A 288,358-nucleotide genomic window follows, 5' to 3' on the forward strand; every position below is an offset into this window, starting at 1 on the left:
TCTGAGGATTTGAGAATTAGAATTGTTGCTCTCCACAAAGTTGGCCTAGGCTATAAGAAGATCGGTAACAACCTGAAACTGAGTTACACTACAGTGGCCAGGGTCATAGAGAGAGGTTTTCCAAGACGGGTTCCACTCGGAACAGGCCTCGCAAGGGTCGGTCAAAGAAGTTGAGTCCTTGTGCTGTGTGTCAGATGCAGAAGCTGGCTTCAAAACACATCCTTGAGTATTGCCAGCATTTCTTTAGAGGTTGCAGAAGCGGAAGATCAGCTTGTCAGTACTCAGACCATACGCCGCACACTGCAACAAGTTGGTTTGCATGGCTGTTGTCCCAGAAAGAAGCCTATTCTAAAGCTGGCTCACAAGAAAGCCCACAAACGGTTTGCTGAAGACAACCTGTCCAAGAGCATGAATTACTGGAACCATGTCTTGTGGTCTGATGAGACTAAGATAAACTTGTTTGACTCAAATGGTGTCCAGTATGTGTGGCGACGCCCTGGTGAGGAGTACCAAGATTGTGTCTTGCCTACAGTCAAGCATGGTGGTGGTAGCCTCATAGTCTGAGGCTGAATGAGTGCTGCTGGGACTGGGGAACTGCACTTCATTGAGGAAACATGGATTCCAACATGTACTGTGATATTCTGAAGCAGAACATGATGCCATCCCTTCAGAAACTGGGCTGAACAGCATAATGACCCCAAACACACCGCCAAGATGACAACTAGCAGCTCCATGATGATTATGGAGGAGTGGAAGGGTATCTCAGCAACAACCTGTGCAGCTCTGGTGAATTCCACGCCCAGTAGGATTAAGGCAGTGCTAGATAACAGTGGTGTTCACACAAAATATTGACACTTTGATCACAGTTTTGACATGTCCACTTAGGGTGTACTCACTTTTGTTGCCAGTTATTTAGACAATAATGCCTGTATGTTGAGTTATTACAGTAACAGTAAATCTATACTGTTATAAAAGCTGCACATTGACTACTCTAAAGTATATACAATTTTCATTTCTATGGTATTGTCGCTTGAGAAAATGGTAGCTGAATTGTGAGGTGTACTGAGATACTGTGTGTATAATATAAGTTACAGTACAGTTACAGTGTAAAAGTGTTGCTCACTGCGTTTGAATACACATAGACTACAACCGAATACAACACAAACCATGGGTCACAGGAGGGGTGGGATGTTTATCAGTAGGCTACTGGCTGCTTGGGATGAGCGTCATCACGCGTCTCAACCAATGAAAGCATTTGTTGTGTGCCTAAGAGAGCTACAGCGTGAAAAAGAAAATATCTGGTGTGGACAGAAAAATGGAAAAAGGTACCCACTGCTTATCACTCAATAAAAGAATCACATTGCTAAGTGTTTTTGAACGTTTTGATTTCGTTTGGTTTAATAATTAACATTACATTTGCGAGTCTGACTCTCACTGCGCTCGTGAATTAGCAGAACTTGACGGGGACATTGAAATGCTTAACAAAACGCTTCATGTGACCAACAATTCTGTACATGTTTATTAAAGCATACTGTGTGGAGATACGCAAATGAGCCCAAAATATGAATGCTTAAACGGTTTCCTCTCATGTCATCTCAAGAAAACGCTTAATGCACTTAGACTGATATTAAAGATACCAAATTCTATTTACAAATAAAGCACATGCAGAAAAACGGATGACACCAAAATATAAACTTTCAGTATCACTTAAAATGTAACCATTTTATACATTTTCTTCATAACGGTTTTATAAAGGTAGCTTAGTGTGGTTGTCATTTGTTAAAATAAATATAAAAATACAGTGTGTTCGTGTCCGTCTGTCCGCTGAATTTGACCCATAATCTCTGATTCTCCTAATCTGTGATCATGGAAAAGGGGAATTACAATGTGCTCAATTACTCAATATGCTCGTTTAAGCATCATTTAATCGTTTCCAACAAATAAATGAATCGACTTTTCTCAGTGTTACACACAGATTTATTTGGATATTCATACGATGATATTCATACGATGGCTGAAGCAGCAGTGAGCGTCCAGCGTGCGACACGGTAAACAGATCAACACTGTAAACGAAATTCTACAAAACTTCAGTGAAAAAAAAAAAATAATAAAAAAAATAAAATGATCATGCGATGCGATAAAATAGCTTCTATTCCCTGCAAACGATACCATTAAAAATGTTAACGTTCCACTAAATGGCAGAAACAAAACAAAAGGTAAGCAAGAATCCGTATTAATTTCAGTACGAGTAATAGAGGGCGACCCTGTCAAAATGGCGGCGCCATTTTTAATCGTTAAAATATTTAATCGTTGCCCAGCATCAATATATAATACACACATACATATTTTATTTATATATATATTAATTATATATATATATATATATATATATATATATATATATATATATATATATATATATATATATATATATATATATATATATATATATATATATATATATATATATATATATATATATATATATATATATATATATATATATATATATATATATATATATATATATATATATATATATATATATATATATATATATATATATATATATATATATATATATATATATATATATATATATATATATATATATATATATATATATATATATAATATATATATATATATATAATATATATATATATATATATATATATATATATATATATATATATAATATATATATATATATATATATATATATATATATATATATATATATATATATATATATATATATATATATATATATATATATATATATATATATATATATAATATATAATATATAATATATAATATATAATATATAATATATTATATATATATAATATATAATATATATATATATATTACATATATATATATATTACATATATATATATATTACATATATATATATATTACATATATATATATATTACATATATATATATATTACATATATATATATATTACACACACATATGTGTGTGTGTATATGTATTAGGGCTGTCAATTGATTAAAAATTGTAATCTAAATAATTACATACTCTGTGATTAATCTAAATTAATCACATACATAATTTTTGCTGTGAAAGTATTAAATATTATAATTCAAATGAATCAGTGCAGTCCTGGGTCAAAAATGGTCTTCGGTGGTGACAGACATGGTCATCCACACAAACAGTAAAAAGTGCCCTACCCATGTGATTTGCAAGCCCGATACTGACAATAAAGTACCCATCACTCTCACTGTAATTCTTTCTTGCCCTCTTTGCAAAAAAAAGTGATTTTATAGCTTTGTAAGAGAAGATCCTTTTTTTGCTTTTTTGCTGAAAAGTATTAAAAAGTAGAATTTAGAAGTTATATTAACTAATATAATTTCCTACCATATACAATTGAATGCACCTAGCTAACAACAACTTGCTTTGTTCTGGTTTCACCTCACTCCAGTCTAAACTAACTGATTTTATAGGTAGGCCTAATTTACTACATATTGTCATTTAAATAACCTGAAAATATTGTGGATTATTAAGGCTAATTTTACTAACCACTCTTGCTAAATGGGGTAAGCACACTTATGTTCTCATTTCAGGGTTGTTTGAGTAAATGATTCATTATAGACCGTGTGGACAGATCAGTTGTTGTCATGATTCATTAAAATGAATCTGTTCTAATGAGTCATTAGGTCACGAATTGGACATTAGCGGACGTTGACGCGTTGCGTGCGAATCGCGACTTATTAGGATATCGCAAAAGATTTGTCAACACAGAAAACACCACCACTGGATAGGATTTTCTTTTTGTTTACTGAAAGTGTGGTTTATGTCAGCTGCATGTGCGGGCGCCTGTCATTCTCCAAATGCGCCTCGTGAAACATGGATTTGGTCTTAAGAACTTTTAGCATTGTGTCAGTTGATTTAGATATGTGTGAGGTAGAGAGAGTGCAAAGACGGTGCTTACTTTCTCGTGCGCACGAGGGAAGAGCTCTGCTCGTTCTGTCCGTCAGCGCAGCAGTAGTCTCCCTCCCTCATTTTACAGTCGAATGGTAGCTAGAACGGCTCCATGTTCAAAGGTCAATACGGAATAGATTAATCTGCGATATTTTTTCTCAGATTAATTAATCGAAATTAATCGAAATAATCGAAACTATTACTACTAAAACCAGATATTGTTTTTAGTAGTAATAGTACTAGTAGTAATTTTAATAGAAATTATAAATGTATAATATACCAAAGAAATAAAACAAAATTACAGCTTCTTTCTGCATTTTCTGGCAAAATGATCCCCCCATTCACTGCATGGTTTCGTCCCATCCTACAGCAGCGTTTCCCAACCCAACCACTGTGCACCGTGCACTAATATGCCGTGACAGCTAGTCAGCTGTTCCGTGGAAAATTATAAAATTCCTAAAAAATAAATGCTACAAATAAAAATCATTGCGCTGTCCGGACAAAACCTTGTATCTCTATATTTCTTCATTGTTTTATAAAATTAATGCTATTGGTCATCCTTTATGTATGTGGGTTTTACAAATATTTAACCAATAAAACGCATTTAAAAGAGGTTGTGACTAAACCTCGTTACTCCATTGGCTCCTCAAACTGTCAGTCAAATCTCATAACTCCGCCACGCCCGCACAGTTTGGAGTTGGAGATCTCTGCTTCTTTGCAGTGCGAGGGTAAATAAAGAACTGATGTTTACGTAAGTACAGTGTTTTCTTTACTCAAGACACACTGTCCATTAAGGTTAACTTTTTTTTGTATTTTGTATGTTTTTGTCCTCTAGTTGAAGCATACTGTTTTAAATGTCCTGATAGCGCTTCATCATATCATGAGATTTTAATCATTTCAATCAGTCTGAGCGCCACAATAAACTTTATATACTGTACGATGATGAAAACATAATGCATAATGCATGCTGAGGTAGTAAAAAGCATTTACTACCTCAGATGCGATTGTTTCAGTGAGAAAAAATATCTTGTCAAAAACCTTAACTCAATTTCATAAAATGTTAATATTATGACGTGCAAGTCTGCAGTATAGCTATATAAAGCCTCAATACCAACTTCGATGACAGTGTTTAATTAAATACGAGGTGTAAAATTAAAGCAACGATATGTACATTTTTCGTTTTATCACTAACATCATACCTTATTTTGTTATTTTTATTTGACTCAAGCTCAAGTTTAGCATTAAATGTGAGTACTACTTTAAATATAATAGTTTTATATGCCGTTTGAAGCTATGCATGTTTGTGCAGTTTTGTTGTATTTTTATAGTGGTGTTGGGAAACACTGGAATAGAGTCACTGTGTGAGATCAGATGGTAAACTGTCAAATTAGAGATGTCTTCAAGTTCAACGAAGGTCGTCAAAAATGAAAAGAGAGGTTACGAGGGCAGAGAAATGGAGAGAGGGAGAGAGCTTCCTTTGCTGTAATGTTAGGCCTCTAGTTGTCTCTAGTGTCGAATTTATTATTAAAAGTCACTGTTGCAATGTATTGCATACTGCACTTTGTTCATGTTTAATATAGCTAATGTATGTTTAACCATTGTTTAAGAATGTTGCATTTTCTATTTGCATATTTCTATATCTGATTACTGTACTGTATTTGTCTAAATACATTTACATTTTAATAATAATTCATCTGCTAGTTACAGCCATGGTAGGTCTCTGACTAAATACTGATACCTAGTGGTCAAAAACAATAGCAAAAGTAATAGGACAGTATTAGTAAATGTAGACAAAGATTTTGGTTGGCTTTATGTTTGGTGTGGAGTGGGTGCGGTAGGGGGCCCAACTTCACTTTCTTTCATAGGGCCCAAAATTGCTAGCGGCGCACTATATGGTCACTATGAATAGTCATTTTGTAGAAAAAAGATGTGACATCTTCATTTGCAAAGATGTTTAGAATATAATATAATTTTTGGATAAATTATTTGTTAAAATAAATATATTGTACTGTTATAACATGAGTTTGTGCTTTTTGGAGTGCAATGAGAGAAACGCATCACTAACCAAAGACATTTCTTCAGTGTCCAGATTTACAGGACCATCCTGCTGCCTACTCCGATAGTTTTAATGTCATCGTGCCCTTGAACTCCAAGCTTAACTTCTATTTCTTCAAGGTACAACTGTAGTATGACTGGCGTTGTGTTCGGACTTCTCTGGCGGTGTGTGGCTGTGCGTGTTCAGATTGAATTCCTCAGATTATGCGAATCAAATCTCATTGACTGTGAATAAATAGGTGACAATACATCGTTTAAGGTTTAAATACACCCATTTGATTAGATGATTCATCCATGTAAAATTACTGTAATGATGGGGCAGGGTCAGAGGGAATTTTCTGGAATTATAATTGTTTAATTCCTGCATCAGGTCAATCTGAGATTTGCTCAAAAAGCAGAGGGCTCTGGATTAAAGCGTCTGTTACCAACACTTTTAAAGTATTATTCTTAAACCAGTGCTTGTGGCCTCATTAGTAGATCAGGTAAGGTGTCGAAGCTTGCCCTTTGCTTTGAATAACACTTCACTCCTGGGAGGCATGAACTTATTGCTCTGTGAAGTGTTTCACTCACAATAATTAAGAAAAGATCACTCAGTTTATATTGGATACATAATGAGCAACGTTCACTGTTAGAAATATTGTTTTGTCTGATTAATTGTGAGCACACTGTTAATTAAATGAAGCAGAGAAATGTACTCTGCATAGGATTTCAAATTTTCTGGGTTGCAGCCACATATGAGTCAACATGACCTAAAAATTTAAAATGTTATTGATATATAAGAATGAACTTGTTCATGTATGTGCATTTTACATGTTCACACATTGTAATAAGGCATCTGGACACAGATGTGAACAAATGGGTCTAAGGTAATGGAAAAAAATCTCTGTGTACAGAAAGCAGTGCATTTATTTGGCTCTCTTTTTTTTTTTTTACTTGAGTAAATGAACATTTCTTGTTTCAAGGCTTGTGCTAGTCGGCTATGTGTGTACTTCCTTGCTTTTGCTCTTGTTACTCTGCTGTTACTAAGCAACCATCTGCAAGCTACTGTCACTAGACGTGAATCTTATTAGTGTTTATTATAGAACTTTTTTAAGATCAAGGTCATAAATAAGCATTTACATTTCTGCATTTTTAAAGTGTGAACAAAAGTTCTTAGTAGGAGGGCCAGAACTAAAAGAGGAAGTGTGTAAAAAAAGAACTGTAAGAGGCATAAATACTCAGCTCAGTAATGTAGTCAGCCGCAATGTTAGGCAAACCATGTGCTATTACAAGGTTCACATTTTATAGTGCATTTAAAATAAGATTAGCTGTTTTTTAATATGGTTACTTTACAAAAAGGTCCATAACTTTTTTTGGGTTAAAAATGATCCAAAATAAATTTGAGCAAGTACATAACCAGCCAGTGTTCAAAACTGTCTCCTTACCTCCTTAGCTCGATTCACAACGGTAACTGTTAGTAATGTTTTCGAGTGGTATTGGTAGGTTTCAGCGGGAAATTGGAGCATGTTGTCGTTCGTCTTTGCGTCATTACGTCACGTCTGTTTAGATAATAAACAAGTCCCAGCTAGTAGGCTATATGGTGATGGATCATTTACAGCCTTTTCTCACAGCAGCTGGAATAATTAAACTTATCGTTTTGGTGGCGGATTGTATGGTATGACAAATTGACAATTAGAGATTATACTACATAAATTGAAATCTACAGGTAACACTAATAAACACTAAATGCACGTAGTGACGCAATGCTGATGTTGTTAACATTAATAATTTAAGAAACAAAGTATAACAATAATAATAATTTGCAAGGTTTGATGTGATATGAGCTAAGCGATCGTTAGATTTAATCACCATTGTTAGTTATTAACACACACTTTTGATTTGAATGTATCAGTGAATGTTAAAGGTGCCCTAGAACTTTTTTTAAAGGATGTAATATAAGTCTAAGGTGTCCCCTGAATGTGTCTGTGAAGTTTCAGATCAAAATACCCCATAGATTTTTTTAAATTTTTTTAACTGCCTATTTTGGGGCATAATTAGAAATGAACCGATTCAGGGTGTGTGGCCCTTTAAATCCCGTGCTCCACACCCCAAAAGCTCGTGCTTGCCTTAAACTACATAAAAAAAGTTCAAACAGCTAATATAACCCTCAAAATGGATCTTTACAAAGTGTTCGTCATGCAGCATGTCTAATCGCGTAAGTACAGTATTTATTTTGATGTTTACATTGATTCTGAATGAGTTTGAGGCTATGCTCCGTGGCTAAAGCTAACATTACACACTGTTGGAGAGATTTATAAAGAATGAAGTTGTTTATGAATTATACAGACTGCAAGTGTTTAATAATGAAAATAGCGACGGCTCTCTTGTCTCCGTGAATACGGTAAGAAACGATGGTAACTTAAACCACATTTAACAGTACATTAGCAACATGCTAACGAAACATTTAGAAAGACAATTTACAAATATCACAAAAAATATCATGTTATCATGAATCATGTCAGTTGTTATTGCTCCATCTGCCATTTTTTGCTATTGTCCTTGCTTACCTAGTCTGATGATTCTGCTGTGCACATCCAGACGTTCTGCCCTTGTCTAATGCCTTTCATAATGTTGGGAACATGAGCTGGCATATGCAAATATTGGGGGCGTACACCCCGACTGTTACGTAACAGTCGGTGTTATGTTGAGATTCGCCTGTTCTTCGGAGGTCTTTTAAACAAATTATTTATATAAGGAGGAAACTATAGAGTTTGAGACTCACTGTATGTCATTTCCATGTACTGAACTCTTGTTATTTAACTATGCCGAGGTAAATTCAATTTTTTAATCTAGGGCACCTTTAAAATTAACATTAAAGGGTTCATCCAAAAATGAAAATTGTCATTACTCACCCTCATGTTGTGTCAAACCCATAATACTTTTGTACATCTTCAGAGCACAAATTAATATATTTTTAATGAAATCTGAGTGATTTCAGTCCCTCTGACAGTTTACGCAACTACCAATCAATTTTCCCTCTAATTTTTTTTCTCACTGAGCAAAACTTTTGTCCGTTGAGCGCACATTTTGGCCACCTGAGCAAAAACATACTTTATATCAGACCTGTACAATGAACGTAAACGCACAAAAAAAAAAAAAAGGTTCCCTTTCAGTCGGTCACGTTCGACGTACGTCAGTAGTGACCGACGAATTGGGATATCGCTAGAGAGCCCCTATCAGCTTCGAGAGAACTAAAACAAGCCAATGGAATTGGCGTGCGATATTTGCATAATGCGCACCTCCCCTAACAGGTGGATATAAAAAGGGGGGCAGATGCAATCGCACTCGGTCTTTCGCTTCGGAGCCTACCTGGTGTCCTGCGGCTGTTTGAACTTCAAGCCTCTGAAGAAGTTTCGGCGCTTGTGTTGGTGTGACGACGCCTGCAGCGAGGTCGCGAGTTGGAGTGAGCCGGGTGGAAACATCTACTGTTTTCCCAGCGTTCCGCTGTAATTCCACTGGTTGGTCTGCGATTTGGTCTGGTTCCTCCTGTGTTTTTCTAAACACGTCGTGACGCTCCCTGTGTGTCTCGACACAAAAGAGCTGAAGTTTCCCCTTCTAAAAGAGCTTCACAGACAGACACTGCGTCTTTTTCAAGATGTCATTCTGTCTGTGCGTTTCTGGAGGCGGTCGTTTCCTATCCTCTCTGACGGCCACGATCACTTTCTCTCATGTCTGCTTAGCGTGCTGAGACTGTGTTTGTGGGTGGTCATATTTTCTTATGGAAATAGGTCCACGTCGGCGCGTTGTTTGCTCGCCTTTCTCGTAAGGGCTTGAACGCTCAGCGCGCCGTGTGCCGTCGAATTGCCGGCTGACAGCGCGCATTGCCACGGCAACCCTGCCTGGCGCTCTAGATGCACGGTCGAGACTCGGCTGCCTTTAATGAGGTGGAGTCCCCTCACTTATTCCCCGATCTAGTTATTTTTCTGAATCAGAAAAGTGCTACTTTGGTTAATAAGCCTGGGTGACCAGAGGATCACAGTGGGGCAATACCCGCCGAGTCATTCTCCATGGGCCCCCCACTCCTCTAGTGCATCGCAAACATGTTGTGACTATGTTCGTGGGTGGATCATGTTTAGATACATGGCCACGTCGGTGCCCAGGGTGCCGTGTGTCGTCCAGTTGGGCGGCCACGTTCACTGTCCAACATGGCTGGTAGCTTCTGCATGTGTTGCTGGTCCTCCTTAAAATAAATATGGAGGACCTAACATCTTAGTCAGGGCTCCAGCAGAGGATCAGATGTCGACTGCTACATTGGAGAGAGTATTGTTGGGCTCTGAACATGTAGATGAGGCTGAGCGTCCCACGGTTGTGGCGTGCTCATGCCGAATCGGATTCAGACTTGGCAACCATGCTTTCCCGGGTCCCTGGGGGTGTCGTGCGACGCGTACTCGCCTTGCCCCGCCCCCTGGCTTAGCCCGGATGTGCATGAAAAAACTTGGCAGTTTGTGGCCTTTTTTGGCGTTAATATGGAACGCCAAGAGGGTCATAATCTGCACTACAAGTTTTTTCTCTCTCTCTACCCCCTAGGGTGGGGTGGCAGTGCTACGGGCACACCACCTCTGCCCTGCATGAGTCTTGGCCCCTGGCAAGTCTGCAGTAGGTCAAAGCACTCATTGCATGTGGGTAGTTCTGAGTCGGGGTTGAGCTACGCAGGATGCAAATCAAAGCACAGGCCCCTGGCCAGACAATGTCCACCATGGTGGTCCAGAAACACCCCTGGCGAGTCTTGCTGGGATGTGCCGTCGTCAAAGTGTGCTTTCTCGATGCGCTCATCTCACAAACTGGCCTTGAACCCAGCCCGCTCAACCCGCAGTCACCTGACTAGCGGGAGACGGTCCTGGAGATATGGCGACCTGGAGCTGACGTAAACGGTTCTTTCTCCCCGGAGGAGGGCCGGGTGGAGTATTGGTCTGTTCCGCCGCTGGCTCTCCGGAGTCCAGCGGTACCCACTAAGAACTGTTTTCCGATCCTCTACGTCCCAAGAGTGTGGCTGGCGATGTGCAGCGCCCCGCGTTGCTACTCCCAGCCCCCTCTCACCTCGCCAGCAGGTGTCAGTGTGTTGGTGCAGGCCGCGCCCCGTGTGCCGTCTCCCATACGCACTGCTACCTCGCAGAGTCTGATCACACTCTGGGCCGCTACCACGCCGCCCGAGTCGGGTCCCCGTACTCTGGTTCGCTGCCCCACCCCCGGTACGTCTGTGGTGCGTTTGGTTCTGCTGGCTCGGTGTCTGGAGGCCTGGTTAGTGCCCCCAGCCCGTTCCGCTGGCTCATGCGTACTATCAGACTCGGCTATGCGATTCATTTCGCCCGGTGTCCTCCGGCGTCCAGGGGTGTCCACTTCACTTAGGTGTCGTTGGACATTGCACCTGTTCTCCGAGTGGAGATTGCTGTCCTCCTGGCGAGGGATACAATCGAGCTGGTCCCTCCAGCCGATTTGAAGTCAGGTTCAGCCCTACTTCATTGTACCCTAAAGGGCGGTGGGCTATGGCCAATCCTGGATCTGCGCGTCTTGAACCGGTACCTTCAGGCTGCCGTTTAAGGTGCTCATGCAGAAGCGCATTTTCAAGTGCGTCCGTCCCGGGGGTTTGGTTTGCAGCATTCGACCTGAAGGATGCATACTTTCATGTCTCGATTCTGCGCTCGGGTCGAGCATGTCAGTACAAACTCCTACCCTTCGGGCTGGCCCTGTCGCTCCACGCCTTACACGGTTGCGGAGGTGGCCATTGTTCCCCTCAAGGAACAGGGCGTTCGCATTCTCGACTGCCTCGACGACTGGTTGTTCCTGGCCAGCTCGCGAAGCAGTTGTGCGTACACAGGGAGATGGTTTAGCTCACCTCAGCCTGTTGGGTCTTTGGGTCAGCTGGGACAAGAGCAAACTCGCCCCCGGGCAGAGGATCTCTTTTCTCAGTCTCGAGCTAGACTCGGTCGCCTGGATTGTGCGCCTCTCTGAGGAGCGCGTCCAGTCGGTGTTGAACTGCCTGAGTTCGCTCAAGCGCAGGATGGCGGCCCCACTGAAAGACTTCAGAGGCTCCTGGGGCATGTGGCATCTGCAGCCGCGTTTCGCCGCTCAGGTTGCTCCATATGAGGCCGCTTCAACACTGGCTCCGCGACTGGGTCCCGAGATGGCCATGGCAGCGCAGCACGCTCAGTGTCCTCGTGACACGGAGCTGCCGCCCTACCCTCATCCGGTGGTCGGACCCTTTGTTCCTGCGGGCGGGAGTACCCCTTGGACGCTGTGGTCCACACAGATGCCTCTACCACCGGATGGGGGGCCATGTACAACGGGCATGCGGTTCGGGTCTTGGACGGGGCCTCGACTGCATTGGCATATCAATTGCCTCGAGTTGCTAGCAGTATGTCTTGCACTGGGCCGCTTCAAGGAGCTGCTGTCAGACAAGCACGTACTGGTCCGCTCGGACAAGCACGGCGGCCGTTGCGTACATCAACCATCAGGCTGGTCTACGCTCCCGTCGCATATCGCAACTCGCCTGCCATCTCTTGCTATGGAGTCAGAAGCATCTGAGGTCGCTTCAGGCCACTCATGTCCCAGGTGTGCTTAACCGTGCAGCCTACGAGCTCTTACGGCAGCCTCCACTTGCGGGCAAGTGGCGGCTCCATCCCCAGGCGGTCCAGCTGATCTGGCACTACTTCGGCGAGGCCCAGGTAGTCCTGTTGCCTCCCCAGGAACTGCCCTCGGCCAGTGGTTTTCCCTGACCGGCGAGTCGCTCAGCACGGATACCCTGGCACTCAGCTGGCCCCGGGGCCTACGCAATATGCGTTTTCCCCCAGTGAGCCTTCTCGCACAGCTCCTGTGCTAGGTCAGGGAGGATGAGGAGCAGGTCTTGTTAGTGGCTCCATATTGGTCACTCGGACCCGGGTTTCGGACCTAATGCTCCTCACGACAGCCCCTCCTTGGCCGATTCCTCTGAGGAAGGACCTCCTGACTCAGAGATGGGGCTTCCTATGGCACCCGCGTCCCGACCTGTGGAACCTCCACGTGTGGTCCCTGGACGGGATGCGGAGGTTCTGGGTGATCTCCCGCAGGCGGTCGTAGACACCATCACTTCCGCTAGAGCTCCTTCACGAGGAGCCTCTATGCGTTGAAGTCGAACCTATTCGTTGAATGGTGCTCCTCTCGCAAGACGAGAGGACCCCCGATCATGCTCGGTCAGATCTGTGCTTTCCTTCCTGCAAGAGGGCTTGGAGCGAAGGCTGTCTCCCTCCACCCTCAAGGTGTATGTTGCCGCTTCGCTGCACATCTCCATGCAGTTGATGGCAAGCCCTGGGGAAACACGGTCTGATCATCAGGTTCCTGAGGGGGGCGAGGGGACTGATTCCTCCTTGCCCACCCTCCTTACCCTCTAGGGATCTCACCTTAGTTCTTAGCTAACTTCGGCGTCATCCCTTGAGCCTTTGCAATTAATCGAGTTAAAAGTACTGTCTCTTAGACCGTCCTCCTGGTTGCATTGGCCTCATGTTAAGAGGGTAGGGGACCTGCACGCATTTTCGGTCGACGAATCGTGCCTGGAATTTGGGCCTGGGGATTCTCACGTCTTCCTGAGACCCCGGCCTGGATATGTGCCCAAGGTTCCTACCACTCCCTTCTGAGATCAGGTAGTGAACCTGCAAGCGCTGCTTTCGGAGGAGGCAGACCCAGCCCTAGCTTCGCTCTTTCCAGTTCGCGCCCTGCGTGTTTACGTGGATAGAACTTGAAGCTTAGGACCTCAGATCAGCTCTTTGTCTGTTACGGAGACCAGCAGAAGGGAAAGGCTGTCTCCAAGCAGAGGATGGCCCACTGGTTAGTGGATGCCATCGCCCTGGCTTATGTTCCCAGGGCGTGCCTTGCCCGTTCGGGTTGAGAGCCCACTCCACCTGAGTGGCCTCTTCCTGGGCGCTGGCTCATGGCGCCTCGCTGACAGATTGTAGAGCTGTGGGCTGGGCGACACCCAACACGTTTGCTAGGGTTTTTAGCTTACGTGTAAGCTGGTTCTTCCCGTGTACTCGCTTCCACCAGCCGGTAGACGCGTTGAACCTGTGCTCGTGTCGGCTTGCAATGCCACTCCCGCCCCCTGGGCAGGATATGTGCATCTGTTGACTCCAGTCGTGTTCCCCGTTCGGTGAACCCTGTCGAGTTCCTCCACCTCCACCTTCGGCTCGGGCATTGCGGAGTGTCTGATGCCAGACCAACATCCATCTTCGATGTTGTCTGTTGGTTGGGTTCCATATGTTGCAATCCCTCTACGTGAGTGATTCCATATGTGTATTGTCCACGGTTACTCCCTACGGTGAGCCCGTGTCTTTCCCTTAGCAGAGCTTCTGCTTTCTCCTGTCAGATGAGTCTCCCCCTACTCCGGTGGAGCCATCCCAGGGACTCATATGCGTTCTGCCCTGCGGGCCAGTCCATATGTTTTCCATGTAAATTCCTTCCCCTCTGGGTAGGTAGTGGTTCCGCAGCGTTCCTTACGGGTTCTCTTCCCCAGTGTAGTCTAGTTTACTTAGTGGGTATATCGGAACAGCAGTAGACTTCCCGGCGTAAGCTCGCCCCCTTCTTCGTCCCCTTGGTGCGACGGGCGGCTAGAGCCTGCGCTGGGCACTGGAAGGGGTTTCGTAACTGTGGCGTTTTAGTTGGGATCCCAATTCGTCGGTCACTACTGACGTACGTCGAACGTGACCGACTGAAAGGGAACGTCTCGGTTACGTATGTAACCCTCGTTCCCTGAAGGAGGGAACGGAGACGTACGTCCCATCGCCACAGTTTCTGTACCCTCGCTGCAGTGCGGACACCGGTTGTCTCCTCAGCGAAAAACAGAGTGCGATTGCATCTGCCCCCCTTTTTATATCCACCTGTTAGGGGAGGTGCGCATTATGCAAATATCGCACGCCAATTCCATTGGCTTGTTTTAGTTCTCTCGAAGCTGATAGGGGCTCTCTAGCGATATCCCAATTCGTCGGTCACTACTGACGTACGTCTCCGTTCCCTCCTTCAGGGAACGAGGGTTACATACGTAACCGAGACGTTTTATCATGCAACCGTAACATTTAACTTTAATGTGCTGTTTCTATTTTATTCGACCCTTGATGTAACTTAGTGACTTATTAAATATGTTTGAAAACAAGCAGTTCAGTCACTAAATTAAGCACATTTTAGGTTACTTGAGATTTTTTTCACATTGCTGCATTAACTGTACCAGTCTTTACCAAGAAATTCTATAAAAAAAATAATTTCTGTCCTCCTGCAACACATTTCAATTCTTTATAATAATATAATTATTGAGCAATTACAATGATGAATTGGGACATCCATAATGTGTTTTTGTACAGTCAATTATTAGCAACAGAGAGTGTTAAACCATCAAAATTACATGTTTATTGCTTATGAATCTCCCAGATTTTAGGGAGGTTAAGATTTTTCGTGGCAAGGAGCCCTAAACAATCCCCTTGTGAGATAAATTTTTTTATTAGGCTTACATTATAATATAATAAAATATAATATTTAAGTAATTAAACTGATATACAGTATTATATCAATTTAAATGCCTCCATTTGTTTTAATATATTATATAGTGAAAACAAACTGAAGCATTTAAACAGACCTGATAGCTAAATATTTTTAAGAAAAGTGAACGTTAACTCTTTTATAGTTATCTGTACATCCCTGAAACCCACACCACCACACACAAAAATCTATTTAAACGGAGGTATATCACTGAGGTATATGTATTTTGAGTTTGCAAGCTACACTTGTGGTGGGTGTGTGATTGTAAATGTCTCAGAGTTTTGTTAGCATTCTGTGCCCATCATCCGTTATTTCCACCACTTTTCATTAAAACATGACATTTTATTTCACATTTCTTTTCGTTTCGTGTTGCCTCTCGTATTGATGTATTTAGTCCACAAACATGACAGTATTCTTACCGCGAATGATTTGGCTCAGGGTCAGCCAGCTCACATATAAACAGCTCACATATAAACATAGGTGTGTTCACGCCATGTCATAATTACTGTAACGATTCTGAACTAAAAGCCTTCATGTGCTTGTAGAACTAATTTTCTGAGAGCTACGACTTGTACCACGTGGCCACTGTACCACGTAACCACTGCAGATTTAAGGTGTGTGCGGCGCTGTTCAGACCGTTCGGTGTATGACGTCAAAGTAGCGCGTGAGCGATATGAAAGCATATGCAGCATTATTTACGGTAATTATGACATGGTGTAAACGCCGCACACATCAGTTATGGTAGACGGAAGCTCAATCCTGCTTGCTTGACGTACGAGAACCAATGAGGTTTATTCTCGTGTTATGCAACATTTCAGCTTCCGCAAGAACCATTGAGGTTTGTTCTTGTGCGTCAAGCAGGTTCGGTTCAGCTTCTGTTCATGTTCGCTGATCAATGTTTATATGCGAATAAAAGTCTAATTTCAATCTGTTTGTTATACAAAGCGTTAAAGTCTCTTCAGAAAATTGATTAAACCGCTCAATACATATGGATTAGTTTTACAACTTTTTGAAGTGTCAAAGTAGTAGTTGCGTAGACTGTCAATAGAGGGACAGAAATCTCTCAGATTTCATTAAAAATATCTTAATTTGTATTTAGAAGATGAAAGTATTGCGGGTTTGGAACAATGTGAGTGAGAGTAAATGACAATTTTCATTTTTGGGTGAACTTTGACCACTGTGACCAGGGGGTCATGGTTTAGCTAGTCTGAGTGTCAGAGGTCATGACCACGGGACACCCACACACTGAACATAAGAGATGTTTTCACGTGTTTACCTACGAGATTTCTGAGTGAAGAATTCATTATATGTTCTCTCAAATCTATACTGTAAGATTGTAGATGCAGGTGAAGTACCTCGCCGAAAAGGAAATATCTGCAGCATATGCTGGAAAATACAAAAGCCACACTAACATTGCAGCTGGCCAATTGAGTATTATATTCTGATAGCCTGAAATTGCCTGTAGGCACTAAAAAGTGAATAGACATGCTCCAAACAGATGTGCACTGGGAGTGTCTGATTGGAATGGCTGTTGACATCTGATCTCATGCCGGTCTGTTGTTGTAGTGACATTTTCCCATCCCTAAACGTGACGTTGAACAAAACGAACTGTTATTGGTCAATTGCTTTTGGCCAAATGAAGCGGCTATCTGCTTAAGTCGAGTCGTGGCGTAATAAATACTGGTCTGTTTGTCTCTTCTGAGAATGCCATCTCACCATCCATTTGTGAGCACATTTTTATGTACATCACATTTCTGTCAGGATCACTATCGTCAAAGATGATTGACATTTAGCATACAGTTTGGATTTGTGGTATGGTTCTGTTATGGGCAAGAACTCCCTGCCCATCCATGCAGCCTAGCATGTGATGGAGCAGGGAGAGCAGTGATAACCCCCCTAGGGTAAACGGAACAAAGTCAACATAATTGTATTGAAGATATCATTTAATGTTCAATAATTTAATGTGCAACATAATTCGAGAAATTAGAAAGATTCAAAGGGGAATCAGAAGGCCAAATCCTGACTGAACAAGAGGAGGAGCTGGGGATGGGGGAGGGTAATTAGCTCCTGAGCAACACATTAGCTGCTAATAATACTGACTGACCTTTTTATATAGGTAGACATGGATCAGCTGAGAGTCAGCTGATGCAAGCTTGACTGATGTGACCTGCCAGAACTAACGCTACGCTTGATATTTAAGCAAAGCTTTTAAAAACTTGTGGTGTACACTACAGTCTCTAGGCTTACAGAGTCCTGGACTGTGAATGTATTTAGCACCGTTTGTTGTTTAGTTTTGGCATCTGCAGTTGGAGCCGGAAATGGCTCAACATTGAGTAAATGAACTTGTATACCAACAGTGTCATGCTCACAAATGTGCTGTTAATATTCAGGTACAGTAGCATTCTTACTCATGTCATGTTGCTTTATGGTTTGTACATTTTAATCTGAGGATTTATGTCCTGGACACACACAGCCACACACACAATATAGTGCTCCTTCAAATGGAGGTTAATCCTCATGTTCATGGACACAATGACATTTCAAGCTGCAGTGTGAATCACAGAATAGACTTGGGCAGACCTGAACAATTAGAAAATAGCTTTTGATTAGTTCATTAGAAAAAAAAAATGTCTTTTTGTATTTGTATGAAATATATTGATTGCTCAGAGACTCTTCACTTTTTTGCCAGATTTGTTAAGTCACATGTGCATGTCATGCAGCTAAGACTAGAGATATCAATGTGGTGACCACCTAAATTGTAAATAGTATCCCAATAGCGTGAAATCCAGGTGAGGGATCAGAGTTTTGACCCTGCAGCCTACTATGAACTTCCCAGAGAGACTGGAAGTGGGGCAGTTGGCAGGAGTGAAAACCCAATTAGTCAAAAGTGACATGTTTCCACCACCCTCCCTCTGCATTAGAACTTTTTCATTTGGCTGTCTGGGCAAAGGTTGCCCGTTTCCTGGGGGCAGATTCATCTTAAGAGTGATGCTAGTGGATTCTGAAGACACTCTCTTTTGAGTGCTGTGGAATTCACTTTATAACAGTCATGCTGCCAGTCCATCTGTGGCCTGTGACATTCCTGTGGTTTCTGTGATGTACTACTGCAAACAGACATTTTATATTTCTTACAATACGTGTCATTTACAGATTTTCACCCTAGATATGATTGACCGCTCCAGCAATTATAAAGGGAGGGTTCATTGATTGCTTTCTTTAGGGTATATAATTTAATCACAATTTAAATAACAGATTATTTCATGCTACTAAGATAAAAAAAAAAAAAGCTTGTGTTGACGCGACCGTTATAGTGATACAGCCAATCGCATTACTTTCTGGTGTTGCACAAACGCAATTGGCTAGCCACTGCTCTAGGGTATTTGCATAGGGCAATCTGATTGGATGATGCCTGCGTTGGCACTTGAAAAGTTGAGAAATCTTTAACTTCTGCCACTTGCAACGCGAGTGAAGCCACGCGACAGAACCCAAAATTCAGTTTGGCAACACATGACGTCACCCTTTCAAAGTAAATGAGAAGCGTTAACGCCGGCGCCCCGTGTGAATGCAGCGTTACAGTAAAAGTCTGTTTGCAAAGCCTGTGCCAAAATTGTCCTGAATCCACAGTAAAATGTACCAAACAAATGATGCTCTACTAAGGCATTCACATACTTGAAAATAAATAACCACTTTCATAGCATTAGGATCCTTTGGAAGGTTATGTTATTTTTAGTCACGTGATTCTGTGTATCCTCCTCTATCACTAACGTGACATTGGGCGGGACCAAAGACGTGATGATGTAGAAATAGGCGTTGATTTGATTCTGCAGAGGTGGTCTTTTCGCACTTATGTCAATGTGACAAATCTGAATCGAGTCGATTTATTTATTTTTTTATTTTTTTGAGTTTCGTTTTAATAAAAGCTGTTTTTGGACTAACCAGGAAGTTTTGAGTTCTGGAACTTACAGGATGTTAAATGTCAAAAGATCAAGAAAAATTTTATTTCTCAATTCATACCCCTTTAATCAGAAAACTTTTGTGTTCCTCCAAATCTTGGCATTCTCTTGCAAAAAAGTTGTCTGACTGAGCAACTTTAGCCCTGTAAAACCCAAATATATATATATATATATATATATATATATATATATATATATATATATATATATATATATATATATATATATATATATATATATATATATATATATAAAAAAAAGCAACTTTTTGCTCTGATGTAGAAATGAAAGATTTTTCAAATTTTTTACTTTTTAGTAACTTTTTAGGGAAATGTTATAATATTGCAACGTTGGGCCTAGTAAGGAGCAGAATTTCTGTATTTGTACTCACTTTGTCTGAACAGATATACAGAGCATTTAAGCATTCATTTGCAGGGTTGATTGCTTACTTTGCCCCATAACGGTATATATCATGAGTAATAACCACACAACAATCTTTTTTTTTTTTTTTTTATGAATAAGCATTTATTAATACAAATATTGAGAAAAAATTATTTATAAAACTTTTTCTTCTATCATTTTCAATGTGGTTTGAATGAAGTCTGTTTTACAGTGATAGTCCCTAAGACTGTCCCTAAGTTCTTTTCATCTGAGAAGCACAGGCGAACATTGCACTTGCTACACAATGTATTTGTGTATCCATTATTGCAGTGTCTACAGCGTCCTCTCTTCATCTTTACTGAAAAAAAAAAAGTGCAATTATGTCTTTGCGTACATCCCACGGGGGGGTATTCCGATGACATCTTGGCATTCTGAAATGGAAAAAGTAAAAAAAAATTAAGTGAATGATACAAATGGGTCTTATATTGTAGTAGATAAACTGAAAGAATAGACAGGGTGGTAGACCATGTGTCGAGGGTAGAGATCTAAGTATTATCCATCAAAGTATTATAATTTCAATGCAAATGCTAATCAAAATTCCACAACTACATCCAAACATACTGTCTGGCTGGCCTATTATGCTCTCTACTTATCATACTGAAAGAACACATGCATCCCCCCAGAACATTAACATGTTCATGTTCAAGACCATTCACACCTGTCCCTGAAGAATGCAAAAGGTATCCCCCCAAAAACATTCAGAGCTTCTAATGCTATAAACTGCTACTTGGCCAACACTCAAAAAAAAAAAAAAAAAAAAATCTCAGGATCATTTAGAAGTTAAAAAAACAAATAAACTACAAAGATACAGGGAGTTTCACTGCTCTGGATGATGGAGTTTCAAATCCCACATACAGTTTATTCCTGTGTTTAATTATGGTCTAAACTAAGTACAAATTTAACAGAAAAGCACATTTAGAACAGTTTAAATTTCAATTTGTGACCATGTGAGAAGTGCAGTGTCCTTATGTAATGTGTAGGAGCACAGGCTATTTTGACTACAACTCTAGCCCAACATTGTAGAATTACAACATGGACTTAAGAATCCCCAAAATAACTAAATATATCTGTGTTCTAGACATTGTAATAAACACAAAAAAAAGTAATTTACTTGAATCTTGACAAATCCAGTCATGTAAAAAAAAAAAAGAGATGAGCTTAACGCGAAGTTTGCAGGTAGAGTAACTTCATGGCCAGATGACCGGACCTATAAACACTTATTCTATCAAATAGCATTGTGAGGACAAACAATAGAACCCATTAACTATGTAAATGTGGTCTTGAGAGAAAAAAGAAAAAAAAACAAAAACATTTGCAAGCCTTTTTTTTAAATTGTTGAATGTGTTGTAATTCTGCAACAGTGGGCTTTACAGGGTTAGCCAAATTTTGCTCTTTACCATCCTGTTCACTTTCTTGCCATTGTGTAAATTAGTATGCACATTATCCCGTCATCTGGCGCACTTTAGCTGACAAATAAACCAGGAACTCTAGGTGCAAGTAACATGGGGAAAAGTACACATTCTTTATTTACTTGTACCGGTAATATCAACTTTGTTAAAATACAAAGCTGATTGAAAATCTATGAACTTATCATTTAAAGGTGCAATGTGTAAATTTTAGCGGCATCTTAGTGTTGTCACGGTACCAAAATTCCAGTAGTCGGTACCGATACCATGAAAATTTTACGGTTTTCGGTACCAATTTCGGTACCACAGTAAAATCTATTGGAACTATTTTACTATTTTATATAGCCTATTTTAAAAACATTAAATATGATTTGGAGTGTGTGTGTTGTGTTTGTGTGTGTATATATAGGCTACCTCAATTAAATACATTTTGAAATAAATAAAAAAATAAAAAATAAAATAATTAAATGCTCAAACATCCATTGTGTACTGTTGAAAAAACCAGCATATGCTGGTAAGGTAGGTTTTGAAGCTGTATGCTGGTCAAATGCTGGTCCTAAGCTGGTCCTGCTGGTCCATGCTAGTCCTAAGCTGGTCCTGGACCAGCATAAACCAGCTCAAACCAGCATACCCGCTTCAAAACCTACCTTACCAGCATATGCTCGTTTTTTCAACAGGGGTAACGTGCGTGTTTATTTTAGCTATTCCGTCAGAGAAACAACTCACTACAGCCTGTAAAACTATGAAATAAATATCGGTAAATAATGGTAACCTAAATAATAAGAAAGTTAAATATTATTTCAAGAAGCATTCGTTTTTTATTTCCACACAAAGCCGCGTCGTATAGCCAAAGTCCCGTTATTACTTTGATATAGCCGCTTTGCGCTTTGAGAGGGATGTGGGACACGAGCAGGAAAGAGACCATTTCTCTTTAATAATATCTTCATCTCCTGATGTTACAAACAACTGATACTTGTTGTAAAATGTCTGAAGAGCGTGTTTTATCCTCCGCAGGGGCAAGACATTCAGGCTATGTTTGATTTAGCGCTGCCAGAGAAAACGAAAGTAAAAATCACTGGTGTGTGAAACGCGCTATATTCAAATGAACTTGACTCGCCTTATAAAGTCTAATAACGAGCACAAACTGTGTTAAATAGAAACTGACGTGCAAGCAAAAAGGTTTCTGTCCTACGGTGTTTTTTTTACTTTACCACAGTAAAGAATGCGAATAGCCTATAATAGGCCTAAATGTGAACGAAAGAAAGAAATGTTTATAATCCCCTGCGTGAGTGAAGATTTGGGAAAAGAAACCGGTTCCATGTTCAGTGGAATAACTAATGGAATATTGTTAAATTCTCTGATAATCAGGTGACCAGATCGCGATTCGGAAAACAGAAAACGAAGCTCAAATGTACCTCTCTTATTCTGCATGAACCAAAATGTTTCCATGGCTGCGATGTCACATTTAATTTCTAACCTATTATTTCTTCTGTAAACAAAGCTTTGTGCTTCACTTGTGTCATTCACGCAAATACTGGCACAGCCCTATCAGTGGGTACCAAATATACCCGGATTCTCTGTACTACCGATACTACAGAAATGCTGGTATCGTCACATTTTCAAAATTTCAGTACCGACTTGGTACCGAAGTACTGGTACTTTTGACAACACTACGGCATCTAGTGGTGAGGTTGCAAATTGCTCAGTCCACCTCTCACCCCTCCCTTTCAAAGAACATAGAGAAGCTATGGTGGCCAACACAGGACAAAGATGTTGTCTTCTGAGACAGCAGAGAGTAGCCAGTCAAGCAATGAGGTTTCTTCTTTCTTTTAACAAAGAATAGTTACTACTATGTGCATATTCAGTGTAGTGACAATACAGGCTGCCTCTTAAAAAAACACCATGAAGAAGAACAATAACATAGTGACGAAAAGCACTCTGTAGAGCAGTTTGTCCATTTAGGGCTACTGTAGAAACATGCCGGTGCAAAATGGCGAATTAAAATGTAAGGGACCCACTGTCTATGTAGATAGAAATGGCTCATTCTAAGGTAATAAAAACTAAAGTAATACATGACTGTTCATTATGTAAGGTCTTTATACACCACTGAAAACATAGTTGTGTATATTTATATTGCAGTTCTGTCAGTAGATCCTCCTAAACACTGCACCTTTAAATTACTGTACAATGTAGGCATTGTAAATTACTGTACAATGTAGGCATTGTAAATTACTGTACAATGTAGGCATATTCATTTTGTAACCGTTGCAGAGTTCAAAAGGTGCTGCATGACAGGAATGACCCAACTACTGACCAGCATTGAAGATTTAAAGTAGCAATTTTAACTAGAGGTGAAAGAGACTGCACCACCTCTCTTGATTCAGATCACACTCTGTTTTCAAACAGCGTAGTATGGTTCTGATGTGCGCTCCATGTTGCCAGTAAGCATTACGGATCCAGCATTTCCTGGGCAGTAGATGTTGATGTCTGCGTGTGGTGAGCTGGCGTGTTGGGACTGCGTTTCTTTAGAGAGGCACCAGATGAAAATGACCAGGATCAGCACATCTGGCAGGGCTGTGCCTTTCCCTCTGTTTAATATGCGTAGGAACCCACATGGATTGGGTGTAAAAACTGGAATGAATAATTGATGCGGCGTGGTGCCACAAAGCACTTTCTTTCAGCTAATTGGATTTAAAGAGAGAGGGATAAAATATTATCATTCAGCCTGTGTGCGCTGAAATGGTCGGAGAGGTAGAGAATAATAGCATCTGCACCTCGCTCATTAATCCAGGTTGCCAACTTGTTAGAGGCTGAGTATTTGATGTTTTAAGGGGCACTGGCACGGTACATTCTGGCATAGATGCGAAACTCTGATGATTCTCTCGCTGCTGACCTCCTTTACATTTAGCTGCATCTAATTTTCTCAAACTCATGACTAATGCTGCATCTTTTCCAGCGATTCATGTCACTCTCGGAGAGACATTGCAGCTTCAGCTGAGATTCCGATGAGCAATGATCTTCAGAACATGAGGGACAAAGCACTCAGATGTAATGCCTGGGAATTAAGTTTGTTACTAATATAAGCCTGAAGATGAGTACATCTCCAAATAACCACATTTTCTACGGACAGGTTTGGCTAGAATGGTGCAGTCTGGGTAAAATAACGAGAAGCACAAAACAGAAGGATGTAAGTGGGTGGAGATGGAGAGAGAGGGAGTCAGGAGAGTGTCAGAGAAAGCCAAAATAAGAGGAGAAACTCTGAAATGCAGCCCGACGGGCATCTTGTTTCTCTATACGTTGAGGAGATAAACAGGAGAGCATACATTGTGAGCTCTGCTGGGCTGTGAAAATAAAATCCCAGCGGACAGGAGAGAACAATTTGCAGCCATGCTCTTGTGAAAGGTTTCTTCAACATACTGGCAGGCAGGAGCATTCCATCTGTTGGCTAATAAAAAAAGAATGGAGAATAAGAATAGGACAACACAGACACCACACTAATAACACGGTATAGCATCACCATGTATATCTTAGTTCAGCAACTGTAAAACCCCTGTAGATTGATTTTGAAGCAGTGGTGTTTTGTCAGAGGAAGGGGGCTGAGACTCCTCAGAGATTCATTAAAGTTCACTAAAGTGATCAAATGAACTGTTTTCATCACTTACTAATGTGTGTAACTCGGATGCGTAAAATGCATAAAGGTCTTCTTTTTTTTTTTTTCATGCATAGTAGCCTAGGAATTTTTAATCACTGCATGAAGGCTCCTCTGATCAGTAAATCAACCAATCAGAATGGATTTGAATGATGCAATTAGGGCTGGGAGGACGCGTCAACAAAATCGATTGTCGATTACGCACTGTTTATGTTCATCCCGAATTCCCGGTCATGTTTCACACAAAACAGAACTCTACAGCAATTGATAATGACTAGCATGGCAGTGCCGCTTAATACCAGCCTATACATTTTCAGGAGACACAACCGCATTCAGCGACGGTGTCAAAAATGGTGATGTCCAAAACATCGGGAAGTTTCATCACAACTGACAGCGTGTTTAAGTAAATAAGTCCAATTGAAGTGTGTGTTCATCCATTAGATATTTTAAATAACCAACAAGGACTTTAAATGCTTAGTATCCGAGTGCAGACAGTACGTTTGAGTTGTGCAGCTCGCTTTCACTACAGCCACAGTGGATCTGCGGATGAATGCAAATCATTTCTCTATAATCATAATGCGCAAGTTTACTCACAGAGACAGAGTTCACTGTGGCACCCACATTATATATGATGTGGTAGACTACTAGTTGTCCAGTGCTGTTCCATTCATTTAGTGTTGGTTTGTCGAGAATGCGGTTTTGAGTCCTGAAAATGTTTCAACACTTCAGCATTTAAAAAAAAAAAAAAAAAAGACATTTCAGAATCTTGGATTACAATGCATCATGATTGTCCCAATGCCTTGTTAATGTGCATAAAGACTTCATCCTATTCTTTAGGGGGGCTTTCACACTGGGCTTGTTTGTTCCGAGTCCGGGCGTGATTGTTCCCGGTGCCCCCTGCAGCGTTGGTCTGGTTTCACACTCAAATTGATTCTATCGAACCCTGGTGTGTTTGTGTTCATCTTATGTCATCACAGACGTGCACGGTGCATGATAGAAAACAGAACGCGGTTAGTAAATTGTGTTTTTTTGTGTTAAATTGCTTAGTGATTTGACATCGTTACCCTCCACAGTTGATTTTACCTGCATTTTACAGGTGTTCATTTCAAACCCTGTCATTACGAAATTGCACAGAACATTTTGTGTGTGTAAAAGCAAACTATTTAATTATGTTATGACAATATAGGGCTCAACTAAAGTTGTATTCGTTGGCAAAATGGTAGCCAATGTTAGTAGTGTTATACAAGTTGTTTTTAGAATAAAAAGCTGTTGATTTGGAGGAAATAACGCTAACAACGTTAAAATCAAAACAAGTCAGCCATGTCAGGCTTATTAACAGTCCCAAGCTTTTTATATCGATGAAGGTTATCATAACACTACTTTGCGACATTTTATGTTAAGGCGATGACTAGTCTCTTCAGTCATATTCACTCTTCCCAGAAGTGTTACACACGGTGTGAAGCCAGGAGGTCAGAGTTTTTTTTGACAACTGAGAAAGCGTTATTCTCATGATTTCATTCACCATGACCCTGTCCAAAGACTGTCCTCTTAGACACCCCAAACACACACCCCTCCCACTCTCTCATCGGATCTACGGGAAACTCGTAGGTGACCTATTTTGATCTCAAAAAGGTGAATTCTCACCTAAAAGGTGAGGAGTTTGCATCTATGAATACATATATTTAGCTGTTGTCACAGGCCAGTTGATTGGCTTGCGGTGGGATAATGTGCCATAGGTTGCTGACCCTTGCTGTAGACCAGCGTTTCTCAAAGTGTGGGGTGCACCCCACTGGTGGGGAATAGAGACGCAACAAGTGGGCACAAAAATGACCAAATTTCCTCTCGTGTGTCACGCCCCATCTCTATTAAACTTAGAGACAGACACGTTCAGCAGCGCTTGTCATTTATCATAACTATTCAGTGTTTTCAACAACATTATGATTATTTTAGGTTTCAGACATTTAAATATACATAAGTACTAGTAAAACAATACATTTAGAATTTGTAAAGTACACACTGATGTTTATGGAAGCAGCAATAACAATCAATTTGCCGACGTGCTTTATTCATATCAGATACATATTTTGTAACTAACTATAAAGTGTACTATTTTCACCCAGATCATCCGCCACTTACTTGAATTTCGGGAGAAATTGATGAATTCATGTGCTGTAACTGATAGGACTTTCTGAACAGCTGCACAAACAAACATGGTGGCACCCATCTCGTGTTATAGATCAAGATAATTTATTAACGTTTTTAAACGACAAAGCACACTCACTAACACATACTTGATAATCGGAATATCAGATAGTTGATGACATGGTAAGCAAGTTTGTGAATATTTTGAATAAAAAAGGAGAAACGAATTAAAAGCGTTAGGCTATGTCTGTAAAGTATGACGTGTCGCCATGGAAACAGGAAACGTTCTAAAATAATGATCACGTAAAAAAAAAACTCAGCTAGAATAATATTTAATTTATATATAATAAATTAAAATGCAAAGTGATATAATTGCACTTTTATTTTCTCTATTTGAATGTTTTAATGCTGTTATTTGATATGTTTTTTAAAATGTGATCTTAATAAAATAAATGTTAACATTTTTGCAGTTAAACTTAAAGCCTAGTTTATTATCATTTTGTTGGGGCGATTGGAGACAGGTGGGGCTCGGAATCCTTCCCTACCTCCAAAAGTGGGGAATGGCAGAAAAAGTTTGAGAAACACTGCTGTAGACAAATTCGTAATATTGTAGGTTGCTGAAAGGTTAGACCAAAACATTAATTATCAAAACTTTTTTAAAGGAGTGTTTTTTTTTTTTTTTTTCCCTAGGCTTGATTGTGTATTTGGAGTGCAGTTTAACATGTCTTAATGTTTGTTTGTTTTTTTTTTTAAACCCGTATTTTACCTTTATTCTACACATCTGTTTCCATTGTCATTCGAAAGGCTCGTTTGACTTCCTGCTTCTGTAATACCACTCCCTCCGAAATACGCAATGTGCTCAGATTGGTTAGCGGGCCCAGTGTATCCAGAGCCATCGTGATTCGCTGAAGCATCCGGAAACGCATGCCCCTTACCATTTAGTGTTACCAGAGCCGTTACAATAAGCTTCAGTGGAAATGTAAATAATGGCGTCTATATTGCTGTATCAAATTGAGCCGAATCACATCCAGATGAAGAGCAGAACCTCTGCAATCATGGCTTTTAAAGGATGTTTATGAATGGTATTTCATTTTGTATTTGTGTCAAAGTGTTCAGATATGCCGTCACTGCTGTTTGTTAGCTTTCAATATATGGTATTATCCTCATTAAAGCATTACTGCAGCCGAATATATGACTGAGTAGTAGCATTTTTGTAAAGGTAGCATTTAATTTATAGCATGAACAACTGTTTGTCTATGAACATAGAAGGTTGTTGCCGTTTGTTGAAGTATGCAGTAGAATTTAGCTAACTGGCTAGCGAAGCAAAAACGCGTTGGTCTTTGTTTACGTCCTTGATGCAACCAAAAAAACAAAAACAGAACTATACATTTAAAAGACATGTACAAACAATAAAACGTACTTACAGTTTGAAGCCAATAAACAGCAGCTTCTGCTTTTAAACTGGAAACGGCTTCATCTTTCAGTAAAAGCGTTTGTGCAAATCCAGCATTAAACCCGTGTAGATTCTGGAAGCTGTCTTCAGTGGCACATCTATTGTAGAAAATATCACTCATTATTATAATGGGTTTAATAATCTTTTGACACGTTACGCCACTAGCGTCTGGTGTACACATCTCTTTCGCATGTCGCGTGACATGGCCTTGCCCGCTTTGTTGCATGTTCCCAGGGGCAGTGTTTAGCAGGGTTTATGATGTCACCAACCCGGGAAGAAGCTCGTTGTAGTCCAAAAGACAATGTCTCTGTTTGCATTGAACTTTCAGCGCTGTAACTTTGCAGATACTGTTTATGCAGTTTATGCTCAAGTAGCAACATTGCACACTAACTAAAGTTTAAAAAAGTGAAATCGCATAGAACCACCCCTTTAATCAGCCTTCCTGGAAAGTTCCCTGACAGATCGTCACTGTTGGATAAAAAGAGATTTAACTGAATAAAGGTTAGGGGCCATGAAAACAACATATACAATCTGTTTGAACTTTCTGAAGCATTAGCAAGAGAGGCAAAGAAAATTGCCCATGAAGCTCTTTAGGGCCAAACTTTTCAAGTCACCCTAATGCTATAGTACTAAAATGAAATTGTCAGGCAACACTTTTCCATATTTATAAGTGGGAATGGCTGTGACTTTCTTGACCCTAATGCTTGTTTTCATTGGATTACAAAGCAGGGATGACTAGCAACGTTTGTCTTCAGGTGAAGCTGAATGGCAACCATGAGAAAGCACATTTCAGATTTCAAAGAGTTTACCAGTCACCTGCAGGCTGTGGGAATCACAATGAGAATCTGGATGTCTTTTAGGATGAGATAGAAAAAGAAAAAGAAAGAAAGGAAAGGGAGCACAAAACAGAAGGAGTCACATAAAGGAAGAGAATCATGACTGAATTACAGCAGAGAAACCTACTGGGGGTGAAAATCTCATGAAAACACGTCAAACAAAATAATAAAATACCAAGATAAAAAATAAATTACATTTGCATGAAGACAATTAAGCCTGTTTTGAAATGTGTAAATTTACCCACACATTCTCATTACTGCATTGTTTTATTTATTCATTGGTGATACTTATTCAATTCAAATTGGATTCTCATTAGTGTAATATAATTTTACTGTATTGCAATATAAATAATGGAATGATTTTCATATTATGTTAATATTATAAAATATTGTAAAATGTGCTTTGTGCATAATATAAATTAAAGACTGTACAAAATACTTATGTATTATATTAATTGTAATTATTTAAAGTGTGTGTGTGTATATATATATATATATATAATTTTTATTACTGTAATGTGAAAAAATAAATATGTGTATATATAATATAATATATAATATAATATAATATAATATAATATAATATAATATAATATAATATAATATAATATAATATAATATAATATAATATAATATAATATAATATAATATAATATAATATAATATAATATAGAAAAGTGAGAGAAAAAAAAAAAAGCTGCTTCAAACATTTTGCATAAATCTTGATGGAACAAGGGAATGGACCATTTCAGGTTTTGTAATTTGTATTCATAAATTTAAAATGAACCTTTAAAAAAAATGAATACAAATTACATAAACTTGACCATTCCCTTGTTCCATTAAGCTTTATACAAAATGTTTGATTAGCTCTAGTTTTTTTTTTTTTTTTTTTTTTAGTCACTCATTTAAAATTCTTAATCCATAATATGAATACAGTGGTGGTCAGAATTATTGGCACCTTTGGTAAATGACCAAAGATGACTGTAAAAATACATCTGTATTGTTTATCCTTTTGATCTTTAATTCATATGATTAGCAAAAATCTAACCTTTCATTGATGAAAAAGTTGAAAGTGGGGGGAAAAATCACATGAAAAATGTGTTTCTGCAAAACACATTGGCCACAATTATTGGCACCCCTAGAAGTTTTGAGTAAAATATCTCTGAGGTATATTCCCATTCATATTTACTTTTTTTTTTTTTTTAGCACACCAGAGTGATCATGAACATTAAATTGTCCAGCCATGGCTTCCTGCTCCACGGGTATAAATATGAGGAAACACAAAGGCCAAATTCCCTTAATCATTCATCACAATGAGAAAAACCAAAGAATATAGTTCTGATGTGCAGAAAAATATTGTTGAGCTTCACAAAATACAAAATGGCTGTAAGAAAATAGCTAAAGTTCCCCAAATCCCCATTTCCACTATCAGGGCAATAATTAAGTTCCAATCAACTAAAGATGTTACAAATCTGCCTGGAAGAGGACGTGTCTAAATTGTCCTAATGCGTGGTGAGGAGGAAAGTTTGAGTAGCCAAACAGCACCTACATCACCACAAGTTGTTCAGGAGGGTTTCAAAAAAACATCCTCTGCTGTCATCCAGAAACGATCTCCGGTATATTCAGTTGTCAGACAAGACTGGAACTTCAAAAGGGACCGGCTTCTATGGTCAGATGAAACAAAAAAAAAAAAAAAGAGCTTTTTGGCAGCAAACCCACCAGATGGGTTTAGTGCACACATGGATTAAAAAGTACCTCATGTCCACAGTTAAATATACAGCTGGATCCTTAATGTTGTGGGCCTATTTTTTGGCTGGAGGTCCTGAACATCTTGTTCAGATACATGATATCATGGATTCTATCAAATACCAACAGATAAAAAACCAAAACCTGACCGCTTCTGCTAGAAATCCAATAATGGGCAATGGTTGGATCTTCCATCAAGACAATGATCCAAAACAAACATCAAAACCAACTCAAAAAATGGGCTGAGCACAAAATGAAGCTTCTGCCATGGCCATCCCAGTTCCCTGACCTGAACCCTATAGAAAAAAAGTGGAGTGAACTGAAGCACCACCAACATGGAGCTGGAATCTGTAGGTTCTGGAGAGATTCTGCATGAAGGAATGGTCTCTGATATCTTGTCAGGTGTTCTCCAAACTCATCAGGCATTATAGGTTAAGACTCAGAGCTGTTATCTCGGCAAAAATATTTAGGTTGCAAAAAGTATTGAATAAAAGGGTGCCAATAATTGTGGCCAACGGGTTTCTGAAACATTTATTTCATAATGTTTTTTTTTTTTTTTTTTTCCCACTTTCAATTCTTTTCCCTGGAAGGTTAGATTTTGGCTAATTTTATGAATTAAAGATCAAAAGGATAAACAATGCAGATTTATTTTTACAGTCATCTTTGATCATATTTACCAAGGGTGCCAATAATTCTGACCACCACTGTATGTGAGCAGGGACAGACTGGGACTAAAAAACGGCCCTGGACTTTGACTAGGCCTGACCCAAAGCAATCGGCGTGCGGAAACTCGACAACAATAACGCCTGGCATGAGTGTCACAAGACTTTAATTGACGTGGCTCATGATACTATACCATCCAAATTATAGCAATAGCACTGATGTTGACTAGATGTTGTGTTAAAAGCATATTACTCTAGATTAACTTGAATACTCGTATAGCAGGGGTCTCAAAATCAAATTGTCGGGGGGCCGTTTCTGTGATTGACACCACATAGGAGGGCCATATTAACATTCAAGCGCAAGAAAGCGCAACATTTCAGAAAATTTACTTTCCTTTGCATCATTTCTCATTTACTTCAAATTTCATTTGGCCTACTAAAACATTTTTATACGTATACTATAAATATCTTATTTACCATACTAAATGTAAACAGCAGTGTCTTTCTCATTGTTACAGAGTGTCATATAATTATATAATACCATTACTAATATAATACTACTAATAAAATACTATTAATTGCAATAGTCTGGTGCGACTTCTCACATCCAACAAGGTGCATGGAATAAAAAAAAAAAATATCTCTCATTGTTAGATACATTATTACTTTTTAACATCTAGTCGAAGTATTTTCCCTTTCTTTATGTTAGCTTAAATAACATTAAAATCTTGCACTGAACAACACTGTACTGAACAAATACAATCCCTGAATGCATTTGCACACTCTTCTGTTTCTTGACAGACACCTGCAGCGCTTGTGCTCACACAGCTGAGATACACTTGACTAAGATGCCTTTTGAGCATCGGTAACGTTTAATGGTTGCATCGGACGCGTTTCGGTGGTTTAAATCAACGCTCGTGACTTAAAGTCGAGTGTTTTTACTGTAATTTAGGCAAGCGCGCTCATAATAGAAGCGATTGAGAGCGCGGCTCATGGTTGCATAGCAACGACAGACGCCACTGGAGCGAAAGCGCACTGGAATGCGGCACAGCCGCTTATGTGACGCGATATGTAAATGTCCCTTTGAACGGCGAATTTTTCTTTGCATATCAGACAGGTAGCAACTACTCTTCCACTTCTTCTTCTCCTTACTTGGATGCTAGCTGCACTGGCCGTGGCCGCCAACTTAAAGGTGCATTGCTGTCACCTACAGTACTGGAGTGTGAAACAGATTAGTGGGGGGGAAAAACAGGTGATGACTGCGTGCGTGGCGGGTGGTGGGCTGGCCCGCTGGCCGTCCTGGAGTACCGGCCGTTCTGTGATTCTCCAGATCACACAGATGGCCAGTCCGCCCCTGTATGTGAGGATTATTCAACTCAATTTAATTGTATAGTAAAATTCCATCAAAAATTGTGTAAATCTTAAAGGCTTATTTTTTGTGCACAACTGCTAAAACGGGACAAAAAATGACAGATCTTGTAGGCTGAGATATAACCTAAGAAAGGTCTGACGTCTCTTAAGAAGACCGTTATTGACATTCAAAATGGTTCGGTATAGATGTTTGTTGAGGAAATGCCGTCTGACCATAGAACTGAGCACGTTCACTGTTTTTTACGCCTTCAAGCATCTGGACATCTGTGTCTCTGTGGACTTTTAATAAAAGTCTTACATCATTTCATGCAGCAGCTGCTGCACTTAAATTCCCTGAGAGGCAGAGACCTTTTCATTGCTTTATTAATGTAATATCATTAATATACTCTGAACATCTGAGTGCCTCCTTTCCAGTTTTGGGATATTTATAGTCCTTGGCAGGAGCAGGTATCACAGAGCGAAAAAGTGAGTGTGCTCCACTGAGATATACTGTATAGGAGGCGTTTGAGGCCAGGGGGGATTATTTGTCAGGAGTAAAACACAGGGAGTATTTATCTATCAAAAGGCTCAATTCTGTTTTTTCCTCTGCAGGCCTGATAGAAAAATGGCCACAATAACCATGAGCGCTTGCTGTTGGAACTTTCTGCCTCTCGTTATCTTTTTATTAGCCATCTGTGAGGTACCAAGATAAAATACTAGAATCACGGGCTGTGTTTTTCTTCACACCAGGGTTAAAACAAGAGGTATGCTTCATTGATTGTGATATAATTAAACCAAAAGGTGGTGTGGGGGGAATCGATGAAGTTTTCGCTCTCTGACGGCAACGAAGTCCACAGCAAATCACTGCAGTGTTTCTCGAACCAGGTTCAGCCTCAAACACTCATTAGAAATCATCTCACCAACAAAAATGTGATGGGTTTTAAATCAGCTGATTCCAGTCAAAAATAAATCACTTCTAAATGGCTCCACACCAAAGTTTTTTGGAGAAAAATGCTTAAGTAAAAGAAATTAATTTTATATGGGCAGCCACAGTGAAGAAATAGAAAAATATTTACAAAAAAATAACTTTCCAAACACATTTATTGGGCCAATAACATTAATCAAACACAGTGTATGACCATTGTAAACAATGAAACAGAAAAAAGGCATCAGCTCTGCTCCAGAAAGTGCGCCAAGCGTAAAATATTCAATTTTTTTTAAATTTATTTTCCCTCTGATATTTTTTTTAACTGTTTATTTGTATCTTTACATATTCATTTTCAGCATGAATAATTATATTTACAAGGCCAAGACACTTTTTTTTTTTTTTTTCACAGACAACATCACCCCATAGTCTTCTTTATGATGGTTTTTGTCTTGACAATAAACCTGCAAGGCTGCCTCTCCCTCCTCTCCACAGCGTGAGCGAGAATAAAGATTGAGAATGCAGTTATGTTTCAAGGATGTCTCTGCATTGGTAGGGTGGTTCAATGTCCTGTCCCTTTTTCCCAGATTGGTAGCAAGTTGTCCATATATACAAAGGCTAAAAACATTCAGTTCCATTTGTGAAGAGCCTATGAAATAAATGTTATATTTTTTTAGTATTTTTTTCCCCCCCAAAAAAGGTATCAAAACATTTGTGTAGTTATAACTGTATGTCACTAGTTTTGATTGGATGTATGAAATTGGATCTCTTTGCCAACAGTGCAAAGTCTCTTCTTGCTGGGGTTTTTGTTTTTTTTTTTCTTTACAATGCCCTGACTTTATTTGGCAGGACATATGTCAGTCTTCATTCTGCACTTATCCATGAGCACTTCTCTTCGTTCTCTTCCATGTAGTTAGTGTTCTTGGGCTGGTCCGCATGCTGGCTCTATTTCAGCAGCCATTCATTCACTGTATGGGGAAAAATAATAATTATTATAACGTTCTTCACTCCTTATGATGACTTAGAATGAAGTGTGATCAAATCAACAATTTTCAAATAGCCCTTAAGTGCCCTGTATTAGGTGAAATGAAGAGACTTGATTGCTTTATGTGATAAGTATATTTAATTTAAGCATTTATTCACGTATAAACATTCATTGTATACATCAGTTACGGTAAACAGAAGCTCAGTCATGCTTGCTTGACGTACAGTATGAGAACCAATGAGGTCATTCTCGCGTTACGCAGCGCATTTGGGTTTCTGCAAGGACCAATGAGGTTAGTTCTTACTAGGAGTGGGAATCGCAGGGTACCTCACGATACGATCACAATATAGCAATTCTGCGATAATCAATATATTGCTAGAAAATCCTATAATGATACATCACGATATCTAACTAATCGTTTGTTAAGCCTCTGCAACTTTCACTTTCACATGCGGCAGTTTGCGCGTCAGCTTGTTGAAGAGATACTCTGTTGTTCATCTGCAGCGATGCATGATGCAATAGCGCTGTCATATCTGACTCTCACACGCTTCAGTTTTAGTGTTTTTGGGAGAAGTAAACTTTACACTTGAGGTTTCAACAACCAAATGCATTTAGACTGATGCGTAGACAGTTTTGACTGGAATGCGTCCCAGACCACCTCCTGAAGTGGTCTGAGCGATCGGATTTAAATCCGTCTCAAATGTGTTTTGGAGGGCATTTAGACCTGGTCTTTTCACGATCGGATAGCTATCCGATCAAAGAAAATGCATGAAGTGACCAGGTGCAAACAGACCCTTTGTCGTTCTTCACTGAGAGCTTACACAGATATACACAGGCGTTCAAAAGCAGGTGTCTATCAGCAGATCCCTAATATATGCTTTCAAACACTCCCTTGTATATCTAATCGCTCAGTGAAGAACGTCAAAGATGTCTACGTTTGTCACATCAATGGTATAAAAGTGCATCAAGACTTTGAACTTAAACGTGGCTGAGGCATCTATTTTACTCACACTGCTGTATGCCATCCTGTTAAAAACCTCTTTTCCTTAAGTTAACTAGCCTATGTTCATGTTCCCCCTCATTCATGTGTTGAGCAACGCTTTGAGCAGAGAAATCTAGTTATAGCTCTTTATTAATTAAAATATCGATATTTGGTGCAGCTATACAATTCTCATATCACACCAAGGAGGACAACTATATTTTTTCCCACCCCTAGTTCTTATACATCAAGCCGGTATGGTTCAGTTTGTTCGCTGATCAGTGTTTATATGTAAATATTATAAAAGCATAAATTCAATATGTTGATCATGTAAAGCGATCGAGTCTCTTCAGAAAATTTGGATTAAACTGCTCAATACATATAAGTTTTACAATCTTTTTATGAACTTTTTGAAGTGCCAAAGTGGTAGTTGCGTATAGTCAATGGAAGGACAAATCTCTGATTTAATTAAAATATCTTCATTTGTCTTTTGAAGATTAAGTCTTACAGGTTTGGAAGGACTTTAAGGTGAGTAAATGACAGTTTTTTTTTAAGTGAAGTAGCCCTTTATAAGGGCTATGAAAACGCACACAGTGAATATTTATTTAGACTATAATATAGAATGTACATGTAGAATTTTAAACCTATTTACACTACTGTTGGACTATATTTAATGACCAACAATAAATATTTGAGCAAAATGTATATTTTAGGCAATTATTTCACGCTCATTCACTGAAGTCTGTTAAGTTTAACGGAGACTCGCTTGCTGTTAGCACAAGCCTTAATGCAGAACGTAAATTCAGACTTTTACACGCAAGATATTGGTACTTAGTTTGAAATGCTTAATACAAAGCATGTCTCATGTTTAGGACAACTTGGATTGTGCATTTTTCCTACATCACGTTTGAAAATATTTCGATATATCTTATGAAGTCAATATGTCACCCAGGCACAACTGAAATAGTCACGAATGCTCAAGGAGCCAACACACACGGTATTAATAACCAAAGATGTGTGAACTTTTGAACAGAATTATTAGTTTAAATTCATTATTTTGTGTAGTGGAATATAGGTAAATCTGTTGAGCAGTGCTAAACAACATACAAAATAATGTCTTGCTATTTTTTCTAGTTCTAGCTCCTGTTCTGTAAGACTCTATAACACTGTGTTCATGTTCATTGTGTAGTTTCCCAGAATGACAATTTTCTCTTGCACTCTTGAATATCGCCACCTCAAGCTAAAATTTAACATTCAATTAGCCTGCAGACACCTCACTGTGCTTGCAACAAAAGAATATGTCTCCCTGGTTAAGATACATGACCTCAGATGCCTAACCAACACTAATTAAATGCCTCTATCCATTCTTTCTCCTCCAAGATATTTACATCTTTTTAACAACTCAAATGTAATAAATGGAAGGAACCCTTTTTGTATCGCTCATTTACCGGCCAGGGTGGTAAATTCAACCTCTCAAACAAATGCTGCACGACTCCGATTTATCAGTTCACTGCCGTATCAAGAGTACAAGAGAATTCTCCATAATAAAATGTTGTGATAAAACACTTTTCTTTTCCTTGTTCATGATGCTTTGTGCTTCTACCAGAATGCCTGAGATATTGTTGAGAATCGTTTCAGCACTAAAGACATCTTAAGATGCTTTACTGAGACTTCTAAACCTCTTAAACAAGCTTAGTCAATAAATGATGCATGGTCAAGAGGAGATTACCAATGATTATCTGAACAGGAGGACAGGAGTTACCGGCAAGTTTATTTTCTATATTACACTGATTTTCTGTATACATGACATATTTAAGGAAATGGGTAATTATATGGTTGTTTTGAGGGTAAATATTGCTTGTAAGCTACTGAATTATTCATTTCATTTATCTAATAAGTTCAGAGTTCTTGTTTAAGTGCTCATGTTCTTGAGTGTTGTATAACAGTAATACATAGCTCAATACGTTTAATAATAAGCTATCTGGTTGCCTACTAACAGTTTTAAGGTGTTGCAATTATTTCTTTTGAATAAACAAACATAGCTACTGCCTTTACCAAACACTAAATGTCACAAATGTGTAAAAGTGAGATGAAAAGTGAAGAGAATAAAAAGTCTTTGAGTCTTAAAGTTTTGATGCACCTTTTCAGTGGTGACCTGGAAACTAAACTAACTTTTACCGAATAACTTCAGTGAACTTGTTCATTATGACCAAAAATGTTATACTGCTTTGGAGTCAGTTTTGTTCTGGAGAAGTAAATGATGAAAGCTGTAGAAATGCTTTTAGTTTTGTCTCTAATTCAAAGCGGGCTGAGAGATCACAGGGAGAAGTACAGAGACACTGACCTCGGTACTGCAGCTTTTGTGCCCTGTTGTTGGGGCAGTCCTTGCCCTGCATGCTGAAGTTGATGTTGGTGCGGATACAGCGGTTGTTCAGAGGCTGTACTGGGCGCACGTTGTCACTCATGCTGAGGAATATCTGCGAGGGCTGGTTCTGACTTAGCAGTCGCATGGAGTGCATCTGTAAGGATGACACCGATGGAGCAAACGTTTTATTTTGACTCACTGATGGCAGGTCACACAATTATCGCACAATCAATCTAATCCCAACAGACCCGCATCAAAAAGCAACAAGGGAGCTATGTGAGAGTGCTATTCATCAACACATTATATTGAATATCATCAAAATAGTATATCTGCAGTGTCAAAAGTGACGCATTCTGCCATTTCATTAGCTGAATCTATAAATAATTCTAGATCAAGTACATAACACAGATTTATTTGATTCTATTTTTTATTTACTTGCTATTTTGAAGTTAAGGATTTTCTAAAACATCTTGTTGCAGCTTTTCTATTATAATAATCTGCTTTTTTAAAGTCAAGCAGACCATCAAGCAGTCCCATGGATGACATGGATTAATGCAATTTTTTTAAGTTTAAAAAAAGCTTTACAGTGAAAAATGGTTTTGTTGTTAGGTCTCATTCGCCCTATTCCCAGTATGCATATGTACATGAATATTTAATATGGTTGCATTGTGTGAATGTTTGCCAGGTTCATTTATATTGTTGTTGTCTTGTGATGTCTAGATGAGTTTGTTTCTTTACTTAAAATTATCAGGTAGTTGTTACTTTTGTTGAGGTTTGTGTGGCACTTAAGCTAAGTTTAAGAAAACAAGGATTTCTAATGGAAAACATTAGATAGATTCGATATTGAACAACCATGTAAATATAGGGAACTATATGCATAGATCTTAAAGTAAAAAATACTTCATACAACGTCTTAGAATTATTTAAGGGGTTCAACCAAAAAATTCTGTCATTGTCATTCTAAAAGTGTTAGCTGCATAGACTGTCAATGGAGGGACAAATGTTTCAGATTTATTCCAAAATATCTTCATTTATGTTCTGAAGATGAACTAAAGTCTTATGGGTTTGGAATGACATGAGGGTGAGTAATTAATTTTTGGGTGAACTCACTCTTTGATTTAATAGGAAATTATTACAGTGATGGCAGCATAATTTTGTGAATGAATTTTTTATTTTACAGTGTGTTAAATTAACCTGCATCTTTGTGACATATATTGGCTTGTTCATCAGAATCCACGTTGCGGTCTCGTAGCACGGTGGGATTGTCATGGACCCTTCATAAGTGATAAAACTTGCTGTCTCTGGATAGACCTCCTCGATGTTTAGCCCCGAGAGAAGGTATGCGTCATCTACACAAACACAAAAAAGAAACACATGATAAAGTGATGTTTCTTAGCCATTAAAACTCATCTAGAGAGCCAATTCACAAACATGAATTTGTCATTTAAATAAGCCAAGTCTTCATCCAAACCCAAAATTCTATATATTAAATAACAAAAGAATGTAGAAAGCAACAATGGTCTTTATCTTTGCTTGTCAACAACTGTTTTCAGTATTTATGCTTTTCCTTTGATTTGTTGGATGAATGGTGACAGCGCATGTTATTTTGACTTCACAATAGTGGCCCGACATGAGATAATGCGGCACTGAATTTATGAGGAACAGCAATATTGAACCCACCTTCCACTGACAACAGACAAGTAATAGGTTCCGACTCACATCAGCCAGAGGAAATAGTTTGTTATTCTCCCTCCATCCCATTGATTACCACTCTATCTCTATCTCCCCACATGTTTGCAATTCCGCCAGCGTCATTGCGCAGAACTTTGATAGCTTTGGTGGCATAAATAATTCCTTTTAGCTATGGAGGAGGGGGGGATACGTTTGAAAAATACATGTACTAGCTCCACTGCCGGTGCAGCGAGGGCTGGTAGTAGTGAGTTTCCGAAGATTCAACCGGGAACGGAGCGGGAGGCCAGAGAGGCAGAGTTGGGGGGCTCTGACAGCTGTCAAAGCCCACGCTCCCCTGCCCTCCCCCTGGCAGTGCTGTCGAGTCCTCCCTGAGCTCAGCTAGCCTGTGTTCATGCACCGCTGCGGCCTGGGAGACACTCACCAGCCACTGGGGCTCAGAACATTTTATCTATTCATCCACTCTTTCCCCACCCCTATTAATTCAATTATGAAGGCCTTTTTTCAAAAGTCCCTCTGGTGAGTTAAAGGATAATGCCACGGAACATTTCCACTACACTGCATGTCAGTGTCGGCCATGAAATATTCCCAAACTAGAAAGTGGTCTGAGTTCTCAAGGATGAATACATTTGTCTTGTGCCTTAAAACTGCTGCTGTCAGTCAATAATTAGCATGATGTTTTAGCATGAATTACAATTTCTAGAACAGTAGGCAAAGAATCTCAACACACAATTTCCAGCTACAAGCTATTTGTTTGTCCACAACAAATGCAGAAATAGGGTGTAACACTACACAGAAGTTTCTCTCTGTTTGCAATTTCTTTCTGAATGCCCTGCAGCTGAACAGCATAAAACGCTACAAGCGGACTAGTGAATAGATGAGTTTTCCTGTTCAGCATGATGCTTAATGTTCCCAAGTCCCATTTTGACATCTGTTAGGAACCACCTTTTGCAATAATTGTAATATTTTAAAATAAATCACTTGTGTTTACCACAGACCTGATTTCAGGAATTAAATGAAAAACCCATTCATAAAACCCATTGACTTCGGGACAATTGATCTGGAAGATTAAAAATGCTAACTCATGTCCGGGTTTTGGGACTCATTCTTGCAGCGTTCTATCCTTTTCCATGCTTGATGTTTAATATGCACGAGGAGCGATACTTTGTCCAATTTTATTGTTGAGGGCGGGTACCCGGCACAACAAAAGGCAGTGAATCTTGTTGCAATGTTCAGTTAGGACAAAAATAATTGCTTGTTCCTTTGTCTGGATAGGACACAAAGCAAGAGTATAAAATTGTATGTGTTCAGACAGGCAGCAAAAGGTACATTTTTGGTGTGTCTGAGTCAAACGAGTTTATTTTTTGCATTCTGAATTGCCAGACGAGAGATGTTTACAAATACTTTTTTTTTTAAATTACTACCTTTAATTCAGCAAGGAAGTAACCGTAAAGACTTTTATACTGTTATTAAAGATTTCTCTCTTTTTTTTTTTTTTTTTTCCTTTTCAAAGAACCCTGACAAAAATGTATCAAGGTTTCCACAAAGACATTAAGGGATAGTTCACCCAAAAATGAAAATTATCCCATGATTTACTCATCCTCAAGCCATCCTAGTTTTGTATGACTATCTTCTTTCAGACGAATACAATCAGGAATATATTTTAAAATCCTTAGTCCTCCAAGGTTTATAATGGTTGTGAATAGGGGGCTGCGTTTTGAAGCCAAAAATAATCCATTTATCCATTAAAAAAAAAAAAAAAAATCCATACAACTCCAGGGGGTTAATAAAGGTCTTCTAAAGTGAAGTGATGCATTTTTGTTAGAAAAATATCCATATTTTAAATTCAAATAACTAGCTTCCGGCGGATCACTGTGCAGCCGAAGAGTATCCTTTGACCTGACGCACAACATAATGATGAACGTGGAGGCGCAGAGGATAGAGCAACACAAATCACCGGTCTCAGATAAGTCTAAAATGATTTTTTTTTTTAAAGAGAAATGTTTTTGAGGAGGATCAGAGGATTTTGATATAAGAGAAGAGGAGCTTAAATTTGTTGCACAGCCCTATTTGATTGAACCAAGAGAGGCGTCTAAGCTTACAATAATCCTACATCCTGTGTCATGCATCGTGTCAGAGTATTACTCATTTGGCGCATGTCAACTTGCGCATTCTGCGTATGGTTGTCCGCCAGAAGCTACAGTGCTTGGAGTAAATGAGTACACCCATTTTAAATAATCTCAATGAACACTCAATTTCCGAAATGTTGACAAGACTAAGTTTTATATAACATCTGTTTAACTTATAACATGAAAGTAAGGTTAATAATATAGCTTAGTAAAACTGAACGCTGGAGCAAAGCTAAATTTTAGACTACAAATGTCTAAATTTAACAAGAATTCAACCACAGGTGTCCAGCAGACACCTATAAAACGGTGTTAAAACCCCTTCCCATTTCATACTGTCAGCAATGGCACCACATGGAAGAGAAATGTCACAAGACCTGAGAAAGAAAATTTCTTTACACCAGGAAGGTGAAGGCTACAAGAAGATCAGCAAAGCTTTACTTATCAGTCAGAATACTGTAGCAAAAGTGGTACAAAAAAGATGGAACTGCAACCATCTCACAGAGACGTCCAGGTCGTCCACGGAAGTTAACACCTCGACAGGAGCGTCTTCTGATGAGAAGGGCTGAAGAAAATCGCCATGCAAGTTCACTGCAGTTATCTAAAGAAGTAGAAAGCCAAACTGGGTGACTATTTCCTGTGACAATACGGCGTACACTGTAGAGGAATGGCATGCATGGGTGCCGTCCACGAAAAGCCTTTCCTAAATCCCAGGCACAAAAAAGCCTGCCTACAGTTTGCCAGGGCCCATGCTGACAAAGATAGGTCTCTATACTCTGGAGTGATGAGACCAAGATAAATGTTTTTGGAACTAATTGCTTCAAAACTGTATGGCATCGCAAAGGTGAGGAATACAAAGAAAAATGCATGGTGCCTACAGTGAAACATGGTGTTGGCAGTGTCTTTATGTGGGGCTTCATGAGTGCTGCTGGTGTCGGGGAGCTGCATTTCATTGATGGCATCATGAATTCACAGATGTACTGCTCTATACTGAAAGAGAAGATGCTACCATCACTCCATGCTCTTGGTCGTCGTGCACTTTTTTTCAACATGACAATGATCCTAAACACACACATCTAAGGCCACTGTTGGATTTCTGAAGAAGAACAAGGTGAAAGTGATTTAGTGGCTCCTGATCTGAATCCAATCGAACAACTATGGGGAGTTCTGAAGAGACAAGTTGAGCATCTCTCTCCATCCAGCATTCAGTCTCTAAAAGAGGTCATTCTTAAAGAATGGAAAAAGATGTTGAAAAAATATTGCCAACTTGTTCATCATGCCTAGAAGACTTTGTATGGCCTCCTTGATTTTTAGTGACAGCACCAAGTACTAGATGTAGTAGTTTTTGTTGTGGGGTGTACTCACTTTTGCATCAACCTAATTTGAGTAAAACTGAAAAATGTTTTATCATTAAGTTTACTTTCATGTTAAACAGATGTTATATTAAACTTAGTCTTGTCAACATTTTGGAAATTGTTTTTGTGTTCATTGAGATATTGTTTAAAATATTTTTCAAAGGGGGTGTACTCTTTTACGCTGAGCACTGTAGTTATTTGAATTTATCAAGTTTTAAATATGGATATTTTCTTACAAAAACGCATTGCTTTGCTTCAGAAGGCATTTATTAACTGGAGTTAACCCTGGAGTCGTATGGATTACTTTTGTTTTTTTATGGATGGATGCATTATTTTTGGCTTCAAAACACAGCCCCCCCATTCACAACTATTATACTGTAAACCTTAGAGGACTAATGATATTTTTAAATATATCTCCGATTGTGTTCGTCTGAAAGAAGATAGTCATATGCACCTAGCATGGCTTGAGGGTGAGTAAATCATGGGATAATTCTCATTTTTGGAAAATGATCCCTTTAAAAAGCTGTTTTCATAACAATAAGAAATGTTTCTTGATCACCAAATCAGCATATTAGAATGATTTCTGAAGGATCACGTGACACTTAAGACTAGAGTAATAGATGCTGGAAATTTAGCTTTGCTATCACAGGAATAAATAAAAAAACAAACAAAAAACATAGAAAGTTGTTTTAAATGGCACTGATATTGCACTAATATATGCTTTTTTGATCAAATAAATGCAGTCTGGTGAGCACAAGAGGCTTCTTTCAAAAACAAAAATCATACCGACCCCTAACTAGTAGTGAATGTGGTTTAAAATATTAATAGGTATTACACTGAGTGGTCAGATCTGATTTCAAGTATGAATGTGACGTATGTACTCCGCACATAATTGTCTAAATACACTTAAATGAAGTGTTTATGTAATATTGACTATGTAGTGAATAGCTAATGAGTAAACGAGTCAGCAGTGTTGGACACAGTATATGCATGAATGCAAAGCATGCCTCTGTTGTTTATTTTCTCATGCGTCTCATGAGTCAGAACTGCCACAAGATGTGAAACAGAAGCAGAGGCAAAAGTTTTCCCCGCCAACATCTACTCTCAGATCTCACGGTGAAGCTTATATCATAACGCCAGCAACCGTTGAAGGTTGATACTGAATACACTGCCTGAACAATCAGATTTCATCACTTGCAAAATTTCAATACTATCGATCACATCTAAAAAAACAAACAAATCTTTTAGTGTCAAATGGTCAACAATATATTTCCCCACTTACTCTTATATGTTATTCTTGTGATGGTGTCTCTGTTCAACATCCGATTCAGAAATGAATTTGAAGTCTCGGATATCTGAAATGGAACAGATGTCAAGATGGGAAGGGTAGAACAGATGAGAAGGACAGAGTGATAGACAGCAGAGAAAAAAAAAGAGAAAAGAGGAGAAGGCAGGGGAAAAGAGGGTAAAGAGAAACAGATTATTAGTGACAACTTTATTTATAAATTGCAAACATCATGGCAATTATTTCTAAACAAAGCAACAAATATCTCAGGGGAAGTAAATCTCCCAGTCATTCAGTTTAGAATGTAAAGACCATAGACTGTAAAAAAAGATGGATGACGCAACACCGCTTCCTTCCATTGTAATGAACTGAATGTAAAACGTACGATGATGGGTGTTGACATGTTACGCAAAAACGTCAGTTTGGAGCCTGGGCATGCGCAGAAGGAAGCGGTATCAAACTTCCGCCCAGACTGCGTTATCATTGATGTATTTTAAATAGGCTATATAAATTATACACAATTTAAAATTCTACCTACAAAATAATAAGCTATTCTGTTTCTAGAGCAATAATATTTTTGAAACCGCAAATTCAGTAGATAAACTCAATAATATGCCACTAGAAACAACTCTAAAGTTAAACTAACTTTACAGGAGATCGATTGCTGTAGACAGTGCTTTATAATTAATTAGAGTAGGCTATCATTAGTTTATACCCATAAAAATAATTAGTAACTGCCAGATAACAATCACCTGCTTTTTCCCGACATGGTAAACGTTAGCCGTGTTATCTTAATATTTATTAATTAGCTTATAAAGCCCACATTTAATGTTACTGAAAAAAGTTGAGTGATCCATCAGATCCTGTTGGTCAGATTGTAGCGCTGAACAACTCATTTTGTCAGTGTGAAATAACACAGAAATCAAACATTAATCGTTAGTTATATTTCTTCAATCTCCCCTCGAAGCGTAGACAGTCCTCAGAGAATCATAACTACATGCCCCGTTTCTATAGCATTAAATTGCTAATTTATCTGAAGTAATTACTAATAGTAGTAACAAATTTTTTTTTGACTTATTCCCATTTGTTTGCATTGAGAGGGCGAGGTTTATGACCTGTACTGCATCCAGCCACCAGGGGGCGATCAAAGAGACACACCCGGTAAAGACTGAGGTGTTAGCAACACGTCTCTTGAAATTTACTCAAGGTGCCGAAAGTGTTTACTGCATTCAAATGCATCAGGATGAACCCAACGGTGTTCTGTAATTAAATGACACCTGATAGAATCACTTATGACACACTGATGTGTTTTCAATAAACTACAGATGAGCTCTTCAAAAACTGCTTTTAGAAAGTATTAAGAGCAAAAACTGAGCCAACGAGAAACATGGTTACCACTCCACTTTAGTTGCTAATTGAAACACTTTCAATCTGAATGATTACAAGAAATGTGCCTCGTCACTACAACACAAATTGCTTCACTTTTGACCTCCTCATTGAGTGAACAGTGAAGTCTGAGGCTTAAATGTCTTAGTCACATCATTTTGAGACTTTCTGTGATATAACCCTGGGCTGCAGCTAGCCATTATCTCTTCCAAGAAATAATTAGGGTTGCCTACACAGCGTCTGAAAAAAAAAGAAAAAAAAAAAGAAAGAATAGCTTTTACTATCCCTCACGATTAATGTTTTTACCTTGCTAAGAATACTGCATTTGCTAACAAATTTGCACTCCATACAAATAGCTGTTTATACCACAAACAAAATGGCTGTCTTTTCCTCAGCCTCCTCCATTTTGTGTCTGTCCCACTCATCATGGTGCATTTTCTTGGGATTCTTTGTATCAAACTCTTAGACTCATATGGGAGTCCCTCCTGGAGGTGTGACAACATAACAGGGAACACAGCACAGGGTACCTCAGAAAATGGCTTTGGGAATGACTCATGCCACAGAGACAACAAGTGCAAGAAAATAGGAGTGAATTATCAATGTTCTCAGTCAGATCACTGAAACAGGAGGACAGTGACTGCAGTATAGTCTATATGAACTGCATAAAACTAAAGTTTTTCCTAGCTTCATATTGATAATATCCCATATAAATTTGTCAACTTTGATACTTTAGTATAAATTCTTAAAACAAGCACATCATTTCATTTTTAAAAATTTATACAAATAAAGCTAAATAAGGATAAACAGAAAATACATTTAAGTCTTTAAAAGTAAAAAAAAAGTTATAAAAAAATACTTCTCTAATAAAGGTTCACCGCTGTATCTCTACTTTTCGTCAACACCATTAGAAATCATCATCATCCAAATTGTGAAAAATGTATTTGAGGATTCCAAATAATTTCCCTCATTTAACATAGGTTTTATTAGTAGCTAATAACACCAGCAAAACAAACAAGTTTGATATGCAAAAATATGGTTACTTTGACATCACTGTTAGCTTGTCAACCTGTTAGCTTTTCTTCAGTAGATAGAACTGATAGTGTGAATGTGTTCTTGACTCATTGTTAATAAGTTAGGGCTGCACGATATATTGAAATATTGTAAATGTACATGGCGCGAAATGCATATCGTGATGGCTAAATGATTTGAATAGGCTAATTCAAGTTTTAGATCGATGCATAGAATAGACTGGGCATGCAACTTATGTAAGTGGGACTTGCTTGATGTTAAAAAGAGTTAAGCGCAATAAGCTACATAAAAAAAAAAAAAACTATTGTCCTTGCTTACCTAGTCTGATGATTCGGCTGTGCACAGATCCAGACGTGTAATCCCTTTCATAATGTTGGGAACATGGGCTGGCATATACAAATATTGGGGACGTACACCCCAACTGTTACGTAACAGTCGGTGTTATGTTGAGATTTGCCTGTTCTTCGGAAGTCTTTTATATAAGGAGGAAACAATGGAGTTTGAGACTCACTGTATGTCTTTTGTACTGAACTCTTGTTATTTAACTATGCCAAGGTAAATTCAATTTTTGTATCTAGGGCACCTTTAAACAGATCTAATGTAGCCCTAAAAAACTTAAAGCACTGCTTGTTTTATTGTATTTGTCATTGTTTATAATTAGTCTCTTTGTTCACCTGGATATTCTTGATGTAAAATTTTCAGGTTGATATAACTGTATATTACCAAGTTGAGCAAAGAGTTGATATTATTTTTTTTTAAATTGATTTTAAAATGACATTGTCAGATGTATAATATTACTTTCAGAAGTTTTAATGATGCTTTCTTTTCCCAGAAAGAATGTGAAGCATATATATTGATTTATATCATTTTCAGTTTTAATTATAATTTAAATTGATTTTCACACTTTAAGCATTATCGTATCACATTTTTCTTCAATAATTTTCCTCAGTAATCCAAGTCATATTTCTCATATCTATATTTGACATGACAGTACATGTTTTTTTTTTTTTTGTTTTTTTTTTAATGTACAGTTTTGGCACATATATATAGTGAGTGATCCCAACACTCAAACACCAGTGCATAATTGTACCCATAAAATATCATTAATGCTCAGATATCTTACTGTCTCTCTACAGTATATGGAGAATGCCCATATTTGGTTCTAATTCACAGAATGCGTATTACTCCTATAGATTGAGTCAGTGAGCATGAATTAGGCACCTTCCATATGGACGGACAGCAGAGGTGACTGGACCAGGATCACGTCCAGGGCAGAGAGGACTAAGCCTGAGAGTGACACTGGATGGGTTAATTATCTTAGCTTGAACTCTTGTCCTAAGGGAAAACATTAGGTAATGGTCTCCCCACTCTAATAAAGCAGTGGAAATTTATTTCATACCCTTGTCCTTCCAGAATGACTGGGAGATGCACACTTAGTTTGCCTGTTGTCTTCTAATTGCATGGCTAATTGACTCTCTTCCCAAATCCATTCCTCCAACCACCAATCCATCCATCAATTAAATGAATGTGCTGACTCAATTTGAGTAATAAATGCTGTTGAACTATCTATACATCAAAGAATCATTTAAAAATGCACCAGAGTTGCCATAAAAATATTAAGCAGCACAAATGTTCTGACAAATTTATTAGAAATGTTTCTTAAATCAGAATTGTATTCTGATTTATATTTTTATATCCAAGTTTAAAATACTTGATTTCTGTGCATTCACTGTTAAGTGTATGATCATTACTCACCTTCATAAATATAGACACTATCACCAAGCCATTTGGACTCTTAGCAGCTTCTGTGTAGTTTGTGTACAGTTCATGGTTGTAATGTATAAGCTGCACCTGTATAATTGAAAAAGACAAAATTGGCAGTTATATGGTTTTGACGTTTTTTTTTTCAGTGAAAGTAATGCCTCCCATCTCTACTTGCTCACTTTGAAGGACAAAAGAGCTTCAGCATCAATACAACAAAAAAATAAATAAATAAAACAATTACATCCATGTCAACTGAGTGTCAGCTATGCAGGTGTTTTGTTCAACTTTTTCTTGGATTGTATGAAAGCATAATTACTGATTGATAATACTTTGGATGGTAATTACAGAAAATCCAGTGCAGATTTAATCTTACAACCTATTTTCACCTCATTAATATGGCAAATAAATATGTGACCGTTTGAATGAGCTGAGAGTCTGTTTGGATAACAGCCGAAGTTTTTGTCATTACAGATGGCTCTGAATCACAATCACAGGTAAACAGCTGCTTCTGTCTTTGTTTGAACATGTCTGTCAAATTTAAATTCGAATTCATTGTGAAGCACGGCTAATCTTCCTCCGGTGAATCGCTTGAGCGCACACTGTCCCTGTGAAAGGGCTTTAAAACTTAGGCAGTTTAGATTGGTGAAGGGGACAATTTCTTCTCTGTGAATTCCACAAAAGGTAGAACAGCCAAGAAATGTACAGATTACCTTGAGCAGAGAACAATTATTGTAAAATAACTTTTTCTAACGGAAAAAAAGCGTCTCCAAGGTATTCAACTACAGAACACTGTAAACAATTTGAGGAGCGTGTAGAGTTGCTGTGAGCAGCATCGTACAATCTTTTTTAGTCAGAATGAAGAGATCAATTCTTTACCAAGCCCTGTTTAGCCTGCTGTGTGTTTTTTAAAGAAGTAAATTAAAAACTGTGGCTGGTAGTAATTATGAAATATGCAAAAGGGGGAGCCAGGGAGTGACAGATAGTCTATAAACTTAATCAAGTGTGGAGGAACGCGATTACAGAGTGAATGTTAATTTGATTAGATTTATTTATTTATTTGGAAGCCAGTTTTTTTTCTATAAACTCTTTAACCAGACAGAGTTTGACAGCTAGTCTAAAGCGAACTTTTATACTCAACTGACGTCATACATAGCCTTTCTAAGAAGTCGCATTATATGTGTGAAAAGCAGAGATGCTCATCTCACTGGATCCATTGGCTCTGTGAAATCTGCAGATGGTGGAGGTGTGTCGAACAGTAGCAGGAAATGTTCAGCGAGTCTTTGCACACAGACAGATCTGTCAGACCGTCAGAGGAGAGGTGTCTATGCTTCGATGGGAGACAGCTTATGCCTCTGGTGGGCCCCCTGACAAGCTCTTTATTGTGTGATAGCTGGCTTAGGCCTACCATGGACGAAATATGAAGACAGCAAGTCGATAGCAAAAAGAGGGGTGGACAGCGCTAACAGGGCAAATGAAAAGCAGTCGTCTGGAACCCCCATCCAATAGCGGATACGCTCAAAGCAAATAAACGGAAAGCCCGGGTGTACGGAGAACAATCCCATTTGATTACATTAAAATGTCCTGTGAAGGAGCATGTAGCCGGTGAAGCTAACTCAATGAACTTGATTGGTTTCTTCTTACAGCATGGTATCCAAATGTAGCAGTGCAGTGTTTTAGCATGGTTTTCAGTAGGATGGGATATGACAGAGAGGGCTGTTGGGCAATTATGACATAATATAATAAAGAGAAATTAGTTATGGTGGAAGTTTGACGATTTCCAATTTAATACTGCACTTTTTAGATGGCACTTTGCTATATTTAGGACACATGAAAATGGGATTTTAATGAGCAAATATACTGTGGCACTGAACAGCAATGTTAATGTGTTATTTTGCTACCATTGATAATTGGAAATTAATGAAAGGGTGAGAGGGGGATCTAAAACAGAAATGTGGGTTGTTAGACAATTCTGAAAATCACTGGATATGGTGTTTGTTTATTAGTTCAAAGAAAAACTATCTATTCAATGTTTATGCATTTGACTTATATTTGCATACTTTAAAAATGTCTGAGACGGTTCTTTAATTTAGAAAGAACAGTATTTGCATACCTTTACATTTCTTAAATGTAGATTATGCCTTGATTCAGGCTATGATGCTAGTAATAAAATGCATCATTGCATATTTATATTTATATATATATATATATATAATATTTATATTTATATATATATATATATATATATAATTTGTGCATTTGTCTTCCACAGAAAATGAAATGGGTTGGTAAATGACAACAAATGTTAATTTTTGGGTGAAGTATCGCTTTAATATACCTAGAAATGATGGCTAAAATGCTAAACACGTGTATTTCCCAGAATGATTACAGGGTTTATTGAAAGTCACTGAAGCATATGAAATGGAAACATAACACAGACAAATATTAAATATTTGTGAAATGCTTTCCAGTTATTTTGCATACATTTTTATTTATTTTTTTTTTTTCAAGGGGAAATAAAGAATGGAGGGAAATAACCTAGGCCAAATTTTAAAGTGAAGTTTCTGAGAAACACCTTGAATATTTTAGCACTCATTTCATCTCTGGTGTTTCATTTTCAGCTTCTGAGTAAGACTGCCCATATCGGATCTGTAAGAATGAGGCTGCATTAACTCAAAGGTGTTGCAATGCATCTGCAGAGAGGCAGCTTCCCTCTGGGTGCCGTGAGCATCAGTCAAACATAATCTTTTATTACTATAGAGCAAATGAAAGAAGAGGAAGGCAGACATGTTGAATGTTACAGAGACAGACATCCAAAAAAAGCTTAAAAGCTTGGCTGCATTTGAATGCAAAACAGTCACTGGTTGGAAATGTGTTTGTCATTTTAAGTTGTAAGATTCTTCCTCTCCATTCTCTTTTCAAGAACAGGCACCGGCTCATTTGGTTTAATTACATTCTCTGTTTTTTTTTTATTTATTTATATATTTATTTAAACAGAGCCTTCAGGAGCATTCTTCTTCATGCTCAGGAACAGCTCTTTCATAAACATGACGTCATTTTCTTGTGAATTTTTAGTTACATGGCATTGACAAAAAGACAACAAAAATACCTAGCTGCACATTGAAAATGCTTGTTAATTTTCAGTTCAATTTCTGAATTTGAATTGTGGTAACAAACAGGATGCAGAACAGCAAGGCAAATATAAATGTAAGTAGAATAAAAATCAACTGAAATTCAAAGAAATTCATTGAACATTGCTACCTATAGGCCTCAGGTATGGAGGCAGGGCCCTATACGCCCTATAAAATCCCTATACGCTAGTCCACCAATCAAGACGGGCAGCAAAATACTAGGTTTTTTAATCTGTGTATCATTTGTTTTGTTTTTTTTTATATTGAAAGTACAAAAACAATGGTGAACAAGATTTAAACCATTCAGCAGAAAGGCGCATTTTACTCCTGCCAACGTCAAGATCAAATACTCAAGCTGCTTATTAATTTTCCATTCCTGAACATGAAAAATCAAGCCAAATTCTTTATTTATTTTAAATGAAAAACCAACTTTTCAGCAGCTAACTGACTTTAGTTTAAGTCACTGAATGCCGAAATGAGTGCATCCTTCAGGGACTGCGAATCAAAAGGCTAAACAGGCACACAAAGAAGTGCAGCTCGTAATGTAGATGTGTGAGTTGTAGGGCTTGCATAGACTAGTCGAGAGAGACTACTTCAACCACTAGTCGGCGCTGTCAGAAACAATCGAATACTCGAGCGTGCATTAACCATAATTTTTTTTTTTTTTTAAAAGAGAGATATGTCACAATATTGTAAATATTGTTTTAAACCAAAAAGGGGAGCCAATGGATATCACACAAGAAGCCACGTGCAAACTTTGCGTAAGAGTTCTGTGAAAGCTTAACCTCGGTCAATAAGCTATTCAAAGTGAAAGTAAAAAGTGAGCTGCCTGACGCTGCATTAACGGACCATATTCTCTCAGAGACGAATTTCAACATAATATGCTGATAACGGCATATAACTGTCTTAATTTATTCCATTATTTTTCTTGTGGCCCGTATATAGTGAAACAAATGAGAATAATATTATTTTGTGTTAAACAGGTTGTATTTAAGTCTGTGCTTGAAGTAGCTCTTAATTTTCATTGATGACTGCATGACTGTGTTAGGAAATATTATAAACTTAATAATTATAGGCCTATAATTCATTGTATAATAGACCAAAAAAAATGTTTAAAACATGTTCAAAGATGAGCTAATAGCCTATTCTTTTATTATCCTGACAGCACGTCAGTTATGTGGTGATGTGCTATGAAATTATTGCGGGCCAAATTTATTAATATTAATTTAATAATAAAAGTAGCCTAATCTAATAGTAATAATAATAGACTAGAAGAATGTAACAGGCCTACATTAATTGGAAATGCCAAATCCTCTTAATATTGTCAAAAAGCATCAAATATTGGCAATATCTCTGGCTATCATCGATACATGATCCATCGTCTGTTGACGCAACTCGGGTTATCGCGGGTTTATTTGGCTTTACTCTGTTACATGAAAATTAAAATTTGTAAATGTCATAATTATAATGTTTTGAGAGTTTACTTATAATTGTTGCATTAGGCTATGAATAAACATTTATTGATAAGAACTATTTCATGTCTTGCAACCCCTAGTGAGTTGTCATCATCTATTTTGGAGTGATTGTAATGTCTTCTAAAAATAAACTTCTTTCGCTTAATGTCATTTCAGGATAGATCGTTTGGCGGTTTATTATGAGTTTAAAAGAGCATGTGCGCCGATGATGCATCCAGACTGTTAGACGCTTTGAATTCAAAGTGTCTAAAACACATTTTGTCGGGAGCTGAGTAGCAAAATAGGCTGCTAAAGTAAAACAGCAAACACACTACAGCATTTTAATGTTTCATAAAAAGTACCTCAGCTGTCTATATAAATTCTGAAGATGATCACATTAATGCTCTAACATAAAACTTCATTTCATAAATACGGTTGTTATATTTATTTAAAAATAAGCATACAATTTTATGAAGAAATTTTTTTTTTTCTGCTTAGTAGTTTGTCTCTTCCACTTCCACTAGCAGTAGACTTGTCTATAGTGCATACTGCAGACCTGCCAACATGTACGCATTTTGCGTACCAAGTACGCATTTTGACCTCAAAGTACGCTGGTACGATTTGTCACTCTATACTACGCAAAAACCCGGTGAGTCCTCTGTGCGCGCGTAGTACTCAAATCCAGCAAAAGAAAGAGTTTGACAAATCATATCGCTGGGTTCATTTCCCCAAATAGCAAGCGGGGATGATTGACAAATGCATACGGCCTATCAATAAAAAAAGACCGCAAATCGACAGCAACACAAAATCCCGCGCGATCCTCCCTCCACTCTTGCAGTCTCAGTGACTGAATTCTCAGGCGAGGACAGTACAGCAGTCACGGTACTTCTGACTCCTTGAGGTAAACGGGTATAAAATGCTCAAGTAATGTTGAACAACAAATCTAAATAAAATTGAAATCGCTATATGGCTTAGTGATTATGAAAGTGCTGTGATGTGTACATAGGCGTAATTTGCGGGTGGGACGGGTGGGACATGTCCCCACCACTTTTTGAAACATCTCGCGGATATCTAATACAAAATAAACACCTCTAGTTGATTATCAGTTTGTGTTAATAATAGGCGATGTGGCGCTGGGATGTGTTGTTTTTAAAATCACGTTGAGTGCTCGTTGTTGCTGTTATCCGAGGCGCAACAGTGTTCTCTCGTTCTCTTGGCGCTCGTTCACATTGCGCAGTCTTCACACAGACGAGCGCTTCAATCTATGAATAGAGAGTTGCAGAGACTATTCGTTACGTCGAAATCACAAAACAAAATACACATAAACGTGTCCTTGCTCTTGATATACAATCACTGATGAACATCTTTGGTTTTAATGAGAAAAAAAAAAAAATCATTCATGGTTGGATTAGAACCCAGAACCTCTTGCACGCTAAACGAAAATACTGCCATTCGTCCATCAGGACATTCGATTACCGAGAGCGGATCCTCGTATTTATTAACTATCGAGACTAACGATATATTGTACTATAGCAGATGTAAGGAAGAAACTATCATATTAATTTTAATATCTCATTATTATTATTATTGTAATAATACAATCCCCCCCCCATACACATTCCTGTCCCACCCACATTTTAAAGCAAAGTTACGCCACTGGATGTGTATACTGACTGACAAGAGCGAGTCTGGAGAAACAGGCGTTTATTTATTTATTGTCAGTGTTGAGAAACGTATAGCCTACATGTGTTGCGTTATTGTGTTAATACTAACTAAAGTACCTAATTATGTTACATAGCCTACTTATTTTGTATGAAAACTAGCACATTAGTTACTTATGCATTTAAAAGCACTGTTGTCTCAGTGCTGCGCGAGCTCTCTCTCATACACACAAACGCACGCGAGCACTGAGAGGGAAGATCATTGTAAAATGAAAATTGCCGTGGTTTAAAATTTGTTATTTTTTTTGTCAGAAAACATTTTTAATTATCCACCCGTGTTTTTAAGATTCGGTAAATGGGGGACTCTTTAGTTAACTTCTTTATATTCTTGAATACTCGATTCGTATGGGTCCTGTCTATTCACTGTTTACTGTTTTCTATATGTTTGTATTGGCTAACCTTTAATCAGCGAATGTTTGTCTCGTTAAAAAAAAAGGTATTTATTTGTAACATGCTGTATTTGCTGTGGGATTTATATCCAATATTATTCCAATATCCAAATATTTTAGCATATTTGGATATTGGAATAATAAATTAAGTATTTTAAATGAATCACATGTTAACTCAATGTTTACTCTTTTCTAAGGATTTCTTAATTTTAGACTAGTTTTCATTACAAAACCTGTGTAAAGGACTCAACTGTCAGGTTAGTTGTATGTAAATAGAGCCTACTTGAAATTGCAAACACAAATTTTTAGTCCATATTAAATATGTGAATGTGATTCACTTGTGGTTGTCAGTTTGTATAAGCACACATTATGCAATGCAATATTAATCATGGATAAAAAAAATGCTTTTGAGCAGGTGTAGTGAAATTTTTAATTGTGCCAAATTATAAAACTTTAACAGTCAAAATTAGATAAACGAAGATGGGTGTGGTTTTTTTTGTCATGATCCGAGTGTTTAGAAACTAAATTTATGAGCCGGTTAGATTTTATTGGTGATTTCAAATATGAAATTTAATCGTAAGGTTGGCGAACAGTTTGAGAATTTGATGTTTCCCCATTCAAAGAGATTGCGTGATGCCCAGAATGCCCGAGAGGCGTTTCAAAGATGGCCGCCGAGTGAAATGACTTGTCTTAAAAGGGACTTTGCCGTTACGCTCACGTCTTTTGCAGTGCCTCGCACATGAGTGCTGCGTTTTTAAGATGCTGTGCCAAGTTAAAAGACTTTCATCTTTTACACGCAGAGCCGCTCAATGTCAGTTCCAAAACAGTGGACCAATCAGAAGAATTCAAGAGGCAGGACAAGCGTTGCGAGCTTCTGTTTACAGTAGCAAGTTGGCATGACAACTGTTTTATTTGACAGCAACATGGCAGAGGAGGCACTCATTATCTTATTTTCTTTTTCTCCACGTCAAAATTTGTATCTATCAATTCTGCTGTTTGCCTATTTCTATTATTTCCGTTATTGTCCTTATTGCATCACGTCTCGAGACCCTCGCATTCTATGCTGCGCTTTTTTAAAAACCCTTCCTGAGCGCTGCATCTCACGTATTTAGACGCAAAGATGCGTTTGTGTGAATGGCCCCTAAGGCTGCATTTATTTAATTAAATATGTGAAATACTTTATTTTAAAGGTACAGTAAGCGATTTTTGAAAAACGCTGTTGAAAGTGGATCGGACAGAGCACCACAACAAACTTGTAGCCAATCAGCAGTAGGGGGCGTGTCCGCTCATGATGGGAGAGGAGAGAGAGTGAGCTGTGCATGAGGGAGATTTGAAGAATGACTTTAGAAAGAAAGATGGCTGAGATATTACAAAAGAGAAAAGCTCAGAGGAATATCACTGGAAAAAGAATGGCTATGATCAGGCAAGAACTTAAGTACCCAAACTAATATTAGAAATGCTTTCCAGTGCTTGAGAGACCTAAGCGGGAAGGCCTGAAAATGGATGCTTAGGTTGTATTGTTTCTGCTCCGTATGCGAGTAACATTGGTATTGAGTGTCTGGAGCTGCCGTGCTGCTGGGGACTAACAATGAACTCTTGCTTGTATACACTTGTGTACTGTGTGTCCATTTTTTTGTGCTTCCTTGTTGTTCATTCGTCATCTTCGCTTTATTTTTGCGAACCTTTATTTTCCTTCTCTTCTGCTGATAAGAGACACTCTCGCGTTGTATTCATGCATTTTGGGGGTGGAACAATGAAGGGAGGGGTGTGTTTGTTTGGGTTGATTTCAAATATCAAGTGTTCAACAACGATTTTGAGAAATCGCATACTGCACCTTTAAATGCAACTTATTCCTGTGAGGCCAAAGCTTTTCAGCAGCCAGTTCTTAGTGTCACATGATTCTTCAGAAATCATTCTAATATGCTGATTTGTTCAAAAAACACTTTTTATTAATCTTAAAAAATAAGAATATTGATTGCACTGCTTTTGTGGCAACTGTGATATATTTTTTCATGATTATTTGATGAATTTAAAGTTTAAAAAAAGTTTAAAAATATATACTGTTACAAAAAAATATCCAAGTATTGTTGAATTAAAAATCTTAAAGGTAGTGTACTTCTGCACTAACCAAGCAAGTAATGATGAAAGCTTTCTCAATATACAGTCAACATAAATTAATTAGCTGGATTACTAAGAATTACAGCAGAAATGAACTTGAAATGTAGATTTGGCTACTGTTGTCTATCAAGAAAAGTAATGGTTTAAACACAAGAGTGAAAGACAGAGCTGGCCTTGGTGCTCGGGTCACGCTTCACTTTGCCCTGATAGACTGTTGACACTTTGTTTTATTATTGTTGGATTATCAGGTGGCTGCCATGGAGGTGGGAAATAAATTATAATCATTAATTACTGAGGATTTGCCTGTCAAGCTCACACTTATTTTGTTGCCACACAAATTGTCGGTCTTATTATCCTCAAAGGGAAATGTCAGGACTTCACTGACTGGTGACTTTATCAAATGATGGAGGCCGCAGTGCAGTGCATGCTAAATGTACACTGCAAGTGTAATTGAGATGCTTTTTTTTTCCATTGTTATGGCTCTGTTAGTGGGAGAATGAGAACAGTAAGTTATCAGCAATACAGTTAGGACTATTTCAGCCAAAAATAAGGCTGTGTTTTTCAATATAAGTTATATTGTTCAGCAGGGTGCAAACATTACTGTATCATAATCTAAAGCATTCATGTTAAACATTTCATGAAATGCATGCTTTAAGGCACACTAAGTATTTGTCGATGCATAAAAACCTACGCCATAGAGCTTTGCTTTTGTTGACCTATAAGACCTGCTGTCTTTACACATTGCTCTTATGTTGTGACCTTAAAAGATCAATAGACTGCTGAATACTAGCAGCTAGGTCTGATCTGTATCCCACTCATGACGTAAGACACACAGGATTTAGAAGCTTACCTCCCCAGAAAAAGCCTGGCCGTTGAGGAGATGCTCAGAGCCTTGTCCGTCCTCACTGCCAAAGTGTAACCTGATCTCCTCAAGACGATGGCTGTACGTCATTGGTCCACCCGAGATGTTCACCAGGTGCTCTTTGTCCAATCGGAGTGATACATGACGACCAGTGTTGTACATGGTCCCTCCCACCTTTAAAAAACAAACAAAAAACCCCCCAGATATAACAGGTTAAAAAAAGTCAACAAAGAATTAAACTGAGAACTACTAATCAAATAAATGGAAATAAAAGACCAATGGCACGTCCAGGCTTTTTTATTGAGGCTACATGTGGGGCTCAGATTCATTCAAGTGTGGTCTCTCTGATTTATAATGTGCTTGACTTAGAAAAGGTCATGTGCTAAATGAGCTAGAAAGGGTGCTAAGTTAAAAGCCAGATGGCAACCAGCTGCACAATAACTGCTACTTGTTGGCTTTAGCAAAAAAAAACAAAACAAAAAAAACAACATGCTTTCCATCCCATTTTAAACCAAAAAGCCTGTATCTGGTTTCACTGGTTCAGTCTCTGATTTGGGTAATGGGATAATTTTGGGGAGAACCCGAGTTTGCTAATCAAATTTTAGGGGTGGCTAGAGCCATCCCAGAACATCCATCTGGATATGTCCTTGTAAACGAACATATTGGGTTTTCTGATTTTTCTTGATTTATATTAAAACTGTTTTGATATAAATCTAAAATAAAACTAAATGTAACTATGGGGCCATTTACACGACACAGTTTTCAACTAAAAACGGAAAACGTATGCGTTTTGGCCGTTCATTTACACGACAACAGCGTTTTGGTGGCCTGAAAATGCAAACTTTTGAAAACAGTCTCCATGTAAACAACAGACTTTCAATCTTTCAAACAAACAAAAAAAAAAGAAAAATCATACAGATATACATTTTTAAAAATATCATGATAATTAAAAAAAAAAAAAAAAAAAAAAAAAGCATGAGTGAAATACATTTTCAATATTTATTATGTTGAAAATGATTTAAAAGGAGTCTTCCATCATATTCTAAAATGATATTTCAAATGTTCTTTCCATCACTTGATTTCCACCCCAGAATGCTAATGAAAGTATGAAAAGAGTGCTTTTTAAGAGAATATATTTTCTAAAAGTCTGCAGGGGCAACAGTGCCTATAGCTAAAGAAACATGTCTACATCGAATCGTTTTACTGAAAAACAGATAGTGGTCTGTAATTAAATTATATTCTCATTCTCAATGATGCTGTAACATGTAAAAACTCAAGTGGAAGGAAAGAAGCTGGTGTGACAGATGGAAGAATGAAAACAAAAGAAGTGTGTCCTCTGAGCTGAAGAGAGTGAGAATCTGCTTGGAATCAATTAGATCTGAGGCTTTAAGAAGACAGCATGGAGATACAACAACCGCGGATAGCAATCTTTATCAGTGTATCTGCTTATTTATTTATATTCAGGAGTTGTTCCAAAGTGAGCCATTGAAATTCCAAACACAGTGCTAGAAAGGCTTGCATGGCTCTTATCTTACCTTTTCTTTCCTTTTTTTGCATCTTTCTTTCTCATTCTCTTTCCTTCATCTGTCTCTCTCTTTTTCCGTTTACGACTTTGCCTTCAAAATGATTTTCCCTCGCCAAATTCCCAAAGAAAGAGGCCTGCCCACACATTGTAAATATTTTATAGAACCTCTGAAAAAAATCAATGATTTGTAGGGTAGAGAGATGAGGTAGGTAAGAGAGAGGGATATTGAGGAAAAGTAAGAGTGGGAATGGGAGAAGCAAAGACCATCCTTGAGAGAGAAAGGTGAGTAAAATTGGTATAGCCACACTTGAAAGGATAGTTCGCTCATATATATATTATATATATTATATGTGTGTATTATAAATCTTTCTTCTGCTGAATACAAAAGATAATATTTTGAAGAATATGGTTAGCCAAACAACTGATGGACCCATTGCCAAAATTTTATGGAAGTGAATGGGTTCCATCAATTGTTTGGTTTCCGACATTCTTCAAAATATCTTCTTTTGTGTTCAGCAGAAGAAATACATTTTATACAGGTTTGGAACAACCTGAAGGTGAGTAAATGATGACGGAATTTTATTTTTGGGTGAAGTATCCTTTAATGGATCTGCACAGTTACCTCTGGGTACTTGATTCATCCGAGAAAAGGGCAAGGCATTTGAAAAACCCTGAAGAGGTCATTTCTCAGTGAATATTCATGAACTAGAGATGGCAAAGGGAGAATAACTAAAAAAAAAAACACTGCAGCTTCACTGAAGAAAATCCCTGTTCGTCGTATATGACGAACTAAGATGTTTCTGCCACTATCCGACAACAGCTAAAGAGTGGACCTCAAAGTTTTTTTTCTTCCTAAATGTGAGGATTTGTCCATTATTGATGGCCAGTCCATGCTGACCATCTTTGTAGCACTGTATATAGACATTTTATTTGAGATATATGTATGTGAGGGTTTATTTACTTCTTGTAATGTTCCAAAATGTACTACACACCTCCCACTGCAAGTCCAGTACAGATGTTACCCCGAGGGTATAAAGATCATCAAATTGAGAACGTACTCGACTTTCTTGACTTCATGCACTGTGATTCTCATAAACATTAGCCTGTGTAGTGTTTCATCTCTGCATTTTAATTTTCCCAAATGCATTGAGCTGTTTCACCCCATAATTTGAATTAATGAATTCAAAATCATGCTAGTAAATGCTCTGCTGCACTTTAATTTGTTGATCTGACAATGCTATGAATGACACATTGCATTGCTCTGACAACAACTGCAAAACACCACAGCACTTTGAATTAAACTTCACTTGATGTGCCATTATACCTGACATCTACAGAAGTACCAACACAGAAATAAATTACATTTCAAAATATATCAAAATAGAAAATAGCATTTCTGTGTAATATTTTCATATTACTTTTATTAGTGTTTTTGATCAAATAAATGCAGTATTGCTGAGTATTGAGAGACTTCTTTTAAAGACAAAAAAAAAAAAAAAACCCCTCACTAGTCTATGCGCACATGTGTGTAAATATCAAACGATTACATAACAGCTCTGAAGCTTTCCTTCTGGACTGCTCTAGCAATAACCATTCCAGGACTCTTATGTAAAGATCACATAAGCATGGGCTGAATCTATAAAACATCGTTTCCAATAGCTTAAAGCCAAAAGGCCAGTTTTAGATGCTGGTAATGCTCTCTGGTCAGGTAATCATGACTGGATGCTTTGAAATTAATATAATGAATGCTATTATAATGCGCCAGTGAGAAGGCAATGAAATAAAAAAAATTAGAGAAGCACATGCTCCGTCAAGAGGATTGGCATTATGAGATTCTGTAAGGATTGGAAAGGCTGATATTAGGATGAAAAGGATGTAAAACCAATTTATTTCACAGTCTCCAGTGTACTGTACTGTTCGGTCAGTATAAGTAATCCTCATTGAACATAATACATCACTCAGGAGAAAACTGGCTTTCAGCAACACTGTAGAAATTACAGCATTAAAGGGATGATGTTTCAGCTATATTTGAATGACTTTATAAGTTTCTGGTAAAATTCTGTTTATTAAAAAAATAAAAAAAATTTAATAAGAGGTATAATATAAAATGTTAAATTAGCTATTTATTTATTTTCTGATTTTCTGATGGCAGTGTCATGTATTTCCTAAAAGTAGACCATAAAACCCCAATAAAACAAATGAGACTAAATAGATCCTTTGTCAGTTATTTATTAAGATATATGAACAATATATAATATTACATATTTGTGAGTGGCAAAATAATGTGAACTCTTGCTTTCAGTATCTGGTGTGACCCCCTTGTGCAGCAATAATGGTAAACTAAACGTTTCCGGTAAAAGCTGATCAGTCCTGCACAACTACTTGAAGGAATTTTAGTCCATTTCTCAGTACAGCTTCAGCTCTGGGATGTTGGTGGGTTTCCTCACATGAACTGCTTGCTTCAAGTCCTTCCACAACATTTCAATTGGATTAAGTTCTGGACTTTGACTTGGCCATTCCAAAACATTAACTTTGTTCTTCTTTAACCATTCATTGGTAGAACAACTTGTGTGCTTGGGCGTGTTGTCTTGCTGCGTGAACCACTTTGTCTTGGGCTTCAGTTCACTTCAGTTCAGATGTCCTGACATTTTCATTTAGAATTCGCTGGTATAATTCAGAATTTATTTTTCCATCAATGATGGCAATTCGTCCTGGCCCAGATGCAGCAAAACAGGCCCAAACCATGATACTACCACCACCATGTTTCACAAAGAGGACAAAGGTTCTTGTACTGGAATGCAGCGTTTCTCCAAACATGCTTCTCATTAAACCAAACATTTCTATTTTTTGTCTCATCCATCCACAAAACTAGCCATCTGGCTTGTCCACATGATCTTTAGCAAAATGCAGACAGGCAGCAATGTTCTTCTTTGAAAGCAGTGGCTTTCTCCTTGCAACACCACTTGCCATGCGCACCATGGTTGTTCAGTGTTCTCCTGTTGGTGGACTAATGGATATTAACATCAGCCAACGTGAGAGAAGTTAACCTGGGATCCTTTGTCTCGTTGCAGACTTTTTGGATTAATATTTGTTGGTCGACCACTCCTGAGGAGGTTAGCAATTGTTCTGAATTTCCTCCATTTCTACACAATCTGTCTCTCTGTGGATTTGTGGAGCTCAAACTCTTTAGAAATGGTTTTATAACTTTTTCCAGTCTGATGAGCAACAACAACTCTTTTTCTGAGGTCCTCAGACATCATCTTTTTCTGTGTTATGATACACTTCCACAAACACATGTTGTGATGTTTAGACTTTGCTAGATTCCTGTTCTTTAAATAAAATGGCACAAACTGACACCTGATTGTCAACCCATTGATTTAAAAACATTTAGGAACAGGTGGAGCCTAAGTTCACCTTCAAATTAACTGCTAATCCTAGAGCTTCACATACTTTTGCCACTCACCGATATGTAACACTGGATACGTTTTTTCAAATAATGTATATTTTTTTTGTCCAATTTGTTTGATTGGGTTCTCTTTGTCTACTTTTAGGACTTTTGGGTCATATTTTTGCAGAAATATAGAAAATTCTAAAGGGTTCACAAACTTTCAAGCACCCCTCAAAGCAACAACTTTTTTGAATAATGAAATTGAACACATTTATGACAGACCTACGTTTTAATTGAGCCAAAACAAAATTCACTAAAATGAATCAGATTTCTCAAAGCTAGAAGAGTAAATAGAGTAGCATTCCAGGGTTTCTTTTCTCTCTTTTTATGTTGGCTCTTTTTTTTTTTTTTTTTGAACTTCTTGTTTTCAGCCCAGGGCTGTGTCCAAAACTTAAGCCACCTACATTTCTGCCTAGTCAGTCAATGACTAATCAGACAATGCTGTAGTATGGTGGTATGGCCTAGAGAAACGGCTTCTAGACAGGATTTTCAAGGCACAATAACATCATGTCTAATGATCTAGAACAAATTCAAGTGGGTGTTTATAACCAAGTGGATATTTAGTGGCTACAATGCTTATTTGTCAGAAGTGGAGTCATAAGTGGATTATTATTTTTTTTATTGACATTTCTAAATACATTTTCTCTTTTTTTCAGACACCATTTTAATTCATTCCACCATTCAAGCATGCCCAGGATTGTGGGATGTCACAGGCAGCACACATTACATTCAAAACAGACCCGATGACAAGCACTGAATTCAGAAGTCTTTTTGCCTTCCTACCTCTATATACTCAGCTGTGTGATACGCCAATGCCATGTGTATGTTCACTGATCACTGACTGTGCAAAGTTTAATCATTCACTCTTGTGTATTTTTACCCTCTCAGGTTTCTCCCATCTAGTATTGCTTCACGATGTGTTTTGTGAGTTTTGGTTCCATTACTCTTGCTTTGAACTCTTATCTGATTGTGTATCTTAGTATCATCTTGTGTTGGATCTAAATTTAGTACTGCACTTGGGTCCTTCCTCACAAGGTCACTCCCTGCACGGGATTGTTGTAAACTCCCAGCAGGTTTTGTGGTTTCAGCAGTAATGAGCACATTTTAATGCCGTTTCTGGCACCCTGTGAAGAAAATCAGACTAAGATCATAATGCATTTGATTAAATGAATTTCTTTCCCTTCATTAAAGGTGAAAGACAGATATAAAAAAGGGAAAAATCTCTCATATTTTTGGCTCTTGGTGTGCCAGAGTAAAAATGAAAAATAAGTGCATTGTCTAGTTTGTCAAATTAATTTCAACAGAACATTTTAGGCAAAGCAGTGACAAGATGCTGTTTAGTGACACCACACTTTTGAAGCATTTTTAAACAAGTTTATAACGTCAAAATGAAAAATTGCCAAAGGAGAAAAGCATTGAGCAAAGCAATAAAAGTCACACTAAGCCAGCCTAAAAACTACAATCATGAAAATAAGGGGCCTGTCTCAGTCTACTCTCTATTATAATAGTGAACTTTTTTTAATAGTAAAATTTTTAGGACTCTCCCATTGTCAAAATCATTCCAGTGCACTAAAATGTTCACTCCATGCAATTTTCCCAGAATGTCATAAAATTAAAAAATAATAATAAAAATAATAATTATAAATAACTCACCAGAAATTCTATCATGTGTACTGAAGACTTTAAAATAATCAGAAGATGCGTGCAAGTGTAAATGTATGGGCGGCCTTTTTTTTCCATCTTTGATTTTTTTTTTTTTCCCACTAGTGTGCATGAAAAAAACTCATTTTTATTTTATTCGTTCATTTATGCATGTCCTGCAGTTTATTAAAAAAATATACATATAAAAGCTATGCATGTACATTTTTCTACATAAAAATGTATTCCAAGTAGGGCTGGACGATTAATGAACGATTATTTTGTTTTTGTTTTTTTGTTGTTTCTTTGCCCTCATAGTTCACTTACAAGTTTACTTTATGCTATAAATATGCATGATTATTAGAAGGTGGAATATTTTTTCCTATTGAAAGTGTGATCTGACATACTGTAACAGCTCACTTTCAGCAGTGATTTTATCTATGGTTCCTAACATTTCTTATAGATTTCTGCTCGTTGTAAATCAGATAAAGATAAATTATTAGTCATACCATCTCTCTATTATTTGTGTAGCTGTGGGTTGTAAATACATGCTATAATAAGTTTTGAGTTTCTAAGCTACTTTAGTGATGAATCACAGGACAGTGCTGACAACTAGTTTCTGCATTCCTCTCTGTGCGCGCGATCTTCACGTTTTGTGCAGCTACTGTATGTATGAGTGTCTGTGTTACAATTCATTTGCGTGAGCACGGTAGCTCGATATAATAATACACATCCGATCTTCTAATTGCTTGAATGTCCAAACTGCCACACTGTAAACACATACAACTGACAAAATTTGTGAAGACACAAAGCTCACCCACCGCCCGCGTGCCGTCTCTGTGTGTTGACTCAGCGTTCACCTCCGTGTTGCTTCCATGCCATTCACTGGATGTAGTTAACATTGCATAACAGTGCTGTACTTTTTTAACATCTAAAATGAAAATGTAAATACCAGCTTTTTTAAATGTGTAACTGCGCAATTGCAGTCATCATTGCAGTCTCAGTGTTTAGTGGTTCAAGGCTGTGGATAGTCTCTAAATTTATGTTCACTGTATACTGATTGACATCATGTAGGGAACTAGAGAGCGGAATGAGACAGTCAAAGATACCTGCATTGCTGTCTGCTGAATGTGCCCTCTGTAAAACACACTTCCACACGCATCCAGATAGATATGCCTGGTCTTTCTGACGTCCTGCCTCAATTATTTCCACCTCAGAGATGGCTGCCTTCAAATCTGAGAGAGCTAAAAGGAGTTTGCCTTTTTTGCCCATGCATCTCTACACATTAATGCAAATTGACCCTCGAAACTCAGTTCAATTTAGAATTGATCCAGTTTCTCAAAAGGGTCAGTAATGCCAATGCTCCTAGTTTAATTGCTAACATGTGGCTAAACGATGGATTACATAGAAGTCCCTGCATGTTGCAAAAATTGTTCAGAAATAATCCAGCTAGCACAATTAAATATGCCTTAAAACGGTCTGCTAGCTGCACTGATTCACCAGACACGTGTCCCCCTTTTAAACAGTTTCCTTAATTGTCCCTAGCATTTCAAGTCAGGCGTATCTGCTCGCCCATTACTCACTTGATTGTTCTCTTTTATGCTGTTTGTATTAATTCACCATCAGTTTGCTTGTAAGCTGACTGCCAGATATAGTTACTCTTTTCTGCTTACAACTTTTACCAGTTTTGGTCCCACTAGAAATCAATTTCAGGAATAAAATTTCAAGTCCAGAGGTGGCAAGTGTCTATTACTGGTGTACAGAAGAATTCAAACAAATAAATGTGTAATAGAACATACACTTCTTCGCATGCTGCATGCAAAACAAACAACTTGTACAGTGCAGTCTGTTTCACAAATGATTGACTCGTATGAACTCTTTTTAGTGAATTAAAAACATTCAGTGCAACCAATGGCTGTGTTATTGCAGTGCATTGTGGGATTGAATCAGTGCACTCGATAACATCCCCTATGGTTTCGGACACCACTACAAATAGCTGTGTTCTCAAATAAAACCCCCTATTTAAGGTTATTGGGGGTGATTTAGAACACAGCCAATGTAGCTCAATTTCTGAAATTAATGACTGAATGAATGGATCAAAAAGACAAGTTTGAATTAATCTCAAATAGTGATGCAGCGAAATTAATTTTTATTGAAACACTGAAAGCAAAATGAAAGTTTTCTAAAGGTCTAAACTAAAGTTTCAGTAATTCAATTTGGGTAATTGGGCAGTCAACCCTTGATATGCTGTTCAGGGTAGGGTGACCATCCGTCCCACATTTTGCAGGACAGTCCCGAAATTGGGAGCTTTGTCCCTCATCCCGCAAGAAGCAAGTAGTGTCCCGCATTTCTGTATTATTTTTTTTCACAGCTACACCAGTAAAGATTTCATCTCACATACTGTATAAGAACTTCAAGAGCTGCTCAAAGCTGCCCAAATTGATGGCAAATATTTTCAACGAACAAAATGTGCGGCGATCCCATGGGTGCTCGAGTGGCACTCACGAAAATGGTCGAGAACTTACGGAAAAACACAAGACATTCTTCATTTGTTTTAACTAATAAAAAATTGATTGCAAATTTTAGACATGACTTTCTTCTCACATTAATAGTTCGTTTAAGGTGGTTTCTATGGCGTTATTGTAATGACAAAAATCGAGAGTGCATTATTGTTAAGCGAGAGCGCATCGAATGTGCGAGCAGGAAGCTCTCCGCTTATGAGTGGATTTCCTTCTCTCACAAAACTAGACACGCACTGGACACACGTGTGTGCTCAAACTTTGTCCTCCTGCATGTGCACTCGTCAATCTAGAATTGTCTTCTCTCCAGGATTTAATGTTGCCAGAAGCGCAACATTATAGTGTGGGCACCCACCGGCATAAATATTAATCGACGCATATGTGTCAAGTTTGCCATCGAATGTAAACCAATATTTACATTGCATAATAGTAGTAAATTTATCTGTCTCACACGTGTCCCGCAATAGCCAGGTGGTCACCCTAGTTCCGGGTGTTGTGTTCACAGGTGATAAACCAATCAAGGTAAAGTTCTTTGGCAACAAGCCACATTCAGCCAACAAATTTCACATATTGCAGTCAAAAGAAGCACTAACTGTATTGGCCCTGATTTATTTATTTTTTTTCCCTGTCTACATATTTTCGTTTGCTGAAATGTTAATGCATCACTACTCTCAAACAGCATGTATAATTACAGCATTTGCAGACAGAGAATTTCAAATGAAGAGTTTGTGAATTAGAATTGCAATGAATCGAATACCTACATTTACCAAGATAGTACAAACAAAAACTCAAAAATGTATGTAAATCATTAAAATTCAAATAAAACAACTGAGGAGCACAACTGAAACCTATAATAAAAACACATATATTTAGTAAGCTTTTGGTGAAACTTTTGACAGTGCAGCTTGCCAGGCTACAAAATTAGTAGTTAAATGGCAGTCATGCTGTCATTTTGAACATATTTATGCAAGTGCATACTGGCAGTAGGATTGTCTTCTAGTTATCTGCTTTGTTCACTATTTCTCAGTGATAGGAAGTCCAGTTTTTCGCGAACAGGTTCTTTCTGACAGTTCGTTTCAATGAACTGGTTAAAAAAAAAATGGATTACTGGTTCTTTTACGTCCTCACGTACTGACTTCATTTCTATCTTCCAGGTGCATGAAAATGCATTCAAACACATCCAAATAAAGTAATTTGTAATCATAACTTCTGTTAAATAATAATAAGTCATTGTTATCATCTTGGATAAGTTTCATATGTTTTGCAAAAGCACACAATACAGGCACATGGTATGCAAACATGATGTTTTACACGTCTTAAAAGATATAAAGTAAATAAACTAGTCTTCATCAACTTTTTACAGAAACCATCCAGCTCATAAAGCTTAAAGTTGCCCTAGAATTGAAAATTTAATTTACCTTGGCATAGTTAAATATGAAGAGTGGAAATGACATACAGTGAGTCTCAAACTCCATTGTTTCCTCCTTATGTAAATCTCATTTGTTTAAAAGACCTCTGAAGAACAGGCGAATCTCAACATAAAACCGACTGTTACGTAACAGTCGGGATCATTAATATGTACGCCCACAAAATTTGCATATACCAGCTCATGTTCAAGGCATTACACAAGGGCAGGACGTCTGGATGTGCAGAGCTGAATCAACAGACTAGGTAAGCAAGCAAGGACAATAGTGAAAAATGGCAGATGGAGCAATAACTGACATGATTCATGATATTATGATATTTTTAGTGATATTTGTAAATTGTCTTTCTAAATGTTTCGTTAGCATGTTGCACTGTTAAATGTGGTTGTGATAAAGACGAGCCCACCAGCTCGCCTTCGGGGAGGAAGTGTAAGTCCGTGAGGGGATGTAAAAATGATGGCTCACTCGCAAAGCACTTTTCGTGCAAAGTGTAATTTAGGAGTGTGTATGTGTGTGTGTGTGTGTGTGTGTGTGTGTGTGTGTGTGTGTGTGTGTGTGCCAGTGCTGCTTCCCCAGCGGTGGCAGCTAATGTGACTTTATCACATCACTTTCCCCCTCTCCAAGCCGCGTACTGGCCGGAAACCTGGACAGGTAGTCGGCTACCACATTGAGTCTGCCAGGTCGGTGCCGTATCTTAAAGTGGTATGGCTGCAAAGCGAGGTACCACCGTGTGACTCTGGCATTGTGGTCCTTCATGGACTGGATCCAGGTTAGGGCCCGGTGGTCAGTTTCTAGGTCGAACTCTCGCCCAAGGAGGTAGTAGCGCAAGCTGTCTAGGGACCACTTGATGGCAAGACCTTCCTTCTCGACCGCTGAATATCTAGTTTCCCTGGGCAGTAACAACTGGCCTCTCTTCTCCGGCGGTTCCCTGGGCAAGAACTGCACCAATCCCCGTTGCAGAAGCGTCTACTTGCACCAGGAATCTCTGGGAAAAGTCTGGACTCTGCAGGACCGGACTGGAGCACATCTTTTCTTTTAGAGTAACGAAAGCTGTTTCACACTCAACGGTCCATGGGATAGGGTTAATCACCGTTTTGGACAACAGGTTGGTCAGGGGAGCCGCGATGGAAGCAAAGTTTGGCACAAATCGCCTGTACCAGCCCACCAGCCCTAGGAATGACCTCACTTCTTTCTTAGTCTTTGGTTGTGGGCTCCTTCGTATTGCCTCCACCTTGTCAATCTGTGGTCTCAGTTGTCCGTTGCCCAGGTGATACCCCAGGTAGTTTGCCTCTTGCCTTGCCCACTCACATTTTGAAACGTTTAATGTCAATCCTGCCTTTTCTATCTTATTTAGGGTTTGTTGGAGGTGTTGGAGATGCTCTGTCCAAGAGTTGCTATGGATTACCACATCATCCAGGTATGCTGCAGACCAGTCTTCACAACCTTGAAGGAAACGATCCATCAGTCTCTGGAATGTGGCCGGTGCCCCGTGCAGGCCAAAAGGAAGGACCGTGAATTGGTATAGTCCTAGTGGAGTTCAGAATGCGGTATAGGGTCTGGACTCAGGGTTGAGGGGTACTTGCCAGTATCCCTTGCACAGGTCTAATGTGGTTATGTACTGTGCTCTTTTTCTCCAGCAGATCATCTATTCTTGGCATGGGGTATGCATCAAACTTAGACTGGGCGTTGAGCTTGCGGAAGTCGATGCAGACACGCAGGGATCCATCTTTCTTTGGGACGATCACCATTGGGCTGCTCCACTCGCTTGATGAAGGCTCAATCACTCCTAACTCCTTCATCACCCTGATCTCTTCCTTTAAGGGTTCCACCAGCCTCTCAGGCACCCGGTAAGGACATTGGCGTGATGGTGTCGGGTCGGAAAGGTGGATGGTATGTTGGGTCAGCTCAGTCCGTCCAGGCCTCTGACGGAACAAAGCAGGGAACTGGTTCAGGAGGTGCTGCAGCTCTTCCTTCTTGGAGTATTCTAGGTGCTCCAGGCTCACCACAGACGGCTGTCTCTTTGCATCCTCTGATTCCTCTTCCTCTTCCACCTCCACCTTCCTCACCAGAAGAGATATTTCCGGTCCCTTACCGGGTGGCTCCTTCCATTCCTTTAACAGGTTCACATGGTAGGTCTTGCCCTTGTCTGGATGATGCACTTCATATGTGACTGGTCCCATCTTGCGGACCACAGTGTATGGCCATTGCCACTTAGCCAGTAGCTTGCTCGTTGAGGTTGGCAACAGGAGTAAAACCTTCTGCCCAGGTTGAAATTGTCGTAGTCTGGCGTGCTGATCATACCATCTTTTCTGCGCTCGTTTTTCCTGTAGATTCTCTTTGGCCTGTTCTCTGTACTGCTCCAGGCGATCTCGCATCTCTAGCACGTACTGCACGATGCTGCTTTTCTCCTCCATCTTGCTTGCAGGTTCCTCCTCCCAGCCTTTCTTCAACAGGTCCAGGGGTCCTTGTACCTGCCACCCATAGAGGAGCTCGAACGGTGAGAATCCCGTTGACGCTTGGGGTACCTCTCGGTATGCGAAGAGAACAAACGGTAGCCACTTGTCCCAGTCTCGTCCTGTGTCTGCAACGAACTTCCGCAGCATGTTCTTGAGAGTTTGGTTAAATCTCTCCACCAAACCATCCGTCTGTGGGTGGTAGGGGGTTGTTCGGATGGCTTTGATGCCCAACTGCTTGTTCAGCTGCCCCATCAGTCGTGACGTGAAGTGACAGATAGTTCTACACGACCCCTATCAGACCCAGTGTTATGGGAAACCCCATGTACAGTACCTCTGGGTGGTTGAGTACGAAGACCCCCGCGATGAGCATTCAGGTACTGCTGAGCCAACTTTGCTGCCGCCAGTCCTGACTTCGGCTCGTGCTCTCTGACCCAGGTACGTGCGTCGTAGGGAAGCACCCGAAGAAGCTGCTCCAGGATGATGAATTCACCGATCTCCTCTTTAGAGTGCTCCTCTGGTCGCACCCACCGCCTGTACAGATTCTTTAGCCGGTGGTAAGTCTCTGTTGGTGACTCTCCAGCTGGAACTGTAGACGATCGGAAGCGTTGACGGTAGGTCTCTGAAGATATGTTAAACTTCTCCAGCAATGCTTCCTTCAGGTCAGTGTAGACCTCAGCCTGCTCCTCGTCCATTGCCAGGTAAGCCTCCAATGTTTGCCCTGTCAGCAACGGAACCAGACGATAGCTCCACTCCTCCTCCGGCCACCTCCAGGTCCTGGCCAGACGCTCGAACCGCCGAAGATAATTCTCGATGTCTTCCCCCTGCTGGAAGCTCGGCATCTTCGGGTCAGCCCACAGCATCGGCACTCTTGGTGCGGCGACAGTCGGAGAGTCTTGGACGTAGGCCGGTCTGTGTCTTGTGGATACCTTCGGTGCTGGTGTTGGTAGCTCCATTCGTACGCTGTCCACGTCAAGCGAAGTCTCAGCAGGATGGATTGACTGCACGATGGACTCACGAAGTCCTCTGAGCTCCCGCAGATATCTCTCCTCTCTATCCTCGAGCGTCAAGAAATCTGCGCATCAGGGAAATCATACCCTCACCAGCTGTAGCGTCAGGAGTGATTGACTTGGCTGGTGGTGGACTGGGCTTTGGTGAGACTCTGGGAAGACTCGTGGCTCCTTCCTCATCCTCCGTAGTCTCAACAGAATTCCAGGTCTCCTCCTCTGACGCTGCCTTCACTTGGGACCGTAAACCCGCCCTGGGTTTTTTACCCTTCGGCGCTGTCTTGCGAGTCGCCATCCCACCGCTGCCACCAAATGTGATAAAGACGAAGCCCACCAGCTCGCCTTCGGGGAGGAAGTGTAAGTCCGTGAGGGGATGTAAAAATGATGGCTCACTCGCAAAGCACTTTTCGTGCAAAGTGTAATTTATTTACAGTGCCAAAAGTTGGTCCACAGTGAAAAATATATACAAGTGTCCACAAAAGAGAAAAAATAAATAAAGAAACAACAAAGGAAAAATAAACCAGAAAATAATCCAACAATGAAATATATACAGGTATCCACAATATACAAAAGAAAGGGGTTTTAGATTTGCTCGAGGCACCACGGTAGCACTCTTGCGTTGACTTGGTAAACAAGTACTGTCTTTAGTTTTGGCCTGGCTTTTATAGGCCAAACCCCGCCCCTTTTTGGGCCACCCCATCTTTGGGTACATATAACATAATGCACATCAAAATACCTCAACTATTTCATATTAAATATGATAACAATAATAGTTAATCCCTATGTATAATATATAATACACACATAATCCAATCACACATAATACATTTAACACATAATCTGGACAATTAAATACACACTCAAACACCTATTCACAATGGACAATGGTTTCGTCAGCTTCCGGTTGCGCTGCGCTGGCGCGACCAGGCCGTGACGTCATAAGCGGCCGCCACTCGATTGTTCGGTTTGTCCAGCGCAGTGTTTCCCACCAGAAGACTGACTACGCCCACAACGACAAACAGCACAGAGACGAAACAAGACAACAAGTGCAGTGTAGGTGTATGAAATGACCGGGAAATGTAAACGGAATGGATGGCGGGAGGAAAATGGAGTAATGGGAGAATGTCCATGTGCTATCGTGACTGCGTGTGCACCCGCAACTACGATAGCGGCAACGGCTGGGAGGAACGATACAGAGAATGAATGAGGTAAGTATGTGCGAGGTAAGGAGTGTGTGTGTGTGTGTGTGTGTGTGTGTGTGCCAGTGCTGCTTCCCCAGCGGTGGCAGCTAATGTGACTTTATCACAGTGGTTAAAGTTACCATCGTTTCTTACTGTATTCATGGAGACGAGCCGTCGTTATTTTCATTTTTTAAACACTTGCAGTCTGTATAATTCATAAACAACTTCATTCTTTATAAATCTACCAACAGTGTGTAATGTTAGCTTTAGCCACAGAGCACTAATCAAACTCATTCAGAATCAAATGTAAATACAATACTTGTACGATTAGACATGCCGCATGATGAACACTATGTAAAGACCTATTTTGAGGGTTATATTAGCTGTGTAAGGGGAGCACGAGAATTTAAAGGGGCCGCAGCCTAAATCAGCGCATATTTAACGATGCCCCAAAATAGGCGGTAAAAAAAAAAGAATAAAAAAAAAAATCTATGGGGTATTTTGAGCTGAAACTTCAGACACATTCAGGGGACACCTTAGACTTATATTACATCTTTTGAAAACACTTTCTACGACACCTTTAAAATATAATGTGCATACACAATAGTAAATAGTAAAATTAATTTACATGTTTTGACAGAACGGTTGCATGTTCATGTTAATAAACTTACATTTCGCCAAATTCACCCCCTCATTGAAGTTCTGGTTCACCCGTGCTCAGAGTATCAGCACAGCATCAGTTGTCCGAATGAAACAGTTCGGCTCAGAGGCGGTGCTACCACGCATGCTCAGTATCTCCAGCTCATCGGTTCTCAGTATCGAACGTGTCCGAAAGAAACAGTTCTGGGTTCTGTATTGGTGATTCGAGAACCGTATGTTTAGTAGTACACACATGCTCGGTATCATCTGCTCCTTGTCATACGTTATCTCAGCACAGCATGTCTGTTCATGCTGTGTGTTTGAGTTACTAGAGTATATATACTCCAGGATATATTCAGGCATGTCTGAAAGTGAGTAACTTTAAAAAAAAAAATTGTGGATCAGTGCTGACTTGAGATGCGAACTGTTTGGAATGATTCAGTCCGATTTGGTGAACTGGTTTGACCAGTTCACTAAAAAGAACCAGTTCAAAAGAACGATTCGTTTACAAAATGGACATCACTATTTCTCATTTATCAAAGTGGGTAAAAGCACATGCAAAAATTTCCCTTCTGATTTTGCCTCTGCAGTGATGCTTCTTTTGTTCCAGAGCTGGTTCAAAGAGTTTAATAATGAGACCCTTCAGAGGAGGAAGAGGAGAGAGAGAGACAAATAAGGGTCTTGAAGGTCTAGTGGCTGATCAGAAGATGCTGATTCAATAAATTACTCAAAGCCAGGTGTCCCAGATTCAAGGTTCAGTTTGCTGACAGTTATCATGCCAACACGAGTTGCCATAGGAATACACAGGGAAGAAAAATCAAGGCACATGCACACAAATATGTGCACTGTGTATACATATGAACCCGGAGTACATTTATCATACATTATTGTGTTAACTTCTGTTCATGGGGAGGATGTGTGGTGCAGAGGCGGGCGTAGCAATTAGGCATCCATATATTGCAGCATATCACAAGGAATATCCCTGAGGATGAAATCTTAAGCTCTTAGGTGTCAAATTGGTTTTGATTATAATAGCAACCTAGATCTAGACATCCATACTAAGCTCAAATAAAGAAATAAAAGCCTTCAAAGTTGGTGTTACAACCCCAAAAGGGCAGTAACAGTGAAAACAATCAAGTGTACCAAGTAACTAAAAACTATGTGGGAAAATCACTGCAGGCTTGTAGATTGTATCAAGGGAGGTAGATGGAGGCGTTGTGTGAACTGTCTCAGGGTCTGATAATTTTTTGTGGTGATATGGAACCCTATATGACAAAGAGAATCTTCTCTTACTTCAAACAGTATTTTCTGGAATTTTGACAATCTGAGCCTCAGAGGCAGAACAGACTTGAGATGAAAGGGAATATGGTGGTCTAATAAAGCAAAGCCCCAAAAGGCCTACATTACAGTTGTTTTATTCCAGTAATTGGTGTTCCTAAATCCCACTTAAAGGGATAGTTCACCCCAAAACGAAAATTGTCATTTTTACTCGCCCTCAAGTTGTTCCAAACCTGTATATATTTCTTTGTTCTGCTGAACACAAAGGAGGATATTTGGAAGAATTTTTGTAACCAAGCAGGTCTCGCACCCCATTGACTACCACAGTAGAAAAAAAAAAAAAAAATGCTATGGTAGTAAATGGGGGGCGAGATCTGCTTTGTTACAAACATTCTTCCAAATATATTAAAATTCTGCTTGCATGCTCAGTATCTAACGTGTCTTCCAAATATATTCCTTTGTGTTACAGCAAAACAAAAATATATACAGGTTTGGAACAACAATGACAGAATTTAAATTTTTGGATGAACTATCAGTTTATTATAAATTTTATAAAAAGACAGCAATGCAATTAATTGAATTTAATTTTTCGTTATTAATATTAATAATAATTGGAATAACAAACATTTATTTTGTAAAGTTCAATATGCCTGTTTTCCCCAAACACATTTTCAAATACAACCTATTTCTGAATATATCTGAATATTTGATTGTGTATAGATTATTTTTTTTTGTGTGTGTGTGTTTGAAAATGAAGCCTTAAACCTTAGACCAGGGAAGTAGTTATTAAGTAGTATTGATAAGCAGTAATTAGGAGTTTATGAAGGCAAAAGGTTGTAGTTAATGGTTAATAATGAGAATTGGACCCTAATCTAAAGTGCCACCATTGCAATAAATATTTAGTCATTTCCAAAATAAGGAAATGAGGTAAACTTACTAAAAAAATATCCATGCAAAAAGCTACTGTAAATGTGTACCCAAGATCCAAATTAGGCAAATGCAACTTCAATAGTTGTCCTCAGACAGCGACAATGGCAGCATTTATGCACACGATTAAGAAGCCACATCTGAACTCCATCTGTTCCTGCTGTGTGACTGTTGCACCAATGCCAACACAGCCAACCGGACGCCACCCCACTGCCGCTGACAAATTAACACTTAAACACACCCTTGGCTCGCTCGCAGCTGAAGAGAGCCAGGGGGGAAGAGAGGGGGTGGAAGATTCAATTAAAGAGCAGAGGAGCACTTAGAAGGACTCGGACGAGTCGACACGAGAATCTTGGCCTGGCTGTTGACAGGGAAGCCAACTCATTAAGATGCAGGAGCAGAGGTGAGCTGTAAAACCGATGTCTTGCCACATATCATGGTGAGCAGGGAAGGCAGGAACACATTTTCCCTGGGACGTTTACAGTTATAAGTTATTGTGTGCGGCTGCGAGGGGAGCGCGGGATGGGATAAGGATGTAGCCTAAAGCTTTTGCTGTTCTGGTAAACCAGCACACAGCCTTCCCCTGTGAATTCGCTGTCATCGCATGAATAAACAACGTACAGGTAACACTTCAGGGGACTTCGACTGGTAAATAACCAATGCTAAGTGGCACAGTTGCTGACTCTGCTTTCGTATAGAGATTGAACAGATGCCATTTCCCAAATATACACAAAGTTTGAGGGGTGGACAGGTGTGGTTAGATTTAAAGTGTGTTTTTCACAGCCATGTTTCTCTCTCAGACAAGTCTCTGTCAAAACTCTTACTGTGCTCTGAATCCCAAAGAACAGATGTTTGGAAGAGATTCAATATATAAAAATAATAATAAAAAAAATCCCAACAGCTGTCAAGTTACAAAAAGAGTCAGAAAATCACATTTGGCACTGTAACACGCTATGAAATTAGAAACAGCGAAGACTGTTTCTGCAGTGCCTGTAGACTTTGTCTGCATTTTTTAACATTTGATTTATTTATTTGCCTTGCTGTTCAGATGAGTTCATTCTTCAAGCAACTGCCATTCTTGGCCCGAGGGTCTTTTTTTTTCTTTAAGGCAGCAATATGTATCGGGGGCTGTTTTGAGTGGGAGAGAGTAGAAGATCTGGAGGGAATTCAGCAGAGGAACATAACAAAACCCATTGCTCTTTGAGCCACTAACATTTTCCATATTTTCCAAGCTAGCAAAAATAATCAAAATACATCTTTAATCTGCCAGATGATAAATCTAATGGCTTGACTGACAGTGAGAGTAATTAAAATGCATTTTCAAGGAAAGGCAGGTAGCTCAACAAAAACGATCCAGTAAAGTGAATGAACATCTTAAAACATCCAATTGTTGCCTTAAACAGCATGAAAATATTTGCCAAGCACAGGTTTCTTTCTTGTGTTGACATTTCCTATTGAAACAGGAAGTTACAGATATGTCCCAAGGGGTTGTCAATTTTTTTAAGCCAATTTAGTTTTGTTATTGGTTGGTAGTGAGAAGTAAGTTGTATTAGGGGGAGATACTTTCTCATTCTAGAGTATTTTACTAGACAATCATTTTGTGAGCACAAGATGAATCATCCATTTTCCTGGAAGAAATTTCCATTTAAAATATTATATATATATATATCTTGATAAAATATTTGAATGGACCAAACCAACAAAACTTTTTTTTTTTTTTTTTTTTCAAATCTTAGACTTTGTCATGTCATATTTTATAGATTTCTAAATGAAACTATCAATTTTAATAATTAATATTAAATTAACACAAACATACCCTTGGCTCGCTCGTAGCTGAAGAGAGCCAGGGGGGAGGAGAGGGGGTGGAAGATTCAATTAAAAAGCAGAGAAGCACTTTGAAGGACTCGGACGATTCGACACAAGAATCTTCCACTTAGGTTTATTGCTTTTAAAGAGCTCAAAAAAGTTCATGAGTTCAGGCCTCAGTAGATCATGAATAATGAAGCAAACAACACATGCCAAACTACTTGTGAGTCATTATCTGATTCTTAGTTGGACTATAGAGACGGTGTTTTTACCCACAGTGCAGTGCTGCCGGCTGGGTGAGGAGCACCTGCGAGATAAGAGAATGAACTCAGGGTCTCTCTCTTTGTTGCGAGTGTGTGACTCACAAGCCTCTACATTATCTTTCTGAGATAAAGCGTCTTTTAATGGGTAGAATGTGCAGCACTTGTAATTTTCCAAACCCAGGCGATGTGAATAATATAAAGCAGAAGCTGGAATGAATAAATGTAATATAATGGGAGGACACAGATTCACTGTCCTGAGAGAGCAAGAACAGTCAATATGCTTCACATCAATGCACAGTCTGCTGCTTTCATTATTGAAATTAATCACTAAATGTCTAATTGAAAGGGGCTAATGGCAGCATTACCTGAGATCGATGGATGATCAATAATGGGGAATTATGGGTGTAATCATGTTGGTGTGGAGCTCAGGGGTAATCTGGGTCAATATATGTTCATGTGACATATGAATTTGATTTTGGGCTCTGGACTGATGAATGTTACATAGCTTACTCTGACAATGAATCTTGTCTTCATCAATGATCCTGCAATGTGCTGGCACAGCCATAAAGCAACAGCAAATAAAAATGGATAAAAGTGATTTTATGTGCTTACAGGTTTCATTTTAGCCAACTGCTAGATCATTTTACCAGAATGTTTTTTTTTTTTCTGCATAAATGATAGTTCATAGTGACCATGGGTTGTAAAAAAAAAAAGTTATGTGTTATATTTCAAGTTCTCTGAAGCCAAACATTAAGTTTGCTTGATGAACAGACCGAAATGATGTATGTTGCTGGTTGGACATTAATAACAAACATCATTGGTTCTGAAGTGTCTCATATACATTATTTACATCAAAGGTGTCATTTAATTTGAGAGCAACAGTGAAGATGACTTAAGGTTTAGTCTCATTTCAGTATACTAATAGAAAGACGTAATGAAAATAAGTGTGCTTAATTGAATTGCACTAAGTAGTCTTAAAAGTATAATTTTATTAATCATAGTTTACCATAAATGCTTGTCAGTACATTTGGCTATACATTTAACCATATTTGAAAGACAAGCAATTATTAAATTACATAAAGTTCCTGGAATCACAAAAAAGGCACTCTGAAGTTCAGGTGATTGGTATTGGTAAAGTATAAAGCTTACAAAAAATACAAGCATAATAGCACAGCTTTTGGTGGATTATTTTGTGACACCGCTAGACTGTAATTCATGCAAGTGCATTATTTTGTGACTGTCCATCATTATAAAAAATATATATATCGATATCCGAGTAAGACATAACACCCAAGACTGAAATGATCTACAAAACAAAGCTCAAATGGAGCTAAATTAATTGCAGAAGATGAATACTTCAAAGCAAATCTCAAATCATAATGTTTGAGGAATATCAATACATCACTGTCTTGCAAGCACTGTAATAAAAGAGGAATATCAATACAAAACTCTCCTTACAAGCACTATAATAATGTTCTAAATTAGGAAAAAAAAAAACTTGTCATACCTTTCCACTGCCTACAGAATGCACTTTGAGCTCTAGTTTCATTCTTTGTGAAATAAAACCTCAATGCAGTCCTTTGGGTGGGAGTGCACACAGGGTTAAGGGTGTTTGAACTGATAAAACAGTCTTGTGAATTAGTCAAGAATCAATCCACCCACAACCCCCCATCCGCAAACCAATCCCCTGCAATATCCATCGACCATAACGGCACTAAACAAGTCAAGATGCGTTCACCCACAGCTGAAAATTGTAAAAGAAATCATTAAACTGCACACTGAAGCAGGGTGTTGAGACCAGGAACCTGAGAATTGCTTGCATACCTCACACTTTACTCTATTGTTACTCAGAAAAAAATGGGTCATGGGGTGTCATCCTAGCAGCCTTCTGGAAAATCTTCTCTTCCATTCCATTGACATGATGTTTCTTGGCAATGTTTCTTCCATCCTCAGAAGAAAGCACACTTATAGACGACATATGGCGCATAGGGGGACGAAACACGCTATCATGTAGGTACATCAGGGTATGGGCTTCCATTCTTTTCCAGAGAAGGTGAAAGATTAACTATCTGCTTCTCTTCTACCTCTCTGTGCCGTGCTCCTGAAAGATAGTGACCTGCTGTTTTAGATGGATAAGCTATAGTTTATTCAATCTCAAATGCCAAGGGTAGACTGAGCCTTTGAAATGCCCGACTGAACTCGCTCCCCGGCATAGCAATAGGGAGTCAGGCTCTGTGGGAGAGCGGGGTATTTAGAAGAGGTTGGGAATGTCAAGGAATAGCGTTCAACAAAGTGGAAAAGGAGTCAATGTACGAAGGCTTGCACTATAGTAATACATCCTAGCTGCTCATAGGCCTCATGTGATGGCAGACGGCAATCAATAGCATGTATGTGATCAGCCTACAACATCAGACTGTACATATGTCTGAGCACACTGTCCCGAAGAGCTGAGTGGCGGTGGTACTCTGGCAGCTTGGAAAGCTGGCAAAGGGCCATATTAAATGTATAGGCAGCTTTGGCTCCCAGTTGTAGAGGTTTTATGAGCACAAGCCAGCTGTTCCTGTCGGCCCCCAATCTTTCCCAGATGCACACAGCTGTAGTGCCTTTCACATGGCCTTCTCCAGAGACTCAGAGCTGTCACGTACTGCATATACTGGGCCTCTGTGTCTGACATTGGTTAAACCCTCATTATAGAGACCAAATGCTCCAGAGATCTTTTGTCGGAGGAGTATTCGTCTGCATTATGGTCCAAAGGAAAAAGATGTAGGCTGACAGTCACAAGAAGAAAATCAGCACTTCCTCTCTGAAGATTCATTTGATATTCACTTTTTCTCTTACTTAAACAATTAGCAGTTGCTATATATCAGAAATACAGACAAAGAGTCAACATTTTGTGGTCTGTAAAGAACAGCACCCAATAATTTTTAAAGATGAGATTTATTTAATATATTTTGAGTGAGTAGACTAACACTTTGTCTAGAGCAAGTGCAAGCATCTCGCTTATAATAAACCCATCGAACGTATCTGCACCAGACAAATCTTTTGACATGATTTGCAAATATTTGAGGCCGTTTACACTGGACACAAAGTAAACATTATAAACTTGTCTTTCTGAACAGGTGAATGATGATGTTGTATTTAAGAATCCATCGTAGCACCCTGCATTGCAATGCCACATTAGCTTTGACATACATGACCTGTTTATTCTAAATGCTGCTCTAAATGGAGTGACATTTGGCGTGCACTCCTGTACCCATAGAGGCTGAAAGTCCTATAGAGGCATACAGTCTTTTCCCATGTAACGTGTCAGCCATCATCTCATACCAGCTAAACTCTCTGGCTCCACCTGTTGTACAGTAGCCACGCCTCAAACTTACGCTATTGGTTGAGCTAAAAAGAGATTGACGGATTTGAGCAGACCTTTTTCTAAATATTTTGATGGTGCCTGAGGGGCTCGATGTTTACATTTTTTGTATGAGATAAACCCATGAATGGCATACTAATAGTAGTCAATGAACAAACTACACTGTAAACTGTTGGTTTAACTTGCCTTAATTTCAGTTCATTTCATTTGTAAGTTCTTTGAAATTACAATGATACAATGAAGGCGACTGAACCACATTAATTAAGTTGATTTGACAAAAGGAAAAAAAAGTGAAACAAAAAAACCTGAACTTTTTTACAGTGTATATGTTAAAAGAATATATTTTAACATAACTTACATACTTCACCTTTAACAATTAGACATTTTTTTTTTTAAATAAGTTTGACCATTCAAACAACTTTGCATAAACTACTAATAGTACTAACACTAAATAACTAATAGAACTAGTAATACTACTAATACTCATTATCAATATTATTAATAATACATTATTCATATTTTTATTGTTGTAGTCCAAGGATCATTTAGACACTTGAATAAATTTCAGTCTTTTATGTTCCAATGTTCTAAGAGTTCTAATAATGTAAATGAAAATTAATTAAACGCAAAATTGAGTGCAAATAGCTCACCTTGTTGGCAGTGGATATTTACTAGGGCTGGGTCAAAAATATCGATTCTCATTTTTACGAACCAATATCGATTCTTAAATAGCAAGAATCCTTTAGTCTAGTCTGTTTTCAGTTGATAAATGAGCAGAATATGTAGTGCCTCCCATCCAAAAAAAATCACAATAATCTTTGTGCTTTGTTTCTTTTGATATGAAGCAAAGTCTCAGATTTCAAATGACATCCATCTTATTATGAGATTCAAAAAATAAATACCGTTTTGGCGCTGTTTAATGTGACATGACAGACCGCTTTAGCGCCTCAGTTAAAGTCCCCCTGAAATTAAAATTGAAGTTTTTAGCTTTTAGTGTGAATATGTTAGCCTTAAGGTTATAAATAAGCTGGTGTGTTCCAAAACAATGACAAAATTCGCATTTAGAAGATAATAAGCATTCAAAACTTACAGTCTCTCACTTCCACTAAAATTAATCACGGATTTTAATGACATCACATCACACTTCAGTTTCTCGTCAAATCTTCTGTCCAATCAAATGTTCTCTAGAATCTGAAGACCCACCTCCTCCTACACTCGAAATCGGTCACTTGCTCATACATTTACTAGTTTCTACATGGTGAACGGCACAAAGTGCACTATATAGAGAATAGGGAATGATTCAGACAGTGTTTTTCTTTGACGCGATTGAAGTCCGTTTTCGCGTTAGTGTCACATAGGATGATCTGCCGTAACGTGTGCAGTCTGCTCTGGTCCAGAGACACGAGAGCACAGAGCGGATCATATGCGAGTCGGCACAGACCACAAAAGGTATCGGACCCATTTGAATTCTGCACAGAATGGTGTATATTAAAGCGATATAAAGGACATTAGGAGGAGAAACGGTTAGAGATTAGAAGGAAACTGAGGTTTTACAGAGTCTAACGGCTCTGGCCGAGCTGTAAGAAACAAAACGCTATTGGCTATTTTAAAAGAGGGGCGGGGCTGTTCGATATATCACCCTGTCTTTCTGTTTCAGTTGAAATTACGTCAACACATCGAATAATGCTGTGCGTGCCAAGACACTTCAGCGGGCCTTTAAAGAAAATGGCAGCACGGAGCGCATGTGAACATCCTCTCCTCCGCTTTAATACCAGTTACAGCGCAAAATAAACAAATAAACATCTGAAGGTATATTAAAAGATACAGTACATCTTACCGAAATCTGACCGAAGTGCTTCAACCTCGGAAAGACGTCAATAAAACAGCTTGTAAACAATGTCACGTAACGTCACATTGACCTCAGAAAAACATATTCAGTGACCACAAACGCAAAAGCAACATTCTTATAAATAGCTATGCACCGTTACATATTCATTATAATTTTTTAATTTTCTTCAATATGTTTGAATAAATCAGTTATGACAGCTGCAATTTAAATGTTTATATTTAAAAAAAAAAAAAAAAAAAAAAAAACAAATTGGAGAAGAAATATGATTATGTAATAGAGAATGAGAATTACGTCACTCCGCGTTGCATTTCGGGAAGGCGCCGCCATATTAGCAGGATACGCTATCCATTGCCATGGTTACTTTGACAGCAAGATCGAGAGAAAGAGCGACAGAGAGATAGAGAAAATGTATTTAATTAATCAATTTTTCGATACAGCGCAGTTTTATAGGAAGAAATGGAGAAGGAGAAAGTGAAAGGAGAGGGGTTATATCGAGAGAAACTAAATAACACCGCTAAGCAGCGTTATTTAGAGAAACTGTTTGACATTAACACCATCGACCCATACGACCTGCCAGTTACAGAATGGACGAAAAACGCAGAAGCACTACCACCTCTCACATACCCTGACATCGTCAATAACCTGGTTTATGGTATCAGTGCCTACACAATGCAACCGTTCAGAAGCTTTAAGTCATTGGAAGCTTATCAACAATTTTGCTGCGGCTGGGTGCAAGATTTACAAACCCACAAACCTGTAAACTGCGAGAGCTCAGTCATACTTGCCAAGGTTACACTCCACTTTTATTAATGGTTTTGACAGTTCTAGTGCTTATAATTGTAAAAATGTAAATTGTTTAAAATGATAATATAACTATAATAAAAAAATATGTTGCCCCCCCATTTTTCTGGCGCGCCGCACACAGCGCACATCCTTTTACAGACTTCAGATGCAAAAGCCTCTAGGTGCCGTCTGAAATTTTCTTCTAAATTGTGCATTTTTATCAAGCTTGTATGTTTAGGTTCAGTAATTTCACTTTAATGGCAATTATTAGGTCCTTTTCATTGCCATTAAAGTGAATTAACTGAACGTAAACATGCAAGCTTGATAAAAATGCACAATTTAGAAGAAAATTTCATACGGCACTTAGAGGCTTTTGCATCTGAACTCTTCAGTTTTACAGCAGTGACTATTATTCTTAAGATCCACATTTTCACACTGATAATGTAAAGAACATACTCTCATCGAATGAGAAATCTTTTCAAAAGTTAAGTCCTTTCTTCTCACAGCTGCTACCCAAGCCATCCGGCGTCTTGTCACATCAGCAACATGCTCTCCTTCATGCCTTTTCCAGGTCGGAAACTTGAAAAACCGAATACAACTGTGTATTTTAATCCCACGAAAGTTGTGTGACCTGCTATGACAGTTTTCCACACAACAGCAATTTCCAGGCATTGCGAAAAGAAAATTAATTGAACTCTACAGCAACGCAAATCCAACGGAATCCTGCTAAGATGGCGGCTGCGTCTACGTCCTATGTGCCGTGATGTCACATTCTCATCCTCTATTCTAAGATTTATTTATAATAAAAATATTGACTGTAATTTAAGTATTTGTATATAATTAAGTTAATTTAACCTTCAATATTAGTACCAACTGACTTACATGTGTAGTTTACAGCATTAGTTGAGAGATTTTTCTCCTCTAGAAAATTTGCCATGTACTGTAACTGAAATACTACATTCAAAATAATCAATATCGAATCGAATGCATGTGAATAGTAATCGAATTGTGTCAATACCCATCCCTACTATTTACACTACTACCCTACTATCGCTGTACTAAGTCCACACACCATTGTCTGATTTATCAAGACAACATTACAAAAGAAATCCTGCTGACACCAGGATCAGTGGCATTGTTATTAATAATTATGAATAATTCATGTTTTTATTTCACAGACATTGTTTCATCTATATTTCAATCTTGTACTTTTTGATTTATCATTTATTTATTTTACAATACATTTTAGTATCTTTTAGTATACAAGTTTAATGATGTGTAAATGATATAATTCAGTGAAGATACGTCACAAAAACTGTCAAAGCAAAGCACCATCAGTATCATCATGAAGCTTTTCTTCATGTTCCTATTGTACTATTGAGTTTTCAGCACTAATACGACATCGAGATGACAACAGTAATTTTGGTGAATAGACGAGCATTTATGCTAGCAGTCTACCCGCCCCCAGAAGTGCACTAAGACCTAACCACTGGAACTGAAGTATTAACAGTTATTCTGTTCAGTAGTAGAAAATGAGACCGGAGGGCATCATCAGAGACTTCACAGTTGGAACTGTCGTAAAAACTGCAATGAGAGTTGCTGCCAATAATTAGCCCGACTCCACACTCTGAGTGTATGTGATTTTAAAGCTTGATAACTTACTCCCACATTGTGCTCTGAGCTGTGGATATTTTTAGCGATCATCGCAGTTTCATAAGATCAAGTCTGAAATGCTTGTTAACTAGGAGCCTAGCCGTGATTTCTTTGAGTAATGCTTGAAAAGAGACTACTATACTACAATTTCCTACCATAGCAACATGAATACACATTAATAACTAACAGAAGTATTTGTATGTCTAAAGGTGCTTTGTACTACATGAGCACCAGCAATATGAGGAACAAAAAGACTTAAAGGAAAAATTCAGACAGAAAATTATTTTCTCAAGGAGAAAATAATACCTAATTTCAAATGGCCAGAAACATGGGCAAATTTCGAGTAAATTAAAGATTAAGCATTACAAATGCATTTTTATATTGCACTGAACAGTAAAGCATTGAGGAAATTTCCACAAAATAAACTACAATATGCTAATTCAGTGTGATGGCATGCCAGCCAAATTAATTTTAAGGTGCCAATGTCAATCTTTCATTACTATTTTTACGGGGAAAAGTTTGAGGGCGAGAAACATTCTGTTTCCAGCATTCTAATTCATTTTCCAATTTCCAGATGTGAGTAACCGGCCCTGTGAGTCAGGTTGGAAGGCACACGATAGCTCATGAATTAACAGTATAAAAAAAAAAAAAAAAGGTTGTGAGGGTTTTAGCAATGTGAAGTGAATAAAATAAAAAAAAAACAAACAAAAAAAAACAAAACACCAATGCTATGCAATGTTACCTGAATATTTATTCAGATTGAACCCTTTTTTCTTCACCTTACATCTTTATGTGCTTCTACATTATTCTACTTGCATAAAGTAAGGCATAACATAGGCAGATATAAGAATTTTATGAACATAAAAACTCTCTGAGGAGGAAAGTGTTATTTTCAGCCGTGCTGGGCTTCCATAACATCCTTGTATTGCCGTAATGTCTGCGTGTTATGTGGGCTAAAGTTTACGAGGGGTGTTCAACCTTCATCTGTATGCTTGGCCCCGCATGCCCTTGTGATTGATTTTCGATAAAGTCGAGATGCCACTGAGACTTTCCTTCCCAGCTGGACAGGAGGAGTGATCATCATTGTGTTGAATCCAAAAACACATTACATTACAGCACATCTTCGATTAATGTCAGGTTCACCCTGGAGTTTTACCACATGGACGTTTGGAGCAATGAAACAGGAAATGAAAACATCATCTATATAAAAAAAAAAAAACTTAATTCAGAATTGAGGCCCTGGAGGTCTATCATTTCAGCAAACAGGGTTGTCTTAACAAACGGTGAGAGCAGAATGAGCAAGAAAGAATGAGATGGAAAAATAAATAGTGGAGAGGAATTGGAAGACATCGTGGCCCGAGAATAATCTGTGCATCAGAAAATAAATAATGCCACATATAATGATGATTATACATAAAGTGTTTATTGAATGAACTATTTACTGGAGGTGAAGATAATTACGGACTTCAATTTCAGCCTGTTCCTTAAAGCTATCATGGTGGCTTCAGAAGAATTGAGAAATAGCAAATATATTGCTTTAATGTGATTTTTATATCTTAACATCCAATGAACACTATACCGTTCAAAAGTTTGAGGTAGGACTTTTGAATGTTTTTGAAAGATGTCTCTTACACCATCAAGGCTGCATTTATTCGGTCAAAAATAATAAAACTAATACTGTGAAATTATTACAATTTAAAATAATAGTTTTCTATTTTAAAATATTTCAAAATGTAATTTATTTCTTTGATGGCTAAGCCATTACTCCAGTCTTCAGTGTCAAATGATCCTTCAGAAATCATTCTAAAATGCTGATTTGGTGCTCAAGAAGCTTTCATTATCATCAATGTGGAATATCAACAGTTGTGATGCTTTAGCAATAATGAAAAAAAGCATTTACTGCCACCTTGGTAACACTTTATTTTAGGGTATTTTAACTAGTTGCTTATTAGCATGCATATAACTAAAATATTGGCTGTTTATTAGTAATTATTAAGCACATATTAATGCCTTATTCTACATTCTTAATCCTACCCAATACCTAAGCTTAACAACTAACTTACTAACTATTAATAAGCAGTAAAAAAAAAAAAAAAAGAAAAGTCATACCCTATACTAAAGTGTTACCATCACCTTTGATCAATTTAATGTATTGTTGTGGAATAAAAGTATTTTGTATTTTTAAATATATTTAAAAACAAAATCTTGAACTTTTAAATGGTAGTGTAAAAAAAGAAAAAGAAAAAAGGAATACATATTTAGAAGTGGAGAAAAAAAAAAAAAAAAAAAAATCACCCAAGGTGCAACACATTTACCAAGGAGGAAACATACATAATCGGTAATTAGATTTGTTTCTATACAACAGAGGAGATAAGCCAGAATGTCATGGCCTCACAAACAGATTGCAGTGTGACGCATAACATCTCATTCACTGTAAATCCACAGAAAAGCCATATTGAATCCCTCTGCTAATAAAACACACAGGAAGATTTGCCACCTCTCCGAGCTCAGAGCCAAGAGTGTGTTTTGACATTTCGTCAGCACGGGTCAAAGTAGTCAGAGTGGATGACATTGACAGGCTGTGAAAGTTAAATGTAAAGTGGGGTATGGTAACTCGGAGGGGTGGCCTCTGAACAAATTAGCATATTCATGAGATGGGACAGAGCAGTCCACGAAGGCACACCACAATCCTCTGCAGTGGTGTGTGTAGGAGATGTGTGACTTGGCATAGAGCAACTCTTCTTAAAGCCGCAGCCGTCTAATTAACTATCTGGTGATTTTAGGGCCTCTATTCCTCTACTTATCCATGTTTTATTCTGTTATATTAGAAAGCCTTCAATAAACCCCGAAATATGGATATCTGAGGATATGTCATTAAGGACCAAGCAGACTGTCAATTAATAGACAAAAATGAAATATTTAATCTGCCCTAGTTTTACGATTGATGTAATTATTATGCCTCTTTTCTTCATTTAATATGAAATGAATGACTAGCCTTCATATCAGTCCACATTGCTGTGTTACTATAACAACAAATTGACTTCAGAATGTAATGAATTTGCTTAATTGTCTCAATTAAGCATTCCGATATCACAGGCACAATTTTCTGATAGTGGCTTACAAATTGGTTAATTGTATGTTCTGTGTTCGCTTTGCATTAACTCAGTGGAAGGGAGCAGGCGAGTGCAGTGGTTGTTTTTGATTCCTTCTTCAGTCTCGGTAATGATGCTGCCTGGCTCGCTGCATTGCTGATTGAACTGAAGGGCGCTCTGGAAAAGGATGAGGAATCAGAGCCAACAGAAGCTATTGCAAAAATCACACAAGAAACTTAATGACACGCTGTGACACTGGCAATGATGTGCGCAATGTCAAAAGGGAGTGGATACACTTCATTCAGATCTGTGTGACCATATTCAGAGATGTTGGCAGGCACATACAGAGCCGAAATGCACCAGCAGGCCTTCTGAGGATGGGCTGAACTGATTAAAAGAGAATCTTCAAATCAAATGGGGCTCGGGGCTCAACAATAAAGACCTTATTTATGCTGGCCCGGTCAGAACAATAGCAGTAGATTTTTACCGCCGCTGCTATATATATATATATATATATATATAACATTTTTAATATTTATTTTGTTTATATATAATTTAAGTGTTTAAAAAACATTTCCAAAAATAGATTGTACAGAAAAGTTTATTCCATGACAGTTATAAATCATTTCCTTAAGGGAGAAAAACACTATAAAACATTCACTTTTGTGAGTTCACTTGACACTGAACTGTAGTTTGTGACATGCATTTGGCATACACTCAATATTTGCAAGGTCAAAAAATAAGAGCGTGTGTGATTCTGGGGGAAGAGTCAGTGACCTACTTCTCATATCGCTTTAAGTATGTAACTGATGCAGTTTATGTGTTGCAAATTTAGGCATAGTCAATTTTAACACTCCAAAAACTTGAGAAAGTGTTAAAGTATTTACATATTTACTTCCCTGCCATGAAAAAAAAAAAATGCAGTACCAAACTTTCCAAAGAAAACCGCTTGCGGGAGAGGCTGCTATGGAGGCTGAAAAATTTAAAATGCAATATAAACCCAAACCAATATATACAGTACATCGGATCGTATTCACACAGCATTATATTTTTTCTTTCTTTCTCCAATTGGTTGCATCTATATTTAAAAGCATCATCTCGCAACTAAGCTGTTTATGAAACATTCTGACACAGCGATTATACGGCCTCTTTGTCTCTCCCTCCACAGCAGGGTCATTCCCAAAGCACCATCACACAAACAACAAACACAACGACTCCTAACAACACAAAAACAACTCTTAGTCGAGAAATCATGCAGCAATTAACAAGTAACAGTGTCAACTGGGAATAAAGCCACTGTTCTTTTTGATGGCTGTGAAATGAAAATTCTCTCCATTTTAAAAGGGCTCACAAAGAACTGGAGATCACTAAATAAGCCATTGACAAAATAATTGTCTGGGATTTCCAACACCTGTTTGGACTCATTTTACATCTTTGCATCCCTTAAAGTCCAGTTATGAATGTGCGGCTGGGAAAAAAAATGAATCAATCAACAGCGATCATTCCAAGTGCAGGCCGCTCTGAATAAAACATTGGCTTTCATCTCATTTTTGCTATTTTGCTGAACTTTTGCTGACATTTGCTGGCAGATTTTTGACATTAATCTGTCATTTTGATGTCTATGCAAATAGTAAAGTATCTGTGGTCCTTAAAATGCATTTATTATGAGCTCCATTCAAGAATGTTATGTGAACAAAGATGGGAACCCCATGGGGGGAGCGGGGAAGGATGTGGCTGTGGGCTGCATGCTTTTACAACAACATATTGGGGCAAAGGGCACCTTCTGTTCCACATGTATCCTCTGGATATTTCTAAGCTGCAACATCATTCTGAAACAACAAAACTACTGTAACATCTGACAGCTGCCTTCGTAGCATCTGATAAATAACCATGTTAAAATTATGTTTAAATACTGAGCAAAGGAAAGGGATTATGGGAGATTTTTCCCCTTCGTACCCCCTCCTCCTGCTTTAGATTTTAATTCTGCTTGTAATTCCCTGGTGGTAACTTCTTTTGCTGTGGTTGCACAGAGAAAAAAGGAGTTCTTGCTGTCGCCTGAACTGAGAAAAGGAGAAAAATAGCCTGAAGTGGATCTTGTGAAGGTTCTCAAGGGCAGCATTTGCTGTAGTGTATGAAGACGCACGATAAGGACATTGAGGGACTAATGAAGGCCTGAGTAACTTTGAAACGAGTTGTTCAGAGAAAAAGCCATGTGTACCAAATAAAAATGGTCACATCAAAGTACGGATACATTTTTAGACCAGATGTTGTGTGCAGAATTTAGGACGAATCCTGCCCAAGAGGCAAAAAATAGGACAATACTGGAGAGGGCCAAAGAAAAGAGTCAACTTAATTAATACATAAGAACATCATTAAAAATGATCTGAAGCTTGGTTATGTACTAAATGTGCACATAAAACATAAAATGGCACTCCTGATTGGAATACTAGAGACCTTGTATTAAAATGTGTGGCTATCAATGTTAATCTAATCCGTACAAGGGCTTTACATTTCAGTGAAACATAAGAGATTTCATTACACTGGCACAGATGTGCCGCTTTTGTACTGACATGTCAGACACACCATGGATTTGCACACCATGAAATGTGATGACACTACTTGCTGTCATCATATCTGTGAAAATGTGTAGCAGATAGGGTCTTGCAGATTGATTTGTCCGTCCATTCTTCCTCACCGTCCCCCTGCAGCTGTATATGAATAACAGATGAGATAAATTAGCTGGGAAATTGACAGCCAGTCAGATTTCCGATAACACGAACTAGCCCAGTATATTACAGTGCTGTCAGATCACCTGGACAAAAAACAAAAACAAAAACAATGTATCGCTCCACTGAAAATGAATGCTGAAACATCAGCGCCTACTGCCAGCCGATGGCCGGCCCCATTAGCCATATTTGGCTAAATTATAGTGATTACATCTGAAAGGTCTATGCATATAGCCTGCAACAAATCTTTACCTGAGCAATGGGGTATGAGAAGAATATCCTTGAATTTGGCAATCGCTTACTTCTGTAACTCACCTCTAACAGGAATGTAGCAGCTGCCAAGTGTCACATAATGTGTTGTACATGATGATTTTGCTCACTTGTGGATGTGTTGCCAGAGAAGGGCTGTTTCATCAGGCACAGAGACATTTGAAGCTTGTAAAAGCATCAAAGAGGGATTTATGGCAGATGTCTGCAGAGGCTGGGTTTAGGACCCAATACTAGGGATGTGTAAAACCATATATTTTTAAGTCCATTAGGTGACTTAATTGGTCTTAAAGAGGCCCTGTATAATTAGGTACATTTTATGGTTCCCTAACCAGACAAGTTTCTTACAGGGCCTTTAAATAAGACACATTGTCGTGTAAAAAACAAAAACAACAACAACAAAACAGATCAAGCTTAAAAGAAAACAGGACGCAGTGGTCTTGAGACATATGAAACCATTTAACTTCATACATTGGAAGTCGCAACATAGCCTAGGATATCTATCTGCATGTTTATGACTGTAACAGTGGTGTTTTTTATTTTTATTATCTGGTCTCATTTTATAAGTACATGAAATAGAATACAAAAAAAATCAAGAAAGAGAAGGGGAATTGAATGGGTACAAGATCTGGGACAGACTTGCACTGATGCCAACTTCTCTGAGAGGGTTTTACTGTGCAAACAAAAATAAATCATAATACACATAATACAGGCAAATATAAATAAATACAACAAAATTCTAAAAAAATAATAAAGAATCCTGGAAAAAAAAAAAAAAGTATGGTTTCCACAAAAATATTAAGCAGAACTGTTTTCAGCATTGATAATAAGGCTGCAGCTACTCATTCTTTTTGTAATCGATTAATCTAGCACTTAAATCGATCGATTAATCGATTAATTTTATTTATTTATTTTTTTTAACCAAAACAAATAATGCATAGCGAAAATGATGTGGCTGTAAAATGATCAAGCATTTGGCTTTTACTTCTAAAAAAAAAAAACAGAGGTATTGGTTATTGGTATTTGGCTCCAAAACTAAGCCTATTTATTGCAATTTTTACCCATTAGTGTTTATAAGTGCCAGTGCCAACAATTATATAACAATAAAGTTAAGTCAACTTACTGTAAAACATGTATAACATGTAAAACTATGAATACAAACTTAAATAGTAAAGGCCATTTGGCCTTAGTTTTGTCTTCTTAATACAACATTACAAAAAAAGGATTGCACCTTCTGAAAATTACCCACCTGAGAACAAAAACACATACCGTGTGTGAGGAAGAGTGACGCCCAAGTCAGACCAGTTGCTTCATTGCAGTTTGGTACGGCAGAAATAGCCTACATACAACAATTTTCAATAGAACGCTGCATTTGGCTTGAAAAATCGAAAAATCGCGTCACAAAATCACATCCCTACGTTTACTAAAAAACATCAAAGCTAAACATCATATCTATCTTTACTTTCCGCCATCGCGCCAATTAAATTCAAAATGTCACGCGCTATGGTGTGCTTCCTGAACATGAACAACGGTCCGTGTGAATCAGATACCTGCGCGTATAGTGCGCGTCATAAGAATTTAACAAGGCTTCGAGTTTTTGCCTCGAGGAATTTTTGTAATCGAGTTAATCGAGTAACTCGATGAATCATTTCAGCCCTAATTGATAAGAAAAGTTTTCTGAGCACAAAATCATGTAATCCATCTGTCTGTGTATCTATCGTTGTTGGATAACAAATGCTAGTGTTGTAGTCAAGACCACCTAATCCGAGACCAAGACGAATGTGTGTTGAGACCAAGATCAAGACTTCGAGGGGTTGAGACCAAGGCAGGGCGAGACCGAGTCAAGACCAAGACCAGACCAGCACTCCTTAAATTGATAAAGATCCACATTACTGACTGAGAAATTACACTATATTGCCAAAAAGTTTTGGGACGCCTGCCTTTACGTGCCCATGAACTTTAATGACATCCCATTCTTAATTTGTAGGGTTTAATATCTAGTCGGCCCTCCCTTTGCAGCTATAACAGCCACAACTCTTCTGGGAAGGCTTTCCACAAGGTTTAGGAGTGTGTTTATGGGAATTTGACCATTATTCTAGATGCGCATTTGTGAGGTCAGGCAGTGATGTTGGACAAGAAGGTCTGGCTAGCAGTCTCCGCTCTAATTTATCCCAAAGATGTTCTATTGGGTTGAGGTCAGGACTCTGTGCACGCCAGTCAAGTTCCTCCACACCAAACTCGCTCATCCATGTCTTTATGGACCTTGCTTTGTGCACTGGTGCGCAGTCATGTTGGAACAGGAAGGGGCCATCCCCAAACTGTTCCCACAAAGTTGAGAGCATGAAATTGTCCAAAATGTCTTGGTATGCTGAAGCATTAAGAGTTCCTTTCACTGGAACTAAGGGGCCAAGCCCAACCCCTGAAAAACAACCCCACCCCATAATCCCCCCTCCACCAAACTTTACACTTGGCACAATGCAGTCAGGCAAGTACCGTTCTCCTGGCAACCACCAAATCCAGACTCGTCCATCAGATTGCCAGACAGAGAAGTGTGATTCATCACTCCAGAGAACACATCTCCACTGCTCTAGAGTCCAATGGCGGCGTGCTTTACACCACTGCATCCGACGCTTTGCATTGCACTTGGTGATGCAAGGCTTGGATGCAGCTGCTCAGCCATGGAAACCCATTCCATGAAGCTCTCGACACACTGTTCTTGAGCTAATCTGAAGGCCACACGAAGTTTAGAGGTCTGTAGCTATTGACTCTGCAGAAAGTCAGCGACTTCTGCACACACCCCCTCTGTGATTTTACGTGGCCAACCACTTTGTGGCTGAGTTGCTGTTCCCAATTGCTTCCACTTTATGATACCACTAACAGTTGACCGTGGAATATTTAGAAGTGAGGAAATTTCACAAATGGACCTATCACAGTACCACGTTTGAATTCACTGATTTCCTGAGAGCAACCCATTCTTTCACAAATGTTTGCAATCATGTTAAAATTTGTGAAAACAGCTCTCTTGCTCTTGCGATATTGCTTAATTATATCACGTTATAATATAAAAATCCAGATCTCATACGAGTACTTTTTTGCAACAATATCTTGAATTTTGCGATAATTTGTATTTATGCATTTATTTGTATTTGCATTATGTTTTGGTGACATTTTTGACACAATCCCTCATTAATTTCTGAACCAGCACAATAAATAAATCAAATTAGAAATAAGTTATTGATTGCATCGGAAGCTGTAAGTTTTACATCCAATCACATTAATTACGCTAATAAATAAACCAGACAATGCACCGGCAATTTAGTCATATCACAGCATTTGTGGTCTTGAAACAAAATCTCGAGTCCTCTTAGTCTGAGACCAAGACAAGTCCAAATACAAATGTGGTCGAGACCAAGAAAAGACCAAGACCTTCAAAAAATGGTCTTAAGACCAGTCTCAAGATCAAGACCTGTCGAGTACTACAACACTAACAAATGCTCTAACAATATGCATGGAAAATGTTCACAAAACAACAGAATGAGATTAGCAAGGTTGGCTAGTCTATGTAAGAATCCTGACCTGACGAGAGGGTGAGCGAGTCTCCTAATCCAGCACATTGTTCTTCCATGGCCTACTGAGAAGGTTGGAAAGCTACGCACGTTCCTCCAGCGTAATCCCTGGCCATGAGTTGACCCCAGAAAGTACCATTCCTGAATAACAACACACCTTGTGTTTAGACTGTCTGGGCATCTCATTGCCCCTAGAGGGCCAGAGGCAAAATCCCAAACAAAAGCCTTCCTGCTCACTTACTCAGTCTCCTTCAGAAGAAAGACAGTCTACAGCTTGTTCTTTCCCCAAGTGTATGACAGTTACTACTGTAAAGAGACTTTCTGACAAGGACCCTTTGTCAAGGACAAGTTCAAGAACATTCCAGAGCATGCTGGGCAAAACTAAAAGGAAAAGTCTAAGTTTTTTTTACTATTTTGTTCTTTTTGATGATGTATCACATAATCTAATGCTACACTGAGTCAGTGGTCAGGGTGGAGACATATGGGGCAATTGAGCATGGTGGTCTAATAGCACTGGGAGGTTTCTTCAATCACTCTTAGCCTAGAGAGCTGAGAGGCAAAGGACTTCTGCCAAGGAACTGTGAGAGGAGCAGACAAACTACCCCTGAGAGGTGAGCGCTGGATACACGGAGGAGCAGTTCGTCTAAGCATGTCAGTTAGTACAGCACACCGACTATATTGGCTTTCCAGCCAAATCTGATGACCGCTGTCCGTGGTGCTGAAAAGCACTGCCCTAAATTTAAGCTGGGATGATGCCGCTCTCCAAGGTGCTGAACTGGGTAGACGACTGCATTAGCTTGATCATTACTCTATCTTTAATTACCTGCACCACAGAACTGCAGAATTTTTTAATTAATCTGAAAGAGTTTCACTTGACTAAAATGCTACTTTGCTATTCAATGGTCCATTCTTTTTTTTGCGACAGACCAGGTTTGGGGTTGTTAGTATCACTCAAGTGCAAAACGCTGGCATATTAGCAGTTCTTAAATGCTATTAAACTGGGGCTGACTGGCAAATTACAAAGTGGATGTGGAGGCCACAAAGGGATGAAACAAACTAATTCTTGCAGCCCCAAGGAAGCAGCTGTTTTGCCTCATTTAAGCACTCTCCTTTCACAAGACCCCTTGTTTTGTCTGAGGGCTCATCAAGGCACTATCAGCATTTATATACCTGCTGTTTAGTCCATCTGTCTGCTTTTTAAGGCAGCTCGGTGTGAGGGATGCCATGGTAGAGTGGGGAGAAAGAATTATAGCAAAAGAAACGTTGTGAAAACAACTTGACGATAGTGTGAAGGACTTTCAACTTATCATCCTCCTCAGTTTTTGCAAATACCACAAGGGGAGGAAGTGCAGCTGCCTGTGAGCTCACACCTGGGAACTTCAAAAAGACACCCAGATGCTCATGTCTTCTCAGAGCAGGCCTGCGATGACAGACTATCAGAGGCAGCGAGAGACAGCCAGAGCTAATGCAGCATAAATAAAATGCTAACTTACCTTTCAATAAAATAAATTAGGTTTCCTTCACAGAATGCAACTGGAAAGGAAAACAACGCACTCAAAATTAATTATTGGATTTACTTAAAAAAGAAGCATCACGTGTAACAATTTAACAATAACAATTTAGTTGTATGAACAAAAAATTCAAGTGAAGTTGACAATTTCTTTGAGTAAATACAAATCATTTGTATTTGTCACATAATATTTTATGTTACATAATATTTATATATGGGTCATTGACTAATAAGGTTTTTAAAAGTGTAAAAAAAACAAAACAAAACAAAACAATGGAGATATAATTAATTTTGAAGTTGTATTATGTGTTAACAATGAGATTGTGATTTTTTATAATCAATTAACACTGCTTTTGTCATTTTTTACAATATGTACAAAATTTTGGTTTTACCGAATGACACTTTTGGTTATACTGTATGACAATATTTTCAAACAGTGATAACAGGCTGATATCTAGATAGGTACCTAGCAAAAGGACAATCAAACATTTTATATTTAGTAAAAAGGTTTAAAATATTACAACTTTTTCCATGTTTTATAGTGGTTGTACCGAATGACCTGATGTTTTAGGACATGCGTATGAGCAAGTGAAAACATGAATTTTTCATATAGTTAAAAGAGTTAGTTACTTTGCTTCACGACCATGTGGTCCTTTGTACGTGTCTGAATGATCCTGTCACATGATACTGATCGCACTTGACCGACTTGATCCATATAATTAAAACCTTTTGGATTCAATAAAAGAGATCTAGTTGTACTACCTTACATACTTTGGATGTCATATCTTTATTATTATTAAGACCTTTGGACAAAAAAAAAAAAAAAAAAAGACCCATCACGTCATTGACCCATATGCAGTTTACTTAATGATGTTGTTTATTAAGTTTATTACACTTTTGACTTCATTTACCTTATTAAATGAAGTATTTGCTATACAAAATGCACTCAATAATAATAATAATAATAATAAAAATAGCTCATTGAACAAAAATGCCTCAATTGAATTGAGAGCAGGAATTCCATCCTAAACCTGCGTACAGTATACAAGGCTCACAGCCTAAACACAGGCGCCACTCTTCTGCATAATGTTAACCACAAACTTCAAAAACATTACAGAAACTCCTCTAAATGTCCAACATAACTGAACATAAAATAACACTTTAATCCCTAAATTTACTCTCCTAATGCAGTCCTTTGCAAAGCATGCTGGGAACTACACTGCCCTACAAAGGCAAAGTGCAGTAACTACGCAAACACTGAAACTGAGAAAAACACCTTTAAAGTTTTTACACCAGCCAGTCAAACACATTGTAGGTACATTAGTGGTAATGCATTCATGTAATGCCTTCTTAGGAATAATTTTTTTATAGATAAAACCATGACCACTGATGTGACCTTTGACCCCCAAAATGTAGATACTGCACTCTGCCTTTGGATGACCTTAAACAACTAAAATACTATTGCAAAAGCAAAGTGCAGTATCTACAAACTAACTGTGTTCATCTAACTTTATTGTTGTGTTTCTTACTACACGTTGATTGTTTTTAATATATATTTTTTGATGTTTGCATGTTATGTTGTGAATGTTAAAATTGCTCTGAGGACTGGAGTAATGATGCTGGAAATTCAGCTTTGATCAGAGGAATAAATTAAATTTTTCAATAAATCCATATAGAAAACAGCTATTTGACTATTTTTGATCAAATAAATTCTGCCTTCCTCTTTCAAAAACATTGAAGTATTATTTCAAATTTGATCACCAGTGTGTAAAATAATGCATGTGAACTAATTAGAAAATTATATATTTTAGACACTTTCCTAACACGGGATATAGTCTACTTAAATATGAAAGTTTAGACCATGTTTAGTATAAGTTTAAGAATGATATTTCGAGTTTTATGAATAATTTTCAAATGATTGTGAAATTACTGAAGAAATCCTAATAACAGATACACAAACATTCACTCTTATCTGACATGCTGAAACAACGTTAATGTTTCTGTGTCCCTTGTGTGACAGATAACGTCATTAAAATATGAAAAATCTGAAAAGGTCAGAAGTGCATGTCTGGAAATGAATGTCCGTCATTTATTTATTATCAAACACTAAAAGTGCCACGCTGCTTGGTTTCTGTGGACAGTAAATTATACATTTTGACGAGCGCTAGACAGACTGAGCACACTAAGCTTTTTTAGCTGAAGTGGGTTGGCCGCGCCCGCGTGAACAATTCGTCTAGGTTGACGGAGGATACAGACTATGTAAATGTACTTTAATTCATTCTTTACATATATTTACATTGCAATGGGCCGGCCCACATTGTCCAGCGGCCAATCGGTAAAACTCTCGGTACTCCCGATGGCCAGTCCGCCCCTGATTACGTTGAGTGTATATAGCCATCAATGGAGCAGCGCAGGTAGGCTAAATATCAGTCTAATTTGCTAGCAGCTAGCAAGTTAATGTTAATTGATTATAAAGCTCTCATTTGCTTGGCTAGGAGTTAATATTTTGCTGTTTTCCTTTCTCGTCTTTGGATGTTTGCGTTTTAACACGGGTTTAACCATCATGCCGCAGGGTGTCAAAGCCGGAAAAACAAAGCTAGAATGCAGTAACATCACTTACTGCGGTTTGCCTTGGTATTAGCTTCGATTATGTAGTTACTGCAATTTTGACACCCTCGTTTCTCAGAAACGGGACAATTTTGAACTAGGATACTTTGTCAGAAGACAGAACATTTTTGATCAAATGTGTGCTTACTGCGCTTTGCCTTTGGACGGCAGTACAGATCCACTGCCTAGTTAGTTATGGCAACATTAATTTGTGCGTTTCACTCAGCAATGTTAAGTTGACTGAACAAACACTTAAGTAAAGCTGACAATACTCATTTTTAGTAGAAACAACTCAGTTAAATCAAGTTCATGTAGTAACATGAGTTTAAGTAATGTGAACAAGGGTGGTTTGAGTGAAACTAACAACAGCGAAAGTTCATTTTTAATGCCATGAGCGATCCCCTACATAAAGTCTCTGAGAGTCAGTAAATCTAACTGATACTAACAGTCAGCACAGAGAGCTCTTGACCTCTCATTTTAATGACTCTATTAGAATCTGACTGAGAATCCACCATAAACCCATTGAAAATGCTGATCCACCAATCATTAGTGCCTCATTTCAGGTCTCTCCTCACCAGTCAGGCACAGCTTGTTTGCCCCCAGGCCCCTCACACATACATTTGCTGACTGAGCCCCCATCTTTCTTGCTTTATTTCCCCCTGAGCAGCCAGCAGAGGGAGCGTGCAGACTAATAACTAAAAGGACAACGACCTTGATCAAGCTGGCAGGAATAACAAAAAGCAGGAAAAACATTCCACTGAAAGGCACAGAGACTGAACAGGCAGGTCCTATTTAAATGCTCTGATCTGTGAAATAATAGCAGCCTACTCCAGAATTGTCATTTCATTCAGTGTCAACTGATCAAATCCGGATCTTTTCTCGCCCTGTGAGCAAATACAAGATGTTTCTCTTTTTTTCCTGTTCTTCCCTTCCCTCACTGCCATCTGGCAAAGCTGGCTGTTCGCACAAGGTCTTGGCACCTTCACGAAGCTCATGTGTTTCTGTGGAGTGAGAAGGAAGAACAACAAGGGGAAGGTGTGGCAAAGTGTTTCTGGCAACTGCCTCTCTTGAGGCAGTCACCTATTGTGATGAGGGCGGACAGGAAGGCTGCAAAAAGTAAAGGGAAGGTTGAATAGGGTCGTTGAGGGGAGGGCTTTTACTGAGGGGGTGGCTGGTTGGAGTCCTGTTGAATTTTACATGAAGCTGTCGATACGAAACAGCGTCACTGCTTTTTCACCAGCACTTCCTGGGAAGCCAGTAGCATCTAGTATGGTAATTTCTCCAAGGATGGGTGTCAATTTTTTCTTTAGATTCCTCTTAATGATTATCAAAAAAAATAAAAACCTACAAAACATAATTTATCATCTTTAGCTAAAAAGAACAACCACCAATCAATAACTACTTACATTTGCCTTACAATAGTTGCAGAACAGTTGATGCTATATGTATATGATTCACTAAAAAGAACCACCTCAGAGTCATTCGTTTGATAATAGGACTACACTGGTTTCATGGTGTGTGTTTGATTAACTAAAAAGAACAAAATCAGAATTAGAGTGGGAATCAGACAACACTGATCATGCTGTGTGTGTTTGATTCATTAAAACTAATCATAAGAACCATTCATATGGGAATTGGAGTACACCAGTTGCACTGTATGTGTTTTAAAAAAGGGTGCGTGGTAATGCAACACTGTTTGCTAACTGCCACAACAGGAAAAAGTGCAGAAGAAGACAAAGACCTCTAGATGCACACACTCATCAAATGCATCTTTCTGTGCTCTGGGACTAAAATTATAGTTTGAAAGGCTTGTGCTCTCAACTGTGCACAAAATGGAGTGGAACGTGGAAAGTTAAAGGTCCCATTCTTCGTGATCCCATGTTTCAAACTTTAGTTATTGTGTAATGTTGTTGTTAGAGTATAAATAAAATCTGTACAATTTTAAAGCTCAAAGTTAAATGCCAAGCGAGATATTTTATTTAGCAGAAGTCGCCTACATCGAACGGACAGTTTGGACTACATCCCTCTACTTTCTTCTTTTTAGATGTCACTAAAACAGTTTTTTGCTCCGCACACAGGAATACACAAGAGTTGCGTTTGTAGAGTGTGTTTGTCGCCATGTCGTCGAAACGCTGTTATTTTCATCCCGCAGTTCAATCACCGGGTCTGATTCATGCTCAAATTGATAGGGTAAAATTAAAGACATGTTTACAATAACACTGAGCGCCTGCATCTCCACGTTATTGTAAGAGGCGTGACCTTTCCGGGCACGGTGCGTTCAGAGCTGTTGAATCACAACACAGAAACTGCTGGCACAATCAGAACTCGTTATGCATTTCTGAAGGAGGGACTTCATAGAACAAGGAAGTCATCAGCCCGTTTTTATGACAGTGGAAACAGCGGTATACAGATAAGTATATTATGTGAAAAATACTTTTTTTTTTTTACACGCGAAACATGAACATGTTATATTGCACACTATAAACACAAAGCTTCAAAAAAACACGAAAAACGGGACCTTTAAGTATAGGAGGGTTGGGCTTAAGCTTAGAACGTTTAAATATAGTTTAAGTGGAGCAAATTGCAACACTACTAATGTTCAAGTATTATTTTTCATTCTGTTTATTTTGTACTTTTATAACATGAGATGCTTTTCAGTTTTGTAGCTGATTGTGGCCAAATACCTTTCGTTTTTTTTATCAGCTCGGCAAAAAAATATGACACATGCAAGAGTACATTCTGTTCACTGTTTAGTGCTTAATATTCTAATTAGGATGTACTATACCAAGTAGGGGGCTAAATGCCACTAGGTGGAACAAACGGTGATTTGCACTACTGTCTAATCAAAATAAAATAAACCTAGCATTGTGGATTTGTTGCTTTTTCCGGTAACACTTTAGTTTAGGGTCCAATTCTTACTCTTAACTATAGTTGCTTATTAGCATTCTTATTACTGAGATATTAGCTGTTTATTAGTATTAATAAAGCACATATTAATCCCTTATTCTGCATGACCTTATTCTATATCCCTTAAGGCCGGGACACACCAACCCGACGTCAAAGAACTAGCGGCAACGAAAGCCAACAGTGTTGTCTTTCACGACAGCTGCGTCAGGGAACAAATATGTGCTTGAACACACTCGAAGAATTTCAGCCGACTGTCAACTAGCATGAGCATTTTGCACCTGTGTATAAAGATGATAACTGTCTGTTTAAGCAGATATATGTGTCTATTTGTCATTCAACAAGGGAAAGAGAAACTAATTAGAACAACCTTCTGTCTGTGCCGTCATGACCGGACCAACTTCAGCCAGACAGTGTGGAACACACTGAGAAATCTTATTTGGCTGACGCACAAAAACTGCCCTGGTGTGTTCCGAGCTTTAATCCAACCCAATACCTAAACTTAATCTTACTAACTAATAAGCAGTAATTCACCCTTCACCGGGAGTTTGATTGACAGGCGATCTGACCAATCACAATGCCGAATCCACTATTTTGTCCGACAAACAAACCAGACAGGAGAGTTAGAGTAACATCAGTGGACTTGAATGTCTTTCCGAGATTTAAAACAACATACCCTCTGATGTTCATTTACGTCTTTTTCATGCAAAAACTAGGACGAGATGATCGGTGTACATGTCACTTGAACTAAGCTGCTACAGCAATCTGTCACAACACCATAAAGAGGCACAAACGGTATTTATTGTTTGAATTTCTTAAAAAAAAAAAAAAGAAAAAAAAAGATCAAATTTGAAAGCTAAGACTTACATTGTCGGTATGTTCCCCTTTGCTCCGCAATGTATTTTTCACTGCATAAGAGCATGAAGTGTGGTGTGAGAGAGCCATGGCTTGTCGGACATAGCAACAGTAACTAAGGGTCATTGCGAAGGGTCAATTAGGGGTTCATTAAGGCAGATGTTAAAGGGGGACTCAGTAGTATTTAAAAAAAACACTGTTTGGAAGTTAGTCGAGCTGATACCTATAACAAACGTCTAACCAATCAGCATTAGGGGACGTATGAAAATAGGAAGAAAAAAAAACTGCAGAATGAGTGATGGGACACAATACAAAAGCTCAAAAGAATATCACTGGAATGAAGGTTTATGCCTGGGCAAGCGCTTTAGGACCCGCATTTATATTAGAAAAGCTTTCCAGCGCTGGAGAGAGCTACGTGGGAAGGCCAGAAAACAGAAGCAGAGGCTGTTTTGATCCTGCTTCACATGTGAGTAACACTGGGTTTTAAATGCCTGGAGCTGCTGTGCTGTTTGCGACTAACAACGAACGCTTTGTATTTACTCTTGTGCACTGTATGTTCATTTTTTGTGCTTCCTTGTCGTTCGTTCATCAACTGCGTTTTTTTCATGATGCATTTTGTTGTGCATCAGCTGTGATAAACACATCCATTCGCAATGCGTGTGTAACAGTGGGCAGATAGTGAGAGTTTTGCTGTTAAACTACTGCATACTGACGACTGCTAGAGAATGAGGTGGTAAGCGTCATTGGTAGTGCATTGGCCTCGCATGCCAATGGCGATCGGGCCATGGTTCGTGGCAGACTCGGAGCAGGGTGGTTAGGATTGGAGTGTGAGTTTTGGAGGCAGGGCAATGAAGAGAGGGGTGGGTTTGTTTGGTCCAACAGCATTGTTCAAATAAAACTTACAGCACCTTTAATAGTTAGTTAATAGTGAGAATTGGTCCACAAAACTAAAGTGTGACTATTTTTCCTATTGTACCGAAATCGTACCGAACCGTGACCCCAAAACTGAGGTACATACCAAACCATGACTTCTGTGTACCGTTACAATCCTAGTGTAGAGTATTTAATCTGTATCGGCAGAAGAATGCACATGCAAGAACGTTAAGGAAACTAAATGTACAAATTATAACTTGTGCTCTAGAAGCCATCATGCTATCTTAGGACAGTTCAGCCACCGCCGGTAGCTTTTCCAAGCTTTGTTCAATAAATCTCTCTAATTTGGGTAGAGCGAAATTAAAAAGGCCAGAGCTGAGAATATAGAGCACTGACAAACACGAGGCACATGGATGTGGCTCGGGTGTTTATGGCCTCTCTTTAACAGGCAGTACTTTGCGGATTTAATCCCACCGCCAGGCTCCAGTACTTCTTTCCATCGACAGATTTGTGGTGTCTCCCTTCTATTGATTTCTCTCCTCTCTTTATCACTCAGTGTTTACTGTAAGTGAGTTGTGTAGCTCTTTGTGTCTCAAGCTTTGTTCCTCTGCACTGGACATCTTAAACAGAGAGGCCAATCCGGCTTGTGTTATGGAATGTTAGGAAAAAGGTATTTAACGGAAGGAAGGGAACACTAAACATGTCTGTCTTCAGGTTTACATTATGAGCACATTTTTAACTTTTAATGGCTTCTGCACTTCGCCTAGAATGGAATGCTGTTGACGGCATTGAGATACGTCTGTTTCAAGGGATTACTGCTATCAGCACTCAGAGGCAATTTGTCTGGGAAACGCATCTTTCGGGGGATAGAAATACACATTGGACAGGTCCGCTTTCCATAACTTTGACAAATTACCTCATTACTTCACCTAGCTATGGATGAAAGTACAGAAAAGATTATGTTCATTAAAGTCCCCCACCTACTATAGAGGCCGTTTAGCAGTACAGCAACACTGTCTGACCACACATTGTACCACAGATGATATCTCAATGTTCGCAAACTCTGTATCCTCTATAATCATAGATATAAATTAAATAGCCCCTATAGGGGTTCACATTTCTCATGGTTTAGTTTGCATCACAGTTTTGCGTTCATGGTTTTGGTTCGGAAAATACTCGGCTGTGTCATTTTTTGGGTTAAATTTCCCGTGTGTTGCTCTTGCCAGTTTTTATACATCTCTCAAAATAATCATGATCATAATCATCATTATTAAAAAAAAAAAAAAAAAAAAAAAAAAAAAAATAATTGTAGTAGAAAATTAACTTTACAGTTAGATTTAGAAGTTAATGCAAAACCTGCCTTATGTTAAAAACAACAACAACAACAACAAAACAGTTTGTTTAGCTTTTTCCCTCCTGCTGTACCGAACTGTGACTTCAATACAGAGGTATGTACTGAACCATCATGTTTGTGTACCGTTACACCCCTAATATACACTGCCCGGCCAAAAAAAAAAAAAAAAAGTAAATGTTTGGATTTTAATAGGCAAATACTTAATCTATGAATGGATCATTATTACAGTGATTATTATGTTTCTAGCATGTTCTATGTTTGGCAACAGTTCTTTTAACCCTTAAAGATGGAGTGGAGCTTTTCATTTCTTAAAGGGATAGTTCACCCAAAAATGAAAATTTGCTGTTTATCTGCTTACCCCCAGCACATCCAAGATGTAGGTGACTTTGTTTCTTCAGTAGAACACAAATGATGATTTTTAACTCCAACCGTTGCCGTCTGTCAGTCAAATAATGCTAGTAGATGGGAACTTCTACTATAAGAGTAAATAAAACTTGCACAGACAAGTCCAAATGAAACCCTGCGGCTCGTGACGACACGATGTCCTAAGACACGAAACGATCGGTTTGTGTACATCACTGCCGCTGTCAGAGCGCGATCAGACCTCACTAAGCGAATGCTGAACGCGGTTGGACATAGTGGTGTATTAGAGTTAAAAAATGATATAAATACTGTTCGGTTTATCGCACAAACCGATCGTTTCGTGTCTTAGGACATCAATGTGTCGTCACAAGCCGCAGGGTTTAATTTGGACTTGTCTATGCTAGTTTTATTTACTCTTATAGTAGAAGTTCCCATCCACTCGCATTATTTGACTGACAGACGGCAACGGTTGGAGTTAAAAATCATCATGTGTGTTATACTGAAGAAACAAAGTCACCTACATCTTGGATGAGCTGGGGTAAGCAGATAAACATCAAATTTTCATTTTTGGGTGAACTATCCCTTTAAAGATCTATGTAGGAAGATCAGACAATTATTTATGATTTGTTTACCATCTCTAGGGTTTGTTTACTTACATCACTAATAAATAAGCATTTGAAAGGTGGTAGCTCACTTATGACTCTTTTTGCTGTTATTGTAACACAGTACATAAGCAATTTATTTGTTGAATACATTACTTGTAAATGGGTCTGACTAGTGCTATAATTGTCTTTATCAAAGCACATGCAGTTCAGCTGCATCAATTACACTCGCAATTATATTTGCATCTTTGCACATACATTTGCAGCTTGACCTGTACAGCCAAGAGGTAATGACTCTCGAAAATGGACAGCTTACAATTCCAATACATTTAAAATGTATATTTTCAGAGGTGTCGTTGGACACTGAGATGGCACAGAACTGTGGGTGGTGAACAGTGCAGTTCCAATTTTTTATGGCAACTGTTTCAGCCCTAATAGCCAGACATTCTGAAACATTTACAAAGCCCATTCACAAGCCTCTTTACACAATTCTTTATGTGGCCTTGCAGGCTGAGGTTTGTTTTGTGGGCGGACAGACTAACGGGATTCGAAGAGGGAACAGACTGTTCACCAGACTTCAGTACACACGGAGCACATCTGTAAAAATCATTATTGTTTTAAAATTCTCCCCTCCACCAGAGGTACAAAACAGAGCAAACCCTTTCTAATAATTACAGGTCATTTCGACCACTCACTCTAACCCCACAGCCTCAGAAGAACTGGATGGCTAGCTTCTATAAATCAAACAAGTAAAGCTGATAATATAGCATAACCCACCGTGCACGTCAATTCTTCCTCACTCTTCGGCTCTCCCGGGCCGGTCTGAGTGTCTGTTTACACTGGCCGCTTGGCATCTCCATCAATACTAAAACAGTATTTGAGCTGGCTTCACTCAGCTGTCATTCAAACTGTGAGTGCCACTAATAACATGCCATAAACAATGCAAGGGGAAGCAATGAGAACAGTGAGAGGACAGACATGCACTTCTCCAAAGTAAACACAATGGAATGAGATGGCTTCATGTCTCCTCTGACACAAAGGTTTCATCATCCGACCCCTGTGCGCTTCCCTTTGATGTGAACGGTTATATATACTGAAGAGTAGAACAAACTGAGCTGCAATATTCTTTCTGTCAATATAGTCAAGCATCAAAGTCAGGACAACCTCATATCCTTCAGCTTGTTGTTTGAGGTCAAGAGTCAATGCACAAAAAAAAAAAAAAAAAAGTCATTGCATATGCCCATATACAAGGGCCCAATTGGAATCGAGCATTTACAACATCTCTCAAATGGCAATGAACATTATGATGCTCAGCTTTACAATCAAAAGCAGTTTCTTGTTTTTGTATGCTTTCATTCTCACTGCATTCGCTGGGTTAATAGTCAGTACTTGGTGCTCACAGCCTTGGACTCAGGGCTAAAAACAAAGCCATGTGTGGGTTCCTCCAAGTACATCCAGGCTAGAGAGATCTGCTTTATTCTCTAGGAGGTTTAAGAGAGCACTTGCAAAATTAATTACTGCCAATTCAGAATGAACTGTTCGCCTCTTCAACAAAGAATATAGGAAATATAATGGAAACATTTCCTGCTATTATATGCATATTTTCTTTCAGAAGTGTATAGACACTTTCGTAACTAAAATATATATTTTTTTATATATTGAAATGCAGTTGTGCTATATATATATATATATATATATATATATATATATATATATATATATATATATATATATATATATATATATATATATATATGTATGTGTGTGTGTGTCAAGCGAAGGAAACGACAATAACGGTCTTGAATTTAGTTGAGGAAATATCACCTGTTTTATGTAGTCTTTCCTTTAGTAGCCGTGTTGTGGGAATTCAGAACAAATAATCTTTGCCCCATAAACAAGGCTGCTTTAATAGCATTGCTATTTCTTCTGTTTGGGACAGTCGAGTTCACATTCCAACCTTTAGCAGGATTTAATGATGGAAAAGGGTCACCACACACACAGTGCTATTTCTGGGACACTCCTGGTATGATTGCAACCTATCAGCGGTGTCAACAGATCAGTCTGCCAATGAAGGCTCAAAGGTCAAAGCTTTTAGCCGAACAAAAGGCCAATTTACCTCCAATTCAATCTTTCTCAATGCCTGTCTTTCATTCATCTATCTTCAATCTATCATCCTCAACCCATCTATCCACAATGTTCATATAAATCTGATTGAGGTGACTGCCTTAGGAAATTTATTGCAGATATAGAGAATTAGAGTAATGTTTATGGAATGAGGTAAAAAAAAACAATATCTTAAAATTGAGATGATTACTGGACACATTCTTTGTGTTAACTTTTATTATTCAATTACATTATATCTATTATGCAAAATTCACTTTTGCATGGTGTTTGGACATAAATGTGTGTTGGCAGTGTGTGTACACAACCACCCTATTGTAGCATCTGGAACAATCAGGCACACAATTATTCATTATATTTAATGAATTACCCATAACTCACTCTATCAAAGTTTTGTGAACCTATCCCCCTAAAACTGCAACTAGCATCCCAAACGTAGCTAACACAGTCAGAACCAGGTGTCCTGTTACAGATACATGGTACTTTACGATCGGAAAGAATTTTGTAGAGACTAGTGATTCTGACTTCATTCTTTCTGGGAAGGACAAATAAACTCTCTTAATCATATGTATTCTCTACATAACCACTTGGGAAATGTATAAACATGTATCAAATTTTTCCATCTCATGACTTTCCTTTTATAGGCTTTATTCTATGTATTAATTCTCTCTTTTGAACTATTTTGATATTAATGTTCCAGAGTTGAAAATGTATAGTTAACTAAAATCACATGGGTAGCATGTTTGGTATCTACAGACTAGATGCTAGAAGCTTCTAAGGAACCCCAAGCTTGTGCCAGACTTCGGCCTAGACCTTCCATTTACCAAAGATCCTCTGAATCCAACTGGTTCTCTTTCATCAAGACAATATCAGCAAAGACTCAACGGAAGCCTCCACAAATTACATCAGGACAGTTTTAATTCGACTTGGAGCGACATGCAAGTATCAAACTTAGTCTTATTATCTGATACATTGAGTATCCTTACCCCATTTAAAGAAGGGCCTGTTAAAACTAAACTGATGGTTTGCTCAAGGCTGTTGATCAGCTTCCTGTACTCTGCTTTAGCTCTCTCTTTCCCTTGGTAAACTGTATGCATGTAAAGACAATAAGATTTACACTGTACAATAAGATTATTAATTCCCATAACCTGGAAATGAACATTTCTTAGAATTAATAAACAATTAACACTGTGTTCATTGGACAACAGGTTTAACTGATCCAAATATTCATAATTAATAAGGGTGTAACGATTTATCGCAGTACGATATATCACGATTCAAAAATATTACAATATGCATCGTAGAATGATGGCGATGCTTTTACAATATGACGGCAGTCTAATCTTATTGGTTGAGCTGCCAACATGACCTACTCTGCAAGGTGGGAGTGAGAGAAGCCGGTTGTCACTGCATATAAATGGTCTGTCTCAATCAGCTCTCTAGTTCAGTAAGTGTTTTGGGCACACATTGAATCTTGCAAGCAGGTTTAAATGTTTCTCGCGTCAGTCTCTTGCTTGGTTGCGTGAGAAGAGTCGTGGCTTTCCTTTACCACAGTGCCACAGCAACAGCTGTGCTCACAGAAAAGCAAAAGATGCTTGCGCATCGAGATGAACAATTCTCAACTTTTCAGAATGCCGCAAGCGCACCACAGGTCATGTGACGAGAATCAACCAATCAGCTATGGCCTTTCCGTAACAAAACAACAAAAGCTCAGCCGAACAGCTGATCATAGCTGTACAGGGTGGTTTTTATATATCTCCATAAATATATCTAGTAGTAAAGCTAATGCAAAGGCTAGAAATCATTTATCCTTTGCAGAAACTTCCTGATCCTCTTCGAGAGCGCAGTTCATGGTTGCACAGCAAGACCGACACCACTGGAGCACAAGTGCTTTGGAAAGAAGGAAAAGCGATGCGGCCGCGCCTTCAACATTTTTAGACGCGATATGTGAACGGCCCCTATTCATAATTCTAAGTTCATGTTAAATTTAACATTTTTTTTCAGTGACAGACAGCCCTATTCAGCTGTTGATCTGAATACAGAAGGTTTTTATTAAACCTTGAAATGTGATCTTGTATGTACAAGGAAAATTATTGAAATTTGTTAATGTTTTTTGAATAAATCTTGTTTGAATTGCAGTTTCATTTTGTTCAAAATATCGAGATACGTACCGTATCGTGAGCTGAGCGTATCGTTACACCCCTAATAATTAATTATAACTAGTTCTGATTAATTATTCATATTTATTTTGAGCTCATTTGCTACACTATAATGATAAAAATCCAACCACTCACTTTTTTTTAATCCCAATAAATCATAATTAGTGTCTCAGAACAAGCTGTTTGCCGGTTCCTGGCAATGTGACATCACATTTGCCACGGGCTTCGCCCACGAATGGTGACCGACACTGCCGTTTTAACATGGAACCACCCTGAGCGAGTTCACAGTGAGTTGTAATAAGTCCGCCATTGCTGCACTGACGAGAATGTCTCCCAAAGCATTTAAGGTGTTCTGTAGCATAGCTCTCTCCATTTACTCCCAAATCTGAGCCGCTGAAGACGAGGTGGATTAATTTTGTTTTCGAAGAAAATGCTCCCTCAACTCGACTGAAATTCGTCTGTCAGCGTGAATCATTTCACACCAGACTGCTTTGTAAACCAATGTCAATACAAAGGGACAATACAAAACAGAGGCTGTGCTAAAAATTTGTTACTCAAGGATAGATCAGTACAACTGTTCATGATCCAGTTTACAGTCTCCAGAGTGATACTGAATACGGCAGTAATGAATGTGAGAGCACTTTATTACAGTTCATCAGAGATTTACGGATATAAAGTTTACCAGTTTATTAAGCACCACACGGAAAGGCATAAAGTCTTTATATATTTGTTTACTGTTAGTTGTAACGAGTGTTTCTGTGTACTTCGCTATGTATGTTGATGATAATGCAAGGGAGATATATAGTCATACACAAGTCAGAAATTATATAATAATGAAAAAAAACAAAACAATCCTTTTCCTAATAAATCCTAATCAATCCTAAACAACTTTTCCTAATCAATCCTAATATTTAATTAATATTTCTAAGAAGAATTATTTTTAAACAAAACAAAACAAAAAAAAAAAGTGTAAAATGTTTAATATTATTACTTAACAGCACAATATGCAATTTTTCGCCGCTAGAGGTCGCCTATAAAAAAACAAAGTTGTAACTTGACGCCGAGATTCAGGGTGGAATGATGGGAGATGTCGTCTTCCTCTCAAAGCCGGTGGAAAAGAATCCGACTGGACTCAGGCAGAAATCATGTTCATGGGTGAGATTATTAATGTTACTGTAGTATGAAGCAGAGCACAGCTGAGTGCTATGGGAGCAGGACGAAGCCGCTGAAGTGATTGCTAATTAGAGATGAGCGCGACATGGCAAGTGTTTAAACTACAATATTCTTTATTTTTACCCAAAAAATGTGACCAATCTGTTGAGTAGTGATGTCCAGTTCTGGTTGAACCAGTTCACCAAATCGGACTGAACCATCTGAAACCATTCATGGCCCGAGTCAGCACAGATCTACAAGTTACTCAGTCTAAAAGTATATGAAGTATATGATCCTATAATGCCGGTTTTTGCCAACTCACACAGCACTCTAGTTAGTCCAACAGTACACGCTGAACTGAGAACAGAGACATATTTTCAACATGCAATCTGTCTGCCCTTTGTTTCATAAATTGGGGGGTGAAATGAGCGTTTCTGATGTCATTATATTATATATATATATATATATATATATATATATATATATATATATATATATATATATATATATATATATTATATATATATATATATATATATATATTATGAAAATATTACAATGATCCAATGGCAGTAGTACTTGAGTCAATAACAGTACACTGACAGCAGTTCTCTCGAGTCAAGAGTTGGTTAATGGTTTTCAACAGTTCTCGAGTCACCAGTACACTGAAGAAACAGTTCGGACTCAGACATGTCCATGAAGAACCAATGAGCTGCCGACACAAGAATGCGTAAACAAGCAGTTGACTCGAATGAGGGGGCGAAATTAAAGTTTTTTTATGGTTTCTCATGGTTTATGTAAAAAGTTGAGTTGATTAAGATCTGTAAGGTCATTTTTTAGTGTGTGGAAAAAAGCGCCAATTATTAAAAACTACACTAGACAATCAGATTTCTCTTTACCAATCCCACACCCTTAACAGTACTTTATTCAATTTATATGCTATAGATATGTAAAACATGCAATGGTTCATTGAAAGAAACTGTCAGAAAGAACCAGTTCGCAGAAACGAAACTGACTTCCCATCTCTAGCTCTGATATAATAATTATACATAATTATTATACACAGAACACACACATATATATTACGTAAACATAGACTTTTATTTTGCAAACGATTAATCGCGATTAATCGTTGCAGCCCTACTCTGAGCACATACAAAATTCAAAAGGTTAATCTCAGTCCTTACTTTTTCATCAGTGTTAACATTTTTTCCCCTCTTTTTTTTTCTTCTTCTCTAATTCTACCAGACGTCCCTGCTCTCAATTCACAATTTCCATGTCTGGCTTGATCATTGAGGATGCACTTAGCCCAAACTTAGATAAAAGCTACCAGGAATGCACTTTAAGGCTCGTATTGCTGCAATTCGTCAAGCCACAACATTTATGGCGAGTGGCCTGAAATGGTTTACATTACAGTTTTGTGGAGGAGAGCCACTTAACAAGCAAAGATACTGTATACCAAACAACACTACTGTATTCAAAAGCCCCCAATATCGGCCATCATATCACATGCTCTCCTGTTTCTAATATTATCTGATGGAATGTGAGTGAGACACGTAGCATACTTAGCAGATAACAGGAGAAGAAACAAAAATCTATTATTCATATTTCAACCATAATCGTCTGGTAAAGAATAGGAGGAGGGCCTATTTCTCTTTTCAACATCAAGGTCATGCGTATTAGAGATCACAGAAGACATTAAAAGTATGTGTGCAATAATACACTCTCTCTGCTCACAAACACACTCTCTAAAGTGCTTCAGTAGCATGTATTACCAGACTCCATCAGGAGAAGGTGTAAGAGGTATATGTTTCCAGGTAATGGGAGCTGGCAATTCCATTTAGATTCTGGAGTGTTTATGTCTAAACTTAACCCTGTTTTCTTCAGCATGCCAACAAAGGCAAATCTGAGCGAGAGAGACATCCAAGTTCAATAAGCACAGGAATACAAAGTGGTGGAAACAAAACAAAACAAAACAAAAATAACAGAATTTTACACATTTAAACAACTAAAAGCATTTTTCCACTAACTGAAGCACATATATCGCAATCTGTTGCTTTCTAGAAACTTTCAGGAGAGCCTAATGTGCATAGGGACTATAGTTATCATCAGATGAGACACTTGGGCTGAATTCACTAAACAGCAGCACTTTAGCACGAAGTATTTCAGCTCAAAAACCTGTCATATGCAGCCTCAAGTGCACTTCAAGTTGGGAAGCCGTTATTACGAATTGTCATGCATTCAAGATGGAAACAAATTACCCAGGTAGCCAAACCAAAACAAATATACAAGAATGACTACAAAAGCTGTTGAAACAGCAGATGAATATAACAGCATATATCTGCATGATTTTACATGTAGTTCTAAACGTAGGTTCGGGAGGAGCCTAAACATTCAGTCCTGTCAATCATTACGAGCGTATATAAGCAGCAGTCACTGCTTCATCCCAGCATCCCTCCTCCATTTCTCTTATACTCCCTCTGCACAGTACTGCTATAGGGGGATTAGCTTGCAGCTCAAGCCGAGCCTCGGGTTCGAGCCTCTTTCGAAGACAGCAAGCCAAGTTTGTTTGCCATTAACTATTAAGACTGAATAAGCAGGTGAACTCATGAATCAAACCATATGATTTATTGATACATGGTATCTAAGAAATTATTGATTTTAAAAAAAATTTAAATAAAAAGTTAATATATTAACTACATATATTTAAAAAAAAAAATCTATAATGTTACTACTACTACTATTTTATTTTACACAACCATTTTATTCATTATGCTTTCTAAAGACTGGTGAAAATTATGATTAATCGTTTTAATCAATTAATTTTATTTTATTTTAAAGATTTATAACTCTTTTATTAATATGAGTAGATAAAATATACATTGTCAACAAACAAAGTAAATCTCCATATAATATCTGAATACTTTTGACTTTAGTACTGCGATGGTATAAAAGCGATTATTTAATTTTAGAAACGTCGTCTTTACAATGCCATGCTTAATGTTTTTCATACATGAAAAAAACAAACAAAACATTTTATATTTTAGAAAGGAGATTCCTCACATTTTGAAAGTTTGAAAATCTTTAATATTACTGAAAAAACAGCACTGCACTGTAAAAAAAATAATTGTTGGTTTAACAAAATAAGTTACCTGGTTGCTTTAATTTTGAGTTCATTGAAATTAAAAATTTGAGTTAAAACAATAAAGGCGGTTGGTTCAATCAACAGAAACTCAAAATATTATGTTATCTGAACCACATTAATTATCTAAGTTGATTTGACAAAAGAAAAATGTTGTGATAAATCATGAAAATAATTTTTTACAGTGTGGACCAAAAAATAACTATTCGCAAACCATGTTTCTTGTAGAACTGCCACTTTATCTCAACTACTTGAATATCACCGAGAAGTTTCATACTTGTTCAAATATATTTTGCTTGGTCATTGTGCATATAAATCTTAACTATGATATTTATGACTCCACTTGAAGGGAGTGTTATTCAAAAACCACTTATTGTTTAGCTTGACCAGCCGCTATATCTGCTGCCTTCAAAAGAGATGTTACTGTACATTCTCTTTAGATCATGACAGCAGTAATTCATATAAAAAATTAAAAAGCTTAAAAAAAAGCTTTATAACCACACATAAATCCAGATGCTGTGGTGTAGTTGTGCACACATTCTGCATTTTAAATTCGCTCGATTTTCCACAACTCAACTGGTCTGCAAGATGGGAAACAGAGTTGTGAAAATTGCATTCAGCACAGGTTTTTTGGCAGCACTTGTGTTGTTACCTGATTAGCATAACTCCTGTAGTGAATGTGGTGCTAACACAGCACACACTATACATTCCTAGTGAATTACATCCTTATGTTCTTTCTGTGCTTAATGTTAGGGTAAACTTGGATTGAATTTGTTTAAGATTACACTGATTTAGTCGGTTGCCGTTTCTATACAGTGCACTGCTTTAGAGTCAATACTAAAAAATAATAATAATAATAAAAGTATGTATTTTCACCAAACATCATTATTATTGTCACTAAGGACAAAGTTTGGAGTGGTAGAAGATCAAAGCATACACTAACAGTGGCCCCTGGTGCTTTCCGCACTGACTTGAAGAGGTGAAGGACACTTTCGCTGCAAGACCCAGGCTTTGTTCAGCTGTGCTTTGATGCAAACTTCATGTCCTAATTTCACTTGTCACACTTGGTTTCTCAGACTGCTGTTGCGTTTCTTCTCCATCTGAGTCCAAGTGTGTGGGTTCGTGCATGCGTGCGACCGTATGCATGTTCGATATTTCCTTTTCTCTCAGAGTACGAAGGACTTTTATGAGAGCTCCATTCATATTTCCTCTCAAGGCACTCTCTGTAAAGGCTGCACAGAAGGAATAAGAGCTTCAGCTATGGACATGAAAACACTTGAGTGTTCTCCTGCAGCCTGTGCCACGTGCTGCTCTTATTGCATGTGCTCCGTGAGACTCCATCAGAATACCTAATTTTGAATGGCTGTCAATGAAGAAAGACTCTTTATGCAGTCAGATGGTGCAGTTGTGCCACCCACCAGAAGAGGCTACAACTGTGAAAAATGAGCACTTACCAGGATCAACTCAACACTGGATTTTCAAAAGTATGCGAATTTGCCGGCTCCATTGTTGCAGTAAACTTGCACAACGTTCTTAAATGGATAATTTATTAGATGCATGCCAGTCTGTTATTGTAGGGACATTTTTACATGTTCACACCCCTAAACATGAAGTGGAACAAAACAAATTGTGATTGGTTGCATTATATGTCAGTAAAACGTCCTCTTGGGTGGTCCTTGGCCAGTGAAAGCTGCAATAGAGTCCAGACCTTCTGCCATCAGTCTGAAGGTCTAGCCACGCAAGACTAAATCCCACTTAATTAACCCTATGCAAAGGAATTCCACAAATTTTAAAGGGCAATTTTATGAAAAAGGTACACCTTGGGACCCATTTCTTTCAAAAGAAAGAAATTACTGTAGATATTTTAAACCATACGATATTAATCTAACATGAAATAGCAATAGATAAGGCAGAGGCTACACTCTAAAAAATCCTGGGTTAAAAACAGCCCAAGTTGGGTTGAAAATGGACTAACCCAGCAGTTGGGTTAAATGTTTGCCCAGCCTGCTGGGTAGTTTTACTTAACTCAACTATTGTTTAAAAATTACAGTATTGCTTACTTAAAATGAACCCAAAATATCTTGAAAATTAACATTTATTAATATGTTTAATTAATGAACATTTTAGATTCATTTTAAGTCAGCCATATAGTCATTTTCAAACAATAGTTGGGTTAAATAAAAGTACCCAGCAGGTTGGAGTTGAATGAGGCCGCTGTAGCGACTGATAATTGAGACGAGCGCGACACACGGCTCAACAGCAGCGGAACTTTGATTATGTTTTGATTGTGTTTTTCTCAGAGGCATGGTACTCATGGTAGATTTAAACAATAAGACTAAACGTTTTGTGCTATATGACACCATTGACAGGCGACTTTATCCTTGGTTAAAATCACGATTTTCTCACGATTTTCAAATTGTTGGAAACATTTGGGATATTGTAAGTACTCACCTGAACAAAATATATAACACTGGCCTTTTTTTTTTTTTTTTTTTTTTTTTTTTTTGAAAGAAGTCTCTTATCATCAAGGCTGCATTTATTTGATCAAAAATACAGTGGAAAACCCTGGATATAAGGATATGAGAATATATGTATAAAACTAAATGAACAATCTCTTAAATATTTTCTAATTTCATAAACATTTATCATTAAACATGGACCTTTAATTTCATTAAAAAGGCTCATTTCTGCTATTGTAGGCTCATTTGTAAATGTAAGCAATTCATTTGGACAATCGCAAACTGGGTGCCTGTGGTACAGATATGCCTGCTAGGCCAGAATACATCTTATGAAGCAGAGCCGCTCAGTTACAAAAAAAATGCCATGCACACTGCCATGCAAAATGGGGTCTCACACATGGCCGCACACACTACGATGCCGCCATTTTTGCCACGCTCACCTTCGCACTCGTGCGGACGTGGCAATTATAAACAAAGCTTAACTCAACAAAAGCAGTTTGTGCATTACACTCCAGTCTTGAGTGTCATTTTGTTGACTTGATGCTCAATAAACATTTCCTATATTAATAATGTTTAAAACAGTTATGCTGCTTAATATTTTTGTGGGAACTGCAAATTTTTTATTTATTTTTTTTCTCTCTTCAAGATTCTCTGATCAGTGTCAATTTACTATTTAGACACCATATTTTAGTTTTTGTAAGAGTTTTAGATTTCATATGTTTTGTTGTGTTTTGTTTTTCTTAAAGTTTTTAGATGATTGACATTTATCTAACTGTGCTATAGGGACACCAAATAACGGTAGACAGACCTCAGTTTACGCCCTGAAAATTTCCTACAGACAGTTTTTTAAAACAGTCACCCCTCCTAAATGTCACTGTATAATTCCAACACTGTTTGAGCAAGTCAATATACAACTACCTCAAAGGTGCCAATTAGGGAGGGAGAGATAAAGAGAGACGAGAGGCACAGTGTAAAAAAAGAACAGATAAATAATAACAAAAGAGAGAAGGAGATAGAGAGCACGAGGAAGAGGCAGACATTAGCAAGAGGAGAAAAAGAGAAAGCTAGGCAGAGTAGAGAAGCCTCTGCTGTCAATTTCTCAGCACAATCGATTCCTGACAGAGAGGCTTGTGGCAAGAAAGAGAATTAATAGCCCTCAGCGGAGTCCAAACAGTGCAGGCTCACTGACTCCAGAGAGTTTTCCTCTGACCCTACACAGGGAGATTAGTGAGCTGTGACTAGCATCCCCTGATCCTGAATCAGTTTAAGCACGTAGATAATCCAAAGCCTGGGGATTTAAGTCTCCCAACAGTGCACAGGGGTCCTGCTGGGTGTGCTCGCTGCCTCTGATTTCCGTCGCTGGAGAGGTTTGGAGGGCGTGAGGACAATGAACCAGCAACATGAAACAGCATTCCTAACACATTTTACTTCTGTAATGTGAATTTCTGGGTGAAATGAAGTATTGAGCTAGATATAACTTATGGGTGGGACTTGATTGTGTCATTTGAAATGGAGTTGAATCAAGGAAAAAGAAAGAAAATACATTAAAATTAAATGAATAATTATTCATTTGTCAATGTTGTAAAGACTGAGTGAGATTTATGCTAATTGCTAACAACTACAGGATATAATTTTATCAACATGAATATAGCTAATGCCATCTAAAAAATTAAACTGCTAACTGACAAGACTTTCATTTTTATCAGTAATGACAGAGTACTGTTTACTCAAAAAAAAAAAAAAAAAAAAAAAGTCAAAGTGCAAACACACATGGGATGATTTAAGATTAAAAGCAGCAGATTTCCTCACATTTTGAGAAGCATATGGGTGATGCTCATCTACTGTAAGTACGTTCAATTCTTAGATCTGAAAAAGCGCATCAGATATTTCAGAACAGGCAGCCATATGGAGTGAGAAACCTGGGATAAATGGAACTTGGTCGAAAGTTTGTTTGATGTAACACGGTTTGGCAGGCAGAGATGCTGCTTTATGAAGACTGCTGAAACATCCAGAAACTCAATTGCCCAAACCCACCCCTCCTTAATCTCCGTACACGTGAGAGAACTGAACTAAAACTGAAAATAACTAAATGAAAGTATGACTTAGACCTTTTCTGATTCATTCTGGCAACACCATCATGCAATATTTCAGCAATAATACTGTAAAAATAGATACTTTGACAGTTCTTCAGATTGCCAAAACACTCTGGAGAACCTGGCGGTGCCAAGACTGTCCTATTGTGTACTCAAGGAACTTCAATGTATAATATAACGGACTCAATTCTTTTTTTTCTTTTTTTTAAAGCCTTTTTCAATGTTTTGTTTTTTTTTGTTTTTTCCCTTCTTCAGGGAACTGTGCTTTCTAAAAATGTGCTTAGAGGTTCTTCAAAGGGTTCCACCAGTGTGGTAATATGAGGAACCCTTTAAGCCAATATAAAAACAAATAAACGTTAATGAGCAAAATATTAATACACAATTTATAGAATTAAAATATTTTATACAAAAGTAATGTATTAGTAAATATTATTAAGCAAGCAATTTTGAGTACATCTTTCTTGCTGACATTAAACTGCATAACATCTAGAAACCGGTCAAGAAATGAATATCAGCATCAGCCATTGAACAACCCATACTGGTTGAACACTTGCATTGATAGTATTTACCAAAACACGTATTAAGCTGAAAACCTCCTTAAACTTGTCTGCTGAAATGCATACAACATCAAATGAATGCCATTCATGGTTTAAAGCTAAATGAAAGCAATCATCATTCTCCAGATAAGGTGAACTGTTCTACTGGCACAAAACTCATAACACAAACAGATGTCTAATTTCTCTTAACCTTGACCTATAAATGCTACATTCTTGAACCCCGATGGTCTCGACTGAGTAATCATTCTATTGCTCAGCTGTAGAACTCTACTTTCTCTGGCTAAGTGAGTCATATTCACTCAAGCGACAAAATAATTACCGTATACAATGTTACTGCAGTAGTGGCTCCTGATAAGGAGAGAGGAGACATCAAGAATGTCAAATATTGCACGTTCATCACAAATACTAGTGTATCGCATGATAAATTAGATAGTAGAGGAGAGCGGGGCTAGAAGTCACATGGGGAAGTTCATAAGATTATATCTAGTACAAGTAGGGATGCTCCAATCAGGATTTTTGCAGCCGATACCAACTATCGATGACCCAAATCATTCAAGATTAAATAAGTGATACATGTATGTAAACTCATAGAAAACTAAAAGAAACTATAATAGAAAACCTTTAAAATTTAAAAATAGATTTTAAATCATTTTTGGAGGTACTTATGTTACAATACTGCAGAGAAAACACCAGAAAAAGGTGACGCAATTTATTAATTTATTTTGTTTTCATTCATGCTTGACATTATGACTATTAGAAAGTATATATGACAGGCCATAAAATCAAGTTTGGTCTAGCTTTTATGATCTTCCAGCTCTGTTTCAGCTGTGCGCTCCTATTCTATAGTGTACGGTAAATCAAGACCTGTCAATCTGACCAAATCAATCCAATCCAAGTGCACTCCAGATTTAAAACAGTGTTTGATTGGTCTCTATACATCATCCCTACCCACCATACCCGAGATCGATGTTGGGAAACACTGTGTCATGATCACGACGCATGCGATTGGATCCCAGAAGTCCTATAGCTTTAGCCATGCAGCATGTCGTGTCACTCCAAATTGACTCAAGGTCTATGCATCATGTTATGTTGTGCGTGGGCTTGTTTGAATCGAGACAAACTGCTCTAAATAAAGAAGTTACAAAAGCAGAATATAGCACAAAAGCCTTATCTGTTTACTGTTTACATTTGCGTTGGCTTCAACTTTTTACTGGTTTACCTAAATCAAATTGCGGTCGGTTCATGAGATCAGGCAAATTTACTGACTCGCAATCGAGTCATAGAATGTGATTATCGGCAGATACCGATCTGTGGTTGATCGATTGGAGCATTCCTCAATACAACTGCACAAATTCTTGCTTTCATACATTTCAGGTTGGGGCATATTCTGTTTGTTTGATTTAATTATAGAGCACAATTAAAACATCACAACTTTGACCAATGTGCTGTACAATCATGCATGTAATAAAATATCACACTAACAGTAGTCAACAATGCTTGCAATGAACATCTCACAAAAAAAAAAAAAAAAATATAAAACGAAAACAAGATACTCAGAAAATCTAAAATCATATGGTTAGATGACCTCAGGTTCCTCTAAAAGTTGTGAATGTATCAAAGATCAGTTAAATAAGAGGGTGTCAAATTGTTAAGAGCTTTATATACTACGATCGGTCATTTAAAATTGACCTTCTGTCCTGTTTTCGTAGCGGTAATACACCTCAGTGTCATCAGCATAACAGTGAAAAGAAACTCCATGACTTTGAAAAATAGGGTCCCACTTTATATTAAGTGGCCTTAACTACTATGTACTTGCATCAAAAACTAAGTACAATGTACTTATTGGGTTCATATTGAATTGCAAAACACTTTTGCTGCTATTGAGGTGAGATACGGTTAAGGTTAGGGAAAGCTTTGGTGGTATGGGTAGGTTTAAGGGTAGGGGTAAGGGTTAAGGGATGGGTCAACAGTGTAATTATAAATGTAATTACAGAAATTAATTACTGATGTAATTACATGCAGGTGTTTTTAAAATATAAGTACAATGTAAAAACATGTATGTACACAATAAGTGCATTGTATCAAATTATTAATTTAAATGTAAGTACACAGTAGTTAAGGCCACTTAATATAAAGTGGGTCCAAAAATAGAAACTAAAGGTAGCATGTAAAGTGAAAACAAAATTGGGCCGAGAATAGAACCTTGCCGAAAACCACATATTGTCACAATTGTATTGGAGCACATTGTCAAGTGTTTTAAATATTAGAATATACAATATTTCTTAGCCACAACAATAGCTTTTTTTTTTTTTTTTTATCCTTATGAAACATTTCTATTTCATTTCTATTTCATTTGCCTAAAATCTAACTGGTCAATGTTAAATTAACCACATAATTTTTCCTGGACAATTATGGCCTGTATGTTCAATAGCTTCTTATAGCCAAGTCTTTAATGTCTAAACAGAAATTGACTTTCAAAAATACACCAACCTTTGGAAATATTGAGTAAAAAAATGTGACAACTAGCCCCAGTCCACCCCCATTAGAATGAAGAGCTGTTTTGATGTACAAATAAGCAGACACTTCACAAATACAAACATTCTCTATATGCATCCTTTTCACTGAATATTAAATCTCCAGTGTGCAAAGACAGCAGTATACATGCAGGGGGTTTATTCATGTGAAACTCCTCTGCAGCTCAACTATACAGTACAATATAAGCTCAATGGCAGTGTTTTGAATTCAGGAGCTGTCTGAAAGAGACCAAATACCCCATGTACTTCTGCTCAAATTCTGGTCATGTATTGCACTCCAGTGTTTTTGAGGTACAATGTATAATAAACGAGACTGTGACAGAAATGACAGATTGTAGTGTAGTGCATCTGCGAAAGTCTGAATTTTGGAAGCTTCCCAACTTAAAAATGGGAAACTGAGAAAGAGAGAGACAAAGAGGTAATGAGAGGAGCCGGATGGAACGGGAAAGGAGAGGGAGGTGAAAGAGACAAAGGCAGTGAAGGGAGGTTGGGGGGGTAGAGGGTAGTTGAGAAGTAGAAACACGGGCATGCAGGAAAATGAAGAAGTGCCTCCAAACAGCGGAAACTTTGGGGAAGAATAAATGTCACTGTTCCAAAAAGACTGAAGCCATATTAATCTCCTGGATAGCCTTCAAGCCCACCGCACATTAGAGGAAATAGCCCAGCTAGGCTGCCGACCCATTCAATCTTCCCTGCATTCCTCCGAGAATCTTTTGTACAGCCAAGGCCCAATGCAATAAAGAGTGATTGAACATCGCTTGAGAAACCACCCATGGAAGGAGCAGGTTTACATTTTAATTATATCAAACAATAAAGCTGGAGAAAATCGGTAGAAGCAGGCAAAGGCCGCAATTTACTGCAAGGCAGAGCTATTTACCTCATCAGACTGTGATGGCTTTTTATTGATGTTAAGGGCACTGCTTTGAAGAGGAGTGCTGTATAATTATACAACATCAATCTCGCTCGGACTGCACCATGGTATTTGATGTAATTGAAATTATGGAAATTGTCAGGCCCCGTTTTAAAAGAAAGATTATTCTAGTTTTTCCCGCCAAGGCACTGAAGCTCTGCTGATTGTTAGGGTTTCTTCTACATTTATTTATTATTATTTCATTTATATAATGTGCATGTGTGTGTGTAAAAATCAAATGTGTAATGAAATCAAAACAAAATTATGGAATTTTATTTCATTCCTTTTTCATAATTTTTTTCATAAATATAAAAAAAGTTAATCTGAATCATTTTATTTTACGATGAAATGCATGTTCTGGAAAGACATAAGTGAAAATAACAGCAGCTTTCCTCTTGCTTTACTTCCAAGGATTTTTAATAAGCATGATAAATGAAGACATAAGCAAAGCAAGAGGGATGGATGGCAAAAAGACATTGCATGCAGTTCCACATTTTTAAACATATGTTATGCTGATGTTAAATAAGCCTTGAACATTTCATTGTTTTGGCAGAACAGAACTGTTATATGTCAAGAATAGGGATGAGCGAGAACTCGCCTCATTTCAATTTTCCAGAAACAATTCGCTTGAGTTAGAACATCCTTATACGATATGCTGATTGGTTGACGGATTGACTGCTGATGGGATTCTGGCTTGTTTGCCCTCTGCCCTTGTACATCTCAGAGGCTTATATAGATCTCCGATCTCCCCAAGCGTGTGACACATTAGCGATACAGCCCTCTCGTGATACTAAATGACAGTGCTGCGAGCCATTGGTTATGCTAATTCGGTGCTATATCGTCGATAAACATCAGGAAAAGGAGGATAGAAGTGTATGCAGGCCTCTTGAGGGGTTGTGGCCTTTAAACTCCACTTCCAACACCACGGTGCTAAAAATCCCCGGGAGTGAGTCTCGACCCCCCAGAGGTAGTCGTGTCAGGCTTCATTCTGACACAAGGCTAACCGCAGCAGGCACCGCCAGACAAAGGTCACGGTGCATATACAACACCTCCTCTCCTTGCTGCTTTTCTTAGCGGGACAGAAGAGCCTCTGTAATATTCATTAGGGATGTAGGGCTTCCTGCAGTCATGGGATTACACAAACCAAACACATAGAAATGAAAATGTTGTTTGTCAATTTCCCCCAATTCATGACAGCTGAGGAAAAACAAACCACTGTGGGAATGTTTGATAGGGTTTTACCAAAACTCTGATAGGAAGTTAAGTAAAACAAATATCTGATGATGAAATGTGATTGGGTGAGACAGAAGACCAGCTGATGCTTGTCTGGTGTGCATGTGTGCCTGACAGCACCTTCCTAGAAAGCAGCGTATCAACTGTGTAAACAGCTGAAAAATCAGATGGATTCATTCCATCCATCCATCCAGCCATCAAAAAAAGGAAAAAAAAAAAAAAAAAAAAAACACTTCAAAGCTCAAATCTCATTAGCAATTTTGCTTCCTGTTTAGATGTACACTGTGTGGAGCATTATTAGGCAAGCTGATTTTCTGATCATATTTTTTTTACCAAGTTCATTTACCAATTCCAAACCACATCAGTCTTAATAACTACTATTAACTTTGCATTTAATCATTTATAAGTGATATATAATTGTTCATAAAGGCTGGTAATGAAAAACGCCTTTCAGGTGTGCATAAGTATTAGGCTGGTTTCCTTTTTACAGGCAAAATGAGCCCAAAAACTAAGACTGAAAAGTCAAAAATTATTAAATGCCCATGAGAAGAATGCAATACTAGAAATTGCAAAGTTAAGGCATGACCATTGGACAGCAAAATGCTCATTGGGTCAGCAGGGTTAGACAAAAACAGGTGGAGAAGAGACACGTTAACAGCAAAATAATTAAGAATTAAGGTAAAGAATTAAGTGTGAAACCATCAGGAACCCATTAGTCTCCAGCACCACCATTTTCCAGAACTGCAACCTACTCCAGAAGTCTCCAGAAGTGCAAGGTGTCAGGATCTCAAGAGACTTAGGTTAGGTAAAGAATCCTAAAAAATGACCCCCACTTAAGAATCACAAGCTGAAGTGTTGTAAAATACATGAATACTTTTTTATAGGCTTTATAGACGGACAGATTGAGAGTAACTCTTTAAGGACCAGCACCACATCCTCTTGTACCACTGTTTGAAAAATTTATCTTCCAAAATCTGGTAGTAAGTTTTGTATGACCATTTTTAGTCCATCTCTGCAAGACAGACTTTTCAGGATAGGAGATGAACTCTGCCGCCTTCTTGAAAGGGGGCCGTGATCAGAAGCTCATTTGCAATTAAAGGGACACACACAAAAATGGCTTGTTTTTGCAAAAACAATGATAAATATAGCTGCGAGCAGCGATGGCGGGCCCAAGCCCGGTGGCACCGCCACCCCGGTGGCTTCAGGGCAACTGTGCACAGCGGGCAATAGGCACTTAAAACGGTTAAACATCAAAGGACTATGTCAAATTCACTCCACATTTACTGCACTAAAAGGTGCCGCTATAGACCCCTTCCTCCCTGCCCATTTTCAAAGGATTACATGTGCCAAGTTTTAACATTATTCTGATGAATTTTGAAGCAAATCAGGTAAAAATAAGAGGGTGATCTCAATGTATGCTGAAAGTGACACATTTTCTGCTTCCAGTTGGTGGCGCTATGACTTTGAATCACAATACTCAAATCCATGTGATCAGCCTTGTACAACGAAGACTAAGCCAAAGTTTCATCAAAATCAATTAATGTATGCAGAAGTTATAACACTTTGTTTCCCTTTTCTTGCCATAAATTCGTTGCCTCGCCACGGCCAAACCGTTTGAGATATCCAAAATCCGTTTGCAATTAAACAACTTCAATGTGTTCGCAACAAGTTAAAAAAAGCTTGGTGTAAATTGGATAAACCCTGTAGGAGTAGTAGTATAAAATTCATAGCCTGTTTTTTCAAAAAATTAACATTCAAACCAAAATAGCTGACTTCCTGTTGGTCGGAGCTAATGAATGTAAATTAGAAAATTGTCCGGCTTGATGAGAATAATATGTGTACCGAGTTTGGTGACTGTAGGAAAAACTAACCCCCACTTTTGTCAAAAGGTGGCGCTACTGAGCCCCTCCACCACGCCCATTTCTATGGCTTTGTCCATGTCTACTGGTTGACAATATTGATGTGTGTGTCGAGTTTCATGCAATTTGAAGCATGTTAAGAGCCTCAAAAACACTCAAGAATATTATTACAGTTTGACCTGTTGCCATGGCAACAATATTTCAAATATCAAAAATCCTGTCATAGGTCTACATCTGCTGTGTATTGACATTACACTGATGAAGTTTGAAGCAAATCAGGTAAAAATAAGAGGGTGATCTCAAAACATTTCAAAAAGTGATACACTTCCTGCTGCCAGTTGGTGGCGCTATAACTTTGACTCACAATAGTCACATCCATGTGATCAGACTCCTATAACGAACACACTCGTGAAGTTTCATAAAGATCAATATATGTATTAAGACGTTATAACACATTTCCTGTTTCCTTTTTCTCGCCATAAATTCGTTGCCTCGCCACGGCCAAACCGTTCGAGATATCAAAAATCCCCTGGCAATTTTTAATCATCAGTGTCTTGACTTCATGCTGACCGAGTTTGGTGGCGATCGGATTAATCGTCTAGGAGGAGTATATCAAATTCCAGAGCATGCGTTTTTCAAACAACCCTTAATAGCTGACTTCCTGTTGGCGTGGCGATTAACTTAGAGCGCGAAAGTTGTTCGGCCCGATGAGGTCTATATGTGTACCGAGTTTCATACTAATACTGCGCGAATTTTCGCTTGGGCCCTAATGAGCATGCATAATTAAATATTAAGTAGTTTCAACAAATGAAAAAAAAAAAAAAATCTTACTGATATGATACCAACATATTGTGCATCCCTACTGGTTAGGATACTGTGTCACAAACAGAACATACTTAAAATACTTATTTATAAGTTATGTAGATGGAGGTGGTGTCGGTAAAGTAGACTGGGTCAAGCAAATGAAAGCCGTTTCCTGTGCTCCTCTGTGCTGTACTCCTGCTGTTAGGCGTAGTAATGGAGTCATTTACCTCAGCTGTCAGAACATACAAAATAACTGCCCTTCCCTGGATCCCCTGTGGTATCCGAGCTAACAGATAGCATTGTGTTTGGCTGGCAATAAAGCCCTTCGAAGTTGCATCTAAACAACTGTGTGACATGATGAATGTCCAGGTCTTGTTTTGCTGCCTGGAGTTTTTCCTCACTCTGTCTGCACTGTCATGTTCACACAAGTTTTACATCAGAAACTAATGCTGTGTTTTATTCAAAATCTGATGTGGGACATGATGTCTCTGACTTTCAACTCTCTGAACATTTGGGTAAATAGGTGTTGCAAAAACTTGCATGAAATCCAATATAAGTTTTTATATAATAGAACAATTTCCATAAACTACCATGCAAAATTTTGGGGCCAGAATGATTTTCTTAAATATGGCTCTTATGCTTATCCAAGCTGTATTTATTTGCTCAGAAATACAGTAAAACCTCTAATATAGTGAAATATTACAATAATTTCAATATATTTTAATATGTAATTTCTGATCTCTAATTGGTTGCAAATCTTAATTCTCAGCACCCTTTCTACCAGTCTTCTATGTCAAATAAAGTCATATCTAATTAACAGTGCCACTTTATATTAGGTGGCCTTATAATGTTACAATGCACTTATTGTGCACATACATGCTTTTACATTGTACTTATATTTTTAAAAATACGTGCATGTAATTACATCTGTAATTTCTGTAATTACATTTATAAATTACACTGTTAACCCATCCCTTTATCTTAACCAACCATTTAACCTACCCATACCACCAAAGCGGTCCCTAACCTTACCTGTATCCACTTCAATAGCAGCCACAAGTGTTTTGCAATACAAAATGAACACAATAAGGACATTGTACTTATTTTTTGATACAATTACATAGTATTTAAGGCCATCTAATATAAAGTGGGACCTAATAGGTTGTTTGCACATGATGTCACAGCAGCAGCGCAAATGAGTCTGGAGGGCAGGGAGTGATGTTTCTATAAAGGAATCCTATCAAAAACTCAAAATTTGCATGTTTTGCCTCGTTTATGGTTGCTCAAATCAATAAAATCGAGAACCCAGAAGGTGTTTATATCGTTTACATAACTCATACCGTTTTTTCATAACTTATTTCGTTTTTTTAACTTTAAAAGGTGTCACCTTTTATAGTGTTTTGCTTCTGCTGATACTTAAATGAATATGGATACATGCTTACCTTTTTGACTTGGTTAAATATTCACATTCTTCATGCTATCGTTTGCAGGGAGAACATATTTTATCCTATTTATAATTTGGTATTTTCACTTCAGTTTTGTATTCTGTTCACAATGTTGATCTGGTTACCATGAGAACAGTGTTACGCGCTACTGCTTCAGCCATCGTATGTTAGAAAATGTCCAAATAAAATAAATGTGTTCAACAAGCTGACTGAAGTCGATCCATTTATTTGTTGGAGGTGTGTGAATGTAACTAGTTTTAATGTTGTTTTTGTAAATATTCACTTTCCCATATGACCACGGAGGAGAATCGGAGGGCCACGTTCAGGACACAGACATGCTGTATTTTTGTATTTATTTCAACAAATGACAACCAAAATCAAACCCATAGAAGCTCGTGAACAGTTTTGAAGTGGCTGTGTGCAAGTTATAATCATTCAAAAGCGAGTGATCATATTCTAAAACAATGTTAATTATTACACAAAAAACAAATACAAAACTCAGCAAAGAATGTGATTATTCTGAGTGAAAGGCAGTGGGTTTATTTAGTGACATTATTACATTTGCGATATAAACAAACCCAGACTAGAACTGAATGCAGTGTGACGGCAGCTTCACATCCTCTATATCTGCCTCCTCGATGACAGGAAAGTCTTTTAATTCATAACATAAGGATCGCGTCCAACATATGTTATGATTTTCTGTTTATACCTTTCTGAACCAGCAAAGAAAGGACTTTTCCCCATCTCTTCCATTCTAATTTTCACTGCTTGCCCTCCACCGGAATTTCGCGCGTCACCTGTAGTCAATTTTAAACCCTTAAAACTAATCTTTGATCACCAAAATGATGTATTTTCCTGTGAAAAAAAAGTCTTCATGCCTTAAAATAGATTGAATGTAACTCTACACCCTTGCCTCATTTAGTATATGCGGATCTATGAAAATGCTAATTAGCCCCACCTCCACTCACCCGCATGAGCTCAGAGATCCACTCGGTAAACTTACTGAGGTATCTTTTTTTACAACATTGGATACATAACTGTAATTAATATGATTAGCCTTTGACTGTGCTATCAAACAGCTAATAATGTGTTGCTAATGTTACACAAACTATAGTTGCGTCCCAAATGACACAATATACACTATGCACTTGTGCACTATGCACTCATCCATGTAGTGTGTGAATTGTATAAGGTTATTGTGTCACTTAACAACAGAGTCCGATCCTCCCTTCCCCTCCACTATGTAATTAAAGCTGTGACAGTTGAGTGCACAAAGTGTCCAACATTCCACACTTTGTTTTTTTTCCGTTAATTTAGTGCATCATCCGTGTATTTAAAGTGTACTTTTTCTTTTTGTAACTTTCAGTGTGAACGCACTACTCGCACTATTTATACTTAAAAACGTCATAGAATAGCGCATAAGTACGCGAATTGGGACGCACCTTATGTTCCCATTTGTCAGACAACTGCCTTCTAAAAATCAGTGTCCTTAAAAACACATTGAACAACTCAACGTCAGTGGAGAAAGTTCAGCATAACATCGTAATATACATCATACGTCTGCTATATTGTTAAATCGAACTGAATAATCAACAGAAGAAATATACAGCGATAATCTTCTCGAGACTCCCCTGCTTCAGAACAGTAATAGTTAATGATATGCTAAAGCCCGCCGGCACATTGACACGATTGGTTAGGGTAGATTGTGACGCAAGAAACACCAGCGATTTCAAACCGCATTTTTGAAACTGTATTTTAGATCACTGCAGTTTTAAAGAGAAAAAACGTAACATTGGTGTTGACCAATGTTCCCTCTAAGCTGCGCGCGTGCGCGGCCGCGCACCTCTGAAGCCACGGCCGTGCAGAAGAAATAATTGCCGCGCAGAGAACAGACATGAAAATGACTGTAGTGGTTTAAATGAGAAATAATTGCAGTGCTCTGGACAACCGCTATAGAGTTATTGTCGCTATATAGTTGGAACCGGTGAATGCGGTTTACAGGTTTGATAGAAAGAGAACGATTGAGCGCGTGTGAGGTGTGAGCTGGTCCTGAGCCAAATCAGTCGCAGTAAGAATACTATAATGGTTGCGGACTAAATACCTCAATATGAGAGGCAACGCGAAACGAAAAGAAATGTGAAATAAAACGTGGTGGAAATAACGGATGATGGGCACAGAATGCTAACAAAACTGAGACATTTACAATCACACACCCACCACAAGTGTAGCTTGCAAACTCAAAAATACATCAGTGATACCTCAGTTTAAATAGATTATTGTGTGTGGTGGTGCTGTGGGTTTCAGGGATGTTTAGATAACTATAAGCGAGTTAACGTTCACTTTTCTTAAAAATATTTAGCTATCAGTTTAAATGCTTCAGTTTGTTTTCACTATATAATAAAACAAATGTAAGCATTTAAACTGATATAATACTGTATGTCAGTTTAAATACTTAAATATTATATTTTATTATATCATAATGTATAAAAAATTGATCTCACAAGGGGATTGTTTAGGGCTCCTTGCCACAAAAAATCTTAACCTCTTGGTATATAAAATCTGAGAAATTAAGCAATAAAAATGTAATTTTGATGGTTTAACACTGTCTGTTGCTAATAATTGACTGTACAAAAACACATCATGGTTGTTCCAAACCATCATTGTTACTGCTCATATTATATTATTATAAAGAATTGAACTGTCCTGCAGGAGGACAGAAATTATTTTTTAATAGAATTTCTCTGTAAAGACTGGTACAGTTAATATAGCAATGTGAAAAATCTCAAGTAACCTAAAATGTGCTTAATTTAGTGACTGAACTGCTTTTTCAAACATATTATTTAATATATCACTAAGTTACATCAAGGATCAAATAAAATAGAAATGACACATTAAAGTTAAATGTTACAGTTTCATGATAAAACCATTTTTTTTGTGTTTAGGTTCATTGTACAGGTCTGATATAAAGTATGTTTTTGCTCAGGTGGCCGAAATGTGCACTCAACAGAGAAAAGTTTTGCTCAGTGAGAAAAAAAAATTAGAGGGAACATTGGTGTTGACTTATGAATTTGAACATGGTTTGTCAATGCATATTAAAAACACCACAGACAAACATTAAAAACTTGATTTTCACCACAGGGGGACTTTAATCCGTTTGTCTGGCATCATGCAGGATCTCTGTAAAATTGGGGTTGTAGATTTCAAAATGTCCTAGTTAGAAGTCCATCATCAAGTGTTGCTCTATTACATTTCTTTAAGTATGGACTGTAGCATAAGGCATGGGAATAAAAGATAAGGGCAATAAATTGAATGATGCAATAATCTGGACAGCAAAACAAGACATCTGTAAAAAAAAAAAAAAAAAAAAAAAAAAGGCCAAATTGGTGAAGTGACTGAGAGGTGGATCTGCCAGTAAGACACTCAGCTGAGTGAACTGTGAGGCCAGTGAGCCTTGTGCCAAGTCTACTACTTATTTGATGTGTTGATAGTGCTGCGCACAGGAAGTGAAGCGTAAAGGGCAGCGTATTCAGTATCATGACAGGTTAGCACTGGCGTACCTTTTATCTTATGATAGTGCACCCAGATGCAGCACCTGACACCTGGTTGTATAGCACAGAGTGACTAAAACTGACCCAGATAGATGTTTGATCATGGTAAAAAACAAACAAACAAAGAACCTCTATTAGTCTACCACTGCGTTTTACTTCACTACCATGAGAACTGAATTATATAAGAGTTAGAGAACTCAGAGCTGATGACAGATTGTCCAGTATCATCATTTACATCATCTGCAATGCAACTAACTAAGCATCATAACACAAATCCAACAGGTTATAAATACTTAACCAGTCCATATACACATAAGAAATTGTGCGTAGGTAGACAGACTGTGCCACAGGAAACTGTAGCTCAAGTGTTTCACATTTCAGACATACTGTAATTCTCCTCTCGTTAATGCTGCACCACACATGATTCCGCCTCTTTTGTAAGGTTCTTATAAGATGTACTTTCGTATGAAGGTTGATCTGCATTACAAAGGTTTCTTAACCTGCCAGCTCTCAGCAGTCTATTCCAAAGAACTGTCAAAACATCGATTGACACATAAATGTGTAAAATGGTGCCAAGTTAATTACATTTAGATTAATTAATCACTTATTTGTCATTTAACAGCCACTTTTCATTTAACACACCTCACAGTTCACAACTGGAGCAGCCTGAGGTTAAATGGGACAGTAGAGGGATGGTGAAACCCAGCAGTTCACATAAGGATACAGATCACTGGGATTTAAACGTGGGTTACAATCCAGAGCTTTAACCCAAAATCTAGCTTAAAAACTGACAACATAAAGGTTTTTGAGGAAAGGTTTTTGAGATGCAGTAAATTTGCTTGAGGTAATATGAGTTCCTTGAGGAGACACCTGTCATTGGTAATGGTGTATTGGTATTGATATGGTTCGTAGGATGAAATCTGAAATAGGGCTCCAAGATGCAGCTATGGTTTCGATATAAACAAGATGGAATTACCGACAGAAAACCAAATCACAGTGATACCTGTCAGACAGCAGTAGAATATGAGGCCTTACTATGTACCTCAGGGGAGCACTTAACCGACTGTTCACCCAGCATGCACTTCCATCAGGCTTTCAGGTGATTTTGCACCTTTACATCCTGAAAATGATCTGAATCTACATTCCGTTTTAAAACCCCAGAATTTGTACAAGTTCATTTGATTACTTTATTAATAATAATAATAATAATAATAATAATAATAATAATAATAATAATAATAATAATAATAATAATAATAATAATAATATGTACAATTTCTCCAAAAATAATAATAAAAGATTGCACTACCATTCAAACGTTTTGGGGTTGTTTTAATGTTTTTAAAAGAAGTGTTTTATGCTTACCAAGGCTACATTTAGTAGATTAAAAATACAATAAACAGTAATATTGTAAAATATTATTATTATTTAAAATGACTGTTTTCTATTTTAACAATTTAAAATGTAATTTATTCATGTGTTAACAAAGTTGAATTTCGACAGCCATTAGCCATTTTCATGAACAAAGATCAAAAGAACGGCTTTTATTTGAAATAAATGTTGTTACATTACATTATACAAGTCTTTATGGTCACTTTTGATCAATTTAATGCATCCTTGCTGCATAAAAGTATTGTTTTTATTTTAAATTTGACCAGAAACTAGAGTGTATCTTTTGTTACTACTAACAGTTGCTCAGCTATTATTAATAATACCTTATTTTCAGACAATCGCTCAACAAATCTGGTAAACTCTGCAAATGTAATGATGGCACATCTGTAATTTAACCAAGCAAAGTATTAAAATATGCCCGTCATTCCATTATATTTCAAAGTTTGTTTTCATTCAGACATGGATGACAGAACGTGATGTCTTATTTGCAGAGTCATTTAAGAAAACAAGTGCTTTTTATTTCTGTACAACTGATAATTTCTCATCAGATTTTTTTTATCATTAGCTTCCTCTGAGAAAACAGTGTTTTGGCGCATTCTGTCCTGGTTAGCTTAAGGCCTTGAAAACATATCCATCGCCTTTGTATGAACCCACAGTCTTTCTAAGTTTCTTAAAACATCCAATTAAACTACTTTAGACACATTGTACTGAAAAAAGACTCAAGTTCACCTGAAGCAGAGAAAATATTCCATTTGAAAGGACATTTCCAGTGTGTGCTCCATGATAATGATGAGGAAGGCATAATAATCATTCTATGTGGAACAAAAGGGAGATGATTTATACTCCTCTCTTCATCCATTTGCATCTTATTAAGTAACTGCCTGCCTGTAATGGCCAGACAGAAATTAAGGTACCGAAGATAAGAACTTTAGGTTAAGCATCATTACACCAAGAGAGATGAATTCTTTGATGAAGATGACAGCAAAGAAATCCATTGAGCGCACCTTCATCAAGGCCTGCATTGATCTTTTGGCACAGAGGAGCCGGGGATATGCATAAAAGTCCTGCAGTTATGGAACCTGGGAACGGAGCCGTTTCATCAAATACATGAGTTATGAGTTTACCTAAAGATGTCATGGCACATTTGGCTTCAATACAAGGTCACACATTTCTCTGGATACACCTCAACTCTCGGCTTTGTTTCGTCTGTAAGATTAGCTGTAGGCGTATGCTAATTGTTTTTGGAAGATAATGCTCCCTTGATACTTCTTGAGATCAATACAGCTCACCTATACTGTCTAGGCCAAAATATATGAGTGCTACAGAATGAAAGTGTGAGAAAACCATCAAAACAGGCTCTCCTAGACCTAATGGTGGGATTTTGGATTGAAATCTTTTTTGGTGAAACGCCTCAATCCAACTTCACTCTTTTGTCTTGCAGTGCATCACTCCAAATGCTTGAGCTAAATTAATCATTTAAAAATTACAAGTAGGTTCTTTTGAAGCCATCTTTTCATAAATGGAATGGAAATTATGTTTTATTAGTCATCTTCCTCAAATTTGCAGACGCTGCTCACAGGCAACAGAATGTATTTTTAAAAATTTGAAAAAGAAAGCTTTTGATTTTAAATGCACTGTCGAAGCACACAAAGGAAATAGTCGTAACTGACAAGTTAAGAGGCTATTTCAGACACTGATACATCAGTTGCCTGACTCTTGCAAAAATACTGGATAGCAAAATGACAGGAGTAGAAACGAAAGAGAATTTTGAGGACTGAATGTGAAGAAAAACTGATATGACTAATATTTCAACATGAAGATATTTTTTAAGAGATAAAAGACACTTTCCATTACGTCACAGACACAGGGAGGAAAGATGGGCATTTGAAACGGTTTTGAGAGCCTCTGTAAAACATTTCAACCTTTTTAGGGCCAACTCTGTAAGGGGATGGAAAAATTGTGAGGTAATATTGAAAGCTAAAGCACATGTTTTCTAGCAATAAGAGGGACAAACTAAGTAAGGGTGATGGGAATAAACTGAATAACCTTATTATGCTTAAAAAGCAAGTACATTCTTTGGGGAATTCATTGAAACGTCCCATGATTTCGTTAATTAAAAGTAAATGACCATATGCAAGGATAGAAAATGCAAATGTTCCTCTGAAACTCATTAATGTATAATTAATCAATTACCTCTTTAATCCCCTGTGGTCTGCAAGTGATAAACTTAAAGTTTATAGAAAATAGATGTCCTGATTCCTGTAAATTGCTTGTTTGATACCTTTTACTAGTTCCATAAAATAAAATAAAATAAAATAAAATAAAAAATAAAATAAAATAAAATAAAAGGGTTAATACTTGATTCTCATAATAGTGAACTGAGTGCTACAACACCACATGAAGTGTATGTGAAAATAACCAATGCTAGTAGTGACGCAACATACACTAATAAAAGCTGTGATGTAGTGTACTGCACTGTATGCTGAGACTTCATTTTTCAAGCAGGCCTCTTTGCATTCCGAACAATCAGTCATGCTGACAGCTGGCCAGAGGGCTCTTGCCCATGTGTCAATCAGCAGACAAGAGAGGCGTCACCATAAGTCTCTTCAGCAAGCTAATATACAGATCTTACATCTATTTTACATCTTGTCCTGTTGTCACTTGATATCTTGATCATCTAGTTTTGCCCTCATGATTTGTTAATTTATGTGCTGTGTGTATAATTGCTATAGGAATATGATCACAGAAGTTACCATAACCTCACACACTCTCTGCTGTATCATTATTGTTTCAATTAGGAATGGCTGCAGGTGAAGGTCATGTACTGTATCGTGGGCATCGATAGCACTAAAAAATCTATATGGGATATTCATAGATTTAGATCAATAGTCCTTATGATGCAGCATACTAAATGCAGCATAGGATGTATTGATATACTCAAAATAATAATTTTCATGAGCATTTAAAAAAGAATTCTAATTATTTAGAAGAACCATTAAAATCAACAACATATGAAATGATGGGCTCCATATTGTAAAACCCTGCATTTGAATGAATTCCACCGGTAGCCCTCAAGCTCAGCTGATGTAAATCAACCAACACCACAACACTTCACTCCATTGTTTTCTAATTTCAATTTGATCTTATGGAACAATACATCTCTGTATAATTATCATAATGTGCATTCACATAACAAATGGGTGGTTTTAATATACAATCACTAACTGAGGCAAATACATTAGCGCTCATGCAAAAACAGTCTGTTTGGGTGGAATACGGCACAGTTCATCTATAGGTACTAAAAATGATGAAATCTAAACTGGCTTGCTTGAACGGTATATCAAAAGCTGTACTACAGGTTTCGAAAATGCACTTTTTTTTGCAAATAAATCAATACTCCAAATATAAACTAATTGGAATGAATAGGTCTTTTAGACTCACAGATTTCTGAATTGTGTGCTAGCTGTTGCGATACAAAACTGGTGTAATGTGTTCGTTTTAAATCTGTTTGTTCATTGACCTTATTAGCAGTTAACGTCAATGTGAGAACACACTATCCCCTCCACTGACTCACAGCTTAACTGTGCTTCCCCTTGTCACTATCGGTTATGTATGTCATTCTCTTTCATTGTCAGACTGTTGGCAAACATAAATGTGCAAAACATATGTTGCATATCCCTGCAGATCACATCTGATGGCTAATCTATAGCTATATGCCATATCTATTATGAATTGCCAAAGAGCTACCCAGAAAAACACAACTGAGAGCAGCTAGCAGATCACGTCATAAAACTCTGAAGTTTCATAATAGACATAAATTTCACCCATCACACAATTTTAATATTGGGTCAGTTGTGTTCAGCATGCAGAGAATAGGATTGTGAACAAGGGCAGAGCTATGCAGCAGGGGGGGAATTCATTCAAACACATTGACTATTCAATATCTTGATAATTATCTTTTATCATTTATATCAAAAAGACTACATTTATATGAAAAAAAGACTACCCGGGGAGCATTCACTGAAATAGCAGTTTGAAGCAATTCACAAAAAATGAATCAAACTAATCACGGTTTTACTGCATGATTTTAAACACAAGATGCTTTTAAAACATCTTAATGCTCTCATACTTGAGTCTATTCTAATGACATAGTCTTTAGAACTTAAGAACTTAATGGCCAAATAAAAAGTGCATTAAAATCATTATTTTCTAGATGTTGCTTAAAGTGCCCCTATTATGCTTTTTTTGAATAATACCTTTCATGCAGTGTGTAATATAACAGTTTAAAGTAAAATGTCTGCAAAGTTTTAAACATCAAAGTGCACGACAAATAAAGTTATTGTCTTCTAAAATAAATAATCAATTCTGAACTGCTGAAACGAGTCGTCAACAATTCCAGTCTCACTTCCTGTTACATACTCATGTAAAAATGTAAAAAAAAAAAAAATGCATAATATATGGTCTTCATTGGCTGCCCGTAAACAATGTCTACTTTGACCTGCTCTCAAACACTGTAGTTGTACAGTACCTGAGGCCTGGAAGAGTTTTTGTTGAGAAGATGCTGTTTTCAGCGCTGCAAATACTTTGCATGCACATAGGATGAGGACTGGAATTGATACAGAAAAACCCATGGTATCATTCATACTGTATCACTGTTTCAAGCTCTGAGGAAATTTAGAATTTGTTTATGACGTGCGCTGTAAGCAGTAGACCAATCACAACAGACTGTGGCATCTGATCAATCAGAGCAGAGCAGGATTTGGTTTAGAGAGGGTTTAGAGAGACTGAATATTCAAATATTATAAACCGTTTTCAGACTATTTAAGAAATTAGGTTATGTGCAAATGTATATTATGAGAAAATTTAAGTGTTTTTTGACCTTGGATGAATGTAAACCTATTGTAGAAGACCTCCAAAATAAAATTAGGAACCTTTAAAATAGCATAATAGTGGAATTTTTAGGGGCATTTTATATAACCAACAAAATTATATCACAGCAAAATCACAGTGAACTAGTGTTGTCAAAAGTACCGCCCGCAATACCAAGTCGGTACTGAAATTTTAAAAATTTGAGCGCTGTTGAGCCGATTCTTAAACACCTCTGATTGGCCTTTGTGTTCACGCGCTCATCAGATATGTCTGATTGGCTAGAGTGATCAACACACAGGAGCGTTTAAAAGCACACAGAAGTATTTAAATTTGAAAGCGTCTTTCAACGGAGCGGTCCTGCTTTCAAACGCTCCCATGTGTATCTGTGTAAGCACTCGGTGAAGAACGTCCTTGATATCTATTTACAACATGTATTTTAAGCATTGATCACTGTAGCCAATCACAGACATCTCTGATTGACCTTGGTGTGCGCTCATCAGATGTGTTTACGAATCCGCTCAACAGCGCTCAAAGCGTCACATTTTTCAAATTTCAGTACCGACTTGGTTTCGTAATTTTAGTTGGTAATTTTGACAACATTATAATGAACATGTTATAAATTTTCAAAATATATTTTGATGCCCTATTGTAAAAATGGTAAATCATACAGTATATGAGAAACTTTTTTTTTTTAAATAAGATAACTGACCTGGACATGGTTCCAAATTGACCACAAGAATATGCCTAATTGGCAAACTGACATGTAAACCTGACCACAAGTTGACTGTCTAAACACTGTAAATTGTGGTGTAAAGAGACCAGGGATAATGAAAAGTCAGACAGCAGACAGTACTGCTGATGTTATCCAATGTTTAGTTCCTAATGACTTAGCATCTTTTAAACAAGATCAAGGAGGAGGTCTTAACTAGATTATCCCTGAGATGAAAGATTTAGTGTAGTAACAGCAGGATGTCCACGGCATGTTTACATATCTATTCCATTAGTTTAGAGCCATTATAAGCCTCATAGACAAGAACGCCTGCAATGTAGATACTGCACTTCTGAGATATCCTTGCTATGGAATGGAACAAAGAATTTCTCTAGTTTAAAAACTGTAAAATTAAAAAAAACAAAAAAACATTTGCAGTTCAGTTCTGGATGATTCATAGTGGTTGAGCAAAGAATGCCAGATCACTGTAGTCTGCTGCATCTTCCACAACATAGTACTCAGAACGGGCACTTTGTGCATTCAAATTGCATTTATCACTGATTTTGTATGTATTTGTGCAGTTATGTGATTTGCATAATTACCTTTATTGAATAGGGCACTAAAGCAATGCATATAGCAATTGCAAAACACGGTCTGAAAAAGAACAAATGTAGGTGTCACGGGGTGGGCGGTAATACATCTTTCACAGCCATACTATATATTTAAACAACACAACATTTAGAAACCAGCCACTGCCCTGATCTCCATACTCATTAGTTCAATCATTAGCTTTGACCCAAAACCTAGTGATAGTACTAAAGCACATAAGGACACTCCTAAAACCGGTTCCAAAAAAAAAAAAAAAAAAAAAAAAAAAAAGGCTGCAATAAAAATTAAAAAAAAATCAGATGGCAGATAAAGTGAGAGAAATATTGATAATGAATATAATTCATCTGTTACTAAAAAATATAAGCAAATAGTCACATTACATGTGGAGCATTATTTGTGTGCTGGATGGTGTTGCATGGAGAGTGCTCTAAATCAGTAAGTTATAGACCAAGTTGGAGCAGACGTCACAGTTACATCACCTCCAGCCACACGTGCATAATGGTGGCAGAAAAATAGTGGTAACAAGTGTAGGAAAATCAGCAAAATCCAAAGAATAAGAGAAAAAATTTGTTGTTGTGTCTTTGGATGTCAATATTGGAATAAATAGTCTTTATTTTTATAGAATAACGTCTTTGAAGACGACCTTTGAAGCCAAACACAGACCTTTATGTTGCAAGACACAGACTGGACTGATGATATGAATTTCTGAATTTTTCTCTTGCAATTGCGTGTTTATATCTCTCAGTTCAACTTTATAACACCGCAATTGTGAGTTTATTAGGGGTGTAACGATTTATCGTAGTACGATATTTCGCGATGCAAACATGTTACAATATGCATCGTAGAGTGATGGCGATACTTTTACGATATGACGCCAGTTTCTTATTGGTTGAGCTGCCGACGTGACCTACCTCTGCAAGGTGGCAGTGAGAGAAGCCGGTTGTCACCGCATATAAATGGTGTGTCTCAATCAGCTCTCTAGTTCAGTAAGTGTTTCGGGCACACATTGAATCTTGCAAGCAGGTTTAAACGTTTCTCATGTCAGCTTCTTGCATGGTCGCGTGAGAAAAGTCACCGCAGTGCACAGCAACAGCTGTGCTCACAGAAAAGCAAAAGACTAATGCAAGGGCTAGAAATCATTTATCCTTTGCAGAAACATCCTGATCCTCTTGGAGAGCTCAGTTCATGGTTGCATAGCAACGACCGACGCCACGGGAGCGCAAGCGCTTTGGAAAGGAGGAGAAGCTATGCGGCCGCACCTTCCACACGTTTTTAGACGCGATATGTGAACAGTTCCTATTCATAATTCTAAGTTCATGTTAAATTTAAAAATTTTTTCAGTGACAGACAGTCCTATTCAACTGTTCATTTGAATACAGAAGGTTTTTATTAAACCTTGAAATGTGATCTTGTATGTACAACAAGGAAAATTATTAAAATTTGTTCATGTTTTTTGAATAAATCTTGTTTGAATTTCACTTTCATTTTGTTCATTATATCGTGATACGTATCGTATCGTGAACTACGTGTGACCTGAGCGTATCGTTACACCCCTAGAGTTTATATCACAATTCTGAAGGGAAAAAAGGTCAGAATAGGTTGTTTGCACAGGATGTCATTGCTGCACGTTAAATGCGGCTGGAGGGCAAGGAGTGATTTTTCTATATAGGAATCCTATTACAAACTCAAACTCCCTGTGTTTTGCATAGTTTATGGTTGCTCAAATCTCTCAAACCGAGAAACCACAATGAGCTTTTATTGTTTAAGTAACTTATATTGTTTTTTAACTTTAAAGTTGTCACCTTTAGCGTTTTGCGTCTGCCTATACTGAAATGAATATGGATACCTAGCTGCTTACCTTTTTGTTTTTGTCTTGGTTAAATAATCACACTCTTCATGGTATCAGGGAAGAGAAGATATTTTATCCCATTGTGTGATCATTTAGTGTTTTCACTTGTATAATTCCGTTTACAATGTTGATCTGGTTACCATAAAAACAGTGTCACGCGCTACTGCTTCAGCCATTGTATGGTAGAAAATGTCCAAAAAAATGTGTTCAACAAGCTGACAGAAGTCGATCCATTTCTTTGTTGGAAGGGTGTAAATGTAACTGTCTGTTTTCTTTGTAAATATTCACTTTCCCATATGACCACGGAGGAGAATCCGAGGGGCATTCAGTGGACAAACACTTTTTTACAGTATATGACATACACTGACATACTGTATTTTTTTTATTATTCAACAAATGACAACCAAAAATCAAACCCATAGAAGCTTGTGAACAGTTTTTAAGTGTCTGCGTGCAAGTTATACTCATTCACAAGCCTAGTGAGAATTATAAATGTTAATTATTAAACCAAACAAAATACAAAACATTCAAAAAACACAAAGCTTTGTGATTATTTTATTGCGTAATAGGGAGTGGGTTCAATCAGTGACATTATTAGATTTGATATACGTCGTCTTCCCGTCAACTCAACCTGCTTCACTTAGCGTGTTTTTACACGTAGAAAAGGTGAAAATTGTATTACACCGTCCAGTTTTTTCCCTGAACGATGATGTGAGCTCCTGTTGCAATTCTCGATTCAGCATAAATGACCTACAATGGCAAAATGTTTCACAATCACAACAGAAAATCAAAAATACTGCCCTTACCGTCACTAGTAGAAATGCAACGCGATATAAACAAACCCAGACCTGAACACGGCAGCTTCACATTCTCTATATCTACCTCCTTGATGGCAGTCAAGTCTTTCAATTCAGTAGGGGAGAAAAAAAAAAAGATAGAAAAAATTCGCTCCTCTTCATAACATAAGGGTCACGTCCAAAATATGTTGTGATTTTCTGTTTAAACAAGCACAGTACGGACTTTTCCCTATCTCTTCCATTCTAATTTTTACTGATTACCCTCCACATTAAATTTCAAGCGTCACCAGAACCATTTGATTGCAAACAACCTATTGCGGGATATAAACTTGCAATTCTGAGGAAAAAAAGACAGAATAATGAGTATATCTTACAATCTGTTTTTCCTTCTAAGAATTGTGGAGGTATAAACTCGAATTTGTGAGGAAAAAAAAAATATTCCGTGGCTTCCACACACTGCTACTGCAGAACTGTCATTTTCTGCCACCAGGTAGGCTCTGCCCACAAAAAAAAAAAAAAAAAAAGTCATCAAAATAGTTCTATGGGGTTACAGATCAGACAGGATGTTACCATAGAATACAACAGCCTATGCAGACAGTAAACAGCCCAGTAGGTTTTGGAATAGAACTACTGTCTATACAGAGAACAAAAAAACAAACAAAAAAACAAACGAAACAAAAAAAAAAAAATCAAAAGCGCAAAAAAACAAAACAAAAAAGCACAAAAAAAAGCACAAAAATAAAAAATTAAAACAAAACATAAAAAAAATTCCTTTAATAAATAATTATGAAGGCCATTTGTTTTCTTTTTTGAAAAATAAACTTTAAATAATACTATTGACTTTTTAAATAAGACAAAAAAAAATCAAGCAAATAAAGTACTTTGAAATTGTAGCAAATACAGACTACTGGGCGAAATAAATCCAATCTCAATGAAAACCACAAAGTGATATGAAGATTCTTGCTATCATAACGCTGGGGTAGGATCTGAACTGTACAGACATGAAGGCGCACTCAGAATCTCTGTGGTGGAACACTCAGTCTTTGATCTGGGAATAGAGGAGAGGAGACTGCTGATCCATTTCCTCTTTCCCTGTGACCCATTTTCCTGCGACTCATACTACAGTGAGATTGCCTCGCAACCCCTGGACCCTACAAACACTCCTTCTTGCGGACAGAAAAGATTCAATCTAATTATTTCCTAATCCTTTTTTTAGCTCCAAGTTTATGATTCAAATTTATACACCCACACAGATGGACGAGCCACTAACAGCGGCTTAGGTTGTGCATTCGGCTCGTCGTGGCAGAAGTCGTGTGCGAATCAGGGCTTCAAGCCCTCACCATCCAGCAGTAATTAAATCCTGTGCCTTGACAAGCAAGAGGCCACGGCGAGACAGACATAATTGCAGCTTTTGAGATATTCATACGCAAACTGCTTTGTATACTGTGACAGCTTAGCAGGTTCAGCCAACACAAACTTGAGTCTAATTAATTTGAATCAGTAATTTGCATAACTAAATCAATTCTCATAATCACGAGGCGTTTCACCCTCAGCAATAAACATCTGTGTCCTTTGTGGTTTATTACAAAAAAAATATAGCTGAGCTTTATGTATGCACGTGTATGTTGAGGCATCTTTTGCAAACGCTTTTTCTAATAAATATTTTACATTTGGACTTTTATTTAAAAAATATTTAACTCCATATTTTATGCTAATGTTCCCCCGGGTTCGCCAACGCGAGAAGCTCGCTAAGGAAATTAAGCAGTCATGCCTGTAAGCGCCATGTTCTGCAGACCTGCAGAATTAGACGGATAGAAATTCTTGTCTAGGAGCTACTTGGCATAATGTGTGGTGTTCATGCAATATAAACCACCCGGGCACAGAAACTATTTAGTACCTTTGGAACAAACATTGAAAAGAGCTGAAACATTCAGGTACAAGGCCAACATGGAAGTCACATGTGTGAGAAATGAAAGCTAGGGGGCTGAAAATATAATACGACACCCCCAACAGTGTTTCCCCCAGCAGATCACTACAGATGTCATCCCATGGCTCCATGTGTGCCGTTCCACCGTGTTCCCAGTGTAATTATACTGATTCAGTGCTGCAAGAGAAGAGTTCTTTCCCTATGGCAGTAGAACTCCCCATCTGGTCATACATGCATCTTGCATGTTAAATGGTTTCAATCTACTTCTCCCGTTGGCCAGATTACAGGAAAAATTACATCACTGATCCTTGAACTCAGATGAACAGAGTATTTAACTGACACTGCCATCATCCCTTATTACATGGCTCCACTGAGCAATCAGATATTTTAAATGATGACTGCTATGGTTTTCCTCTGTGGAACACACACACACGTTGGGTTTCCATTTTTTATGGGGACATTCTATAAACAATGATTTTGTATGTATGCATGTATATTCTATCCCCTAAACCTACTCCTTAGTCTAACTATCACAGAAAACATTCTGCATTTGTATATTAAAAAAAAAAAAAACATCACTTAGTATGATTTATAAACTGTTTTTCCTCACGGAGACCCCCCAAAAAAAAAAAAAAAAAATGCACTCAAGGACATGGATTTCAGATATTGCCATCTTAGTGGGGACATTATGTCCGCATAATGTAGGGTTTACCAGGACCCCTCTCTCTCTCACACACACACACACACACACACACACACACACACACACACACACACACACACACACACACACACACACACACACACAAACACAAATATTATATATACACACATGATATTTTGAATTATATTATATTATGTGATATTTTGAAGAACACTGAGGTCCAAACAACATTAGGCCAACTGGCTTTCATTGTATGGACAAATTTTTTTTTTTCAAAATCTCTTCTTTTGTGTTCCACAGAAAAAAAAAAAAAAAAAAATCAGGTAAGACATGAGGGTGAGCAAATGATCATTTTCATTTATTTCATTTACCATCTCTTTAAGCTGACTTACAACTAAGAAAATTATTAATACTATTAAAATAAATTATTACCAATTGTTATTCTTATTGACATTTATTCACAAACTTCTTCGAAAACTATTTTGACAAAATTATTAAGATCTTACCTTTATATGTCAATAATTTAATAGCATATTTGCATATAAAAATTAAATGTTGACTACTGTATATTACTATTGTAAAAAACACAGCACAGGGGCCATTTACACGACATTTTTCAACTAAAAATGTAAAACTTATTGCGTTTTGGCATTTCATTTACACAACAATGGCTTTTTGGGTGCCTGAAATGCAAACTTTTGAAAACGGGTTTCAAAGTGCAAGTTTTTGAAAAAAAAAACAAAAAAAAAAACAACAACAACAACAAACATAAATCTGTGGAAACGATGACGTCATGCACAAACGTATTACATGCTCAGTCTATAGTGTTTCATCACCATCTAATGGCCTGGCAGCATAACAAAGCATTTTTAGTGTGAATGGGGATCGTTTTGATAATGGTGTCGTATATACGCAGAAAAAGGAAAAACTTAATTTTAAGTATATCGTTGTCGTGTAAACATACCCTAAATTACAGCCTTTTGTGATTTGTTAAACACACTAAGCCATATCACAATTTCAATTTGATACATTGTGCACTCCTAGTTATTTATTTTAATGATTAACATTTTTATGCTTTCATTAATTAGCTTTTCTTCAACTCACAAACCCCCAGGTGTTCCCTTTTTGAAAAACGCTGGCCTGTTTTAACGCAAATCAATATTCCATGCCCATATATTCACTTAAGTATACAGCCATGTAAAAAGTGGAATAATATACAGTCATCCAATGCTAAAAACAAACAAACCCCAACAGGGTTTACCTGTTTAACCCCTGTATAATAACATGATAATGACTGTCTGACTATACATTACCCTTTACTAACATCAGTAACAGATTTACAGAAGTGCCCCCAGAGAAAAAGTCATTTAAAAGAAGAAAAACAAGAAATCTGGTGTCCATTTACACTTGAATCTCTTTTTGTGTGTACTGTATGTGTGATCCAAGAGTTGTGTTGTCGCCTGTTTAAGCTGACTGATACCAAACTGATGCCATCCGTTGATACAGAGAACGTATCTCACACTGTCAACTACGCAAGCTAATGAAATCGCAATGACAAGGCTGACTCAGTGAGTAATCTAATATGATATTCATGTAACTGAATAAAATCTGTGTGCAGATCGTATCTGTCATTGTCTCTGGGTGTGATTCTGTCCCAATTTACCAGTGCTGACAAAGGAAGGTGACAAACAGTGAGACTGTACTATGCTATGTTCTACAGTACAACTACGCTATGCTAAATGGCATATAGCCCGATTCGTTTTGGTAATTAATTAGTCCTCTCTCATATCTATAGTACCCCAGAGCTAATGATGTTGGGAAATAAAAAATATTTTTATGTGGCATCTTTTTATATTCCTGTCTCAAATTCTCCATTTTGCTGATTGGAGATTTCAATAAGGGACACGATACTGTCATCTTCCTCCCTTGTCAGAGCGATTAAATTCATTAAAAGCTCTTCAAGTAATTGCGGCTCATCTACAGCAGAGCAAATATTCAATTAATACAGACAATTTAATAACTGTGATTCCCTCAATCCAAAGCACATAACCTTGATGCATGTCTGCTTTTGATTAATTGGTTTTCTATTTTGAGGTCATTTTAATTTCCGTTAACTATTCATTAGTCCATTTATCACGCTGTGGAGAGCCTGGCAATGTAAACTCCTCTTTGACAGAAATTCAAACACATATGGTAGAACTTCAAACACACTCTGACTCTTCATTAAGGACTAGACCAGCGGCACACATTTGAACTGAAATAACGGTGTGAAAAAAATAAAAGATTTTTGCTCCAGCAAATCAGAAGACATGAGGACATTTCTTGGCTACCTGAAACAACCTATGAAAAGTTCAAATATGTATCCCGTTATCTGTACATTAATGATCAGATATTTACAGAAACATCAGTAAATGGGTTGAAATGTGCCACTAAATGCAATTAATCTTTAATTTGTAATTTTTAAAACTCCTTTTAGTTTGAAATTGTTTCAGTTGCTATTCAACTAAATTGCAAATAATGAATCCAACTAATTATTTCATAAGACTTTGCTTGTCAAGAGTGCTTTGGCCAAATTACCATGTAGTGGATTATTATCCTTCTCTGTCTGATTCGCTCTCTAGTCATTGACTGATCTGTATGAGTATGAAACTCTGCCTCTAGTGCATGACCTCAGTCACCCACTGCTGATTTGAAGAGAGGATTTATTAATATGCAAAGCATGCCATCCTCTCACCATTGACAAACAAATGATAGAACTTGTATGTGGTTAGTTTTAGCTCAATAAATGTATATGAATATATAACCAGTGAAATGTCTATGACTACAGTATATATCCAAATACATTTCTATGAATACAGTATATAGCCAAAGAAATGTATATGAATATCCTGAGAATTTTTTGTGATGTATATGTAAGTGATAACCTTTGGCTAGATGTAGATTAACCCGCTTGCATGGTAAGTTACCAAACATTGACAAGTTAAAGCTGTTATTCATGACTGCAATGCAATAATTAATTGGAAGGGTAAAAATTACGGTTATTTTTGTTAGTTAGTATGGGCTACTGTTCAGCATTCTGCAAGCTTTAAATCAGACTAGGGCTGGGCGATATATCGCACGCGATTGTCACGCGCATTTCGTCAGTAAAGCCGGTTCCCTGATTACCGCTAAATCGCCATCACCTGGTGATTCGCATGCGATATATCGTCCAGCCCTAAATCAGACAGATAAAAATAGAGAGAGATAGACTGTATGTGCATTACCTGTGTATGTGCAGCCTCTCTCTACTGCAAGTGAAGCTGCAAGTTTAATTATTTCAAAAACAGCGGCATTACCACCTTGCTGACAAATATAATGCAGCGACTCAGTAGCAAAGCTATTTTATTAATTGAAGTCACAGGGCAGTGTTGACAAGGTTCTATGTTTCTGAATATTTACTGTCTGTGCGTAACATGATCTCTGTGTGTGAGTGACGTGTGTGTGTGTGTGTGTACTTCAATGACGGCAGTGCATTAATATAGAACGGTGCTTAAACTGACTGTACCTACCTGTGCATTACATGGTTTGAACTCACACCTTCCAGCCAATCAATATATTTAGACAGACCATGGTATAAAAATATATAACTTATGAAATTTCTATGAACATAGTATATAACCAAAATAAATTCCTATGACTAGATAGGAATACTAGCCAAAGGAATGTATATGAATATCCTATAAAAGAATGAATACATACCCTGAGAAATGTATAACCAAATATATGTGAATAAATATATAAACAAAGAAATGTACATGCATTAAGAAACCTAAGATCTATGAATATATTATATACCCTGAGAAATGTGTTTGAATATATAACCAAATGTATGTGAATATATAGCTAAAGAAATGTATATGTAAGGAATAATTGATGGCAGGCCATTGAATTATTAGAAAATGATGCACACCTGAGGTAGTAATGTGGCCACAACATGAAGCGGGGTGGCCGTTACACCTATGGTGTGCATTATTTTCTAATAATTCAATGGTCCAGAGTCAATTATTCCGCTTATACTACGGTTACCTCACCTCAAGACACTGCTCCGATGTTCTATATCAAGACATTTGTCACGTTTTTGTTTTTGTGTGGGACTAATTTCTTACGCATGTCATCCCAAACCTCCGTTGCTAATTCCAAAATGTAATTTCAGAACTAACGAAGGCCTGAGCCATTGCTAGCAGACTAATACAGTTATTAACGCAGTTAAGAGAGAGAGAGAGAGAGAGAGAGAGAGAGAGAGAGAGAGAGAGAGAGAGAGAGAGAGAGAGAGAGAGAGAGAGAGAGAGAGAGAGAGAGAGAGAGAGAGAGAGAGAGAGAGAGAGAGAGAGAGAGAGAGAGAGAGAGAGAGAGAGAGAAAATAAGCATATGTGAATTAGCCTACCTAAGTCTGTGTGTCTCTCAGCAGTGTCTGGCAGCAGTGTCTCTACTAATAGCGAAATTTAAAATAACTGAAATCATTTGGTGAAGTGATATAGAACTGTAATGCGGTCAAGACTTGCCTAGAACTACTTTAGCCCAGCATTTCCCTGAAAATAATTGCATGCCTTAGAACGTTCATCAACCAATCAGATTTGAGCATTCAACAGCCCCATAGTATAAGACTAAATATCCTAGGGAATTTCTATTTATATGTAACCTGTAAATATAGTATATGTAATATATTTTCATTATGTAGTTCATTTTAAATGGTCCTGTAGTGTGACAAACCATCTCAATTAATATGAGTCAAAACTGCTTGCATAATTATTAAAATGTCATTTTAAAATGGTGCTAGTACAGTACAGCATGACACATAGCAGGATATCATAAATATATAAATGTGCACTTTCAAGCACAAGGCTACGAATTCACAGTATGTGGCACTTAGCAAAAAAAAAAAAAAAAGTAGTGGCAAACAGTACAATTCAAACTAAGCTCCTTTATTTACGGTCCTAACCATTCTGTATCTAGCATAACCACTGACATAGATGCATTTTTTTCACCAAAGTAGCATTTTCACAGTTTATCCTAACACTCTGACACTAGAAACAATGTGTACTTTTCCCAAGGAGCTCACCGCACTGATAATGTAGCTGTGCAGACATCAGATGAAACATGGCTTACCTTTCGTCCACCAGTGTTGAGCCTCAGTGGTGTCAAGAAGGGATCAAATATCATATGGCTCGTCTCAATGTTGACTGGAGACTGTCTCTTCCCCACAGAACACAGATTCCATGCAGAATTTACAAGCCCCCAGAATGATGGCACTGCAACAAGAGAAAGTACACAATGATACATTCATCAAACACTCTTAACTTAAGAACAAAAACAGTTAATTTGTTCATAATTGATAAAATGATTATAAAACAATTATTCAATGCTTGAATGTATTAAACCACAAAGGAAAAAAAAAAAAACCTGATTCTTTCTGCCTCAAAAAACAACCACTGCAATAAAAAGTAGATATTCTAGACTTAATATATAATAATAATAATAATAATAATAATAATAATAATAATAATAATAATAATACGAGCCACAGGTTAATAATTATAAAATATAACATTTAATAAACCTTAAACCGCCTTTTTTAATTGTGCTATGATGGTGACGTCATTTCCTGCAATCTTTTTAAATGTAAAATTGTTTTTGATGGAATGTATGATTATGTCTGCTTGTATAAATATGATAAATTGGATGGACAGCAACCTCAATAATAATAATAATAATAATAAAATTATGAGCAAAAGTAATTTATGGTGGTTTTATGTAATGTATAATTCAAATTATGTAAATGTTTTAAGCAGCTAATATATATTAGTAAAATACATAGTCAATATATATTTTGTAAAATGGTGTGATTTCAAACAATTAAAATGTAGGTACCACTGTTTTTCTTTAAAAACATACAACATTCCTTACAGCTAAAAGAATTAGCACCATATGAAAGTGAAAATTATTAAGTGATATTAATAGGTATTAAAACGATTATATTACTTTGAGGTATGCTCTTATTTTAGCTACAGTGTGTTAATATAATTACAGCTGTAACACTCCGACTTCTATTAAATTCAAATTTTATGTTCTAGACTTTCATTTTATAAGTCTATTAATGGCTACGGCTCACAGCTACAGTTTCAAATGTCTTATACCAAAAGATGGCAGGTAGATTTGTAGCAGTCTGTTATAAAGGAACATGTAAAAAATGTTACAACTGCCCCAGGTCTCTTACATAACTCTTACTCATAAGAAAGTAGGTGCAACAATATCCCTCTATTCTTTCAAATAACTTTATTCAGCATCGGCGTTCCAGCAGCCCGTGACATTTTCAAGCAATTTAGACGATTTATACAAAGTGTTCGCCTTGGCATTTTCACAGCGTTGTGCTACATGCAACTCCAGCTGACAACCATTACATGAGATGATTGGCAGCCAGCAAAACAGGATTTTTTTTTTTATCTATCAATAATTTATGAGTAGTCAGCGGTGTGGTTAAGGACCTCCAAGCTTGCATCTTCTATCAGATAAATTCCACTCCTGGATTTTTTTGGTTGGGTGACTTGACCCAGTTGGCTTAGCAGAGAAACGAGGAGATGTAACAATTCATAATGTTTATCCAACCACAATGACATCAGCACTTCTGCCCTCATTTCAGGCCTCCAAATAAATAAAGACTATTCATAAATCACTGTTCCCATTGTCCCGATGCTAAGAGAAGCAGGTGGTCTCCACACCATATTTTTCATGTTGAGAGCCATAATTTGAGGCTGCATTTTTCTGAACAAGCACCACCTGCTGTTTTCTGTCATGTGAGCACTCAACAGTTCTCCTTGAGAAAAGAACTTGACAAAGTAGCAGCGTGTACACACCCTTTTGTACACAGAAAAACTAACACAAACTCAGACACATGCACACAGGATGTGTAATCTCTTCAACCCCCTAATGCTATGCAAAGAAGTCTTGCATATTGTTCAGGGACAAATGCTTGATAAACAAAAGTGTGGCTCAACTGGGGCCACGACTGAGTAGCTTTCTGATTAATAAAAGTATGGTTGGTTGGTGCGGTCGGTCATGGCTTCAGCGGTCTTTACTCAAAATTAACAGCCGGCTGCTATTCCTATCTCATTTCTTGGCATAAAAGCAATTGGTGCATTCGATAGTGCTGCAAGAGAGAATGAAAATGGTTTTCGAAAGAGGAAAAGAAAAAAAAAAATGTTGAGTCATATCTCATTTAGGAAAGCAGTGAATTAAGTTGTAAAGCAGACAGAAGAATGACAAATAATTCAGATGCTTCTACATCAGTCACTAAAAAGACAGGAAATCCATAACCGGAATAGGGCTGCAGTGTATGAAATCGATCCGCTAAACACAGGTGACATGTCATAAATGGTAAATACTTATTACACGTTGGTAGCTATAAATGAACAACCACAGGTAACGGATTTTCACCTTTGGTAATGAAAAAAAAAAAAAAAATCCATACAAATTCAAGCTGAATCTTCACTTTAGATATGTAAATGTTAATGCATGTGCATGTTAGTGTTAAAGCATGTAAATATTAGTGTTTTGCATGTACATAACAGTTACCTTTTGCACCCTTAAAGGGTCAGTTCACCCAAAAATGAAATTCTGTCATTAAGTATACAGACTCATGTTGTTACACACCCGTTAGACCTTTGTTCATCTTCGGAACACAAATTAAGATATTGTTGATGAAATCTGAGAAGTATATGACTGCTCCATAGACAGCAATTTAACCACCACTTTCAAGGTCCAGAAAGATACTAAAGTCATCTTTAAAATAAAGTCAACGTGACTGCAGTGGTTCAACCTTAAATGTTATGAAGTGACGAGCATACTTTTTGTGCACAAAAACAAAACAAAAATAAAGTCTTTATTCAACAATGTCTTCTCTTCTGTGTCATTCTCATAAATTGCAGTGCTTCCAGGTTCTACGTCAGAACACAAACTCATTATTGGCCGGACGCATGCGTCCTGCTGCTCACATGAACAGCGTCAGCCAATACTTAGCCACCGTTCTGACGTAGAACCTGGAAGCACTGAAGATCAAAAATATCTTAATTTGTTTTCCGAAGATGAATGGTCTCATGGGTGTGGAACGACATGAGGGGGGAGTAATAAATGACAGAATTTTCATTTTAGGGTGAACTACGCTTTAAAGGATAGTGGTTGACATCTTACCAGAGGGGACAATTTTCATGGATTAATGGCTTTTTTAGTCCGTTCCTCATACAAATCTTTTGTATGGCTTCAGAATATAGTTTACTGATTCATATAGACTGCTTATATCATACTTTTTGCTGTATTTACATCCTTTTTAAAAGCTTGAAATCTCAAGTATTCATTAAAAAAAAAATAAAAAAGGCATAAATGTGTGAGTGTAAATGTATTTTTGAATGTATGGTTTAATTGCTTCTCTCTCAATGTGACTGGACACATCAGAGCTGGTCTTTAAAAAGACAGAAGAAGTTGTTCTGTTTAATGACCTGTAAAAACTTACTTAAAATTCAAATATAAATTCTTTTTATCTTTTAAGGCCTCATGACCCATGAAAGCTACACTGGCGATTACAATAATGGATGTTTAATAATGAATCAAAAGTAACAATTAAAATGTTTCAATCAAGAGTATTTAATAAGCATATATAGATCCATCTCAGCTCTATATCATCTCAAACAACTCCATGAGTTATCTTTTTAAACAATATATTAACAATGTTGGTAACACTTTACAATAAAGTCCCATTAGTTAATGTTTAATGCATTAACTATCATTACCCAATTATGAGCAATACATTTATTAATCTTTGTTAATGCTATTTTAACTGTTCATTGTTAATGTTAGCTCAGGTTCATTAAATAATATTAACAGAAACAGATACAACTTTTGATTTTAATCATGTATGGTAACACTTTAGTATAGGGAACATGTATTCACTATTAACTATGACTTTTCCCTCAATAAACTCCTAATTTAGTGCTTATTAATAGGTAGTTGTTAAAAGGTAGTTGTTAAGTTTAGGTATTGTGTAGGATTAAGAATGTAGAATAAGGTCATGCAAAATAAGGCATTAATATGTGCTTAATAATTACTAATTAATATTATATTAATATGCATGCTAATAAGCAACTAGTTAAAAGACCCTAAAATAAAGTGTTACTTAATGGATCAGTAAACATTGAAATGAACATAACTAAGATTACCAAATGCTTTAGAATTAATTTTTCTTTGGTAGTTCATGTTGAGTGTACTTAACTAATGTTACCAAATGGAACCTTATTGTTACGTGTTACTAAGTTGTTGTCATATACTGTATGCTGGTAACTTGTTGGCCTCTTTGCCTTCACTATGCAAGCCAACTTACCAAAAAAAAAAAAAATTGTTAAGCTCTGACAGAGAACTCCATCTATTCCCAGGATCTTGTTCTTTGACAAAAAAAGAAAAAGAAAAAAGAAAAGACTAGCACTTGCAGAATAATTATTGCCTTCCCCTTTGTTATAGCTAAAGCTTGTGTTCTGGCCACCCTCAAGGTTTACAGGGTCGAGTGAAGGCTAGGACTAAGAAGACACGCCAATTAAGATGCCCATTAATTACTTCTACTCCTGATCTTGCCACAAAATCATAGAGCCACTGCCCCAAGATGCAATTGACTGCTGGGGAGCAGCTATGAACTTACCATTCAAATGAAAGGATAAAAAGATTTTCTTAAAAGGAAGAGAAAGGAACATTTGGAAAAGCAGTTTTAAAAACACAGGATGCATCCAGATATATCCCTGGGTATCTTGGACAAACATCAAGAACTACCATTTGTTTTGATGTGCTGAGGCATATAAGAATACTGCAGGAAAACAAACAGATTGCCAATAAATACAGAAAAGCAAGGAAGGAAAAATATCTTAACAAGAACACTGATGCTAAATGCTTGGAAGTTACATTAAAATGTGTAACCAACTCAGTTAATCCTTAAACTGAGAGGTGACACTGAAACTTCAAAACAGGACTACATCATGGGAGAGGGGTTCATTTCTTTCCCTAGCATATGGCGTAACGGGAAAAAAATAAAATAAATAGAAAACCTTTGGCTATCTGCTTTAAATCTCAAATAAATAACCAAGAAACCGAGGAAAGGTAAAAAAGGTACGCATACAGGCCAAGTGACATTTTTCCAAAGAAACAAAGTTCTGTCATGAAACTCTAGATGGCACAGGCTGATAGGTTCACATTATTCTCTATAGGGCACAGCAGATTAGTGTTGTCACGATACCAAAATTTTGACTTCGATACGATACCCAACTTCAGTATCACGATACCGATACTTAAACGATACTATGGCAAAAACCTAAAACAGTAGGAAAAGTAAATAAATAACATATGACAGAACTGTGGCTAGCATTTTTATTGGCCACAATTTTGATGTTGGTAAATTACATTTTATATGATTAAAGCTGACTTTCTTATGCTTAAATTACTTTGAGTCATTTTACTTGATTTAGAAGATTTAAAACACTTTCAAACTTTTAAATGCAGACTGACCACCCAAATCAAGATTACATTTTATATCAGCTGGTATGTACACAGGCCCGGATTAAGAACACATTGGGCCCTGGGGCTATAGCAACACCAAGGGCCCCCTTTCATATGATTGCCAAGCCACAGTGTCTTGTACCACAAGAATTTGTTTTTTATTGTTATTATTTTTATATTTTTACAAATTTCATTTTATCAAATCATTTTATATAAGCACAAGCACACTAAATATTCCATGCTATTTTACATATTTTAAAATATATTTAACATAAAATATTTAACATATTTTGAAATTGTATTGCATATATTGCTGACACAATAATTCTTTCTTCTTATTAACACAAAATAAACTATTTTGAAGAATGTGGGTAACCAAACAGTTGATGGTCCCCAGTGATTTCCACATTATATATATTTTTTTTCCTACTATGGAAATGAATGGGGACCAGCAACTGTTTGGTTACCCACATTCTTCAAAATAGTTTATTTTGTGTTCAACAGAAGAAAGAAACTCATTCAGGTTTAAAACAACTTGAAAGTGAGTATGATGACAGGATTTTAATTTTTGGGGTGAACTATCCCTTTAGGGACAAGGGTCCGCATGCTAACTATTAGGATGCTGTCACGACCTGCACGCGTCCGATTTTCTCAACTGACTTCAGACATAACCAACTGTGTTTATGTAAACCTTGACGCGAAAGAAGTCCAGTAGTCAGGTGCTGTTTGACAGGCTTAAGTTTGTGTGCACGCTTCGGGTGTATGGGGTCAGAAAAAGCGCATAGAACAGCACACGAATGACATGTTTAACTGGCAGGGCTTTAAAGCACATGCAAATAAAGAACTTTTGTGCAGTGTCCCGTGAGTAACTCTACCGCTGTGTTAACGTGTGATGTGAATGTGAATGTGTCGAGGTCGAGTTGTACGGATGGAGGCACCAGAACTGCAACTGATAGAATGTGCTTCAAAGGCAGATAGTGGAGACAAGTCACTCGACATTGGTGTTCGTCAAAAAAACAGTAGGAAAGTTAATTCAGGGTTTTTACACGGGTGATGATGATGATGGGAGAAAAACACTGACATTGTGAATTCAAACGGCAATAAAATCAATCGACTCGTAAACTGTAAATGTTGAAAACACCTTACGTTTTCATGAGAAACAATTACTATCCGAATAGGGCTTAACTCGTTATAAGAATAATAACTTGCTGCAGCTGCTATCTCACCTTTTTCAACGTCTAAAGCACACAGATCGGCGACGGTGTCGGTGGGTGAAGATAATTGTGAGCTGCCGCTGCGCGCGGGGTCTTCCACTGGCTCGGATGTTTTATGTGAACCGAAGAAGTTAGTTTTGGTATTTTTGCTGTAAGATTAGCATCCCTTTTTCTCCCTTTCAAGCTTATTTTTCCTTTTTTGCGCACCACTTTTTTAATCATTTGAACACCAGCGAGGCTGAAAAAGCAATAAAGGCCAAATTTCTAGTCTACATGAGATAGCATAACGCAAAGAGGCGTTTCCCGATGTCATGGCACGAATTGTAAAGTGATTTTGATTGGACGATGATTTATCAGTCAGGCACATTTTCCAATCATTTTTTCTTGTTATTTTATTAGACACAAATCAAACACCTATGACTTGTCAATCTCATTTCCTCCAGCCAATCACGGGCCCCCTCTACCCGCGGGCCCTGGGGCTTCAGCCCCACCTAGCCCTTATGTTAATCCGGCCCTGTATGTACAGGTGGGCAAGAGGTGGACAATGTATGAGCATGAGCTAGTATGAGAACAAGTTATTTGTGTTATGCTATATAAAAGAACAAAGAAGCAAATTACAAAAACAGTAGTAAATTAAAAATAATCTTTTTTCAGATACACTAAGTTTATTTAACATATTTAACAGGTTTTGTTGTTTGATTAACATTAATGATGGACAGGCCTATTTAATTGGGCTGCTGAATGCATGGACGTAACTGACAAATATCCAGTTATTACCCACCTGTTTACGTCCACTTAAGCCATAACCGACTGTATTCACGCGAGATACTCCACATGATGGACATTTAGACATCTGTGTGCACGTGTATTTGACTATTCAGACGCGTGGAAAACTGATCGCGCGCGCGACAGACAGAGAGAGAGAGAGAGAGCGAGAGAGAGAGAGAGAGCGCTTCTGTTGTGTGTCATTCAGCGCAATTCCGCCTATCCCTCCTTCACTAACTGCATGTAAATAACGAATTGTGTGATTGGATTGTAATTTTGTGCTACGACGATCTTCGACGACCATTAGGCTGTAAACTTAAATTATATTCAACTCGCCAAAGTGGCTAGTGGGAGTGGCTGTCATCAAGCCCTGCATGTAAGTGTTTTGACAGTGAGAATATTGATTACTGTAAATAATTAGAGCAATGTTATTAAAGCATAAATTGGTTTAATATAATTGTATAGTCCCTTCACATATTTGTTTTTTAAAATTAATTTTATTTTAGCAACCAGATATCACTTATTAGACTCAATAATACACCTCTTTGCGGATGTCTGCTTGCATGAGTAATATAAATAACACTCATTTAATTTTTGAGAGCATAAACATAACGCTGGTATCACATTCACTAACCTGTCGCTCTTTAAATTCTCTGTACAAATCGGGATGTTTGGCAAGTTGGATGCTCCCTTCGCTTGCGTTATTTTGTAACGTATTTTGCAGACGGGCTTTGTGGTGTCCGTGGGCTTGCCCTGACTGTCGGCAATGTAAGCAAAATAATGCCATATTTTGCTTTGTGCATCTGCCGTTGCGCAGTTGACAGGAATAAACACGCACTCAATGTGCCTCAGAAGCAGCGCGCTGCACACACACTGCTCCCTGCTGTCGCACATTAGGAAATACAGCTGGCACTCAAAGTACCGGTACTAATAAAATGAAGAACCGTACCGTTTCTAAAAGCAGGGTATCGCGATACCTTTCTAGTACCGGTATATCGTGCAACACTACAGCAGATTAGTTCCTGCTGTATCAGTAGCTAATGAGCACGCTGCTCAACTTTTAAATACTTAGGGAGCATTTACTGTAGCAGTTGCAGCGCACTTTTAAAACCCTCCACCTTTCCCAGCTCCACCTGTATAGATCTGCTATGGGTAATTCATGTATGCTATATTGTACAGCAACAGCAGCAGCATGTCTTTCTTGCTCACAACAGCTTGTCATGTATGTATTGGCAGTAGCAAGTCCCGTACTTTCTCTGCAGCAGCAGCAATAACCAGCAGCGGCAATAACAGCAGCAGCATAACAGATATATTCAGCCAAGACTAAACATATCAACATTGTCATAATACGATGCCAAACACCCCAAGAGTTGTCATGACAAAAATAATAAAAAAATATTACGCTAAACTACTTAAGGTTATGGATTTCATTCTTTAAAACTTGATATCAGCACAGCATTTTGTATTTTAAGAATAGCAACACATTTTTTATTAGAAATTAAAAACATGCTCATCACAGAAGAGGTGTATTCAAGCCACTGTATGCATGAATTGCATTTTTTTTTAAAGATCATAAGGTCAATGACCCATATTGCATATCCAAGTAATTTTGGAATAAGAAAGCATACAGCAATTTTGCGAATATTTTTATTTTTTATTTTTTCACACAACTCGCAAAGGCCAACCGTTTTGCTCTTGAAAATTCAGAATGTCGTCTGAGTAATTCAGCTCCCTCTCTGTTAATTGGTGCAGTTTATCAAAGCAGTGCTTTATCAGGTGTAGCATTAGAGCAAACAGGAGTATCAATCCTCACGTAATGATTAGTGGCCGAGACCACAAATCATTCACAAGCTATCATTGTCTAGATAAACAGTTCCAGAGGTAAAGTAGTGTCAGGCGGGACAAGCGTGCAGTCTGTGTGTTTAAATGGCACAGGACAGCTGAACCTCTTTGGACATGTCCTCTAATGCTAGTGTAATCTCAGCAGCCTAGGCCGATGGGCCTCATTAGGCTGGACCATCCCAAGAACAATAAACATGTCAGTCAAGTTAACTCCTCCTGTCATTTGTTAATAGGCAGGGATATCTGACCTGGCGGCAAAGAGAGCTTCTCAAAGCAGAATACAAATGAGAATAAAATCGCAGTGAGCTCAGAGGAGCCTTCTGTGGCAGCGTGGACACCATGAGCTTGGTGCTTTCTCCACAGGCGGCACACGTCTGCTGGCTCCTCTGTCACGGAAACATCAACAGCAAAACACTCAACAGGACCTTCCTCTTGCTTGCGAATTGTCACCCGCCTGTTTAGGAGGCTTTGCATCTCTGAGGAGTCCTTCAGCACTGGCCTTCACAGGATACGCTGAAGAGCTATAAAGCAGCTCTGCAGAAAGCGGTGTCATCATCATTCAGTTCAAGTTTTGTTCTCATCCAACAGTGTCAGTGTAGTCAAATCCATAATATTACTGAATATTAAGTGTGCACAACTAAACCAGCAAAAAAACTAAATTTACAGTTGAGCTGAATAATGACACTATTGTGTTCTGTAGAGCTGCTTTACAGCTAAATTTGTCTAATATTTGATGAGGTCTGTATCATTGTCATTTATTTCCTGTTTATTACTGTTAAACTGCTTTGAAACAATATGACTTAATCAGAGACATACACTGGTATGTATGTACAGTATGTATGTGTATAAACAAAACAGTTTTTCTATAAAATTTCACGTTTACGTCAATGTTTTAATTGCCATTTCTTTGTCATTGTGAAATTTACTTCAGTGTAGTGGCATTTAATCTTTCATTCTCTGTAATAAAAAGTTAAAGGATTAGTTCACTTTCAAATAAAAATCCTGATAATTTACTCACCCCCATGTCATCCAAGATGTTCATGTCCTTCTTTCTTCAGTCGAAAAGAAATTAAGGTTTATGATGAAAACATTCCAGGATTATGGACTTCAATTGGCCCCAAATGGTTGAAGGTCAAAATGACAGCTTCAGTGCAGCTTTAAAGGGCTTTAAACGATACCAGACGAGGAATAAGGGTTTTATCTAGCAAAATGATCTGTCATTTTCTAAAAAAATAAATAAATAAATGAATGAATAAAAAATTATATTTATTTTAAACAGACACTCATTTTGAGTTCTCTTCTTCTCTATTAGAATTCCGGCAGTGTAGATGCTGCCAAGTGGATTACTGCCCTCCTCAGGTCAAAGTTTGAACTAAACTGTCATATACAATATGCTAGTGCAAGTACATAACAAATAGTTCAAACTTTGACCTGTGAAGGGCAGTAATGCACCGGCGACTATGCTGTGGAGATGCATTCCCGGTCAAACATCATTCATCCTTATTTTTGTAATTTTGTCAAACATCTTTTTGATGTTTCTTTTGTATTATTAAACATTGCAAGTTAACCGTTTTTAGGCTATTCATTTTGTTTTGCACACGGAAAAATACGATCGTTCCACTAGATAAGAACCTTATTCCTCGGTTGGGATCATGTAGAGCCACACCTTTAGCTGCACTAAAAACTGCAATTTGGACCTTCAGCCCATTGTACTCCAGTGAAGTCCACTGGTAATCCTGGAATGTTTTCCTCAAAACCTTAATTTCTTTTCAACTCAAGAAAGAAAGACAAACATCTTGGATGACATGGAGGTGAGTAAATTATCAGGAAATTTTAATTCTGAAGTGAACTAATCCTTTAAGTGTGTTGGATTCAGTCTTAGAACGTTTCAGCTAGTCGTTAAGTGTGTCCCCAGCTTTAGTTGATATGTAGGTGCAGCATTGTAACTTATAGTCAACATAGTGTCTAAAGGGGACATTCAAAATAAAGTGTAACAAGAATCTTCTATATTCCGTTTCACCAATGTGACATAAAATGAATCACTTATGTCAGTGTCTGGAATGATGTATGGAGCATCTCTGCAAACCCATACTTATTGATTCTTTTTCAATTCAGCATGTGTCCTATAACAATATGGATAACACCTGAATAAATCTATGACAGAACACAATTATTGCAGGCTTGCATTCATTCTGTGTGTAAACATTTATGTGAACAGGAAGTCCTGATGCTAGCCGCCTTCTCAACTGAACTACATACTGTAGAATTCTCTTCTCTCTGTCTCAGTCCTGTTTTCCTGTTCATCACTTAAGCTCTCTTTGGCTGTCTGTTAACCATGTCAGGCATGTTAGTGTGGATTTAGCCCAAACCTCTCAGTGAATCTGAAAATAATCCCAAGTCATCCTGCTGTTATCTTGGCCATGCTTGTCAGCAGAGAGGATTCCTGTGTCATAGCGACCTACTGTAAATTGGAGCTCATTACATGTGTTTACCCAAAAACAACAATGGGATAAAGATCTGTATAAAAAAAACTCTAAAAAAAAAAAAAAAAAAACGTTACCAAAGGTATCATGCATTCACAATACAATTGACGTACACAATATGATGTATTTCTGAGTAAAACATAATATTCAGTGGCCAATAATGTGGCATGGGGCTTGATTTTGTCCATCAGGATTTGATTGGATCACATCTTAAGTCATGATATTATTGGTTAACATTATCAATTTGTTTTTGAAAGACGTCTCTTATGCTCACCAAGGTTGCATTTATTTGATCAACAACAAATTAAAATTATAAATAGTATTGTAATGTAAAATAACTTGTCTATTTTAATATATTTTAAAATGTAATTAATCTGTCAGCATTACTGCGTTTACGCATGTGATTAATTAAAAAAAATAATAACGCATTTAACACAAATAAATTACTGAAGCATGTGAAATTGCGTCATTAACTTAATTTACATCACGCAGTTAGATGATCTTAAAAGTCCATGCTGATTATGTCAGAGATGGCAGAGATATGGTATGCGGATTCATATCATTTGGTGTCCTTTTGGAGTCTGCAAGTGTCCTTTTTTTGGAAGGACACCTAAATTTACCTTGAAAAAAAGCTGAAAAATACATTTTTGTGAAAATCACACTTACTTTGCTGGATATAGGCAATGATGGCAAAATGGATGTGTTAAACAAGATAAATGGTGTATGCTTAAATTTCACGATAAGTATGCGATTAATCGCACAAAAGGTGCGCGATTAAAAATTTTCATCTATTGACAGCCCTAAATTAATTCCATTGCTCCAGTTTTCAGTATCATATAATCCTCCAGAAATCATTCTAACATGCAGATTTGGTGCTTAAACATTGCTTATCAAAAATGTGCTGCCTAATATTTTTGTGCAAAGATGAGACCCATTTATTTGAAATGGAAATATTTTGTAAGATTATAAATGTGTCAATTTAAAGGGATAGTTCACCCAGAAATGAAAATTTTATCATAATTTACTCAACCTCAAGTTGTTTCAGACCTGCATAAATTTAACTGTTCTGCTGTACACAAAGGAAGATATTTGGAAGAATGTTTGTAACCAAGCAGATTGAGGTGAACTATCCCTTTAATGCATCCTTTCCTTTCTAAATAAAAGTAATAATTTCTTTCAAAACAAATTATTAAATGAGTTAACAATAGTGTATATTATATATATATATATATATATATATATATATATATATATATATATATATATATATATATATATATATATATATATATATATATATATATATATATATATATATATATATATATATATATATATATATATATATATAACTAAATCTGCAAAATGCAAGGTTTCTCAAGGGAATGCAACGCTTTTATTAGTGAACGCAAAGCAGTGCAATATAAAACCAAAATGAAAGCAAAAATATTGATGACTCATGCTGATTACACAGATATTTGACAAATGCTCTGTATAATGAAAATGCACCTCTCACTCAATCTGTAACACACTGGAAAGTAGCAAATTATGTTCCATCTGCTAGATATAAAATAAAATGAAAAAGTTCAGTTGAAAATCAAATCAAATCAAATTTCCATTTTGATAGGAAATGCATCCTACAGCCCTGTCTCTCCTTACCACAGCAGTAACTGCATAAGCAGTCTTATGTCCTACAGAAGATTATTTTAAGTTGTCTCAGAAAAAACACTTCCCCTCAGTGAATCAAATATCTTCGCACAGCTGTTCTCCAGCTGGATGTCTTTGCTTTGTAACCCTACATAGTTCACTTTTACAACAACGAAGGGCATTTACAACGCTGTGGGGAAATTCAGCTGTGGGTGGACACCTTAGTATAACTCAGGCAGCCATGAAATATGTGATAGGAAAGAGGGGAGGCTACACAACCACCACTAGACTACAAAATGTAGGTGCTGTAACAGCAAAGATAACAAAAAAACAGTAAATAAAAAGGAATGTGTGAAGAAATGTGTCATTTGTAGGCAGTTTGACAATGAATACCTGTCCTGAACTGATTTGATATCAATATCTCAATATCATCTATCCATCGTTCTTGATTCTCTGCAGCTGTCATTGATAACCTGCTATTTTTGTGAGAAAACCCCTCCATCTTCAACATCCAAACAATCAACAACAGAACAATGTGACTATGATAAAGAGATGAAATGTGCAGCCTGACACAGAGCGCTGATGCTGGAAATATTGCGTTACTGAGCACTCTGGCCGAGCACCGGGGGGAAAAATATTAATCAGGTCTTAACGACAAGGACAATTCTGGGCTTCATGCCGCAGCGCTGGGAGACTGACAGATGTGCAGATTTGAGTTCTAAGAGCAATTCTGACAGCAGCCACAATGTTTGATACCCACATATCATCAGAGCTTTTCAGCTGTATAAATGGAAGAAAATTGGACTTGAAAATATTAAATGAAATAATGGCAAAATATCATTACACTTGGTCACTTTATACATGTTGATTGCTTTGCGATTGGGTATACACATTACATTTACACTTCGCCACATAAATGGGTCATCGCAAAACTGATATAAATCCAGTCTAATACTCCTGTATTGTATGCTAATATTCAACAAGCTTACTTACGTGATACTAATGCTGATAGTACCATTTTCTGATGCTCAGAGCATGACCATTTATTTATATTAATAATAAAAGTTGAAGAAAAAAAAAAGCTCAACAGTTCATTGTTAGTTCATCATGCCAAATACATTAAAGGATTAGTTCACTTCGGGATTCACCCCCATGTCATCCAAGATGGTTATGTCTTCCTTTCTTCAGTCGAAACGAAATGAAGATTTCTGAGGAAAACCAGGATTTTTTTCCACAGTGGACTTCAACGGTTACCAGCGGGGTGAAGGTCCAAATCGCAGTTTAAATGCAGCTTCAAAGGGCTCTACACAATCCCTGTTGAGGAATAAAGGTCTTATCTAATGAAACGAACAATCATTTTCAAAAAAAAAAATTAAATATACATTAACGGTGTGTCTATTTATACTAAGTGCAAATATCATCCTTTGTTGGCAAACGCTATTTACACTAGCTCCACCTACCAATGTCTGGTTGGGCCACTCAAGTTTTAAAAAAGACATGCAGAATTCAACATCTTCAGTGGTGCAGCAGTAGCGAATAAGCCGATAAGCTGATAAGCTGATAACTGATAGCTTTTAGCGTGATCGACGTGGGTTCGAATCCGCCCTCAGCTGAGCTCACATTTATTTTCAATAAAAATGTAAATAATGTTCTAAAAGTGGAAATAAACTGCAAACGTTTACAAATGTTTAATAATATTAAAAGTGTTTACTGGGTAGGGTTAGGGGAAGGTGTAGGGAGGGTTTTTATTCTCCTAATAAGGCAGCATCCATTCAATAATTTTAATAAATACAGTATAATCATTTACACACTATGATATTATTGCATCCTGTTAACAAAAATACTGGAGGTGCAAATAGTATCTGCCAATATAAAGTATAGATAGCATCTAATTACTATTTACTCTTACTGCAAAAAAATGATACTTTTACATGGTGTAAATAGAATCTAATCGCTATATGCACCTAGTGTAAATAGCATATTGCTAAGAAAATGCTGCTATTGACAGTGTAAATAGAATATATTGCTATTTTCACTAAGTGCAAATAGCAATAGACACTATTTATTTATTATATTACTAATAGCTGTTGAACTAATATAATATTTAATGGCCATGTATTTATATTTATAATAAATGCTTTAAAAACATTTTGTTCACTTTTGGTTCATGAGACCAAATGCATTAAAAATGCGATCAGAAACCAGCCCATGTGTCCTAAACAGCTTGGTGAAATTTCTCAGGAACAAAAAAAAAAAAGGAAAAAAATAAAAAGAAGATACAAAATCTGTAACAGGGGCAGTATCCTTTCCAAAAGAAACACCCTAAATTATATATATTAGTACTCGTTAAGAGGGTACTGCCCCAGTGACAGATTTTGAACCATTTTTTCTAATAGTGTGCGCTAACAACTTTCTCATTATTGACCACTGTCTCGCAAACACAAAATTGGCTCTTTTCTGATTCCTTGATAGTGCAAGTAGGTTCACGTGCCAGACAGCGTCTATAACCACCGCTGCAATACACGTGCAGCTGTCAGTGCGTTTCTTGGACATTGAATTATTCATCCATTGCCATTCGGATTGAACCAGGAGATGTCTGTGAATTAAGGAAACTCGCTATGATGAGAAGTGGGTGAGGTATGGCTCAAGGTTGCTGGCTAGTTTCCTTTGTGCGAGTGTCCAAGGTATCACTTTTGGTGCCTCTCTTTATTTGTGCTTGGTATTAGATGCTAGAGGGTTGCCCGAGGCTGCTTTCGGCAGCGTCTATGTGCTAGGAATATACAGCGGGGTGCAAGTACAGTCCTTATATTCACGAAGGCTGTAACGCATCAACATGCGCTCTGAACTTGATTAATATTTGAGTATGTTTGACCCAGCAGGAGAATGAGGAGGCCATTTTATAAAAAAAAAAAGCAGTCTTTTGATGTCTCTTGATGTACCTCCAGCCCTGACAGTTGTCTGCGCCGGTTGTAAGAAGAGAGTAACGTCTCTCAAAGGTGAACCACACTGATAAATGACTCACTTCGAAATGGATTACGGTCATAAGCAGAGCCTTTTTATGGTTTAGTTTTATCCACCCGGCCCAACTGCTCTGAGAAAACGAGCAGCAGAGGCACAAAAAACACTGCACAATCTACCATCTGACGCATGCGAATGAAAGAGCCTTCAAACGCCGCAATCGCAGCGTAAGAACGGAACATCTCTTTAAGCCTCCCCTCTAATCACACAGATCTAAATAAAACTTAGGCGAATGACCTTATGAACAATGAAAGGAAGGACTTCAATCAGCTGCATGACCTCTGCCATATGTCACGATTCAACCCCATGTGACGCGGTGCGATTTAAAAGCACTTGCTTGTGTTGTCAGAAAAACAGCTGTGTGTGAGAGAAAATGCTGGTTTAATGCCTTGATTAGAATACTGATTATGTGCCTCAGCCATGAATCCTTTAAGCTCAGAAGCAATAAACAAGCATGTGGTTTCTGAAAGGATTTCAGAGGCGGCTCAACTGCACCCCAAGCTCTTTGTACTTATCACAGAAACTGTTTTACAGTGGCAAAACTACTAACAAGAAAGAGAGCAAAAGCGAGAGAAAGACAGCGCAATGAAGAAATCAATTCTCTTGGATTGCACTGACCATCCTCCCCAATTTCGCCCCATCCCAACCCCCCAAATGACCTGCTGTTCAAAGATGAAATGAAGATGCATGGCGATATGAATGAGAATGCATAAATGGGTAAGTGGGCAAATTAAATGCCTTGATGAGTCATCTGCAATACATCATTTGCTCTTAAATCCTGAAACTCCATTAGCTGCAGCTACTTAATCAAATAATTCAATAGACCCCGCTGCTTTGTTTTCTTTTGCTCTCATTAATTGCAGGGAAAAAGAATGACACCGTGCCAAATGAGCAGGGCGTGACAGAGGACACAGCAATGCGTCTCACATTCAGCGGGTTTTAAAAGATGAAAGGGCGATAATAATGTTTACCTCCATGGCTGGGAATGAAAAAAAAAAAAAAGCATTACGCCAATGGCGGAGGTTGTGCCCGGCTGCCAGGACTAATCACAGGCAGACATCTCTCACATCTTTAATTTAATCTGATTGTGGGTTATGAGTTATGACAGATAGATGTGTACTACCTACTACCAACCATTATAAATGTTTATATTTATATAAACATTTATCCCCCCCGTTGTTTTGGGAAATTAATTTGATACAACTTTCTTTTTACAACCACATGGTGTAATACAAAGCAGAAGCTTTTGCCAACTGGTTGCATTGGACTCAGAGAGCACCAGTAATCCTAATATAACTAGCACCTACTTATCTACCCTTAAGCAAATCATAGGACAATTGGCGAAGCATTACATCAGCTAATCAATATTCATGAGACAGGCTGATAAGGGGAATGATTATCAAAAATCTACAGATGATCATCATAAGCTAATATTCTAAAGGAGCTTCTTTTAATTAATTTGACAGAACTTGTTTTGTAATATTCGATTAAAAGAACTGTCTTAAAAGTCTGATACAGATCTAAGTGAAGCTACGCAACATTGTTCCACTAGTTTCTTCAGTCTGCAACAGATGTAAGGCAGCAAAAGGATCTCTTACTCCCTTATTTTGGATGTGTGAACTAAATTATAGGCTTACTGGAAGAGTATATTTGACTTTCAAAATAAATAATACAATTTTGAACCTAGTCTGCTGACAGCTATACTTGGCAAATCCAGCAATTTGTGGATGACTGACATGTATGAGAGACAAGCAATATCACTAGGCATTGTATGATAATTGCTAAGAAGTGGATTCTGCAAACGAGGAAAACGATTTGTGGTGTCTGGGTTTAAAATGTAGGCAAAAAGACTAGTAAACATGGAGGGAGAAAAAAAAACTGAATTACCACATTTTCTAGTGAAAAACAGTAAAAAAAAAAAAAAAAAGTCATTCACAGATATTCCTATGTGAAAACACATATGATCAGGGGCGTAGGAACCACTTTGACATTGGGGGGGACATTTTGGCCATTATGAATCAACGTCCATCTCGCCACCATAATAGTAACATACAGTATGGTGACGTCACGTGGTACGACATATATGAAATAACAGCAAAATAAATAAACAAAATCATCTGTTTAATTTATCTATTTATTATTACACAAATATTGAAGTTGGGAAACATAAAAGTGTACAAGCCCCCCTGCAATTGCGGGCAGAAAGGAAAGGGGCACTTTACAAGGCAAATATTTGATGAAATGAAGGTTATGATGTCGCCCTGTCCTTGTGTAAAATGTGTTGTATTATAACTATTTACACTAACCTTACTCTTTGTAAAAAACTTCAGCAACGTTATTTCCTTTGGTTTTATTTTTTTCTGTGGTGGCATTATGCTGAAAAGAGATGACAGAACGTTTTACTTTTGCTAAGGTTAACACAGAGAAATCGATTGCCCGCTATATGGCTATCTACCTAACGTAACGTTAACCTCCTCTCGCAAAGCATAACATACGTGCCATACAAAATTCCACTGTTGATTTAATGTCATGCCTCGTATCCATAATTCAGTTTTAAAAAGCTTGTTAATTTAAACCGCTTGACTGAGACTAATTTACCTCATACAAAGTCGAGTCGTTCAAAGCTGGTGCGCACCAATAACGTATTTGAATGTTCGTAGTGTAATGTTGACTTCTCTCTACCAATCAGATGCTCCGAGTCCGACTATAGGTGAAAAGTGAAGAATATGAAGCTGGTGATTGGCGAATGGTGATTATTCAAACATGAATGAAATCACTCTGGGTTTGACTGACAAAACCGAATATCTTCTTCGTCGCGTATTAAAAATAAAAGTTCAAAATGTACAGTTTTTGTTCCTGCGGTGTATAGGCTAATTTTTGGGTGGGACACATGCAGCATTTTCCAATATTGAGGGGGACACGTCCCCCCCGTCCCCCCCGGTTCCTACGCCAGTGCATATGATTTTATTTTATATAAAGTTGTCTCATTTCTTCTTCTTCTTATTATTATTATTATCATCCGTAATGTACATTAGGGTGTTTTGTGTTACAGTGTATGTTTAGTTGATGATATAACATTATTTTAGTGTCATGTATGTTACCATGTTTTGTGTTTGTGTGTATTACCCTATATGCACCATCTATATACGAGTTCTAGCCTAGTTTTATGGACAGGCCACTTATATTATCATGGTGGTTATCAGAATTTTAAGGTAACAGTCAAGTAGCTTGGAATAAATATTATTTCACTTGAAATATACAATTAGGCTACACGTTGTAAAATATAAATGCACAAATGAACATTGTCATCCTGTTTTTACAGTGAATTTTTGGCACCACTGCAGGGTTTCGCCCTGTAAGTTTTCCAGGATATGCAAGTACCTAAAGTATTTTTATTCTATTTTTATTTAATTTTTTGCAGTAGGAACAAGGTCATATGTAAAAGAAAAAGAACTGAAATCACTCAGTAAAGCCATAACCCTGGATTGATCAACAGGCAGTATAAAGAAGTTAAAAAGGTCATATTGATTGGGTATTACATATTGAAAACCTTAGAAACATTGTAAAACAATGTGCTGAATGGCATCATAAAAAAAGAACAAAAACATCACATAAACGTGTAAATGATATGATGGCAGCACTCATTACAAAGCAAGTGAGGAGAGTGTGTGTGGGAGAGAAAGAGAGGAGCGAGAGCTCTTCAGAGGATGTCTTGGAGATGAGACATGTTTACTCAAGAGGACAGCATTGAGGGATGACTTTATCCAGGTCTTTCATCAGTATTGGGTTTCTGATTTTTTTTTTTTTTTTTTTTTTTTTTTTTAAATGGTAATTAATGTGAGAAAGGAATCTTGGGCAGAATTTCTGAGGCCCATGTCCATGGGGGCTGATTTCAGAGTCATTTCATGAATGATATGAAAAGGGCCAGAGCACTGGGGACTGATGCATTAATAAAAGCTATGGAATACGAGCCTCAAGCATAATAATCATGGCCTTGGCTTGCAGTGAAGCTACACCACAATGCAATTCAAGTGATGTCTGACATCATCAGACTGACTTTATTCATACAAAACCTGTTTTACAGGGGCACACTCCTGCAGTTCACCTCCACACTCAGTGGGTAGAAAGGTTGAGATGAACCCAAACAATATTACTATTGCCTGAAATGAAAAGTATATATATGAAATCAATTTCTTTATAGCTTTTTTTTTTTCCAAGGAAGCAGCAAGATACCTTGAGTTCATTTCCTGTTTATGTTCTTCTTGAAGTATATGCTCTGTCTGCTTTCATAATCATGTTGAAGGGATCTGTATGAAAACATTGCTGAATAAAATAGGACTGTATATGAGTGCCAAGTAGAAGATCTTGTTCTCTTCTTGTTCTTGGATGTGCCGAATACATGAATCCTAAATAGATCCTAAAAGCTATTATATATACACAACTGCTGAAAAGTTTGGGGTCTAAAATTTATGAACGTTTTTGAAATAATTTTATGCTCACCAAGGCTGCATTTATTCTGAACAAAAATACAGCAAAATATTAATATTATGAAATAACAGACAATGAGAACGAGAATACTTTCTGTGTGCCAAAAAACTAAATTACTTTTCAACAATATCTAATGATGGGAGATTTCAAAACACTGCATTGAAGCTTCACAAATCTTTTGTTTTGAATCAGCCCATCAAACTGCCAAACTGCTGAAATCACGTGACTTTGGAGTTATGAACCACTGATTCGAAAATATGTTTTAAATAGGTTTTTAATACTTTTATGGATCTTGAGTGGAGATGGTGACTTTGCTCTCAATAGAGAATATCTTGATTTGTGTTCCGAAGATGAACAAAGGTCTTGTGGGTGTAGAACGACATGAGAGCGAGTAATAAATTACATTATTTTCATTTTTGGGTGAACTAACCCTTTAAGAGAGAGAGAGAGAGAGAGTGAGTGTGTATGTGTGTGAAAAATCCACATTCAAACCAAAATATCTGACTTCCTGTTGGTCGGACCTAATAACTAAATTAGAAAGTTGTCCGGCTTAATGAGAACAATATGTGTACCGAGTTTGGTAGGTTAAACTAATCCCCCACTTTGTCAATTGGTGGCGCTATAGAGGCCCTCTTCCCCACCCATTTTTAATTCTTTGCCCATGTCTACTGCATGCCAATTCTGTCATGCGTCGAGTTTCATGCAATTTGAAGCATGGTAAGAGTCTCAAAAGTATCCAGGAGAAATATTTAAATAAAAAAATCTAAAATATTTTCACAGGTGTACATTCACCATGTCTTGGCATTATTCTAATGAAGTTTGAAGAAAATCTGGTAAAAATAAGAGGGTGATCTCAAAGCATTTTGAAAGTGACACTTCCTGTTGCCGGTTGGTGACGCTATAACTTTGACTCACAATAGTCACATCCATGTGATCGGACTCCTACAACAAACACACAGCTGAAGTTTCATAAAAATCAATCAATGTATGCAGATGTTAAACATTTCCTGTTTCCCTTATCTTGCCATAAATGTGTTGCCTTGCCACGGCCAAACCGTTTGAGATATCAAAAATGTTCGCAATTTAGCATCCTCAATGTCTTGACTTCATGCTGACTGAGTTTGGTGGTGATCGGATTAATCGCCTAGGAAGAGTATATCAAATTCCAGAGCAAGCGTTTTTCAAACAACCCATAAGGGTTGAGCTGGTGTATAACTTGGAGCACATAAGTTTTTAGGTCCGATGAGGTCTATGTGTGTACCGAGTTTCATACTAATATGTGCAAGCATGTTTAATATATACGGACCAATTTTTCGACCCCATTCAAGGGGGCGCTGTAGAGCCCCTGTGCCCGGATCCCAGCCTCTGTGGCGTCCTAATGGCCACAGATTCCAATGTGTGTGCCAATTTTCAAGAGCATGTTAAGGCCCCCAAAAAGCCTAGGATGGTGGAGAAAAAAAATAAAAAAATTCCTTAGAAAAACATAGGGCCCTAAAAAAAAAATAAAAAAAAAAAAATGAAGAAAGCAAATGATAGTCTATGAGTCAGGATATTTAGGGGAAGAGGAAGAAAAACCTTTCGAGGAATCGGACTCAGCTCGGGGGCCCATCCGCCTCTGGCAAGGCACATATTAGAATAAATGTGCATACATGTTGAGCAAATTACAAGTTTAAAACAAAGTTAAAAGCGTGTATAATAACATGTTCCATGTACAGGCACTCTGCATAAATCCTGTGACATAAATAACTTAAAGAACATTAGGAAAGAACATCACCAGGATTTCCACTTCCAGGAGTTCAATTAGAGATCCCCTCTGACCCACTCTAGGAAGCGTCAGTCATATTGAGCCTGATGTGTCATCCAGATTCAGGGAAAGCAAACTAATCAAAACACCTTTATGGATGCACACGCACACACACGCACGCACGTGCACACGCACACGCACACGCACACACACACACACACACACACACACACACACACACACACACGCACACACACACGCACACACACACGCACACACACACGCACACACACACGCACACACACACGCACACACACACGCACACACACACGCACACACACACGCACACACACACGCACACACACACGCACACACACACACACACACACACACACACACGCACACACACACACACACGCACACACACACACACACACACACACACCAATACACACTCATCCCAATAAACAGCTTCAGGGTCGTACAGGTGTGTTGTGAAAACATAACCCTTCAATTCCTGCTCCCAGACATCTGGCCCCCAGGATCAGACAAAACAATATCAGTTCACACACAGTTTTGTAAACAACTGTTCTGTGCTTTTCTGTTTTGTTTTAGTTCTTTTTTAAGCAGCTCTGGGCACTATACTGTGACCTGATAAGGTACAATCCAAACAGGATCTGTATTTAGTGCTCTAGTTTTCACATCACAACACATTGCTGGAGGAGTTTAGAGCAAGGAAAGTCTTGGCAGCACAGCAGAAATCACACTTTAATCTAGGATATCCACAAGGATACCAGACTGTCCCATCTGCATGCAACATCCAGTTTAAACATTTCCCCTAGTTTAACTAGGTCTGGTAACTGTCCAAATTTATGTTTTTTATGTTTTTTTTTTTTTTTAAATAATAATAAAAAAAGTTTACAAACATTCTAAACACCAATTTTATTTTATTTTAGGGTTGTGCGATATGACGAAATATATTGTTACTACGGAAATAAAATGTCTATTGTTAGAAATTTTGCAATATTGTATATATCGTAGTATGTAAATATATTGCACTTGACACTTCAGAGTGATGAATATAAAGAGTGGGACGTGCTTGATGTTAAAAAAAAGTTACAAGTGGAATATATCCTGAAAAGGAGCGCGGTGCAGCACTCGTGCTGACTGGCACACTGCCAAAGTGCGCACATGAAACCTGCCTCTCTCGGAAGGTGATCGTTAAAGTCGAGTTCAGACTGCACGATTTTCAAAGTAGTGGGGTCATTATTCTTTTCACACTGCATGACTATCTTGGCCAGCATTTCATCACTGCTGTGTTCATACTGCACGATGGATCGGCGACAGAAGGTTTCACACTGCATGACTTTACAATAGGAAGAATCGCCGACAACTCTGTCTGGCACGCAAACTACGTTTCACAACCAAACACACACGAGATGTGACAAGGAAACAACGCGATATCACGCGTGCAGGACCGGAGTTATTATTATTATTATTATTAAAAACGGTAGCCAGCAAGAAGCTTGCAATATGAATTGCCGGTGCGCTGATTTGCAGCGAATATAAGAAAAAGAAAATAAAAATATGGAGGAGGAAATGGTTGAGGAGACTGTGGATTGTGTGTTCTGCAACAAGAGTTGGAGGTAAATACATAACTTTTCAATGTGCTGCTGTTGCGGATGGTCAAGCAAATGTTTGTGCTTTGTTTCTGTTTGATAGAATTGTAATGTTTATGTGAACGTTAATTAATTCTATATTGTGGTCTATAACTCCTCCCCAAACTCCCCGCTGCTCTGTATCTTGCTCTCTTATTGGCTGCCAGTCATCGCCGATGTAGTTCAGTCAGAACACTTTTCACACAGCAGGATTTTGAATCGCCGACAGGTCCAGATATTTAGCATGCCAAATATCTCACAGGCGTCGGCGACTCGTCGGCGATTCTCTCAGATCACGTCTTTGCTCATTCACACTGCGTGATTGTCACTCGCGTGAACGAGCACCGATTTGCCTGTGATTTCGGGCATTTGTCGGCGATTTCTCAATCTGTTGGCGAGCCAAAACCGGGGCTAAAATCATGCAGTCTGAACTCCGCATAAAGTGTATTAAACACAATAAGTAGGGGTGGGCAATATACTCGTAGACACGATTAGCCGGTTGAAATTTATCAACGGGTAAAGATTTTGGACTATCGTCCAAAATATCGTCAAGGTTACGCTCACGTGAGGTTGCTATATGCTCACAAAAGATTATAATTTGCATGAGTTTTTAAGAATTGCAGTTTAAAAACAAACCGTTTTTGATTAAACCGTTTAAGTGCAATTAGCAGTGAAAGACAAAATAATTTCAGCATATGCACGCGCTCTCTGAAGTTTCTGAAAGACACGCGGCATGAAGCCGCTGCTCAGAGTGCATGAGGACGGACCGAGTGCTTTTTGATGCCTAATTGGCCTTTAACGATTAAATACACAAACCTATGTGCCAAAGTGACCACGTATTTGCAAGTAAACAGAGCCATTTATGTCTTAAGTGAAGGTACAGTTGAGAAAGACAAGGCTCGAGTTAATTGATCAGTGCCATGCAGTCAGTCTTAAAGGGGCAGCATCCAAATTTACCTGCTGTCATTACTAATGCTAATCAAACACCACAAAATAAAGAAAATCTCTCACAGCTTGCTTTTGTAACCTTAATAAGAATAAATGTATATTTAATTTACACAGTAAAGACTATGGGTTGTTTTTTATACCTTTGATTACTTTATACATTTTCTAGTGCTTGAATTTATTTTATTTTTTTTTCATGTAGGCCTGTTTTGTCTGTCTTTGTTCTATTGTAGTTTGTCTTCTTTGCTCTTTCTTTATCACAGTTTTTTAGGCTAGTATTTTTTTTAAATTATATTGAAATTGATAATTATGAAATTTCTATGATATGGAAAATGTTGATATAAAAAATATTATTTAAAGGATATCAACAAGGATACCATATTTATTTATATTTGATATTTATCAATTTTATTTTATTTATTTATTTTTATTTTTCTACATGTATGTAGGTGTCCCATACTTGGAATTTGTGCTCTGCATTTCACCCATCCAAATGCACACACATAGATAGCAGAGAGTATTAAACACACACACACACACACACACACACACACACGGAGCAGTGGGCAGCTGGGGAGCAATTGGGGGTTAGCCCAATCATATCAATTTGTGTGTCATTCACTCCCCCCCCCCCAACTCTCTAACTAAAAGGTGAATTTTGTTCACCCTGATATTTTAACAGTATTTTAAGTCTTTCAGTGGTCTACATTTTCAATGTTCCTAAATTATATACAGACCAACAACAGTGAGAAAATATAAAAACCAAAAAAATAAAACACACTGGGGAAAAAAAAATGTGCACTAAAAATGTTTGTTCACTGAACTTGATTAAATTAAGAAACCAACTTAAAAGATTTAAGATCTTGTGTTAACTAGCAATAGTATGTTAAATTATATGAATTATTATTAATTATATTAAAATGGTTTATGTAGTCAAAATGATTAAGTTAATTACATTAGATTAGATTAAATTTTTACATATTTAAGTGGATTGAACAATTTAATTAAGGGGGGGGGGGGGGGTGTAATGCTATTTCATGCATTCTGACTTATTTACACTGTTAAAGAGTTGCATTCTCATGTTAAACATGGCCAAACTTTCAAAACACGAGTTGGACGCATTTCTGAAAAATAGTTTGATATGTCTGTATACATTGTATATATGCCACTAGAGATGTTAATTATGTATCGTTTATGTAATGTATTCATTTTTATATTGTAGAATTATAGCTGTAACCACTGCTGTAAATGTAAAATGGTATTGAAATGGTAGAATTGCAGTAAATGGTTGTGTTCGTTCAGTACATGGTTGTTGTGTTTGTTCTATTAAACTTTTATCCCAATTTTGAAACCATAATATTGGTCCCCAAATTCCACTCCTACATTAGAATTGTTTTAATGGCTGCATATAATCTGATCAATGTTTATTAATGTACTAATTTACTAATGCTTAGACACACTCGTACTCTCGTGCAGTGTTGCTCGCTCTCGGACACACTTGGTTTCTCTCGTGCGCACACTCGGTCTCTCTCACACAGTGTCGCTCGCTCTCGGACAACTTGATCTTTCTCGCGCGCACATTTGGTCTCTCGCACGCACATTCGCACGCTCTCGGACACACTTGATCTCTCTTGCGTGCGCACTCGGTCTCTCGCCCAGGTTCGGTCGCTCTCGGACACACTCGGATTGTCTCACGCGCACACTTGGTCTCTCTCGCACAGTGTCGCTCGCTCACGGAGTTCGCCTCGCTTTTGTCCAGTCCGGCGCCTCATATTTCAGCAAAGTAATTTGAACAAGCTGCACAAAAAATTGTTTTCATGAGTGGGTGATAAGAACCAGACCCGGCGCCAGACACAAATACACGGACGGGCATTACATTTTTTTCAGGGGGGCACAAATGAGATCAACCTTATATTGCATAATAACATTAATTATTAATTAAATGGATTAAAAAAATAAAAAAAAAAGAAGAGGAAGAACTAAACACGTCGCATGGGCTCGACATTGCCCGGGACAAGTTGATTTTTTTTTAAAGGGGCAAGAAAGAGAAATTTACTTGCCTGGCCTGATTAAAACGCCAATAACAAAAATGACTAGAGAATCACCAAAATGCGATAATGCTTCTGCATTCATTTAGTCTAAGTGGCTTAGTGCATAATAATTATCGATAGTGCATAATATATAGGCTGATGTAATGTACTGACGCTAACAAAATGTTGCGCTGTTGAGGCGCTCGCGCTGCCTCTCGAGGAGAAATCGAAACAAATGAGCGCAGCATGACAAATGTTGTTTTAGGATGTTACAAGGTATGTAGGAATTCCAGCGAAGAAAAAAGTCATGTCTATTCTCAGAAACATATAAAACAAACACAACAGAACTACTGTATGTAGAAGCTATTCACATGAACTAAAGGGTTTATCCTCTCATTTATTTAATACGCTACTCCACATAGGAAGAACAGACATGCCAACTAGTTACTGACCTGATACAGACACATATGTGAAACGGACTGATGTTGTCTTGACCTAGAGCGAGGTTTACGTGACATAACGTCACTTGGAAGTAAGCTGGGCAGCCAGAAATCTGCTCATACGGCTGCTCAAATTGGTGCTGCAGTTCCATTTTTCACCACAGGTTTACATCATAGGTTTACATTGGAAATTTGTGGGGCGCTGTAGAGCTGGGAGGGCTCTGAGACAGTTTTTATATTTATGACATACAGTTAAGCAACATCACACGACCAAGAGTGCCGGATAATACCATCACGACTGAAAATGTGACACTGATTTCATATGGCAGTTCTATAAAAAAGTAATTAATATGAATTTATTTAGATTTTAGACTGTTTTTGTTCTGTTTTAGCAGCGAAAATGGTTCAGACAAATATCATAGCAGAAGCGTGTCAGTCTCTGCGGTTCTGAAACTGTGGTGCTGCGGGTCTGCAGCTGGATATGTCTCAGTCTCACAGCAACACTCGGGCTTTCGCCTAGCATTACCTCGCTGATCTCTCCTGCCAACTTTGGTGGTCTTTGATTAAAGAAACGCCGTATATCCTCAGACACTGTCACACGAGATAGTTCAGCAGTTGTTTAAAAAATGACCGCTAACATTAAGCGGCAGCACTATGCTTAGCACACAACCAAACATTTCCGCGCTCAATATTTACAAACTAATCAAATCCGTTTATTTTATTTTATTTTATTTTATATATTTTTTTAAAATCAGATCAAACACATTTTTATCCGGTAGTTATGATACAAAATGATAACTTTTGATGACAGTAGCCTATTGATAAAAAAAGCAAGGACTGGTGGTTGGGGGGACGTGGAGTTGTCGACTCATCCAGGGCGGGCACTAGTGACTCACAGGGCGGGCCAGGCCTCCCAATGCCCGCCCATGGCGCCGGGACTGATAAGAACTATAATACAGTTGTTAAAAAAGAAGGCCAAAGGACAAATTAAAGGTCACTGAAACTGTCCTTTCCATCATTAATGGCTAACACACGCAGTACGTCAAGGTAACACACAAAACTAAAATTAAGATTTTTTAGTTTCATTTCAATTAAAAAACAGTGACCGGATTTGAGTCAGTAAAATCAGTCCAAATCATGAATGAATAATCATATGTGTTTTTTGAACTGGATCAACTGGATTCACTGAAAAGATTCAACAACTCAAAAAGAATGATTTGTTCACGAATAGGAGGCATTGCTATTTGCTACAAAGAATACATACAAATTTACAAGATGAGTCCTATCTGTATGGGCTTTAAAAAGCAAGATTTTTGTTCAACTTCAAATTTTAAAACAGTCTTTCAGTAATCTAACTTTTTAAAATGTACCTAAATTATATATGGACCAGCTGCAGTGAGAAAATATTAGAGAATGAAAGGAGACTTTGGCAGGACTCACAACAGAATTAAAAGCACCACTATTCTTCTAACTACATGAGTTAAATTCGACATGAAATGGAAGTTGCAATAGTCTTATTCCCTATTGTGACTTATACAAGTGAAACAGCTTCTCGAATGAGAAAAAGTATAGGGCGGGATTTGATTTTGTCCTTTGGGAATTGATTGAATGTAGGAAGTTGGGGATTGCTAACTAAACAGAGGCAGATCTGAATGACAGTTTGCAGTCAGTTGTGGAGGATATATAGTCCTATATATAGAGGTTAACTTTTTTGATTAAAGATTATGAGGGCATACAAACAACAACATTCTTCAAAATATCTAAAAAGTCCTAAAAGGTTTGGAACGACAAGGATAAGTAATTTAAATTTATGGGTGATCTATCCCTTTGATTTTTGAACCAATTCATTATCATTGGCAAAGAACTGATTTATATATGGTTTTTAATATGCTTTAAGACAAACCATGTACAAATTCATCAGTCAGCACCATTGCTGAGTATTTTCTCCTTAAAACTTCAGTGAACCAAAGATAGTCTCAAAAACGTGGTTTGAAATCACCCCTGTTCTATTACTGTTATGTGTCGGACGTTGTAGAAAGCGATACAAAAAAATGCATTACCACTCTGATACAGACTTGTAGACAAGCCTGTATAATTCGGTTACATTTTATTTTAGTGCCTTAGTTACATTGCAGGTTTAGTTACATTGCAGGTACTGGCTAGGTTTAGGGTTAGTTATTTAATAACTTGTAATTATGCATAATTTATTTTTATTACTATAGTAAGTACACGTAACTACGGCACAATAAAATAAAGTGTTACCATTCGCTCTTTCAGTAATCTTCTGAATCAGTTTCTGGTTCAAATATAAATATGGATGCATTAAACCAGTATTTTCCACTTATCATTGTGCAGAGTTTACTACAGTAAAGTTGACAGAGTGAATCAGGTAGTCCGAGCTGGTGTGTTTGAATGGAGGCCTAATATGCATATTCATGGATCCGCATATACTAAAAAAAGCAAGGGGGTAGAAATTATTTTTATGGGAAGAAAACCACATTATATAGAGAGACAAAGATTCAAACAAAAGAATCAAGAGTAAAAGATTACAGTATTACAGTCCTAAGAGCCGTTTGTCTTCTCTACATCGACAGCACTGAGTCGAACTCTCCAATAATATATCTTTGACTGCATACAAGACTTCTACGCTTTCATAATCACTGTGGCAAATGCATCACAATTCAATGCAAGGAAAAGCTCTATGTTTTTCAAAAAACATCACAGAGGCATTATAGGAAGCCAAAACAATCAGAATGTATTGTTTGTATTGTCTGTTTAACTTGCTGTAAATAATCCTTAGGAACAACCCTGAACCCTGAAATTAATTTCTACACATTTGTTAATCATCTTATGACAAAATGCCTGCCGTACAGTAAGAACAAAGACAAAAAGTAAACAACTACATGTAAAACATGGCTTAATGTATATTAAGTTTATTTAAATTTAAAGCCACCTGAGATTATCATAATTTTTTTCTGGAAAATAAGTCATCTGAATATAACTTGCACCAGGTCCAATATGTTCATTGTTGTAATTGTCACATTTTATTACTTTCAGAAACAAATGTAAAATATTGATAATTAAAATGAAAGGTTTACACACATGCTATACATTCTCCTTGCGCCTGATTGGTCAAATGCACACAGTTGTCAAAATGTCCATCGTGCGGAGTATCTCACGTAAATACAGTCGGTTATGGCTGAAGTGGACGTAAACATTTGGGTGAAAACAGGATCCCTTAATTCAGTATCCATGAATTCGGTCTTAAAGGGACCAGAGCCTAATTAAAAATGTGTCATTAATGTTAATAAAACATCAAAAGATGTTAAATAAATGTATACATAGTAAATAAACCTACTGTATCTGAAAATCAAGTTTATTTAATTTGTATATATAAATTATATAAAATATAATATAATATAATATAATATAATATATATATAAAAAAATCTAATTGGAATTTTTCTGGTTAAAATTGTGATTTGCAATTTAAAATGCGATTTTATAAAACATATGATTTTTTTTTATTTATTTTTTTAAACGATACCAGGCTTGTTTTGCTTATTTGTAGGGCTGCACAATGTGGCCCAAATTGTAAACTGTTAACATGCAAGCAATATGTCTATAAATCAGTCCCTCCAGAAAAACAGATTTTTTTTTGTGATTGTTGCGGGCCAAAATGCTTGATTTTGCTGCCCTTTTTCTTAAAAAATTCGATGGAACATGCGGGATATTTTTGCAATTTTATGCGATGAAATTGCGGGAACTTACAAAAACTGCGGTTTGATGAAAAACAGAAAAAAATAAGAGGTGATTCCCCCAACACCCTGTTCTCACTAGGCTACTACTTTAATGTAAAGTGTAATTTCCTATTACTTCCTATGATAAGCAAGCATACTAAATCACAGAATATTTAAGTTCTAATTCTGTTTTATTTCAGACCATAATTAACACATGGCTCAAACTTACAAAACATTGAGTCCAACAAGTTCTGTAGCTTTACAAAAGGAATATGAGTTTGTAGAAAGGCGCTATATAAAATAAACGTATTATTATTAATATCCAACAACTTCTATAAAAATGAATAAATAAAATATTTTTACAAATGTGTGCTTCTTCCTGCCTGCTTCCGCTGCTGCTTTAACCATCCTTGGAGGTGGCAAAGTGAAAGTGGTTTTCCAGTGTCAACACGCAGTTGCACGGAGTGCAAAATAATTTACCCCCACTGTCATGTAACACACCGGGAAACTGCTTCGCGTGGTCTTTTGCGCTTATTTTTATTGGCAAATGAGAATGATTTGTGTGCTTCATCATGGTTTCATGGTTTGCAGATGATGTTCACGTTGTGTAATTATGTCACTTCACAAGGTTCCCATGGCAATAGGGGGAAATAATGGCGCTTTACTAGTGTGAAGTAAACGCAACATTTTTCAACTTTCTGCTAAGATATATGACTTTTTTGCAACGAAAATGCAGGGATTATGAAATCATGCTAGCCCCGCATATATTTTGCTTGCTGAAATCGGCAATTTATGCAATAAATATGCAGACTTTGGCTGATTATGCATGAAATCAGGCGATCGCATAATCGCGTTTTTCTGGAGGGACTGATAATAAAATAATAATAATAATGATTTATCAAATATTATATTATTATGACAAAAATCTGTCTCAATTTCTTTATTTTTGTCAGGAGGTATGCAAAATCAAAAATGGAGTCCATGTATTTAATATGAACTATGTGCCTCTTATGCATCCACTGTGGGAAAAAAAAACCCTGTACACTTATGTACGCTGGAGAAAAACATGATGAATATATGTTCCCCTCAAAGTTATTTAGAGAGAGGAATTATTTTTCCTATTTTTACCCTGAATAGGATTGAGTGAGCTTTACTTTGCGCTCAACATGTCTGTTTCATACTGGACGCAACGTTTGTTGCTTTTTCTAATGCAGTGCTCTCAGATGGAGCGTCATTTACTACTGATCACTGAGCAGCTCTTCACTAACATGCTGTGTAGATATTTATATCATTAAAAATCGCAACGATGTCATAATCGCACTAAGCCAAATCGCGATATTGATTCAATTACGATTAATCGTGCAGCCCTAATATATATAGGGCCCTATAATTTCCGTGTTTACGGAATCGCGGACAGAATCGCGTAATCCATTCATAAAAACTGAATTTACTATATAACACGGAATGTCAAATTTTTGATGAATGAATTAAAAGCAGGTCAGTACACTTAAATTAAATCTCGATATAGACCAGTGTCTGTGAATATTAAACCGCAAAAAGACTATTTAAACATGAATCCTGGATGCCTGTGTGCCTCTGAAATGAATGATGCAGAAGCGCAGTTTCATTCGCCTCACACCGCCTCACACCGCCTCACACCGCCTCACACCGCCTCACACCGCCTCACACCGCCTCACACCGCCTCACACCGCCTCACACCGCCTCACACCGCCTCACACCGCCTCACACCGCCTCACACCGCCTCACACCGCCTCACACCGCCTCACACCGCCTCACACCGCCTCACACCGCCTCACACCGCCTCACACAGCCTCACACCGCCTCACACCGCCTCACACAGCCTCACACAGCCTCACACAGCCTCACACAGCCTCACACAGCCTCACACAGCCTCACACAGCCTCACACAGCCTCACACAGCCTCACACACACTCGCGCGGGGGCGCGTGCATGCACGCTGAAGCACATGCGACGCTCGCAGTGTTTTCGCCCTCTGTCACCTCACTATATGAACGCACAAATTCATCTCCAGAGCTGCTCTGAAAGTCACTTCAACAGCATTTAAACGCTTCGTTGGAGAAAACTACCATCATAAACACAAAGAAACTCAAAGCTCTAGGCAAACCGTCAAAATAAACGTTCGATTTAACTTGACGGAAACATATTACTGTTGTACAGTATAATTTAGATAAATTAAACAATAAATTAAAATATATTTTTAAACGATAATCTCAATGTTTCTTCAGTGTTTTAATTTTAACAGTAAAGCTCTGTTATGCAGCACATTGTTTGACACAAAAGTTTAATTTCATGATTAAAAGATAAATTAAATGGTATGCGTTCTTTTGATTGCCAGAAAATTTAAATACACACCAGGACTTCTGAAAAAAAAATAAAAAATCATAAAAATATAGTAATAAATAAATAAATTTAATTATAAATTAATTATAAATATTGTTGTTTTTAATAATTCAATTAATTAGACATGCTTTTTGATCATTAAAATGGAATTAAACCATTAAAATGGAATCCAGAAAACAGAATTTGGTAAAAAATAAAATTTGAGGGGAAAGAATAAAACATTTATCAGAGGGCCCTAAAAAGATGTTTTTTTTTTGTTTTGTTTTGTTTTGTTGTTGTTAAACTTATTAAATTATTGGTAAATTGGACAAGATTCATTATTTCAATTAATTAGACATGCTTTTTGATTACTAAAATGTAATTTAACCATTAAAATGGAGTCAAAAAATAAATGAAAAAAAAAAAAAAAAAAAAAAAACAGAATCCAGAAAAATTTAAATGGAATTTGGGAAAAAATAAAACCGAATTTGGAAAAAAAAAAAAAAAAAAACAGATTTCATAGGGCCCTATAGATATAGATAGATATATATGCCCTTTGAAGGTTATTGGACACTGTGAAATTTTTGTTCTTTAAGTTTGTGACAAGCACATAATTATAACTTTTTTCATTAGAACAATAATAAAGAAGCTGTTTTACATTCATTAGTCTAACTGTGTTGTGCTTGAAAAACTGCAACATCACTAAAAAAAAAAATAAAGAGAGAGAGAGAGAGAGAGAGAGAGAGAGAGAGAGAGAGAGAGAGAGAGAGAGAGAGAGAGAGAGAGAGAGAGAGAGAGAGAGAGAGAGAGAGAGAGAGAGAGAGAGAGAGAAAGAAATGAATAAATGTATAGACATTGGTATCGGCGAGTATACCAGAAAAAAAAAAAAGCATCGGTACTTGTACTCGGTCCTTAAAAAAAAATGGTATCGTGCATCCTTACTTTCTACTTACATGTTGTGCATGCATGCTTATTTGTGTGTGCTATGTGTGCTTGATGTTAATTTTTTATTATATAAGGAGCTTTGTAATATCAGTCACAGCAATAGGGTACAAATAGTTCTTGTCAGTCAGATGTAAGAACATCCTAAGAAGTGACAATGCCACAATAACCCATTAATATAAGCTCTCATTTCTTTCTATTACACAGCCCACCTTGCTCAGTTCAGTGTACTCACTAAATTGAAATAATGCAGAATTATACTTGTCCAGCGCATAGCTTGGCTTTAACCGATCATTGTTACAAACATAAATGAAAGAGCTTCACTCTTGCGAGCACAGCAGCATTACCATACTCAAAGACATACTACAAAGACACTTGAAAAGGAATATTTCACTCAAAAAATTTAAATTCACAACTGACATGCTAATCCCCTGATCCTAGCTGGGAACATATGGAATATTTAAAGATGCCACTGCAACCTAGTTAGAACAGGCTCATCTCATGTGAATATAGTGTGGGGGGGATTAAAAAAAAATTGACTTGTTTAAAAACAGTGCAAAAAAGCACCAACCCCAATACATCCATTTCTGATTAGGGCTGTCAAATGTTAACACATTAACATTCATTTCAGCAATTTGATTTAAAAAAAAAAAAAAAAAAAAAGGACTGTATCTGTAATTCTGTAATGCTCCCATTTATTCATAAACGGAGAAAGATCTAACGGTTGATTACTGAATAAATCAAATCTGAATGGGACGTTTCACTAAAGTCATTTGTACTCTTTTTATGGTCGAATTCAATTATCATCAAAGCTTAAGTATAAAATATCACCTCCAAGTGAAACTCACCCTCAAAAGACCATCAAAGAACAGCTGGCCAACAATAAAAAAAACTAATGCGCAATAAAGTCCATAGAGTGTGTGCATTTTCTGTGCATTTTATTTTATATTCACATATAGTCTCCTGCAATTGTCATCTACACACTTTTTTTCTTTCTTTATGTAAAGCACTTTGAATTACCATTGTGTATGAAATGTGCCATACAAATAAAATTGCCTTGCCTTGCCTTTCTTAAAAAGAATCAGAACTAAAAAAAGAGAAAAGAAAATATTTTATGATTGACAGCCCTATTTCTGATACCTCTATTAACTAACCTACATTAAGCATTTTTGGGTGAACATAGAACCTGAGTTTTCCATTTTGTACAGCAAAGTCTGTTTACATTTACCATTCTTGAGAATTAAATGAACATGAACTGTAATGTAATGGCCTTTCAGCGCCCCAGAGGAAATGGAAAATGAATGAAGGCCCCCGAAGACGCACTTTAACAATCAGTGACTCATTCAGAATACGAGGGATTCATTCTTCATTTCACCTGCTGTCATACAGGACACCCGTTCCCCATGTCATTTTAACCTTAAATATAATCGAGAAGCAGAAAATCTGGTTCCAAATCAGTGGCAAAAGGTAACAGACACTCAGCAACACAGGCCAGTGATTGGCCAAAGGTTTTGAGGAAGTAATCCTCTATCTACTGTAGTAAATTTATTGCACTGCAGGCTGCTATCACCAGATCCAACTGACTGCACACCCAGAGCCTCGCAGAGCCCTGTAAAATACTGCTGCTTATCAGGAACTTCACAACTTCAGTTCTCAAGTTTCTGTTTGGCTAAAATGAGTTATAATGCTACACATATATAGTGGGGTATGAGTACACTTTCCCCAATGCAAATAAAAAAAAATAAAGTTCTGTATTTTTGAAAATATAAATGCACAATAATTATTTCAAAAACCAAAACATCTTACAGACTCCAAATTTTAAAATGGTGTTATATTTTGTGTCCCCCAATTTTATTTAAAAGGTGCCCTAGAACTTTTTTTTAAAAAGATGTAATATAAGTCTAAGCTGTCCCCTGAATGTGTCTGTGAAGTTTCAGCTCAAAATACCCCATAGATTTTTTTTAATTAATTTTTTTATCTGCCTATTTTGGGGCATCATTATAAATGAGCTGATTCAGGGCTACTGGCCCTTTAAATGCTGATGCTCCCCACCCACGGAGCTCGCGCTTGCCTTAAACTACATAAAAAAAGTTCAAACAGCTAATATAACCCTCAAAATGGATCTTTACAAAGTGTTCGTCATGCAGCATGTCTAATTGCGTAAGTACAGTGTTTATTTGGATGTTTACATTTGGTTATGAATGAGTTTGATAGTGCTCTGTGGCTAATGGCTAATGCTACTCTGTTGGAGAGATTTATAAAGAATGAAGATGTGTTTATGAATTCTACTGACTGCAAGAGTTTAAAAATGAAAATGTCTCAGTGAATACAGTAAGAAACGATGGTAACTTTAACCACATTTAACAGTACATTAGCAACATGCTAACGAAACATTTAGAAAGACAATTTACAAATATCACTAAAAATATCATGATATCATGGATCATGTCAGTTATTATTGCTCCATCTGCCATTTTTAGCTATTGTCTTTGCTTGCTTACCTAGTCTGATGATTCTGCTGTGCACATCCAGACGTGTAATCCCTTTCATGATGTTGGGAACATGGGCTGGCATATGCAAATATTGGGGGCGTACACCCCGACTGTTATGTAACAGTTGGTGTTATGTTGAGATTTGCCTGTTCTTCGGAGGTCTTTTAAACAAATTAAATTTATATAAGAAGGAGAAAACAATGGAGTTTGAGACTCACTGCATGTCTTTTCCATGTACTGAACTCTTGTTATTTAACTATGCCAAGATAAATTCAATTTTTGAATCTAGGGCACCTTTAAGAAACAACCAAATGTCACAAATTTGATTATGGTGATCCATAAACAGCACAGAATCTTACAATTATTTTATTTTATTTTTTTATTTTATTTTATTTTATTTTATTTTTTATTATATTATATATTATATTATATTATATTATATTATATTATATTATATTATATTATATTATATTATATTATATTATATTATATTAATTATATTATATTATATTATATTATATTAATATATAAAGATCTTTTTTTTTCAAAATTGCACACATTTCTGTTTATTTCTAGTTTTAAGAACAATTTTTATTTGCCTTCCTAGGGGTGTAACGATACACTCTCAATTAAATACAAATCACAATACTGAACTTAAAATATGATATCACACATTATTTTAGGCCAAAATAAAGAAGAGAGGGTTTTTTTTTTTATTATAATTACTTTATTATTATTAAAATAATATTATTAATATTTTATTATTATCAGAACCCACAAATATCCCCCCTTTCCATTATTATACTGTACATTATATTCAAAATTACACAGTATATAGTAGTTTAATGTAGTAATGTCACTGAAACTCTGTAAACTTTAATTTTTTTCTCATGCAGTACTCACACTTTCAATGCATTCACTGGACCTCTTACACAGACAAGCCACACACACACAGACTCTCCCAGTGCTAGCAATGTCCCACCTCTTCCGCTATTAATGCATTAAACATAAGAATAAACCATCTGAAATGCTTTGAATAATCAACTAAATGTGATATGGTGATTAAAATGATGTTTGCGCTTTCACTTTGAGGAGTGCTGTTCCAACGCTTATGCGCTTCAGATGATCAATTCAATCAAATCACAGTTCTAATCGCAAGAAAGCTTATCAAAAAATGACTATTCCCCAACTGTAAATTGTTAGTTCATCCAAAATTGTAACTTGTAACTTGTATTTAATCATGTTTTTTGCGTGTCATGCAAGCACGTGAACGTCCATGTTTTCTACAGTATGCACATACTGTACAGTATGCAGTATGTAACAGTTGTAACAGTTGTAAATCTGTTCATCATATAAAGCCATTGTCACTCTTCAGAACACTTGGATTTGGATTTGGATTAGACCACTCGATTGATTATTTTTATGATGCCTTTATGGACTTTAAAGGGGTCATAATTTCATCATAACTAACAGTGCAAACACAATGTAAATAAGAGATTTGTTGATTCTAACAGGAGTTTTGGCCAGAATACTCGCGCTGTTTGACAGTTTGTATAGTGATTGTAAAGGGAGCGTTCTTTGATCGCTTTTTATATGCACTGCCCTCCAAAAGTTTGGAAATACCCCTGTCAAAGTGTGGTTTTGGGAGATATCAGCATAAATCCTTATTTTTTGGTGCAAATACATTACAGTAACTTGACATTATCATTGAAGACCAGCAATAATTTTCATTTTGATTACATAATAATGGCAATATATACACGTCAAAGTCAGACATGCCCCTTTGCCAGCTGTGATGCCTGGCTACTGGTTTAAACTTGGCCCAGGTTTGTAAAAGATTTTTGGGTCAGCACACCATAATAGCTTCAACAACTGATTGCCAATTAAGTTTAGAATACAATGAACCAATTAGAACCCAGTTTAGGTCAGATAGCTGCTAATGGTGGATATTTTGATGAATCGAAAATGTAAGTTTTTTTCTATGTATAAACTGTTTATATAGAAAATGTTTTCATAGTTTGTGTTGTCCCTTATCAGTGCAAAACGATCACAAATTAAAAAGGATTCATGCCAATATTGTCCAAAACCCCACTTTTCTAGGGCGTTTCCAAACTTTGAGGCCAGTGTATGATTTATTAACAGATTATTTTCATCCTACTAAGAGAAACAATGAAGTTGACAGTTTAGTCACTGGTTTGATTTACTGACAATAAATGATTTTGGAGACAAAAACATCTGACTGTAGGCCTACATGAATCATTGCGTATCAGAAATCTCTGGTCACTAGTGATTTCACATGAGGGCGAGTACATGATGACAGTTTACATTTTTGAGTGAATTATATCTTATAAACACAGTAAGCGGAGTCTTGGATAAAACTAACTATATATCGTTTACGCCAATGATACAAATAGTTTTATATTGGGATATCGCGATATAATGTATCGCTACACCCCTACTTCCTACCATATTTTGCTTTATTGTTTAAAAGTATATTACAAACTTATTGGTTGCATATCTGCTTTTCAATCTGGACAGATACAAAAAATATTTTCCAGGATGAAATACAGGAGAGAAGTAAATATTTTTGTAAATTTTGAGCAGATTGTGTGTTACATCTTTCCTCTCTGTTTCTTCCTTTAACAAGCCAAGTTCTGTGCACTGAATTGTAGAAGTTCGAAACCTCCAGCCTCCACAAAAATACATCAAGCAACAGAGGACTGACATCTGATGAGCGCATAAAAGATTCATTCAAAAAAACGGTAAAGCCAGTGTTAGATTTGCATGATTCATGGGTGTAGCAGCATCGATCAAGTGATTGTCTCCTACCGGCCTAATCTCTCAGGTATGCAACGAGTCTGTAGAACAAAGACATGTGGCGAAACACGGGTCAGGAATTGGTGCTGCAGTGAGAAAAAACATATTCCTCATTACACGGCATTCTTTGGTGACAGGGCTATAAATGTATGTGTGGGAGGAAGCAGGTTGTCAGATGCCTAGAGGGTGGTATGCAGCGACTGTCAGAGAGCAGAACTGTAATTGTGGAGGAGACTGGCAGGCCCACGGTGGCAAATGGATCAGTTTTGAGATCAGCAAGTCATGCTCTGAGAGACCGAAACGGACTGGTTGAAGCATATGTTACATGACTATGGAAGTGTTCGCCCTGGCTTTGATTGGTCAAGCTTTGTTGTGTTCTTGGAAAGCAACATCTAAGAATCCATTCTTAGATGTTAATTGTGGAATTTATGCACCACTAAAGTCAAACAAAAATGAGCATTTCCAAAATGTTTTCTTCCAAATACCTCTTAGTCTTCATTGGTTGGCCAAAAGGACAGTCCTGCCCCAAAACTCTCAGCAAAATCAGCAATACTTTCATAGTGTTTACATTTTTCGGCAGCCTACAAATGGTTCTCTCTGCATATTAAGCTGGGGTAGCAGTAAGTACTTTATATCTGAAGTGTCATTTTTTCGATGTTAAAGTGTATGCTAAACCAAAGCTTGAACACACGCTACAGCAGATGACAGAAAAATACAAAATGGGCTATTGTGAACCATAACTAAAGCTATAAAAGAACAAAGAGTTTAGCATACAACTGCAAAGAAGCGTAGCATTGTACAGCATATGCACTGACAGTCCAAGTCTAAAAAATAACAAGCGGCTCCAATAATAATGCTGCTATCAACCTTTCAGAACAAGTCAGAATGTGCAGGTTGTGAGACAGGAGTGAAATGTGACAGTATGACAGATTATGTCTTCATTATTGAAGTTATGAACTACAGAAAAACAAGAAGTACACACTGTTCAAAAGTTTGGGGTCACTAAGATGCTCTTATGCAGTCTCTTATGCAAACCAAGGCTGCATTTATTTGATCAAAAATACAGTAAATTCTGTAATATTATGAAATGTTACAATTTTGGATATATTAAAATAGAAAACAATTCATTTAAAATGTAAGTTATTCCTGTGACGGCAAAGCTGAATTTAGTCTTCAGTGTCACATGATCCTTCACAAATCATTGTAATATGCTAATGTGGTGCTCAAGAACAGTTGTGCTAATTAATATTTAAAGTCCCCCTGAAATCAAAACTGAAGTTTTTTTTAGCTTTTAGTATGAATATGTTAGCCTTAATGTTATGAATATGCTGGTGTGTAAAAAAAATAAAAAAAATATTCGCATAGGAGATAAGCATTCAAAACTGTCTCTCACTTCCACTAAAATGGATCACGGTTTTTAATGACATCACATCAGACTTCAGTTTCTCATCAAATCTTCTGTCCAATCAAATGCTCTCTAGAATCTGAAGTCCCGCCTCCTCCTGAAATCGGTCACTTGCTCACATCTACATGATGAATGGCACATAGTGCACTATATAGAGAATAGGGAACGATTCAGACGATGCTTTCCTTTGACGCGAATGAAGCCCATTTTCAAGTTAGTGTCACATGACCTGCCACAACGCGAGCAGCACAGTCTACTCTGGTCCAGAGACACAAGAGCACAGAGCGGATCATATGTGCGAGTCGGCACTGACCACAAAAGGTATCTGACCCATTCGAATTCTGCACAGAATGCTGTATATAAGCGATATAAAGGACATTAGAAATTATAAGGAAACTGAGGTTTTACAGAGTCTAACAGCTCTGTCCAAGCTGTAACAAACGAAACGCTATTGGCCATTTTAAAAAAGGGGCGGGGCTGTTTGATATATCTCCCCGTCTTCCTGTTTCAGTTGAAATTACGTCACACTGAATAATGCTGCGCGTTCCAACACTCTTCAGTGGCCTTTTAATAAACTTTTGAACGTTAGTGTATATTTGCACATTTTATCCTAGTTAAAAATCAAGACATCATGTATTATCGACATGTCATTTCAAACCTGTAGTCATACAGGTTTGGAATGGTACAAGGGTGAGAAAATTATGACAGGACACAATTTTGAACAATCCTTTTTTTAAAAAAAAATGATTTAGCAATTCTAAATTGCAGATTTAATTGATTAATAGTGTCGATAATCTGTTACAATCTGATTAATTGATGTTTTCTTTTTATGAGATTTATGCTGCTATATGCATTAATATCTGGGAAGCAACTCACAGCTTATTAGAATGTGTAGTGTGTATCCAAATCTGGAGCCAGAGGCAGACGTGCCTGGCCCTCTCTTGGGGTTTCTGGATGTTTGGCAGCAGTTAAAAGGAAAGATAAAGCCCAAAGAGAATCAAACACTGCTGGTATGCAGTTAAAAGACATGTTCTGATAGCATTCCGTGTCTCTCTCATGTATTACCATTTAAAAGAGATCTCTGAAAATGGACAAAAAAAAAACAAAAAAAAAACTAGAGCATATTTCCTCCAGCAGTGTTACTGAGTGTGGGTTTAGATTTTTCTCCTATCCCAACAGGCTTTGCTGATTCCAGTAGACTTGGGATACTTTATTGTACTTATTGTATGATAACGATGACCTTTTTGGTTGACTATCATTTGGGGACCTTAAAATGTTATCTTAGCAGAAAAGCTGCATAGTGAAACAGTTGTGAAGCAGATCAGCCATTTCAATCTGACAGTGAGCAACAACACAGCAACACGGGGCAGAGTCCATGGTGGTGCAGCCGAAAAAACGCTGCATATGAGAAAAACAAAAGCTAAACACAGTAATCAGTAGTTGCTGATGCTCACAATGTTGTTGAGCTGGCTTTCAGCTGCACACAAAAAAACAAAACGCCCCTCCAAAAAAATTAATTGGAAATGCTTTCTTAAGCTGCCAGAAACATCTAGATACAGCCCCACTTGGTAGTGCGGAATCAATATTATCAACTATCACTGGCATTGACACCCTCATCTTTCATCTGAACAAGATAATTATCTTCAGATTAAATTGATCTAATGGCAGCTTTTACAACATAGCTTTAAAAATGCTGATTTTCAGATCAATAATTTCTCAAATTCTTAATGCTTTTTCTTTTTGATGTCCACAGTTACTCATTTAACCATTGATTCTACTTGCCAATATCTATGACAGGATGACAACCTAATCACACCCAACATAGACAGAAATTCTGCAAACTATTTCAGATAAATCCTCATCTAAACGGCATGTAAAAGGTGGGCGCTTCTGGGCCTGAATAACCTGAAAACTAGACCAGACATTGTTGATAGTCAAAAATTTGGCTTCACTAGACTAAGGTGATCAGACGGCCCAATAAAGTCTAGACAGTTTTAATTTTATGGTTCATGTCCCCTGTCCCAGTTACAGATGACACTATGTGTCCCTATAATTATTCTTAGCTTTAGTTAGATGGAGGTGGACTTTGGAGGTAGAGTATTTGGTACCTCAACACATCACTGTATTGATATTGGTAAATATTAAATAAAGAACTACATCTTTAACCATTTCCTCAGAATAGCAAGTGAACTATCCACCAGGCCATATGGCTTGAATGCGTGTGTGTGTGTGTTTTTTTTTTTTTTTTTTTTTTTAAATCGTGGTCATTGGGTCACCCAATTCACAGCCAGTAAATAATGTTCAGAATTGTACATGCTCTTGCTTTTCACACCTTCAAGGCATCCGCTCACACCCTAATAAAATGGCACAAATCGATACAATCTTTGCTCTTTTCCTAGACAACAGATCACAGAAACCTTACTTTCTCAACTGCTCACAGAATTTAACACATAATATCAGAAAAACTTAAAAACAAAGTAAATAGTCCATTTAAAAAGGTTCTGACACAATCCATGTCCCAAGCAAAAGATGATCAACTATGAAAGTGCTTTTAACAATAAATAAATAAATAAATAAATAAATAAATAAATAAATATATTAATGTTTTAGTACTTTGAAAACACAAAAGATGATATTTTGAAGAAATACTTCACTATTTTTGCCCAATGACCAACGAAAGTCAACATTGGACCCCACTGACTTTCACGGATTTAAAAACAGTTGAAACATTCTTCAAAATATCTTTTGTGTTCTACAGAAGAAAGAACATCATATAGGTTTGGAATGACATGAGGGTGAGTAAATGATGACAGAATTGTAATTTTCGGGTGAACTAAACCTTTAAGTTGCCTTCTTTCTGGAAAAACCTTCTCGTTGAGAGCATGTCTATTATGCAAATGTGACAAATGAAGATGAAAGGTTTTGAGCTTTCACTCTAGGAATCTGTTTGGCCTTTATAATCCCTTATTATCTAAAGAAAGTGACTCGCATTCAAATCGATAAACAACTTAAAACAAGTCGTGACCAGTCCCTATCCATTTGTCATCTTTTAGAAAGATTGATTTTCCTTTATATGGGATTGAAATTATTCTATCCCGCTTGCAAGCAGAGGAATGAAAAGGTCAAGCAAAGGCCACCTCACACGCACAAAAAAAGAAATATTTTACTGAAGCTAGCTAACACAAACGTCTCAGTCTCTTTGAATTTCTCATCTCCACACTAAACCCACTTTCAATTCACATTTCCAAGACTTTCTATTTATACACACCTTCCCTGTGTGTCATCCCATGTATTACCCAGCCAGGCATGACCACCATCGAGCAGTACAAGAACAACTGAATTCAATTGCCATTATCACCACGGCGAGTCAAAGCCAATAACTTTATTCATACAAAGCTATCATCTTGTCTTTCTAAGATGTTCCAGGAAGATTTCCTGAGCAGTAGGGGTCATTTCTCATAATAGGACTCAAAGCTTTTTAGCATTCATGTCTAGGGGATGCCCAACTGGAGAGGAAAATTCACTTCCAGATCCCAATGGAGCAGCTTAGAGAGCAAGCTTTAATAGGCATTAATAGGCCTTCACTCTACTAAATATAATCATTCTGATATATTTACCTGAGGTTACGATTCAATGTTAGACAAGGGCACTGTGGACAAGATTACGAAGGTGTTCCTAAAAGCTGCCACAGTTTTTTTTTTTTTTTTTTAAAAGAAGTCTTTTTACTGGTATTGCAGACCATGTAATGTATTTTCAAAAAATTGAGAATGCAAGACACACACACACACACCTATCTTCATAATTCTAATTTTGACTGTTAAAGTTTTTTTTTTTTTTTGTATTTGACCCAATTCAAAAATTTGACTTGCACTAGGCTATAGGCTATATTATAATATAAAGTGAAAGCATTACTTGAGCATTTTATACCCATTTACCTTAAGAAGTTAGAAGTACTGTGACTACTGTACTGTCCTCGGTTGAGAAGTCAGTCAGACTGACGAAGTGGAAGGGAGATTTTGTGTTGCTGTTGATCTGCAGTCTCTTTTTAATGCCTTACGCTTTTAACCCAGCGCTATGATTGGTCAAACTCTTCTTCTTTTGCTGTTGCTTGATTTGAGTACTGCCTGTGCAGAGGATTCACGTAGTTTAGAGTGACAAATCATACGAGCTTACTTTGAGGTCAAAATGCATACCTGCAACACAAAATGCATACAGGTTAGCAGGTCTGGTAATAGTCCATTTATTTTACAGAATTTTCCCTTTTTGTCTTTATACAGTGAAATACCTGTTGTTTTACAGATATTTAAAGTTCTACAATTAAATTTACAGGGTCCGTGTACGTTTTGATAGTTTGTTTTCCAATTTGAAATGAAATACGCAGAAACGAGAAAACGGTCGAGATTTTGACTCGATTTTCGTCTTTTTCGGGTCACGGATAGAAAACGGAAACACGACTTCAAAACTCATTTTCCACATGTGGGCGGTCATTACATGCCCCTTTCAGCCGATTGGTCAATCAAATCTGAGCCAGTGACGTCATCTTCAGTTTGTTCAACAAAATAACAGTCCTCTGCCGCTATATCAGTAGAGATCATAAATCGGCTTTCTTCTGTGAAACCTAACGTGTATTTCACAGAAATATGTTTGCACAGATAAAAAAAAAGTTTAAAAAACCTACAGCAAAATTAATTCTGTTTTTAAGCTGTCATTGTGTTTTTAAAATGTAAAATGTAAATGCCTCTACATCTGTTACCAAGTGCATGACATCCTTTGGGCTATACCACCGATCAATAGGCTGTACATAATGATAGACTATTCTCTACAGTGGCTACTGCATTCTTTTTTTTTTTTTTCTTATTTTAATGTTGTTTTGTTTACATTTTATACATTTAAATTCAATCATTTAGCAGACGCATTGCTTGCAGTAGACTATGCAGTCATATTAGAAATAGGCTATCCACTAGGTGGCATCACCTAATAACGGTATCGCCATCGGGGGGCTTTTTAGTTTTTCTTAGCTTATAAATGGCCATGCTGATTTTATCTCTTAAATTAAACACTTTTATGAACACAGATTATTATATGTCACAGTTTACTTGCTATCCTCACTCATGTCTTTCCTTCGCTTTTGAATGAATTAGCTATAAATGGCCCTGAACATTTTACTTTCAATTTCGATTTAACGGCTATTGGCGATTCTGCGTTAATTGCTTTAGTGGACAACAGCAAAACAAAAACTCTCGTATATTAAACATAGAACTTTTATTATCTTTGTAATTATTTTATTATCTTTTATTATCTTTGTAATTATTTTATTTTGTAAATATTCGTGGCATAAACAGCGGGGAAATTTACTGTATGCAGTTCTGTGGATGTTTTGAAAAACTTAAACTAAACGACAATTATTGTTGCCTTATATCATTTCTTTTTTTTCCCCCCTGACTTTCAACTGATGCAATCATCGTTCCATTAACCGACAACAAGATTATATTAAATTAGAATCAAACGAAATTTGATAAATGTCTGTGAATCATTAAACAAATCCCAGGGGTTTAGTTTTAGCCTAAGTTAAATGAACAAATAGCAGAATAAACAACAGAACATGAGGATTCATCATCATCACGCACCTGCAGCGCTTTTGTGAATGGAGAACAAAGGATTCAATTATAGTATAAAAGGAATAAATAGCCTGTCTATGCGCGAAATTTATTTCACTTAAGTAATTAACATATTACCAAAATGAAAGGGGAAAAAATGCGACAATATGAGTGGTTCATTTTTGAGAAGTTCATAGAAAGGAAATCGAGACGGCAGAAAATGTCTTTGTTTATTTTACGAGCAATGTTTTGTTTTTATTGTGAGTGTACAAAAATAATAGACCTATTTAACCCTTCACAGATTCTAATGGTGTTACATATATTTGACCATAAAATGTCTGAGTATTTTAAGTTGTTTCCGCTTTTATAAGAAAATTCAAGAGAACGCGTCGGCGCCTCACGCACACGCAACATCAGTTTTAGTAACTTGACATCACAGCTTGTAACTGTCAAAATAACATACATTCAACCAAATATATAAAAAGTTATAGGCTACTGCTCATTTGTCTGTGTAGGCTACAATAAAAGCGTTAAAATAATAAATATAGTTTAGCCTCCAAATTGTGAATATTGAAACATTTGGATTTGTGTCAAATTAGAAAGGTAGTTATAACGCCGGATTCTGTTTCAATTCAGCTTTAAATTAATTTGTTTTGGCTTAACATTTATATATTATTCTTGTCATAACTAACATAGCTATGTAGCTGTAATTTTGATCTTTAATGTTTGATCTTATTCCCTCAATCTTTTAACCAAAGGGTTATTAACATTTTTCAAAATTGCTTACACTACTTATTTATTGTGATTTATTCTATTTATTCAAAATAGAATAAAATAAAAACTCTATTTTTTTTTTTTTTTTTTAATCTGTGCTTTTCATCCGCTCCTCTGTGTGAGTAGTTTCACTATGCATATTAAACTACAAACAGCATTACAACAGTCTGTGTGCTGATTAACATTTCTGAAATAAATATTTATGTGAAATACGCGTTAGGTTGCACAGAAGAAAGCCGATTTATGACATCTACTGATATAGCGGCAGAGGACTGTTATTTTGTTGAACGAACTGAAGATGACGTCACTGGCTCAGATTTGATTGACCAATCGGCTGAAAGGGGCGTGTAATGACTGCCCACATGTGGAAAACGAGTTTTAAAGTCGTGTTGCCATATTCTATTCGAGACCCGAAAAAACGAAAAAAAAAATCGTTTTTCCGTTTTTTTTTTTAACAAACGAAAAAACGGGAAACAACCGTTTTCTCGTTTCTGCGTATTTCATTTCAAATTGGAAAACAAACTATCAAAACGTACACGGACCTTACAGGTACGATCATCATTAGTTTAAAACATAAATAATAAAATAATAATAAAAATAAATAAATAAACCTGTTGATAAAAAGATTGAATCCAATATTTGGTGATAATATAGTTATGATATACAATATACAATTTTTGACCGGGAACACAACAAGAGTTACATTAGTTGCGTCCCAAATGGCGCACTATACACTAATACACTATGTACTTATGCACTATGTACTCATCAGTGGCGTGCAGTGGTGTTCTGAAATGAGGAGGCAATTTTTTTTTAATGAATCAATGTAAATTAATGTGCATTACTCTTAAAGTTGACACATCTTCCATCTTAAATGAACATTACTTTACAGTACATAAAGAAACCAAATACAATTCTATTTTGTAATTTTACATTAACGATGTATCATAATAAATGTTCTATTTATCAAAACAAAGTCAATCTCATCAAGTTAGTGTTTTAAGCATTTCTACATTAATTCCAAAATAATAATAATAATAAAGTCAATAATAATTTAAACAATATATTTTATTTGTATATTGCGGTTTTTCTTTTTAATTGTCAACCTAGGATATTTTGGATCATCAGTCATGCTCCGTAAACACCGTCTGTCACAGACACGAATTGTATTTTTAATTTCACCAAGCTGATCGCACTAAAAACCCTGCAGCCATCATGTTTTCAGTCCATTGCAAATTTAATTTTGACGTGACAAAGCGGTGATATCTAACTGGGTGATCGGTTTACTTTTCAATTAGTCTTCCCATTGACGCCATTATTTGTCAAACATACGCGCGGAACGCGCACATCAACGAGAGGCGGGATTTATCGCACAAACCAATCATATCTAAATCACAACCAATTACATCCAATGACAGGTTGTCACATGTCCTCCCACGTGACTTTCCCCCATTCATTCTCAATTACCCCCCACAAAACCCACCGCACGCCGGGGGTCTGATGATTTTAAATGGTTTTCTATGAGAGGAAAGGGAGGCATGACTCCATAGACTGTAAAGCATGACTCCTCTGTGTAACTTCACCTGCGGGTGTCGCTGTTGGGCAGTGTTCCTTAAGAAATACGCGTGACTTGCGCTCTTTTTGATGTCATAAGTGTAATATGGATTATTTTCTTATCCTATTTTTTTTGAGGCGGCACCGCCTCCCTTGCCTACTCGGAGGAAACGCCCCTGGTACTCATCCATGTAGTTTATGAATTTTATTAGCTTATTTTGTCATTAAACATCGGAGTCTGATCCCCCCTCCCCCTCAGCAACGTAATAAAGCTGCAACAGTTGAGTGCATGAAGTGTCCAACATTCCACACTTTGATTTTTCCATTAATTTAGTGCAGTGGTTCCCAAACTGGGTACTGGGGTTACGTGAGGTGTAGGAGGGGGTACGCGAACAAAATGCTGAGTTTTGCCGTTCATTTAATTCTTCCCCACCTTAAAATATCATTAAAACCAAGCATGTATTTCTAACAAGCACAATGCCATAAATACATGACATCCAATCAAAATACCACATCTTTTGTGGTAAAACTGACTAAATCCATTTCCACACAAGCAGCGTGCATACGGGTGCCTATGGGTTGCGTGCTGCCTTAGCAAATTGCGCTACATTACTGCCATTCTCAACAATGTACCTGTAGATTTACCACTTACTAGCATGAAGAACAAAAATAGCTTGGCACAGAAAGTGCATAGAGATCAGTTTAAGATTTAATCTCATGATGCAACATACTTTTTGTGAGTTCTTGTTTTTAATGTTGATATTATACCAGCAAGAATGCAAATCCAAATATCCACACGATTGCAAATGTGACATTTTACAACAGTTCAACAAACAAAAAGTTTATTTTTAGTATTTGCTCTATTTTGCAACAAAATAATAGTTCTAACAAAAGCCACGGCAGAACTACAACACACAGTGCTGTTTCGTGAACGAATCTATTTATCAATTTATCAATTTAGGGGGCAAATATTGTCCCTTAATGGAAAAGGTGCAGTCTTAAGTGGAAGAGAGGGGTACGCAGAAGGATGGTAAATACCTCAGGGGGTACTCCACTCTAAAAAGTTTGGGAACAACTGCCGTTGATGATCTGCTCACGCGCTTTAACTTCGTGCATGAGCAGATCGGTTTCTTCGCTGGAAAAGCGTTCAGCTTTTCCGCCAACAAATTCCGCCATGTAAATAGCAATCCGCCATGGCGCGAGCGCATCTCGCTCTTAAAGGGAATGGGAGATGACACTCTGATTGGTTTATTGAACGTTACGCCCATTACTCATTAAGAGAATGGGGACAACCCATTTAAAAAATGCGCCCCGGCTCTCGTTAAAATAGCAAAAGTGGATTTGGACACGCCCTGAGTGCACCTGCGCCATGCACTTTACACTTTGCGTTTAGATCGTTAAATTAGGGCCCTAAAACACACTAATGTGATAAACAGTGCAAATTTTTCCATATTTTGTTGAATATTGACAAAATTATCTACAAATGTTTTTTTCACTCAAAAACTGAGATGCATAAGCTCAGATCAATAGGGCCCACGATCAAAAATAATTAATCCAATATTTGGTGATAATATAGCATAAGTGATTTACAAGCAATTTTTAAAAGAACAAAGGTGTTACAGGGTTAAGGGTTAAGCTGACAGTTTTGAAGCAAATGTTAGCATTCCTAAATGGTGTTCAGTCACATAATTGAGAGCAGGAAGGCAAAACACTGAGAACCGCAATTTTCAATTTTCCATCAGTTTTAAACAAAGAAAGATCAGTTGACCTCTCAAAAGATGCAAAGCTTTAGTAAACTTTTTATTCATATCAAAGTCTGTTCAATATATATGTAAGGAATAATTGACGACAGGCCATTGAATTCTTAGAAAATAATGCACACCCGAGGTGGTAATGCGGCCATGATGCAAAGCGGACTCCAGTAATGTGGTCAATTATGAGGCAATTATTCTGCATATACTACGGTTACCACACCTCAAGACACTTCAGACATTTGACGTGTCAGGTTTTGTGTGTGGTACTAATTTCTTACGCATCTCATCCCAAGCCTCCGTTGCCAATTCAAAAACTAGTAACAGAGGCTTGAGCCTTGATAGCAGAATAATACCGTTGATACAGTTATTAACACACTTAAGTTTATCTCATGCACCAAGTTTATCTCAAGAACTGCACAGTTATTACCTCGCCGGTGAGTCATGTATCTTTTAAGTTGCTAAACTAATTTCACTGATTAATTCGTCAGAGCAGCGCTGATTAAACGTTTCTATGCGAGTGTGTGTCCGTACTTTACAGTACGTACGTTGAAAGAGAGAGAGAGAAAGAGAGAGAGAGAGCACAAGAGTATTGCTTTCAGGACACAAAGAATTTTGTGGCAAAAACCATGACAATTTGTCGTTTTCATCCTATTGTTTACTAAATTTATTTGCTTGGTCGATGTAATTGTGGGTTTTGTTTCTTTTGCAGTTGTAGGCTGTAAGGACCATTTGAAATAACTGAAAACAATAACTGAAGTGATATGGAATGGCAATGCGGTCAAGACCTAGCATTGAAAAAAAGTTGTTACATTACGAGAACAAATTCGTTAATTATGAATTTGTTCTCATAATTTGAGAACAAATTAATAATTTAACGAATTTGTTCTTGTAATAACAACTTTCTCAATTTAATTACTTTATTCTCAACATTTTATTTCAACTTTTTTCTCAATTTAACAACATCTCATAATTTAATGAATTTGTTCTCGTAATTTAACAACTTTCTCATAATTTAATTACTTTATTCTCAACATTTTCTCTCGACTTTTTTCTCGAAATTTAACAACTTTAATCTCGAGATGGTTTTAATTTTTTTTTATTATTGCTTGGCCCTAATCCTCTTCCGTAGATACTTCTTATGCATTTCTAAGTACATAATTTAGAGATTTGTTCCGTAAAAAAAAAAAAAAAAAGATTAATACTGTAAATATACAAACATTTGTTTTAAAATTTATGTATTGCATTTTTATAAATCACTAAGTTTTTGCACATGGAAAAACTATATTTTACAAGTAAATTACTGTAGATAGCCCAAGCACTTTTATAAATAACTCATTAAAACTTTATTTTTTTATTTTACAGTTTATCAGTTTTTTCCATGGTTTAATAAACAAGTATCAACATAAATATACTGTTTAAAGGGTTAGTTCACCCAAAAATGAAAATAATGTAATTTATTACTCACCCTCATGTCGTTCTACACCCGTAAGACCTTCGTTCATCTTCAGAACACAAATTAAGATATTGTTGAAATCCGATGGCTCAGTGAGGCCACTATTGAGATCAAAGTCACTGAACCTCTCAAGGTCCATAAAGGTACTAAAAACATTTTTGAAACAGTTCATGTGAGTACAGTGGCTCTATCTTAATATTATAAAGAGACAAGAATAATTTTGTGTGCCAAAAAAACTAACGACAAAATATATGTGGGCAATTTCAAATCCCGCTTCATGAAGCTTCTGAGCTTTATGAATCTTTTGTTTTGAATTTGATTCGGATCTCCTATCAAACTGCTAAACTACTGAAATCACGTGACACGTGACTCCGATTCACTGATTCGATTCATAAAGCTCTGAAGCAGTGTTTTGAAATCGGCCCATATAGATATTGTTGAAAAGTCTTAATATTATAAAACTACAAGAATATTATTTTTAAGATAGAACCACTGAACTCACATGAACTGTTTCAAATATGTTTTTTTTTAGTACCATTATGGACCTTGAGAGTTTGAATGGCTTTGCTCTCAATAGAGGCCTCACTGAGCCATCGGATTTCATCAACAATATCTTACTTTGTGTTCCGAAGATAAACAAAGGTCTTATGGGTGTAGAACGACATGAGTTTGAGTAAATAAGTGACATTTTCATTTTTGGGTGAACTAACCCTTTAAGTAATTTTTGACTATAAAGTCTACTCTGTATTTTTACAGTTTATGCATGTAACTTTGTGAAATGGTTATTTGTTGTAATTTAATGGAATCCGTCTGGAAACTTTGCTGCCAGACTTATTTTATTTATTTATTCCCCCAGTGTATTTATGAATGCACGCTGATCAAATATTAATTTAACTGACTTAGATTTTAAATGCAATTTCCAAGAAGAAAGAAAAAGTATTATAAAAGTATTTTTTTATAATTGCACCACAGGTCAAAAAACTTGGGGTCAGTAAAACTTCAAAAAAATAACATTCAGCAAGGATGAATTAAAAATTGATCAAAAGTAACAGGAAAGACTTTTACATTGTTAAAAAAAAAAAAAAAAAATTTTTAAATAAATGCTGTTCTTCAATCCATTCAAAGAATCCTGAAAAAAAAAAAGTATCTCAGTTTTGTTACATCCTGTGGACGCATTATGATGTGTGTGTGATATGGGGAGAGTAATACTTGCTTACTGAATGTGTTGTGTCGTGTGATTGCTCTCGACCCTCTCTCTCCCTTTCACAGGCTGCTAATTGGGTTCCAGCTCATGCACATAAGTGAGCGAATGTCACGGAAACCCAAGCAGTATAACAGTTTGGAGAAGTAATGTTGAAGTGCTGCCGGCAATGCGCTTCACTACTTGCCCTGATCCAGAACTGTGATTTCTAAATCTCAGAGACTGTACAGGTACACAAATTAGTGAATTCTCTTTTGTGTAACGTGTACAACCGGGGGGAAGTCTTTCCTTTTCAGCTTTTGTTAATGATTTGTGCAAACGCTACAGCTGTAAGAGAGCATGGGGAATGCGGAGCGTGATCTTCCCTGATGTGAATATTCTTATTTTGTTCTATTCTTTAAATTTTGAATTTGGAAGCCATAGGGAGAGGGTGCCATTTTATTTGAACCTGAAATATGCATGTTTGAGCTGAAAGCATCTTGAACAGGCATATCATAAAATGTCAGTATAATGGTTGCCTCAATATGCACATTTAAAAAATAATATAATATAATATAATATAATATAATATAATATAATATAATATAATATAATATAATATAATATAATATAATATAATATAATATAATATAATATAATATAATATCATATAATATCATATAATATCATATAATATCATATCATATCATATCATATCATATCATATCATATCATATCATATCATATCATATCATATCATATCATATCATATAATACAATATAATACAATACAATATAATACAATATAATATAATATATATTTAAAAATTATATATTAGTAAAAGTAAAAACAACAGTTGATAATCAACTCGCATAAATATAACAAACATTATATAAGAAAATATTCACACAGTGTATATTATATATATAAAAAAAGAAAAAAAAATACATTTTTACCATTTACAGGGCCTTGGGCTGTCACAGAGCCAGGTGTGATTTCACACAACACCCATTTTAGTGATATATGTCAGGTGGTAGCCATATTTTATGCTAGGTACAGCGCATTTAAAATGGGCTTCTCAGAGCTATTTTGTTTTATACAAAATTGTGCCTATTATTTGATAAATTGATTCTGGCATGAAAAGAATATAAATGACTGTCAGGAATATGCAAGAAATACTTCATAGCTTTCATGTCTGTAGTGATTTTTTTTAATAATCTCATCACAAGACTTTAGGAAACTTCTGTAGGTCTTTTTACTCTTTAGAACCATTCACTATTTGGACAGTAATGTTTCTCAGGTGACATCTATAAAAGAACATTTGTATGACTCCTCTACAATAAAATTCAAGCATTCTCACAGCAATACACACTACAGCTCAGTACGGTTGTCACTGATTTTAAATGCTCCATCCCCTTCAGATATTTAGGGACCCAAAGCCACATTTAACAGAATCCACTCTCAAATTTACTCAGATGAATGTCAAAAACTGCAGCAAGACTGGTCTTTAATGAACTGAAGAGAGCACATATCACACCTCTCTTCACCAGTCTGCATTGGCTCCCAATAGCTGCTCGCATCCAATTCAAGGCTCTGATGTTTGCCTACAGAACGACCGCTGGCTCTGCACCGCTATACCTTAACTCACTACTTCAGACTTATGCGCCCTCCAGAAACTTGCACTCTGCAAGTGAATGGTGCCTTGTGGTGCCATCACAAAGGGGCACAAATCACTCTCGCAGACCTTCTCCGGGTCTGTTCCTGGCTGGTGGAATGACCTGCCACGCTCTATCTGCTGAGTCTTTAGCCATTTTCAAAAAATAAAAAAAATGCTAAAAAAATGCTTTTTCATCAGCACTTGACCCAGTAATACTAGCACTTTGATTTCTATTCTTTTTCCATCTATTGTTGTATTTATTTAAAAAAATCCTTGATACGAGCACTTTACTGATGTAACTGACTTCACACAGCACTTACATACTGTTGTTCTCATGTTGATTTGATTGCTTCTGCTTCTCTCATTTGTAAGTCGCTTTGGAGAAAAGCGTCTGCTAAATGACTAAATGTCAAAAACGTTGCAGTGTGTATGTGGTTATAGTTAATTCTCAGATATTCTCAATAATGTTAAGAGTCTCATAAAGGTTCTAAACACCAAGCATCCTTGAGTCAAATACTAAAAGCATCAAAAATATCCTTTGGTGAATAGATGTGAGTTTTGGGAAAGTTCCCACTGATCATGATTTGGATGGGGATTAAAAAAATAGTTCAACCAAAAATGAAAACTGTCATCATACTGTCATTACCTCACCCTTATGTTGTTCCAAACCAGAGGTCGCAATAGACTTTCTCACTGTATGACATTTTGATGGACAGGGTCGTAAAATTTGTCACAATCTATTAATACTCGTTATTTTAATTTTCATATTTTAATGATTAATGATTAATCACATTTTTATTTTTAATCACGTACTTACTGGTCGAGCATATAGGCTAAATTATTCATCTGTTCACTTCATAAATAAATAAATGCATAGAGTCTGTGCGTCACATTTTATGTTCAACACCACACATGATGATGATAGATGTTTGTTTTTTCCCCACAATGACAGCGGAGACCACTACAACACAACCTTTTGTGCCTGAATAGGCAAATATGAACAATGCAACACATTACAACGTACAATTCCTATTATGATGAACGGGATTTCACAAAGTACAATGTTCCTGGATCATCATCTTTGTTGATCCTGGTACAATATTCCAATAAGCCTATCGAATTTTAGGGACAAGTTTACAGTTTATGTCAAGTTTAGGCTTAAAAACAGGGTTAAGTGCTTCTACATCAGTTTTATTCACCTATCATTTCCCTCTGATTTTAGGGATAATTTATGTGGTGTAAGGTTTAGGGGTAGAAGTAGGGTTAGGACAAAATTTTCAGACAGGAATGTTGTTCCAGGATCATAAAATGATGTTGATCCAGGGACAAGTCTTAAAATCATGGGGGAAAAAAAAGAAAAGAAAAGAAAAGAAAAGAAAATTAAACAAAAAATCTGCGCTGTCTGTATCTACCTGAACTCAAATCATCCTTTGGTTCCGCATCAACTTAAACTGGGTGCTTGCCTGTGAGTAATCAAACACAACAAGGGAGAAATAGAGCAAATAGAGAGGGCTTTGGTGAAACTAAGCAGATGTTTAATTGCTACAATAGTCATTTCTCACTAGAAATGACGTCAAAAGTGATAAACATTGGTCAAAAATGTCTTATAAATCTTTTATAACCTAACTGGCATGCACAGGATTGTGGAATATCAAAGGCAGGTATCTCCAGGGACAAGAAGTAAGGCTAACACTAAATTAGGCTGTGCCTTGATGCCTTGCTACCTTGGAATGCATCCTCCGAAGGCAGCATTTTTAAGATTTCGGACACAGTTTTTGTTCTGAAGGCTAAACTTGCACTCTGCTGTCACACCGGAGCACACTCGCCACCAACTGGACAGGGGTGGGAATTACAGTTACAATAGATCACCATGTTTAATTCATCAAAACGACAGACGGCCTTCAGATTTTTTCACCACTGTTAAAAAAAAATTCAGCCAATGATGGAAAAATATTTGATTAATGCGACCTCTGTTCCAAACCTAAATGACCTTCTTCTGTGGAACACAAAAGACATTTTGAAGAACTGATGTACTTATAATGAAAGTCAATAGGGCACAAAACATTAAGCACTTTTTCTCTTTAAAGAATAAAAGAAAAGTTTAGTGTGGCAAGCATTTTTTTTTTTTTCCAATAGTCATTAAGTTACCACACAACTCTACACTAAAAAATGCTGGGTTAAAAACAACCCAAATTGGGTTGAAAATGGACAAACCCAGCAATTGGGTTGTTTAAACCCAGCGGTTGGGTTACATGTTTGGCCAATGTGCTGGGCAGTTTTATTTAGCCCAACTATTGTTTAAAAATTACTATATGGATGGCTTAAAATGAACCCAAAATAGGTTGGAAATGAAAAATCAGACACATAATTACTAGAGGCAACAATAACAAATCAAAATGTGAACATTTAAGCAATTTAATAAATGTTTGTTGTTTAATTTTTACTTTAAATGTTCATTCATTAAACATTAATAAATATTACATTTCCAACAGTGGCGGCTCCAGGATTTTCTTCTTGGGGGTGCTAATAACTTCAATACCCAGCATTTATTGCATTTTACTTTTCAAATTTTCCATTTTACCTTAAACTATACTTTACAAGGTCTCATTGAAAAGTGTACACAGTTACTAAGAACAGTAGCCTATCAATTTTGCTTAACACCTTTATTATTACCTTATCAGCTCTTTCCAGTCTTTGTCGACTACAGTCCCATAGACGTATAGGTAGGTCTGTATACTGTAGTGAGCTAAATGAAGTAACGTGATTGTAATTTTAAAACGCAAACAACATTGAAGAGAGCTCAGGGTGTTGGGTGACATGTTTTCAGAAGTTGAACTTGACACGGCATTTTAAAACGCAGCACGATAAACTGAAAAAGCAGATGCAATGCGGTCAAAGACAACTGTTTAACGCATTAATCTATGTTTAGATGGAAATCGACATTTTCTCTTTATTTTTTCATCACCGCTAGGCTAGCTAAGATGAACAAAGCGCAAAAATGTATAATAAAATCTATATTATTTGACGTTTATAACATGAGTGAATATTCAAAAGATCAGGGTAACTACTCACCAATTGCAGATTACAATACAAGAGAAGAAGACAATATCTCTGTTGTTATCTTAATATTCCAAGTCTGCGGTCTTTTGCTTCACATTTCATTGCTCATATGATGGCTGTTGACGAGACGTTTGATTGCCAGTCCTAATGCAAGCCGTACCTGAACATGCAATGGCTCCTCCCCTAGTAAAACTATTGTTTATAGGCACATTTACAAAATTAACCCTTATTTTATGTTTTAGGTTTTAAATGACTTTTTAATGAAAGTGACAGAGTAAAAAACAGGAAAATCATTAGAAAATCCTTGGGGGGGGTGCACAGATGCTAAACACATTTCTGGTGGGGCTATAGCCCCTGCAAGCCCCGGCCTAGCACCGCCACTGATTTCAAACATGCTTTGGGTTCATTTTAAGCAAGCAATACAGTAATTTTTAAACAATAGTCGAGTTAAACAAAACTACCCAGCAAAACTTACCCAACCGCTGAGTTAAAACAACCCAATTGCTGGGTTGGTCCATTTTCAACTCAACTTGGGTTGTTTTTAACCCAGCATTTTTTTAGAGTGTAGTGTTTGTCAAAAAAACAATTAGAAATTGGGAATTGTCTTACGTAGCAGATTTCATCTCCCATCCAATTTTCATTTAGAGCCCTGCCTTTTAAACAAATAATTTATACAGGATGTACATAAAATCTTTATAGAAGCCATAACATTAGCCCTTCTATTGCTTTTAGGGCATCTCTAAAGAGCCTTGTTTGAAGAGCACATGTAAAAATATGGAACGGCAGCATTTTAAAATAATCTGCAAGACTCCGCAGCACACCCCTGAGACTTCAACCTCTCTGTATCTCTCTTAAATGAGGGTGGCGTCAGAAATCACTTACATCTTTTTTCACCCCCTGGAGTGAAATTGGTTTGATCTAGAGCAGAGAGTGCTGACGTACATGCTGAATAGTAAATGCTTCATATTATCGGAGTAAAATCTAACACCTGTGAACCAGACATGAAAGTTCAGTTAAAATGACGGTGGTGATGACATCCAAGAAACTGAGATGAATAGCACATTTATCTTCACTAACGAGGGCTCATTCAGCACCAGCTCTCGTATGCAAATGAATTGCGTTTGTTTTGCAAATTTAGGATGATCTACAATACGTCTAAGACATTTCAAACAACCTAAAATATAAATGTCATTTAAAGCTTTCAGGTTTCTAGCCTCACCAGGAGTCTTTTGGCTTCCTGGTGGTTTTCTGACTGATGGATGATAACAGACCATTCAGGCTTGAGTGACAGGAAAGAGCGACTACAGCTTCTCTCATGAGAGGTCCAGAGCAGTCTCGCACACGTTTCGAACCATCCAAGTTCTCTTCTCCAGACCCTATCGTGCTCCTACTCATCCCTGTCAGTCAAGCGGCAGTAAATAAAGAGCAGGTTATGAGAGTCTCCCTCCCTACACCCCATCCATCAGCCAGTCTCTTAATACCTACAGCTGTCACCATTTCTGAGAGGAACTGCCGTGTGATGTATTTCACCTCTGTGGAGAAAATTAGCTGCTCTGGATATGTTTTGCCGCCTAAACTTAGCATTCCTGCATGCCTTCAGGAAAAAGCGGGGATGACTGTCAATGAGATGAATTACCATTCAGCTGCGGTGGGGATTTTTGTTGTCGGGCCTCTTGCACCCAGAGATTAAGGCGGCAGCATAATGCGGTTCCTCTATGGTTCACACACACACACAAAAGGCAAGAACTGCGCTGCTTGTGTGTTTTCTTTAATTACTATACTGTGTCATGCTTGATGGCCGGATGAATAGATATTTTAGATCCTTTGCGGCTGTGGAGATCGAGATGGGATGTTAACTAAACATTGGCACCAACAGATTACAATGTTTGCTTTTTGCCACCTAGGTCAAAAATGAGATAACGATACTGAGTGAATGCTCTCTGCACATAGTATACGTTCTTCAAATTTTCCACTTCAAACCCGCTAACTTTATATCACAATTCTGAGGATGAAAGTCAGAACTGTAGGATTTTCTTTTCAGAATTGTGAGATATACACTCAAAATAACCTTTTTTTTCCCCCTTTTATTCTGTGGCTTCAATAGGCTGCAACTGCAGAACTGTCATTTTCTGCCACCAGGTAGGCTCTGACCACTAAACACATCAATGTTTGTAAACAACCAAATAGTCTATATATATACACACACATGCTGCTTCCCATTTTGGAGGCTGCGTCCTACAAGGGTTGCGTTTAAAGAAAGGTAACCATAATAAAATTATTTCTCATGAGGTAAAATACTGTAATTTCTTTCTTTCTTTCTTTGCAATCTAATGGTTACTTTTCTTAAATGAGACCCCCTCAATGAAGTATGCGGCCGACAAATGCAACTTCTGGAGGATGCAGCCTTCGTAATGAGACACGGCTAGAGAAACTCAAAGGTCTTCATGACAACTTGTCAAATTAAAAGTTTGGTTTAACTTTAATTTAAACAGTAAACTTGCCCAAAATAAAAGGTATTATTACATTTTAATTTGATTACATTGTAAAAGGTTAACTAAATGGTTAGTTTTATAAATTGTTTTGATCACAATTTTTTTTTGTTTAAAATTTGTATTTGACATTACAATGTTTTTATATTCCATTTACTTCTGACATTAAAATAAACCACTATAACTTATATAAAGTCCAGTAATGAAAAAAGGAAACATTGTGATATACCGAAACCACCAGAATCTTTAAAAAATACTGTGATACAGATTTTTGGTCATGGTAACAGCAGTACCATGAGGAGATATCCCCCTTAAACAGAACAAAACATTTTGTTCAAGTTTTCTAGGACATTGAGTCATTTCATGTGAATGTGCATCATTTCTTGCTAGAGAAATGCTCATATCTCTCTTTTCTAAATTAATCATTTGTTTAATTATATTTCGTTTTTTTGGGTACCATGAAACGCTGTAAAAAAAGAAGTGTAAGCATTTTAGTACACACCAAAAGCATTGTAAAGCTTCTATAATGTGTTGAATAGCCCTATACTGAAGAAGAACTTAATGTGTTCGAGAAAACTCATTCATCAGTCAGAGGAGAGGAGACACTGCTCATTTATTCATACATGGAAATATTAGGAGGCCATGATCAAACAGACCACAGTGAAAATGGGGCCAGGATAGCTGGGGCAACACCATTACCCTTTGAAAGCAGTTCCTGGTACATAATGATCACATACATCTCGGCTGATGTTCTGTGAGAGGTTATTAATATATTTTCAAATGGCTGAAACAAACTACATTATATGAAGGTCACACTAAAATTGTTTTACCCTTGAGTGAGTGAATGACATATATCATGTATACATTATATTGCCAAAAGTATTGGGACACCCCTCCAAATCGTTGAATTCAGGTGTTCCTATCACTTCCATGGCCACAGGTGTATAAAATCAAGCACCTAGGCATGCAGACTGCTTCTGCAAACATTTGTGAAAGAATGGGTCGCTCTCAGGAGCTCAGTGAACTCAAGCTTGGTACCGTGATAGGTTGCCATCTGTGCAATAAGTCCATTTGTGAAATTTCCTCACTATTACATATTCCACAGTCAACTGTTAGTGGTATCATAAAGTGGATGCAATTGCAGAGTCAATAGCTACAGACCTCTAAACTTTGTGTGGCCTTCAGATTAGCTCAAGAACAGTATGTAGAGAGCTTCATGGAATGGGCTTCCATGGCCGAGCAGCTGCATCCAAGCCTTACATCACCAAGTACAATGCAAAGTGTCGGATGCAGTGGTGTAAAGCACACTGCCACTGGACTCTAGAATGGAGAAGTGTTCTCTGGAGTGACGAATCACACTTCTCTGTCTGGCAATCCGATGGACGAGTCTGGGTTTGGCGAGTACCAGGAGAACAGTACTTGCCTGACTGCATTGTGCCAAGAGTAAAGTTTGGTGGAGGGGGATTATTGTGTGGGGTTGTTTTTCAGGGGTTGGGCTTGGCCCCTTAGTTCCAGTGAAAGGAACTCTTAATGCTTCAGCTTACCAAGACATTTTGAGCAATTTTATGCTCTCAACTTTGTGGGAACAGTTTGGGGATGGCCCCTTCCTGTTCCAACATGACTGCGCACCAGTGCACAAAGCAAGGTCCATAAAGACATGGATGAGCGAGTTTGGTGTGGAGGAACTTGACTGGCGTGCACAGAGTCCTGACCTCAACCCAATAGAACATCTTTGGGATGAATTAGAGCGGAGACTGCGAGCCAGGCCTTCTCGTCCAACATCACTGCCTGACCTCACAAATGCGCTTCTAGAAGAATGGTCAAAAATTCCCATAAACACATTCCTAAACCTTGTGGAAAGCCTTCCTAGAAGAGTTGAGGCTGTTATAGCTGCAAAGGGTGGGCCAACTCCATATCAAACCCTACGGATTAAGAATGGGATGTCATTAAAACTTCATGTGCACGTAAAGGCAGGCATCCCAAAACTTTTGGCAAAGGTGTATCATATATCAAATCATATCATATCAATCTAAATAAATCTTACTGACACCCACCTTTTGGAACAGCAGTGTATGCAGTGATTTATGCTTAGTGTATGGTTTCATGTTTTTTCAACTATGAGCTCTTTTGGCCCTGTGGACTTTTAGACAACTTTCTTAAATGTTTTTAAGAGAATTTTCTAAAAGTCCACAAAGGCAAAAAGTGCTCAATTTCAAGGGATAGATCACCCAAAAAGGAAAATTCTTCCATTAATTACTCAACTTTATGTCGTTCCTAACCTGTAAGGCTTCGGAATGCAAATCTAAGAGCTTTCTGTCCCTCCTTAGACAGCTACACAACTACCACTTTTGACACTTCGTAAAGTTCATGAAGAGATCGTAAAACTAATCCATGTGAATTAAGCAGTTTATTCCAAATTTTCTGAAGAGACATGATCACTTTATATGATAAACAGATTTAATTTAGGCTTTTATTCAAATATAAACATTCATCACTGAACATAAACAGAAGCTTAAACGAACCTGCTTGACTTGCGGGAACAAACCTCATCCAGAAGCTCAAACGTGCTGCATAACAAACAAGAATGAACCTCATTGGTTCTTGCATACGTCAAGAAAACATTCTCAAGCTTCCATTTACCACAACTGATGTATGAGTTGATGAATGTTTATATGTGAAGACTGGAGTAATTGTTGCTGAAAATTCATTTTAATTTAAGACATTAAAATAGGATAATATTTTACAGTTTTTACTGTATTTTTTAAACAAATAAATACAGTCTTGGTGAAAGACATCAGAAGTTATAAAAAAGTTATATAGACCCCAAACTTTTGAACGCTAATGTACAGATCAAATGACCAGATCCTTGCTGATTCTTGCCCCTATTATATCTATTCAAGTAATTTTTGATCTTGTAAATGCATGTCAAAAAACCTCTTCAGAATGCATAGGAATATGTGGTATAAATACCCATGATAGTAACAATAGAAGCAATGTTGGGTGCCCGATTTTCATATCTACAATTCCTGCCTAAAGTGAATGGGCCATTTAGTGCCCAATGACATGTGCTGGAGGGAATCTATGTCTGTGGACTAATTGACATATCATATGATTAAGCTCATTAGTATACCAACGCTGTCTATTACAACTACTCTGTCATGAAAAGCAAATGTCTTGATTCTAAAATAGTCTACAAGCCATTTGCTTTGAAATAATAGAAACATTTTTTAATATTTTTACCTTGTGGTGAAGATCTCCCATCAAAACTTCTATCAGACTGTTGGATCACAGTAATTTTCCAGTGGTGTCAACATTCACGAATGAAACACTGTATCAACTCTAAAATCTGTGTTGATCAGGACTGACTCAGACAGATTTATATGAAAATGTGCAGACATTCTACAGTAATTCTCACACACACACAGAGAGAGAGAGAGAGAGAGAGAGAGAGAGAGAGAGAGAGAGAGAGAGAGAGAGAGAGAGAGAGAGAGAGAGAGAGAGAGAGAGAGAGAGAGAGAGAGAGAGAGAGAGAGAGAGAGAGAGAGAGAGAGAGAGAGAGAGAGAGAGAGAGAGAGACAGAGAGAGAGAGAGAGAGAGAGAGAGAGAGAGAGAGAGAGAGAGAGAGAGAGAGAGAGAGATGCTTAGCACTGCTTCCTCCATCTGCCCCCTCTTTTTTTTTTTCTGGCAATGAAAAGAATTTGTTTTGGCTGCCTTGAAAGTTGTGACAATTGCAGATTTGACACAAGCCATGTGCATGATGCGTGATGCAAGAGAGGGCTCAAAAGCACTGTGAGATGCATAAAATTGTTTATGATGACATGCATGGGACTTATTGCAGCATAAAACAATTTCACATGTCAGCTGATAAATTTCAAAGCACATGAAGAGAAATTAAATAGGTTTTCAGTGTAGTCCAACATATTTCTAGCAGCTACACATGCTTTGTTTCAGACACAGCTCAACTAGAGCTCCAATGGCCATTTTTCTCTGTCCTTAATTACTTTGACCTGTGGATGTCAATCCGTAAACTGCTTGTAAGTGCTTGACATGCAGGATGTACCTGTCTATTAGCATTCTTTATTGATTTTATGTAGCTTAACCACAGTTTAAATGAAAGATTTGTGATTCTCCAACATTACACATATAGATAGATATGTGTGCGATATATGACAGTACAAACAGTGTCAAAACAACCACCCTGTAGCATCCTTACTGTCAGTCAAATGATGATTGTCAACAATAAATCATTGAAAGCTTCTTTACATAGCACAATGTAGATATAAATGCATGCTTTGGTCTGTCTTTTTTCACATCTTGCACTTGAATTTCACACAAAATTATGTCAAAATACCAATCTTGGAGAGTATCCTAGTAAACATAGTTGGTTATGTCTTGAGTGAAAGTAAACGGTCGACAAAGAAAATGTATGTGTAATAGTATCGGTATATTGGATCAGTGCAATAAATCTTAAATTGACAGCAGCCTAATATTCCTGCTGCTGTCTATTATTAAAGGGTTAGTTCACCCAAAAATGAAAATTCTGTTATGTTAATCAAACAACAGACTAACTGCAAACAATTACTTATTGCTCTTGACTGAATAACTTTTGTAAACTTTAAATTTATAGTGTTAATTTGCATCTTTGTTTGTGTTTATTTTTGCTATTGCTTGTAGTTCGATTATTTATTCTTATTATAGATGACATTAATAGTGTTAGAAATTTATATTTTATTTCTATTTATGTAGAATTTTTCCTTATTTGCATTGTCCTTGCATTCTACGTAAAAAGTCTGGCGAGAAAAATAAAAATTTACAAGTCAATGGTGACTCAAGCTTCAGTGTGTCTGTAGAGGGTTGAATATTTTTCTTGAGGCTAGTTCACATTTAACTGTTAAGTTAGCAATAGATTACGCCAAAGGTATTTATTTAAAACACACAAATGGCAGTAATGAACATGCACAATTAAATATCCAGTATTGACTGATGCTGACAAATTAAATTAAAAAAAAAAAAAATCTAATAAAGACTGATAACCAATATGGTACTGATATATTGTGCATCCCTGGTTATATTTCATGAAGAGGTCTCCAATGGAGGCTCACGGTTTTCTGCTCTGTGTCACATATACTAGTACTGTAGATATATAACATCTCATGCCACAGTTCTACTCTGATTTGGAGATGGATCTGTGACAGTGTGTAAATCAATCTTCATTTTGAAAAAAAATCAGGCTGTGTTGTACAATATTTAAAGCCATTTTAAGAACACATTAGTGTTCAACATGTTCTAGCTCATCAGCCAGCAACGGTCAGGGACACCATCCATTCCACAGCCCCACAGGCAAACAAAGATCGCACTGATGCAACAGTGGGACTCACAGATAACGGATACTTTAGTTTGCTGGGCACAGAGCATTTAACAATCATCAAAATACAGCTGCCCCCTTCCCCAACACAAAGTCCTTCCCACACCTCTGGCGAATAAACAGGAACCAGATTGCCAATCCGACACCCCTCTCAGCAGCTCGAGATGGTGTGCATCTAAGCCCAGCGTGATATTCCACAGTATGTGACTCTGACTCAGAGACAAAGGTTTAAAACCTTTCTCCAGCTTTACCTCTTTTAAAATCCTTCTTTTTGCCCGCCCTTACAGCATTGAACAGTGTAATCCTCTAAAAAAGGATCAACGAGCACATAAAACCACAAACATAAATAAGGTATCATAAACTATGAGCTTGGACGTCTGGCTTGCTTATGCTATGTAGGTTGATGCCCCTTTTCTGACCCCAACAAGCTCATTACGCCACTATGCCATAAAGAGGTTTATAGTTTATAACAGAGACAGAAAAAACAACTGGTTATAAATTTATCTGCAGATAATGAGTCTTATTCGCTAACTGTGTACGCACATACAATACCACGTTAAACTGACCAAATGGGACATGACATTCATTATGTTACAAATGATTACTAATTCAAATAAATGCTGTTCTTTTCAACTTTCAGTGCAATATAGAATCTTGAATTATCATGATTTCCACCAAAATATTAATTGATCTGAGCTTCAAATCAGCACATTACTAATTTGACAAAATTTCATTATAATGCAATTAATACATTTATATGAATTACATGTTTCCTGGGGTGCACTTATATGCTTTTTACATCAAAAATGTTCATAATTTAGAAATAAAAGCCATTTTTCCTACCCTGACTTCAGCCCTCTTATTTGAAATCTCTGTTTTAAGGGGTGTGTCTGCTGTGAGACTTCAGTGTAACTGCTGTGACTGGCTAACATCTTTGCATATGAAATAGCTAAGTATTATATTAGCATAACTAATCAGAAAAGGTGTTGATTAAAGCATTTAATTCAGATTCATGGTATTTTATTTAGATCGTGGCATGAAAGGTTGCAGTGATGAACACTGTAGCCGAAAGCAGTGATCTCGTCATTGCAACTCCGTTTCTGCACACTAACTAATGTTATCATAACTAACAGTGCAAACGCGTCGTAACTAAGAGATTTGTAGATTAAAATGTGAGTTTTGGTGCGCGTCCAGAACTCAGTCATTTATAATCTCGCGCCATTAAATTTAACAGCTCCAGCGTGCGCTGTTTGATTGACAGCTCCAGCGATTTTAAAGGGAGCATTCTTTGATCACTTTCTATTTATAATTAAATCACAGTTAACAACAGATTATTTTCATCCTACTAAGTTGACCGTTTAGTCACTGGTTTGATTTACTGACACACAGACAAAGAACATCTGACTGTACATGAATCATTACATATCAGATCAGGCATTAGAATGAACACTGTTACTTACATGTTGTCGCATTACTGTTGAGTCCATATCGTAAAAGTCTGTTTGCAAAGCCTGCACTGAAATGCAATTGATTTACCAAAGAATCCACAGTGAAACGAACCGAAAACAAATAAATAATGCTGAACTGAGACATTGTTGATTGTTGAAAATAAATAACCACATTCCTTGCATGTCATTTTTAGTCCTGTATCGCTCTTCTCTCCTCCTCATCTCACTAACATGTTAACGTTTGCTGGGCCTGGTGTCAATTAAAGCTTTTATTGGACTAACAAGCAAGTTTTCAGTTCTGAAACTTACAGGATATTCTTATAGTACACGGATCACTTATATATCAAAAGCTTGAGTAAAAAGTTGATTTCTCAATTCATGACCCCTTTAAATCATATACAACCACATCACATACAGTAGGCTACTAGCAACCCTATAGTATGTGCATACACTGACGCATACACTGACACACACACACACACACACACACACACACACACACACACACACACACACACACACAAGTTGTTTTTGTTGAACAAAATGACCATGCTGTTCTTTTTGTGTTTAGCATCAAAACTCATGCAATTGTCACTGGCTTTCTATGTGGTACGGTTGCACAATTTACAAACTGCTTAGACAATCATCAGGTTAACAGACTCATAACACATACAAGGGCTCACGAGCTCCCGAATGTCTAAATTCGCACAATGTGCGCCGACTTTTTTTTTTTTGGATCAAATAAAAGCTTCATTCATTCATTCAAGCTGATAATGACTGTGACAACCTTTATTGATTTTTTTTTAAATCAGCATTTTAACTGATTCAAATCTCTGTGGCACAAAATTATTGCAAAGTTAAAATAAAAATGTTGCTCTAAGTGATCCTGGGTGGATGTAACTTCCTGTTGATGTTCAAAGTGTTGTCAAACAAAACAGAGACTAGCTAGACTCTCCCTCCTCCTCCTCTCCCCCCTCCCCTCCGTGCTTCCTGAAACAGTCATGAACGCGCATTTAAAATCATTCTTGTCGGTTATTGGCTGGAGCATGTTTATTATGATTCATGGTCCAGACTGCACCAGTTTGTTTTTAGTTGGAGCTTGTGGCGACTACAGAGACCGTTTTTTTACAGTGTGTTCAGGGGACAGGCAGCTAGCGGATAGTGAGGAGATGTTTTTAAAAAAAATTTTGGCCTAAAAACGTGTGACATCACTTAGAGCACCTTTAAAAAGAATAGACAGAGAAAAGAAGAAAAAAAAAAAACAACTTTTGTAGATATTACATGCCAAACCAGGATTTATAAAGCTGCCATCCTCACTTCCCTATAACTGAAGTCAGAACATCTTCACAATTTACATTAAAGTCTATCTTGTGCTCATGCATCAGAAATTGCTTTGAAAAATTGGACAGATTCTTGAGCTTGTAAACCTTTCGGAAGAACCCTTAATCTGAAGAAATGAAAAAAAATCTTGCCTTGTTTCTATTTTTTTTTTCCACAACAAAAACAGAGGAAACTTATATCTTACATGTATTTCAGCATGTCTGGCATTTTAATTTCTGCTGTGAACTCTTCCACTTTCTCTAATCCTGCATCATGCTGTCAATGATAAGTATAAAACTGATTTTTAATGTCACACTGTATGCACACAGCTTTACTGCCAGGTAAGCGTACAGGTGGTTTTTGAAAATGAACATTTATTTAAAAAAAAACATGTTTCACTGATTCCAACAATAACAAACTTAAGGAAATAATTGTTCTGTAAGTATAACTAATGTACAATCCATGTGTGTAAGATGAGCGTAAGGAACACCATTTGCAAACATTTGTAAAATGATTACCTGGAACAAAGCTCCCCTGAACAACTTCTTTGTAAGCCCACCATCCCTCATGGATTTTGGGTGGATTTGGCTGAGCTGTGAGGAAAGAAGAGGAAAATTGGAGTGATTTAGCATTAATTATAGAAAAACATTTTTATTGAATTTGACCATTCTCTGTCATTTTTCACTCACAAATGATTTCTGGCAAACAGCCCTGCAAGAGAGGCACAAAACAAACAAAACTGGAATTAAAAACCTCCAGATTTGTTCTTCAAACATTAGAATAGAGATGCATTATGGGTGGACCTGACAAGAGATCCGACTGAACCAGGGTTGTAGTTTATAATTGAAGTGACCAAGTAAAGATCCCGCTGCTAAAGGAGGTCACAGCCTGAAATTACAAGGCAAGATTTTAGGATATTGCATTTTTACACCTAAACTTTCTTGTCCTTGCTGCCACTGGAAAACATGACTGTTGGGCCAAAGGTGGCAAGGCTGCCTTTTAATGGAACTAGAGGAGGGTTAATCCTTCCATCAAGGACAAGAACTAATGCAGGAGAGTGGTTCAATTTCACAAAAAGAGGTGGTGGCTGGAGAGGCGAAAATGCTTCCTCCTCTTAGGGGCTCTACTGGAGAAAAGAAAAAAAAAGCAACATTAAAGCTAACGATTTCACTGAGTACTACTTTATCTGAACATACGCAGTTGAAATTTCAAAACTGATGTTGACTGCGATGCTAAAACTGCTTGATTAAAGAGAATATGAATTAGGGCCACTAGATATGGGCAGATTTTTCAGATAGTATTTATACTTCTGAATAGAGGTTTTGAATTGTTTTGGTCTAGTTCTCTGATGTCTTTCAAAATAGCTGATAATAGTGGTAATGGGTTTACTGCACAGTGACACCTACAGGAGAGGATGCAGCATCATGCAAGTAAAAAGGTTTGCTTATCGATGTTGGTGTAGGCATGCCTTTTTCGCTGACACATTTTTGTCACACAATTCATTTATTCTACAATCAAATGTTTCCAATAATAGATCAAGATAAAGTAAGTAGTGTTCGATTAACTTACTGTAGCAGACAATAAAACATTCTTTTCAACAGCTTTTCCTTGGACAGTGAAATGACTGGACTCATCATTTATTTTATTGTATTTATACGTTTATTTGAACAGGGACGGACAGTACAAAAACATGATTCCAGTCAACAGCTGGAAAACATGTATTACACATTGAGAGTGCATCATCTTCAACATACATCATTTCCTGGCTATAAAGCTGCATGCACCCCTCTCTTCTGATTTTCTCTCTATATTATATTGCTTTTTGGTGTAACAAAAAAAAAAAAATCCTTTAAACATTTTTTTTATAAAGCACTGTGCATGAAATCATCATTACTTGTGTGCAATACATTTTTTAAAGTTAAATGTGAAAATGTGAAACAAAAACTAATTTAAAGTGCAGATTTTGAGAAATGCATTAGGATATGATTTTTTTTTTTTTTTTTTTTTTTTAACTACACCGATATCCTGCAGCCATGGCTGAAAGTATTGCATTTTTTGCAATGATAAGCATTTTATAGCCTCGGATCCAAAATTTCAATGTAATGATTTCCAAGCCACTTCATTTTCACTCTTGCCTTGTGACATGGTGCTCCATCATACTGAAAAATGCAGAGATGATCACCAAACTGCTCCTGGATTATTGGGAGAAGTTGCTTTTGCAGGACGTTTTGATACCATTCTTTATTCATGGCAGAATTGTAAGAGCCCACTCTCATGAACGAAAAGCAACTACACATAGATGGTCTCAGGATGCTTCACTGTTGGCATGACACAGGACTCATGGTAGCGTTCACCTTTTCTTCTCCGGACAACCGAATTTCCCAGATGTCCCAAATACCCAAACCCAAAGGTGGCTTCATCAGAGAAAATAGCTTTGCACTAGTCTTATGCTGTCCAATGTCCAATCCTTGTACTTCCTGCAGAAGTTCAGTCTGTACTTTGTTTTTCTTGGAGAAAAGTGGCTTCTCTGCTGCCCTTCTTGACACCAAGCCATTGTTCAAATGTCTTGGCCTCAGTGTGTGTGCGGATGCACTCACAACCACCTGCTGCCAATTTTGAGCAAACTCTGTACTTGTGGTGACATGATTCCATAGCTGACTCCTCAGGAGAAGATGGTCCAGGCATTTGCTGGACTCTCTGGGACATCCTGAAGCCTTCTTCACTGCAGTTGACTGCAGTTGAATCTCTCCCTGAAGTTCATCATGATCCAGAAAGTGCAATATTCTTTGCAGCAATTTCTTTGCATGTGAGGCCATTTTGATTCAAAGCAATGATGGCTGCACATCTTTATTGGAGGTAACCATTGCTAAAACAAGAACACAATGATTGGAAGCTCTTCTTCCCTCCTTTTATAACAATCAGTCTGCTCTTATAATCCAATCAGAGTGATTTCACCCGACTTCACATTCCCATGTGCTGATGATTTGAAAAATGAAATGTTAGCTGGTCATTATATGCCAGGGCCAAAAAAAAAAACAGTGAAATCTGGGTTTTTACGGTAAAGATTCTTTTTTGGCCACTGAATCTTTTTGCAAATATTTGAAAGACTGAACAATAATCTAGAAACAATAGCTGTTTCCATCACGCTGTTATGCACATTTTGAAGTATCGCATCAGAAACGAGTGATGGAAACCACAGAGCCGGGGACATGACATGCAGGGGAGGGAAAAGAAATAAAAAAATAATAAAAAATAAAAAATTGGCTAAATCGTGCGCACAATTTATTTATTTGTTCCCTCGATTAACTAAAACTTGCACAATTTACTTCATTCCATGTGCACAATTTAGTAACTCGAGGGAACGAATTAGTAAATCGTGCGCACAATTTAATTTTCTTGCATGTCATGTGCAGGGGACTCCATAGGAAACGCTCTTTTGAGGTGTTTTTTGCAAAAAAGAGTTAATGTGAATAATGGGATATGGAAACGCATTTGCCAAATAAACTCTGACGTAGCGAACATTAAAGTCCCTGTAAAGTCAATTCTGAGAATTGTTTCTAAACACATAAATGTTACAAATGTATTGCTGAAACACATTACAAAGACTGAATTATGTAGTACTGAATTGTGAAGTTAGAGCGTTAAAGAGTTTTTCACCAATTCTCCGTTCAGGATTTTTTGGGCGGAGCTAAAACGGGGGAGCACACTGGAGCCCCCGAGCATGGCACCGCCCCTAACGCTCAAGTGTCATTACCGTTAGTTATACAGCCCTTTGCACATTTAGCTAGTAATGCCTTCGTCACGCAAATGCATATTACCTGGTTGTTATAATATACAATACAGCTCGGTCTACTTATTTAAAGCTCTTGCGAGTGGGTGTGGTTTCAGCTCCGACATCCGACATGCCCCCAGCATTTGAGAGCAGAGAACACTGATCATTGATAACTTATTTCATTTACTTGCCAATTTTTTTAATCATTCAAATTTGGCTGGGTGGTTTATAACATTTTTCTGCGGTTTAACAAACTCAGAACACATACTTTAAAATGACTTTAAACTCACGTGACTAAGCAGCTGTTTCTGCTTTTTTGCTGTTTTATTTACTGTTGGTTACTAGGTTACAAATACCACAGTCATCTGCTCGAACAACTTGATGGAACGCACCTAATTCGCATTTTTTTGCGAACATTCAAAAGATTTGCTTCACGTTTGGATGTAAACCCAGTATTTTGTGAAACAACATCACAACAACTGAAGCAGCAAACTTTGCGAAACACAAAATTTGTCACTGCTTATACTTTTGGCCATGGCTGTAGGGTTCAGTCAGGTATTGTCATGGGTGGTTCCAAGTCAAAATTAAACACCTGGATATGCCTAATACGGTAACTGTTTAAACAGAAAGCTACAAAACTTTATATCCCACCACCAACTTATGAACGTCACAAATCTCTCCCCCTCTCTCTGTCTCAGGTATCTTGTCAGGATCCATCTTCAAGCAGAAGTTAGTATGGAGTGAGAGGCAATAACAATTCATCAGCCATGTTCTCCTGAGGGACACTGGCTTAATAATACAGAAGAGCTTTAGTGGAAGCTCCAGGACAAGCATCAGACACTGCATCAAACCATCTCTCTCCCTCTCAGTGGGAAAAACAATGCTTCCATCCCTGCAGCTCAAAGCTGCCGTCATTAGCAGGACAGAGACTGGATAGGAAAACATAACGCCAATTGATCATTTTTTGAAAGCACAAGACTGAAGCACTCCAGACTTGATGCAACAAAGCTTTCCATAGGACATCCAAGGAAGTAGTTTTTATGCCTATTGTGATGAAAATGAGAGTTTTGATGGCTTTTATGCAAGCGTGTATACGGCTGTAAGCTTACAGGGACTAAAGAACTGTTGTGATTGAATGTAATTCGTTGCACTCAGATCTTATGTGTGTCCCAGTTGAATGTGCAGGGCTGCATGAAAATGAGACATCACATATTTCATTATGACAGCAGTTTGAGCAAAGCAGCTAAGTTCTATTCCATTTCCCACACAGCTTGGCGATGCCCCAATAACATATTTACTGGCTTCAGCAGAAAGAAATGCCTCAAATCTATAAAGCGGAAACTCAGTCAGAGGTCATACGGAATAGACATTTAAAGCTGTTAATTTCACCACGTTCCGTCCAAAAGACTTCAAGTAATTGGCGGCGTGCTGGAGGTCCACAGTCAGAGCGTTTGCGGTATCATGTGCATCGCTTTACATCCTGTCACAACGAATCAAAGGGAAGGACAAACAATTACTAAATAAACAATGGCCTCACTCTCAGTGGAAGAGGATACATAAAGGCCAGATTAAGTCTGAACTGGCTCTAAGGGACAGTATCATCTCAGATCCAAGAGGGTTTACATTTTATGCTTTAATAATGGGATTCAAGTGATTGGTTTAATAATATCATTCAAATGATTGAATGCTGCTGGCGTTGCCTTTTCAGCATTTTACAAATGGTGCCGCTTTCCCAGCAGCTGACTTGCTCATGCATTATTCAGAGTTGGGTAATCAAATGAATAGATGAGGGCGGTTGCAGCACAGAGGTAACAAACCTATTGAATGTCTGCAGAGTTAGTGTCAATAGATCAAAAAGTAATTAACACTAATTTTCTGATCCCTGTTCCCAATGGGGAGACCCCCCTGCTTGGCAAAGGATTTTCAAAGAGGCACTTCACAACAGCTAAACATAAAAGGCACAGAGGAAAATTTATCTACCTTTGTCACTACTAGAGATTAGGGATGTGTACAAGTAATTAAGTAGTAGAGAACCTGTTCTGCACCAACGACAGTAGTGTACCAACATGATTTAAACAACTGAATTTTCTGGTGCATCCAAGTGCAGCTATATTTGTCATGCTTCCTAGATGAGGATCTGCTATTAGGGTTACAAGAGAACTCATATACAGCATGTGTTGATTGCTCTGACACACACAAAATAAAAAGTACTCATTTACTCCGGTTACACAAAAACACAATTACCCAAAATACTCCAATGTAGAAAGAAATGGAATGAAGAGCAACATTATTCATTCAAATGGTCTTTTAGAACTTATTTAGTGTAGAAGTTCTATTTATGGACAGATATGAGTAATGCTTATTATTAGCATCTATCTGGCACGAGGGACTCTTCAATGTGTATATTAGAAACCATAGAAACTATAAAACTATAACATTCACACAGCTGCAGACAGAACAGGACCTGTGGGAGCACATGCAATTGTGCCCCTGATACACATGAAAATAATTCACTAGGATTGCGCTAACATTTGGGCGCAAGTTTTGCATTTTCCTGACACATTTAGTTTGCCTTAATTACAGCATATTTATAAACAGGACAAGTTGAATAGAGACATTCAAGTCTTAAAAAACAGGCACCATAAGGATGCCCCTGAGTTTGATTTACAGTTGTTGTTTTTCACCAGTTTACCCTGATATTTAATGTTTCTTGACTAAATGATGCTTCATGCAGGGTATAAAATGGACATCCCATACCCTGATGCTTTTATTTAAGGATTTTTTTTAAATTAACTTCAACTGTATTTATTATTGTTTTTTTTTTTTTTATTGTTTTTTTTTTTTTTTTGTTTTCTGTTTTTTGCATGTTTTTTACAGTAGCGCTTTGGGTTTAAGAGAAGTGCATTATAAATAAAATGTATTCTTATCTACAGTATTTAAGATGTTCTGTTCAACTGTTCTGTTGATCTTTATTGAGATGAAATTTTATTTAAGCTACACTTTATAACAGGGATGGACAACTCCGGTCCTGGAGGGCCAGTGTCCTGCAGAGTTTATCTCCATCCCTGATAAAAACTCACTTGCCTATAACTTTCTACTAATCCTAAAGACCTTGATTAGCTGGTTCAGGTGTGTTTGATTAGGGTTGGAGCTAAACTCTGCTGGACACTGGCCCTCCAGGACCGGAGTTGTCCATCCCTGCTTTATAACTTTCAAAATTAACTACTGTAAAATGTAAAATGAGTGAGTATATCACAAATCCATCTTCCATACCTTGTTTTTGCATTAGCCTAAATCGATACGGTAAGCTTATAATAATTATTTATATTTTAGAGCTGTCGGGGCAGATTTCGCATAAAATTTCCATTATTCATCAGTGCTTTACGTCATATCTGTAAATAAAAGAAAAGCCCTATTTGGACAGGATTCATTTTACAAGGGTAGATTGATGTCATTTTACCACAGGAATATTAATGGGCAATTCGCACAGGATAAGAAATCTCCGTAAAACTACCAAAAGTGGGAGAGGTAAAACTGACGGGACACACACATTTTATATTTAATTAAATTCTGATTGGATTCTGTTGGTAATAGGCACTTATCTAAAGCTAAAAGAAGTTCCATGCCTCTAACAAGTGCTTTCAAACTTCTTTTTTATATGAATGATGTGTGGAAAACACTTTTTCACGTTTGCCTCAGAACACAACTGAATGCTTCTTCGAGTGCCTCCATTCTTCTAAACAGGAAGAATATTTATACACATATATTCACACAGAATTAGCATTACCTGAGGAAATATGTTCCATTGAGAAAAAAAAAAAAAGCAGCAAAGTCATGTTTTGCATGAAATTTTTATTTTTGGGTGAACTATAATGCTATACACCTTGAGACTCTTACTTTTGCTGTGGTCCACTTATTGTTCTAAAAAGAACATTTTATGCTTTGTTGCCTTGTTTTGGTAACTAAGGCTCTGACACTATTTCACATATTGTGATTTGGTTTAAGATTCTGCTCCAACCCACAGTATCTTATTGAGCATTCGGTTGAATCCAACATATTTTGTACTTCAAATGTTTCTTCCCCCATCTAGGAGAACAAAGTAATTACAGTATGGTTAACAGCAGAAACTGATTCATTTTTATAGTCATGCTAACACCTTTTTTTTGTAGTGTACTATTAACTCAGTGTATTTTTCTTTAATGGAAGTGTAGAACAACAGAACAGAAATGACACTCCATAACTGCATACATTTATATCCCTGATCCCTCTAAAGAGCATTTCAAAACCAATTGATAAACTACCTACACATGGCACTTCCAGAAGTCTCATAGAAACTAGGTGATGCTGTAAATAAACACTTCATCAGAAACTAATTGTCAGAGGCAACCATTAGTATTCATCATGGAACCGATGCAGTCCCGGGGCTCATCCATACAGGGTGAAAAGAGAAAGAGGCGCAAATGCCGCCCATAAATGAAACTTGACCTTGCCGACAGCTGTGCTTACTGACTTATGAGATAATTGTCTTTCACCCGGCCCGTTTGTGGCACCACATTATGGATCCAGCTGCACTAGTGTAATGTTGCAGGGCTCATCCCCGGTGGACTCTTTCAATCAAGCCCAAGCATCCTGAACCGTTTATCAATATAAAAAGGGCAGGCAATAGGCTGTATGTGTAATCACCCTTGATACATTTAATCATTCCTCTGTGCCACTGATCGGACCTCTGAACTGGCTTTTTCAAAAAGAAGTGATACAAAGACTTAGCAGCAGCAACAACATACTGTACATTAGGATTATTTGATTAATCCAACGATTTTTTGACCAATTCAAATTTTTCTGATTTTTTTTTTTTTTTTTTTTTTTTTTTACAGATTATCTATTGGTTATTTTCTGATTAGTCGATATACCCTTTAATTACTTACAAAAATTAACTTCTGCCATTAATCTTTCAATGTTTCAGTCAAACTTAAGTGTCAAGTAGTAAATCATCTATCAGTAGATGTCCATGATAGCTGTGTTCACAGTCACTGTTTGGGATGGACAACAGCATTTGCTCACAGGCTCTTTTTTTTCCATTTAGCAGATTAAAGTACCTGCTTGGATACAAATCTGTACTAACGAACAGCAGTCACAACTGTATTTTAACTCAGGTAACCATAGTGACAGTATAAAAGGTGGCGATGTCCATAACACCGGGAAGTTTTATCGCAATTGACAGCGTGTTATTAAATAAATGAATCCAATCGAGCGCATGAGTTCATCCATCTTCGGATGAACACAACTAATTTCTCCTCCTCTGGGAGTAAACAAACCCCTCATGATTAACACGGGACTTACAAATACGGGACGTATTAGCACAATTACACAGTTCGGTATGGCTCACGCATTATATGACAAGGCACACAACTAATTTTCCAGTGCAATTCCATTCATACAGTACGAAATGCCAGGGATTGCGGTTATAAATCCTAAAAAGTTTGCAGGCGTCAACTCGGTTACAGAATGCTGTTGTCATGCTCATAAAGAAAAAATGCTGTATAAACCATATTAAATGGCACCTATCTGCTCTAGAGAGTCTTTGACTGCATCTGAAATTGTATATATCTTCTATATTGTAGGTGCAGAACACATGTGAAATGTGAAAAGCGTAATATGTACAAATTCACAGTATAAAACAGTAAGTGGAAAGTACCCAGCAAAATTCTGAAGTGCACATCTGATGGACACTTTACTGTCCCATGAGGCCATGAGCGAGGATTTGTGAATGGCAAGAAAGTGACATAACTGATGCTGCTAGCTGTAGTACATCCAGATTACATTTATACTACACACATTCATACTATGCACTGTAAACTCTAATGCTCAACATACTTAATTGATTTGAGTAGGACAAACTTAAGTTGAACAAAGTAGATCAGATAAATTAACTGTTATGAGTATATAGAACTTTTTTCTTTGAGTTCACAGAACTGACATATTTCAAATAAACTGAACTAGAGGGCTGCGTTGGGCAAATCTCGCGGGAGCGGGCAGTTTTACCTTTGCTGCGGGTGGGAGTGGCCAGTCAGAAAGACCTGCGGGGAATGGTGGGATTTGGCGTGTAATAGAAATGGAGTCAACACATGAAGTTGAGAAGAAAATTAAAGCGGCTGTTTACTAGACAAAAGCAAAGCAAGACAAGTCAGACATCTGGAAATAATTCTCAAAATTTTTATTTTGAGCATTCTCGCATCTAGTGCGCCATCAGAGAGGGCATTCAGTTTGTGTGGGCGGATCATGGAAGAAAGGCAAACAAGTCTGGGACCGCAATCAGTCAGCTATATAATTTTCCTTCATAGTAATGTGGAGTAAGCAATGTAAGGCCCAGTGATCAATTTCATTTGTTTGTTAAGTAGGCTATGTTATTTTATTTATTTATTTAGCCTATTTATTTTTTAGTATTATTTATTTTCTTTTTTGCAATAGCCTGTTAAGCAAGCTATTGTGAATGTGAAATCTGAGATTTTTTTGAGGCATTCTATTTATTTTGTTTTGTATTTAATTAGTTTAAAGTATATCTAGCCTATTTTCTATGTCCTATGTGTTTATTTAATAAGTTAATGTTATTTTTTATTGTGCCTTGGCTTATTTACTTAAACTATCTGTTAACAGTTAAACTGTTTGTTTAGTTAATCTTTTAGTGAGTGTGTATGCAGTAGCCTGCTTTTAAAAACTGAGGTGCCGCTATAGTTGTGGTTTTGTTTTAAATGGTTAATGTTAGGGCTGCACGATTAATCGCATGCTATTCTCACGCGCATTTCGTCAGTAAAGCCGGTTCCCTGATTACCGCTAAATCGCCATCACCTGCTTTCAAATGAAGCGGCATTTAATAGACAGAGCCGTAGATCACTGAAAAGCCACGCAATATCGCGTTCATATCGCAGATGAATCGCCTGCGATAATGAACGCGATATTGCGTGGCTTGTCTGTGAACTACGGCTCTGTCTATTAAAAGGCGCTCCGTTTAAAAACAGGTGATGGCGATTTAGCGGTAATCAGGGAACCGGCTTTACTGACGAAATGCGCGTGAGAATAACATGCGATTAATCGTGCAGCCCTAGTTAATGTTTTATAATGCTAACAAAAAAAACAAAAAAAACAATGTTTTTATAACGTGTGGTGCTTTGGTTTAGCGTCTACATCTTATTTAAACGCAATCATGTTTAAAGTTTGTTATTCTGGATGTTAACTTGAACGAATTTAGTCTGAGTATTTGTGTAGACCTACATTTTTCACAAGCTCTGAGAGAAAGTCCGCGAGAGTAGACACAAACATTGCGGGAGCGGGTGGGAGTGGTACACGCAGGTTGTGGGATGTCCTGGTCAGACATTCAGTGGGAGAGGGTTTAAGAAATCAGTCCCGCGCAGGGCTCTAAACATTTTTTTGATTTGTATGAACTCATTGCCTTTTAAGAACTCAGCATAAAAAATTTAGTTAACTATTTATTTTTTATTTTAATTGCTTTTAAAATGTATGAGTTAGCTAACTCAGTACTAGGGCTGCGACAACCATTCGATAAAAATCAATAATAATCCATAATGAAAATCCTCGACAACACTTCTCATTATCGATTAGCCGGGTCTGCCCACCATGCACGGAAAACTTCTGCCAGTCTCATCAAAAAACAGCACTGAATAACGCATTTCTATGGACAAAACGCACCTAAAAAAAAAAAAAAAAAGTACAGGAAACAGAATGAGCTGCTGCAGGAAAGGTACCGGTATGTGATCTGTAAGGAACCCCCATCGGCCCAAAAATGGAATCCGACGGCCTGGGCGAAGGTTAACGCGTTTATGCCTTTTCAGCGCCTCTGTGAAGTTCACTTAATTTCACTCGTTTAATCTGACTCCAATATCAAATGATTCTTAGTTTGTGTTTCCAATTAGAAATTAATCATTTGTCATGTATTAATTTAGATACTTGATTATTCTGGGTATCTCATATTTTCAATTATTCTTTCATTCCGGACATCATATCACTTAGAAAAGGCACTTCAGCCGTTAAGTTCTTTTCACGATCACAAACTCGCCAGTTCTGATCTTAGTCAGAGGGTGCAGAGTTTACAAATGCATTTGAGTCGAACCGCCACATGCTTGTTCATACAAAAACAGTTTTCTTAGTCACGATACTGCAACTTGCTAAGCCATTTGATAGACAGAAATCAAAAGGTCCCATGATGTGCCCACATGCTCCTTTCATTGAGCCTTTAGTTTTAATCTATCCTGACGCAGATTTGTGGAAATATGGACTCCAATAATCTACTGATCATAATGATTTCAGAAGAATACAGAGTAAATCAAATATAACATTTTATTTGTCAAGTAATAATGTCAATTTCATAGTTGGACAATTAGAAGCCAATTCAGAAATAATGAATGCATAACATCAATTGAAATGCATATACACACAGTAGTGGACTAGTGTTCAAAGACACTTGTCCATCACTGCGTGGGGCTTTCTGGCTACAGAAGAACCCGCATGACTGCTTTGCAATTTACCTTATATACAGACCAGAACAAAAGGGTTATATTTACTAAACCAACACCTGTTTTGGGGAAAGAGGAGTGGGTTTTCACAAAAGGCACCACCCAAAAAGAGGATAGAATTTTCCTTAGTTTTCAATCTTCTTCACAATACCAGTGACTGCTGTGAAATTGAGACCATTTTACCAATCGCACTGAGACATTTGAAATGATACCAAACATAAAAAGGGAAAAACAATAGATACACAAGTTACATTATATGTCTTGAAGAATTTTCAGTGACTTGAGTCAGGGGGAAGGGAAGGTGTGTTTGTGTTTGTGTGTGTGTGTGTGTGTGTGTGGTGGGGGAGGCATTGTCCTTTTGGGGTTAGGGCAAGGAGTTGTCCTTTGCTACTTCTTTGAGATCTTTTTTTCCAGATAAGTTGTATTATTGTATTGCAGGATGCTTGATCTCTGTTTTTGTCTAGCAGGAAAATCAAGTCTTACAGATCCAAGCTGCCCAAAACATGAGGATTCTTTAATTTTAAGCTTTAAGCTAATACATTAGCATAATGGCGTGCCCCGTCAGGCACTTTTACAGATAAGGATATAGCTGTAGAATGAACGTTTTGCGCTGAGACGTACATGCATCTGTCAATGTTACAAATTCACGCGAACATTTCCATTTTGCATAAATATTCCTACTGACAGTCTGCGTTAAACTTCAAACTTCATTTTACTGAATGAGCGCCGGCGCACACACCTGCATCAGACAGACAGAACGCGGTAGAGAGGGATATTCAGTGCAAACATTTATTTTGCTGAAATATCTGTTGCTTACGGTTAAATTTAGATTTAATAGTTAACATGTCATTCAAGTATTTTATTAGAGTATTAACTGTAAAGGGATAACAATATGTATTAATTGAATATAAACATAAGACGTTTCTTAGCCCATATTTACAGTATAATGAAATGACAGTAAGAGGTGACTGTGTCCAGAGTGAATGTGTGTGTTCCTGCAGAACATTTATCTTGCCTGTTTGTTAACATTGAGTTTTTTTTTTAATCTTTATTACCATCTTAATTTTTAATGTAGAGATTTACAGTACATTCACTGTATATAGTGCTTAAATTTATTAGACTACTAACTCAAAACTTGATAGTTCTGCTTACTTAAAGGTGCTACAGAGGATGTTTTGTTTTATACATTTTTGCAATATTACTTGAAACTGTCTTTACTAAGTGATAAAAGACTATTAGGTGCAATGAAAGGAATAATATTAATATACATCATCTGTGCACGAGGTAGGGCCTTAAAAACATCAGCCAAACATTTACGTGATTATCGCATAAACGATTGGCCCTCTGGCTTGTCAATCACTGCCATGACGTTCCTTGTGAGATGTGCGCGGCTGTGCACTCCAGTAACCGGTGAGCCCGACATAATGAATCCACTAACACGACACAGCGAATGCCGGTGGTAAACAAACACTCGTGTTCCAATACTCTTGCACGAGTTTTGGGAGGCGTTCCCTCGAAATGAGCTGTGAAGGAGGGGGGTTGTTCTTACGCATGCACTCATTTCAAAAACTCAGTAACAGTCTTTTGTTTCTCAGTCAACGAAAAGATCCTCTGTAGCACCTTTAAAATTGGAAACAAAAAAATTGATTACCTCAAATTTTTTGAGTTAGCCCAACTTATTCGGGTTTACAGTGTATAGAACATTTGTGTTTATACTTTTTTAATGGGTGCAAAGAAATTACTTTAAAGTAGTATCTTAGTTACTTTACTTTTTTAGAAAGTAAGATATTTCAGATGTAGCCTTGTTTTGTGAAAAATGGCAGTCGACTGAATCAATGGCATGCTATATCAGCCTATTAAGATTTTACATTGACTATACTGGTGTGGAGCCCACTCCACCAGCTTCGGTCTACACCATAAGCTAATGGTCTGTATCGTTTGTGGATCAACACTAGATTTAATACTTTTTTTTTTTTTTTTAAGCTCTGATGGCCTTACTATGACCCCAGCAGCACCAAATTTTTAAAAAAAGTTATTTTGCTATAAATAAATTATATGACAGATGGCATGGTATGAAATGCACACCCACTGCCTTGACCAGCAAAAACAACAAGGAGATCTTAGCACTTCCCTTGAGAAATGCTTTGAGGCAAATGTGAGAGTGGAAGTTTTACAACCAGATATAAACTTTATCAGTATTACAGGAGCATTTTCAGCAATTCCCCTCAGAGACTCACACACCTTTATCAACAAGAACACAAACTGCATCTGTATTATGTATTCAGGTTCTCTTCAAACAAACAATTCATTTGGCAATTTACATAATATCTAAATGTTTTGAACTGTGACATAAGCCCCTCATTCCGTAAGGGAAACGAATAAACAACCAAATCACGTAAGGAGGATTCTGAAAATCTTGCAACTCTGTCTCTTCTCCCTCCCTCTCTCTCTCTCTCCGTCCACATGCACAGATGCAAACTCGCTCACAGACACATCTGCATGGGATTATCAGATTAGTCGGCTGAGACAGTGTTGCCCAGTGTGTGCGTGCAGGATCACCCAGACACAGCGAAAGCCTCTGTACTATACTGTAGATATCAGTGCTTAACGTTCCGGCCTTCAGTCGTGGCATTGCCCGAACATTAAAAACACCTTCTCGATGTCACATGCGTGGCAGCGGCGAGGCCTCCCTTGTAAAGAGAGCCGAGATCACTGTCAAGCTGCGCCAAGCGTCGCTTGTTGAGCTAACATGTTGAGTGGCCAGGTGCAGATTGTGGATGATGTGCCACAGGGCACCTGAGAGCTAGTGCAAACATGTCATGGTGTCTCACTACAGTGGGTTTGTGACAAGATTCATGGCTGGGATTTTACAAATGGCTATGCCCGTTGCATGTGACAGTCAATAGCGTTAGCTACACCCACCCATCAGGGAAGACCTAGCTAAACACAGCTGCTCCTGACTCACGGCTGATTTAGAAGTTCAGCAAGTTTGTAGCCTTTCGGTGTTTTAAAATATGACTTGTGTCTGGTTATAATAAATCAAATACTTAATTAAATGAAATGCTTCTTCGGGCTAATTCAAAATTCACGCTATAATTGTCAGGATTCAGGGAAAGTAATTTTATGGAGAGCATGACATTAGAAACATTAAGCATGGCTATATTAATGAGAAAAATTACTTCAGGATTATCTATATAGTAGTTTTATCATATTTTCTCTAATTTTATTTATAAAATTAAGTTACATTTTCTGCATGGAAAACAAAGAAACATTAATTGAATGTACTGATTTGAATATTCCACAAATCGCACACAAATAATATATTGTGCCTGCAGCTGCTTAAAGAGCCATGCAAAAGTTACAAGAATCATACAAACTAGGACTTGATAAATCATAATATGTAAGACAACGTGAATGAAATTGCATGCAACCTTTGGAGTTCCATGCACAGTATTCAGGAGACAGTATTCAGCTCTGACTATTCCAGACCTCCAAGCCTAGAGGACTGACTTTTTAATCATTTTCAAGAGGCTGGAAATGTATGTGAATTACAGTCCTAAAAACTACAGTCCAAAAAGATGTGTATACGCTGCTATCAATGAATCGAGTGGAAAAACAACTTAAATAGATATCTGTGCGAGTCCAAATGCTTTTGCCTGGACTTTTTCCACACATTCTTCCAATTACCTGGATGAATGCAGACCTTCGTGTTTTCAAAACAGCAAAGGCAAAGTGCAAAAAAACATAACTGTAAACTCTGGTGTGTCAAAACTGAAATTTTTGGATTCTCAGTCCTAAACACAATCAAATCTGTTTATCATAATGGTGGCATAATGGGGTTATTTTGTTGTTGTTGTTTTTTTTTGTTTTTTTTTGTGAACACCAAACTGATTGGCTGGGCTTATACTGAGAAATCTGGCACAACAACAACAGGCCCCTATATGAAAAGACAGCATCAGAATCAGCTAACTTCCAGTGTTTCTCACCGAAACAAGTTTCCTGGACTTTAACTGAAGAATGTCAAAGGTTAATGAAGAGCTAAATCAAAAATGACTATAGAGGGAATGTATTGACGTCACTTTCCTGCCAAGACACGCTCTACATCCTGCAACAGGTTACGCAGTAGCATGCTACAGTTACAGTTACATGCTTATATTACGCAGAATATAAGATGGTAAATATTTAATTTATGAGTTGTCAATACAGTACATTTCACAGACAAGGCTTAGCCTAAGCCAGGATTAGGCCATAGTTCAATTAGGATATTTAAGTATCTTTTATAAATGTACACTTGAAAAAAAAAAAAAAACATTACAGGTGTGCATCTTGAGACAAAACAGTGGCAGTGACATATTTTAAGATATGTCAGTACAAATTTCTTTCAGTTAAAACAGCTCAAACATTTTAGTCTATGACTAGCATAAGCCCTGTCTGTGAAATTATATTAGGGTGTAATTTTACCCCTAAATCCAACATATTTGACACAAATCCATATTTTGCTGCCGGAATTCCAGTTGTTACTGTGAATTGCCGTGATTCATTTGCTTCTTTCTGTCGAATGGCTCCAATTCTTGTTTAATCTATTCATACAGTCAATCGTGAAGCTCTTTCCCATTTTAGATGTGTTGTTTGTTTTTTGCAGCATATAAGCTGAACACCAACACCGCCACTCTGTCTTTTTGCCACTTAGTGGGTGTAACTGCAGTGACTCCGCCTACTGTGATGTCATGTGCATACCCTCCATCCACCTTATTTTTCAGGTAAGAGCGGGTGCAGCCATTTGTAAATTTAATGTGTCTGGCTTTCAGTGTCATTCGCTTCCAGTTATTTTTAGCTGTACAAAACAGCTTGTTATGCTGCTTGATAGTGCAAACTGGTATTTTTACCATTTTTTTTAATGTGTTGTCTTAATTATAAACATGCTGGTTTGTAGCGCAAACTGTTTTACAGTTTACTGCACTTTTATATTCTTCTTGTTATTTCCCTATAGTGGCTAATAAATCTGGGGCCGTATTCACAAAACATTTTATCTTACTACTAAGAGTTATCCTAAATAGCAGTGAAAGTTCTTAGCTAAGAGTTTTCTCTTAAAACCTATTCACAAAGCTGCTGAGACAAACTTTTACTAAGGAATAGACTGAAGTCTTAAGCTAAGAGTAAGGGCGGGGTTGACCTCGTTGCTATGGAGTAAACACACAGTGATTGGCTGATGGGGGAGGAGTCAGCGATTTAATCATAGAAATATTGTAGAATAAGGTGTCTCTATTCAATCATTTGTAAGTGTGAACTCTTCATGAAAACCACTGCCACAGATAATCAGACAATATTTATTTATTTGTTAAAATTTTTTTTTTTTTTTTTTTTTTTTTTTTTTTGGCGTCTCATCGTAGATTCAAATCTATAAATCAATATGTATTGCATTTATAAAGAAAAGGTTCAGCACCCAAGGCTATTGCCTCAGTGGTGTTCAGGGTCTTTGGGTGGATTAGGACTGTTTGTGATTTGGTCTTAGTGATTTAGGGGTCCTCTTGACTACTCCTAATGTTTCACAGATTTAGAGGCTAGTTTTAGCGCTAAAATGCTTTGTGAAATACTCTTAGAGCAAAAATTTAGGACTCCTAAAATTAGGACTGACACGCCCATTATTTTTAAGAGTTTCTCCTAAATCAGCAAGTTAGGAGGTACTTTTAGCCTTAAGATGTTTTGTGAATATGGCCCCAGAAGTCTCATACATTCACAGAAAACACCTTACTTCCACATTGAAAAATAAGGTGGATAGAGTGCAAGAGTGCCCGCCCCCTTTTGCAGCCGTGTTGGTTCCGGAAGTTTTTTTTTTTCTATTCATGTTTCCCATAGAAAAAATAAAAATAATCTTCATTAATGCATTATAAGCCATGAACCAAGCCAACCAGCTATGAAGTAAATTATAACATTACAAACTTTGATTTTAAGCAAAAGGGTATTTGAAAATCTGACAAAAACACAAAGGCTTTGAGGGAAAGAACTACAATCCCATGAGGTACTGCAAACAGCATAATCAAATTAAAAACGTTTGAAAAACTATTGATTTAAAAATGTTTATATATATATAAAAAATGAAATTACATTAAAATCTAAAATTTGTTTATGTATTAAAATAAGTATTTTAAGAGTGTAGGGAGGCTGACATGATCGTGTCATTTGCAGTGCTTTGTGGAAGTGGGTGGAACTAAAGAGCCCTTTTGGTGTATTTTGCTTGTTTTGACTCTCTGATTGGTGGAATTTTCTGCACAGCATCATGGGTAGTGTAATTTTCACCAAGAATTCCGCTGTTAAACAAGATTTTAAAAGTGAATTCGACTGTTGCACAATACAAAATATTCATTGAGGTTCAAAAATCAACTATTGAAAACACAGTACCACACTGTATATCCTAAAGAGTATGATCATTGAATGCATAAATGAACAAGAAAGTGCACAGAATAAATCAGACCCAAAAAGATTCTCATCTCATAATTGATTGAACTGTAATTGATTTTATATCAACTTTTACATCAACAGTCCCTTTAAAACAGCAGTATTTTTGCACATTGACACAAGAAGATGCTCTGCACTTTGAGAAATTGGGCCTCATGAGGCAATCATTGGGCTGCTGGATCCTGAGCAGCATCAAAGCAAATGTTAACTGCCATAACTAAACAAATGCTCATGGTCTGTAAATGTCAGCTAAAATCTATGATGTTCTGGTAAGAATGCCTGAAAACCAAAAAGCTAAGGAAGATGGTATTCGTTACGGTCCAATTATGACTGTAGTGGGGTCAAAATGGAATCTTTGATCTTGGTGTTGCAACAAACAACAAAATCACTGAGAGCTTCCTTGTTATATAGCAAAAGACAGAGATAAATTTGACCTTCAAAATGAATTTAAAAAAAAGTTTAAACAGCAAAATGGAGTGTTTTCAAGCAGTCGTAAAACAATGCAACTGCTGACAAGACACATCAAAAAAACTGCCAGGGAAAACAATGCCTTTGCCATTTGGGGAGTGATGGATTTGGAAAATTGGAAATATTATGCTTAAAAATGATAATGATACACCATAGCAACACCAGGAGATATCTGAAAGTCAATGTAAATTCAAAATGTATCCCATTTTCTTTTTTTAAAAACACATTTCTAGTCTTATTATGAATGATTCATAGCAAACGTTATTCCAAAGGGAAAAAAAGGCCTTCATCATAACCATTAATCAAAATTTTATCAACCTGCTCTTCCTCTGAAGCATCCTTTTCCGTTGACGTCACTTGGGCTGTGTGGGCTACTGGGTAATGTTAAACCAATGCCAAAAAGCAAACTTTTATTCATTCTAGCTCTGCTTTGATACTAATGCCCACTTTTTACAATAAAATCAAATCCGGATTGCAAAAATTAAGTCCTGTATTTCAATAAAGTAAAATGAGCTGTGAATAACAATTCACGTTGACTAAGTGGAAGAGGTAAAGGGAGACCAAAATGGCACCAGGTTTATGGGTACTACTAAACATATAATCAAAATGCTCATTACGAATGATATCTTGATCATCTTTAGAGATTAATCTTTGATGGAACATGAGCAAAACACAGATGCTTTAGAAGAACCAGAAAGAAGTTTTGAGATCAGTATGGATGAGGAAATCATCTGATCTTTGATTAGGATTCATTAGAAACACTGGCTAGTATTTTTCATATACAGCACCACATTAAAAGCAAATCACTTGAATACTAACTACAGTACATTGTGCTCATCTTTAATGCTACTTTGTGTTTTATTGAACAGAAATCCATAAGTAAAAAATAATAATATTCCAAAGCGACCCAACAGTCTGACTTTCCATATTACTAGCCTCATGTAAAATGTTCACCATCGTGTACATTTACATGAGGCTACTAAAGAGGGAAGCTCTCAGAGGCCATAAACACTGGTCAAGGACGTTTACGTTGCCTGTCCTACGCATGATGAGAAAAACGGATGTGTTGCGCGCTGAGTTGCCATCAATGTCCAGTTCTCGCGTGGGCGACACTGTTGGACGCGTTCCATAACCCTCTCACGAGGAAGCTTTAAAGTTGAACCAGAACAGACTTGATTTGTTTAGTCATTTAATAATATTCGTGACTCTTTTTTGGACGGCTTTTGGCAGTCATTCAGACTTCTGCCCACGGAATAAGTTATTTCCGTGGGTGTTCTGTTTTTAACACTATAATGTCTGAGAGGACAACCCATTATCGACCTCACAAGATCATTCAGCTCCGCATTAGACCCGCCGAGTGATAGTAACTGGTAATGGTAACAGTTTGAGTAGACCAGTTCGTGCTGCAATTCGGGTTTCCATTGCTTCTACATTTGGTCTGTGCATTGCTGACCGCCTCCAAAAATCACTATTTTACATTCACATAACCAGTGGAGGAAAAACTCAGTCCATGACTAATTTAATGTAATTTAATTTTTAATGTAATTTAATTTACGTTTCACTTACTGTATGCTTAGCCCATTAAAAACACATGGTAGGGCTACACACCCGAATGAGTTTGCTAACGGACCATCTTTAAAATTCAACAGCCACCCAGTATATTAAGCATAATATCGTATTAACATAAATGAACGTTGTAGGCAACATCAAAAATAAGTGCTTTTTTATCTAAACAACATTTCTATGGAATTCTGCGCCTTCCGAAAGATTTTACATAATATAATATCATATCCTATTATTTGACTAATAATGAAGAAATTATTTTTTAATACATTTTTACTGTTTTAACACAACTTAAGCTATTATAGCATGAATATCAAAGCACTTATTGTAAAAAAAAAAAAAAAAAAAAAAAAAAAAAAAAAAGTACAATCTTACCTGAAGTGCAAACAATGAGATTGGCTTGAAGGATAATAAATATTTCCCAGATTATATCCATGTTTTGTCTTCATTCCAAGTCCATTGCGCTCAGAAAACGGGGATCAGTTGCAGATGAGTCCACCCAGTCTCTTTCCCACTGGACACCTTCCACAAGATCCTCTCCAAATCACACACATAGCACATTTATCTCGAGGACATAACGCCACATTTCAAACAGGCTGAAATCCAAACAAGACTAAGTCCAGAATTAAAGGGGATCTGGAGTGATATCCTCAGTGCAAACACTTTAAGAAATGTTTCGTTGCGTCCCACAAGCCTCCATAAAATGACTTAGGCGTTCTTTGCCGTTCCAGAACCGCTTCTGTTATGCCACGAAGACGCTGGACTCCGTTGATCTGACCCTGCGAAAAGAGAGAGTACAACTGTGATTTGATGTGTCCTCGTAGTGGGCAAGGTCGGAGCTCTGCGAGAGAGTAACAGTTTTAACTCAGCCAGGTTTAACGGGCAAGTCACGGGACCGCGCACTTGCTGTAAGGGGGCGTGCTTGCCTCGTTCACGACATGCCGTTACACTTACCAGCGCACACGAGCACTGATTCATTTATCCACACCTGCTTTTATTAAGTGTCATTAACGAGAAGAAAGTTGTACATATAAGCTGACCTGCGGTGTTTAACACAATTACCGCTTCTGTGACAGGATAAAACGTCTTACAAACAAATTTACAAGCGGAGTTATGAAATACTGCAGCGGAAATGTCAGTAAACAATCCACAACAACACTGGAGGAGAGATAGTCTGTGCGTACCTGTTACTTTTCATATCAATAGACAGTTCAAATCTTAAAAAAAAAAATAAAACAATCCAGTGGTTTATGAAAGAACACAGCTATTGCGATTTCCTGAGGTAAATGACTGTACACCAGCCTCCTGTGCGCAGCGTACGCGGACCACTAAAACAGAGTGCGCGCTCCCGCTATTAATTGCGTGATCACGTTACCTAGGCACAGGTGGATGGAGCAGAGCATCCGCACAGCAGAGAGAGAGAGAGAGAGAGAGAGAGAATGATGGGCGGGGACACAGGGGAGACGCGGGTTGCCAAGAAACAAGATTGCGCGTTATCATAATTGGTTGCATACAATGTAAACCCAAATACGTTTTTAAAACTTTAAGACCGTCACCACAACAGCTGCATCATGTTTGTATTGCTTTTCTACAAAATACGTTCACTACGTGATTGTAGGCTATATAACCAATATGTTTTATGGATAATTTGTGTAGACGCAATTTTTTGTTTTACAGTATTAAAAAATATTGTGACGTACCATTTTTTGTGTAGGCTACTATATTAAGTTCAAACGAAGTTAGGCATGATATCTGATGCTATCAGTAGGCTATATGCTGTTTTAATGTCATTTTATTTAATGGGTGATGGGTATGAATGTTTACTATATCACTGTAGAATGAGCTGAATTTATAAATTCCAAATACCAGTTGATGCCAGGTGGTAATTTTGCATCTAAGTATAAGTATAAGGGAATATACAAGCATAAAGTAAAATAGTTTTGCTTTACCTTTTAAGAAATATAGCTAGTTCTGTAATTTAATATGATGTTTGTCACAATGAAACAAAGAAAAGAAAGAAATTCACACAAACTTTCTTAAGGCAAAAAGCCCCTCATAGTTAAATAGATCTTTATTTTGTTGTCTTTATGATTTCACAGTCCTTGGTTTTCTTATTGCAGGTTTATGTTAAGAGTTTAGCTGAGATCTTTAGACCAACAAAGTTTCTTTCTGTATACTCATATTCAAAGATATTCCTATTCAAATATACTGTAAGTGAGTCTTGCAGGGAATCTGAGCAGTCTTATGGTTATGTGATGATTTTGGTGCACATTGAAATTCAAATGTGATAACTGTATCATTATCCATCAGTGTTCATTTAATGATGTTTGTATGTTCATGTCCTCATGATATAATAAAAACAATCTCCTTTCAGTTTTCAAAACAATATCACAATGCAGTCGCTCATGCTGACTCATTGCTTCCTTTTGCTTTTTTGCGGCTTATTCAATACAATACAGGATATGGCAGAGGGGGATCAGAAAGACTGGAGAGTCTTAATTTTATAAAGAAGATTATCTGCATAAAAAGCCATAGCAATAATCAGACGCACTTCACTTGACTTTTAATTGTTGGTTCACTGCATTAACCCTGTTGCCATTTATTGGGTCACTGTGACCCAGTAAAAAACTCAGTCTATATATTGTCTTTTATTCAGATTATCAACCAGCTACATTCTTCTTTTTTTATATGTGTCTCAAAGGAAAATGAAATGTCAAATGCATAAAGCACAGTTATGCCCATAGAATATGACCTACAAACTATTAAGAATGACCGAAAATATCATTTGAAGAGTGGCAATCGGGGTATTGTGAGAGAGACAAGGTGGATTGTGAAAAAAGGAAATAAGTTCATGCAAGCGTTCAGAGGTCAACAGCTATTTGGCTGCGGGGGGTTGCAGGGGTTATAAACCTAGCGTGCGGGTATCTCCCTTCGCTGCGGGCCATGCCATGCCCTAATCGATTGGAAGTCAACCTTAATTCTCCCATCACCATCAAGGGACTCATGTTGGGAGGTTGTTCCAAAGCCAGGACACATTAGCCCTGCAAATGGAAAGTGACATACACAAGCAGGTTTAATGCAGTCAGGGTTCAAAACCCATCTCTGGCTTGTAACTCAGATCAGTGTTGTAAAGTGGTGCAGGTAGTGCCAATCAGCATGGGATCAATGCTCTACTGGTTCAATTGACTGCAATAATGCAAATAGAAGACACTAATTATGATCATGCCAGCGTGAACGCCAGAACGACTGGCCTGCTAATGGAAAAATCAAAACACATTAGGACTGCCAAATGATTTGATTTCTACTTCAGCCACTCCAAAGCAAATGGACATTGCTTGCCAGACACAGGACAGTATCTGGCAGTAACACCTACAAGGTGGTTCATATAAATTTTCTTTGTCCTAGTGTTAATCGTCTGTAGGGTCTGTTTTTGTGCAATGCTTTCTCCATTTGGCACATTCAAGGGCGTCCTCCGGGGCAGCAATAACAATGTTCATGTCTTCCTTCAGTTGGTCGAGCCACCGCATTATTGGTCGTCCTCATAGGCAGTATCCTTGGGGACTTGGATACTGCCTATGGCTCAAGACCATTCTGGCCATCTTCATTGTGTGGCATTTTTTATTTATTTTGTGAAACCCAAAAGAAGATATATTTTTTTAAAAGGTCTCAAGCTGAAATCGCATACTGTATAGTAATACTACATTTGGTTTGAAACGTACTTTGTGGCCGTTAAAAAAGTACACTCTTTATAGTATAAATGTGTGTAATATGAAGGAAATTTGGACGTATTACTGTATATGCACCATGTTATCACTGTCATGTGACACACTGTGTCAGTTGTGTCACTTCACCGCCATTCACAACTCCTCTCCCGTGGCCTCATGGGATAGTAAAGTGTCCATCAAATGTGCAATTCAGAATCTCAGCAGAAGTAGTAGGTCATCCGGGTTGTTTCTGAATATTGTTTTTCGAATAGGGTTTTCAAAAATACCAGGTCGGTACTGAAATTTAAAAAATGGGATAATACAAGAATTCCCCCCTAGCATTTTCCCCCTAGGATTCTTATGGTGAGTGTCCACTATAGCATCAAAACTCCGCTCAGTAACGCTGGCAATGCTATAATATCTCTGCTTTGGGGTGTATCTGTAGAGAATGTGTTTAATCTATGTTTTTTCAAAGCACGGACAATATAATCATAAGAGATGCATGCGATTACATTAGGAAACAGGCAAGCTGTGTTTCCAAATGCCACAAGTAAAGACATCCTGTCAATTTTAAAAACTTTTATAAACCCAGCCAGTATAATCACAATGAAAGCATCAAAACTGCATTTAACATAATATATAACAACTGCAAAACGTCCAATGTTTAAACTATATGATTTACGCACTAATATGAATAAGCACTACATGAATATTTTAAATGCTCAAGACAGACACCACCTAAAACCTCACAGAGATTGGCTGCTGGAGACGTTTTCCGCATGCTATTTGCTTGAAGTCGAGAACCGCCCCAACCTTTTTGATGCTCTAGGCCGCTCTCAATGCTTTCTCTGGTCCCATAATGCACCGTGCGAGCGTGAAGCTTGACTTCCAGAGGAATGAATTGAAAACGCTCACGCTGCGCCAGTGCCGTTAAATACCTCTGATTAGCCAGTGTTCACGCGCTGAACATAATGTCTGTGATTGGCTACAATGATCAATGCTTCAAAAACACGTTGTAAATAGACACTCGGCACCGAGCGCTTACACAGATACACACAGGAGCGTTTGAAAGCAGGCATCTATCAGCGGATATATTAGGGATCTTCTGATAGACACCTGCTATCAAGTTCTCAGTAGAGAGCGTCATTGATGTCTATTTAAAACATGTTTTTGAAGCGTTGACCATTGTAGCCAATCACAGACATATATGTTGAGCGCGTGAACACAATGGCCAATCAGAGGTGTTTAATAATGTGCTCAACATTGCTAATATCATCACATTTTTACATTACTTTTAACATCCCTATTTTCGAATACTATATATTCGGACATAGTATATAGTACATTTTATATAGTACTATATATTTTGGAGACAACGTCATTGTTTTTTGTCCATACAATGAAAGTGAATGTGGTCCGATGTTGTTCTGGACACTATTCACTTTCATTGCATGAAAAAAAAAGTTGAACTACTCTTCAAAATGTCTTCTTTTGTGATACACAGAGTAAAGCCGTCATTCAGGTTTGGAATGACAAGGGTGAGGATTTTCTTTTTCGGGTGCTTTCCATAGTTATATCAAGGGAACAAGTGAAACACAATTAGTTTTTCATGTTTGTTTAAACTTATCTACTGGTCTTCAAAATGACTCCATCATGTTCCATTTTGTTTAATATTTTCTCAGCAAACCCAAGACCTTATGTGTCACTCACTCTTAGCTTCCCATCTCCCATGTTACTCACAATAATGGGATGTTTTTGCATTCATTTGACCATGCCTATTTGCTGGAGAGGAAGTTATAAACAAGACATACGTGACCAGACTGCAAATGACAAATATAGTGCACTGTTACTATTTGTTATGCTTTCAATAATAAAAGTGCAGGTTGAATTTTTAGGGACAGCTCTCTTGGGTTGACAGGTATTAAGAATTAAATGATATAATTTTTCTTCCACTGAAGAGAGAGTGGCAAAATTAATCTCAAGGCACAAGAAGTTTATATTCTTGATTGCACTCCTCAACCTCATTGACTTCTACTCAGGATAAACTTTACTATTTTCAAAAGGCTAAATTATAATGTTCTGCAAACTTTTAAATACACTGCATTGCAGGTCTTAAAAGTGATGGCCAGTCTGTTTGTTTGCCCTCTCTGGAGTAGCTGTGTTTGTAGTGTTTATGAAAAAGCTTTTAATAAATCATGACTCTTCCAACAATCAACAAATTGCAATGTGTTTAAAAATACCCCTTGTGGCCCTAATACCCATCAGATTAGCAGTACTAATGGGAATTGTTTCATCCACACAAATGGCTCATTTGTTTTATGTGATTTTTGTTTTCGTGGTAGTTGATGCTAACCAGAGGTAGAGCATGTGGTTCTCAATTATACGGTTGGCTGATGTTCAGATGTTGATTGTCCTTAATCACAGCTATGGCTCTAACTATTTGCTTTTAATCGCCCCAACTGCCACCCCAACCCTACAAAATGGATCACTTGATTTACTGACAATCCCACAATGCATGAATAAATTAGGAGCCTTTCCTCCGGTTTCACAGACAAGGCTTAAGATAGTCCCAGACTAAAATGCATGTTTGAGTTGTTTTAACTGAAAGTAACTTGCCCTGACAGATCTTAAAATACTTCCTGGCTTAGGCTAAGCCCTGTCAGTGAAACCAGGCCTTTATGTTTAATACAAAGTTAAATCATCATAAAATATTTAAAAGCATATTGTTTGCTTGAAATATTTTACATGACAATTCAAAAGTTAGAGGTCATTAAGATTTTTTTTTTTTTTTTAATTTAAGAAATGACCAAAGCTGGCTGCAATTATTTGATCTAAAAACACAGTAAAGACAGTCATATTTTAAAGTTTGAAGTTTGAATTTTCAGCATCATTACTCCAGTCAACAGTGTCACATGATCCTTCAGAAATCATTCTAATATGCTGATTTGATGCTCAAGAAACATTTCTTATTATTATTATCAATGTTGAAAACAGTTGTGCTGCTTCATATTTCTGTGGAACATTTAGTGTTTTTTGTTTTTTTTTTTCTTCAGGATTCTTTGATTAACAGAAAGTTGGAAAGAACAGCATTTATTTTAATTATTTTAAAATATTATAAATGTCTTTACTGTAATTTTTGATAATTTCATCCTTGCCATATAAAAGAATCAATTTAAATAAATAAATAAAATAAAAAAATAACTTTTTATGGCTTCAATTTAAAGGTGCTGTAGAACATCTTTTCAAAAGATGTTATATAAGTCTAAGGTGTACCCTGAATGTGTCTGTGAAGTTTCAGCTAAAAATACCCCATAGATTTTTTTTAATTAATTTTTTTAACTGCCTATTTTGGGGCATCATTAACTATGCACCGATTCAGGCTGCAGCCCCTTTAAATCTCTCGCTCGCTGCCATCCCGAGCTCTCGACTATAAGTGCAGTTATACAGTGCATAAACAAAGTTCACACAGCTAATATAACCCTCAAATGGATCTTTACAAGAACGTTTGTCATGCATGCTGCATGCACGCATCGATTCCTGTGAGTATAGAATTTATTTGGATGTTTACATTTGATTCTGAATGAGTTTGAGGCTATATGCTCTGTGGCTAACGGGCTAATGCTACACTGTTGGAGAGATTTACAAAGAATTAAGTTGTGTTTATAAATTATACAGACTGCAAGTGTTTAAAAAATGAAAATAGCAACGGCTCTTGTCTCCGTGAATACAGTAAGAAACAATGTTAACTTTGAGAAAGACAATTCTTTCAGAAAGACAATTCACAAATATCTCTAAAAATATAATGTAATCATGGATCATGTCAATTATTGCTCTATCTGCCATTTTTCGCTATTGTCCTCGCTTGCTTACCTAGTCTGATGATTCAGCTGTGCACAGATCCAGATGTTAATACTGGCTGCCCTTGTCTAATGCCTTGAACATGGGCTGGCATATGCAAATATTGGGGTCATACATATTAATGATCCCGACTGTTACGTAACAGTCGGTGTTATGTTGAGATTCGTTTGTTTTCCGGAGGTCTTTTAAACAAATGAGAAGAATTATTTAAGAAGGAGGAAACAATGGAGTTTGAGACTCACTGTATGTAATTTCCATGTACTGAACTCTTGTTATTTAACTATGCCGAGATAAATTAAATTTTTGCTTCTAGGGCACCTTTAATAAAAACAGTGTTGTTGTTTTTGTTTTTGTTTTGTTTTTTGTTTTTTTTAACCTGTGAGGTGGTTTTGAAAAGTTACAATAAGTTTCCATAGTACATGAAGCTCTTCTATCTCAAAAGAACATGAAAAATATGACTCTTCATGGTTCTGTAATCTGGTATGTTCATAGTATGTTCCTTTCTGAGCATGATTTTGATAAAACCAAATAAAACTTAAAGTGAGATTGGAACTTAGCTGTTAGCACTACAGACTCCATGGAAACTGGGTTCAATTTCCTTGACTGAATAAGTTACTTAACTCTGCTGGACTCCTGACGTTCATAGCTTTGAAACACCTACAAACAAAAATGTGCTTCACCCACACACCATTTGGTCTCAGAAAAACAAGAAACACACATATCGGCATTAAAGTGTGATGTTCATTGGTCCACGTTATTTATGTTTTCACGATTTCTTCAGTGACACGCACCAACACAAATGACTCAAACATTTTGAATGCTCGCTCAAATGCATTTTATATGTATTTTAACCAAAAGAAGAGAGACTTTTTATACACACTAAAACCCTGTTTTGGGTTAGGTGTCTAGGGTGGCACTGTCCCTTTTCCAGCTGACAATTCACACACAGCGGCGGTAATCCAGGACACCTGTCGTAATGCTAAACATTTTGACTGATTAAACAATGAGTGCAGATTATCTGTCCCTTCCAGTGAACACAATGGACCCAGAGAGGATTACTACTAACTACATGCAGACACTTCAAAGTCAAACTGTTTTAAAAACCCATCTAAATGTTTATAGTTAAATGAATGCTATTAATGCATGATGCAGAAAATGCTTGTAATAGTCATAGAGGGATATAAATTACAAGTATTATATAAGCAAAACAGTGCTAATTATCAGACCTTTTACTCTAGTGAATATAGGTTTATTTATCATTTACTATCTCCATTATTGCCCAGGGGAAAAGGTACTAGCTACTAAAGACATGTCAACCCTATGACCTTTTTAAGTGGGGCATATCGTCACACTAAGTACGTTGCTGCAATAGAAACCTGCTGTTAAGAGGACTAGAGAAATGTTAAACAAAATGAAACAGTAATGGAAAACACTGATTAAACAGCAAAAATGTACAGGATATCCATAATTTTGGCAAACTGAAATTAGAAAAGGTAAAAAAGGTGTAGAGTAAAACACATATTAAAATGCATGTGACATACTTGACATTTGAGTGGGTGTCGCCATTTGTAAATTGAATGTGTCTGGCTTCCAGTGTCATCTGCTTCCAGTTATTTTTAGCTGTTCAAAACAGCTCATTATGCAGCTTGATATTGCTGGTATTTTTATCATATTGTTTTAATGTATTTTCATAATTATAAACACACTGGTTATTAGCGCAAACAGTTTTACATTTTATTGCACTTTGTTATTTTTATACTGCAGTTACAGCGGCAAATAAATCATAAGTTTTGAACATTCACAGAAAAGAGTTTCCAAGAGTTTTCCAAGCAAAATAAGGAGGAAATACTGACCCAGTTACCTGAATGTATGCTAGAGTAATTATTCCCTAGAGCAGGGGAAAAAAAGCATGACAATATTGAAATCTTATTTTGGAGAAAATATTCTAATTTAAATGCACTAACATTCAAATCCACTGCTAAAGAAAACAAGCATTTGTGTATTTGGACGTTTTGAGGAGACACTTCCTCCCTTACCTCCGGAGAAAATAGCCTCCCTTCCTTTACAAGTTTGTGTGTTGTTGTAGGTGAGGAATGGCCTATCACATGGATGTTAATATTTTAGATATTTCTAGTGTCTAGTAAGTAAGCAGTCATTTAGCCAATACTTTTATCTAATACGACTTACAGTACAGCATGTATAGTCCCCCTGGGGTAACCTGGGGTTAAGCGCCTCACTCAAAGGAACAACTGTGATCGCTCACGGCTTTCATCTTGCGGGGTTCAAACCAGCAGCCTTCTGGTTACCAGCCCTGAGCATTAGGCACCACACTACCCGCCTTATAGTACCTTGTAGAGAGATTTCTCATGAAATGTGTAAAAAAGGCAATCCCAGACTTGTTTGCGGTGAGCTCTGTGAAAAGAAATACTGAAAAATATTAATAAAATAGTTTACATTTAATTAATTTACTCAGCATACACTACTGTTCAAATGTTTGGGATCGGTACAATTATTTAAATATTTTGAAAGATCTATCTTATATGCTCACCAAGGCTGCATTTCTTTGACCAAAAATACAGTAAAACTGTAACATTCTGTAATATTATAAACATTTAAAATAACCATTTTTTTTTTTTTATTTAAAGCTGCAGTGTGTGAGTTTTGCCTCTTTGTCGCCATCTCTGTTCGAAAGCTGAAATTGCAGTTATTTGTGGAATTATCATCTTTATGTGGGTTGTGCATCGGCACGGCTCTTCAGCACGGATCTAATGTTTTGAGGAGAATGTGTGGCTGTCAGTCACCACACCGGTGGATACTGTACTTCGGAATCATAGACATGTGTCTTGGAAGTATGACCAAAATAATTTTCACCAGAAAATGTCATCTGAACAAGTAAGTAACAAATCTGCCACTTTTGTTCTGACCAACTGAGAAAAAAAAGCATTACATTAAATCGCCAGTGATGATCAAATCTAATGATCGCTTAGCTCAGTGGTTCCCAAACTGGGGTACGCGTACCCCTGGGGGTACGTGAGGTGACAAAAGGGGGTACGCGAACAAAATGCTGAGTAGTTCATTTAATTCTACCTTAAAATAATATTTAAACCGAGCATGTTTTTCTGACTGCCAAAATGTCGTAAATTCAGAACATTTAATCGAATTACCTCATCATTTACAGTCAAAAATTACTGTATCCACACAAGCAGCATGCATATGAATGATAGATTGCGTGCCGAATCTGCTGCCTTAAATGACGCTAAATTACTGCCGTTCTCGACAATGCACCTTTGTAAAAGTGGGGATTTAGCACTTACTCGCATGAACAACAAATATAGACACAGATAATGGATTAATTTCGATTTAAGACTCTTAAAACTTTCTCCGATACAAAAACATACCTTGTGTGAGTGACATTATACAACAGGTCAAAAAACAAAACGTACATTTTAAAAACAGTACTGTTAGTATTTACTCTATTTTGCAATGAAATAATAGTTCTAACGAAAACCACAACAGAACTACAACACACGTCTGTGTTTCGCAAACAATTCTGCAGCTTTGAACGAATCATAAGAGTCAGTGATTCAATGATTCATTCACAGCCACTTGCTTCGTTACTGAATGAATGACTCAATGACTCACTCATAAAAACAGTGACTTGCTGCCACCTACTGGCGGTTTTAGTTTAATATTTAAAAGTTTTACTTAGTTTAACCATCATTGCATTTTTCTCTATTGAACATTTTTTATTTTAAACTTTATTTATTTTATAAAGTAAAGGTAAAAAAAACTGCACTGGAAAATCAGTTTAGGGGGCAAATATTGTCCCTTAATGGTAAAGGTGTGACTGCAGTCGAAGTGGAAGATAGGGGGTACGCGAAAGGATGTTAATCCCTTCGGGGGAACTCCAAGCTAAAAAGTTTGGGAACCACTGGCTTAGCTTATATCACATCAAACCGTGCAATTATTATTATTGTTCTCAAATTGTTAATATTAACAACATCAGCATTGCATGACTATGTGTATTTAGTGTATATTAGCATTACCTGTAGATTTCAATTTCTGTACAGTCTAATCTCTAACGTTAATTTGTCATACCATACAATCCACTATCAAAATGATGATGTTTAATTATTGCAGCTGCTGTGAGCAAACGCTATAAATTATCTGCCATCTGCAGCATCATCACATAATATAGCCTACTAGCTGAGACTCATTCTTTACGTAAACAGACGTGACGTAATGATGCAAAGATGAACGGCTGCATGCTCGAATTTCCAGCAGAAACCCACCAGTTTTATTAGAAAATATTATTACAAGCTTACCGTTGTGAATCGGGCTAAGGTAAGGAGATAATTTTGAACACTGGCTGGTTATGTACTTGCTCAAAAATTGATTTTGGATCATTTTTAAGTTACGGACAGCAGCTTTTAAAATGTAATTTATTGCAGTGATGGAAAAGCTGGAATTTTCACCAGCCATTACCCAAGTTTTCACTGTCACATGATCCTTCACGTCCCACTCATTTCCTATTAATACTACTTTCATTTCTTAGGGCGTTTTCAGACCTGTAGATCATTTGCTTTGCTCCAAAATGAGGATCAAAGTTGTTGCGATTACTTCTGGTTTATTGTGGCTTTCTATATAGCTGTTGTTATATTACTTTATCATTTTGAACAGGAATCAAGGCTTTGTTGAGACAACATTCTTACCCTATATCTATTTTAGAGATGAGCAATTAGGCAGCATTTTAATATGAATCTTCATCTTTGCTCCAGGTTAACCCACGATTCATTTTGAGAGGCATTAGCAAAACAAACATTGCAGCTTTTCACGCAGCGTACGTAATTACCCATCCTGCATTGTAATACAGCCTGGGGTGCATTTCCCATAAAACGATGTAACTGTTGCTGATTAACTACCATAGTACGATGCACCACTGGAGAAGCTAACCAACTAGGCACAACTGTTTCCAGAAATCGTAGTAGCATGGTTGCACCTCTGTTTTTTAAACCACCTTGGTTCAACAATATAGGACTGTCATTAATGATGTTATGCGCAGGTGGAGGAGTAATGCTAATTAATGTATTCAAGATCTGATTTGAGATTTGAGATGCTGCTGTAGTGAACATGCACCTAATGATTACTTCAGTGTTTTGGTTTCATATAATTTTGCTTTATTTGATGTTTGATTCATTGTGGGTTCCCTCATATGTCACACTCCGGAGTCCCCTTGCGCACATACGCACTCTTCAAAAACGGCGCTGATTGTTGACACGCTAAAATATATAGATTAAAACGTATACATATTTAAATAGAATCAAAGATATAGAATGTACTGAATGTTAGCTTGCTTATTGTGCCCAAGAGCATGATCTATTTAAATACACATGGCATTTAACAAGAAACTATACTTCTAACCACAGCTTGAGAGCTGTAGGTCTAACCATATAAGTTTGCAAAGCTGTTTACGAATGTTTGTTGGAACCATGCTTTCGGGAAATGCCAAATCATTGAACTATGTTGGTAAAAACAGAATTTGCGACCATGGTTGTGTTGTATAATGTGAAGGAGAAGTGAAACTGGACTGCCAAAACACAGAAGCGTGTGCATTTAGATCCAACTTTTTCGCATCCAATCTGACCCACTTCCAAATGTGGTTTTAAATCAGATATATATCCGATGGACATCCGACCTACGCCTAAACACATCTGATTCCCCTTTAAATTCTAAGCCACCACAAAGCGAGGGTGACAGGTTTGCCAACAAGCTTTAGCTTTTTAAAGTTGTATTATGAAGCAGACGTGCCTATATGCACTCGCTCACAGCTTTTTTATTGAGGTGGGAACTTTATATAAAGGAAAGAAATTGCATGTGCACAGAAACATTCAGGAGCAGGTTTTCAACCTCTGCCCCATGAGTTTTATAAATGAAACAGCTTTACTACTGAAAGCTACATTATACTTCTCAGCAATGAGGTGATAATTAATTCTATTTTTCGGTCTATATCCGTCTGGTCACATTTTGCGCTGCTAAACATCCATGACAGCTTTTATCTTGTCCATGCTGGCAAATAATCATGGCCACCTGACATGAATTATATAAATAATTTTAATAAATAAGCGATCACGACAGTCATTTTGGGCGGGAATTATTGTAAACACACAGATATAGAGGATACCAGTCATGTCGAAAGTGAATGTAAACAGACAGGCCAAAAAATCTGATATGGTCAAAAAAATCAGATCTGTGCATGAAGACTTGCAGTGTAAATGCAGCCTGTGTGTGTGCTGAAGGACCAAAGAACTGTGGTTCTACTCCTAGAGAAAGGACATCAGCCATCTTGTTTGAGTTTACTAGTGTTCAGGACATTAAAATGCATACAGATTGCACCTGAGAGGCCTTGAGAAGGATCTTGGAAATCTTGGGAAAGTTATAACTTGTACCACTCAAGAAGATGACCTAATGTCTGTTGTAAACAAGAGTATAAAAGACTGATGAGTTGCCTCTTCGGATATGTCAGTAACCCCAACACCTAGAAGCCCAGAGCTAAGGACAAGAAACTCGAAGCTGAAGACAAGAAGCCTAGAGCTGATTACACGTGATTATTGTATTTTATACTTTAATTTTGATGTTTTATTTGCAAAACTGACTAGTGTTTAAAAGGGACCTATTATGCCCCTTTTCACAAGATATAGTCTCTGGTGTCCCCAGAATGTGTCTGTGAAGTTTCAGCTAAAAATACCCCACAGATCATTTATTATAGCTTGACAAATTTGCCCCTATTTGGGTGTGAGTAAAAACATGCCGTTTTTCTTTATGTCCCTTTAAATGCAAATGAGCTGCTGCTCCCGGACCACTTTCCAGAAGAGGGTGGAACTTTAACAGCTCACGCTTCAGTTGCTCAACAACAACAAAGCTGGAGAATCTCACGCAGCCAAAATGCCAATTATCAGTAATGGTATTCAGTTGGACACTGATGGAGAGACTCAGGAAGGAGTTCAAACTTTTAGAATGCAACTGGACGTTTCTGAATAGTTAGTGGATAAATGTATGTAGTTGCTGTGGAGCTGATTCAACTCATCAACTAGCATGTGCAGTCATGTTAATCTTTTTGTACAAAACCCGTATGGACACCCACTATACATAGCGTATCTGTTTGCCAAACAGAGCCATTAACACCAGGCTAATGTTTATGATTGCTATCAAATGCTATGAATGGTCTAATATTTTTTTAGCAATCAAGCTTGCCAGGGTCAACTTGCAGGCTATCCAATCTAACAAGACTCTAAATAGTGTTCAGTGCTCATCTGTGCAGCCAATGACAGAACAGTTAACATGCTTTGATCAAAATTTTGCCATGGCCATAGAACTGGTACACCGTTTTCGCTTGCGAAAACAAAATGACGGTGCTGTGGGTGGAAACGTGCAGGTTAAGGGGCAGTAATATTTTAATAAGATCCCCTTCCTACGTCACAAGGGGAGGGAAACCTGAGCGACTTGTTTTTCCACATGCTTGCAGAGAAAGGCTTCCCAAAACAAAGTTACTGGGTTGTCCTTTTTCATGTTTTCTGAGTTGGTAGATGCACTGGGGACCTGATTATAGCACTTAAACATGGAAAAAGTCAGATTTTCATGATATGTCCCCTTTAAAGGCTATGAGCAAAAACATACTGTACCAAGGTGTACAAGTCTTCTGACCAAATTGTAAGTAATTTAAAATGCTCATAATATAGATCAGACTCGACTTACGTGACCTAACCTGAAAATAATAAGAAAATAAGTTTAAAGGTGTTAACTTCAAAGTACACACTGCAAAACACTTGGCTAACAATGTTTTCAGGAAACACACTCCGGTTTATTAATACCTAAGTATTATCGCAATTGAAAACAGTTGCCCTGAGTCATTGATGATAAGAAACTTCAAAAGAACATCATTTATTTCAAACAGAATTTGTTTTTTAACATTATAAATGTCTTTACTGTCATTTTTGATCAATTTCATGCATCCTTACTGAATACAAGTATTAATTTCTTTTAAAAAAAGACCCCAAACTTCTGAATGTAGATATAAATATATGTAGATATAGACAGATATGTGTGTGTTGTATAACTACATTAATTCTGCAAGGGGTTCAAGTAACAGTTTCATTATCTTGCTGTAATGATTTAAAGGGCTACAATAGCAAAACGCTCATGCTTATTTTTTATAATCACAACAAGGTTTTCAGCTGAAATCTTGTTATCCTTTATAATTATCTTCACGCTGCTGCTCTGCCTGACACTCTCTTCCTCTTCCATTTCATCAACTTACATTTCAGCCTGGCCTTTCTGCCCGAAAAGCTTATGAGGCATGTCTGCTAGCAAAAGCCAGTGGGTAGGTCTGTGTCTATTGATTAAAGCTGGCACAGTCTGGGCTCCAGTACCAGGTGAGGGCCGCCTAATGTAGTCTTTTAGTCTGCGGTAGTGTCAGAAATAACAGGGAGGCTGATTGTGTTAGATGGACACTTCCTCCCATCTCTACATTAGCTCTCGCTCTCCGTCTGTAGATGCTGTTATGCTGCGGCCCATAAATCTCTGAAACTTTTGTATCAGCACTACATTGATCTAGCCACTGTAAATGTTTTGGAGTTGGTGCTTGGAACTAATGCGAGCATGACAGTCTCCGTGGTGCTACTTCCTTTTCTCACAGCTCCGTCTGATTTGTTGTCACTGCTGACTAACATTTCTGTGTGCTGGAAGTGATACAGGGTTACATAATCCAGTGTCAGTCGATGCCATTTACAATAAAATAAGAAAGACATGCTCTGAATAAAGTGTTGTCCATTAACAAGTCTTTCAAGCTCACTAATGGATATGGTTTGTTCAATGCAAGATGTATCAGAGCATCTCTAATCCATGGATGTGGTAATGGAAATCACTCACAATGGAGTACATGTATGAGTTTAATGGACTCGGCCAGTTCTGCGAGGAGACTCTGGTGTTGTAACTGACACCCTACATCCACCCATCCCACAAAGCTCTCTGTCTTAATTACTTTATGAACAAATGTAAAGTCACTCGCTGCAAACATTGTTCAATTAGGCAATGAGATACAATGGAGGAAAGGTAGATGTAGGATTACTGTAATTCTTTCTTGGCTATATTTGTAATGCTGTTAATTATCCAAAGAAGATCCTTGTGTACATTTAATACCTTTAGCCCAAAGCAACATGGTGTCTACAGATCTTTGAAGCTTGTCTGCTTATATAAACATTTACTGGCCAATAAGACTTTGTTTAATTTGAAAAGTTAATTTCAAGCCTTCAATCTAACAAAATTATTTTGCAAAGCAAACCGTGAAATGTGAGTGATTAACTTTACATTTGTCAATATGCTCATTTGTTCATAGCAACTTAATATTATTGAAATACTGCACAGAAAATTAAAATAACATTGCAAAATCACTAAATATCATTTACTGTAGACTTGTTTTATGGCAACTAGGTCTGTGGAAAAGTTCTAAAACAAAACAATTAACAATAAGGTCTCATTTGGTAACATTAGTTACTGCATTTACTAACATGAACTAACAATGAGCAATATATTTTTACAATATTTATTAACCTTTTTTTAAGGTTAGTTAATAAAAATGTTTATATTCATGTTAGTTCACAGTGCATTAACTGTATTTGTACTAAATGTATTTGTAAATGTTGAGTTTAACATTAGCTAAGATTATTAAATGCTGTAGAAGTATTGTTCATTGTTAGTTCATGTTTAGTAATGTAGTTAACTAATGTTAACAAATGAAAACTTACTGTAAAGTGTTACCGTAAACATTGGTTGTAAATCACAGGATTAATCTAAATCATATTTGCAGGTCTGTATAGCATTAAAATAAAAATAAAAAATCTAGAATTCAGTGTTTCCCAGTTGTAAATACAACTTTGCTTTATCGTTCATGCACTATATTTCTGACTCCACCTGAAGAATGTATTATTGAATGATAATTACACTTACCAGTCTGAAAAAAAAGTATTAATGGTGTCAAGGTTATTAGCTGTGGGGGTCCTTCAAAGATGTCTCATTTAACAGACAAAGAAATATGCTTAGAGGCTTCCTGAAAAACAAACAATCACATGCACATGCAATTTCTGAACTTCACACAAGGATACTTTTCCACCCCCAAGCCATTGTTTCATAAGGTGTTTTTTTCACTGCAACCTCATCAGACAGACTCATTATGCATCCAACATTTCCTCTTTTAGTCTCTTTACAATAAACAGGGAATTTAGTCACCCCTTTCTTTACTGAAACACGTTTTGTTAGAAGTCTGGGATTATCTGTGGCAATGCCTCTCCGCAGGAAAAATGAATTCAAGATCACAGCTCCCATGAGCCCAACAGCAGAGACAGAAAGATATTCTTACCCATGGGACTTTGGATTTTAGCAAGCAGAAAAAAGAGTGTTTACTAACTTTTTACAGAAGAGAACAGAAGCTAAGGATTATCTTCAAACCCTCAATGAATAGGCATTACCTGGTGGTCTGGACACGTTTGCCTCTCTCACAACTGTCAGCATATTTCAGAACCATTTTCAAAAGCATAAAAGAGAGATTATCTCAAGAATAGGGACAATGGGAATCAAGCAGTTTACCAATCCTCCTGAAGCACACTCCCTCTGAGACAACCATCCATAGATGACAAAGTTCCCCAAAGAGATAAAACAGCCCTTCAATCTAAACTTGGTGGTAAATATTTAAAAGAATAAGGGGATCAGATCTGGTTTTCAGGTTGAATAAGAACATTTAAAAGACAACAAGAGTTCATCACATGCTTTAGATACAAAACTAATGCATGACTTCTTGTTTTCATATTCGGAACGGAGGGATGGATACTAGATAGATAAAATGACAGATGGATGGATGGATGGATACTATAGATAAAAGGACAGAGGTAGATAGGTAGAGAGACAGATGGATGGATGGATGGATGGATAGATGGATGGACAAAAGGATAGATAGATAGATAGATAGATAGATAGATAGATAGATAGATAGATAGATAGATAGATAGATAGATAGATAGATAGATAGATAGATAGATAGATAGATAGATAGATAGATAGATAGATAGATAGATAGATAGATAGATAGATAGATAGATAGATAGATAGATAGATAGATAGATAGATAGATAGATAGATAGAGTGTACCACATGTGTCCTGAAAAGTGAAGCCAAAGCGTCTTGATTGCCCCCAGGTGGCTGGATGCAGAATAGCCCCCAGTCCCCAACTTAATTTTAATATAAGGGACATGAGACAAACGCAACAGTCAAATTACATGTCAAAACATTTTTTTTTTTTTTTCAAAAGATGGTTTCCGTCATTTTTATAGGCAGTTTTTATCTCGCTGACGTTAGTTAAAGTGCTCATTCGTTTGTTTTTACTTACTCGGCTTTGACATCGTTATTGATAACTTTTCTTAGTGAAGTAGACAATGAAGCACAAACAGACTTTTTTTCTGGATCTTCGGGTGGAGATTGGAGCTTTAACTTTAATTTCTACATTTCCAGAACTGTTTATGAGTTGTTCTGCCTTATTAACCGATTCTGTTGGAGTGTGGGCAGAACCTTGATATCACGTCTGATATCACAGACTCGAGACTCAAGATATCAGCACCATATTGGCACACTGGCGGCTTCACTTATTACAATGTAGATGGACCAGTGTGTCGTCCACCTTTTTTTTTTTTTACAGGATATGAGACGGACAGACAGACTAACTGACATGGATGGATGGATACTTGATAAAAAGATAGACAGACAGACAGAAAGACAGACAGACAGACAGATAGATAGATAGATAGATAGATAGATAGATAGATAGATAGATAGATAGATAGATAGATAGATAGATAGATAGATAGATAGATAGATAGATAGATAGATAGATAGATAGATAGAGTTTATGGTGCTTCATTGTTTATTTGTGGCGCTGTAAGTGTCTGCTGTTTTTCTCTCAAAGTGTGAACTGGCCTAACACTTCAGGTATGAAAATAGATCATGTTTCACCCACTGCGCAACTAAAACACTCCCTGTACAGAATCTGGCTCTGTATGGAATTCAAAACACGACCATCACATGGAATATAGATGACTACTGGGATTTGATTCTGCCACTCTCAGACAGAAAAAAGCCTGAAGATAATGGAAGAGGAACCAAAATGCACGATATCAATGAAAGTAAATTGTTTCGGATACAAACCTTGGCACAGTCACACAGACCTGTTCATCATATCCAGACCGTTAGGCTCATTTAACAGGCTGCTTCTACTCTCTCTAAATGATCCTTATGTCAGCAAGTGGAAGAGTATCTGCCATTTCTCAATAAAATTCCTGCATCAGAGAGTTGCCTATTCATTTGTCAACCTACGGAGAAATTCTATTTGCTATAGTTCAACTTGTCATTTTGACATTAGATAATGCATTGTAGTATTGTTTACAGTAATTATGTTTTACCTCATTTGTTCTGCAAAAAACACCCAGTCTTAAGGTGAGCAATTTATCCTTGTACTTGGCCTGTCTGCATTACATATAGACTAATATGCAGGTTAATATCTGCGTAAAGTTTTTTTGGTTGTTTGTTTGTTTTTTACTAGCATAATCTATCATAAACCTTATTTGCATAGAAAGGTGTGTTTGAATTTAAAAGAATGACAATAACTTAATTTAAATACTGAATATATTATATATGCTGGACTGCAGGTATTGCATTAAAATAAGAAAAATAGGTAAAACAGCAACAACAATAAAATTAAATTCACTCACATTGTTCCTACAGCCATTACAAACAATTTGTTTGATTTCCAATATGTGGAAATTGTCCTATACTGGCTTGATATTCCAGTAAATAGGATAGCAGAAGGTAGGACAACATCCTCATTATATTTCCAACGTGACTTCACAGAAATAGTGTTACAGTAGTAGTGTAATTCAACAGGGAGTCATGTGAGAGGGAACTCTGTCTGGGCGCCACACGCAGAAGATAACAGAAATTGATCAGACCACTGAGATATTCAAAAGGAGGGAAAAGGTTTTAGTAATACTCGAGAGATTTAGCTATGATATATTTTCAGGGCATTAATCTATATTATTCTCTATATGACAGAAAAATGGAACAGGAAATTACTCTTTCAAGTTAATTCCTGAGTTTATAATGCACTCTAATGCAGGCTGTTTATTTACATCTGCAATGCTCATTGACCAAGCCAAGAGTGCCATCTGCACAATGCCATGATGATGGGCTTTAATATTTTCTGTGGAGAAACAACATTATAAATTTATTATTGCAATCTTCTGACTGACTGGTTCAATTAACTTTTCTGAGAGCAGTTCTCTAGGTCACAGTAGCAGTTGACAAGATCTTCAAAATAAGCACAAGAAAAGTTTGTGGGAACCTCATAAGTTGTATATCATGTTAAACTTTTATCTCATGTCACTTCTTATTGGCACAAGATATGCGTGACACTAAAATGTACATTATTAACATACTGAGAGCATCTAAATTGCAAGCATTTTACTTACAGTATGAATAATTTACAGTATGAAACATGCAAATGTTTACAAACTTTTTAGGATGAAAGTATATTCAATTAACTAACAAATAATAAGATAAATATCACATTTAACGCAATTTCCTAATTTTACAGTACTTTTTTTTTTCTGATTCTGTATTCAACTTGGTTTACCTTTACACAATACTAAACTTTAAAATATTATATGATATATATGATAGAATTATGTATATGATAATTTATTCTAACAAAATTTTGTGGAAATCATGACACTTTTTTCAGGATTCTTTGATAAATAGAAAGTTCAAAAGAACAGCATTTATTTGAAATAGAAGTCTTTTGTAACATAATAAATGTCTTACTGTCACTTTTGATTAATATAATGTGTCATGAAACTTACTTACCCCAAACTTTTGAATGGTAGTGTATAACAGTTTCTACATTATTATGCAGCAAAATCTGTTTTCAACTTTGACAGTAATAAGAAATGTTTCTTGAGCACAAAGTCAGCATATTAGATTGATTTCTGAAGGATCATGTGACACTGTTGACCAGAGTAATGGCAAAGCTTAAATTTCAGCAGCCATCACTGGAATAAATTACCTTTTTAAAAGGTAAAAGTTTTAAATAGAAAAAGTTATTTTAAATTCTAATAATATTTTACAATATTACCGTTTTTACTTTATTTTGGATCAAATAAATGCAGCTTCGTTGAGCAGAGACTCCATTTCAAACTTTTCATCTGGTAGTGTATATAACATAAAAGATTCATAAATATTCTTATTTTACATAATGAATGCTTATATGCATATATACCTATATTGTACTTACAGTGATTTACACACAATTTTGTCTCATATATATATATATATATATATATATATATATATATATATATATATATATATATATATATATATATATATATATATATGTATACAGTGGGTACGGAAATTATTCAGACCCCCTTAAATTTTTCACTCTTAGTTATATTGCAGCCATTTGCTAAAATCATTTTTAAGTTCTTTTTTTTTTCCTCATTAATGTACACACAGCATCCCATATTGACAGAAAAACACAGATTTGTTGACATTTTTACAGATTTATTAAAAAAGAAAAACTGAAATATCACATGGTCCTAAGTATTCAGACCCTTTGCTCAGTATTTAGTAGAAGCACCCTTTTGATCTAATACAGCCATGAGTCTTTTTGGGAAGTTTTTCACACCTGGATTTGGGGATCCTCTGCCATTCCTCCTTGCAGATCCTCTCCAGTTCTGTCAGGTTGGATGGTAAACATTGGTGGACAGCCATTTTTAGGTCTCTCCAGAGATGCTCAATTGAGTTTAAGTCAGGGCTCTGGCTGGGCCATTCAAGAACAGTCACAGAGTTGTTGTGAAGCCACTCCTTCGTTATTTTAGCTGTGTGCTTAGGGTCATTGTCTTGTTGGAAGGTAAACCTTCGGCCCAGTCTAAGGTCCTGAGTACTCTGGAGAAGGTTTTCATCCAGGATATCCCTGTACTTAGACGCATTCATCTTTCCCTCGATTGCAACCAGTCGTCCTGTCCCTGCAGCTGAAAAACACCCCCACAGCATGATGCTGCCACCACCATACTTCACTGTTGGGTAGGGTGACCATATGCGCCATTCTCCCAGGACGCGTCCTGTCCAGGATTTTTATAATGGCTTGAGCCCTTGCCTCTTTAACTGTGAAAGTGGTCATATTGATGTGCTCCCGGAACGCGATTTAGGAACGCGATTTCTACACGGAGGTCTGTGCAAGCCACTGTTCTTATTGACATTCTTCATGCAATGCATTAAAATGTTGTCGTATTTGCAATGCTTTGACCGTTCTCTGTAGATCCAGCCTTCTTGCAAGCTACGATCGTTTGATTATGTATAATGCATGCTATTGATCAAATTATTTTTCAGTTGTTACCTTCCGCAAATATGAAAACAAAACCAAAACTGGGACATTTTATGCAACTTAGAAATCCTGGACAGGACGCGTCCTGGGAGAATGGCGCATATGGTACTGTTGGGACTGTATTGGACAGGTGATGAGCAGTGCCTGGTTTTCTCCACACATACCGCTTAGAATTAAGGCCAAAAAGTTTTATCTTGGTCTCATCAGACCAGAGAATAGTATTGGATCTTGGAGTCCTTCAGGTGTTTTTTTTAGCAAACTCCATGTGGGCTTTCATGTGTCTTGCACTGAGGAGAGACTTCCATCGGGCCACTCTACCATAAAGCCCCAACTGGTGGAGGGCTGCAGTAATGGTTGACTTTCTACAACTTTCTCCCATCTCCCGACTGCATCTCTGGAGCTCAGCCACAGTGATCTTTGGGTTCTTCTTTACCTCTCTCACCAAGGCTCTTCTCCCCCTCAGTTTGCCTGGACGGCCAGCTCTAGGAAGGGTTCTGGTCGTCCCAAACATCTTCCATTTAAGGATTATGGAGGCCACTGTGCTCTTAGGAACCTCAAGTGCAGCAGAAATTTTTTGTAACCTTGGCCAGATCTGTGCCTTGCCACAATTCTGTCTCTGAGCTCTTCAGGCAGTTCCTTTGACCTCATGATTCTCATTTGCTCGGACATGCACTGTGAGCTGTAAGGTCTTATATAGACAGGTGTGTGGCTTTCCTAATCAAGTCCAATCAGTATAATCAAACACAGCTGGACTCAAATGAAGGTGTAGAACCATCTCAAGGATGATCAGAAGAAATGGACAGCACCTGCGTTAAATATGTGAGTATCACAGCAAAGGGTCTGAATACTTAGGACCATGTGATATTTCAGTTTTTCTTTTTTAATAAATCTGCAAAAATGTCAACAATTCTGTATTTTTCTGTCAATATGGGGTTCTGTGTGCACATTAATGATGAATAAAAATGAACTTAAATGATTTTAGCAAATGGCTGCAATATAACAAAGAGTGAAAAATTTAAGGGGGTCTGAATACTTTCCGTACCCACTATATATATGTATGTACAGTACATTTAAAAAAAAAATGCATTCAACAGGACATATGCTCATTTCCATTTCCTTATAGTTTTATGCCATTGTAACATCCAAAATATTCCTAAATTAAACAACTGGGGTGAGAAGTCCTGCTGCTGCTTTCACACGTTAATGAGATTATTGAACAGTAATCCCCCATCTAATTTCTGCTCTATTGTTTCATAGTGTGTCCCAAAAGAGGATTTGTAATATGTGTAGCACAATGTCTGTTATGTAATTAAGATTAATTGTAGCACCCTTCACATGTGATTAGGAGATCTCATGGGGAAACATATCACAGAAAGTACAAAAAAGACAAATCTCTTGTCTAAGTTGTGTGTAAAGGGAACTTGTGCTGAAATGTGTTTACTAATCTCAAGAATGAGGAAACAAGCTCCATCAACACACATATGTATGTGTTGTCAGTGCTGTGCAGTGTTCTTCAACATGCACTCAGGAAGCTGTTTCACACTCAAAGTTGTATTTGCACAGCAAACACACCGCTTCCTCCAGGGAACACACACCTAGCAGCTACCACAAGAACAGTAGGAAACCACAAGTGTGTCTCGATTTGACTTACCGAAAGCTGCGTTATAAATACAATCAGTGCTCAGTGCGTCTGAACAGTTGCCATGACAGGTGGTGCATGTCTAATTTATGTTCTCTGCTCTAAAATAAACAGACCTACATTTTCTCTAAATACGCACTTCTGAAGTGAAAAAGCCACTATGTTGTCTAGACAGGCTTTTTCAACTGTTAGGCACAGAATGGAGGGCAGAGGATAAAGCGGAGTCGATCAATCTATACAGTTTTAAACTGAGAGAACAAAAATTCTAGGCGGTGTTTCCTAAGTGCAATCTGTTTATTATCCGTTGTTTGCTCTCCTGTTACAATTAAGTGTCCAAACTGCTGAACCTTTGCTATGCCATTAAGCAATGTCAACTTAATTAATCAGCAAATGGATTCATCAGTGCTGTGGCCTATATAACGTACCTAAGCCGCATATTCCTATATGACCCAAAGTGGCAGCTTTTATAACATTTTAAAGAAACACATACAGCTCTTGTATGTGGCTAGGTGCCTGCGTGTAAGAAATTGGAGACAGATGGCTTTTAACAAAATGGAGCAAGCTGCCACTAGACCATCTTAACCAACTGATTGGCAATATTTTTATTCTTGGTAAATTTCACATTAATATTCAAGCCTGCTGTGTCTCATTTTTTGATACACAACCTCACCAATGTTGTAAATTTGTGCAAATATTTGTTTGTTTAAATATTATATACAAAGGTAGTTTCTGTTTCCATTTCTGTTTTCATGTTCCAAATATGAAATATAAATCATAAACTTAAAGGGTTAGTTCACCCAAAAATGAAAATTCTGTCATTAATTACTCACCTTCATGTCATTCCAAACCTGTAAGACTTTCCTTCATCTTCGGAACACAAAAAAAGATATTTTTGATGAAATCTGAGAGCTTTCTGTCCCTCCATAGACAGCTACGTGACAACAATTTTGACACTTCAAAAAGTTAAAATAATCCATATGAATTAAGCGGTTTAGTCCAAAATTTCAGAAGAGACAAGAACGCTTTATATATATGATCAACAGTTTGAATTTAGGCTTTTATTCACATATAAACATTCATCAACTCACACGCCAGTTGTGGTAAATGGAAGCTTAATTATGTTTGCTTGACGAGTGCGAGAACCAATGAGGTTCATTTTCCTGTGTTACGCAGCACATTTGAACTTCCGCAGCGATTTGTTCTCACGCATCAAGCAGGTTTGTTTGAGCTTTTGTTTATGTTCGCTGATCAATGTTTATATTTGAATAAAAGCCTAAATTAAATCTTTTCATCAAATAAAGTAAAAAAAAAAGTCTCTTCAGAAAATTTGGACTAATCCACTCATGTACAGTGCATCTGGAAAGTATTCACAACGCTTGTGTTACAGCCTTACTCCAAAATGGATTAAATTCATTATTTTCCTCAAAATTCTACAAACAGTACCCTATAATGACAACGTGAAAATTTGTTTGAAATCTTTGCAAATTTATTAAAAAATATATAAGTACATAAGTATTCACAGCCTTTGCCATGACACTCAAAATTGAGCTCAGGGGCATCCTGTTTCCAATGATCATCCTTGAGATGTTTCTACAACTTGATTGGAGTCCCCCTGTGGTAAATTCAGTTGATTGGACATGATTTGGAAAGGCACACACCTGTCTATATAAGGTCCCACAGTTAACAGTGCATGTCAGAGCACAAACCAAGCCATGAAGTCCAAGGAACTGTCTGTAGACCTCAGAGACAGGATTGTATCGAGGCAAAGATCTGGGGAAGGGTGCATCAGGCCTTTATGGTAGAGTGGCCAGACGGAAGCCACTCCTCAGTAAAAGGCACATGACAGCCCGTCTGGAGGACTCTCAGACCATGAGAAACAAAATTCTCTGGTCTGATGAAACAAAGTTTGAACTCTTTGGCCTGAATAGAAAGCATCATGTCTGGAGGAAACCAAGCACCGCTTATCACCTGGCGAATATCATCCCTACAGTGAAGCATGGTGGTGGCAGCATCATGCTGTGGGGATGTTTTTCAGTGGCAGGAACTGGGAGATTAGTCAGGATCGAGGGAAAGATGAATTCAGCAATGTACAGAGACATCCTTGATGAATACCTGCTTCAGAGCGCTCTGGACCTCAGACTGGGGTGAATGTTCATCTTCCAACAGGACAACGACCTTAAGCACACAGCCAAGATAACAAAGGAGTGGCTAGGGGACAACTCTGTGAATGTCCTTGAGTAGCCCAGCCAGAGCCCAGACTTGAACCTGATTGAACATCTCTAGAGAGATCTGAAAATGGCTGTGCACCGATGCTCCCCATCTAACCTGATGGAGCTTCTGCAAAGAAGAATGGGAGAAACTGCCCAAAAAGAGGTGTGCCAAGCTTGTAGCATCATACTCAAAAAGACTTGAGGCTGTAATTGGTGCCAAAGGTGCTTTAACAAAGTATTGAGCAAAGGCTGTGAATAATTATGTACATCTGATTTTTGTAGTTTTTTATTTTTAGTACATTAGCAAAGATTTCAAACAAAACTTCTTTCTCGTTGTCATTAAGGGGTATTGTTTGTAGAATTTTGTGGAAAATAATGCATTTAATACATTTTTGGAATAAGGCTAAATGTGGAAAAAGCGAAGAGCTGTGAATACTTTCTGGATGCACTGTATTAGTTTTCCGATCTCATTAAATGGTTCGTTCACCCAAAAATGAAATATCTGTCATTAAGTACACACTCTCATGTTGTTCATATAAGACCTCATGTAAGACCTTTGTTTATCTTTGGAACACAAATTAAGATATTTTTGATAAAATCCAAGAGGTATCTTTTAACAGCAATTTAACCACCACTTTCAAGGTCCAGAAAGGTACTAAAGACATAGTTAAAAGTCGACATGACTGCAGTGGTTCAACCTTAATTTTATCAAGCAATGCAAATACTTTTTGTGCGCAAAAACAAAAATAACGACTTTATTTAACAATATCTTTTCATCTGTGTCATTCACGTATGTTGTTTACATCCGGAGCATCCAGGTTCTACGTCAGAACGGCGGCTCAGTAGTGGCTGACGCTCTTCACGTGAGCAGCACAACGCATGGGTCTGATGCTGACACAGGAGCCGGCCAATACTGAGGCGGCGTTCTAATGTAGAACCTGGAAGAGCTAAATGACAGAATTTTAATTTTTGGGTAAACTAACCCTTTCAAAGTGGTAGTAGTATAGCTGTCTATGGATGGACAGAAAGCTCTCAGATTTCACCAAAAAGATCTTCATTTGTGTTCCAAAGATGAACAAAGTCTTATGGGTTTGGAATGACATGTGGGTGAGTAATTAATGACAGAATTTTCATTTTTGGGTGAACTAACCCTTTAAATTAACATGATAACAAAAGAAGTAGACAAAACATGGACTTGACACTTCAAAGGCAATGTAAAAGCAAAGTCAAACAAACTGTAGAAATGCATTACTGTAAATGTTACATATAATGGTTATATACCTTATTTTACCTGTTTTTAACTCAAATGTGCAAGGCTTATAGTGTCAGCCATTTTAGCTAAACAAAGCAGCTGTCCATTATGCTGCTTAATATCACAAATTGTTTTCAATTTTTTTATTATTATTATCATAATAAGCACACTGGTTTGTAGTGCAAATAGTCCTACATTGTCATTCTTCTATTCTACTCTTAATATCAGCTAATGAATCAGATGCATCGCACATTCACAGGTTACTTTTGCATTGAAAAATAAGGTGGATAGGCAGATATATATATATATATATATATAATAGTAGTATTCGGCCTTGTGATCTCAACATAACCCACTCGATGCAAAATAAAACTGCTCTGATGGGACAGATATGAGTCTTAGCACATAATTTAAACATACTGAAAAGTTTTAAAGTGTAAGACTGACTTATATACCCTACATAGACTGATTAATGTGCCCTACAGTGGGAAACCAGTTTATTTTTAAATGCAAATAAACCTGGTCCCAACAATAATTTCACTGAAGGCTTTCACGATCTTGGCCTACTTACAGCACGAAGGAGAATATTTCTCATTTATCATAAACAGATGATATCCATTTGGTTCCATAATTATTTGGATTGCATGTGAAAAACAGACCCGCCATACTGGGGATGCAGTCCTCGTCCATCTCACCCTCTCCATTCTCTCCAGGTCTGCGTCTCTATCAGAGTCACAGTGACATGTCATTAGTCACTATCTCCAGCTCTGTCAGTCGCCTGATTAACGCAGAGGAAATGAGAGAGCGTGAAAAGGAGAGGTGTGATTCTAAAAAAAAAATATGCGACTTCCACATTGTCAGGTCAACCAAGAGTGCCGGTGGGCCATTAAATCTAGTGTCTGACCTCAGTAAAGTCATAAGATCTGATGAGAAAGTAGCATAGCAGTCTATATGCTGTGAAAAGCACAATGAATCCACAAGGGCACATCCCAGTGAGACGCCGTTATGACATTTGTGCAGATCAGGTGAAGGCTGGAAGCTTGTTCTACCACAGATAGACAGAGGAGGAACAGATGTCATTTAGAATAAAAAAAACATACAAAAGTACAACGAAAGCGTTTCTACAGAACCAACGTGTCTTTGTTAGCAACCGGTGCTTTTGACCACCAAAGATTCAGCTTCTAGCTATGCTCAGTAATTGATTTCACTCAATCTGCTCTGTTCAATCCGTTTTAGTCCCAGTTCCACCTTACAAGACTTCTACAAGAGAAAATCTCATTACTGTAATTATTAGCTAGGAGGGAAATGGAAATTGAACATATTTGTTTTTCTATATTGTTATTATTATATCCTGACTAATTGTGTCCTGCCTGTGGCATAATCAGTTAATTGTTTCCCTCAATTATACCAGCAAAAGGCTGCAGTGTGTTTTAGACTAACAGGATTCAAAATTACTTTTTGTGTGATTTGAACTACTAGTGATTTTTTAATATCTCCCCAATGCTTCTATTTAAGAAAAAAAAAATCTGTTTTCATTTTGTGAAAACACATTGTTGATTTGCGCTCAGTGAACCAGGAACTAAATCTATATACACTCTAAAAAATGCTGGGTTAAAAACAACCCAAGTTGGGTTGAAAATGGACAAACCCAGCGATTGGGTTGTTTTAACCCAGTGGTTGGGTTAAATGTTTGCCCAACCTGCTGGGTAGTTTTATTTAAACCAATTATTGTTTAAAAATTGCTATATGGCTAGCTTAAAATGAACCCAAAATAGTTGGGAAATTAAAAACCAGATGCAATTAGAGGCAACCATAATAGACAAAAGGTGAATGTTTATTAATAAGCTTTAATATTTTATTAATATAAATGTAATAGTTTATTAATATAAATTTATGAATAAGCAATTTAATAAATGTTTATTGTTTAATAATTATTCATTGAACATTAATAAATGTTCATTTCCAACATTGGGTTAATTTTAATTAAGCAATACAGTAATTTTCAAACAATAGTTGAGTTAAATAAAACTACCCAGCAGGTTGGGCAAATATTTAACCCTACCGCTGGGTTAAAACAACCCAATTGCTGGGTTTGTCTATTTTCAACCCAACTTGGGTTGTTTTTAACCCAGCATTTTTTAGAGTGTACGGTGTGCATGTATGTAAATATGGGTAACTGAACTGTGGGCGATAATTTGCTATGCTAATTATTTTTGTTTGATAATATTCTTATAATTCTAGATGCCTCCCTTTTCTTTCCATGAGTACTATGGCGGTGCACTGCCTGTTCAATTTTTCTCTCTCATACACATCAGACACTTTGTCTTGGAATACCATCCTTAAATTATTAATGTGGACTGTCCGAACTCTTAATATTTTAAAACCTCTGCATGAACAAGGCTTAGCTTGACTGAAATATACACAGTCTAGTAGACTGCATGTCTGGCTGAAAGACACTTCAATGTTAAATTACAGTACATAACATTTACATTGATAAAGAAATGCTTGAAAAAAATTAACTGGATTTACAGAATATAATGTGTAAAGCATACAAAAATAAATAAAATAAAATGGTTTAGACATTCTACTTAGTAACTTTGCAACTACATGTCAACTAACTTTCATTAGAGTAGTAACCTGTCTGCTTAAAGGCATAATATGTAAGATTTTTGCAGTAAAATATCCAAAAAACACTATAGGCCAGTGTTATATATTTTGTTCAGTTGCGTGCTAACAATATCCCAAATGTTTCCAACTATTTGTAAATCGTGAGAAAATCGCGATATTAACCAAGGATATGGGACGTGTCCGGGAGTCGCTTGTCAATGGCCTCATATACGCGTTACCCTCGGTTTCCGGTTTTATTTTGTAGAAACCATGGAAACACCAAAGACGGTTTAATATATTACATGTTTTATTAGACAAGGGAACAACTGTTTGGTTACTATAGACATAAACAAATTATTGTTATATAGCTTAACACGTCTAGTCTTATTGTTTAAATCTAGTTTTCTTGATTTTCCGAGAGTACAATGCTTTACCATGCCTCAGAGAAAAACACTATTTTGTCAAGAAGCTAAGTAATACAGCATTTTCTCCATCATACAGTACATTTTAAAATTAATTGCATGCCATTTATAAACACAAGCCACCCAGCATTTATTAATATGATATTCTAATTCGATCTAGCTTACTACAGCGTGCAGCAAGTGTCTCATAGCAGCCGCCGAGCGAACAAACATTATAACATCATTTTTAACACAGTCAAATGTATATAATGTGATAAAACAGCACTGTGTGTTACATCATACGCATGACCAGAAGAAGTGAAAGCAGCGGCTGCTAGCCATATGTCGCGTTCATCTCTCATTAGCAATCGCTTCAGCGACTTCGTTCTGCTCCAACAGCTCTCACCCTGCTCTGCTTCATACTACAGTAACGCTAATAATCTCATCCATGAACATGCATGATTTCTGCCCGAGTTCCGTCCCGATTCTTTTCCACTGGCTTTGAGGTGAAGACGACATCTTCCAAGATTCGGCGCTCAAACTCGGCGTCATCAGGCGATGCCTTTGTTTTGAATAGGTGACCTCTAGTGGTGAAAATCTACATATTACAGCTTTAATGTGTAGGTATAGGGAACAATATGTAACGTTTGGGGAATAAAGGGGTAACAACTACAAAAATTAACAAATTAATACTGTAAGTATTTTAGAACTTGGGGTTTCTTATTCTAATATTATGATAGGCAACAATCTTACGTTTGGAAGCAATTTAGTGATAACACACTGCATAGTTTAATTTTTTTTGTAATAGTGTACCATTATTATTATTTTTTTAATTACAGGGTATTCAGTGCATTTATACAGTAATTAAAACTGTTGCAATTTTTTTTTTTTTTTTTTTTTTTTTTTTTATAAATACTGGGGAAATATACACCTAGTCCATATAGTTTCAGGGTAAGTGTGACATCTGCAAGCTGTACATTAAAGTGGTGATTGTTACTGTGATGGAATTTTTAAAACTAATCTTAATTAATTAGCAGATAACATTTCTTTTTCCTACAGGCCTAACAAGTTAACTTTGAGAATAGAGAAATAGTCACTAAGACTGTGTTGTAACAGTGAAAAATGTTGCTATGCTGGCTAGACAGCATCCAGATATAGAAAATCTATAAAAATGTTTTGACGTATTGAGTAATCAGTGAACTATTGACCTTGTGATTTTTGAGGATTCTGTGATTCAGTAGTTCTAATCTAAATGTACTCTGCCAGTAACCAGTGGCAGAGGAAGTAAATTGTTTTTCTCGAATCTGAACCAATCATATTAAGGGTGTATTCACACCTGTCTCGTTTGGTTCGATTGAATTGAACTCAAGTTCGTTTCCCCTCTTGGTGCGGATCTTTGGGGCAGGTGTGAATACAGCAATCGCACTCGGGTATGGACTAAACAACCATACCGAGACCCAGCTGAAGAGGTGGTCTCGGTCCAGTTCCAAACGAACTCTGGTATGGTTAAATTTCTGTCCGATGAATGGATGACCTTAGCCAACCTGGTCTCGTGGAACGTTTTCGCGAGTCGCAAAAATACATACCAATACGTACATATCACTGCTTTTTCCAACAGAAATGAACACTAGAGGCAGTAAAACAGAAGCGCTTTTAATCGTTTTTATACATAATTACGATGGTCAGATTATGGATTAATAAAGACTTGTTTTTACGTCTCCTTGCGCAATATTATGTTATGACTTCAAAACGCTTTTTATCAAAGTGCACGATTTGTAAATGAATATATTTTGGACTTTGCATCGCTTAACCAGCTCCATATGTTTCGCTTTTCTGACATGACAAGCTTGCTCGGTAGCTCAGCTGATTCAGAGTTGGACTTAGGACAAGAAAGCCTTGGGTACAAATCCCATGAAAGACGAGTCACAGTAAAAGAGCTCAACGATGAGAAATCAAGAACAAGCTAGAATGGCATGATTACCACATTGTCACATTTGCTTTTGTTAACACTATCAAGTAGGTTTAGGTGTAGTGTTGGTGATACGTTATTTTAACATGTAATGGAGCATTACGCTTTTAGTGCCACTCACCGGACAAATTTCAAATCAGAACTGCAGTGATTCGTATAAAAACCAACGTCATAAAAACGTACCATATTCATGTTTACCTGTTCCGCAAAAATTTTTTTTAAAAAATGAACACGCTTTTAGCACCACTCATGGACATTTCACATTGAAACTGCAGTGATATGTACATATTGGTACATATTTGGCGAAAACATTTCCACAGGTATGTTTTTCTAATGAGACCAGGCTCACCTTAGCACATATGTGGTTTTGTTTACGCATTTTGGCTCACTTTCAAAAAGGGCAGTGTGAAAGCGAACCACAACAAACAAACAAACAAACAAACAAAAAAAAATCAATATTGTATTGGACTAAAGCAAATGAACTAGTGGACTTTACTAGTGTGAATACACCCTAAGACTGATGACAATGAGTTATAGATCATGTTATATGGACTGTGTGATGTAGCTGAAATCCTATATTCTTTTTTATATGCCTGTATTCTTTGTGCTGGAGAGATTCTCTGAGAGTGTTGAGAACTCTCCCGGCCATGATAAAAGCATTCAAGGACAACAACTGGAGTCTCTGTGATTGTTGTGCAGCGCTGCATGCAGACTAGGGCAGAGACTTTCAATCTATCTCCAAAAGGGTCGAGACATTGACCGACTCAGCCGACGTCGATTGGAGACTCACTAGAGTATAATTTGTTAATGAAGCGTTGACTATAGACTTTTCGGGGCGTCGACTGGAGACGATCCAGGTAACTTAGGTCAGGTGCGTAAGGGAAAATCTACCACATTACGCTCTTGTTCCATGTAATTGCAGGATAAATACAATAAAAAGACATACACAATCTGATATCACTGACTATATTTGAAAAACAACTTAATTCAAAACAGATTTACAACACTTATTATTAATTTATTCTTTTTAAATCAATTTTTTCATTTCAAACGTTCAAACAGTCCTGACAGAAAGTAGTAGGTTTTGTCCCCGTTTCTTTCTCCTTCTTGGCTTCCTTCTTGTTCCTCTTCTTCTTTTTCATTCTTTCTACTGATGAATCTTAAAATGGAATCACATGTCTTTTGCTATTCTGTATTATGTATTAAAAGAAAATAGAGTACACCCAGAAATGTTTTCATAATTTACTCATTGTTTCGCTTCCGACCAACTGTCACCAGCATGTGCATGAGAGTCGAGTTCCTGTGTCACGAATCCACAATCAACAGAACTGCTGAATGACCATACGATTAGGGGGCACGTTGTGTCATCTGTAGGGTCACTGCCCCCCTAATGCCTCCTAAAGTGTGACATCTGCGGGCTGTAAATTAAAGTGGTGCTTGCTATCCTCTTGTTCCATGAAGTTACAGGGTAAGTACAATAAAAACACACACACAATCTGATATCACTGACTTTATTTGAAAAACAACAGGTTTACAACACATTTTTTTTTTAAATCAACATTTCATTTCAAATGCTAATTAAAGTACTCACCATTTGCTCATCTTTTACCCTCATGTCATCCAAGATGTATACGACTTTCTTTCTTCAGATGAACACAAACAAAGGTTTTTAGCTCTGCTAATGCAAGATGATTGGGAGCAAAAACCTTATTTCTGTGGATTTTGGCCATTCATGTATTCCATAACAAAATGTCTTCAGCAGCATTTAGTTCATAGGAACACTAATCTTGGTAACTTTAAATAACACATTATCTTCAGAAATATGAATCAGAAATTAGGCAGAGTGTAAGGCTGGGCAAGGCTTACCTTCCCCTGGCCACGGACTTGAGACTAGTGTGAAATTTTCTCACTCAAACCACTGCCTACCTGCTTCTGATTGCTTTTAGAGGGAAAAGCTGCACAGAACTACTGTTCTAGGATCATTTTTCACCATAATATTAGCATATTGGCGAAACATATTTGGCAAACGATACAGTCCGTATCTGTGTTTGCACTCTGAAGAACGACAAGGCTTTTCAACGTGTTTTTGCAGCGTTGAGCAGTGTAGCCAATCACCAACATATTTGTTGATTTCTTGAATGCAGTGACCAATCAGAAGTGTTCATATTAGCACTGAACAAAAACTCTGGCGTTTTAAGCGGTGAGTGGATTCTGAGCTCTGCAAGCTGGCAAATATCCCCTCATTATACCAAACAATTATGTAAATAAGTGATTCATTGTGCAGTCAGTATAATTTACTGTTACAGAACTTCTTGAGATCACGATGAACTAAGGTGAGTGAAATTTTTAGTGATTATAAAGGAAGCACCTGCATACATAATCTGTTAAAACAGGTGTTATAATTAATGCATTATTACACAAAATGAAACCGTTTTGGTGTTAATATAGTACTATTTCATTAATAAATAAATATGATATGTTATTGTTTTGGTGAAAGTCTGTTTCTCAGATCATAAAAATGTGTGCCCCGCTATAAAACCGAAATGCCCCCCATTCTACATGTTCTAGCGACCATCCTGACGTGCCATCCACTGCCAACAAAGTGTAAAGTCCTCTGGGAACAGGGTTTAAAGGTGCCCTAGAATTAAAAATTTAATTTATCTTGGCATAGTTACATAACAAGAGTTCAGTACATGGAAATGACATACAGTGAGTCTCAAACACTGCTGTTTCCCCCTTCTTATATAAACCTAATTTGTTTAAAAGACCTCCGACGAACAGGGGAATCTCAACATAACACTGACTGATATGTAACAGTCGGGGTGTACGCCCCCAATATTTGCATATGCCAGCTCATGTTCAAGCATTAGACAAGGGCAGGACGTCTGGATCTGTGCAAAGCTGAATCATCAGACTAATGGCAGATGGAGCAATAATAACTGACATGATCCGTGATATCATGATATTTTTAGTGATATTTGTAAATTGTCTTTCTAAATGTTTCGTTAACATGTTGCTAATGTACTGTTAAATGTGGTTAAAGTTACCATCGTTTCTTACTGTATTCACGGAGACAAGAGCCGTCGTTATTTTCATTATTAAACACTTGCAGTCTGTATAATTCATAAACACAACTTCATTCTTTATAAATCTCTCCAACAGTGTGTAATGTTAGCTTTAGCCATGGAGCACTATCAAACTCATTCAGAATCAAATGTAAACATCAAAATAAATACTGTACTTACGCGATTAGACATGCTGCATGATGAACACTTTGTAAAGATCCATTCTGAGGGTTATATTAGCTGTGTGAACTTTGTTTATGCTGTTAAAGGCAAGCGTGAGCTCCATGGGCGGGGAGCGTGGGCATTTAAAGGGGCCGCAGCCTAAATCGGCTCATATTTAATTCTGCCCCAAAATAGGCAGTTAAAAAAATTAAATAAAAAAAAATCTATGGGGTATTTTGAGCCGAAACTTCACAGACACATTCAGGGGACACCTTAGACTTGTATTACATCTTTTAAAAAGACGTTCTATGGCACCATTAACACAAGAATAAGCTAATTGTCAAGGGATTTATGTCAGGGTAACAATCATCAAAATCTAGTCATCAGCTTTCTTTTCTTTAAAATCAAAGTTTTTTTTTTTTTTTTTTCTCAAATAATTCAATTCAATAATTCAATACCGTACCTTTAAGTATGCGTATTCTATTCTGATGCTGAAACTCACCTTCATACACTCCAGGCACTAATATAATGAAACATTCCAAACATGTAATGTTGTTCCCAGAGCAAAAAATATTTATGTTAATCAGATGAAGTGTGAAACAAACAAATCGATAGTCATTTACAAGCAAACCTGAGCTGCAGAGTCCTGTGAGAGGAAAAGAAGCTGTGGTGATTATACAATTACAAGCTTTATACTAAGAGCTTATCACACTGGAGAAATGAAATTCTTTATTCAACGTCTTTGCTTTATTAATTTCTTGACCTCAGGTCAGGCCTCTGCAGTCACCGTCTTATCATCTCAACTGTCAATTATTAAAACCCTGTATATAGTTGAGGAAATTGAATGATTTGGCCTGACTTCTGCAGTAACATTATTCTATTTGTATGCGACGGACCGTCTTTCAGTGCCAAAGAGCATTTTCATTCTTGCTTTATGGGCAAAATTGAGGAATTTGATATTACACCTGTAGATTATATCATTGCTATTCAGGAACGTATCATAAAGCATAATATTTCCAGAGCCTGAAATCAAAAGTAGCAATGGCAAAATACATTGGCAAAGCTTTCTGCTCTCCTGACAGGGCTGAGTGGTTGGGATTAACACTGGATGAGATCCTTATCCTCTTTAACAGCTTTTCCTGTTTTAAGTGAACGAGGATCCCCCCCCTTTTAAAATGCACAAGTCGTGTTTGTGTGTAAATGTCTTTGTGGTAAATCTTAAATACATTTTTTGTGTACAAACTGACAACATGCAAACCACTCTCAGGCTTTTTAAATAGTTAAAACATGCTTGGTAAAAAAATAAACTCCTCAGAGAGCACAGTATGCAGAAGAAACATATCTTTGTGGTCTTCTTAACAGATCTTGTGGTCTGTGAGTGATGGTAAAGAGGTGTCAACATACTGTACTATCAAGACACTTTATGCATATGCAAGTGTATTACAAAAAAAAGGGTATAATCCTATCAATTCCTATCAATGTGATGTACTGTAATTTAGAGATTTCTCTTTGGGGTCTTCTTTTAGGGTTTTCTGTGCATAGTTCAACCAAAAATGTAAATTCTGTTATCATTTACTCATCCTCATGTCATTCCAAACCTGTATAACATTCTTTCTTCTGCAGAACACAAAAGGAGAATGTTAGACAATGTTCATGCTGTTCTTTTTCATACAATAAAAGTGAATGAAGACCAGAGGCTGACAAAATGACTGACAGAAGTAGCTTTGTGTAAAGTCATTATTAATTGAAAAACTTTACCACAGTTCTCAAATGTGTAAATTTAAATCTCATAACTGATTGCAACACACAAAAAAATGAATATGAATATACACAAAAGTTTGGGGCAATTAAGATATTTTGTTTTAAAGAAATTGATACTTTTACTCAGCAAAGATGAATTAAATTGATCAAAAGGTGACAGAATAAATACATTTATAATGTTTCTATTTCAAATAAACGCTGTTCTTTTGAAGAATCCATTCATCATTGAATCCTGTAACACACTTTATTAGCGCTGGGTAGTAACTGATTACATGTAATCTGGATTACGTAAACAGATTCCAAAAATGATGTACTTGCAATTAGATTATATTACATTTTAAAATGCTCATATTCAGACTACATGTACTTTTTTATTGATTACATGATTACACATTAATCTTACAATGGCAGTAAATTATTCATAGTTCATGCTTTCTCCCTACTACTTTTTTTATCTTTTGAAATTTCTTTTCTAAAAAAGAAGATGGAATTGCACACACGGACCAACCACTAGTCATGAGAAAACTGAGACCCACACAGCATTTAATCACTGGAGTTACAGAAATCATTTCACTTTTCAGAAGTGTTTTCTCAACATTGCAACATTGCATATCTAATCAACTCACAAACACATTCATTATCATTTAAATTATTATTCAGTGAGCCAATTAAGCATGTATTGCTGTCTTTTGAAGGCTTTTGTCTTGCAAACACATTAAAAGGATCAAATTCACATTTCATATTTAAATGCAATACAGGAATTCCTCAACTTTTTTGTCAAATGAACCTCTCTTAAGGTAGGTCTATTATATTTACTTGAAGTAAGCTGAGTTTTTAAGTTAATAAGTTAGGTCAATAATAAAATTAAGTCAATATTAAAGGGTTAGTTCACCCAAAAATGAAAATTCTGTCATTTATTACCCACCCCCATGGTGTTCCACGCCCGAAAGACCTTCATTCATCTTCGGAACACAAATTAAGATATTTCTGATGAAATCCGATGGCTCAGCGAGGCCTGCATTGACAGCAAGATAATTAACACATTCAACGCTCAGAAAGGTACTAAAAACATTTAAAATAGTTCATGTGAGTACGGTGGTTCAACCTTAATTTAATAAAGCGACGAGAATACTTTTTGTGTGCCAAAAAAACAAAATAACGACTTTTAAACAATATCTAGTGATGGGCAATTTCAACACTACTTCGAAGCTTTACAAATCTTTTGTTTCGAATCAGTGGTTTGGAGTGCCAAAGTCACAGGATTTCAGTAAACGAGGCTTTGTAATGTCATTAGTGTTTCGAAAATGTCAATAGTTTGCATGACTTTGGCAGTTTGATACACACTTCCGAACCACTGATTCGAAACAAAAGATTCGTAAAGCTCCGAAACTTCATGAAGCAGTGTTTTGAAATCACCCATCACTAGATATTGTTGAGTAAAGTCGCTATTTTGTTTTTTTGGCGCACAAAAAGTATTCTTGACGCTTCATAACATTAAGGTTGAACCACTGTACTCACATTAACTGTTTTAAATATGTTTTTAGTACCTTTCTGTGCATCTAAAAAGTGTTAATTATCTTGCTGGCAATAGAGGCCTCACTGAGCCATCGGATTTGATCAAAAATATATTAATTTGTGTTCTAAAGATCAACGAAAGTCTTACGGGTGTGGAACGACATGAGGGTGAGTAATAATTGAGTAAGAATTTTCATTTTTGGGTGAACTAACCCTTTAATAATAAGAAGAATAAAATTAAGTTCACAGTTTTCTGATGTCTGTTTTTATTTACATTTTTATGATATAATTATTATCTTTTCATAAAACTTCCTGCAGTTCCATCACAAACCCCTGTCTGGGAAACCCTGATGTAATGTAATATTTAATGCACTTCATATGGCTAAATAATGGAATTTATTTTCTTTTTGTATTTTTATATCAATATGGTACACAATTACCTACAGAAGAGGATAAGGGCCAAGGAATAATAAAAAAAAATAAAACCATCTCGAGATTAAAGTTGTTAAATTTCGAGAAAATAGTCAAAATAAAATGTTGAGAATAAACTTTTTAAATTACGAGAAAAAACACGTTAAATTTTGAGAAAAAAGTTGAGATAAAATGTTGAGAATAAAATCATTAAATTACGAGAAAAAAGTCGTTAAATTATGAGAACAAATTCGTTAAATTATGAGAAAAATGTCGTTAAATTACGAGAAAAAAGTTGAGATAAAATGTTGAGAATAAACTCATTAAATTATGAGAATAAAGACATTAAATTACGAGAAAAAAGTCATTAAATTATGAGAACAAATTCATAATTTAACGAATTTGTTCTCGTAATTTAACGATTTTTTTTCGTAATTTAATGACTTTATTCTCAACATTTTATCTTGACTTTTTTCTCGAAATTTAACAAATTTATTCTACAAATTTCATCTCGACTTTTTTCTCGAAATTTTACGTGTTTTTTCTCGTAATTTAACGAGTTTATTCTCAACATTTTATCTCGACTTTTTTCTCGAAATTTTACGTGTTTTTTCTCGAAATTTAACAACTTTAATCTCGAGATGTTTTTTATTATTTTTTATACATTTTTTTTTATTATTGCTTGGCCCTAATCCTCTTAAGTAATTACCCTTTTCAAATTCAATAAAATAAATGTTGAGTTAGGTCAAGAGTAATCTAAATGTAATCAAAAAGTAATCAGATTACAGTATATTACCTTAAATGTAATGAATCACATTACTAACTACCATATCCCAAAGCTACTGACTTCAGAGGAATTAAAATATAGTCTTCTATATGTCATTTTTAGAACTGGACCACCCCTGTGGTCCTTGTATAGAAAAGGAGTGGGTGAGTAAATGATGACAGAATGTTCATTTTGGGGTGAACTATCCCTTTAATGTCTGTTCTATATAAAATACTTTTTTTTCCCATGGTATTGAGGTCTGTCATGCCTGATCGAACCCTGTTGATTCCATCACTTTAGGTGCCACTCCTCAGAATATCTCTGCGCCTGTTCAGATATTCCTGAAAGTATTAGCACCAGTGATATTTAATCCATCACAAGAATGTGTCAACCTCTTTTTATAATGAAATGTTCAAATATAGATTACAGCAACAGTCATTTCATTGTGTTTTGTGGAAAGAATGCGAAATGAAATTTTAACAGAAGAAGCAGAATAAAGAAAAAACAAGGAACAGAGGCTATGACATGCCCTTGTCTGACCATCATGTCTATGAGGACAAATTAAATTTGAGGTTTAAACTGGTCAACTGGTGACAGGAGTGGGTGTAACACCTGAGGGACACAGTTCAGACCTTCCACGGTGCACTTCCCAGTCATATTCCATTTCTTATCTGCAATATTCATGAATGAACGTAGTGAGCAGATGAACTGTGACAGGTTAAAAGACTGTGGAGATGTTTGGGGACCTCGCTGCGTTTCTCACTGCTTCTATCCGCATGATTGTCACACACATCTCTTGACAACATAAGACGCTGCCTCTCATTCACATCCATCTGTAGACAATCCCTCAAACTGATTACCATATCTATTTCCGTAAGTAGATCACAGCAACTATTCAAATGCTCAGTTCCTTGGAGACAGCTGCAGAAGTTTCTGTCATTTGGCTTTTTGTTATTTGCTCTCCTGACCTCTGGATTAGAACTGATCTGAAGCACCATGGGGCCAAACCTGCCAAAGGGCCCCAAACTTCACAACACAATCCCATCTGTAAACTGCATGTCAGGGTTAATTAAAAACCTTTTCATAAACTGAAACACACAAATGAATAAAACGTAATTGAAATCAACAAAAATAAATAGTTGTTTTAGTAGACGTCGAGCACTCATCATAATGCCGAAACTGTCTGACCTGTGAGTCTGTGTGGGAGAAGACATCCCACATGCAGATGGCGATATGGCGCATGATGGCAGTAAGGTTACTGATACCGATTTAAAAATGGATGCAAATGAAACTGCAGTGACTGGTAGGGAGTAGCATAGCACTCTTGATTCATTTATAAACATCTAATTTTTACTTTTCTAGGTGCACATGATCATGAAACAACAATAAAGTTCAGGGGCCCCTGTGCTGTTCCTGGGACTTTTAAATTGCACTAATTTGAACATGCACATGCAACCTGATTTAATTAGAATTTGTATGTATTCAAAGGCGTTTATGTCAAATCAGTACCACATATATTAGATATACGTTGAAAAGTACTGTATAATACGATCAAACTTACTAAAACATTGCTTTAGAAACAAAATGTTTACAAATCATTTTCTATTTATATTATTAATATATTTAGAGAATTACATATTACTACTATTCCCTTGCCTTACTTGCCTTAAATGATTTTAGCAAATGGCTGCAATATAACAAAGAGTGAAAAATTTAAGGGGGTCTGAATACTTTCCGTACCCACTGTATATAACATTTTATGAAAAAAAAAAAGTCATGATATTGAACATTTAATTCATTTTATTCCGTTCTTAGTATCATACTGTATACTACTATAGTATTCATATCTTGAATTAGCTTTTATTTGAATATTTTCAGTTGTTGTTTTTTCAATTTAGTTTAGGTTTTAATAATTTTGTTATTTGGTTGTTATTTTTATTATTTATTGTTTCTTATATAATCTATTTAGCTTTTTTTTTTTTTTTAAAGGGGGGGTATAATGCTATTTCATGTATTCTGACTTATTTACACTGTAAAAAAGTTAGATTCTCATGCTAAACATGGCCAAAGTTTCAAAACACATTGGACGTATGTGGAGTATTTCTGTTTCAAAAATTCTCTTCCAAATCCTCACAGGATTCAGACATTTTTTTTGAGTATCGGCCTGAGTGATGTCAATAAGGGCGGAATTCCTTTTACGGGCACTTCTCCCGGAAGGGCGCATGCGCACACGTTGACCTGAGCGAGAGCACAAGAGCACGCCCATCGACGCGCATTTGGGTTTACGGAAGTCGTCGGCAGCGTTGCAGGTCACAGGACTTCACGAAATCAACAATGTCACCAAAGAAGATAACCTTGCTTCCCAAAGAACCCAGTGGAGCTGAGAGTTTTGTGCTCACGCATAACATTGATGCGCTCTCGATATTTGTTATTAAAATAACCACAAAAACTGATAGTTGCTATCACTTTTTTATTGGTTAAAATGAATAAAAAATATTGTGTTTTTCCGTGGCTGCTCGAGCCTTCAGGATCGGCACTTATGGTTTCATAAACAAAGCCCAGTTCCATGCTGGATTTACAGATTGTTTTAAACTGAAAGATGGAGCATCCACAGTGATAATGATTCTGGTCATAAGTCGGAACCGCAGGTGGTGAGTAAAACTGCTTCAAATATCTGTTTTGTTGGCAATAGGTACCTAAGTGCTTTTAATGTAAACTACATGAATGTAGTGAATTCATAACTTCATTATTCATCATTCATATGATGGTGTATTGTGTGTTTAAATACAGTCTTTAGCTGACCATTGATAGGTTGTAGACGATCTCCACACAAAAGCTGCGCATAATCGTGACTCTAGCTCCGCTCAAAGGACACGCCTCCAGGCGCTCGGCTGTTTTCGGAAATACTCGGTACAGCATATGTATCTTTTATAAATATAATTAAACTAAAGACTTTTTGGAGAAATTAAGGATGCACTACTACTCTATAAGTACTCAAGATTAACATACGATTGGCAGAAACTGTTACTATTTTTATTATTATTATTATTTTATTAATTCAACATTAAATTATTTTAGTACCTGCCAAGGCAACATTTCTCATTTTCATTTAAGTATAAGTCATCTACTATTTATATTTTATTTTAACTTTAAAACTAATAGAAATCATTTTGGGTGTTTGAAATAGTTTTAGTTAACAATAGCAAAACTGCTAATTGATTAAATATAAAATTAACCTATTCATTTCACAACTTCAATATGCTATGAACATAAAAGAATTCATAAACATGTACATCTCTAAAGTTCATACATAATGCTTACATTTTAGATGCTGCCAATACATTAATAATGTACCTGGCCGTGTCTATGCAAACGTGTCTATGTTTTTGTTTTGTTTTTTTTTATCATTTTGGTACTATTTTCACAAGTAAGATGTACATTTTCAAAATTCTTAGTACAAAAATCCAAAAAGTTGTGAAGTTATGAAATCACCATGAGGTTTTGTGCGAGGAGAGTTTGTTGCCAATACAGTAAATGTTCCCACTGTAGTGAATCTGTATATAATCTATATATAGTAAATCTATACTGTAGTCGACTTTTATAAGGGTGAGTAGTAATGTGGCAGTCTCAGTCTACCATAGTAATGCCTCTGTTTACAGTATCACATGGCACACTGTAATGTGAAATGCTGTATTTGATCTGTCTCTCTTCTTCTGATGTATCTCTGATCAATCTGTTATACAGTCATTGACTGTTTCCTTGCTTTCTCTTGTACTCTGTCTGTGTTGCTCTATGCTCACAAATTGCAAATCTCTGACACACACAGACACACAGAGTATGATTTATAAGCTTGTTTCCTCATGGGGACCAAAAAAAAAGGTCAGAATTTACTGGTATTACTATACTTGAGGGGGGCATTTGGTCCCCATAGTGTAGGGAATACCATGACCACACACACACATTTTGAACATAATGGTTATAATCTAAGATAAATCGAAATTTATAGTAATAGCATTATAAAAGGCAGCTACTGTGAATTAAATATTTATATAGATAAAACTCTTATTTTGTGTAGTAAAAAAGATACTTTGTGCTGAAATGTTTGAAAAAATGCACATTTGATGATCTGTTGTGATATTAGTACTAAGATTTTTGAAAATTTACCAATTGCTTGTGAAAATTTAACCAAAGCAATTAAAAAAAAAAACTTGTAATATGTAGTTCAGTCATGAAACTCTAACAGAGCAGTGATTGGTTCCTATACTTGCTGTGGCATTAGACAACCCGACGTACTTCCCAATCCACGTAACTAGCATGTAATCGTCCTGCTGTGTGATTATTTACCCTCCTTCTCACCGCGCAACCTGTAGAGATCTGCTATGGGGATTCTTATATATTCTTGCAGCAGCACATCCTTTATGTTTATTGTTTGAACTAAGCTGAACAAATAATTGTATTTGCTCAGTAGCAAAAGCAGCAGCATAGCAGATCTCCTCCGCCAAAATCAAGAATATACATCCCATGCTTCATTGCCAATAAATGCTGATTAAATAATAAACTCAAAGATTTGTCATGACTGCAATGTGTTTGATGATTGAAAACCTACAATTACTAATGAGACCACGTCGATGCATGGATACTTGTATTGTTCAGAGAGATAGGGTGTTTGGGCTCCTGAGTATCAGGTCTCACTGCTTGGGGCCCCTGAATATCGGTACCTCTGCTCTGCTATGGATATTGCAAACTATTCTTAGACTCCTTTGACAGTTTGTTGTGAATTCAGAGTTAGGAGAGGGTGTATGTCAGGTTTTTATTCTCCAGTGAGAAATGTGGTTTTCCAGCAGGCTGCAATCCTTTAGAGGCGTGTCCTGGCTGTACAGAGGAAGCTGTTTTGTTGACAGCGATCGTGCATGTCACTTTATTGAGCTGTAATCTTGAGTGGCAGGTAACTCTGTCACTCCAAACTATGGGGCCTGTGCTCACAGCATTTCCCTTGTGTGATAATGCTGGAAAACAAGGCTTACTGTCATCCAGGAGTTACAATGTAAAAAGAACGAATGGGGAGGGGGAGATAACCAGCGTGTGTTTGTTTCCTGATGTCGAACGCTACCGGCAATGATCTTCTGAAGACACGAGTAATCTCAATTCAGTGTCACATATGTCACATCTCACTGTCAGGAGCAAATGTATGCAGCAGGTAACACATCATATGTAATCATGTGAAATCATACGCAGGTGCAGGTGTGGGGGATAATAATGTAGTTTTCTCACTGTTAGTGATGGGAGAGAACCTCTAAAGAACCCTAAACTGTCGGAACAGACTAAATCAAATAATGCTTTAATATCTGTCTATTTCAATCTTTCTCTCTGGTTTTCTGACCCCATTTTATGCCATATATCTGTGCCGCAGTAGCATTTTGTTCCCGGCTTCCCATCAATACTGAACACACATCACGCTCTTTGCCTCACAGAGAGCTCTGTCGATCCCATCATCGCGTGTGCGGTATGTGTTTTACCCCAATTTCCAAATGCATTTATTCATAACAGCCTGTTTTGCATAGAGCCATGAGAAATGATTCTGTTTACTGTGCTGCTCTGAGGTGAAGATTATGGAAATGTTTAGTGTTGTATCCTAGGAATATGTAATAAAATTGCAACCCGCCTCAAAGTCCCTGCCTCAGAAACGCTTTTCTGAAGTGCGGAGCACTTGAAAATTATCTATGTTTCCGCTGTTTAGGGCCAGAAACCCCTGGCTTATCCTTGTGTGTGTGTGTGAGAGAGAATGACTGACATGATTAAATACCAAACTGTAATTGTTAGGAAGAAATAAGAGATACAAAGAGTACCAAACTGGTTCAAGGCAATGATGTATAATAGAATGGGTCGGTTTCTAGCAGACATAATCCAGCAACTTGTCCTATTAGAGGAAAAAAAAGAAGAAAGAAATACAATTTAATGGGAGCTGAGGGGGTCTATGATTATCTGGCACTGGTTTGTGATTATTGTGAGGAAGAACTGAAGGTTGTTAAACTTGAACAGTTCAAACTTGCATTGTGTTTAATTAGCAGAAAGATTACTAATGCAGTGCACCTTACAGTGAGATCAAAGAAAACATTGCTGATTGTGATCTTCGTCTTTGATATGTATCATTACACCCAACTGTTATGCCTTAAATGTACTAATTTCTTACTTGACCTCTAACTTACATAATTTACTTGCATCTTTGATCACTAATGGAAAAATGTTTGACAATTTTTTCCCTTTCATTTGTCTTTAAAGAAATGTATTTTATGTAACAAATGATACGCTGGAATCTTGCTTTGGTGATTTTGCCCATTCAAATTTCCCTTTGATCACTTATTTCCAGCATGACCTGCTTTTTTGAAGTTAAATAAGGCTTAGTCAAAGCACATAATCAAGATCATGACATATGATGGAATATTAGGTCATACATTTTTTAGCATTTTTTT

The 288,358-nt window shown here is 37.2% G+C and overlaps 1 protein-coding gene across 1 annotated transcript; it reads right to left on the reverse strand.

Moving 5' to 3' along the window:
- Positions 1-34,364: 34,364 nt before the first annotated feature.
- On the reverse strand, positions 34,365-241,806 carry ca10a (carbonic anhydrase Xa). Its single transcript, XM_067369943.1, has 9 exons — positions 241,463-241,806; positions 220,819-220,893; positions 151,197-151,339; positions 58,732-58,917; positions 49,063-49,158; positions 44,890-44,962; positions 39,632-39,786; positions 38,417-38,591; positions 34,365-35,076 (listed from the first exon to the last, which is right to left on the reverse strand). The coding sequence occupies exons 1-9, from the start codon at positions 241,521-241,523 to the stop codon at positions 35,054-35,056; spliced, it is 987 nt and encodes a 328-aa protein (XP_067226044.1). The 5' UTR covers positions 241,524-241,806; the 3' UTR covers positions 34,365-35,053.
- Positions 241,807-288,358: the final 46,552 nt, after the last annotated feature.

This window comes from Chanodichthys erythropterus, chromosome 19 (genome assembly GCF_024489055.1).
Source record: "Chanodichthys erythropterus isolate Z2021 chromosome 19, ASM2448905v1, whole genome shotgun sequence".
Taxonomy (NCBI): domain Eukaryota; kingdom Metazoa; phylum Chordata; class Actinopteri; order Cypriniformes; family Xenocyprididae; genus Chanodichthys; species Chanodichthys erythropterus.

What these genes read in the sequence shown, in the direction of transcription:
- ca10a (XM_067369943.1), bottom strand. Translation starts at nt 241,523, where the DNA reads ATGGATATAATCTGGGAAATATTTATTATCCTTCAAGCCAATCTCATT. An exon ending in GCCAGGCTTTTTCTGGGGAG is followed by an intron (nt 49,159 to 58,731) that starts GTAAGCTTCTAA and finishes TCAATTATACAG; the next exon opens with GTGCAGCTTATACATTACAA. An exon ending in ACAAAAGCTGCAGTACCGAG is followed by an intron (nt 35,077 to 38,416) that starts GTCAGTGTCTCT and finishes TTCCCCATACAG; the next exon opens with TGAATGAATGGCTGCTGAAA.